The following is a 204,636-nucleotide window of genomic DNA, read 5'->3' on the forward strand; positions in this document are numbered from 1 at the left end:
ACCAAAGAGCCCCTCACAATTCAAGACATGTAGTAAAAGCCTTCTTAAAACAGAAATTATTCAGATGCCTCATGGTACACAGACAGCGCTGCCTTAACATGAAAAAGTAGCTTTAAACATGACTTGAAGAATTATGGGCAGAGAAATGTAAATTAAGTGACACTGGTAACCAGATCATTGCTCAGAAAAGCAAATGCAAGCATGTCTGAGAGGTGGTCTGCCTATCAATGATGTTCTAGTAAAGATGGAAAATGGAGAGCAGGGCAGTAGTCCAAATTCTCCTTGTGCAATAGGCCAAATGGTAAAAACAACATCAACCTAACTAGCTTATCTGGATCAGTTTAATTTGACCACACAGATGTGTGCAGCCAAATGGTATAATATCTGGCTGACACAGATATGACATTTTTGTGGATAACTAAACATCTAGTTTCTACTGGATATAGATGACAATTAAAACAGGTGCATCCCTAGTAAATTGTGAGGCTTAGTCTTGTTGAACAGTCAGAAAATATGCCAGAAATTGAAAGAAAAAAAAAAAGGTAAAACACAAATAACATACAGAAATCTTGATATATTTAGAAATATTTTAACAAAATTTATAGAAACATAATTGTTCATTCCTTTGTTTACAATACCATATTTCATGAGTTCATAGCTTAAATCAAAATCAAGAAATAACATTTGTGCTGTACAGTAATAGAAACAAATATAAAAATCCTCAGCGTGACCATCACGTTTGGCATGAAAACAAGAGAACCAATACACATTTAGTCATTTGTAAACAACCTGGACTGGTGATTCAGATTTTTTAACCATTTCATAAACAATCACTGTTGCAGGTTTGGTAGGTGATTGCATTTGAGGGGCCACATGCAGGAGAAAACAATTCTATGTTTACATTGCTATTAAAATCCAAGCAATCATTGCTATCCTGGGCAGGACAAGCTAAAATCCACAGATGCCTGAGAAATCAATAATAGCGGAGGAGGGAAGGCAATATATAATGGACAGCTGAGATTTTTAAATACATTTGTAACCGGTATTGATGTTTTTTTTTTAAATAAAAATTCGGGTTTCCTGCTTCATTTGGAAAGGACTTAATATAGCATACTATTATTATATATTGTATAGTTTATGTCTGGGTGACAGGTCACCTAATGGCTAGAATGGTAAATATGCTTGGAATTTGATAGGTTAGCTAAGTAAATTGCAGGGGTCTGGGTGGGCCCAGAGCAGCAAAGTGCTTGCATGAATACATGTTCAAGTTCTGTTGATTTGTAGACAGACAAATATTATTCCAAGTCTTAAGGGTAGCCGGTCTTAACCTTTACCAAAAAAATACACTGTTGGCATCTTTCTTCAGTTTGAGATTGGATTAATGCACTTGGTACTGGCATGGGATATTCTGTTCTTTTTTTCAGGAAGCCTTCCCTTTCATGGTGATGAATTGTATGTGGTCTCCAAGGAAATCACTGTGTCGCCCCTTCAAGGAAGCTGCTGAAGAGAGTGGCAGAGAAAATTAGAGGTGAAGAGCTTATTGACTGAGATGGAAACTCTGCCTCTGTAAAAAGACACGTGTGTTGCCTTTAAAAATTGCAGGAGAATGCTGATTTGCAAATGGAGTGCAATGTGCAAATTGCAAAATTCAGCATCGTAGTGTCTGCCCTTGTGCCCACTGCAGCAATACACATGAACATTGGCTTCTGTTTGGGGAGATCCAGGGCCGGATTTACATAGTGGGCGCCCCTAGGCCCACCACCGTTCATCTCCCCTGTCCCCTCCCCTTTATTCATGCAAATTTTCATCATCTGGACTGAAGCAATGGTGATTGGAGCATGGGAAATGCAATAAATGATTGTATCTCCAGCGTATACCCAGTGTTTCTGAACCAATGTGGGTGTGGTTGGGCAGCATGCCGCCCCCCTAAAATCCTGCCGCCCTGTGGATGCACACCGGATGCATCCACAAAAGCAAGCCACTAATGGAACCTTGTCCATGTATGCAGTTGCACGCAATTCATTAGAGAAGGCTGAAATCAGCATTTGTTTTTGCTTTTTTATGTGATAAACAATAGGTTAAGTTTACTTTATTAACTTGGATATGGCTTAGTTTGATTTTTTTTTTAAAAAAAACATTCAAGTGGAATATTTTTAATGATATTTTATCATAATATATAATGTGTACTGTGAAAGGCATAAGTTCGGTATTTCATTAGGAGCTTCTTTCTTTTTTTAAATGTGAAACTGCAGAAGAGGTTAAATTTGCAACTGCAAGGGTTAAAATCCATGGATTTGGACTTACAGTTATTCATATAAATAGTAAGAAACATTAAGGACAATGTTTAAAGCCAAATAAATTGTGTTAAAATATCCATCTACTAGCAAAATTTAAATTGGATTATGTAATAAAAAGGCAAAATGTACCCACCAGGCCTATAACCTATAACAACCAGATGTTTGGATTCAAACAGGGAACCAATAATTGCTACAATCTGATTGGCTGTTATGAGTTACTAGACTTTGACTACATTACACCATACATGTAAAACTGTGTGCAGCACATAGTGTAGTGCCTGGTCTGTTCATTTACACATGCCTGCTTTCCTTTACTGGAGATCAATGCAGTATGATGAAAACCTGCCTTATCTGTCTGGACCAAGACAATGTCACCCCACTGCATCAAAAGTCCAGGAGCAGGAAGAATGGGCAGAGACATTTGTATATAATGGCCAGTAACAAAGTATTTAAGGTTGAAAAATGACAAGTCCTGAAGTTCAATCTTTCTATCTTAATGGAACTTGCCTAAATGCGAGTGCATCCAGAGGAAGATGAAAACCCCTATTTGGGGAGGATAAAAATGTGCTAATTCTGAGTTTTTGCAATGAAAATTGCAGTGTGCTTTTATATTTTGGGGTCCCTAGAAGCCGCAATTTTTTGTGACATGTCATTCATTTGCTGCCAGAATCTGACCAAGCGAGTATACACAAAGCCTTAATATACCCATTGGAATCATGTTTGAAAGTAAAAATTACATTTAGATAAAAGAATACATGTTCATCCAGTTAATTCTCATCTTGGTTTTTCTTCCCTCTATGTTCTCTCTGACTTCTTTTCTTTGGTCTACTGTATTTAGGTAAGATATGGCCCAGTCCGTCCCACTTTGGTCTCATGTCCAACTAAGTGTATAATACTTGTTTACAGGAATTCTCGGCTCGTTTTTTCCCACATGATCATGGCACTCTGGCCAGTCCATACCAGTCTGGTCTCTAACAGTAATCCAGTACATCCTGTCCTGCTCTCTAACTAATGCAGTCATGCTGGCCGTTTCATAAACCTCACAGCAGTTACTGGACTCATCTCTCTCTCTACGTTGCCTCTATTTTTATATTCCTTATAACTATGATTAAAGATGAAATCTGATAATTGTGACATGATCATGCAGAACATGGCAGAATGTAATATAAGATATATCATATCTACAGATATCGTAACAGTATAATCTCAGAATGAGGGTCTGGGGAGAGCCAAGAAACACAGCCCGCCTAAAGTTCTTGAATAAATTCCCCCTACCCCTCCCCACCAAACACACACAATACTACCACTGGGAAAAGATCCAAGAATGCGGCCTGAACTGATTATCTGTACTCAGATGAATGTACTTCTCCAGCTCAAATGTACAAAACTACTTTGCTAAGTACCATGGGTCACACTACATAGGTCACACAGGCTATTTCTCTTGGTTTCCTTGAAGAGAATGAGGCAAAACAGAAAGAAGAGCACTATTTGTACGGAAAGGGAGAAAAACAATATACAGGGAAAAACGTACCCATTTTCTGCCAGTGTCCAAAACATGTTGCCTCATCAGAAGAGTTACATTTGTTACCTAAACAGAAACTACAGGTCTGTCTGTATCTACATCGATAACCTGGTTAGGTATAAACCCCTGATGCACAAGTATAAGCACCACTAATCATCAACTACTTGATTCATACTAAATGTATGTAGTTCATAGATGATACATACATGTGGTCAAGGACCGATACATGAATAAATATATATAAAAATATGTCCACTGTATATGAAAAAAGCATAGCACTCCACAGGTCTTAAAGAGAAAAAAAGACAAATGTTTTTACATTTATTTTATTTAATGGGATTCAAATACATTGGTTTGATTTTTTTTTCTTTAAGCACTGTGGAGTTCTATTTTACAGTTTCTATAGATGACATTAAATTGAGAGATAATTAAATCAGCAAAAACACATTTGGAAGGGTCAACATTATAAATAGCATTGTATAAGTAAATGTTAACATTAAATGAATGGGCAGTTTATTTTATTTTATTTTGTTTACCCTCTAAGGTAGTTTTATTGCTAACTACTGTACATAGTGACTTCTAAGCTTCTGGCGGAAGGCACTTTGCTGTAACTATTTCTAAAATGGCAAATCTAGTGAAATTCTTAATGTTAGTTGCTAACCGTAGTACCATGTGCAATGCAAGTGCTACCAAGTTTACCAAATACTAACCGCTGTGATCCGAAAGTAGAGAGTTGGACAGGGAGCTGTTATGGGCCCGTAATGATGATGACAGGGAGGCGAGACGTACACTGTGTGCCTCTGCTTTAACCTTCTCCTCCTTCAAAAGAAAAAAAAAAAAAAAGACATTTAAAAGGTAAATGATAGCTATTGAAACTTCCCATGGCAAAGTAAAATTAAATGAAGAACAGTGGAGTAGTAATTGTATGCTTTACATTACTTTAGTTATTAATGTATTTTAGTAAAATGAAACAGCAAGTTAAAAAATCCTAATATACCTAATGAAAAGATTGAGCAGATGCGCTGTTATGGATAGTGTAAAGCTCTAAAATACAGGCTAGCCACTTGCATGAGTCTAACTGCATAGATTAGAACCCGACCTGCAATGTACACCCACATTTTTTCCTGCTTGGAACCAAATACACAGACCAACCTGCAAAAACTTTTTCCTCAACTATTCCCCACTGGCAACAAAAAAAAAGTGATGTCATCATAAAAAGGGAATGGCATCATTAAAATCCTACACGTTACAATACTTGAATTTTTTACATGTACGCTAGTGTACTCTATTACAGGCACTTATAGTGATGGGTGAATCTGTGGCGTAAAACTCGCGGAAAAACAGAAAAAAATCTTGAAACGCTTTTGACACGCACATCAATTTCGTTGCCCACGGCCGGCACCACAGCCTCTCCCTATCACACCCGTCCTCCCAACACTACTCAGACCTCCCATCCCGCCCCTCTTCCACGGCACAACTAAACTAAATAAATAAATAAGAGGGGTTTTGGATATTTGTGGGGACAGAAAGAATAAAAAAATAAAACCCCTGAGTAGGCAAGCAGAAGAGGGAAAACAGTAAACTGAAATCCACAACTTCCACTTGCACTGACTAACTACACAAACTCCTCTAGCTAAATAGAAAACAAATCTCTCTATCTCCTGCACTCTCTAACCTTTACCAAAACACAGTAAAAGCCGCCTCTGCACCTCCTTTTATAGACATTGGGAGGGCTCACATCTAATTGGCTGCTGTGGCTGACGTACCCATTTGTCGCGCATCCTTTTTTTGAAGCATGGGCCTTCGGTGTCAAAATTTTGCCCATGAAGGAACTCGGAGCATCGCTGCAAATTTCAAATGGCATCAGAGAAATGCCAACAGCTAATGTATCAGTGGTAACAGTTGTTCTGTTACAAAAAGAAGCAAAGCTCAGGGAGCATGCTCCACAAGAACTGGATCTTCTGCAGCTGCTGAGCAATGTAACAGGTAATGTATGAAACAAATAAAGTTCACAGACACTAGCAGCCAAGTGTAAAAAGTGTGTAATTCTTAGTTAGTTGATACTAACACAACCTCTAGTGGAAATCTGACTTACTGATGTGTTAAGGGTGGCAGTAATTCCAGGGCTCACTAGTAATGGTCAGCACAGGTGGAGGAGGCAGGACAGATACATTGGCATTTAGCACAACTATGCAAACGTGCATATTTGGATGCAAGTAACTTTAATTGTGTCCATTTTAGTACATTTTAAGTTCACAAATGAGAATTTAGGCCTACAAATTGTACTATAATATGGTCATAGAACTCCTTAATGACATTAAATATCCTCCCAGTTAACTATAACCCATACATTATCAATGCTATCATTGGTTTTTGTAAAATATAAACCTTTAAAAAAGTAATAGAGCCAGTTATAAATGGGGGTTAGTCACTCTTGTCACATGACTACTTATCTCTTATTGTATAATTAGAAATAATAATATGCAGATTCTAAAAAGTCTGTGGTCTTTATATAGTCATGGAACTCCTCTGTAAATTCTAATTGCCTTAAATTACTGAAGACAAATAGTGATCCACTAGATACAATCATTTCTGTATTTGGATGAATACCAAGTGCTTAAAAGTGGTGGGATTTGGCTTGCATCCTAAACCGATGTCTGGATTTGGTCCATCCCTAATAATATAAATGTACAGGAGAACTAAAAGAATGAATGGAAGTTTCTTCGTATTTATACTTTATATATTCTGTCTACAGTGTATGAATAACAATATGAAATGTAGGATAGCAGGTGGCATATAAGAAAATAGTAGAGATTGAGTTACCCTGTATTCCTGAATTCTGCGCTTGGAATCTTCTAGCTGTTGCTGAAGAGATCCAACAATCTCTCTGTACTGAGCATATCGTTCCTCCATTACTTCTCTTTGCTGATGTGAGTCCTGTAGAAAAAAAAAATCACATCTGTACTTTATAAGGAGCAAGGTGTGATTTTATTTTACCTAGAATTGTCTCTCAGTAAAGGGTTGCAAGAATCCTTATATATGTAGTTATGCCATAGTCTTATTACAACTGTCAAAGTGCTGAGGGGGCAGACCCAGGGATGGGTCCAGTGAGGCCTGCGAGGGGGGGAGTTGCATGTGAGCTGCGATACTGCATGCTCCATGGGTCACTCATGATTTAGTACAGGGAGGGCCAAATTAAGTGTAGACGTGCATATTGTATTTTTACAGGTTGCCGAGACAAGGAAACCACAGTCATTGCATTTGTTGTGTAATAGTCACAATTCAAACAGTGTAAAGACACTTACTAACCTCACAGCTATGCACCTTTATTCCAGGATTGAAACATTAAAATACTTTTTTTCCCAACAAGCGTTGCATTAAAAAATATAGAAAAATACATGATACCCAACGCGTTTCAAACCCCTAATGGGGGTCTTTGTCAGGGGCACAAACAAAAATGAGACTAATGTTTGTGTCACCTTGATATTCAGAAGCTTTGTGTTGATATGCATGCGCAAATTTTCTGACTACCTCTGTGCGCATGCACTAAATCTGACTCAAGTTTTTTGGGAAAAAAAGTATTTTAATGTTTCAATTCTGGAATAAAGGTGCAAACCTGTGCGTGGTAGTGCACGCCTGAGTCAGATTTAGTGCATGAGGTAGTCAGAAAATTTGCGCATGCATGTCAACACAAAGCTTCTGAATATCAAGGTGACACAAAAATTAGTCTCATTTTTGTTTGTGCCCCTGACAAAGACCCCCATTAGGGATTTGAAACGCGTTGGGTATCATGTATTTTTCTATATTTTTTAATGCAACGCTTGTATGTCTATAGTGTTGGGATCTTACAAGTGACCCCTGCACAGAGCACCTAATATGTAGTTGTAAGAGCAAAAATTTGTTGTGCATACCTCTTTTTTTTTTTTTTATGTTTGTCTCATTACAACCCAGGACATTACATACATAGTGAACAAAATGGCCCGGAGCATGATTTTAACAGAAACAATATGTGGCATTGAACATCAACAAACACTTGTTATTCTAAATAAGCATTGCAGTGAAAGGGCTTCTACTTTTTTCTTCCCCAATGTTGAACAATGTTTTCACTGACTTTACCCCCCCATTTGTTATAAGCAGGGCAATTTGTTCAGAGCTGCCTATATACCTTTCAACAAAAAGACTATAATTTATCAAAACAGCAGTCTTTGATCGGTGCTTTTTAGTGGACTGGTAATTTACTTTACCAGCTCCTCTGATGTTCTGCGGGATCAGAAAATGACAGGAAGTACTAAATGAAAGTGGCTTTATATTCTTGTTTAGTGCCAGAAATAGCAGAAATCACAGACATATTTAAAACAATATGCAAAAAGAACAGGCCCATTCATTCAGCTCATGTATACTGTCCCTTTCAGAAAAACATCTTTAATCAGAATACATAATCTATGCCATGACAACTGGGAGAGAACAGCCCTACAATGGCACTCAGAAAGGTACAGAACATTTTGTCAATTTTCAGCTCAGTGGGCAGGTGGAGACAATTCTCAAAATCTCCCCTCATCAGCGTGCCACTGCCATATGAGAGTAATTTTGTTTTCTGTTTTTCACCAATGCAGACTTGCTATATTACACATAATAAATGCATGTCCCTTTGGTTAAATTCTGTTTCGGAGGGAAAGTTAATCCCTCAAGCAAAGCCTGTGATCTTGCTGAAATGAGAAGGGGCAGGAAACTAGCAGAACAATGCGTTTCTCATAGCTGTGTGGGGCTGTTGCTGTTTTCCCAGTACTTTCTCCCACCCCGGGACATGGATGTGACTGTAGGGCTGAGTAGCACTATAGCTGAGCTTTGATACTAAAGGCTTAATAATAGAGCTCATTCATGCCAACTCCTTTCAGATCATTTTCTCAAGGTTGCTCCATACAGTATTTCCTCTTTTGTTCCTTTAGAGCGGAATATTTCCATGGATCAGCGAGCACAAATATCCTGGGGGCCTTTTCATTGCAAATGAACATTTAAAAAAAATTAAATCCGTGCAATTGTTTCTCAGTTGTTGGGGACCCCTCAATTGAACTAACACCCCCTCAAGATCACAATTCCCTCACTTCTGTAACAAATATAGTTCTGTTGGTCCACTCTCTATAAAACTTGATCTGCTCTGACTCTTTCTATCTATCTATCTATATATCTATATATATCTATATATCTATATATCTATCTATCTCTATATCTATCTATCTATCTATCTATATACACACATACAGTATATACACATTATACACACACACACACACACACACACACACACACACACACACACACACACTCTAAAGGGCTTATTTATAACCACAACTGCAGTGTGACCTGTGTGAAAATGGATGCACAGTACTAACATAATTCATTAGGTAGGTATGTTTATCTAAACACTCTGCCCCCATGCTTGCATGTATCTGCATCAATCACTGTCGCACATTCCATCCAAATTGCACTTGCATTTGTAAATGAGCCCTTAAATTTCTCTATAGCAAATGTTGAGTTTTCAAAGTTCGATTCTGCTTATACTTTTTACTAGTGGCTGAGAAGATAAGGAAGCAAATTATTTGACATAATATTCTTACCATTGTCAGATATTTATTTAATCAGATTGATGTTTGGTACAAACATCGTGATATGTAACCGGAATATTAGACACTTTGTAAAAATTATGAGAATTGACCATAGTATTTGTGTGACTAGAGAGGCGTCTAAAGGTGGCTATACATGGGCAGATCCACTCATTTGGAGAGGTTGTCAAACAACAATATGTTGTGAAAATGCCCCAATATGGCAGATATCGGACCATGAATGCAGGAGGTGGGATTGAGGACTGCATCAACGAACCAACGCGGTCCTCGATCTGATGGGAATTTTAAGCTTGCCCTATCAATATCTGGCCAGTCATAGGGCCCCATACACTGGCCAATAAGCTGCTGACTTTGTCTGCGGCAGCTTTAATCAGCCCGTGTATGGCCACCTTTAGACTGTAAACTCCACTGGGGCCAGAAATTGCGAATGATGTACGGTCTCTGTACATTGACAGATATAAATAAAGCATAAGGTACTGAGATTCATCAATATTAAAATACTGATTAATGGAAGCCACAATCAATAGAACATGCGCAAAAACCCTGACAGCAAACTCTGTGGTATTACATAAAATACTCTCCTTATATAGAAATCTTCAATTACATAGCAAAGGTTCACTACAGACAACAAATATCAGTACAGACAGTATAAAGCAGGGATCCCCAACCTTTTGAACCCGTGAGCACTATTCTGAAGTAAAATGAGTTGGGGAGCAACACAAGCATGAAAAATATTCCTGGGGTGCCAGATAAGTGCTATGTTTGGCCATTTGGTAGCCCCTATGTGGATTGTCAACCTACATTGAGGCTCTGTTTGGCAGTGCACCTGGTTTTTGTTCAACCAAAACTTGCCTCCAAGCCTGGAATTCAAAAATATGCTCCTGCTTTGAGGTCACTGGGAGCAACATACAAGGGGTTGGAGAGCAACATGATGCTCACGAGCTACTGGTTGGGGATCACTGGTATAAAGGTTCACACATACCCTACAATGTGAGCAAAGTAAGTGTACATGAGAATTACGCCAAAATGTCTTGGTCATTTTCATTTCTCGGCCAGTATATCGGCTTCGTTGTACACTTATTTACTTTGCTCACATTGTGGCGGCATGTATTTGAACCTTTATACTGCCTGTGCTGATATGTGTTGTCTGTATTCAGCAATATAAAACCTTTTTTTTTTTTAGAAGCTCAGGGGTTGCATCAAATTTCACTCTTGGAGCACAACAGCAATCACCTAATAGCAATTTTGCAAGCACATGCTTTGTGGATTACAAAGTTTAAAAGTAAAAATCACCTGATAGGTGCTTCCACTAGTACTTTGAGGTAGATCCCACTGTGGGCCTAAGATATGGTTATCAGAGCACTAATTTCATTGGATATCAGCAAAAATCACCAAGGGCTAGTCACCATTTTATACTATTACCATAGTTTTCTGGACACTTGCATGCTTGAAGTTCTGCAACACCAAAAGTGCTATTTTTTTCCCTATATTAAAGCTCTCTCTGTGTGCAGTACACAGGACAGCACTTATACTCACACAGAGGTCTTTCATGCTGTCCAGCAAACTCAGTTTCTCAGGAACAGATTCCAGGTGATCCAAGGCCATTCTTGTACTCTAACATAGGGATTTAATACATTATAAAGTGAATACACATTCTACATAAATGTATACATTGACTGGCATTTTTAGTGCAACCTGACTGTTGCAGTTTTTTGTTATCTGTTATGTAACGTCATACTATTAACATATTAAAAAAAAAAAATTACTCAATTTCAATGGTTTTAAACTTCTTGAAAGTAATTTCTGTATGTCCTTGCTATTCTCTGTACTGCTGGTTCTGGAATTTGAAAATGTAGCAGAAACGAACTGAAAGATCTGTAAAGAAGCATTCTACGCTGTGTTGGAAATTAAGTCCTGATTGGAAGAGAACCCCCATGCAAGGTCGCATCTGGCCAGCCCAGCTCTAGAAAAGATTTTAGGTAAGAAAGTATTTATACAAAAGGTTCAGCATCATAGACATGGCTTTTTTATCTCTCCCAGCTACTATGTACATTTTAACTTAACAGACTCCCCTTCATGGGTGTAGACATTAAACCGAAAGAGTTTATTACTGGGCAATCGAGTTAGAGAGTGAAGAATTTATTTTATAATGTTGAATAAATTAAAAATAATAGCATGCTTCTTTCTACTTGATGATTTCATAGCATATCCTCATAGATTTTGTAACTAGAGTTCTGCATGTCTGTGCACAGGTTGCAACACAGCTAAGTATTTAGGTGTTGCACCCAAAATCCTCTGTTATTTGATGACATCCCGGGTGTGATAAAACACGCCTATGACCCTGCAGGGACACTTATAATGCAAGGGACACAGAGTTGTGTAACTCTGTAAGGTAAAGTGGTTGCACCCTTCTGTGTACTAATGTTAATGTCATAGTTCTCTTTTTTCCACTGTTAAATGAGCAAAATGTAGTGTAGTTGGACATCCCCATTACTTTGAGACAGTATAGCCTTAATTGCTTCCACTTGACAGTGATAAACAAATGCCATTTATTTTACTGCTAAAAGGCATGGGGGGCATTGTTCAGTGTTAATGTTGTTTTGTTGGTACAAAAGTTCTTCGTCTGGAGTTAGCCTAAGCAAGTCTGGAAAGTAAGGTTATTCTGTCCAGAATACCCTTTTCTCAAAGAAAAGTGACCTTAGTCATCCCTCACTGGGATGCATTTCATTCCTGTGCCACATCGATGATCACCTTGCAGGAAACTCAGCATTATTCCATTTACTGCAGTATTACAGGCACAGGATCCATTATCTGGAAAGGGATTATCCACAATGCTCAGAATTATGGAAAGGCTGTCACCCGTAGACTCCATTTTAAAATTACTTTCTTTTTCTCTGTAATAATAAAGCAGTACCTTGTACTTGAGCCAAACTAAGACATAATTAATCTTTACTGGAAGCAAAACCAGCCTATTGGGGTTATTTAATGTTTACAAGATTTTCTAGTAGACTTAAGATATGAAGATCCAAATTACAGAAAGATTTGTTATCTGGCAAACACAAGGTCCTGAACATTCTGGATAACTTGTCCTATACTTGTACTACAAAGCAAAAAGCAAATAATGAAACAAATTAAAAAACAGATGTCTTGTTACTGTAACCTACCTATGGACTAGATTACAAGATATACTGGGGAGGACAATGGAAACTGGCAGAATGCTGGAAAGTAGAGCAGTAGCTGGAGGGGGGCACATAGTTAACAGCCTAGATGCAACCCCACTGAATACTCCTGCGTTTGCTGCTTGGCCTGTATGCATGGTAACCAAGTAAATTCTCTAGTGTGAATTCAATAAAAATTAACCAGACAATTTGGTGTCAGCATGTATCATGAGTTGAATACCATAAAGTCATTTACTGTGGGTTGTGATTATCACACCACCTGCCCCAATCTTATCACTGCTGTCAAAAACTACTAAAGGGCCAGACTAAGAAAAGCTGGATATACCTACAAAATACTGGCATAAGGTGTGTAAGAAAATCTGATCCCTTCTAGCTTTCTACTTGCTATATTGCTCTAGAGCAGGGATCCCCAACCTTTTGAACCCGTGAGCAACATTCAGAAGTAAAAGGAGTTGGGGAGCAACACTAGCATGAAAAATGTTCTTGGGGTGCCAAATAAGTGGTGTGATTGGCCATTTAGTAGGATTGTCACCCTACATTGAGCTTCTGTTTGGCAGTACATCTGGTTTTTATACAACCAAAACTTGCCTCCAAGCTAGGAACTCAAAAATTAGTACCTGCTTTGAGGCCACTGGGAGCAACATCCAAGGGGCTGGAGAGCAACATGTTGCTCACGAGCTACTGGTTGGGGACCACTGCTCTAGAGCTTAGAGTTAAGAAAAAATGCACTGTATTTTTGAAGGGAAATGCTTGTGTTGATAGCACACAGCAAAGTTGCAAACAAGATGATGCTGTAGAGCCCAGTGACTGAAGCAGCTCCTTTCGTGCCCAAAAGGAAGTCTAATGCCTAAGAATTGAGAGCAATGATGGCAAGATAAAGCATTCAATAAGAGAGCTGTCACAAGAGGATGGAGAGACCTCTGCTGCCTCAGTGCTTTCCTCAGACAGGTTTTTGTCATGTTGTTTGTTAGCCCTGATAAAAAATGTCAAAACATCTTATCATTTAATCAGTCAGCTGTTTCTATTATGCCACTGATTCCAGAAGCTAATAAACAGAAAGAAAAATGTCCATCCTGTAGCCACTGCAAGATTACAGAGTGGGCACGGACATACAACTTCCTCTGACCAATCACTTGGTCCCAAGCTCATCTCCCCAAGGAGGCCTCTGAAAAACAAACCGCAAATTCAGTGACATGATGTATAGGGGCTCTACTAGCCACATATAAATCATACTGTACAGAATTGTGATGGTTTTCATAGGAGTCAGTAGGTCAGGTGAAGATTAGTATTTTGAATCAATAAGCCTGAAGTTATTTGCTCTAGAGCAAAAATCTCCTGGCAAAGAAAATCGGATTCTATCTGGGCATCTCAGACCCCAGTGCTGTAATGAGTGAATAGCTCACGGCAAGAGATGAGAATCTTCCCACCCAACAGTTTTTGGAAACTGTAAGGTAAAAGGAGTCTTAGGGGCAGATTTATCAAGGGTCGAAGTGAAATCGAGGGAATTTTCGAAGTTAAAAAATTCGAAATTCAAAGTAATTTTTGGATACTTCTACCATCGAATAGGCTACTACGACTTCGACTCGAAGTAAAATCGTTCAAATATTCAACCATTCGATAATCAAAGTACTGTCTCTTTAAAAAAAACTTCGACTTCAATACTTCGCCAACTTAAACCAGCCAGAGCATATTTCTAAGTTTTTTGTATTCGAAGGAAAATCATACGATCATACGATAAAAACGTTCGAATCGTACTACCGTGCTACGATCGGAATACGATCGTACAATGCAAAAAATCCTACGAATTCGACTTCGAATTTCATAGTATTCAATTCAATGGTATTTTCCACTTCGAAATACGACCCAAACTGATCTGTTTTGTCATGTGATTTTTATCTGGGAGTTTAGCTAACATGGTTTTATAACAACATTACGTTTTTGCTTTTGTTCTAAGGCATGGTGACATGTATTGCCCATGTGCAATGTATTATATTTGGAAATCTGCTGAGCCCACCAGCATTGCCTTTGTTTGCATGCTACGCTTCAAGATCTGAAGCCATTGTGTACATTGTTAGATTGCCTATATATGGTAAACCCCCACCCCTTTCTTCCTTTGATCCGACTGCATTCTTTCTTCATGTGGCACAATGCTGCCAAGTTATTGAAATCGCATGTGGTCCTCATTCCCCATTCATTTGCTGGCCCACCCTAGTGAATGAGTTGGGAAGCACTGATGTAGACTCTCTTTTCATTCTCTTTATGCCCTTAGGTTTGGTCCATTATAATCAATAGTGTTCTCCAGTATGCTGAGATGGCAGAGTGCAAAGCAATTACAACTTTTAAATCTAGAAATCAGTTTCAAAATGCCAAAGCCTCCTAGTTTATTACAAATCTATGTACATTGCTAATTAGAATGGGACTGTTTAACGGAAATTAGCTGATTGAGCAGACCAACATCTTAACATGTGAAAACATTAGCTTTCTATGGAAATGAAAACAATATGCACTGTAACTGCCACTATGTGAATATAATTGTGCCATTATATCAGAGGGCACATTCAATCTTTAGAAACAATGGGGAAAAGGTTATTCTACACATGGCCACATGGTTCTTCTCCACAGAGGTCCTGTTCTGTTTAGAATACCCAGAAGGGTGTGTGTTGCACAGTAGTCAAAGGGGCGTGACATGATGTTGTTGTGGTCAATTAAACTTTTCTATAAGTGGCACTTTGCACATGCTCCATGCCCAGGGCACAGGGTGGGAGTTTTACAAGGAATGAGGTTATACAGGAGATACTGATGATCATTAATAAATTAATTTGATCTGTAGTTAATTTATTGAGCTTAACTGTAATTTGCCTTTCCTTGTCTTTTAAGAGAGATAGGGCAAAGTCCACATTGGCTAAAACTACACATTTCGGGGGTTATTTACTAAACCATGATTTTTTTCTGGTTGGGATTTTTTGGGCAAAAACTTTTTTCTTGGGGAAAAAAAACGTGAATTTTTAGAGATTTATTATACCCCGAAGCTGCAAAAAGTCCAAATCTGAAAATCTGCCATCTCAAACCTGTCGAAGTCATGTATAAGACAATGGGAGATGTCCCTTTAACAATTTGAAGATATCGTGATCTGCACTGGGTTTTGTCCGATAACCCCAAAAATTCAGGGTTTATCTTTTTTTTCCCCCAACCTGACTTTTTTTTTGGAGTTATTTCATTAATAAAAAATAATAAATATCGTGGATGGAATTTTGGTCGAGCTTGGTTTAATTAAAATACGTGATAAACTTGAGTTTTAGTAAAAACCCCCTTAATGTTATAAAGACATCTGTGGTTTATGCCTAAATTGTTACACGTCAAAGTTAGTCAATAGCAAGTTCCAAATAACAGAAACTTACCCTTTCCAGATCCATGACTCGATCCTATAAAAAATAAAATGTTTTATTTTTAGAACACAGCAGTGGCATGGTTATTCTGAACTGTTTCAAAGACAGATGTGAAAAGCCTGCACTCCATTTCTATTTGAAGTTTTAAACATTTTAATATATAATTTTAGCTCTTCCATTCGTTGCTGGCTCTTCTGAAAAAAATCATATGCAGCATTTTCCAGAAACATTTACCTGCAAAATACATTTGTAATAACAGAAATGCATATACAAGACAGGATTGGTTATAACTCATTAAGAGCTGAGAATTAACAATTTCATGTTGAAAGGATACTGCCAGAACAACAGCAGAATTCTGGGAAGGAAACAAAGTTTTTCCCCTAAAATGACAATTTTCATGGAATACTCTAAAGGCTAAATAGCTTTTACAGCTCCTAATCAACTAATGTTAGGGTTACCGCTTTTCTTAGAGCACACATGAAGGGGGTGGGCCTGTGACAAATGCTGCAGACAGGTGAGGCTTCTACTTTTCAATCCAAGCACAGAGTATCCCCTTCTATAGCAATTTACCCAAAAGTGAGCTAGGTATCCAGCCACACATTTAGCTCCCTATGCTTCTGCTGCTTTCCCAATCTTAAAAATAACATCACACAAATGATGTGATTATAATCTCTTAACTAATACCCATGCCAGTGCTCCTTCTAAAAAGTGTACCTGTCTGGTGTGCTTCTGCAGTGGCAATGCCATCATCATCATCATCTACTCCAGTCTGGGTGTGCATGTACAGAAGAGTGAAAAACCAAACTTAGAAGCAAAACTGTGTTTTTCACTCTACTGCACATACAAAACTGGTCTTTGTAAGAAAAGTAAATACATGCTTATACATACATGCATACACATATATATGTATGTATGTATGTATGTATGTATGTATAAGCATGTATGCGCATACTTTACATATACACAACATGCGGCTGGTAAATTAATTAGAGTCATATTAAAAAGTTACTGTATATGCAATAAACCCAGAAGTCCCATTGCAAGTATGTCAGCTACTGTGTTACTGGCATTGCATTATGAAACCCCGATACTATTCTTTATATAGATATTATCCAGATATGCCACCTGTAAGTAAACTTCAGACTAATAAAACAAATTGAACAAGTTCCAGCAGTTTTGGCAACAATTAAAACACAGCAAAAATATTTGCTTTATGATGCACTACAATAAAATATAACCAAAAACAATGTAACTAAGGGCAAGGACAAGGAGCGTTGGCTTCAATGCTATTAACACTCATTTTTTGCAGACTGAGAGAAGCAGATCCACTCTTTTCCACATCTCTGTGTATCTGCACTGAAAAGTACAGCTTCCATCTGAGTGCAGGTACATGGAATAGAGGATCAGCCCTAAAATAACTGCTGATTCCCCTATTGTAAGCCTAAATGAATCCGTTATATGTCACGCAGACTAGAATCCATAGCCCTGACATGGAAAGTATCATTGTGCAGGAGCATATTATGTGCTATATTCTACGTTTTGGGCCAGAAGAGTGATTTTGAAGAAAGCAATATTCAGTGGGAATTATTAAACTGACGTCTAAGTATTAAACTACAAACAAGTATTATAATTTTATACTTATATTATTTTGGTGTTAAACTGTGTGGTTCCTAAATCCTTTCTGCAAACAACTAACTCATGTTGTTTGCTATTCAGATATTCAAAAGAATTACCCAGTAACACATGCTTCTGCAACCTATTACAGCCAATTTCTCTCTTAGTCTGGGACTCACAGCATGAGCGCAAGTTATTTACAGCTAAAAACTTAGTTGGAAGTAAGGAAAGCTCATTAATTTAAAATGAAAAAAAGGTAGCCATAGAATAAATCTGCTTTTTGGGTTGCTGGTTGATGGTAACACTTGCAACCATATAACAATATACTGTTTTGGGACAGAGGCAGAATATAAAGTCAAATAATCTAAAAAATATACATTACTACAGGTATGGGACATGTTATCCAGAATGCTTGTGACCTGTGGTTTTCCAGATAAGAAGTCTAAACATTATTTAAACAAATAACCCCAATAAGACTGTTTTGCTTCCAATAAGGTTTAAATGTGTCTTAGTTACAAGTTACTGTTTTTTTATTACAAAAAAAAGAATACATTTTAAAAAGTGAATTATTTGAGAGATGGCCTTGTAACAAAGTAAGTTCTTGTGGCGTAAGTATCCCAATGGAATTTATTTCATCTTGGCCATCTAAAAACCAAGAAAAAAAACATACTTTTTGTAATATTTAGTTTACCTAAATTCTCAAAGTTTTGATATAAAGGGGTTCATTTATTGAAATAAATGATTAAATGACTTCCACGCAGTTGTCCATAGTATATATTTCTATGTAAGCATTGAAGCTTAAAGTTATTTTGATTTAATTGATTGGATTACAGGGTTAGACATCTCCAAGTGGTGCAAACACATTAGCGACAGTGAGTATTGTTTTATGATGCTTGTTTTAATACACATATTTCATATACTAGGGGTCATTTATCAACACTGGGCAAATTTGCTTATGGACAGTAACCCATGGCAACTAATCAAATTGCTGCATTCATTGTTCTACTTGCAGCTGGCTAATCACCGATTGGTTGCTATAGTTAACTGTCCATGGACAAATTTGCCCAGTGTTGATAAATGAGCCCCACTGAGAGTAAAATACTGAGTAATAACGGATTAATGGGTGTTGGGAATTTATAGGGACTGTATAGTTTGACCCACTCCCACTTTGGACTTGGTGAATAATAATGGTCAAGCCGCATGTTGGAAATGTTTCAGACTTGTTGCCCTATGAGAATAAGGGCTGGTCTCTTAAGTAAGGTGCCTGCAAGGATTTTCTTTTGTATCCTGACTAAGGGAGGATTGGGTCCCGAAACAGCTCTGATGGGCAAAAAAGTTCAAGTTCTGTGTTGTGTTTTGTGAATGCTATTAACTTAGAAGAATGAGGTAACAGAGACTGCTTACCTGAAGAAGCCACATCTCTTCATCTCTTCTTTGGCTTTTCTCCAACAGCTCTGCAGGCACACAAATAAGCGTAAAATGTAACTGATGTATCTGTATCAAAAGTAAAGAACAGACAACACGACAATGTGCTGACTGGACAGTCATGAATCATGGGACATTTCTTTTAATCCCTTATTCATGCTCACTGATAAAGACATGATACTGAAGTAAATATTTTTTTTATTTTTTCTGTCAATGGGCCACAGGATACAGCTGGTATATTGATGTTTAGGCTGGAGCTGTCTGTTTTTGTATGTAAACCAGTTGATATGGTAAATTGAAAAACCAGCTGTGTTTTGGGGCAAATGGACACAAATGTATGGTACATTTTAAGAACAGTATGTCCTAATTAGACACTTAAAACTCCCAGTGTAACAAAGCCAAAAAAAGAAAGGGGAAAATATCTAACAAATACAGCAGAAATGTACTGGCAGCACATGAAGTACACGGAAAGAAAAGACAGCATGCTTACTCACAAAATACTATCATTCTTTAGGTAAAACCAGTCATTGATAGTTCCTTGGGGACAGCAGGGGTAAATTTAAAATTGTTTCCTTGCAAATTTCAAACAGGACAATAAAGCTCCCCATGTGTCAGTGCACCACCCCTGCTGTGATTTCCCCATCCAGACCTAATCGACGTCCTGTTTGGGACGCTTTCTTTCCTATTTCTGCTGTTCAGTGAGATTTATCTGCATTAAGTTGGCTCTAGTAAAATGAGTTTGCTTTGCTTTAGCTTGAAGCACAGGAAGTATCTGAGATAGGAAATTGCTGTCATGAAGATAATAAGTACACAAACTGCAAAGCTTGGCACACGTGTCACTGCAAGATACTGAATGAGGAAATTTTATCTTCCAAATGAGGAATGTTTGGCACATACATTAGTATTGGCTTTTTATTGGCTGCATTGCATGGAGTGATCAGGGGTGGTTTCCTCTATACAACAAAACATTCTCTGAAATCAAGATAGTGGCAGGTTTTAACCAAGGCGCTGATATTTTACATATACTGGATGTGCAGTTGTGTGCAGTATGTCTCGATTGCTTCGACAACCCATCTGTTGTAGTTCAGTAACACGTAAAAAGAAAAAAACAATAGAAAGTCTGGATTCTCTGAGCCAATACCGAGGTGCAGCTTATTTATTTATTGTAATGAATTATGTGGGAGACTTAAAGGGATTCTGTCATGATTTTTATGGTATAAATTTGATTACTGAATTATAATGTGTACATTGCACATAGTTCATTTTACCATATAAAATTTCATTACTGAACCAATATATGTATTTTTTTTAATTGTAATATTGGTGTATAAGCAGCCATCTCAGGTCATTGTACCTGGTCATGTGCTGTCAGAAAAAGTCAGCATTTCAGTACTGAACTACTTTCAGACAGGCTATGGTTTCTCTTACTCAATGTATCTGAAGGACTTAGATTTTTACTATTGAGTGCTGTTCTCATATCTACCACTAGTTATCCTGGGGCAGAATATTGCATCTAGCTCTATAAATTGGTCTTGTAGACCTCTCGTATTTGTTCCTGCAATGCTTTCTCTGGATCAATGTTATAAGCTACACCTCAGCCAACTACCTATTGCGCCTAAAAGTCGATTGATGGGGGACCAATAGAGCACATAAGGAGTGGCTCATTTTGCATCCACAAATGCTGACAATTTCTCAGTTGTTGTGGGAGTGTCAGTTTCTTTAGCAGGCTGTTCTTTCAGAAGAATATTTTGCAGGTACTTTCAATGTGTCCTTGTCATTGGTACACCCTCTTTAGCCTAACTTTTTGTAAAGCTTGAAAGTTTTTGTGCATATAGCTTGCCCAGAGTTTAATCTATGTGCACTGTTCATTACTGAAGACTTTGTATTGGAACAGTAGTGAACACCCACCATTTGAAATTAATAGTAGGGTGATTTTTCTTAATTAAATCAGTAATCTGTGTCATAATGTAATTAAAAAGGTAATTTCAGTTGTCTAGCAAGATCTATTACACAAAAAATCATGCTGGCACAAATTTACAGTACAGTTTTGCAATCTATTCAAGTATCTTGTCCATAATTACCCCATTCTAAAGATTTCCTATCACTAATATCAAACTAACAGGTCTATAGTTTTTAGGCTGAGAATGAGATCCCTTTTTAATAATAGCACCACATTAGCAATTCTCCAGTCTCAAGGAATCATACCAGATCTCAAAGAATCCTGGAAAAGTATGTATAGAGAACTGGCAGTCACAGAGCTTAGTTCTTTTAGCACCCTGTAATGAATCCCATACGTTGCTGGATCGTTGCTTACTTTCACATGTTCTGGACTGGTCTCTTTTGAAATTTACCCTGCAATCTATGGTTATATTACAGGTATGGGATCCATTATCTGGAAATCTGTTTGCTAGAAAGCTCTGAATTAATGAACGGCCATCTCCTATATTATACAATAATCCAAATTTTTAAAAATGATTTCCTTTTTTCCGTGATATTAAAACAGTACCTTGTACTTAATCCAAATTAAGATATAATTAATCCATATTGGAAGAAAAAACATCCTATTGGGTTTATTTAGGGGCCCATTCACTAAGCTCGTGTGAAGGAATAGAGGAAAATAGAGGAAAAAAAAAATTGATTTTCGAATGTTTTTTTTGCTACTTCGACCATCGAATTGGCTACTTCGACCTTCGACTACGACCTTCGGCTTCGAATCGAACAATTCGAACTAAAAACCGTTCGAATATTCGACCATTCGATAATCGAAGTACTGTCTCTTTAAAAATTTCTTCGAACCCCTAGTTCGCCACCTCAAACCTAACGAGGCCAATGTTAGCCTATGGGGAAGGTCCCCATAGGCTTGCTAACAATTTTCTGATCGAAGGATAATCCTTCGATCGATGGATTAAAATCCTTCGAATCGTTCGAATCGAAGGATTTAATCGTTCGATCGAAGGATTATTCCTTCGATCGTTCGAATTGCGCAAAATCCTTCGACTTCGATATTCGAAGTCGAAGGATTTTAATTCGGCAGTCGAATATCGAGGGTTAATTAACCCTCGATATTCGACCCTTGATACATCTGCCCCTAAATGTTTACACGATTTTCTAGTAAAAGATCCAAATTACGGAAAGATTCATTATGAGCATTCTGGATAACAGGTTCCATACCTGTATTACAATTAGGTCTTTTAAAAAGGAAGCCTTAATTAGATGGTTTCTCAGTTGTGTAAACCGATGAAAAATAGTTCTCTGCTTTTTCCCTGCTCTCATCAACCAATTGACCTCCCTCTGACACTAAGGAGCAAATTTACTAACTAGAGCCCTGCACTGGGTGAGGTACCCACGGGTCTATCTGACTAGATCTGTGCAGGTCCACCAACCTTAACACCAACACTTTTGTCAAACCATTTCCAAAGCTTTTCCAAAAGATTAAAACTTGTGGATACATTTCAACAAGGGTAGAATTCCTCAAGAGTTTTTAAAAGCTTCATTGGGAGCAAAACAACCATTGGGGTTTTGGTAGTCCAATAAGCCTTTCATGTACAGGTATGAGATCTCTTTACAGAAACCAGTTATCTAAAAAGTTCTGAATTACAGGCAGGCCATCTCCTATAGAGAGAATTTCTAGCTAATTCATCTAATATTTAAAATTATTTCCTTTTCCTATTTAATAATAAAAAGCACCTTGTACTTCATCCTAACTAAATCCAAACTGGTGGTAAAAAAAGTCCTAAACTTATTTATTTAACAGAACAAACATGGACCAATACAATAATAAATGTACACAAATACAAAGTAACATTAGGGGGAAGATTTATGAATTGAAAATTCGATTTTGAATTTTTTTTTTTTTTATGGTCAAAACTAGGGAGTCAAATTCCATTCGAGTTTTAAAAAGAAATTTGAATTCAGTTTTCGAGATTTATCATACTCTGGTTCTTAAAGAATTTGAATTCAACTATTCGCCACCTAAAACCTGCCAAATGCGGTTCGAGTCAATGGGAGAGGTCCAGGGATCAATTTGGAGCTGTTTGCAGCCTTCCTGACATTTGAGGTTTTTTCCGGAGTTCGAATTCAATTAAAATTTCGATTCAAATATTTGGGTTGTTTCAATTCATCCGAGTTTTAAAAATTCAATTTAATAAATTTCTATTGGTCGAATTTCGACATTTGATAAATGTGCCTCTATGTATGTATTAGATGCTTAGGGGCAAATTTACTTAAGGTCGAATATCGAGGGTTAATTAACCCTCGATATTCGACTGTCGAAGTTAAATCCCTCGGCATCGGAGTCGAAGGATTTAGCGCTATTTGTTTGATTCGAAGGATTTTAATTCATTGATCGAACGATTTTTGTTCGACCAAAAAAATATTGCTAAGCCTATGGGGACCTTCCCCATAGGCTAACATTGACTTCGGTAGCTTTTAGGTGGCGAACTAGGGGGTTGAAGTTTTTTCTTAAAGAGACAGTACTTCGACTATCGAATGGTCGAATAGTCGAACAATTTTTAGTTCGAATCGTTTGATTCGAAGTCGAAGTAGCCCATTTGATGGTCAAAGTAGCCAAAAAAAACATTCAAATTTTTTTTTCCTCTATTCCTTCACTCGAGCTAAGTAAATGGGCCCCCTAGTGTTACAGAGACAAGTGGAAGGAGACCCCTTTCATTACATTGTAATCTTTTAACGTTTACATTTTTATAGTACACTTAAGGTATGGCGATCCAAACTGATCGATTAGATCAGTAACCTGCCTTGAAATCTAACTATTTCAGAGTTTCCTGGAATGGTGATGTATATTTGGTGGCCTTACATGTGATTTATTTCAATGAGGTAAAGAAACATAACAGTTTATGAATGAGAATGAGTGGACGAATACACAAAATGTTATAGTTGTAAGATTTCTTCTCCTACCATCAACTGGCTATATAAGAAAGATTGTAAATCTGCAAGATGTGGTTGGAGTAGTAAATAAAATACAGTAGGTAAGAAGTTCCTGAAGTTTTTGACTACTAAAATCCATCATGATTCAAGAATCAAGCAAGACCAGATCTGTTCTGCTGAGAAATGAATGTCAATAATGCATGAATCAACTACATCCTAAAAGAGTGAGACAAAGAGCAGCAACAACCCAAAAACAGATGCAAAAATAAAACTTAGGTCTCTGTAAAAAAATACAAGGGTCCTTATGGCCATGGATGATCTAGACTTAAAACATGCTAACTTTTAAAATGTTCAATTCAGTCTTTTTTTCTCAAGCTTTAAAACCATACGGTCAGAAATAATGGTTTAGTCAAAGAAAAAGAAGTTCTAACAGAAGCAGACTCTACAGTGTCTTCACCAATCCAAATCTTTTTACCAGGTCAGCCACTGGAAACCTGCTGGAGCACTGCGATTTGGAGACGCTCCACTCTGTCTGGGAAGCTTGCTGTTTTTTCCACGTGTAACCCGCTTTAAAATTATTCTCTCACAGCTCAGCAGCCAAGGGAATGTAAATCCTGTCTCTGATCTTGAGGCCCCTTCAGATGGAGAAAGCTATAACTTCAAGGGTAACACTGAATATCTTTTGGATTAACCGCGGGAAAGTTTATACAGGTGGTGAGAGAGTAGCAGGAAATTAAACCAAAGCTCGGCTTCTGTGTGGTTTCGCTTCCTTGCCAAGACACATCTCCCCACACAGCCCCCCACCCCATTTTCACACTGTAAGAATCCAAATGGTGTATTGTCAGCACAATATCTGCCCATTGAGGCCACTGGGATGGAATTAATGTGTTTAGGTTGGAAAGGTCAGTTTTTGTGGAACAATTTATTTATTGCCCTTACAGCCATTAAATTGCCCTTTGTACTCCATGATTTATTCCATGGGACACTATGGCTGTGTGGCTTTGTGGGCACGCTACGTGCATTCCAAGTGGAATTAATGGAATGAGCAGGGAAGAGGGTCTTACCTACTTAAGATGAATAGCATTATACTATGTGACCCAACAAAGACCCTGATTGGCTTCTACCCTTTTAAACTTGCCAGGTGTTCAGTTTTGTTTGTTGTTGCTATATTTTTTTTAAACACTTTAATTTGCCATTGCTATTCATTATAGCTATAGTACATTTCACCGGTGTTTTATATTTCAACATCAAATTGATATACACACTAACAGAAATAAAGTGCTAAGATGAGATGAAGAAACGTAATGTTTTCTGGTACCTATTACAAAATCAGACAGCACAAAGAAATAATAATCACAGCTATTATTTCAAGAGGCAACATAATGCTAGTGTAGAAAAAGGCCATTCACAGGTCATACCAACACCGGATGTGTAAAGGTCCAACTGAAAATGGTGCATGGAAAGGGGTGGACAGATGCATAAAACAGCCCTGGAGATTAGCGAAGAACAGAGGATGAGTCTACTCAGTATTTATTCCTTCTTTTAAAGCGTCTGACATAGAGCAGAGCAAGCTGTGACAATTTGACTGTTTGACCAGAAGAGATCTGTGCATTGTTACTAACACCTAGCATTCATATGGGGGATTCTTGCTGTTAGACTGCACAAAATCTTACTGGTTCTGCTGCAGAAGTGAAAGATTTTATCTAGTCAACTTTCAAAGACAATGTCACAAGACTGCAGTAAAAAACCTACCAGTATGCACATACACAACCCTGAAAAATATGTTAATTTTTATCAATCACAAAGACGTAAAATATTTGTACTAAATCAGAGATTTTACCAAAACATGATGTATTTTATAACCACCTAATCCAGTTCAATGCTCAACAAGGTGCAGAATATTTGAACTCAATTAATCCTGTTCCTATCTCAACTTCTGCCAGTTAGGTGAACCATTGGTTTTAAAATTGGGTTTAAAACTGTTAATGAAATCTGCTTACAGAGCAGATTGGGTTCAGCTAGGAAGAAACATGCAAGACAGAAACATTAGGCTATTAAGATCCAAGCCTTTGCCAGCTGTCACATTATTTTTCCATTTATGTTTCAAATAATATCAGGTATGGGATCCATTGTCCGGAAACCCATTATCCTGAAAGCTCCGAATTACGGAAAGGTCTCCCATAGACTCCACATTATCCAAATAATCCAAGATTTTAAAAATGATTTCCTTTTTCTTTGTAATAATAAAACAATTTGTACTGGATCCAAACTAAGATATAATTAAACCTTATTGGAAGCAAAAACAGCCTATTGGGTTTATTTAATGTTTACATGATTTTCTAGCAGACAAGTTATGAAGATCCCAAATACAGAACGATCCATTATGCGGAACGAATTTATCCCCCATGCTGCGGATAGTAAAAGAGCACCAAACACAGCAGACTCTAAGTAACTTACTGGACCCAAAGCAAGAAATGCAGTTAGCAGACAGCAGGTAATTCATCTGACATATATAAAACCTCTAATCTGTTGGTGCTATACATCACACCATAAAGCTGGCCATAGATGTTGAGATTTTTAAAAGATCAGATCCTGATCGTGAGACCACGATCTTCTCAGAACGACCGTACGATCGTACGAATTTACCATCAACTAAAAAGACCAATTTGCCAGGAAAACGAAGGGGAGCTGCCTGCTTGGCCCTGCAAACATAGATAGATTGCACTGGGACCGACAAAGATTTTTTGACCTGGCCGATCAATTTCCTGACAGAAAAATCGTAAGATGTACGATCGTTCGAATCCCACTAACCGCACGATAATTTCGAAGGATTGGTCGGGCTTCCCTAAAATCGGTCGTTTGGCAAGAAGAATCGTCGAGGCTATGGGGAGCTTAAGTCAACATCCTCAACCTCTGGGGTCCCCAACCTTTTATAGGTGAGCTACATTCAAATGGAAAAAGTGTTGGGGAGCAACACAAGCATGGAAAAAAGTTCCACGGTGCCAAATAATAGATTTGATTGGCTGTTTGTTAGCCCTATGGGAAATGACAACCTACAGAAGGTTCTCATTACTGTGGGTTTTTATGCAACCAAAACTTGACTCCAAGCCAGTAATTCAAAAATAAGCACTTTCTTTGAGGCCACTGGGAGCAACATCCAAGGGGTTGGAGAGCAACATGTTAAGGTAGCCATACACGGGCCGATAAAAGTTGCTGACAGACCGTGTCGGCAGCTTATTGGCCCGTGTATGGGGCCCCCCGACGGGCTTCACCGATCGAGATCTGGCCGAAAGTGGGACGAAAAATCCCGTCGGATCGCGGCCGCATCTATTCGTTAATGTGGTCCCGCTATCCGACCGCCCATTACTATTCGTTAGGATCCGATCGTTGGGCCCTAGGGCCCACGATCATATCAGCCCGATATTGCCCACCTCAAGGTGGGCATATCGGGGAGAGATACGCTCATTTGGAGACATCACCAAACGAGCGGATCTCTCAGTGTATGGCCACCTTTACTCACGAGCCGCTGGTTGGGGATCACTGCGCTACCTCATAACCTAAATTTGTGAACACCGCTTCTTATACTTTAACAAAGTTTTGTCAGGCATTATCCTAAAGCTGTACCTTTTTTTAATTGTGTGAAATCTGTAAATGTTGTGCTAGTAACAAAGTTTAGCAACATTAGGGCTCATTTATGAATGCAGGTGAAACTGCAAAAATTCTGTTTTTATCCACAAATTGAATTTTGTTTACATTTTAAAATTTCAGTGCACTTTGTCACTTCCAGTTTAGGCTATGGCACACTGGGCATTTTGCTGCCTCTACCATCCGGCAGAACACAGGGAACAAAGGATAAATTACAGGTGGACTGTGGTACCAAGGTCTGTCTTTCACTGTTCTGAGGCCATTCAATAGAGCACTTTATTTAGTGCTATCAGGAGTGGTGACTGGCAGAACATAAGCAATTAAAACGGCCTTCCATTGGCAAGAGTATCGAGTCCAAAACAGAATCTCACATTCACAAGTAATACTTAACTCCACCAAAATAACTTGGTGCCATGTCAGCCATATTATTGCCCTTTATAAATGTTTTCTATACACATATTGAAAATAAAGCTATAGACATAATCTACTTCCTGGTCCCAATGAGCAAAGTCCAATAGAGGCTTTCTTGGTCGACTATTGATTTATTTGACTTTGCTCATTGGGACCAGGAAGCAGTATTTGACTTTAGTTTTATTTTCACATTTTGCCTGTGTAGAGCAAGACCTAGTTAGATAGTGTTTTTAATGTTTGTATTTTCTTATTGTGTGCTATATATCTCACTATTGTGGCATCACTATGACATCACCAGTCTATCCTGCCATTTGGTGGTCTATATGGGAGTGTGTATCATACTTTAATCCCTCTGAACAAAAGTTGGACCCAACTGCTTTCAATTTGTATAAGCCCTGTTACAACGAGCTTTATTGAACAAGATTTTGTTAGTACTGTATAATAATAATAATATCCTACTTTATTCTGTGTTGACTTTAAAACTACTCTAGGTAGCAAAATGAAATATAGTCGTTTTTTCTTTTTAAAGGGCAAACCTTTTCTGGCACCTTTCAGAGCAAGAATCATGCCAGATAGGCATTCTGTAGTAATAGTTTCCCTTTCCTCTGTTTTTCCATAGCTAGAAAAATCTGTAACACCTGCTCAAAGGGAAAGCACAATAAAAAGCTGCCTTGACTTTTCAAAACCAGTGATAACATTGCTTGTGTTGTGCAGGGAGCTTCTTGGGATAATTTTGTTGCTTCTCTTCTTAATTAGATGCTTTTCATGAAATATTAAGGGAAATGGCTCTACCATGTATACTTTTAAATTCTCATTACTACTGCTTAGTCATTTAATATATCGCCTCACGGTCAGCTCTTGGGGAGAGGTTCTGTACCTTCTCAGGATTTGTGAGGCAATAATTTATGTGGATATCATTAACTTGTCTTCGCTTTCCCTCAGACACAGATATTGCAGCGAAACACAAATGTTTAAGGAGCAAATGAACTTGCCAAAATCCCCAAAAATGTTAACCACGCTACAGTGTAATTGGACCCTATAAATAAACATAATTATCTTTAGAACAAACATTCTGTACTTTGTGAACTGTTGGAAATGTTATTTCTACAGGAAGTTTGAAATGCGGCAAGAGGGTCAAGGTTTGACGCTTCCCTCAGAGCCATACACCTTGTAATACTCACTGGCATAACAGACATAAAAACATACTCTACATAGTTTTTAACTCATTTTACATACCCTTTCATTTAAGTAATAAAAAAGGGTAAATCAACAGTCAGAATTACATCAAGTGCAGCTTTTTTAAATTTGGATAATAAGCTACTTTAAAAGGAACACATACTTGACAGAAATTACATGCTTGGAACCACAGGTGTTTTTCCATTTACCCAAGAACTAAAGACATTAAAAATGCATTCCTAATAGTTTGCAAAGCCCACATAAAGGCTTAGGCTAGATATGATTTACCATATGCATAGTAGTGCTGCACCAAGTGAAAGTACAGTCCTCTGAATAACTTGTTTTTTTATTCTAAAAAATAAAAAGGCAAAGTGATGATTTCTTATAAAATGGAAAGACTGGGGACCTAACTTGTAGTATAACTTTTATACAGCTTTGTATGGAAGTTTTAGGTGGAACAAACAATGGTAGAGTTACTAAGTGCCTAATAAATCTTTGTAGCTACAAAAACCGTTTGCACAATATCTAGCACCTTTGTGTAAAAAAAAAATATCACGGATCTGTGCCGATGCCATAATTCTCCCTGTACCCAAATAGCACATTCCAAAGCTCCCACTCACTAAGCAGGAGGAGGGGACTTTGTCTTTTAATAACAGGCTGAACAGAGGCCAAAAGATTATAGCAGGTCAGAACAAGGAGGGGTGCACATATTCACTCCCATTAGACAGGTACACCTGGAGCTTGTCCAGGCCAAGAATTTGCACAATAGCATTAGATGTGTTTGGCACACAGTGTTCAGAAGATGAGGATATTCACATTAACAATCAAAAATTAGTAAAACCAACATTTTTATCATTCCAAGAGTTCTGGAAGTAGAGAATGGTGAAATCAGGTTGTTCTTTGTATTTAAACAGCTGTAATTTCAAGGTGTCAATTTGATTTAAAGCTATACCTTCATTTATTTTATACGGACAATCACAAGATAAGGTTGTAAAGTCTTTGTCACAGTTATTAGATACAATATGGGCTGGAAGGGGGATGCCTACATACATATACACACACTGGGCAAAATGACTGCAACCTTTTTGTTTTAGGCACTTCCTTGTAAATTATTCTTCTGGCCATTCAGTTAAGCCTAAATAAAATAAAACTGCATAAGCACACATAACTGATTTCACAGATGTAAACCATGACAGTGTGTCTGTGCTGCAGGGGAAGTTCCCCACCTTCCTTCACCTTGTTTCATTGTGAAGTGAAGGACTGTGGGACTTGCTTTCCATAGAATCTGTTTAATACCCACTACAGAAAGCAGAGATACTTCCAGTACCACTCACAATGGAACATGGTGAGGGAGGGGTTACATTAGACTGAGGCTAAGGGGGATTGGGATATTGTTCTCAGAAGGAACGTAGCCTCCTTTCAATCTATGAATCAGTTATTGTATGTCTGAGATAGTGAGAATGTATATTTTCTGCATGTCCAACTGAATGACCCAGAAAAGTGAAGCTACTCCATGTTTGGTCCTTGCAAGATAGATAATTTGATTACCAGTACACAGATTGCATAATGGTGTTCTGTTTATCTCTGCTTTGGCAATCTGAAAAAAACAATTCAGGCAACAGCATTACTTAAAACCAGCATGGAAATGTAGAGCACATTGTCAGTATGGACTGCAAAGAAACTGCTTTGGTTCTAATTGTTGACCTAGTGATAAAAATTCTTTCACACAGATGATCAGGAGGTCAATCCATGCTGATGCTGGTCCACAACAATGAAGGATAAACATGCATAAACAGTGAAAACAAAATTCTTCACACAATGTGTAAATACTTTGTAGTAAAGCCCTATCCTAGAGGGAGTTACGACACATACTGCATGGCTATTCTTTTTATGAGTGTGCTGGAAAACAATCTGACTTTCCTCTGGTCACTTAATTGATTCCTTTATCATCTAATGTGCCCTCCAGTAAACACTAAATCATTTCTGCACAGCGATTTCATTGCAAAAGTAACTACTTCTATACTACTGAGCCCGAGGTCTTTATTGTATGTTAGCATTGGGGCAAAATGCTATAGTCAGCTTTTTGGAAAGGAAAGTCAATGTGATAATGTGAGATAAATAACACACCTACATATTCTTAAAGTGGACCTGTCACTCAGCCATATTTATAATAAAAGTCCTTTTCAAATTAAACCGGAAAACCAATTTCTATTTTTTATTAAAGCGTTTATAGCTGTTGTTATCTCCATTAAAAATCTCAGGTGTCAATCAAATATTGTCTGCCCCTCCTCTATACCTAAGCATAGAGGTGGGGCAGACAATTGTTTTCACTTTCCATTCAGCACTTCCTACATGTCACTGCTCTCCCCACATTCCCCCGTTCTCTTCACCGTTTAATTGTGTAACCAGGGCATGGGGATGGACATCAGGTCCCCCATTCTGGTGCACAAACAAGATTCTGAGATGATGCAAGGCTTGCTTTAAAGGGGTGGTTCACCTTTACGGGAACTTTTAGTATGTTATAGAATGGCCAATTCCAAGCAACTTGTCAATTGGTCTTCATTATTTTTTATAGTTTTATAGTTATTTGCCTTTTTCTTTTGACTCTTTGCAGCTTTCAAATGGGCGTTGCTGACCCCTACTAAAAAGCAAATCCTCTGTAAGGCTACACATGTACTGTTATTGCTACTTTTTATTACTCCTCTTTCTATTCAGGTTCTCTACTAATTATATTCCAGTTTCTTGTTCAAACTAATGCATGGTTGCTAGGGTAATTCAGACCCTAGCAACCAGATTGCTGAAATTCAAACTGGAGAGCTGCTGAACAAAAAGCTAAATAACTCAAAAACCACAAATAATAATAAAATGAAACCCCATTGCAAATTGTCTCAGAATATCACTCTCTACATCATACTAAATGTTGTCTCAAAGGTGAACAACCCCTTTAATAACAGTGTCCACAAAATGGCTCCTGCCTGCTTGCTATAATTATGAATTCCCAGACTGAAGGAAACAAGATTCAAATAATTTATATAGTGTAATTAAAGTTCATTTTGCTTGACTAATGTGAAAAATAGGATTTTGAATAATTTATTATGAATGCTTTATAAAAAAAATAGAAATTGGTTTTATTGTTTAATTTGAAAAGGACTTTTATTATACAGCTTTTTGTGTCTGGGTGACAGATCCACTGTCACCCAGACACAAAAACCACCCCTTTAAAGGGGGTTGTATAGTATATAAAGGGCAGTATACCCCCCCTTGCTCAACATGAGTTGTCACCAAGGCCATGTACTCTAGTTTGCATGGTGTCCTTAAAAGGACAGTATACTCCTGTGCTCAAAATGAGTGAAATATATATATATACTTTTTTTTTTTTAAATCACAAAACAAGTGTTTTAAAGTAGTAAAACTATAATACAGTGTTGCCCTGCACTGGTAAAACTGCTGTGTTAGCTTCAGAAACATTACTATTGTTTATATAAATAAACTGCTGTGTAGAAATGGGGGCAGCCATTCAAAGGAGAAAAGGCTCAGGTTAAACAGCAGATAGCAGATAAACTCAGTAGATAGATTACCAATACACAAATAATCCAGGTGGGTTTATCTGTGCACTGGTAATCTTATTATCTATCTTGCAAGGGCCAAACAAAGTAGCTTCAATCTCTCTGTTTAGCTCAACAATTAATGAAAAAACATTGATTTCTAAAACAATAGGCAAAAAGTATGTTCAGCACAAGCCCTGTTCACTGTTGAACAAGGGGGTATAGAACCACTTTAGGGTAAGGTCACACTGAGTGTTTCAGGCAGATTTAGTCGCCTGTCGACTAATCGCCTCGTCTTTGCGGAGACCAATCTCCTCGAACGCCTTCCCTCACTCTGCACTGGCTAAAATAAAAAAATCGCCAGTGCTAATCATACGTGGCGATTCTTTTCCGAAGTTGCTTCGTGAGGAAACTTCGAGTGACTTCGGAAAATGAATCACCGCGTGTCATTAGCGCTGGCGATTTTTCATTTTGGCCAGTGCAGAGTGAGGGAAGGCATTCGGGGAGATTGGTCGCCGCAAAGACAAGGCGATTAGTCGCCAGGCGACTAAATCTCCCCGAAACGCTCAGTGTGACCTTACCCTTAAGAGCACCATGCAATTTACATGGCTTGGGTTATCACTTTGAACAGATTACAATTCTGATTTCCTGCATAAACATTATACTGACCTGGTGGCCCATGTGTCTGTAATAATTGAATGTTGACTGGATATTGGGGCCTGTAGTCGAGCTCTCAATCTCAGTAAAATAATCAAATGTGTTATTTATAAAAATATCAATTTATTGATGCGGTCAATAAATATCTCACTCAATATGAAATGTGCAATTAATTCAGCACTAAGGCTTAATACATACTAGCAATGCAAGATTATTTGATTTTAGTCTGCCCTGTCGGTCTGTAAAACTCATGTTGCTACGCAGAGGAAATGTCAAATGCATTTAAAAAAATGCACATGTATGAAGCCTAAATTTTTTTTCTTATGCTTGACTGTTACAGAACTGTATCATGGCAACTGGGAATAGCACATATAAGCTGGGGAGGAGAACCTACAGTACCTTACAATTGTATTGTTCTTTGGATTTGGCTCTTTCTGCTTTAGTACCACCTCTCTAAAATATAAAATAAATAATCACTAACTTATACTGGAATTATGCCAGGAAGCATGACTTGGTTCTGACTGTAATTGAATAGTTGCCCATGAGTATAGTTGGCTGTGGCTGGCATTACCTGGGAGTTCCCATAATCTTGGGGGAACAGAACAAGATAAGAAATTAATATCTTGCTCATGACTGTACTTGTGGTATTAGTCATGTTTTTATACCTGCATATTTAACCCTTGTGTGCAAATCCTTCCAGCGCTGAAACTAGTAACCACTGACATGAGATCCGGTGCCTTATGTGATTCTGTTTTTTGTGATCATCGCATTGTAGCACGTCAAAAACTCATGAGAAACATTTCAAGTTGGGCCACACTTGAACAGGATGTATCTTATTATATCAAAGCTTTTTACAGCTTTCCTAACAGTACAGGAGTGTACGGCAAACCATTCCTGCAAAAATTTAATAATTCAGGAAGGTCACCTGATTTGAATTGAAACAGTAAAATGTCTTGTTGCTTATGATTGTTGTCAGCTCCCCAGAGACCTTTTAAGGAACCTATATAATAAAAGAATAAAAATAGAGTGGTGACTTGGCATTCTGGATTCTTTTAATCATGGTTTTAAGCTCTCTGACACACTAGAGACGGAGATACAACAACTGTGTACTACTTCAGGCTGAACAAATGGTTACCATACGAGGAATCATACATATGGTTGTTTGGCCCCCTGTTCCATTCACGTGAGTCATTTGCACCAACAATCGGAACAACAGGAAGTGACAAGGACATTGAGCTTTTCTTCACTTGTGTCTCTGACATACCATGCACAGCATCTGGAAACAAGGTTGCGTCTACAAATTACATTTTTAAACCTGCCTGGTGGACGAATTGACCAGAATCCTATCTGTGTTGGATCGTTGGATGATCAGAATGCCAAAAATCATATGAGCACAGTTTTATACATGCATTACCAGCTTAAGTGCTTAGCACTTGACAGATTTGGTTTATCGAATTATGCAATCAAAGTATACATAGAGAAAGTGGCAATTATGACCAAAAATTAGAGCTACCAAAATGGAGCAAAGTTAATGATTCCAGAAAATATTTATGGGAAACAAGCCGGACTATCCAAAAAGTATTTGGAGCAGGCACTCAATGAAGGCACTATGGCTCTATGATTAAGTGTTTATGACCTGAAATGCGTAAGGCTGTGGACACAATAAACACTTTGAACTAATTGCCTGGTGGAAGTTTGCTTTCATTGAATGCCTGCTCCAAAGCCTTTTTGGATTGTCCGCTCCCCATGCTGAGGGCTCAGGGCAGGGCACCTGGGCCTCTTCCCTCTTGTGGTGAGTAATCACTTTCTACCTGGAGACCCTAACTTCAGACTTATGATTAAATGAGCCGGACAACCATTAGGTGCATGGATTTGATCAATATGGCCATCCGCCTGTGTGGTACTCCATATAAGCTGATTATACATAGAATGATTAGCTTAGGATCTATAAAGGAGCAGTTTGGTGTAAACATAAAATTGGGTAAATGCTTGAAGGTGGTGTAAAGTTTTGGAGCAAATAACTTTTTCATTAAAGGACCAGTCAACTTTTTTAAGAAAAAAAAAAAAACACCAAGACATATGTAACTTTAAAATCGCAAAGTCTTATTAAAAAATAACTTACTGAAACTCCACTTACGCTCCTCTTCAGAAAAGCCGACAAGACGACGATTCATCGTGCGGCGCTCGAATTCTCCTCCCTGGCTCTCTCCTATAGAAGGCAGGGAGGAGAAATCGAGTGCTGCACGATGGATCCTCGCCCTGCTGCCTTTTCTAATAAAGACTTTGTGATTTTAAAGTTACATATGTCTTGGTGTTTTTTTTTTTCCAGTCTATACAAATGAATTTTTTTAAAAGAAAATTTGACGCTACTGTTCCTTTAAGAAGTTTTATTACATACACTGCACACTATCACAAACTATAAAATTTCCAACTGCTATTCTACTGTCACGCAAGGGCAAAGGGTTCACAAAAGGTTCGCAATGGCAAAATTGTTCGCAATGAGACCATGTATTCGTATTGAAACAATTTTTCTGTTAGCGATCTATATTACATTACCCCATTAAAGTTTGTATATGTTTTTCCAGCAACTAAAAGTATTTTCTTGGCAACTAATGTCTTATTTATATGCGAGATGTTTTCATTCCACAGTTCTGCACAAAAGTCATGAATGACCCATTTATCTTTCTGTGTAAGAAATAAAACTATTAACACAACTAATTTGAAACGGAGATCAACGAGAAAAGGTTTGGACTGGAATCGGTCTTACTATATAATATAATACAAATATTACTGTGACTCATAAAGCAAATACTGTAGTTTGTTATATTTGCCTGGACATTGAACACCTTGGCTAACACAGCTACTTTCCTGACACAAGCCATCAACACTGCGTTGTAAACACTACAAGCAACAGTAAATGTTAAGTGCTTCCTTTTTATTCAGGGCAGAATCAGTTAATGTATTTTCATGTGTGTTGGAGGAATAGTTTCAAAAGTCTTTCCTTGTATGGTTCACAATTAAGGGAGAGAAGCACATAATGTTGTTAGCCTTTGCTTCAACATGCTGCTTTAATTGTTCAATATTGCGTCCAATGGTTTGTTATGTTTGTCCAAATAGCAGAACTCCTCTATTGGATATGTACAGGCAGCACTGAGTCTGCAAAACACTTCAAAATGAAACAGGCTAGAGTTCAAAGCTAGGGCTGGCTGACTTCCTTGGACAGTGCATGGGCCAAAGCATTCCCTCTGGCAGCAACCAAGTTAAATAGAGATTAATATATATGGACACTGGCATCAGTTATATATAACAGGTGTGTAGAGCTATAAAACATAAGGATCCAAAACAAAAACAAGAGTTTTTAAAGGGGGTTGTTCACCTTACAAACACTTTTTTCAGTTCGGTTGTTTTTAGATTATTCCCCAGAAATAGTTTAATGTTCCTGTGCACTCTAAACTGTTACAATTTTGCAAATTTAGTTGATACATTTCTCTGGAGTATTAGCAACTATTGTATCAATTCTAACAGCTGCCTGTAATGAAACCCAGAGATTCTGCTCAGCAGGGACAAAGAACTTGTATCAACTAAATGTATCAATTTAGAACAGTTTACAGGGTCGACGACCCCCCCCCCTCCCAGAGCTGTTTCAGAAGGTGAAAAATTACACTTTACACTTCAATATTAGAAAAACCGTCACACATAGAAAATGGAAAGTCATTGGAAAAAGACGTTATTTCTGGTGATGTATCTGAAAACAACTAGTTGTTGGAAGGTGAACCACCCCTTTAACATATATCGCTGCAAAAATAGCTACCAAAAACACATCAAACGTGACAGGCAGAGTATAAAGAAGCGGATAGTGGTAATCAACTCAAGTCAAAATATTCTGGTTTGTCAATCCACTACATTATTTATCAGATCACTCCATGCTACATGTTGAGAAAAGCCAAGGCTAAATTGTCAGTACAAACTCATGCAAGTCCTTGCTCTTTATTAGTTACAAACTATCCTGGCAACTATCCATTACAGGCTGTGTTATCAAGGTAACTAAAAAATAAAATGGGTGCCTGACCTGCATTTATTCAAGTTACTACACGGAAAGAAGTCAAACGTACATACAAACATATAAACTTATAAATGCATCGAATACATAAAGTAAGGATGTATAAAGTTCTAACTGAAGGTTCCTTATTAATGAATCCACTGTCGCCTCTCTTATCACCTAGGGGGAGGGAGTCAGATTCAAACTAAAGTCTCTTTTTTTGCCCAATGTGCTTTTCCTGTTTTCAAACTTAATCTTTAATTTTTAAGATATGCATTGCTATAGAGTTTTTACATTTCTATTTCATACATCTCCAACATGTTTCTGATTCCTTGCAACCAGTCTCTGAAATGCTTTCATGATGTATCTCAAAATGACTCAATTATATACATGATGTGTTTGCCGTTACAGTTTATGAACAATTTAATTATATGCTAAAATCCCAATTTATTATTAAAGCCCTTAAACGCTACAGTATCATATCACATGACTGATGTGTTCTACGGGGGAAATTATCTTGTTTTTTATGCCTTGTGAGACATGTTTCAGTTCTCTGCAAGTGACTTCTCTTAAGCAAATCCTTAAAGGAGAAGTAAAGCTTATATAGAAGTAGCTAGAAATGTTGTACATTGTTTTGCGCTTCTGTAGCAGCTGAAGGCAACCATAGCCTGATCTGTACCTCCAAAGATGCCCCAGTAGCTCCCTATCTCCTTTTCTGCAGATTCACTGCACATGCTCTGTGCTGCTGTCACTTACTGAGCTTAGGGACCCACCCAATATAATACACATAGAATAGAAATGTCACAATACAAGGCTGACTAATAATCAATAGAAATAATTATTACATGGCAGCACAGAAACCAGTGCAATTAGCATCAGAATTTAATAATCAGCCTTGTAGATGCAGTTTATATTACAGGCCAACTACTTGATAGTTTGCGACGACCCCTAAGTTTAGCTTCTCAACAGCTGCTCAGAGCCCACTGAGCATGTGAGTGTCACAGACACTTTCCAAGATGGTGACCCCCTGTGACAAGTCTGAAGTCCTGGATCATTGCTGCTATCGAGAATCTGAAACTTCAGGCTGATGCAATAAGTGCAGTATATAAAATATGGCATTTTAGCTATATTCATTTTTAGGGTTTAGTTCTCCTTTAAGAGATTTTGACAGCTGGTCAATATTATCTCCAATTTCTTTTCCACCCATCGAATTGGGAAGTAGATTGCTGGGCATATGATATATGATCCGCAGGATCATCAAACAAGCAGATGTTTTCCCACTTTTGCCACCAACACGCTGAATGATCGAACTAGGTCAACATAATGATCTAATCATTGGCCCCTGGAAGGGCCCATACACAGGCAAATAGGCTGCCAACTAGGTAGGGGGATTTTATTAGCCTGCGTATGGTATTTTTTACCTGCACTTTGAATCTGATGTCCAATTTGACTATAGGCTGTAATAATTATAAACTTGATAGATATTTTTATACTTAAATTTGCTTAACTTATCCTGATAGTTTAAAGGAAAACTATACCCCCCAAACAATGTAGGTCTCTATTAAAAGATACTGAGTAAAACAGCTCATGTGTAAAACCCTGCTTCATGTAAACGAACCATTATCATAATGATATACTTTTCTAGTAGTATGTGCCATTGGGTAATCAAAAATAGAAAATTGCCATTTTAAAAAATAAGGGCCACCCCCTAAGATCGTAAGATTCACTGTGCACACATACAAACCACATGTAAGGTCACATGAGTCAATTAACAGACAGAGTTCTGCCTTTTGCTTCCTCACTTCTTCCTGTTACAGTTAGTGTTGTAGTATTTCTGGTCAGGTGATCTCTGAGGCACAGATAGAGTCACGAAATGGTGGTTCAAGGCAAGAGATGTAAAAGGGCAAAATTTATGTAAATATATATTCCAGTTTGGTAAGATTCTTTAATATGTCATTCAATTTGATATAAACTATCTGTTGCTTAAGTATTCATTTTGGGGGTATAGTTTTCCTTTAATCATATATTGGACACGCAGAGACAATACTGTTTCAGTTAACAGCTCTGGATGAAACTGGATAGAGAAACGGTTAGGGCTGGCTGGCTGACTTCTGGCCAAAAGAATTCTGACTTGTACATTATGGTTAAAAATAGGTTGAACTAGAAAGAGACTTAATGAGTCTTTGGAATTTACTCCAGAACAAATAAAGGTGTAAACACCCATGTTCTGAACTGCCTCAGTGTACTTTTTTATATCTTATGGGAGGATGTTCTAGTCATCAGTTAAATTCCTTCTGCAAAAAAACAAACAAATATTATTTCATCCACACAGGTGACTAAAACCCCAATAGGGCTTTACATCTGCAGATGCATTGAGCTGCAACAAAGCCCACTCTCAATAAAGGTACTTAAATCAAAATGCACTCTTTACACCTCCATATAGTTAAACTCAGCGTTGCTCAGTCCTTCCTGCCCTCCATTAGGCACTGGGCACTGCTCCACCTATTGACAGAGGGGAACCCTGGAGCTACCACCACCTCCTGAGCAGGGGGTAGCTCCAGGCTTCCCTTTGCAGTAAAGGGCAAGTGAATGCCCTAAAAAGTACTGCACTCCCTGTTGATGAGCCTCTGCACAGCAACACAGAATAACACTGCCCATCTAGTACATATTTGCCTGATTTGGATGTGTTTGGTAAAATGTGGTTTGGTTGGCCTGGGGCCAGTGATCACACTTGAGGACTGCAGTGACCTATCAGCAAAGACTACTTCAACACAGTGATACAGCTCTTGCCTGACAAGATTCTTAAACCTGCCCAATAAATATCTGGCTCATATTCAGTCAGATATTGGTCTGGCAGCCCTTTGCAATAGCTCCATACACAGGCCAGTAAGCTGTCGACTAAAGGGGCCAAGTCAGCAGATGTTATCAGTCTGTTCAAGTGAAAAAAATATGTAGTATTGGCAAAACAATTTGATTCAAATATTGGAAGTTATTTGCACTTTTGTTCTTGCATAAAGAAGTGTAATTAAGATGAATATCCTCTTTCCTCCCATAAGCTTTAACCTGTCTATTGTTAAGGCCATATTTATATTTTGAACCCAGTCCACAAATGATAAATATGACTATATGCATTTTGCAGAGCAATCTCTGCTAAATCCTAGGAAAATTGCATTGCTGAAAAGGCTCCAGGATCCCAGAAGTAACCACTACTTTCTCCCTTCTTATCATTCCCCTTTACTGTAGATAAGCAACAACTGAGCAGCCAATCTGAAAGTATATGGCAAGAGAATGTAGATAAGAGAAGCCTTTCTGCTATGTTTACATCAAGTAAGGTTATGGATTAGGACTTCTCCCTCTCAAGCAAGAAAATGTTCTGTATTGTATGTATATCTATATATTTTTTTCATTGTTTTTAGCAGAATAAGATTTTTTTAATGTACTATTATATACTTTTTGGACATGCTAAAATAATAATTTACAGCATAGTGTTCCTTAATAATAATAATAATCATATTTTAGATTCACTTTTTTAGCTGTGGAGTAATATTTGCAAAGGCAGCAAATGTATGTGCTACTCTACCATAGATAACTGCAGTTATTCCTCTACACACACAGGCTGTATTTTTAAACCAATTACTCCTGCTACTGGCAGATGAGGGGACAAAAGAATGGCTTACATATCTCTGTTGTTGTATGCTTTATTTTAGATTGTAAGCTCTTGGTTAGGGCTTATTTACCTCTTGTATTGATTATTGGTTTTTTTGTGTGTATTCTTATATGTTTAATCAATACACAAATTTGTTGTACAACACTGTGAAACAGATTGGTGGTTTATAAATATGTGTTCATCAATATCTGTATCATTTTTCAGAACATTTTGTCACTTTCAAGGGATCCTTATCAGATGCAATATAGGGTGTTTTAGTAAGGAAACATTTCCCTATTCCCTCACCCCTTGCATCTTTTACATGCACATAGAAACACATGCCAACACACTACATTTTGGGGGGAATGCCTGGGCTTTTGCACACAAAACAAGTTAACACTCATACAAAGACATTTTCATATATTCTACTGCATGGGGTTTTCCCCCTTGGTGTCACTAACATAAACGGTTATCACATTGTTTAATTACTTTATTTTATATAGGTCATTCTATATGATTTTTAGTGATTTTATTGCATTTTCAGTTCTGTGTTGTTGATTGCTCGTTTTAAATATTGATGATTGAAAAGTTAAAGAACATTCTTCAGGAAGTAGGATATCATTGTCAAAGTCTACAATCAAGAAAAGACTACATGAAAGTAAATACAAGGTGTAAATCACTAAGTCTAAATAACAGAAAGGACAGATTAGACTTTGATAGAAGACATCTAAAAAAACCGAGCCAGTTCTGGAACTATATTTATTGAACTTATGAGACCAAGATCAACACCAGAATGATAGGAAGAAAAGTGAATAGAGAAGTTAAGAAACATGGTGGAGGCAGTGTTATGGCATGGAAGTGTATGGCTGCCAATGGAACTTGGTCAATAGTGTTTATTAATAGGACTGTAACGGAAGCAGCAGGGTTAAGTCTATGGGGCAAATTTACTAAAGGGCGAAGTGGCGTATGCTAGTGAAAATTCGAAATGGCGAAGGTACGTAACTACGTTAATTCACTAACTTGCGCATTTTACTGAACGTTACCTCTTGCGCCAGACTTGCCTTCGCCACCTCAGACCAGACGAAGTGCAATAGAGTAGAGAGGGCTTGCTTCAAAAAAAAACAAAAAACGCTGGCGTCTTTTACTTTTTTAATAGGCTGAAAAAGATCGTAATTTTTTTTGGGCGTACCCTCCATTCCCCCTACATTTCCTAACATATGGCACCTAAACTATACAGTGGGCACATGTATAGGACAAAATAACAACTCTATTTTATTTTATGAAGGTTTCCCAGGCTTGTGTAGTGTAATGTATTTGCTGCTACATATACGTCCATTGTACTTTAACTTGGTGCCGTATGCAAATTAGGCATCGCTAGCGTAACTTCACTTTGTTTGACGAATTAACGCTAGCGCAACTTCGCTACCTTTTGCCTCCCTGAGCAAAACTTCGGATTTTAGTGAATTCGTGGTACCCTGGCGAAACTTTGCCTGGCAAAGTGCGGCGAAGGCATCGCTAGTGTATTTTCGCCGCTTAGTGAATTTGCCCCGATAGGTCTATACTGCCTGCTCTGATTTATCCAAATGTTGCAAAAATGATAGAACATTCTTCAAAAAGAAACAGTATGTTGCACACAAAACCTGTTTTGTGTGCAAAAGCCCAGGCATGATAGAAACATACTACAATAGCAACCCAAGAGCTTTTGAAGGCAAAGATCGGGAATATTTTTGAATGGCAGCCGTCTGACCTCAGCCCAGTTGAACATGCAAGTCACTTTCTGAAGACAAAAATGAAGGCAGAAAGACCATGAATAAGCAGTAAGTAAACACAGCTACAGTGAAGGCCTAGAAAAACACCAATAACGATAAAGCTCAGCATTCGGTGATGCCCATGGGAGGCAGTCAATGAATCCAAAGTATTTTCAACAACGTATTAAAAATGATTATTTTATTTATGATTATAATAGTTTGCCCAATGATTTTTGATGCCCCTTAAAATAAGAAACTATGTTTAAAATTGATGTAATTCCAAATTGGCTCATACAGTATTTTAGTTAAACCCCTTGAATTAATTATGTTTCAATCACATATTCATTGCTTCATTTTAAATCCATTGTAGTGGTGTACCAAGATAAAATTAGGACAACTGTGATGTATATAAATAAATATAATATTATACTGAAACCTGCAATTTTTAGGGAACCAGACCTCACGTGGGATCATAAATCATTTGCCTTTTTTGATGGTGATACTACAATACAATGCTTTTGCTTAAAGAGTAAAAGGAAAAGCTACATTATAGACTGGTTTTACCCCTAAAGCCTGTTTCTCTGTCCTGATTGATGCCATACTTAAGATGCTCAAACAGCCAACAAATTTCCACAATGGACTCCAAATATACTCCAAATAGGATATTCAAGCTAGTCTACATGACCAATTTGCCTGCTCCCTCACTTTCCATGGCTTTCTAGCCAGCATTATAAAAGGGCTCTGGTATGTATCCAAACTATAATTTAGTAAAGTTATTCCACAGTATTTGACATGGAGGTCATGAAGCACTGTGACTAAAGGATTTTCGCCAAAACACCAGCTCCCATGACCGCATAGTTGAAAAAGACTGATGGAGAAAGTACAACATTTATTTGACTTGATCAAAGCCTTTGTATGATTTGGAAGGCATAGACAGAGAAAAAATAATAAAAGCACACAGAGAAGTATTCTGTGTAATGTACAGAAGCTTTGCCAGTTCCTGCAACAAGCCGCGGGACAGATTCCATGAGTTGAATGGCCTCAGAGGTGCCAAGTAACCCAATTGGAAGCTATCTTTGATGTCAGCTAGTATGATATTGTGCCAGAGTAGCTGAATCATCAAAAAAGGTTTTATCAATCCAATATGCAACCACTGGTTCAGCTCTGTGACACTTGTCTTTAGTTCTCTCGTATCTTTTCAGTGGATAATTTTTTCTGTTTACCTTGAGCATTGTAAGAGGTCCAAAACCATTTCATTCTATTCATTCAATACTATTATCCAATAAAAAATATGTATACCTGAAAAGAACTGTCAAAAGTTGAATGAATCAGTGCTTCTGATATATATTGTTCCTTATAAAGGCTACAGACCCTTTTTTAGTTGCATAAGAGAATGTATTTCATCTTAGCACCTTCTATCTAATAGAAAATGAAACACAAAGAATGGTGCTTACCTATACTAAATCCTTCATAAAAGATTGCCTAACTTTAATTTACATATTCAGAATTGCATCATGTGAATGCACATTTTGTAATCAAAGCTAAAAGTATAACACATGTTCAGTCATCTGTGCTTGTGGCCAGAGGTGGCAGGTAACAACAGGTTTACTTATATAAGCCAGTTTCTTCACTGAATATCTTAAATTACACTGAACACCTCTATGTATCCAATGAGTGCATTTGTGCCTAAAGAAATATCTAACTGTTTAGAATTTAAAAAAAAAAATGAAAATGGGATTTAGTTGAATTCTGAATTAGTTTAGTCAACTTTGTGCTTTTAAGGGCAGGGGCACACGAGCAGATTGGGGGAGATTTAGTCGCCTGGCGACTAATCGCCTCTTCTTCGGGGCGACAATCTCCCCGAACTGCCTTCCCCCTGTTATAATGAGAAAACGCCAGCGCAATGGCACTCGCGTCGCTTCGAATTCCGAAGTCGCCTCACGAGGAAACCGGGGGGCCACTTCGGAAATCAACGAGTGCATTGCTGCAGGCTATTTTTCATTTTAGCAGGCGGAAGGTGACTAAATCTCCCTAAATCTGCTCGTGTCCTAATGGTTAGCAAACAACCTGCATATTAGAGCAGACTGTAACAGCAGATTACATCTGAATCCTATTGTGTACAATAGTAAACTTTTTTCTTGAGTAGCCATATCAGCCCGAGCGACCTACAATGTACACAGCCAGTGCAGAGTAGATTGGGGAGGTGCATTGAGTGATTATGGTCATTACTTGTGTGTATGTTATGTGTTGTTATGCAGTGTTGGCACTATGGTCTGTGGAGAATGACAATTTCTGGCTATATGGATACACTTTGAAAATAGACGGACTTGACACAGACTAATACAGTGTTACAGGTATACTCCCAGGACATATACTACACGTGACATTTCCTACGGCTTATAACTACAATAAAGTGGTGAAATTAAAAAATTAATACACACAATACAGAAGCTTAGACTGAAAGTCATCTGCATTTGTAGTCAACGTTATAGAAGAGAAAATATGTTTGAGGTGTAAAGACATGGCAAAAGTAGTCCCACATTGCTGTAGTACAAAACTTCCCACAGATAATACAGGTCCAGATATTTATGTCTACAGCTGGAGTGGAATTGGAAGGGAGTAGGTGTCAGGCTAAAACATTTTATACTCCCATTCTCTGTGGAGTACAGTAGTAGTGCAGTTACCTCAGCTCACCCCGTCACTTTTTTGTTTTATGGAATAATTAGGTTAACTTTTACTACTGGAACAAATGGGTTAAAAGGACCTGGATTTCTCAGTGTCCTTCCTGCCCTGGACTCAGATGAAAATCTCTTGTCATAATTAACGACTGGTGAGGGAAGAAGGAAATGTAAATGACTGCAGGGAAATCAATGCAGGGCTGGTCTGTGCTATGTTGGGAGCCATGGAATGTGCATGTTTGAGCCAGACCTAGAGAAGTTAACAGTGGCCATTATGAAGTCGAGTTGAGGGGAAGCCAGAACACAAAGCAACGTTCTGCCTTGCAGCTGTGTTGCCGGGATAAGAAGTATATAAACTCTACATATATAAAAAATAGAAAAAAATGCTCTTGTACAAGCAGGGACTTAAACATAGGAGATACATATATTTAATATAGAATTATCTGTTTGTACCCATATAACTTCTACAGTATTGCATGAGGCTCTTTGCTTTTAACTATATTTGTGCCAGATTGAATGCAACAAATATGACAAAGCAGTGAGCACCAAGGAAGAGATAAATGTAAAACACTCTTTCAGACTGTACAAAACACCAGGTAAATTTCTCTCACACAAATCACACCTCCCAACGGTCCCGTTTCTCGCAGGACAGTCCCGATTTTTACAGCTAAACCCGCAGTCCTGTTACTGAAATGTCCCAACTTTCTCCTTGATCTCGTGCACCGAACAGCAAGAAAAAGATTCAACGTTTCTAAAACAGAGGCTTTTGGCAGAGAGCCAGGTGCACTTAGATACATTTGTAACAATTTGAGATAAGCAAAGAAACAAGTGTAACCATTTTAGATGAGCAGGTCTCTTGAGAAAACTGTGACTTGCAGTTTAAAGAGCAATTCACTTTCATTAGCAAAACTGTAATAACTCATAAAACCTGAACCCTAAAACCCCCAGAAATGTGTTCAAACTTTCCATAACCTGCCAAATTTTGTAAAAAGGATGTGGAGTTAGAGGTGTGGCCATAAAAAGGGCGTGATCCAAACATTTTTTGGTTCCAAAAGTTTTTGTCCCTCTCTATTTTCCAAATGTTGGGAGGTATGCCCAATATACAAACATACACATGCTAAGCTAATATTCAAAATCCTAAATTAAGGGGGGAAATTGCATTGACAATTCAGCTTCTCTTCCCCTTACATCAGTCATTATTTAGAAAACATTGCTTCCCTTTTGACACTAGAAAACCACAAATCTCACATTACATGTTTTGCTTCCCACAAGGTTTTCCAGTTCAAAGAGAAAAGTGCTTTCAGTTTCCCCTCCATAGACTTTCATGGTAATTGCCATGACACTGTAGGCAACTCTGGTGAAAATGTGTGAGGGAGCACCAAAAAAAAAGCGACATGGAGAAGTCTATGCTCACATCACCACGCAAAACTGCACAGAAAAGACAAGGAATCTCTCACCAATACAAACACTACTCATAAGACATAAGGAAAGCACAAGACAGACATGATAGTCCTTTTTTTCATTTTAACAATTTGGGTCAAATACATTAGTATATTAAAATGTCCCAGAAAGTAAAACTCTTCCACTTAGAAACAAAAAAAAAAGAAAAAAGCAGCATGCATGTTTTTATTATTTATGGAATATTAAAGAGAATCTATATTCCTGAACATTGCAGGAGGAAGTGCCTTACCGAGGCAAATAGGTTGTTAATAAGTGCTGGCACGTAGCATGGTTGAGGCATTGCCTTATAAATACCAAGACTGAGTCAGATGTTATGCCAGTGTTCCAAGATATAGTATTTGAGCTCAGTTTTGAAGATACTGAGGGAGGATTCCCTATGAAGGAATCCTCAGTAATGCTGCAGGCACATTGGCACATAATCCTTAGTAATCCTGCAGAAACATACACACATAATCCCTGATAGCGCTAGAGGCACTCATGCACATTATTTTCTAGTAATCCTGCAGATGCATATGTGCCAGTGTATTTCTATCAACCCATTTATCTCCATTAAGCTAATAATCTTTACCCTGTTGCCTTTAATTCTACTCCACATCATGATCCTTTCTTTTACCATCTTGGGTCCCTGGTCCGCACGCAATTCTCTCTTTCTTTCAATGTTATGTAAAATTGGCATAGAAACGGTGTAAAAAAAAAAGTTGGGACACTGTGCAAAATATAAACAAAAGCAGAATGCAATGACTTGCAAATCATTCAGATGCTATATTTGATTTCAAATAGTACAAAGACAACATATCATATGTTGAAACTGAGAAATGTTATTGTTTTCTAAAAAAAATATATGCCAGCAACACGTTTCAAAAAAGCTGGGACAGAGGCACGTTTCCTACTATGTTGCATCACCTCTTCTATTAACAACTGCTCTGTGGAGTTTTGAAAGTTAAATGTTGTCCCATTCTTGCCGGATATTGGATTTTAGATGCTCCACAGTGCAGGATCTCCATTTTTCATTTCAAGTACCAAATATTGTCAATGGGTGACTGTTATGGACTGCAAGCAGCCCAATTAGTGACTGGACACTTTTACTATGGATCCATGCTGTTTTACATGTAGAATGCAATTTGCATTGCCTTGCTAAATTATGCAAGGCCTTCCCTGAAAAAGATGTTGGATGGATTCCAGGATATGTTGCTCCAAAACCTGCATATCTTGTATATCATTCAGCATTAATGGCTCTAAAGTTTTGACTTGCATTTGTGGATGCACCTGTGTTCACAGACAACAATTTTTAGATGTATTTCTGAACCAAAGTGGGGATTTCCACTACAAAATTGTGTCTGTTTTCAATTCAGTTTGAGGGCCTGAAGATAATGGCCATCCAATATTACCTTTTGGCCTTGTTCCTTGAGGCACAACCACTCTGGGATCTGCTCTTTTTCAGTTTTTTATTGTGCCTTTCCCAACTTTTTTAAAACTTGATGCTAGCATCAACTCCAAAATGAGCATATATGTTTCAGAAAACAATAAACGTTCTTAGCCTTAACATTTGATATGTTGCCTTTGTTCTATTTGCAATTAAATACAAGTTTAAAGCTGTTGTTTGCCTTTGTGAGTGAGGGAGTGATATTCTGTGACAGTTTGCAACTGGGTTTTATTTTTATTATTATTTATAGTATTTGCAATTTCAGAAAACTGGTTGCTAGGGTCCAACGTATGCTAGCAACATGCATTGATTTAAATAAGAGACTGGATTATGATTAGGAGAGGGCCTGAATAGAATGATGAGTAATAAAAAGTAGCAAAAACAATACTTTTGTTTTTGAAAACTGGAAAGAGTCATACGAAAAGGGAAATAAAACTCAACAAAACAAATAATGAACATCAATTGGAAAGTTGCTTAGAATTAACCATTCTATAAAAAAACTAAAGGTTAACTTAAAGCAGAACCAACCCTTTAAATGATTTGCATATCATCCCATTCTATAGATTTACATTTTGCACAGTCCCAACTGTTATTAAAAAAAACTGATTTGTCGTCATTAATGTATATATGTTAATTAACTAAAAAAATTATTTTATTCAGTGCTGAATTTTAGAGGATAGATTGTTAATATCAATTAAAAAAAACACCATCATTTGTAGTTTAGTACTGGACAATTCTAGCTAAACTACGCAACATACAAAGCAGAAGTTATAAGTATTCCCTAAAAACAGGACTAATTGTATTATCCATATATATATATATATATATATATATATATATATATATATATATATATATATATATATATATATATATATATATATATATATATATATATATATATATATATATATATATTAAGGGTAATTTAAACCCCAACAGTTAGGGCCCTTGCTCATGGGCGTTTGAAGCTGCGCTCCCCTGCGTTCCAGTTTTATGCGTTCAGCCGCAGGAGTAGACACGCTGAATTCTTTTTAATGCGGCTGTACTCACACAGACGCATGCAAGCACAGAACGCAAGTTGGGACGCAGCATGTTGCATTTTTCCTTCGTTCGGCACTTACATGCATCTGTGTGAGTACAGATGCATTGAAAAGAATTCAGTGCGTCTACTCCTGTGCTCCCCTGCGGCTGAACGCATAAAACCAGAATGCAGGGGAGCGCAGCTTCAAACGCCTGTGATTAAGGGCCCTTAATCAAAACTCAGTGAGAAACTCTATTACTCTACTAACAGTACTAATTGTACTGTGTATAGGTTCCTAAGAATCAGGTGAATCTATGAAGCACTTTGTGTTTCTCCATTTAAAATGTTAAATTTTCTTCCCTGCCAATCACTGTGCATATCATTTAACTAAACTAACCAATAAAATGTGATCAAATGAGGTCACAAAACAGCCTCCACAAAAAAAATAATAAAACATAATTTCTACATTAATAACAGACAAAAATGTATTTCATTTTATATCTGGATTTAATAATCACATAATCGTGTGAATCATTACCATATAACAATAGCTTCCAATCTTTCAGCTCAACACCTTTTATATCATCCTAACTGTTCATTGTTGGATAAATCTTATCATCAAAGAATTCTTTTGTTGGATTAAATATTTTATTTTGATTCAAATTTTTTGCATTTGGATTTTATTTCATGTTACTATATCAAGCACACTGGCCACTAATATATCATTCTATATCGTACCAAGAAATGGCAAATGTGAAAAGTCAATGCAACAACTGTCAGATATTCCATGAGTGTTTCCTTCAAACATAACCCCAAAATCTGTGATAGTATATTCTGAGGATTTTGAGCAAGAACATGCTTTTGCTATTCTGTACTGAATCAGGAGATCCCAGTTTGTCTCATTCTCATCACTAAGTATGTCAATAAAATGACATGCAGAAATGCTTATTTATCCAAAAGTTGAATACACTGTGCAGGAAAAATGTATTGGCTCTTCTAAACAACACAAGGAAATGGGAGGTTTAGGGTGATTAATGTTATCGCTATTTTGCTATTATACTTTATACTATTATACTTTTAGTTTCCCGAATACAGTCACATATGTTCTGCACATGTCCTTTACCTGCATTAAAAAGAAGCACGTGGTTTCTTTTAGGTCTATGGGCAGATATCAGACATTTTGCCAACTGGTTTTTTGTCTGCTACAGGATGTGTTTTAAGGTGGAAATTAGTGGACGAGTACCAGTAATGCCTTTAACACAATGGAAGGCATCAGGAGGTCATTTTAGTTGTTTTGAAGTGGAACAATAAATGCAGTCAAAGGCCTTAAACCGTACACTGCTAAAGTTCCCTGTATTTTTCTGTTCTGTGGTAGCAAATGATGGGAAGCGTCTGTCTGAGGATTTCAAAATGCACATTGTCAGAACTATTATAGATGCAGGTTGATTCCTTTGTGATACGATCCATATAACGATAACCTGTTTGCAATGATTGATTGGACTGTAGCGGATGTAATGGAGTTTCAGTAAGGTGTGAAGCATTTCATTTGCAAAGTGACATAACCTCTGCCTGTTATAGGTGAGGGTTCTGCCACCATGACCACAATGACAATATGGTCTGCTGTTTTCATCACCACACATTCTGCTTACACAGCTCGTATGCCAAATTGAGATGAAAATAAATCTACATAGATATCCACTTCAGGTTCACTTGCACAAACAAAGCACATTTTCAGCAAAATTTCTGTTTCTGTCCCTTTTTAAAGGGAACATAAATAGAATAATGCAAGAAATGCTGTATTTTGTATACTAAACATAAACCTACTGCACCAGAAGCCCAATTAAACAAATGATTTATGCTTTCAAAGTTGACCGCAGGGGGCTGTCATCTTGTAACTTTGTTAAACATATTTCCAAGACCAAGACTACGCACATGCTCAGTGTCGCCGACTGCTCTACAGGAAAACAAACAAAGCTGCTCAAGTTCTGGGAAGTAGGGTGGGGGACTCCCCCTGCCATTTGAAAGTATAATCGTTTCCCTGCAGAGCAGTTAGGAACCGTCTAAAGTTTCCTATCTGCAGCAGTCAGAGCAAGTAAAACAAAGGGGGAATTTCACTGCATACAGTAAGGTTTATTATAAAAATCGGTACACATTTTTTATTTAAAGTATATTGGAGATAGATTTTTTTTTATTAAAGAAAGTAAAAAATGGGATTTTATTTTTTTGCCTTTAAAGGGAATGTAAAGCCAAAATTAACATTCTGCTAATTAAAGAAAATGCTTAAAAGTTCTCAATGGTTAATGTAACTGCAACTGAAAGTAGTCCTTTTTTGAACTCCTGGTTCTGATTTTTTAAATAATATAGTAATAACTTACATAGAAGTCAGTCCTAATTCAATCAAGACAGATCTTTTAATCAGCAGAGAATGAAAAGTAGCAAAGATTAGCAAGGGACAGACACTGCTATTAATTTCAGTTACAATTGCAGTTGCATTTGCAAAGAACTTGAAAACCATTGAAAACTTTTAATTAAAGTACATTGTAAAGTTGTTTATAATTACATTTCCTTTCATTGGCTAAATTGTATTTTTGGGTTTACATTGCCTTTAAAATGAATCCTTTCATTATTATTGTGCCCAGTCTGTTCATCAGCTTTTGCAGTACTTCCTATGATCCCTCTTCTATCAATAATCTGATGCTGAAATTCTGTATGTAGATGCTGAAATCACTGCCATCCTGTGGTTGTGAAGAACAATCAGTTCTATACCAAAAGAGACGTTTTCCAGATAAGGGTCTTAGATAGTTCTTCAGATCTTATTGTCTTGTCTGCAGCACAAAATCATTTTGACAGTAAGGGGCACATTTACAAAGCTCGAGTGAAGGATTCGAATTAAAAAAAACGTTGAATTTCGAAGTGTTTTTTTGGCTACTTCGACCATCGAATGGGCTACTTCGACCTTCGACTACTACTTCGACTTCGAATCGAACGATTCGAACTAAAAATCGTTCAACTATTCGACCATTCGATAATCGAAGTACTGTCTCTTTAAGAAAAACTTCGACCCCCTACTTCGGCAGCTAAAAGCTACCGAAGTCAATGTTAGCCTATGGGGAAGGTCCCCATAGGCTTGCCTGCGTTTTTTTGATCGAAGGATATTCCTTCGATCGTTGTATTAAAATCCTTCAAATCGTTCGATTCGAAGGATTTAATCGTTCGATCGAACGAATAATCCTTCGATCGTTCGATCGTAGGATTAGCGCTAAATCCTTCGACTTCGATATTCGAAGTCGAACGATTTTAGTTCCTAAGTTAATTAACCCTCGATATTCGACCCTTAGTAAATCTGCCCCTAAATATAGCCTTTTTAAGAGCTAGCTGGGAAGTGAAGAGCTGAGGTTGTGAAACCATATACTATTTAGAATTTAGATTTTTTTATTTTCAATTTTTTCAGTACTGTCCTTTTCTTCCAGCCCTTACTGTAACTGTGTCTCACGTGCCTCTCAAATTATTATTGTACATACATGACGCACGTTAATGATCATACTGGAGCAATCAAAATTTTAAAATCAATGACATTGCTGGTCTGCATGTGTACAGATTAAGGGACACAGAAAAAAACAGTTCTGCAGTGGCAGGATATATATATATATATATATATATATATATATATATATATATATATATATACACAGACATATATAGATATATTATATTCTGTACATGCTGTATAAACTAAATGAGACATTGAGCAGATTCATGTGCATGTACTAAACTCAGAAGATTAAAACACTTCAGCTACTGTTAGGACATTATATTTATCTTTTCATGATTAACGGTTTGTATATAATAGTTAATGTATGAACATGTCATAGTCATATTTCATAACAAACTATTGTATCTATTGTAAGCACATCCCAACACCGCTGCCACATTCTCCTGCATTCCTTAAAGAGAAGGATTGGCACAGCAACCTTCAGCTAATTTCCCTGCAAATGTCATTCAGGCATAAAGTGCAGCTGATGGATTATCCTGGGTGTCCCCATGTGGTCTATCGTTCACAAGTCACTGGTCCCCTTATTGTATTATCTATACAGCTATCGGAATGCCCGGCCGTGCAGAAAGAATTCTGAAAATTATTCTCACATATCAAAACTGACAGATGGTTTAGATTGTATGCCTTCCCGCAGAGCGCACACACCTTACTCTCATAAAGTCACGTCTTGAAAGAGAGAAAAACAGATGAAAAAGAGGGTGACTGCTGTACATTTCTGCTAAACCTTTATTTTATTTGTACTTCTGTAAAGGGTCAGTAACAACAGGAAATGAAAATGCCCTAAATGCATTTACATTTTATACTTAAATAGGGGCAGATTTACTCAAATTCAAACTAGGTAATCCTTAAGGATCTCTAGAACTCAAGATTCAGCACATTAAGAGGCGTATTTATTAACATTGAAGACAAACATCACCAGTGATGTTATCCATGGCAGCTAATCAAATATTGGCTTTTGTTTTCTAACTTGTAGGTGACTGTTTAAATCCAATTGCTGAATCCTCTGAATCCTTTTACACCATAGAAGGATAGAAGCAAGGAATGTAGAGCTTCTTGACATAGAGGACCTAGTGCAGTGGCACAGTGACTGTTACTGGTGTATTTATGTAGACCTTTCAGGTCAAGCTTGGTTAGTTTTTTCCTTTCCTTGTTCTTTAAATGAATTGTTCAGTATAAAAATAAAAACTGGGTAAATAGATAGGCTGTTCAAAATAAAATATGTTTTCAATATAGTTAGTAAGCCAAAACTGTAATCTATAAAGGCTGGAGTGACTGGATGTGTAACAGAAAAGAACACTACTTCCTGCTTTGCAACTCTCTTAGTTTCCACTAAGTTACCAGGCAGTAACCAATCAGAGACTAGAGGGGGGCACATGGGTCATAACTGTTTGCTTTTGAATCTGAGCTGAATGCTGAGGATCAATTGCAAACTCATTTAACAGTTATGTCCCATGTGGCCCAGCTTCAAGTCGCTGACTAACTCAGAGAGCTGAAAAGCAGGAAGTAGTGTTCTGTTCTGTTAGACATCTAATCACTCCAGCCTTTATACATTACATTTTTGGCTAACTAACTATATTAGACACATTTTGTATTTTGCACAGCCTATTTACCCCATTTTTATTTTTACACTGAACTGTTCCTTTGAATTAAAACAGAACTGGCAAACTTTATTAGTACAGAGATGAAAGGGAATCCAAGTTTAATGCAATAACCATAATGCAAAACACAGAAATATAAAATAACTGGTAGATGTCCTAAGGCTGAAATGACACATGCTATTTGCTCTGCTAATGTGTGTGTGGGGGGGGGGGAGTTGATATGGCCAGCTAGTGCACAAATGTACGCTCCTATACCAGAGACTGGAAAGCGCAATGTCAGATGCATATGTAGGTAGGGTAGCCACCTTTTCTGGAAAAAATACCGGCCTATATATTTAGCTTTTTTTCCTATAAATAATATTGGGATCAACCATAATTTTTACCTGCCAGGTTGCAACCCTATATGTAGCGGTGACAGAGGGGACCTCGGCACCAACACACTTGGATATTTTCTACAGTTACTAGTATTAGTAGTAGTGAGAAATTATGAGGGGTGTTTTGTCTGCCCCTTCTCTCTGCCAGGTGCAGCAGACAACAAAAAAACTCTGTGTGGACAGTTTAAACACACATAACAGCTTTACATATTGTAGCAAAAGCCTTGTCTACTATACTTTTTTTCTTATGGTGGCCATAGACACACAGATCCTATCGTACGAATCGATGATTTGTATGATTTTCGGATCGTATGTGGCGTGTGCCGACATTTTTCGTCCGGCGGAGATCGGTCGTTTGGTCGATCGGTCAAGTTTGATTTTGACCCAACGCATCCCGCCGGAGCCCACGGCACATCGTAATCGGATCGTTCAGCCATACAGCCGAACAATCAGATATAGCCATGTTTGTTAATCGCATATTGGGGAAAGATCCGCTCGTTTGGCAATGTGGCTAAACGAGCGGATCTTTGCATCTATGGCCACCTTTAGTCCTTACAGGGCCCTAAAAGATGACCAGGAGAACAGCCTGTACATTTTATCTGACATATCAAAAGTTTTCTTCCATTTGTTAATTCCCAGAATCTTTAGCTAACCAGCAAATGTGGGCGTTTTACTTGAGAAGAAAAACAGAATATCCGGAGTCACAAACATAAAGAAAATGCGTTTGACAATAAAAATATAAGTTGCTAGGAATGGAAAAAAAGAGCTCTTCATGCTTCATAGTCTGGCTAAAAATCAATAATGTGAGTATAATGCAAGAGTTAGCAAACCTACAAAATGATCAATATGGTGGAAACCATAGTTAAAATGTAATTATAAAAAAAGCTTAGGAAGAACCTGTACAGAAACTGTATAAAATCTACAAAAAAAATCCTATTGTAGAATTCTATAACTTGATTAGATTAGAGGTGAATAAATACAGAAAAATAACATGAGAAACAGACCATGCAAAAATGGGTTCCTAGGCAGTAAAATGGGAAATGGGAGCGAAGGACTATGGGGGCAGACTTACTAAAGGGTGAAGTCACTAACGCTGGTGACAATTCGCCGATTTACTAACGGGCGCAGGTTTAACTTTGCTGGTGAAAGAGACAGACGCTAGCGCTCATTTGCACTCTATCGCCAGACAAATTTTCGCTCTGGCGAATGGATGTTTGAATGGATGTTTGAATGGATGTTTGAATGGATGTATTCACTAAGATGCGGATTTTACTGAACGTTAAGTGCATTTGAGTGCATAGATCTTCCTCAATCTTCTGTTACTTAACATCATATTTTTAGTCCCAAAAAACACAGGTGTCTTTTCCTTTTTTCAGAGTGATAGCATGCAAAAGTCCTTAAAATTGAATACAAAAAATACAGTGGGCTCATGTGTAGGGCATTATAACAACTCTATTTTCTTTATTAAGGTAATTGGACTTCTGTAATGTATTTGCTGCAACATATGCGTCTATTCAACGTTATAATTCCCCGCCGTATGCAAATTAGCCTGAGCGAAGACCTCTAACAAAGTTTCGCTAGGCATAATTGAACGCTACTGCATCTTCGCTTTGATTTTCAAAGTAACGATAGTGAAAATTCGCCAGCGTTCGGTGCCCTGGACACAACTTCGCATTTTAGTAAATTAGTGTTGTCTGAGTGAATTTTTGCCTGGCCAAGTGTAGCAATGGATGCGAAGCCGTCGCTGGCGAATTTTCGCAGGTTAGTAAATTTCTCCCTATGTCTCCAACACAGGAGGAACAAAAAGGATTTGATGAAAATATGTACTAAAAAACTATAACTTATGTAAAGGAACTGCAGGGAGCAAAGCAGGACACATAGGCAATACCAGGCCACCCTTATAAGAAGGAAAATTTCCAAGTTTACAGATTCTGCTTTTCGGTCCCCAGCTTTCGAAGATGGGATGCTTCTAGGGGATTTGGTTCACTGAGTCATTGCAGTAACCACAGCTTTACCCAGAACAGAACAAATTAACATGTTCCTTACTGGAGAAGAAACAAATGTAATCAAGTAATGGATAACTGGCCCTAAAGTCATTAAATGGTTCAGCTTTAAAGCCATCTGAAACTGGAGGGATCAGATGTACTTATAATGCTTAATGTAAGGCAGACAAGCCCTGGCATCAATGCCTCTAGGGTATGCCCTTCCCAAAATCTAAACAGCCCAGGAAAAGCAGCTGGGACAAAAATGCTACTCATTACTGCAATGGAAAACAGAACAGGAGGGTGCACAGAGGAGGAATGTGAGAAAAAACTGTTTGCAAGAAAACTAAAAAGGAAACATCACTAATGAGTTTAAGAATTTCCAAATTAACCAACTGGGAGGTGGAAAGAAGTCTAATTGTGGTTTGTTATGAATATATGTTATAATGCCCGAGGGACAGGATTTGGAATCTATATCTCATTCATACCTCATAATTTTATTCATTTTATGTTTGTAAAGCGGACAGTCACTGGAGAACTGAGACATAGAGCATAATAAATGAGGTCCCCCCACCCCCTCTGTCTGCAGGATACTGCAGGGGAAAAAGAGGAGAAAAAGGTAACTACTTTTCATGTGAATTACAGGCTTCTATGTTTAATAAAAGCCTGGAGAACTTTACTGTATGGCATGAGCTAGGTCACAAACGACATTTCTGTCTTTGGGGCATATGAAAAGTTTTAAACATGCGCCTCCCCTGACATTTTGGAGCCTGGGAAATGTTTAAAGAAAGGTAGTGTGATGGACAATAGAAGTGGTGTTCTGCTAAAGGCTGTTTTTTTTATAACCGATTACAGTGAAACTTACTGGGATTAACAGTGTGTTGGAAGAAAATCCTGCTTGGAATTTTAGATATCATGGCTCTTCAGTAATGCAACCTGTTTTTCTGCAATAAATCTGATGGCAATGGCAAACTTCTGCAGAATAAAATATAAAACATTCATAGTTCTAAACAAATTCTAGCCAAGTGTTGTGTAATTTGACAAAATGAGAGAAATGGGCCAGGACACATGGTTAAGGAGGTCTCATTGAAACTATGCTCCTCTTTCTTCATCTTATAAGGATAATTGTGCCAAATCATGCACATGGAAAAATGCAAAAATCTGAGATTTGGTAGTGTACAGACACAACACTGTAGGAAATACAAACTTTAAAAAATATTGACAAGCAAAATATCACTATATTCTTTATGGTGTGAATTAAAGATGCACAGAATCCACTATTTTGGATTCGGCCGAACCCCAGAATCCTTTGCGAAAGATTCGGCTGAATACCGAAACAAGTCTTAATTTGCATATGCAAATTAGGGGTGGGAAGGGAAAACATTTTTACTTCCTTGTTTTGTGACAAAAAGTCACGCAAATTTCCCTGCCCGCCCATAATTAGCATATGCAAATTAGGATTTGGATTCAGTTCGGCAGGGCAGAAGGATACGGCCGAATCCGAATCCTGATGAAAAAGGCCGAATCCCAAACCGAATCCTGGATTCGGTACATCCCTAGTGTGAATACTCCTACACTTGAGTATGTCATCTTTAAGGGCAATACTACTGTTCTTATTACAGTATTTATCTCATTCCATGATAAGCCATATTGTATTTTATCTTTCTATCAGTGATTGCTACCCCTGCTTGCTCTTGTAGCACTGGCCAAGGTTGAATGGGTCCATCACTAACAATATTGATTGGTTTGGATACATTTAAAGCTAAATGATCTTACGGTGTTAACTAAGTGATCCTGTGGCATTCATTGTCTGAGTATCAAGGAGGATTACTTGGTCATCTTTAAATCAAAGGGCAGGAAGGTGGTACTGTAGGACCAGTTACACACTGGTGGGTACTTTCAATATATGTTCATTAAAATAATAACATGTCTTCTTCAACAAAAAATATCTTTTTTACAAATAAAAAGAGAAAAAGAAACCATATATCAGGTTTAAATATTAACTTTTCTTGTTGGTGTTACTGGGGTTTTAAATATGTGTGTTTGTCCTTTATACTGTATACTGCAGTTGACAAAGAACCACAATAGCTGATACAAGGCAGGTGCACTCTTCTTTAGGTACTACATGGTGCTGATAAAGTAGCCGCCCATACTGGGAGAAGGTTACAACACAGTCAAGGCTAAAACGAAAAATTAAATTGCCCTCCATAACATACATATACAGAGCTACAGCGAGATACATATGTGCTTTTATGACTGCAATGAAGTGTACTCAAAGATTGAGAGGAACATTGTAACAAAAGCTTCCAACATTTAAATACATTTTTGTTTGCATGAGTCATATACAGAAACATGACCACATTGTTTAGCTTAGCTTAATAAAGATGGATTTATAACAATCTTGGTTCCATTTATTATTTGTTTTGGTTCTTCTGGGTATAAAGGCAAATGTAACGATATGTGCTTAAATAAAGAAAATTGTAAAGTATCCCATAGAAATATTTAGAAAAGGTTGTTTTATTAGCTATCTCTAGAAAGAACAGATGCAAAAGACCCATGAATCAATGTGAAATTCAAAAGAGTCCTTGGAACTCTTTAAAGATTCCCATTCTGAACCCTTAAATTATCTGGATAAATGGCGGTGGCAAATTCTGTTTACAAATGCCGTTTGTGAATTGTGTATCAATTTCATGCATTAATGATGGTCCAGCTTAAAGGTATACTGTCAAGGGAAATTATTTTTTTTTTCAAATGTATCAGTTAATAGTGTTGCACCAGCACACTTCTGCACTGAAATCCATTTTTCAGATGAAACTTTAATTTTGAAATCTGACATGGGGCTAGACATATTACCAGTTTCCCATGAACCCCCAGTCATGTGACTTGTGCTCTAATAAACTTTAGTCACTCTTTACTACTGTACTGCAAATTTGAGTGATAAAATCCCCTTCCCTTCCCTTCCACCCCCCCCCCCAGCAGCCTAACAACATAACAACAGTAAGGTAACCAGATAGCAGCTCCCTAACACAAGATAACAGCTCCCGGGTAGATCTAAAACAGCACTCAATAGTAAAAATCCAGGTCCAACTACGACTCCTTCAGTTACATTGTGCAGAAGAAGTAATAGCCTGTCAGAAAGCAGTTCCATTGTGCAGCACTGGCTTTTTCTGAAAGTACATGACCAGGCAAAATTACCTGAGATGGCTGCCTACACACCAATATTACATCGAAAAAAATATAATTATTGGTTCAGGAATTGAATTTTATATGGTAGAATGAATTATTTGCAGTGTAAACAGTGTAATTTAGAAATAAAAACTACACCATAAAAATCATGACACAATCCCTTGAAGTCTGATATTTAGTCAAATATTCTTTGAAGGATTAACTATTCGGTGTGATGCAAAACTTGGTGCATTTGAAACAGAAGTTTCCCATGTCTTGTTGACACCCTCCATTGACATGTTCTGCCTCTGACTTCTGAGAATATTACTGGAACATCATGTAATGTTGCAATATTTAAAAATACATAAGCGAACACAAGGATGTTTCTTTGCTGAGCGTATGCACACTTTGCATTAAGTGCACGGACATTGTGTTGGCATTGTGTAAACTCAGAGCAGATTTTGTTGCAAAAACTAGAAGGTATGTATTTTCACTCTATAATCCACTCCTTGTGAACACACAGACCAATGCAGTACCTGTCAGTGCACTTAACACAGAGAGCAGATAGGTAAGAATCCACTGAGATCTACTGTTTCTTCTCCTGTGTTTTTGTGCAGGTGGAGAAAAGGCCTTGTGTGAGATTAGCCTAAGGCAAGAGAGCTACAGAAAGACGGAAAGTAAACTAGAACACTTTTCTGATTTTAGAAAAAAACAGTAAAGTCACAACATTTATGAAAGTCTTTTTTCTCGATGTTTCTCATTGCTATATACTGCACAGAAGAAACCAACAACGAGAAAAAAAACAAACTTTATTTTTCCTTTTTGTTTAACCTAAAAAAGTGAGAAAGGGCATCTGTAGCCCTAAACATGTTGTGAGTAGTCTGAAATAAAGCACTTTGCAGCATCAATCTGCATCTGGTATGCTCTCCTCATTTCTATAAAAAAGGTGAGAAAAGGTTATAAGCTAAATGAAACTGAAGATACCACAACGGAAAATAATCCTATTCTTAGTGAAAGCAAAGGCCAGCACAAAGAACTATGGAATGAGCCATTCCTAATATAAATCATTCTGGCTCATAAAGTTATCCTCCCTTCTTGGCTAATGCTTTTTATGGAAGGTAAAGCTGGTTTTAATAAATTATGAGTCAAAGGAAACAGAACACAAATCAATTAAACATTCTCTGGAAAGGACCTGTGCTTATCAGTATCAGCTAAAGAGCAAATATAAAGATACCTCATAATGTGAGGATCAAAGGTGAACTGCCCATGCAAATAGCAGAAGGGCTAAAGGAGAAGGGTAGATGTAAGACTTGTGATGAATAATACACAGGCCACATATAGTAGCGGAGCATGTTCATTATTCCATACAGTAATAGTTGCAGGAATTTTAATTTTTTTTATTCTATTCAGTCATCTAAAGATACTTCCATGGTAGTTAAAGGAAATGCCAGTTCTTTGTAATTAATTTGAGAAATCCTGAATTAAAGAGATAAATTACAGATGTCCGGGAGTATGCCTTAAACAGACATGGTACCCAAATAAATTCCTAATGAACTGGATTTAGTACAAGGGAATGCCTATGCTACGCACAATTAAACCATATCCCTTAGAGCAGACTATGAATTTGGGGACTGTTCATGTTTATAATATCTTTGGATGACTCCAGTACTAACTGCTTTTGTTTGGTTGTTTTGGTTGGTACAAAAAATGACAACAAAGCCATGCTCATTCTTCTAGTGAAGGATTCATAACTCATTTATACAGTATATGGGGAGTGAAAAATAAAATTGTGGGCAAACTGCCTAAAAAATGGAGGCTTGGGCAAAAATATTATCAGCTCTGTAGCACAGTTACGGATAGTTTATTGGACAAATGCTAAAGAAAAAATGGGAAAAGTCACCCTTTAAATATCCAATGTGTAGCCTAGTTTATGAATAAGAGCACAAAACTTGTCAAAATGTGACTAGTCTTGAAAGTAACTGGAAGTACAGTGGTGCAATGGTAAGCACTGCTGCCTTGCAGCACTGGACTCCTGTATTTGATTTCAGGCAGGGAACTAGCAGATGCAGGGTGTTTGTATGTTCTCCCCATGTTTATGTGGGTTTTCTCCCAGAATAAACAGGAAGTTTTATTGGGCATAGTGTGTATGAATGTGATAGGGACCTTAGATTGTAGGCTCTACTGGGTCAGGGACTGATATCAATGAATGAATTGCAAAATGCAAAAGTGTGCAGAACATGTTGGATATTAAAGAGATATATAAATTAAGAGCAATAATAATGGTGCCAGTGAAAATAAATGTCTCACGAACCCCAAATCTTTAAGCTATAATCAAGCTGCAGCTTTTCATCCAGAAGATATAAAAGAGAAAACCCCATGGGGCACAGATGGGAGAGCTGTGGGACTTGGCTATCTTCATATAAAACTGTAATGTTTTGAACTGTATGTTTATGAAGAACAATGAAAATATCCCAGATGTTCTTCTGGCTGCTCTCCTCTGTACTCTTACCTCACCCTGACAACCCTCCCTTTAATAACTTCTCTCTGCACAGAGATACCATGCAGCTGGTGCATAACCCTTGTAATCTGGAACTCAGTCACACAATTCCTTCTTGCTTATGGAATATCTAATAACATTTTACAGGCATCCAATCTTGCAATTTCCAATAAATTCCTTAGAGGATTTTCTTGTGTTCAATTGTTCAAGATATTCTTTCATCTTCCTTTTTCAAAAATTTTCCCCATTGTATACTTTTCCCACATGTATTCCGTGATTCACTGGATGACGCAGGGCTCACTGTTCCCACATTTAGAAAGATGTGACTACATGAATGGACTGACGTGCTACATGTTCCTCATGGCATCACATCACCAATGAGTATCAGCGTGCAGTCTGCAGAAATTGATAGGTTAAGCAGAAGCTCTTCCAAGTTTCAAGCTAAAACCCAGAGCATCAATATTTCTAGGAATCTGCAGTGTGACATAAAAAGGAAGGCATTAAAACCTTCGATAAAGACAACCGTCAGCTCTGACATCAGGTTTGCAGCTGAGACACAAAAACTCTATCCACCCCGCTGCGTTCGGCATTCAGCTCAAGTGATGTCACCCTACAAAGACGTGTCAGCAGGCAGTGTGTCCATGAAGCCAAGCCATGCAAATTCAAGTGAAATAGAAACGAAAATCTAGACATTTCTTATGTACAGATTAATCATTTTTCTATATTTACTAGAATGATATTTCAAGATGTTCAGGCTGTAAAATGGGACAAATGGTTGCCCTCTAATATACATGTGGCAAAGTAAGAAAGACAAAATAGGCTTTTAAGTTACATAAAAACTAAGTATGAGATCATACAGAGTATGATTCAGTACTACAGGGATAAAAAAGATTATTCTAAGAAAATAACAGCAGGCATGCACAGATCCCAGCCTATGATTAAGTGCCGCCTGCATAAAATGCGTCAGGTTATGCTGCACCCTACATGTGTTTGAAGTGAAATTTAGTTTTCCTTTACTATACCAGGAATCTATGAACATCTGCTGTTATTCTCTTGGGAAGGAAAACCTCTTTGTGCTTTAAGTCTTGGCTGTGTCCACCAAGACCCCATGTAGCTACTGGTGAGCTGTTGCCTGTGGTCTGTGGTCTTATCACTAACACCTTTTGCATGTCCTTAATATAAAAATATTATCCCAGGTACCTTAATACAATATGAGAAGACATCATTCACAAAATCTGATTTTAATGTGATTAAAACAGAGATTATGATTATTACATGAGTTTACTTTGAACAAAATATACAATTACGTTTGCTTAGATTGATGGCATTTTGTTTAAATTTGCTTATCAATATAGTTTACTATATTTTACTATAGTTTGGCTCTGCCAAAGGTCTAGGGGTTAACCTTAAATGCAGTCAGCCTCTTTGTAGATCAATTCACTAGACAGTAGGAACCTGTGTAAGTTTACACTTAATTATCAATCAATTTGCAGCTACTCAGCAATTAGTTATTAATGGCCACATGCAATGTTTGAACTGGGAGGCCATATTTCCTATCTAAGTCAACACATCACGGATCACCTCAGGAACCTTTGCTGACCCATTGTGAGAGGACCAGATCTAAGGCTCAATGCAGTCCGTGCCCACAGGATCTGATAGATATTGAAGTTCCAACCATCATACATCATTATATGCTAATTTCTTACACCATGCAAATGCAAATAACACTGCTACAATCTTTTTAGATCTCAAAATGAAACTGTACCAGCTGGCATAACACTGATTGGCCTTCTGAACGGATTGCATGACGTCAAGACCCCTGGTTCCCTTCGATACATGTAGGCAGTTTATTAACCTAACAATAATCAACACCTACTCAGGGAACAACTAATTTTTGCTCATTAACATTACCGCAGCATAGATTTGTTTGCATTCTTTATAGATCCCAAATAAGGCCTCACCTTGAGTATGCAGTGCAGTTTTGGGCCCCAGTCCTTAAGAAGAATAATAAAAAGCTGGAGAGAATTATTCATTATTATTAACATGTATTTATATAGCGCCAACATATTGCGTAACACTGTAAAGTAAATGTGATTATACAACTAAATCACATGAATTATATACATAGAACATATGGAGTTACATACATCACAATCACTACCGGTACAAAAAGGTGAGGAAGGCCCTATGCATAGACATACACTCTAAAGGAAAATATGTGTAGATAAACCAGCGCTATAAGATTAACTACAGAACCTGGACGCTTTCCTATGTTTTGTTGACTTTGATACACTCTAAAGGGAAGGGAGTAATACACAAGGTGTGGGAGTGGGCAAGATCGAATTAAGTGGGTGAGAAATGTGGTACTGTATATGTTGTTGCATTTGGTAGTTAAGCAGAGTGAGGGTAGGCTTCTCGAAAGAAGTGCGTTTTAAGAGACATCTTGAAAGCAGAAAGGTTGGGAGAAAGTCAGACAGACCGTGGGAGAGAGTTCCAGAGGAGGGGTGCAGCCCTTACAAAGTCTTGAATGCGAGCATGTGAGGAGGTAATGAGAGAAGAGTTGAGTAGCAGGTCAGTAGAGGAGCGTAGAGAATGCAGAGATTTGTAACACTAAACTTAGGAATAGTTAAAGGAATGGAACAACAAAACTATGAGAAAAAACTATCCAGGCTGTGAATTCACTGGAGAAAAGGTGCTTGCAAAAGGGATATGACTAAGTACAAGTCCATTAAAGAACATTATAGACAGAAAGCGGGGGATCTTTAATCACATAAGCCACCCTCACAGGTTTCAGAAACAGAACCCCTATTTGAAGCAATGAAAATGGTTCTACACAAACTCACTTGTGCACACAAACTGGGGGTTGTTTCAAAGGGTTGATGGACCTGTTTTTTTTTTTTTAAACCCCTAACTACAAACTGCTATTACTACTACTACTACTACAAACTGTAGCAATAAAAAATAATTTCAGGCTGGTTATAATTCTCCTGCATTTTCCTCTGGGATAATATCTTAACACAGGAAAGTCAGCTACATTATTTTTATTAAAAAATATTATCTTATCTCTACAAGAACAATGACAATAGGTTAGAGAAAAGAAATATTGTATTATGAAAATGAACAGAGCTAAGTATGAAGCCATATTTCAGAAGAATAAAATGTATGAAGAAGAGAGAGGCTACAGTTCTTAGGAAATGAACATTTATAGCATAAAGTCTATAAATTTATAGACAGGGAAATAGGTGCATTAAGATGTGGTGAAGACTCACACAGTTTAGTGAAGGTGGGGGCAAGGGTAAGCTTGGTCAGCACAGTTGAGTTTTTACACTACAGCATTACTGAATAGGAATTCTTGCCAATTAGGGCATCATCGTAGAACAGGAGCTTCCTCTATTGGCAAGAGAGTATATCTGCAGCAGCAAAGCACCAAAAAAACAGCAGCTGCTAACAAAGACCAGTCTGTGAACTGAAAGATAACGTCAGTGGACACAGGGTGTATGCCAGCCATTTGCCACCCGTCAATTTCAGGTCAGTGTGCAAGCAGTCAGCAAAACATTGGGAAATACCCCTCTGTTGGATTGTACGGTAATTGCCTGGACCCTGCTGCTGCATACGCTGGTCAGGCGATTATCTTTCAAAAACAATCAGCGGTGCATTTCCAAGCTATAATCACCTGGCCTGCAAGTGCACTGGCAAGGCCCAGCCTATTATCTTACAAGTCAATGGAGAGGCTATTCTCAGCCAGCAGCAAAAGGCCGCCAATTATCCAGTGTGCCACATCTCTAAGAATGTACTGTATGCAATTTTGTACCAGTTTTAAGTTTTCTGAAACCAAAAGTAAACTATACAAGCATAACTTTTTATGTAAACGGGTTTCCTTCTCTGCCTATAATCTTTTATACATCAGTGAAAGGAGCCTTGTTTCCTCCTGAAGTTATTTTACTTGTTCTGTAGTAATAACATGGGAATCCTGTAAAGTTTTTACTGATTGGGCTAGGAAAATAATGCTAAATCGAATCCCAGATGATGGTGATGGAGCTCCCTAAGTATCATACTAAGAACTGTTTAGGGCACAGTAAAAGAAAAAACAAAAGCATCCAGTAATAACACTGACACTTTATACATAGCATTCAAAAATGTAATTTGGATCAGTTTAAATCAGTTAGATTAATAAATGCTATAACTTAACTTTATAACTAGGTACAAGAAGAATTATAAATTCTGAATATATATATTCAATAGGAAACGTATGAAAAATAAAAGATCCCAAGGCACAGAAATCTAGTTCAATCTAAACCCATAACTCATACAATCATGTCATACCCTGATCTGCATTTTTGACGTATAGGAATATGTGGTTCTTTTGTGCATTCATATTTCTAACTTACACTTGCAAGATCCATTGATCCAATGTTATATAACAAATGCCTCAATGTGCTTAGAGGAGGGACAGGTAAACATTAAAAAAGGACGCCCAACTGCAAAGATGGTGAACTATAGCTCTATTCATCAAGGCAGATAGCAGTAGTATTTGGTAGCATCTAGAGCAGGGGCTCTCAACCTTTTTTACTTGTGAGCCACATCCAATGATAAAAATAGTTGGGGAGCAACACAAGCATGCAGAAATCTCCTGGAGGTGCCAAATAAGTGCAGTGATTGGCCATTGTGCGTCCCTAAGTGAACAGGCAGCCTACAGGAAGCTCTGTTTGGCAGTATACCTGTTTTTTATGCAATTAAAACTTGCTTCCAAGCCTGGAATTAAAAAATAAGCACCTGCTTTGAGGCCACTGGGAGCAACATGTCGCTCATGAGCTACTGGTTGGGGATCACTCATCTAGAGGATGGACAAAAAAACTATAAAGAGAATGCACAAGATAGCATTCATTAGAAAGTTGTACTCAGTACTCAGAGTAAATAAAAAACAAGATAAACCAGAATAGCAATTCAGTCAGAGTCAATTATTCAAACAAGACCTGAATCATCTTTTAAAAAGTAACTGAGAAGAATATGTAATATTAAAATACATAACAAGGGCTTCCTTTCAGGGCATAGTATGTAGTAAGAGCGCACTTTGCCAGAGGAGAAAAGCAGCAGAGCAATATGAACATACTGTAGCAAGTAACTCAAAGTTTATGAGGCGTAAAATGATTGAAAACGGTATTTACAGAAACCTAGTGTACTGGAAACAAAATGCAATTAGCAGGGCTGTGAGATTTGGGCCTCCTGCTGTAAGATACCACTATGTTATGATCTGAATCTCTGCTACCGGCTGATGAAAAGTCACAGCAATGGCTGATTGGGCACATTCCATGCTTCTCATTTGTGGGAGATATTGTGAGAACACCCACATTTGCTGCATTACATTTCAGCACGCAGGGGGGGAAGGCACCTACTAATTGGCAATTTTAAATGAAAAACGATTATTTGATAGAATGGTTCTGTGCATGTGAAAATCTGGCATTACAGTACAGTAATAGACAAACTAAAACAATATGGACAAGGACCTAAAAGTTCAGTCAGTGTTTATGCACCTTAATTATTATATGAGCCCAGTTTATATGAGAACATGTTTGTATCAAGATGGGGGTAGTTTTTTCCTCAAAAGACTTGCATGTGACTGAATTAGGAGAAAGATAAAAAATAATCTGCATTAACTAAAAAACAAGATGATATTATTCAGAGATATTGAAGGATTTATTTTCCCTAAGAGCTAAAAGTTTATCTTCCATTAACTTTTCTTTCTCAGTCTTCAATAGCGTTATTTAGGCTATTGTTACATGAGACTTTTTCTCCACTGCTATACTTCTTGCAAAAGGAAAAACGTCAGATACAGACTTTGTTGCCTACCATTAAGCTTAATGAAAACTTATTGAAAAACTTAATCCCCTGGTGCAGGCAGTTGTTGGCCTGAAAAGCCTATTAGTAAGTTTTTGGGCAAAAATCCATCTGTAGCAATGGGCAGTGGCACAGGCAGTTTCAGGCATTTCTACATAGACATGCAGGGTACTTTGTGATAAGTCAAGAGACCCTGTCAATCTGTATGCAGAAAATAAATGTTGGTGCCGGGCACATTGGTAACTCACGTATAGATCAGACCAAAGTTTTGTAGATAAACGTAGATACTTTATTTAAACAATCATCTCTTGCCTGACGCGTTTTGTGTCACAAAGGACACTTAATCAATCAGCCAGGCCAATGGAAGATGGTGGGGAAAATACATAATCAGATGATACCATCAGTGAAAACTGCATGTAATAATGAACAGAGGAAGCAAACATATGGACTTTTGAAATGATAGGACTGTTGGATGAAACTAAAATGATCTTTTTAGACCCACAGCCCACACATGGTGGGAATTTGGTCTTCCATGCCTTTTCTATGGTAAGAATGAAACATAAAATGCCTGAAATCTCTTTCAACTGCTGCCTATGGAGGTCATGAAAAATAGCTTAAATGCATGCCATTCACAGAACTACCGGTATTTGCCAATATTTTCATATGACTGCCATAAAAAGCAAAGACTGCTCATATTTCTGAACACAGCAATTTGTTTCTACATCCCAAGCACAGAAAATATACCCTTTCCATTACCCTTCCAATTTTGCACTCTCCTCTGAAGATGCCCCAATGTACAATATTTTATTTAGTGCAAACACACTAATGTCCATATTTTAGATTTAGCAGTTGTGTCTTTACTTTTTAGCAAAACAAGGCCACTCGACATTCAGATATGTAGTTAAAGTGTGTTAAAGTCACAAAAGCATCCCATTATGGTTCATTCCATTATGTTTTTGGCTACTGAATGTTACGGTTTCACCGTCATGGTTGCCCCTATTTATTTATAAATAAATAACTGCAACATTTACACAAGATGTAAATGAAGTTAAAGGGGTGGTTCACCTTTAAGTTGCCTTTTAGTATGTAATACAGTGGCCAATTCTAAGCTTTTCAATTGGTCTTCATAATGTTTTTTAATTATTTGCCTTCTACTGCTGACTCTTTCAAGCTTCCAATTGGGGGTTACTGAACCCATCTAATAAACAAATGTCTGTAAGGCTTTGTATTATTGATCTTTCTATTCAGGCCTCTCCTACACATATTCCAGTCTCTTATTAAAATCAATACATGGTTGTTAGGTTAATGTGGACCCTAGCAACCAGCTTGCTAAAACTGCTGACTGCAGAGGTACTGAATTCAAAGCTAAATAATTAAAAAAACACAAATGATAAAAAATGAAAACCAATTGCAAATTGTCTCAGAATATCACTCTCTACATCATACTTTAAGTTAAGTCAAAGGTGAACAACCACTATTTTCCCATCAAAGAAGCATTAGTGAGTAAGACTGGTATAGCAAATGGATTTGGCCACCTGAAACAATGGGCAATTTTCCATCTCATTAAGGTTATTTTCCTGTTTGCTATGGTAATCGTAATCATTGTTTTTAACATACAAAACTCCTCTGTGGTGTTGTATGTATATACTGGAAACATCCATCTGTTGCGGACAACCATGACTCCAGCATCCGATAGTAAAAGGGCCCAAAGCAAGGGCAATGCAAATATGGGTCAGTCTGACCAAGACTTTTTTTTTTAACCATTCCTTAAGATTAAGCCCCCCTAGAATAAATGAATGAATCCTTTAGAAACATGATATGAGCCTCCAATGGTAATGATTCAAATCAGTCCGATTTTGGTCCAAGGTATTTTATATAAAGGGTATAAGGAGCAAAACGTGTAACATTCTAAACAGTTTAAGTATAAATATATAAATATATATAACAAACACTGTAGAACATATCAGTCGGTACAAATGGAAAGTGTTGTGGGTTGTTCTGTTAAAAAATGGGTTTTATGCATAAATTAAGCACAGTGTTGGCCCTATATATTCATCAGTAGCATGTGGTTGTATGCAGGCAAGTAGAGGACTGTAGCTTGCTGCGCTTTATGTGAAATGCCAGACTGAGAAAGTGCTACAGCAAACATGTGCCAGTGGACAATTAGCATTATCATGCTATTTGCTGAACAGCTGGTGTTGGATTGGAACTGCAGAAACCTACATACCCCAGTTCTCCAAGAAACATCAGAGGTTAACAAATTACTCCCCAAATTCTTAACTGGGCCATATATGTTAATAATGACAGCCTCCCTTTCTGTTGAGTTTGCTTTGTAAAAAAGGACTATTTAAAGCTGACTCCCTGAGATGTGTAGATAAAAAGAAGTTACATCGTTTTTGAAACCCTGAATTAATCTTCTGCATTACCTTCACAGTTCTGTTAAAAATATTAAATAGTGCTCTTTCTAAAACATTTCCATAGGCTCTCTGGGATAGTGCCAAACTGTTTCATAATTAGCTTTTTTCCTCCAAAACTATTTAGGCTTTAGTCTACATGGTTGAAGAACTAGAACTGGTAAGTTACTGGCCTGAAAAAAACAGAAAGAAATCAGCAGAACATGAGTGAATGGTTCAAGTCTGCTAGTATGACATACTAAGAAGGAACAGAAGTTCATAAACAAAAATGACCAAATATTTTTTGGAAGAAGAATAAAGCTCTGTAAATGAACATCAATCCTTGTACACTGTGGAGTCTATTTGCCATTCTGTTTAAATAAAATGACAACCAAAAACACCATACATAGCCAGGTATCACTGTGTAATTAAGCTTTATATTGATTTTTAGCAAATGTGCACCTTTGTGCAAGAATCCAACTTGCGAGAGAAAGCAGCAACTTAAAAATGAAAAAAAGACCCCACTGATCCACCGCAATTTTTTTACATTTCTAAATTTTCTACAGAGTGAATTGAATTTTTCCTATTGACTTTAACGGACTACACAAGGTCTGAAATGGTGTAAAATAGCTGCATCAAATGCAGTGATCGGGCAACGTGAAATAAAACACAAACCATTTAATTTACACAGCTTTTTACACCGTTTTTTCCAGCATTAGGAATTTTATACAGCATGATAAATAGGCCCTTGTATGTAAGCACTGCAGTACTGGTCATTTACTGGCAGAGGCATTTTTAAAAGAAACCTACAATACTCACCCTTCTTTTCTTGGTCAGCCTCCACTAGCTTCTGCTTTTGTTCTGTGATCTGCTGGCACAGAGCCTCGAGCTCGGAGTCTCTGTTCTGCCTTTGTTCCTTTAGTTGTTCCTGGCTGTGCTGGAGCTGACACTGAATTTTTCGGTTTTGTTCCTTTCGTTCCTTCACCTCCTCACACAGCCATTGCAGTTTGGTCTAAAGGAGATCATACATTTCAGTAATGTTTCCTCTGAGCCCTTGAAGGTTTTATCTAACTGACTTCCCAGCATGCGAAATGCATTAGAGCATAGTGACATGTATATTGTAAGAGATGCCCATGCATTAATGGGATTCGGTAATCAGAGTAAATACTCTACAATGTGTGGTTATAGGAAATGTGTAGTTTTAAAGAAAAATAAAACAAGTTTACTTACACGTTATTACTCAAAATGAGAGACAGCAACCAAATTAGTCTTAACTCAGTAGGAAGAATTGGAAGTTAAGCTGCTGCACTCTTTCCCATATAGTAGTGCTAATTACCGAGAGGGGGTTAAAGACTTGTTAAAGGAGAACTAAACCCTAAAATGAATATGGCTAAATTGCAATTTTCTATATATTGAACTTATTGCACCAGCCTAAACTTTTAGCTCCTCAATAGCATTAATGATTCAGGACTTCAAACTTGTCATAGGGGGTCACCATCTTGGAAAGTGTCCGTGACACTAACATGCTCAGTGGGCTCTGAGCAGCTGTTGAGAAGCTAAGCTAAGGGGTTGTTGCAAAATAGCAAGCAAAAAATTAGGTTGGACTGTAATAAAAGCTGATGCTACAAGATTGATTATTAAATTCTGATGTTAACTATGTCGTTTTCTGTGCTGTCATATAGTAATTATCTGTATTAATTACAAATCAGCCTTATATTATGACATTTATATTCTGTGTACTGTATATTGTGAGTGGGTCTTTAAGCTCAATAAGTGACAGCAGCACAGAGCATGTGCAGTAAATCAGCAGAAAATAAGATGGGGAGATACAGGGGCATCTTTGGAGGCACTGATCTTTACTGCTAAAGGGCTGTGGTTGCTTTAGGCTGGTACAGAAGCACAAAACAAAATGTATAACATTTCTGTCCTCCTTCTTTAGTTAAGCTTTACTTCTCCTGCAAGTCAGTATCCCTTTAATCTACCCAGCTACAGGTACATTAAGAACAGGATATTCCTCTTCAAAAAACATCACTTGAAAAGTTTGTTTGGATCTACGATTAGGAAAGGACGTTCGGTCCCCATGAGCTCGAGTGAGCTAGCGGTAAAACCAACATTTTGTGAAGTTTCCTTCAGAGGGAACTTTGAGCAGCCACAAAGTTTTACCGTACGTTTTTCAGTTATTTCCAATGAAGACCATTTTCAGGAGATCTGTCGCCCACAGTTACATAAATAATCGCAGGTGACAAATCTCCCCATCGGCCACTGTCCGTACTGATGCTCATGTGGTAAGATAATGATCTCCCAGTGTGCCACATGCATTTATCTTTTACCCATATACACTGTGAACTTCTCTGTTCAAAAGCCAAAATGTAACGCTTTCCAGGAGCCTGGATCTTCCTCCTTCTCAATTAGTGTGTATATATGGTTAATACACTGCTTATCCCAGCATCCCAAATTACGTGTGACCAACCCCTGTGGAGTAAGGTTCATGTTTTTCTGTTGCTCAGCTGAACATTTATGTGCCTGTCTTTAATTTACATTTTGTCACTGTGCCCAAAGACATTTTAAGTATGGCAAGAATAATTATCACAGATCAGGAAGAGGTTACGTGGTATGCCTAATAATCAGTCCAATTACTGGCAGCACCACAGTGTTCTCAGTACGAGTATAGTCACTACTACTTAATACATTAAGTTCAGCATGTTCATATTTAGGGTGCTTAGCACATGTCTTGACGACTGCCAGGTACGTAGTGCACAGCCCAGCTAACAGACTCTCTCTCTGGTAATGAGCTAACCCACAACTTTAGCACAGACAGAGTGTTCCAGTAAAACATGCACTAACGTTATGCTGAAGCTATAAAAATATTAGTCTGCAGGTGTGCCTGACCAATGACAACCCAAACTCACACATCTGTACAAATGGCCTCTAGCCATAAAAGGAGCAGACGTTAGGAATGTGCTTTTTCTCTAGACATGTACTAGTTTTGCAAAAATAGGAATTTTGCACTTTACTCTTTTCAACAAGAGGTAGAAAAAAGGTCAGGGGTAAGCACTGAGAAGTCAATATTTTTGTTTTTTGAAAAGATTACCCCGATATCTGTTAGGAAAAGATAAAGCATGCGTCTGATGGAGAACATTGTACTGGAAACTTTTGTCAACCAGATACATTGCTCAGTTAATATGCACCAATGGCAAAGAGCTATATTAAGAAAAGCTTTCTTTCAGTGGAGCCACTGGTGACATTATGAGGATCCAACATTCAACCGTCTGAGTAGCTATCTGCTTTCTAAATAAAAGCACAAAGCTGGTGGGAATTCCTACAGTTTTTTTACAGTCAAAGGTGAAGCACATTGTAGGCAAGGATGACCGGTGGATCATACTCGATGCTTCAGCTGCTCATAAAGTTTGCAGGATTTGCCAAACATTCCCTTTTATCTGAACTATCTGCTGGATTGTTTGTAAGTCCAACAGTAACACATATGAAAATTTTTCCCATAAAAGTACATATAGCATTTTAAAAACCATCCTTATCCTGTAGGCAACGATGAATAATATATGGTACCTGATATATGGGTTAAAAAGGACCTTTATCTCTAACATCAACTAGGGATGCACCCAATCCAGGATTCGGTTCAGAATTCAGGCAGGGTTCAGCCTTTTTCAGCAGGATTCGGATATGGTTGAATCCTCCTGCCCGGCCAAACCGAATCCGAAATTAGCATATGCAAATTAGGGGCGGTCAGGGAAATTGTGTGACTTTTTGTCACAAAACAAGGAAGTAAAAATGTTTTCCCCCTTCCCACCCCTATTTTGGATTCGGACGAATCCAAAATAGTGGATTCGGTGCATCCCCTAAAATCAACGCTTCATTGGAGCTTCACGGAGATCCTGTCTGTGCTTCTTTTACCCAAGAAGAACCCGAGGATATGGATAGCAAATCACAGGCAAATAAATTAAAAAAGGTAAAAGAAATGTGCAAATCTTTTAGAATATAAAAGTCTACATTATATGCAAAGTCAAAAAACACAACGCATTTTCTCTTGTGCACTTTTGGGATGAAAAACTCTGCTTGCGTGCTCTGCTTCCACACTTTTCCCACAAGCATTTACTCTCCCAAACAATAAATTAAGGAAAGCATTGGACAAAAAACTACTAATCTTCTCCTCATTCAAAGTGAATAAAAAATGCTACAATCATATCATGTACTGTTCCATGATAAGGGCATAGCGCAGTACATACTTGAGTGATAAGTGTCTGCCACTGGATAGGACAACATGCGACTGTGCCAATTTTCATTCTCATTGAATGGAGAGATTTGTAGCATTTTATCCATCCCCTTTAGGTTGATGGCACATGGGGAGATGCCTGTGATAAATCTGTTCTAACGCAGGTGACTAATCTCCCACCGGGAAATTGCAGGTGGGAAAACATGTGTTTGTTTTTTCAAAGTCACACTAGTGCAGGTTTGATTGCAGATGGCAACTCTCTTTGTGTGCCATTACACTAAGGGAGAAGGGCTTGGTGAAGCCAACACAGTCAATGTTTTCTATTGTGCAGAGTGTTATAACAAACAAAATCCTTGCAATCAAAACTCCTTTAAGGATAATGGCCAATGGGGAGACTTTGCTGCCCGAGATAAATTGGCGGTAGTGCGTGTGAAAAATCTCCAGAAAAATTATTCTACATTTATTATCTATTGGCTGTGGCAAAATCTATGCATGACTTTGTGTTTCCAAAGGAAACTTCAGGCGACTACACAACGTGTAGGTTTTACCACAGGCAATTTCAATTAATGCCAGTGGAGAAGTATTTTCAGATTTGTCTCTCGCAGTAATGCCAAAGTATCACGGGCGACAAATCTCCTCGATGGCTATTACCCTTAGTGCTCACAAATAAACACTCAGCTACAAGGGAACAAATAGCACAGCTGATTATAAACATTTGTGTAAGATAACTAGTCTGCATTTAACATGATAACTAAAGCTGGCCATAGATGTGCAGTTTATCCTTATGTCCCACGAAAGATGATGCATTGCAATCTCTAGACCTACAATTAACCATTCAGATTAAATAAACTAAAGTAACAAATCAGACAATGTTCTGGCCATTAATTGACAGACAGCAGTCATATGAGAGGTATGTCCAACAAATAGTAGTGACAGTCACCCATTGATATCGTCAGATAGACAACACATGCAGAGATATTATCGTTAGCAGGCAGAAATCTAACCTGTCCGATCAATACTACCACCATGGTACGAACAATGTTCTGTAAAATAGGTTGGGGACCCCTGCTATAGGTAAGAGGGTCATATCAGTATGACTAGTAACAAACAAAATATAAAATAGAATATGCTTTTCCTTTTAATTCACATTATATACAGATCCCGCACAGCTTCCATTTCTAGAACATGGAGAGCCATTTTTAGTTCTGACAGTTATGCTATTGCTACTGTGGGTGATAAATCTCCCAGAAATGCCTTCCCACCAGCAAGAATGTGAATCGCCGGTTTTCCAAAGTCGCCAAAAGTTGCCACCCCGCTTCAGATTCCCATTTTGGTCAGTGGGAAGGCATTTCAGGGAAATTAGTCACCCCCAGTAGCGTAGATTTATCTCAGATGACCAAATCTCCCAGTGTGCCACCACCCTTAGCTGTGGTTAGAGGGAAATGTTTACTAAATAACGTTACACCCTTCTTTACTGTGACACAGTCCTTCCAATTATAGCAATATCGTGCATGAACAAGACAAAAAAGGCAAGTGCTATGTGTGCCAATTATGGAGAGTGGATAGACAAGAATCAAGATATCTGAAGATTGGGAGAAGATAAATATGTATGCAATTATCTATAGCAGTGATCCCCAACCAGTAGCTCGTGAGCAACATGTTGCTCACCAACCCCTTGGATGTTGCTCTCAGTAGCCTCAGAGCAGGTGCTTGTTTTTGAATTCTGGGTATGGAAAAGTTTTATTTCCATAAAAACTAAGTATACTGCCAAGTCGAGTCTCCTGTAGGCTGCCAGTCCACATAGGGGCTACCAAATGGCCAATCACAGCCCTTATTTGGTACCGCAAGGGACTTTTTCATGCTTGTGTTGTTCCCTAACTCTTTTTACATTTGAATGTGGCTCACGGGTAAAAAAGGTTGGGGACCCCTGATCTATAGCTTAGGAGGAGATGGGAAGCAATTATCTTGATGTCTCTATATTAGGCAAAGCTTCAGTGCTTATGTTAGTAAATTAGGAGAAGCAGTGTTGTATGTGACCTATAACTTAGGCAAGGAAAAGGACGCTTGTTGTGCGGCCTTTACCACAGGGTAGTGTAGAGGAGGGTGATAGTTAGGCCAATACATGTAAGTATATGAATGTTTGGCCCACAGGCAAAACAGATGGATACTGAACAAGGGTACGGACAGAACAAACTACTGGAACAACAGGAAGTGAAAAAAATCGGACTTCTTTACACTTCCTAATCTACTCTACTCTAGAATGCAGTGCTGATATCTATTCATTAGGGAATCCTAGCAAGTATGCAGATGTCCATACATTAGAAGAAACAAAGCATTTTTCATTTTTAAAGGGGTACTCCACTTTTCAATTAACTTTTAGTATGCTACAAACGGTTCTGTTTGAAAGAACTTGCAATTGGTCTTCGCTTTTTGTTCAGCAGCTCTTCAAGACTGGATTTTATGGTTGCTGGGGTCCAATATACCCTAGCAACCATGCAGTGGTTTCAATGTCAGACTGGAAGATGAACAGGAGAGGGTCTTAAGAGAAAGATACTTATTAAAAGGTAACAATAACAATGAAACTGTAGCCTCACAGAGAAATTGTTTTTGGCTGCATTGATCAGTGGTTCCAACAACCAGGCAGCATATTAAATTGCAAGCTGGAAATAGGCAGAAGAGGAAGAAAAATAATTTGAAACCTTTAAAAAATGAAGACTAATCAAAAAGTTGCTAAGAATAGTAAATTGCATAACATACTAAAGGTAAACGTTCCCTTTGAGGGAGAATAGAGGTGCAAGTAGGCTGGCCTGTACATTAGGGGACCCAAAGAGGGAATTGTGGAAGTGTGCGTTAGGCGTCCATTACACTCCAGCCACCTGTTTTTAATGGTTCAATAAACAGCAGTTTTTACTTTATGAGGCGGTGTGCCATCTCAATTCTTTTGGCCTCCCCAGTCCCTCTGGCACAATTCATGAAGGAAGTTTGGTTGAGTCCAAGTTCAGCTGTTCCTAACAATACTGTTGTATTTACACTAGAGGAAGCACGAGTGTGCAGTTGCCTGTTCATTAGGAGAAGCAGATGGTAAAAGTTTGTTCAGTTAAGTGTTTTAAAGAGTGTGATGGGAAATATCTATTTGATGGAGCAGTGGTGTCCACCAATATTCATACATTCTGAGCAGTGCAAAGGCAAATGTGCTATAGATTTTATTTTAGAAAGAGCAGAGAGAAAACTGTTCTAATATCTGTACAATCGAAAAAGAGTAATGTTCTGTATCTGAGAATTGAAGTAGTATAGTAGCAAGTGCCTCGAGTCCTGTGTAGTAGGAGTATAGGAGGCATGGTAATTATATCTGCATTTTAAAAACAATCAGTGGTGTCAAAAACAAGCAAACTGCATAAGTCACGTGTGAAAAAGGTCACATGTAAAAAAAAAAAAAGATATTTGGAACAATGAAATAAAAGAAAAAAGAATCGAGTCATAGAACAAAAAGGTAAGAGAAAAACAGGGTGGGAAGCAGGGAGGGGTGGTTGGAATAGCCTGTGCAGCTGCTTCTTTCTGTGTGGCCAAATCTGCAAACAGCTGGGAAATTCTGGAACTTAAGGATCCCCCATCTTGCCCTGATCTGCTATAAAGAAACTAACCATTCAAACAAATATCAAACAAACAATCACAGCAAAATGTATGCTTAGAGGGCCCAACCGCAAAGTCCCACAGCCTGTTTCTAAAAACTGGGATATTTTTTAGGAAAACTCGAAGACTGATACACTTGGCTGATAACAGAGTGCTTACCTTAGTCTCTGCCAGCCTGTAGTGAGGATCATTCCTGAGGTGTGATGTGTTGGATATGGCCTTTAATTGCAAAAGAAACATTTATTAACTATACTAGAGATATATTAAATATTACATGTTATATTTGCAGTAGCAGTGTTAACTATAAATGGTTCTGGCTGCACATTTAACTAACAAGATTGACAAAATAAAGAACTTACTTTGAAATTATCCATGGAGTCTTTAGACAGAAGGTGGCAAGCTGTGTTGAGCTCTGCCTCTATGGCACTTAGGATAGTTTCCTGCTCCGTTTCTACAGAATTTAGTCGCTCTGTTAGCTTCTGGTTAACCACTTCCAGTTTTCCAGCATTAAGTTCTATGGACTTTATTTCCCTTTCCTTTCAACAGGAAAAAACATATATGGCATAATAATTTTCAAAAGCGATTGCTCTCTATGCTTTATCGGCATTGCAGAGGCCAGTATCACACCAGTAATAATCAAGGTTAGGCACATTTATAAAACTAGTGGAATTGTACTGCACAAAAATCACACCTTGCGTCTAAATATAAACTTGATATTGTATATCAGTCCAACAAGGCGGAGCACAATTAATACACAAAAATACTTTTTCTGCAGAATCGAATCTTGTGGCTGTATACCTTCTGTTTTAGGCAGGCACAATCTACGGCCCTTATACCTTAACCCCCATACGTGTTTGTGTCTCTATAACACAAAATAAAGTGCATTTCAGAATAAAAATAAAGAAAAACCACCATGGAGGTAGCTTGTGAGTTTCCTGCTCACATACTGAAGCAAAGGAGGTGGCACATAAAAGAAGAATTAGCAGAGCCTGCAGGCTGACCGCCTGCTGTGTACATGTTGTTAAGCCTGTGTCTGGTCTGGGTTAGCACCGCCATTTAAAGCTGGCAAGAGTTTTACAAACGGACATACTGTACAGATACAGCAGAAGTCAACATCTGGTATGAAGATGTAGAACAATGCAATTGTGCACTGTGGTAAGGAATAAAGAATCATGTGACAAATGGGGTATTTTCATTCATCACACATGTAACTTTAATTTGTATTTCTGTGTTGCCACTGCTTGTCCTGGCTCCATGATGTTTCATCTTGAGGGAACAACTGTGTCAGGCTTGGATAGGCAATCTGTACTCACATGCCAGAGGGGCTGTCAGAAACCATTACCTAAATTGAGCCTGAATGGGCCTATTTAAGCCTTTGTTTGAGATTAAGGGGCAGATTTAGCAAAAGTATACAGTTCGCCACAGAAAAACTCACCCTACTTTCTATTCATTCCTATGGAATTTTTTTTTCCTTTTATAATTGGGTGAGAGTTCACCATTTGATAAATACATTTCTAAAGATCCCATTGAAATGAATAGAAAGTGTGTGAGTTTTTAAGCTCTAATCTCACATTTTAATAAATCTGCTCCTAGGCTCTTAAAGAAAAGGGTATATGGAAGGACAGACTAACAGAAAAAGAAATTAACTAGGTGGTTTGGGTAGTGAAATTTGACAAATTCATTTTCAGGGGTCACACAAGTATTCTAAAGGAAAAATATTTTGCTGGTAAATGGTTGCTCTTTTTTAAGGGAGAAACATTCTTGAAGTATGAGAGGCATTAACAAAAAGTACACAAATATTGCATAGTTTACAGACTGGGTGGTCATTTTTTACATTTATTAATTGAAATCTATATAAAAACAGATACAACAAGGTAAAAAAAGTATTGTCCCAAACTGAAGGCATTGTTTATCCATTTTCCTTACAGGTATTGATGGCAGAGGAGAAACTTGGCCCTGGAATGAGTAAATCTTTCTCTAATATTCAAGTGCCTCCTAGTGGCCTTTGTAAGAATTACACAAATAAGAGTTAACTTAAGATCACTGTGGAAATATAACTCTTTAATGCAATTATTTTGTTATGTAGAGGCCTATTTGCAAAGCCTTGAAGCTAAATATATAATTTTTTTTAAAAGAACCATTACATATTTTAAGAACTCTTGTGGAAAAATGCAGTTGGAATAATGTGTGCTTTAAATAAGGCCAAAGCTATTTATATAGCGCTGTCAAGATACGCAGTGCTTTACTGCAGTTATAGCAAACAGGGAATAAATGGTGAATAACAAACAAGGATTATAGAGTACAATAGGGTTAGAAGGACCTAGAGATTAGAGTTTGCAAACTAAAGGTTAGGGTGATGGGACAAATCATACTTTTTATATAAGATAAAACTACTTAATCTAAGTAGGAGCATAGGAAGACAGACATAGACACCTTTAAAAGGAGAGGCCTACAAAATTATAGTTTAAATACAGTGATAAAAAAATAATCTATTTGAAATGCTTCTGGATGCTAGAGAGTACGTTTTTATTCTGTTTTCTATAATGCTCTAAAGGAATCATGTAATTACTCTGGTAAACAGAAGTAAACTTCAGTGTCGGTAAATGATCGAGCAATTAACAGATATATCACTGTCCTGAGGATAGTATCCCATTGACACAAAAACACTGAGAAAATTTGGGTGAATGGGTCTGCTCTTCTATTTACACAGTAAACAGATGTAATTTCTTCTTTTCCATTTCCACATTTAACCTGACTCACCTTTCACTATTTCATTTTCTCTTACAACCAGTCCAAACCATAGCATGTGATTTACCTTGTCATCTACACCCTGCATAGCCAGCTGATAATTTGAGTGAAGTGAAGCATTCTCTTCAGTCATTTGGGAAACCTCTTCTGCTAGCTTGTCACATTCCACTTTCATTCTCTCTATGCGCTGGCGTTCAGACTTTATCAGGGATTTGCTATCCACCAGCTCTGCCTGTTGCAAGAAGGAGACAAGCAGATAATACCCTGGTATCAATATACAGGCACACATAGACACCTGCATATTAACAAACAAGTAAACTGAAGACACAAACATTCTTATAAACAAACTACTGTTCCTCCATTCTCCAAACAACAAAATAGGTCAACCTTTAAAAAAAACATCAGACAAACCACAGCATGCATATGCACAGTATCAGACAACATGCATGCACATATCTGTCTCTATTTGGTACCTTTAAGGTGTGAATGTGATTCTCCAGCTCTTCTCTTTCTTGCCTAAAATGTGTAATCATTTCCTGAACGCTTCGCTCATGCTTGCTTTTTGTACTCTGAGCTGCAGAATGCATATCTGTCAGTTCCTTTTGGTGCACTTCCCTCTCCATCTTTAACTGTTTTCCTGCAAGAGTAAGTTCTTCCCGTGCAAATTCTGCTTGTTTCTGGGCTTCACACAAATTTTTCTGTAGATCTTTAGAAGCCTTAATTTCCTTTGCCAGCTGGTTGCTCAGTTCAGCCCTTTCTAAACTAACATTCTTCACTGCCTCTTGCAGTTCTAACATTCTTTCCTTGTTCTTCTTCTGGGTCTGGTCAGATGACAGAAGAGCTTCCTGTAACTTGTCATGGTCCTCCCGCATTTGATGCAGCAGATCTCTGTGCTTTTCCAATTCCACTGAAAATAGCAAGCATTGATATGGTGGTAAAGAGGTAATACAGCAACTTTCTTAAATAGTTATCCTTGTACACATTAAAACAAAGTATTATTTATTCCTTCCTACCATTTCTTAGTAACAAATTATGTAGTCCAAAATTCAGTTTTTACTGGGTGTGCTGCAGTCACTGCAGCACTAACCTCTTAATTCCAACCACTACAGACTCAATAATTATAATGCCTTACATAAAGGAGAAATAGACAGGTAATCATCACCCAGAGGCTGGATCGCCAACTGGCTAGTAAATATGAAAATGATATTGGATGCCAGTAAATGCAACACTGGAAGAATTTAGTCTAAAAGAATGTTGTCAGCACTATTCCCCCTCTATGCACCCCCCTCAATTAAATAAAATGAAAGTTTAGAACTGGTTCCCTACACCGGAAAACATGGGCTATGCCATGGGATATGCCATATCTTGTAGCTCCTTCAGCCATCTTAGAATTAACATACAGTTTCTCTATTTTATACTCATATAAAACAACACCTTTGTTAAATTTTATATGTATTTATAAATCATTTATAACTAACCATTAACCCTTGGTACCAGTAAAATCTGACATTTCATTTGCACTCGGTGCCAGACTTTTTTTTCTCACTCAAGTTTACCCTAGAAAAACCATATCTTTTTTGAAAGTACACATTGGCCCAATCCAAAATGGGTAACCATGCCTTTCAACTCCAAACCACCAAGCAACAAAGCTTTTCTAAACTTAGTGGTTTAGAAGAAATATCTAAAAATCTCTTCAAAGCTTTTATCTGATCTCCCACAGTTCATTAGGTACTAAGATAAAAAAAAATCACAAATATAATGCCTGAAACATATTTCAACTACAGGCAGTCCCTGGGTTACGTTCAGGATAGGGTCTGTAAGTTTGTTCTTAAGTTGAATTTGTTTGTATGCAGTGTCGGACTGGCCTGGCGGGATACCGGGAAAATACCCGGTGGGCCCGACCCTAGTGGGCCCCCGCCGGGCCAGTCCCCCTCTCCCAAACAGTTTTTAAAAAAATAATTAAAAAATTTCGAGCGCCGTTTCCGTTTGCGCGATGCGCCGCCTGGGCAATTATGCCGAGCGGCGACTCGCCTAACAAGTAGGTAGCGGGGGCCAGAGGGGGGCCCTGGACACCAGTCCTGGTGGGCCCCGGGCCCCCCAGTCCGACCCTGTTTGTATGTTGGAACATGTACATTTACTTATTAAATGCAACTTAGACAGATGTCTGTCTTAACATAGTATTTATTTTTACCTTTCTATGCATATGTATTTTTACCTTCCTGTACACGCCAGAGGGGATTGGGGCAGGTGGTTCATTAAAGCTTAATGCTAATAAAAGTCAAGCAAACCACAGTATGTTACTGTAATTGCCTTGTCTGCAAGTGTGAGTTGTATGTAAGACGGATGTATGTAACTCAAGGACTCCCTGTACTGGTGAAAACTGCAAAAACAACAAATAAAAGTACTAAAACGCTAAGGGGGTTATTTATTAAAGGTCAAGTTTTTTTTACATGAAAAATTTACTTTTACGAGGAAATTTTTCAGTCAAAACTTACATTTTTGTGTAAAAAAAACTTGAATTATTCGAGATTTAATAAACCCTGAAGCTGGAAATAGCTTGAATCCAAAAAAAAACACCATATAAAACCTATCGAGGTTATGTAGAAGTCAATGGCAGAGGTCCCCTGAACCATTTGAAGCTGATAATAGCCTTCATGATGTTCGTGTTTTTTTCTGTGGGTTTGCTCGAAAACTGGAACAATTCGATCGATTCAAGTTATTTTCTCCAAAAAACTCGATCAATTCGAGTATTCAAGTTTTTCACCCCGACTACACTGACTTGCGTTTTTTACATTTGAGTTTTTTCTTAAATTAGGGACCATTCGATTTGTGAGTTCATTCGAGGTCTAAAAAAAGGCCCCTAAAAGTACACATGCCAAACACAAAACGGGTAAAAATGTCTTCCTACTCTAAATGGAAAAAAAAAAAACTATAAAGCTTCTCTAAACTTGAATGCGCTGCTTCTATAGAGCAATGTGGTGCAATCTTCTTGGCTTGTTCCTACTATGCATGGGATGCACATGCACAGTAGAGCAAAAACTTTAAGCAAAAAGCCAAACTTTTCACATTACTGCGCACATGCTGGCCCAAAGCATACACAACTGGGTACTCATACAAAAGTACACTGGGCCGGTGCAGTTTTTTGCTAAAAGCAACAGTGGCCCAGAGTATCAGGTAAGCTATTATAATCACTATATAGTAAAAAATTATAACGTTATATAATGAATTTAAGCAACATTCTAATGTACATTAATTAAAACGTTTTAATGAATTTTAAAGATGTTTAAACTTTAAATACAAATGAAAATAGTATGTGTCTGGCTGATTATATTCTATGCACCACCTTTCTCTAACTATATGTTGCATGCCACCTGATAAGTGACTTTACTACTGTTACATTGTTTTAAGAGTCTTAGCTAAAAGGAAAGAATTGGATAAACAAATACTGCTATCAGCTGCAAAAATATTTACACATAACTTTAAAACCAGGGGAAAGTTTTAATAAATTTATATTGGAAAGTTACTTTAAAAAAAAATTTGTGTGGGGAAAAAAATAGTTTTGGGTAATACTCCCAATATATATTTACCCATTTCAATAAATTTAAGAAGCCTTTTTTTCATATTGTTACCTAGTTAATTTTCTTTAAAAGCAAACACTTTATTATATATATATATATATATATATATATATATATATATATATATATATATATATATATATATATATATATATATATATATGGAGAGTCTCATTTATCAAGGTTATGATATACAGTATCGAGTAAAATTGAGTCAAAGGCAACTGGACAATTAGAATTTTTCCCCTTGAAAATGTTTCACTACTTATGCGAGTGGCTTCTTCAGTTCAACTGAAGTGGTAGGGAATTGCCCGGTATTTAAATCATTGAGGCTAGATTTCCAATCAGTCAGTAAGGGCACTCCTTTGAGGACAACAGTGTGCACATTTTGGATAGAGAGGACAGATGGTTTGAAAGAGGTGTGAAAGAGGCCACTTAAAAACTATCCCTGAACGGGGGGGGGGGGGGCTGCAACATCGCATATATACATTTATATATATATATATTTTTTTTCATTTTATTTGTCTTTAGAATTTTAATAATGAAAGTTGCTTTTAATTAGAATTAGGAAGAACAAGTTGTGAACCTCTTAAAAGGAGAGTCTGGCTGTACTTCTTTTTGGACAAGACAATACGAAATATTCAGACATTACTAACCACAGAACAATTGCTCTACAAACATGACTACTTATTTAGAATGGCTCCCATTTAGTGATCTACTGCATTATTTCGATTTCTCCTTTATTTTATTTAAAATCACAGGCTATATTACAGAAATTATTTTTAAAAAATAGATTTATAGCCTATGCCAAAGAGATACTTTCATGGGAGACACTCACACTTGATGTACGATGTCAGCTTATAATCAATATGCGGCCCTGACTCCTAAAGCCCAGCCAAATCTTGGCTTTTGCTCCCGTCTGAGCAGTTCCTGAAAAGAACTACAGCATCTTGTATAGAGAAATAAGAATCAAATAGTACTATTTACCCTGAAGTCTACCAACTGTTTCTTGTGACTCTTGTAAATCTCTCTCTAGTTCTAGATGTTGCTCCCGTGCCTCACTCAGACGCACATCCCGTAGATGCAACTCTTCCTCTTGCTGAGCACGCCTCGCCAGAATCTCAGCCAGCTCCCTGCGAAGGCTGTCTGCTTGCTGCAAAGTGGCTTGAAACTGAGACCGCATCTCATCTCTTTCTTTTGTTACCTGTAAGCAAGGGTTATTATCTTTATCAATGCCAATCAACATTACATTCATTCATTATGTCCCTGTGATTATTGCAGATACTTCAACATCTCCAATGATGTACAAATGAAATGTATTAGTAAAAACGAAAAAATAAGAAATACAGGGGTTTATCTAAAAATTTGTGCAGTGCAGAATGGTTCCAACAGTGAACATATTTGCCCTGCTCAAGGTTATATATCTGGATGAGAGTGGTGTATTTAATGTGCAAACAAAATTTAAAAAAAAAAATGTATTGGCATTTCGAATGTCCATAAGAGATTTTTAAATATGGCATAATCGCAAATTGCTAATATTTCTGCATTTGAGTTATGCCATAACTCTTGTGGAGGAGAAAAGATTCACACAACAGTTTCAAATATTGCAAATTTAATTTACTGGCACTGCTATTTTTGCTCACAAAAACCTTGTACAGTGGCCGCACTCTCGCAAATTCCAGTCTTATTTGCGAATATTTGTTTGCAATGCAAATTTGCAAAAAAACTGAAAGACGGGCACAGCAGTGCAATGTTTCAACGTTCAGGACAAAACTGGCAGTCAATACATCCATATGAGAATAAATATGCTCTGTGTAAACTTTATAAATGACCCCCACAGTGCCAAAAATCTTGCCAGAAAATGGGTTTACCTGTATGCTACTGTCTGTTATTTGATTAATTGTTTCTTCTTGTTTCTCTATCTCCCTTTCTAACTTTTTGAATTTCAGCTTCCAGTGTTTAACTGCTGCCTGTGCTTTGGTCTTAAGCTCTACTTTTTTCTTCTCAGTCTCAGCTCTCAGCGCTTCAGTTTGCCTTAGTTCTCGCAAGTATCTCTCAGCTTCTTGGCTCATCTCTTCCAGTTGTTGGTTTAGCTCAGAAGCATGGTCAACAGCCTGCTGCCTCTCACTTTCACATATTTCATAACGACTCTGGATGTCCTTAAGCTGCTGTAGCATCTTCATTTGTTGTTTCTCTCGTTTATCCATGTCTGAAGTCAATGCCTGATTTTGAAAAATAGCAATACAATAAACGATTTTGTAAGAATTGAACCTAGGCAAGTAACTGGAAAAAAGCTTAAAATGGAAAATTCTCTGATCATAATACATCAAGCTGTGGTGTTTCATGTGGGGCATTGGGGCTGCCAGAGGGGGTACAAAGGGCACAGAAAAGGTGTGAGTTGTGGACCACATAGTGGATGGGGCTTGCGGGGAGTTGGCCAGGTTTGGGTGGATCAGGGATGGGCTCTGGCACAAGGTAGTAGGGCCTGACCAGGCATGCATGGGCCATGTTTTTCCTTGGGGCTCCATTCTACTTGTTTGCAGGGCCTATCACCAAGAGGGCAAAGATTACTTATTATCCAATGGCTGTATCCCTCTCCAACCCCCCTACCACCTGGGGCTAAGAGCCTTCCTAACTTGGAAGTATGGGGCCCCTTGTTTACTGAAGGCTCATTAGTTATAAAGTGTGAGGCAAAAACGTACTGATCTCTTCATCACGTGCATAATGAATCTGGCAAGACCCCTTGTACCTTTGCCTCAAATTTCTTACATAATTACATTTATTTTTTGCAACTCTGTAGGCCTTCTGCCCCTTATAAAAACTGTTAAACTACCCACCTCGCTTGCATGTGGGTTCTCATTGGGTGAGTAGAAGTGCCAGGACCAAGTTGCTCACTCAGAGACATGGTACTAGGTGTGACAGGCAGTACAATAGTGGACTGCATATAGGATTCTTATGTCTCTTATATTCACTTGTTATTCTCTTCTAATGGTAAATTAAGTGATCATCACTGCATTGCAACCAAATAACAGAATTCAAAATGATGTTGCAGAGCAGCAGATTGTACAAAAGCATCTCTTAGCAAAATAAATAAATCAAGTTGGCAGGCAAATGCCTCAAAAAAGGAAGACTGTTATGTAGACTTTAATTCTTTCCCCAATACTCAATTCTTATAATTGATTAATGTATTTATCTAGTGGGTACTTGGTGTAGTTAGCCCAACTTCTGCTCAAAGGACATTTATGCCAACATGCAACAGGTGCAGTAACACACAGCAACCAATAAGATGCATGCTTTTAAACAGGTGACCAGTAAATACTACCTGCAAATTCTGTACCTTTTATAACACAGCCAAACAAGAGTGGGATTGAGAATCAGAGGGTACATCATAGCAAGCACTAAAGTTCCCTTTCTGAGTTGCTGGAGCTATACCCACCTAGTTGCCCCTAGACTTCCCAAAGGAAATGCATCCTGCTAAACCTATTTTCTTAGGGATCATATAACAAACATATATACATATATAAACATTTAAAAATAAGTAGCACTGGGGTTCTTCTTCATTCCTATAAGCCCTGTGATTGTGAATTCAGCCCTCACTACTGTAGCAAACGCATACAATAAAAATACAGCACAACTCAAGCCTGCGTCAGCAAACCAATTTATATTTAAAATAAAATCTGTTATTTGAGTTCAAGTATAATAATTATAGTACTGGTTTTACTAATTGCAGCAGAGGAAAATATTTAACATGTAGCTGGCAAAACAGGTCATTAACATGATGGTATGTAACAACACCATTGAAACTATGAAAGTCATAGTTTTAATTCATATTTCACAAAAAATAGCACTATGAATCCAGATTTATCCATTCAGTATAAAAAGCAAGAAAAACAAACAAACAATGGAAATGGAATGCCATTATATTAGTTAACAGAGTCTATCAATATCAATATCTAATATCTTAGTTTAACTGGGATACATTCTTATACAGAGGGGAAGGAGGTGGTACCATTTGCCTTGGATGAACCATTTGAGGATGGATGATTTCCCCTAATAGGGAAGTTTCTTCCCACCATTCAGTGTATCTAAAGCTATAGCTACTAGGCTTATGCTTTTAGTAGTTAAGATAGAAGCTTATGTTGTTTTGGTAGTCCAGAATATACTGAATAAGAACAAACTTGAATTCTTTATCTTGAAATGTCAAGATCCATTGGAGATGCATCATATAGCAAACCAATTGACGATTGTGAAAACATAAGCATTGTCCCTTAAGCAGCTTACCAAAGTGCTTCTGCAAGCTAAACATACCTCTATATGCGCAGCAAGCTGAGTCCGCTCATGGTCTTTCTGCTCAAGACTTCGTTTAAGCTCCTCCACCTCAGACAAGATTGCACTTCTGCTCAGCTGAGCACGCAGCTCTAATATCTGTCGCTCCAGCTCCTGCTTTTCAAGCTCTCTCCGTTCAACTACCATGGGGAATACATGTTTTATTAAATTACTGTATGGATATAGACAAAAAGATTGTGGGCCCCTTCCATTCTATGTTGATAAATGTCACACTGACAAACTTTGTTCTGACTACACTGTTGCTACACTGTTAACTACCACTGTTAATCACTTCAAGTGACTAGCCTAAGCCATTCAGCGAAACAGACCAAACTGAACTAAATATTTCACTTTAAGTAAGGCTAGTTTTACTAGTTTACCATCCATTTTGGTTTTTGTAAATAGAAAAACCCAAAGTAAAATATATGGGAATTTAGAATTTGATGAGAGCTACCATTACCAAAAGAAGTACATTTTTATCTTTTTTTTTTCTTTTATCTAGTACAGGTATGGTATCCATTATCTGGAAAACCGTTATCCAGAAAGCTCCAAATTACGGGAAGTTTGCCTCCTATAGACTTAACTTTATCCAATTACTTCCAATTGTCTAAAAATAATTTCCCTTTTCTCTGTAATAATAAAATGGTATCTTGTACTTTAGTCAAAGTAAGATATAATTTATCCCTATTGGTTTTATTTAAGGTTTAAATGGTTTATTAGTAGACATTCTGGATAGTACATGCAAAGCATGCTGTTTCACAATTTACTATTTTCATTCTCTGCAGACATAATACGCTTGTATAGTCTAAGAATACATTTTGTATTGCTGAGGAAGGCAAATAATTCATAAACAAACTAAAATAAATTGAAACACAAAGGTCAACTGAAAAGAATAGAACATTTTAGAACAGATAAATTTAATATAAAGGTGGACTACCATACCTAACCTAGTCTGTTGAGAAATATCAGCAAAGCAAAATACACAAACATTTTTGCCCGGAGAACTATCATGCAACAACCCAGGGATCCACTACAGTGTGACAGAATCTTCCTAGTTTGAATGGTGATGCATCCATTTCCAACAGCATATATTGTGGACAGCTATTCCCCAATAAAAGAAATTCTACGTCATAGTTTTTCTATAGAGCTGTATAATTGTTAGTGCAATCCAGAGAGGGAAAACAAAATGCTAACTATTGTACCTGTACGCGCTCTTCTCTCTTCCTCTTGGGTTTCACGTTGGCTTAGCAAAGACAAATGGGAAACCTGGTGCTGTAGGAGCCCTCGATCATCATCTGCTTTTAAAAGCTGAGCCCTGAGATCATCAACCTGAAAAATAAACAGGAAAAAATAGGAATAAAGTAAAAGAAAATGCCATGGCATTCTATTCCTTTAAACAGTTTCTGTTGTGGTGACAGGGAATACCTGGCAAAGAAGAGCTTCCCGGCTACCTTCTGTCTGGTCCAGTCTCTTCCTATACTTAATTAGCTCAGTCTCCATCTGCAAAGCGCATGATTTTTGATTTATGGTCACATGTATTTAAACACCTAAATATTAACAAATCTTCTGTAAAATTAGAATTGAAATGTTTTGCCTAGCTACCAGAGTACATGCATATCACACCTACAGTTTAAAATAGAAACACAAATATTAGTACAGAGACATTTAAAATAAATGTAAACTCTCTAACCTGCATTTTCTCTCGCTCAGCCTGGCCAAGCTTTTCTTTCAGCGATGATGCTACCTCTTCTGCTAGGGATTCTTTTTTTTTCAAGGCCTATGAAGGAAAAAACCCCAAGGGCATTTCAGACTCCAATATTAAAATCAACCCCAAAAGGCAGTAAACAAATTGTTAATAATTAGCAATTAAACAAAGGTATTATACAGATAGATGCACATATGCATAGCCACACATAAGAGATATTTAAACAGCAAGTCAGGAATATTGACTGCTGCAAATTTAAAAGGTACAACATTTTAAACATTTCATCAATAAAATCTAAACTGGCAGTTAGAATGAAAACAGCACAGAACAGTATTGTAAAAACAAGATATGTGGCAGCAAAGTCTAGTTTCTACAAATGAAGAAAAAAAAATCTGTCAAGATAGAAAGCCCTATGAAATGTTCTAGTTTCCAGAATTTTATACATCATTGCTCATGTTTTACACGATAGGCTAAACTTGCTCATTTCTGAAAACTCCTTGTATGATGCTAGTTCATCTTACTCTGAAATTGGAATCCTGACTGCCCTAATCTGTTTTAAATCATGAGCAACAGCTCTGAACAGTAATGGAGTGTCCTCAGGGCAGCATTAAACCTTTATTAACAATCTCTCTTCTTCAATTCTCTTTTAAGTGTGAATCTTTCCATTAGAAAAGAATGTTTGCAACTGAATATTAACAAATGCAGGTTGGCAAAATGAGCAGAGCATGAGGGAATCTGACAGAAGAAAACTTAAAAGTGTAAGTCAATCTTGCAGCTGCTTTGCCAGGGTCAATGGAACCATTTCTTATAGCAAGTGCCAAATAATCAGCAAGTATTGTGTTAAACTATCACTTACATTATGTAACCCATTGTATTTATCAAGCTGTACAAAAGGGTTTAAATCATTGTTAAAACAGGTGTAATTCAAATGCAGTATTTATAAAGTTGTATTTGATTTTACATATACTATTGTAATATATTCTCCTTCTGTCCTATTACAGAAGGAGAGAATAAAATTAAATTTTTAATGACAAAGTACACATTGTCAATGGTATGAAAACTCCTACTCAAATAAAGATCTTGTCATTTGGTGGCTAAACGCTTTTCCAAGTTCCTGTGACCTGGGTGTCTATCATTTCAGCTTTTTATTTTCTATGGCAGACATTCTTTACAGAATGAAAAGCAATAAAATCAGGTTCAGAAGGAAAAAAATAATTTTGACAAAAGAACAACTATTATTCTGTGTGCCAAACAGCTTTGCAGCTGCAGTTTCTCCCAACACCAACAAAGAAGCTAAAACAGAAAACACAGATGTGTGAAAACAGTCACACAGCAAGATTAATAGAATTAATTGTTTATACTGTAGGTATTGCCACAAAAAAAAAAACGATGCTCCATAAACAGATTTGCCACCATGAATGACTAGCACTTGAAAAGGAAGATTTTTGTACTTACCGTTAAATCCTTTTCTCTCATCCTACATTGGGGGACACAGGCACCATGGGGATGAAGATCCTGCAGCTGGAGAGTGGACACTAAGAGTTAAAGTTGACTCCTCCTCCTCCTCTGGGCTTCATCCCCTGCCTCCTCCTACTTTCTCCAGTTTCTGACCGAAGAAGGAGAACCAAAATATCACCCAAAATACAGAGAAGGAGTCTCCCACCCTTAAAAAATTAACCTATTAACATTTTTGAAAAAACTACTCCCAACGGGGAGAAAAAAACTCCAGGTGACCTAAGGTCCATTTTTATCTAAACCAGGGAGGGAAGGCCTGTGTCCCCCAATGTAGGATGAGAGAAAAGGATTTAACGGTAAGTACAAAAATCTTCCTTTCTCACCTATATTGGGGGACACAGGCACCATGGGGATGTCCCAAAGCAACCCCTGAGGGCGGGACCTTACCCCTACAGTGCTCACATAAGAACTGTTTGTAACACCTTCCTCCCAAAGCTGGCTTCAGCTGAAGCTTGGGTGTGCAGCCTGTAGAAGCGCGTGAAGGTGTGTGGAGAAGACCAAGTGGTGGCCCGGCAGACCTGTTCAGCCGATGCTTGGTGCCGAACAGCCCAGGAAGTGCTGACTGAACGTGTAGAGTGGGCCTTGATCCTGAATGGGGTTGGTTTACCCCTTACTGCATAAGCTCTGATGATTGTGGAGCGAATCCATTTCGCTATAGTCGACTTGGCGACCCTCATTCCTCTTTTTCGACCTTCTGTAAGGATGAAGAGAGAGTCTGTCTTTCTAATTTTCTTTGTGGCCTCGAGATATGCCTTGAGGGCTCGAACAACATCCAACTTGTTTAGGCGTCTCTCATGAGCATTCTTTGGTTCGGGGCAGAGCGAAGGAACAACTATGTCCTGATTCAAATGAAATTCCGAAACGACCTTCGGCAAAAATTCCGGTGTTGGTCTCAGGACCACCTTGTCACAATGGAATATCATGAACGGAGACCTGCACGATAGTGCCGCTAGTTCGGATACTCTTCGAGCCGATGTAATAGCCAAAAGGAAAACTATTTTCTCTGTAAGGGTGGGATTGGGATTGCATCCAGTGGTTCAAAAGGTTCCTCTTGAAGAACTGATAGTACTAAATTTAGGTCCCAAGGAGGAACAGGGTACTTATAGGGGGGGAACTAGTCTAGTGGCCCCTTGTAAAAACGTTCTGATGTTGTCTCCAGATGCTATCTTTCGTTGAAAAAGGATAGAAAGTGCTGAGATTTGAACCTTCAGGGAACTTAAGGCTAACCCCTTAGAGAGACCCTCCTGGAGGAAGGATAGAATGTCCCTGTCCTCCGCCTTCCTTGGATCTGTTCTTCTCAACTCACACCAAGTAATGAAAGTTTTCCACACTCTGTGATATATTCTAGCCGAAACTGGTTTTCGAGCTCGCAACATTGTGGGTATCGCCTCTCTAGGAGCTCCAGAAGCCTCCAGCACTAAGGCTTCAAGAGCCACGCCGTTAAAGCCCATTGATGTGAATTCGGGTGGGCAATTGGCCCTTGTGTAAGTAGATCTTCTCTCAGAGGAAGATGTAGTGGCATGTCTCCTGCCATGACTACTATCTCCGCGAACCACGGCCTTCGGGGCCAATAGGGGGCCACCAGAATCGTATGAACCTTCTCCCTCCTGATTTTCTTCAGTATTCTTGGTATGAGAGCTAAGGGAGGAAATACATAGGCTAGCGAGAAAGTCCACTGGATCACTAGGGCGTCGACCGCCCAAGCCTGTGGGTCTATGCTTCTGGCTACGAATTTTGGTACTTTGTGGTTGTACCGAGACGCCATCAAGTCGACTTCTGGTAGGCCCCACCTGTTCACGATTAGTTGGAAACTTTCTGGGTGCAGGCTCCACTCGCCCTGATCTATCGTTTCTCTGCTTAGGTAATCCGCCTTCCAGTTGTCTATCCCTGGTAGATAGACTGCCGATATTGCCGGAACATGTTCCTCTGCCCATGTCAGAATACTTCTCGCCTCTGCTAAGGCCGCCAGACTTCTTGTGCCTCCCTGATGATTTATGTAGGCCACTGCTGTCACATTGTCTGACTGTATTCTGACTGCTCTTCCTCGCAGAAGGTCTGTCCAGTGTTGTAGGGAATAGCGTTTTGCTCGGAGCTCCAGTAGATTGATGGGAAGAAGCTTCTCCAATTGGTTCCAGAGTCCTTGCACTGTGTCTTGGCCTAGGACTCCTCCCCATCCCCGTAAGCTGGCATCTGTTGTTAGTATCGTCCAACAGTGGGAGGGGAAGGGTTTTCCCTGTGTCAGCCGGTGAGGTTGCAGCCACCAGTCCAGGGAAAGGTTGACCTGTTCCGGAATCGTAACTTGTCTGTCTAAGTGTTGTCGATTCTTCCTCTGGTGCCGTAGTATGAGCTGCTGTAACCGTCTGGTGTGGAACTGAGCATAAGGTACTACGGGGAACGAAGCCACCATTGTGCCCAACACCTGCATTGCTGTGCGAAGTGGGATCTTGTCGGAAGTTTTGAGGTACCCGATCCTTCTCTGAAGGGTGCTGACCTTCTCCATTGGCAGAAAGGCTCTTTCTACTCTGGAGTCGAGAACTACACCTAGGTATTCCATTCTCTGTGTTGGAAGAAGTGTGGATTTCTTGTAGTTGATTATCCAACCCAGCTGAGACAGTACCTGTATGACCTGAGTTGTGTGATTGGTCGCCACCGTCAGGGAGGGGGCCTTCACTAGAAGATCGTCCAAATAGGGGATCACCTTGATTCCCTTGAGTCTGAATCCTGAGAGTGCTGCTGCCATGATCTTCGTGAAGACCCGTGGAGCCGAAGATAGACCAAAGGGGAGCGCCACAAACTGCCAGTGCTTCCCTGCTGCGTAGAATCTCAGAAATCTGTGATGGGCTGGGTGGATGGGGATATGGAGGTATGCGTCCTTTATGTCTATTACAGACATGAATTCGTCTTTTTCCATGGACAAGAGGACGGATTGTATTGATTCCATCTTGAAATGGTATGCCTTGACAAACTTGTTGAGAGTCTTTAGGTCTAGCACCGGTCTGTAAGATCCATCCTTCTTGGGTACGATGAATAGGTTTGAATAAAAACCCTTTCCCCTGTCCGAATGTGGGACCGGTTGGATGACTCCCGAGTCTGCAAGATCGAGTATAACCCTCAGAAAAGCCTCTCTTTTGTGACTTCCTATAGGAACAGGGGATATGAAAAATCTGGTTGGAGGATGTAGATTTAAGTCTATAAGATATCCTTCTGATACTATTTGGAGGACCCATTGGTCCCTGACTAGACTTCTCCACACCTCCCGGAAGGCCCTTAGGCGTCTGCCTAGAAGAGGCCCTCCAGGGGTGGGCACATCTCCAGGCAGCGGTAGACTTGTCCTGGGGAGGCTTGGCAGTTCCCTTGGTAGAGGTCCAGGTGGACTCCCGCTTGTTGTGGTATCTCTGGCGAAAATTCGCGTTTGACTTCTCAGTCTGAGGCTTTGCTCTCTGTCCCTGCCGAAAGGGCCGAAAAAAAGGTCGCCTCCTAAAAGTAGGTCTCTCAGGTTTACTTTGTGGAAGGATAGTGCTTTTACCTCCTGTAGCCTGAGAAATTATCTTGTCAAGCTCAGTACCAAATAGTTGTTTCCCCTGAAAAGGTAGACTCACTAAGGACTTCTTTGAAGTAAAGTCTGCCGACCAAGTCTTGAGCCACAAAAACCGGCGAGCCGCAATGGATTGTGCCGAGGTCTTGGCGACTAGTTTGGCCGCATCTAGTGCTGCGTCACCCAAGTAGGCTGTGGCGTCCGCTATCTGTGAAAGCAGAAGATCAGTAGTTGGATCCTCAGAGCTCCACCCAGACCTCCATCGCCTTTGCCACCCATGCTATGGCGAACATAGGTCTAAGGGCTGTTCCGGCTGTAGTGAAGATTGACTTACAAAAACCTTCTAGTCTCTTGTCAATTGGATCCTTAAAGGATGCTGCATCCGCAACAGGGATGGTGATGGTCTTAGAAAGCCTGGATACTGGAGGGTCGACTGAAGGAGGGGAGGACCACAAATCCATACATTCCTGAGGAAAAGGATAAGACTGGGTAAAGCGTTTTGATATTTGAACCCTATGATCTGGAGCTTTCCACTGAGATTTGACTATCTCATCTAACTGCTCATATGCTGGAAAGACATAGGAGGTCTTGCGTTGTCTCTTGAAAATATTCTTACCAGCCTCTGCTGTGGTAGAGGCCGTGTCATCAATATTAAGGGTCTTTAGAACAGCCTGTATTAACCCCTCCACCTCCACCTGGGTTCTGGGGGTCTCCGGGTCTGGCTCAATATCTTGTTCAGAGTCATAGTCTGTTAGAAGCTGTCCTTCCTCATCGGAGGAGGTAAGTAGGCCACCCCTAGGTCCCGAGGGAGAGTCAGGTGGCCGCTTTGAAGCAGTTGGTCGCCTATCGTGGGCCTGAGGAGGGTTAGATAGGTGTTGCAGGACCTTGTCCAGTGTCTCTGGAATGCGGGCCAAGTTGTGAAGGCCGGCCAAGGACATAGTGAGAGCACGCATCAGGTCTGACTCGGAGCCCTGAGGTGTTGTATTGTCTGAGTGTGTGAGTGGAGGAGGGTCAGAGAGAGAGCTGTGAGAGGCAATGGTGGGTCTACATGCTGCGCACACCGCCTCAGTTGAAGCAGATAAAAAATTTTCTTTGCATGCTGCACAAGCTAAATGGGAAACCCTGGGTGTCCTGCGTGCAGGTGCTGAGGGTTTAGCTATGACTGCCTCCTCTGTGGTGATAGACATGTCTGCCCTGAGTAAGTGGAGGCAGGGGAAAAAACTGTGGGTCCGCTGTAAGCAGAAGACGTCTGCAACAGAATAAAGATATATATTTATTTATTTATTTATCTGCCCACTTGAAACGCAGGGTGTTTCCCCAAAACTAACCTGAGGCGCGAGCAGCACACCGCTGTGGAGAGTCCCTTGCACTGACAAGATGCCGGCGAAGGAAGAGTGGGCGGCGGGAGCGTCGGAATGCGCCAGCGCCTGAGAAATAAGGCGTCCCAAGATGGCGCCGACGTAAAGCAGGACGTATGCGTCCCAAGATGGCGCTGGAATGCAGAAACGCCGCAACTAATAGGCGGATATATATATCACCGGCGCCTAACTGGAAGGAGTCCCAAGATGGCGCCGACGTCAAGCAGGACGCCGGCGTCCCAAGATGGCGCTGGAGTACCAAAATGGCGCCCTGACTGCTGGAGACACCGCAACCTAAGATGGCGCCGGTATCACAGAGAGAGCGCATGTAAGAGCGAGCTAACGGCGCCCCTGCTCCCTCTTCTGACAGAGTAAGCGAAAACTCTATAACTATCTGGGGAACCCCTGAGAGGAATATTTGTACCCTCTAGTACTACCCTGTGGGTGGAAAAGAGATTTTTTTTTTTTTTAAAAATAACAAGGGTGGGAAGCAGGTAGCTCTCCTACCTGTACAGCCAGGAATGTGTGCTCAAAACAACGACCTCCCCTGTCGATAAGACTGGTGCAGACCTCCGTGGAGCGGTAACCACAGCCTCAGGGGGAAATGGAGCTGTGCCTGCAGCCTCCGTAGAGCGGTAAGGCAGTTTGGCACAATTGAAGACGTCTGGCTGAGGGGCACTGGATACAAGTAAGCGCTGTCCCCCTGTGGCATGACCCGCACCGAAGTAAGATCATTTGCTCCAGCCACCGTGATGTCCATGTTCTCTTCTGAGGACACTAAAAGAAACTGGAGAAAGTAGGAGGAGGCAGGGGATGAAGCCCAGAGGAGGAGGAGTCAACTTTAACTCTTAGTGTCCACTCTCCAAGCTGCAGGATCTTCATCCCCATGGTGCCTGTGTCCCCCAATATAGGTGAGAGAAATGTGTACAGCTACCACATTTCCTTTGTTTGTTACAGTGCTGAAACACAGTCATATTCAGACAAGAAAGAGCATCTGATATAATAAAGGCTTAATCAACCTAGAATTTAAGAATCCTGAAGATACAAAAATGTACATTAAGGTCAAGCATGTCCAAGCAGCTATAACATGAATGCATGTTAGTTTGCCAAGCAAGTGAAGTCTATTAAAAAGAAAATCATTCCATAGCATAGAACTCTTTCTCCAGACTGATCTAACATAACCAACGAACCACTTTAAAGGGGTTGTTCACCTTTAAATTAACTTTTAGTATGATGTAGAGAGTGAGAAAATTTGCAATTGGCATTCATTATCTATTATTTGTGGTTTTTGAGTTATTTAGCATTGTATTCAGCAACTCTCCAGTTTGCAATTTCAGGTTGCTAGGATCCAAATTAAAGAAGAAGGAAAGGCATTATTGGGGGTGCCAAAAGTAAGGAACCCCCAAGTGATTGTATCTACTTACCTGACACCCCGGGACGGAAAACTGCACCGGCTCAGGGTTCTTCCAGTAAACACCAAGGAACGATAGTCTTCCTGCTTCTTCTTTCTTCAAATTTCCCGGGGCAGACATATGCACAGTAGAATGAAATAGCTTGCTTTCTCGTTAAAGGAAAACTATACCCCCAAAATGAACACTTAAGCAACAGATGGTTTACATCATATTAAGTGGCATATTAAAGAATCTTACCAAACTGGTCTATATATTTAAGTAAATCTTGCCCTTTTACATCTCTTGCCTTTCGTTGTGGTCTGTGTGCTGCCTCAGAGATCACCTGACCAGAAATACTACAACTCTAACTGTAACAGGAAGAAGTGTTGAAGCAAAAGACAGAGCTCTGTCTGTTAATTGGCTCATGTGACCTAACAAGTATGTTTTGTTTGGTATGTTTGTGTGCATAGTGAATCATACAATGCCAGAGGGTGGCCCTTATTTTTTAAAATGGCAATTTTCTATTTATGATTACCCATGGCACATACTACTAGAAAAGTATATTATTATGAAAATGGTTTATTTACATGAAGCAGGGTTTTACATATGAGCTGTTTTATGCAATATCTTTTTATCGAGACCCACATTGTTTGGGGGGTACAGTTTTCCTTTAAAGCTCAGCTTTTCCCTCTAATGTGCATGCACAGCCACAAGAAGAAAGAAGAAGCTGGAAGAGGGTCACTCTGTGGTGCTCGCTGGAAGAACCCCAGACTGGTGCCCTTTTCTGCTGATAGAAGCACCGGCTTGGGGTTTTATGTAAGTAAATACAATTACTTGGGAGTGCCTAACGTTTGGCACCCCCAGGTATAACATGACTTTCCTACTCCTTTGACCTAGCAACCATGCATTGATTTGAATGAGAGACTGAAATATGAATAGGAGATGGCTTGAATAGAAAGATGAGTAAACAAAAAACATTTGTAGCCTTGTTTTTCAAATGGGGTCAGGAAAAAGGAAAATAATAAAAACCTATAAAAAAAAGAGAAAATTAAGACTATTTGAAAAGTCACTTAAAGAGGACCAGTCACCCAATAAAAATATTCCAAATCCTATTTTAGCACATTAGTCAAGCAAAAATATATAAATTATTTGAATTTTGTTTCCTTCAGTCTGGTATGTCATAATTATAGCAAGCAGGCAGGAGCCATTTTGTGGAATCTTGTTTGTGTACCAGAACGGGGACCTGATGTCCCTCCCCATGCCCTGGCTGCACAATTTGGCTAACTAACTATATTGGAAACATTTTTATTTTGCGCAGCTTATTTATTTTAATTTTAATTTGTTTTAATTTTTACACTGAACAATTCCTTTAAAATCACGGTCTTGAGGAGAGGTGTGAGCGAGTCGGGAGGGGGGACCAGACACTCCCAAGTTATGCCACTGCTACAAAATGTGAAAAATTAGCCTTGCACATATTGCCAATTTGCACCCGCAGTGAGGGTTCCCATTTGGTTTGTCACTTGGCCAGATCCAGTGAGAAGGGCACCTGAATCCAAAATTAAAGGTCACAAGCACCTCAGTCTAACTGTAATTTGATATCACTAGGGCTTTATACACAAGTGACATTTGTAGTGCAATAGTGCATAAGGTTGGGAAAAAGACATTAGGCCTCAATGTCCTTAATATATTGATTATGGGTTGAGTGCAGAGGATCTTTTGTATTTATGAATTTTGTGGTCACAGCCTCATTGCACTACTGCCTAATGGTTTAAAACATATAATTTAGTGTTGAGCACAACTTTCCTTTTTTGCTATAGTTTATATAGGAGCAGTGGCTCCCAACCTTTCCAGCTATAGTGATCCCAGTGGTGGGCAATAAAAGGGCAACCATTTGGGAGTACTAATCTTAAAAGCAAGCCAGTTGCAGGTAAAACTTTGTCCCTGTGTAAAATGCATAATAAAGCAGTAGTATTCTTAATAATTCAGATGAAAGCAAGTGTAGCACTGGCCAGATCAGGGATGACTTTGACATGGTTGTCCAGCTTGAATATATAACAATATATGGATAAACAATCCCTGTTGTGTTTAAAGATGAGGGCATTTTTAGTAGTTTAGTGCACATAATGTCTCAATGTCCTTAATATATTGATTATGGTTTGAGTACAGAAGACCTTGTCTTTGTCTATACAAATTATGTGGTCACAGCCTCATTGCACCCATGCCTATTAGTTGACAATGTACAATTTAGAGGTGAGCATAACTCCCCCTTTTTTTATTAATTAAATAAAAGGCTACCACCATGAGCTGCATTTAATCTGGTGAAATGTCTGCCTGTTATACCTTGTATATGTATCCCTGTAATCTGTAAGCACTGTGGGAGATAATAAGGTTATGTAAATAATAATACTATTACAAATAATACTCCTACACTGTACTAATACTAATACTGGAACAGACCGTTTAACACTTACTACAATATAAACATGATTAATGCCTTACTTAAAAAAAAAAAAGATGAAAATGGTACAGGATAATTTACCTCTTGGAGCTGAACAGAAACATGGCCCAAATGATCCTGATGATGTTCTACTTTCTGTCTCTCTGTTTTCATTTCCCGCTCTAATTCTTGGAGCCTGCGCTCCACACGTTCAGAAGCCTGCACACGAAAAGAGGCATACATTTACTAAAAAAATTACAAAGTAGAGGTAAGTTGACTCGGGTCTGGCATTGCCCACAGGTAAAACAGAAGCCTGTCCACACTATAACGGAGCAAAATAAAAAAAATAAAAAAGAGAGAAAAACCTGAATAGTTCAAATTTTTGGGCAAAACCCTCAAAAAAAAACAAACAAATCAAACAGGCTGTTAACATCCTCAAATGGTTCAAGGGACCTCTGCCATTGACTCCTACAAGTCCTCTACAGGTTTTAGATGGTTTTTTTTTGGATTCAAGCTATTTTCTGGGTCAGGGTATAATAAATCTCAAACATTCTAGGTTTGGGTTCAGTGAAAAAGTTCAATGTAAAAATAAAACTGGTTACATGGATAGGCTGTACAAAATCTAAAAAATGGTTCAAAAATAGGTATTTAGCCAAAAATGTAATACATAAATGCTTGAGTGCACAGATGTCTAACAAATACACAAAACACAATTTTTTCCTTTGCAATTCTCTAACTCCTTTAAGGGAATGGGGGCACATGAGAAATAACAGTTAATTTAGTTTGTTTTTGGCCCTTAGCATGCAGGTTATATTCAAAAGCAAACCGTAATGACCTCATATGGCTACCTTTCAAGCCACTGACTGGTTACTGACTGTTAACCATTAGAGAACTGCACAGCAGGAAGTTGGGTTCTTGCTATTATGCTAAAAATCTGTTCAGTGCAGCTTTATAGATTACATTTTTGGCTAACTATATTGAAATAATTTTGTAGTTTGCGGTGACTATTTACCTGGTTTCATTTTTACCCTAAAACAGTTCCTTTAATGATTTCATTCAAAACGGTAACATTTTTAAACATAAAATGTCTGACAAAATAACGGAGTAGCAGAAAGTTCTTTTGAAATTCAACACTCATTGTCAAACCATTTACTGAATTACTTATGAGGAGTTAAACGGCTATTTTATCCCCTTCCCAGGAAGGGTGAAAGCAGTTGCACACAGATACTTCCCTTTATTATTTCTTTGTTAAATTGAGAGTCACGATAAGGGTGCTTGACATACAAGATGAGGCATTAAAAATATTAAATTCAAATAATAGGAAAAAAGTAAAGAGATGTCATATTTGAACTTTTAATCAAAAGATTACTGAAGAATTTACCATATAGTTTTGCTACCCTGGGTTTTAAATTTTGTTCGTACATGCACAGTGTTGTAAAATGCACTTAGAGTTTGCATTGCAATTAAAGGAATCCCCTGCAGAGTAAGACCATCCAACATATGGCTCTCATGACAGTATAACTCATTGAGTTACACAGTGAATTCTCAAACTATCAAGGAATATTACTAACAAATAACCACCTCTGGTGGGTTAAAAAATTTAGGGTGGGCAGTGTCCTTTAAACATTTGTATATATGTTGCCAATGGAATAAATATGAAGAGGACTCACAGATTCCTGCCTTTGGGTCTCGTTGACATGTGCAGTTAATTCATCAAGTGCTCTCTTGGTTTCTGCATCAGTCCTGAACAGTATAAAGACAAGACGTTTACAAAATAATGGGTTTCCACTTGTTACCATAAATCTTGTTAAGCAGAATGTTAACCATTAAGTTGAAGCACACTATTATTTCTGACTCGTAGGATAACTACTTTAGAGGATCGTAAACTCGCCTTCATAATATCAGCGGTCTGGTTATACTGTCAGGCATGGGATCTATAATTTGAAATGTTTGGGATGTGTGGTGTATCGTTTGGATTGTCATACCTTCTACTAGAAACATTTTAACATTAATTAAACACAACAGAATTTTTTTTACCAATTTTATTTTAAACATTTTAGTTTTTATAGTCTGATTGAAAATTAATATAACAATGTGATTCTTGGTTTGAGTGGTTTCTTAATAAGCTAGGATTCAAAAAAGTTGTGCGCATTTTGTTGGATTTTCTCAACTTTTTCATAACTATGTAAAGATGATAAAATATATTGTGAAAACAATGTAAATAAAAGTCCCATCTTTTTACAATGATAATTTCATTACGAGTAGCAAATGGGATCATATATGTCATTAACACCTTAATAACAAAAAAATCTCAGTCTAGCTATACCTTCTTGCTACTATACCTGTTTCTTCTGGAAAATTCCCTGCTAAAGTCCTCATTCAAACGCAGCTGGTCACTGCTTAAATCTCGAAGTGATTGGTGCATGGTGTGCAACTGAAATAACATATACTATTGTTAATGCATTGCTCTGATCCCTCCTCAGCTGCAACCAAGTTCACAATCTAAAGGAACAGAGAACCCTGTATTTGTGATATGCCTGTGATATCTACAATCTACAATTTTGAACCATCGTCTCTGATTTTCTAAACCCTGCATTGATATAATAAATATGGGAGTATTAGCCAACTAGTGCCACAAAGTCCTTCAACCTACATACATGTAAACTTGGACTAATCAAGGGACACCTGTTCAGAACCCTTCCTTTTCTTTACATGGGAAAAAAAGCCACTGGGAAAAGCCAGTGATCCCAAAATAACCATGCCCCTACCGGAGAGGAATTTAGGCATGCTATCATCATATGTGTGTGAAGGAGAATACACCCACAAGTGGGGAGAGATGTTTTAGATAGACCATCTTCAGTAGGTTGTGTAGATGACTAGATGTAGGATCGTATACAAAGAGTAGCTTAATAATACAGTAATAACAAATGTTTAATTTGGGAGTTTTAAAATATAGGATACCTTTATTGAGACACAAATAGCCAAATTCTTGATGGAGATTCATCGTCTACCGAAACAATTCAATTGCATTCCACGCACTCTTCTGCGCCTTACTACACTACAAAGCTTTTTTAAACAACACACGCACACTCTCTCCCTAACAGATCCCTAAATAACTCTTCCAACAATATCATGGAATGCAAGTGCACCAATATTCCTAGTTATACACTCACCTGATCAGAGTTGTTTGCTTCATCTACAAACCTCACGTTGGCAGAATGAGAACGGCGTCGCCGCCACGTTGCCCCCCTATTGCTGTAATCCTTGAGGGGAGAAGTTGGCTGTAGTTTGTGTCTGACAGGTACTAACAAAGAAAACAAGAAAAACGTGTTCATAATGTGAAAATGTTTAATTTACACAACAAAGTCACATCCTTGGCACTATGACGGTACTATGCGCATTTCAAAGTGAATCCACCAAAGGCTTTGAAATATACAAAGAGTAATTTTTACAGCAGAGTGATATCCTGGGCAGTACAGTGCACATATTAATACAAATCCTTTATGGCTTTGATTTATGCCGCTAATAAAATGTTGGTAATTTGTAAAGGATAATAGTCATATTAAAATGGGAATTTTGGATAATGTTCCCCAATGTATACACTTCTGTACTGTAGCCAACCTAAACTTCTATATTCTAACGATGACTAGACAACAGCACGTAATTTCACCAATTCTAACCCTAAAAAACGAATTCAAATGATGAAAGGAAAGGAGGCAAAATCATTAAACGTTTTGCTACATTTTCAAATTTGTGTCACAGTACATTTATCTTAACTGTACTTACAGTTAATTACTTAACAATAGTGTCACCTTAAATAAAATAGTTTGGTACAAGGGCAAAACTGGGTTAACTGACCTGTTTCTCCTGCATCCAGGTCGCTGGTGCAGAGACTGGATAGAGATGCGCTTCTGGTTCCAGAAAGACGAGACAATCGTTTACTTCTTAGATGATCGATTGACTGCTCAAGAGTTTCTTTTAGCTGTTTGAAATATTACCATTACTATATGTATACACTAGCATATGTAAAAGAAAATCACAGACCAATTTATACCAATATGGTTTACCAACTATTTGTAAAAACAATTATATTTTGCCGTAACTTTAAATAGGGTATACTATAACACACAAAAGAGTACCTAATGTTTAAAGATGTTTAGAAACACACAGCAAGGGTAAGGTACTCCTTAGGGTCTGGCAACACGGGCAGATTCGGGGAGATTTTAGCCAGCGGAAGGCAAATCGGGGAGATTAGCCGCCGCGAAGAAGAGGAGATTTGTTGCCTGGGGACTAATCTACTTGATATGCCTTCTGCTGGCTAAAATGAAAATCGCCTGGGGGCAGGAGCTCTTTGTTTTCCGAAGTTGGCCATAATTGCTTCACGAGGAAACTTCGGCCGACTTCAGAAAATGAAGCACTCCAAGTGCCTGCCCCCAGGTGATTTTCATTTTAGCCAGTGGAAGGCAGATCGGGGAGATTAGTTGCTGCGAAGAAGAGGAGATTTGTTGCCTGGCGACTAATCTACCCGAATCTGCCCGTGTGGCCAGACCCTTAAGCACTATGAATCACTGCAAATTGTGCCCCCATGAATAACAAAGTGGCATTGCAAAGGTCAGCCAAAAACAGTTTTTAGTGTTTTCTGCAGTGCTTCTTCTACATATAATCTGTCAAAAAGTTATGGAATCAAGTACATTTTCTTCTGAACACAGGACAATAGATGCATTTCTTTCAAAGATATGCACTTAAACAACATACTGATGCAATGGCCTCTGTCTGTTCATTGTTGTTCTCTCTGTAATTTCCAAGCATCTTATCAACCTGTCTCAGGTTTTTACTTGTATCCTGAAAAATGACAAAGAAATTAAATATCATGGCGACCATAAGAATGGCCAATTACTAATATACAGGTATTGCTAAAGCAAAAATTTAGATGTATTACAACTCGTTTCCAGCAAACAATATGCCATTTTTGTTCTTTATTTCCATGTTTGTAGCATCTATTTTCTCAACAATATGAGCAACAGTGTCATACTACAAGATGGCCTTAAAGTGAACCTGTCACCCAGACACAAAAATCTGTCATTTTCAAATTAAACATGGAATTCAATTTCTATTTTTATTAAAGCATTCATAGCTGTTGTAAGCTCATTTAAAAATATCATCTGTCAATCAAATATTGCCTGCCCCTCCTCTATTCTTTAGGCATAGAGGCGGGGCAGACAATTACTTTCACTTTCCTTTCAGCACTTCCTAGATGTCACTGCTCTCCACACATTCCCCCTTTCTCTTCACCATTTAATTGTGTAACCAGTGCATGGGAATGGACATTGGGTCCCCAATGCACAAACAAGATTCTGAGATGATGCAAGGCTTGCCTTAATAACAGTATCCACAAAATGGCTCTTGCCTGCTTGCTATAATTATGAATTCCCAGACTAAAGGAAACAAGATTCAAATAATTTATATTGTGTAATTAAAGTTCATTTTGCTTGACCAATGCGTATTTCTCTATATTCTGGGGAACAAAGAAATCAACAAACCAAAAATTATTTAAGCGATGACAATTTTTTTACATGAAAAGTATGACAGCACTAGAAACAACTTCGAGAATGTCATGCTAGATGGCATGAGGCCCCAACTTCTTCTGTAGATTATAAATAGTGAAATATAATCCAGTCCTTAACAATGTCATATCAGCCCAGTATGGTACAAAAATATGATTGAACTGCACTGACAAATGATCAGCGTAATATACAGGTATGGGATCTGTTATCCAAAATGCTCTGGACCTGGGGGTTTCTGGATAACGGATCTTTCCATGATTTGGATCTTCATTCCTTAGAAACCAGAAAATCATGTAAACATTAAATAACCCCAATAAACTGGGTTTGCTTCCTATAAGGATTAATTATATCTTATTCTGGATCAAGTCAAAGGTACTGTTTTATTATTGTTTTAAAAATTTGGATTATTTGGATATAATGGAGTCAATGGGAAAAGGCCTTTTTACGTAATTTAGAGCATTCTGCATAATGGGTTTCCAAATAATGGATCCCATACCTGTATCACATCATAATCTCTTTTACGACTGCTTATTCTAGGTGGTAATGCATGCACAGCTACAAAAATGGCTGAAGTCATTAGGTAGCTGAGAGACCCATCTGTATGAAGAGCAATAAAATATATGTAAGGTTATTTGTGTGAAAGTCCATGCATCCAATTTGTTTTCCAACTCAACAGCAATAACATTAATTGTAAAGAACATGTAAGCAAACGGTGCCGATTATGTAGAAATAGTTCAGATCTAACCACAGCAAAAATTTTGTTTAAATTGAAAAAAACTGCAATTGCAATCCTACTGCAGTTTGAGGCACGGCAAATGGACAAAATATCCGTTGTGGATGTAAAAAGTACCTGAAGTGTATTTGCCAATGTATGGATCTTTTCAGAAACATCCACCACTCCTCTGGATCTTGCTTGCATGTGGCTAGCCCTCATAGGCCCACGTCTGCTTGCTCGTGTTCGCAGATAGGAGTCGGAGTCACTCGACGACTCTGCCATTAAGACGTTACTTCTGAAACACAATAAAATGTATTCTTATGCTGAAAAAAACAAGAAGGATGCGCATTGAGGTAAAATGCAAGTCTAACATATTAGTAGTGGCCAATAAAGTAGAAAATAAAAAAACAACCAAGCAATAACGGTTATTTTCTTCTGCGAACAAGCATTATATGGAAGTGTAATTTCACGGTTAATGGAAGACTGCAAACAAAAATCATCAGGGAGGAATATATGTCTATGGATAAAAAGTTCAATCCATGTGGATGACTAGCTATAAAAGGCAGTTATTAAAAAAGGTTCACTCTCACTTCCAACCTTTAATGCAGGACAGAGAAAATGAAACGAGGAGCCATTAAGGAATGAAATAACTACCAAATGTCCATTTACAATGACTGTCTTACTGCTCTCGGCATGCACTGTGCAGTGTAATTCAATTAAACAGGAGTATAACGTTGTGAACAAGAAAAGCAGCCCAAATGAAACAAAACTTATAGCACCAGCCAAAACATGTTTTAGATTAGAACTAAAATACGCAGCTTAATAAGAATTTTACAAGGACAATAATAATGAGATTGCTGTGATCTTTATTATAAATAGGTGGCACTTAACAAGCTGTAATAATTTTAAATTTCTATTTCTTGGGGTGTATGCAAAATAGTTTGAATATTACCCAAACAGAAACATCTAGCTAAAGGAAAATAGTTAAGTATCCATTGACTTGCCTGGTAAGGGTCTATTAAATCTATTACTTTTCCAAAAGCATCATAGTACCCCATTGCAGAGATGTACAGGTAAGGAATCTGTTGTCTGGAAAACCAGACAAATGAAAACAATACACAGGACTTAATTGTCACATATAAATATGGGATTGTACAAAGTTGGGTGACTTGCTAATAAAGCAAATATTAATTTTGGACAACGGCACAGATTACACCCTTTTTCAATTTATTTTGCTTTAACTGCAGCTCAAGCATCTACGGTAAGTATACATATCTTTCTATTATGTGGATAGATATGGACGGATTATATGGGTAGTTCAGTCCTAGAACTGCCACCCATTGCACTAGTCCTATAACTTGCATGTGTAAGGCGTCCTCGGCGCGTCCAAGATGGCGGCGCCCAGAAGAGGCCATGCGGCCGTCAGACGCCAGCGTAGCGCTGGCGTTTTCACGCAGCGTATTTACGCTGGCGTTTTCACGCAGCGTATTAACGCTGGCGCATCCTTAGACGCTGGCGCATATTCTGACGCACATCCTGTGACGTCATCTACCGCGTTTTGGCGCGAAAATCCACCTATTTAAAGTCGCCAGAAGGTTCTCTCAGTGCCCGAGTATAGGTTCTTCTATCCTGAGTTCCTGGGTGTTTACTATTATTGATTCCTTGATCTTTGACCTTGCCTGAAACCTCGACTTTGATATCTTGCTGCCTGGACCGACCTCTGCCTGGAATATCGACCACGTTATCTTGCTGCCTGGACCGACCTTTTGCCTGAACTGACGATTTTTCTGCCTAAACCCTTTTTGTACCACAAACTGTGTTTGCCTAGTTGCTTCCTCCTTGGTCCGCACTCCAAACTGCGCCTTCGGGCCCTGACAGCATGCAACTGGACTTCAATCATCCTATTAAAGGAAAACTATACCCCAGAACAATGTAGGTCTCTGTAAAAATGTATTGTATAAAACAGCTCATATGTAAAACCCTGCTTTATGTAAATAAACCATTTCCATAATAATGTAATTTTTTTTGGTAATATGTGTCACTGGGTAATCCTAAATAGAAAATTGCCATTTTAAGAACTAAGGGCCACCCCTTGAGATCCTACAATTCACGGTGCTCACAAACAAATCAAACATGTTAGGTCAATTAAGGGACAAAGTTCTGTCTTTTGCCCCCACACTTTCTCCTGTTACAGTTAGAGCTGTAGGGTTTCTGGTGAGGTGATCTCTGAGGCAGGACACAGACCATCAAGAAATGGGGGCTCAAGGTAAAAGGGCAATATTAATTTAAATATACGTTCCAGTTTGGAAAGATTATTTTATATGCCACTTAATATGACAAAGTATCTGTTGCTTAAATATTCATTTTGGGGGTAAAGTTTTCCTTTAAGCTCATAGATAACCCTGTTTTATATATTTTTGCTTTATATACCAGGTAACAGCAGTTATTTCCCTTGAGGGTAAAGGTAGGCCTTTACGATTATAGTGAATATCAGAGACGCATATGTGAGACCAATGACCAGAAATCCCAGTAGGTGACAAACTGTTGTGACGATCTAGGGCATAAGGCTACTTCAAGGTTACAAATACCAGATTTAGTTGGAAACTTTCCAGCTATTTATGAAATCATTTTTGTATAGAAAATAATTCAGGTCCGAGACATGAAGTTTAATTTAAAAAACCAGATACCAACAGACCACTTAACAGTTTTCTTTCCAAGCCACCTAACCAGACTTACAATGCACACTGTTCAGAGTTAAACTGAACATTGTGACTGGACCCTGGCTTCAGGCATATTCATCAATCTGAAACTGCAATTATTTTACCCTGCTTGGAAATTTAAACCTGAATGAGCAGCAGAACACTTTGGTGCGGTCGGGAAAGTGTTTATTAAACTCATTAATGTTCTGCCTATGAATAAAAACAAAGCAAGGAAAGGGGCATCAAATGAGACCATTTTCTTTATTTGCAGCAAATCACAAAAGGAATAAAAAAAAATACTGTTCATATGATCTTAAAGGAAAGTCTGAATCACTGGGAGGAACCAAATGTTAGGCTAATCTAGTGCCCCTTTTTTCCCAAAAATAGGTCTTGTGGATCCTAACTTAGTCCCATAGAGTTTGTGCCTTTGTCTTTGTATCTTGCATGGAGGAGCTGTTCTCTCACTCTGGCTTCATGTCATACACTGGGAAGCTGTATTTGTATTTCATGGTTGGTGGTGCTACATCATTATTATATCCCAACTGGCTACAAATATTAAAAGAGAAGGAAAGTCTTAATCACTGGGGGTGCCAAATGTTAGGCAGAAAATTGCACCACATCCTATTCTTCCACTTCTTCTTTCTTCAATGCCCCAGGCAGACATTTGCGCAGAAAAGTAAAAAGTTGTCTTTTTTTGTTAAAATTTGTTTTTTTACTCTACTGCATGTGCACCTGTGCAAATGAAGTAGAAGCAGGAAGAGCATTTCTCTTTGATGCTTGCTGAACAGTACAACAAGAGCACCAGCCCAGGGTATCAGGTAAGGTACAGGTACAAAAAATTGTCAGGGAAGTTATTGTACAATGTACATGCAGTATACATACACAAGCTTGCAATCTATTATCTAGACTGCTGGTAGTTGGGATTTTCCAGATAATCCTAATGTTGTGCTAATAGGATTGTTTTGTTATTACAGACAAATTGCAAATACTAAAAATAATGTAAAAGGGACTCAATGGCTTGTTTTTCGCCACATCGTTGAAGAACTGTTCTCACTGATAGTATCATAACTATAACTCAGCTTCTGGACGCACAGCAGTTTGAAGCACAAAATATATTAGATATAAAGTTCTAGGGAATAGGTTGTACAATAAAATTGATACAAAAGTTGTTTATATTCCACAGATGCTGCTGAGAAATGTATCAGCTAATGTAGCAAATTGTAACAGTTCAAGAATCACCACCTGGATTATCAAGCTGCCAGACTGGAACACCACAGACAGGAATGTTAAAGAGTTGGTTCACATTTAAAGGGATACTGTCATGGGAAAACATGTTTTTTTTTTCAAAACTCATCAATTAATATTGCTGCTCCAGCAGAATTCTGCACTGAAATCCGTTTCTCAAAAGAGCACAGATTTTTTTTTTAATTTAATTTTGAAATCTGACATGGGGCTAGACATATTGTCAGTTTCCCAGCTGCCCCAAGTCATGTGATTTGTGCTCTGATAAACTTCAGTCACTCTTTACTGCTGTACTGTAAGATGAAGTGATATCACCCCCTCCCTTCCCCCCCCCCCACCCAACAACAGAACTATGGGAATGAGATAGCAGCTCCCTAACACAAGATAATAGCTGCCTGGTAGATCTAAGAACAGCACTCAATAGAAAAGCCAGGTTCCACTGCGTCACATACAGTGTCGGACTGGCCCACAGGGATACAAGGAAAACTCCCGGTGGGCCCAGGTGTCTGTGGGCCCTTGTGCTGCTAAACATTTGACCTATTTCATGGCCATTCCCTATTTCTTTGAGAACAAAGAGGCTAAATAGATGGAATAATAGATTATAGTATTTAAAGAATAGAGACTAGGAGAATAGAGGTTGAGTGAGGAGAGGAGGAATAATAGTACTGAGAGTGGGGCCCTGGTCTAAGGTTTTTGGGTGGGCCCCTGGTGTCCCATTCTGACACTGGTCACATATACATTGAGTAGGCGAAACAACAGCCTGCCAGAAAGCAGTCTTAAAGTGCTGGCTCTTTCTGAAAGCAAATGAACAGGCAAAATGACCCGAGATGGCTGCCTACACACTAATATTACAACTAAAAAAAAAGTATAGTGAATCATTTGCAGTGTAAACAGTGTAATTTAGAAATAAAAAATACATCATAAAAATCACGACAGAATTACTTTTAGTATGCTACAGCTGGCCAATTCTAAGCAACTTTTCAAATGGTCTTCATAAATTATTTTTTATGTTTTTTTTCTGACTCTTTCCAGCCTTTAATTGGGGGTCACTAATCCCATCTAAAAAACAAATGCTCTGTAAGGCCACAAATGTATTGTTATTGCTACTTACTAATTTTTCTACTAAGACCCTCTTCTATTCATATTTCAGTCACTTATTTAAATCAGTGACCAGATTGCTGAAATTGCAAACAGAAAAGCTACTAAATAAAAAGCTATATAACTCTAAAACCACAAACAATAGAAAATGAAAATCAACTGCAATTTGTCTCAGAATATCACACTCTACATCATACTAAACGTTAACTCAAAGGTGAACAACCCCTTTAAACTTCAATTTTGGAAAAACAGTAAAACGTTTAAAAATGGAAAGCAACTGAATAAAAATTCTATTTCTGGTGAACAATCTGAAAACTGAACTGAAAAAACTGCTTGGAAGGTGAACACCCCCTTTAAGACTTTTGTTTGGATCTAGTAAACCTATTATTTATGCTTTATTTCTGTACAATTAGACTATCTCACCTATTTTCTGTACTTCCTGTGAAAACAACCTCTGCATTTTCCTATTTCTGCCCCTTGGCTTTTTTTTTTAGAATATATTTTCTGTATGCTGATTTGCCTTTCACAGTAGGTTCTGCCCATTCTAAGTATTTTTCTTACCCCCTGATACAGTCACTGCTTATTTTTGAGCTTTATGATGGTTACTTCACACTGAGATGGTCACTTCTCCTTTGTAAACCTTGCACACAGGAATAGTCACTTCCTCTTTCTATTTCTTACAAAACAAAACACACTTTCCTTTGCTTTACCCTGGACAACAATCTCTGTCTTCTCTACTTGATATTATTGGTATTTGCTGAACACCTAAAGCCTTCAGTGTTGCATTGTCTTATTGATAAACATATTTATTCTCACAGATACCCAGGTGTCTCAAAATGTATACAGCAGGTGACAGCTTTTTGATAATATCGCAGTTGTGGCCCAGGAGGTTCTGGTTTCCACAGCTTTTCCAGATGGCAATGGAGAAACCCTATAAGCTGTGTAACCACCCTCAGCTGTTAGGGCAAGGGCAGACTAATTTATTGAATGCTTCTCTCCGCCTAAGAAATATTAATGAGGTGGAGAGAAGCGGGTCCGCTGAAATCAAAGTGTAGAAACTTTTGTATCACCTCAGTCCAGGGAGATAGCAATACTGTAAAAAAAATACTGCAAGTCTGGGAGAAATTTATTGAGTGGTATCGAGATTTATTTAACTATACCCCTCGAACTATGTAGGTCTCTATAGAAATATATTGCATAAAACAGCTCATATGTAAAACCCTGCTTCATGTAAATAAACCATTCTCATAATAATATACTTTTGCAGCAGTATGTGGCATTGGGTAATCATAAATAGAAAACTGCAATTTTAAAAAAAAAAAAATAGGGCAGCCCCCTGAGATCGTATGATTGACGATGCACACAAACATACCAAACAAACTATACATGTTAGGTCACATGAGCCAATTAACAGACAGAGTTGTGTCTTTTGCTTCCACACTTCTTCCTGTTACAGTTGGAGCTGTAGTATTTCTGGTCAGGTGATCTCTAAAGCAGCACAGAGACTATCACAAAATGGTGGGTCAAGACAAGAGATGTAAAAGGGCAATCTTTACTTAAATATATATTCCAGTTTAATAAGATTCTTTAATATGTCACTTAATTTGATCTGTTGCTCAAGTATTCATTTGGGGGAATAGTTTTCCTTTAAAGCTCAATTGAAAACTAATTGAAGTGAAACTAAACTGGTGAGCTTTGATTTATAATTTATATTAAAAGGTCCCCTGAACAGGAAAGGCAATAACATGCATAATGCAATAAAAAACAGGAATCAGGAAAAAAAAAATCTGAAAATAATTTTACATATTCTGGAATGTAAAAAGTATCTTGACGATCCATTTCACTATTGTTCATTGCTGGGTAGCTAATATTCTCTGTGCAATTATTCAGAACTTTCTTCAAACCTCTGCCTGAGCCACTCCTATATATATATATATATATATATATATATATATATATATATATATATATATATATATCTATATCTATATCTATATCTATATCTATATCTATATATCTATATCTATATCTATATCTATATCTATATCTATATCTATATCTATATCTATTATACTAATTTTAATATAGTTAGTTAGCCAAAAATGTAATGTATAAAGGCTGGAGAGACTGTATGTCTAACATAATAGCCAGAATACTACTTCCTGCTTTTCAGCTCTCTTGGTTTCCACAGGCAGTAAACAATCAGTGACTTAATAGGGGGGGGGGCACATATGGGTCATAACTGATCTGCATGCTAAGGACCAATTGTAAACTCAGGTATGTCCCATGTGGCCCCCCTTAAAGTCACTGACTAACTCAGGTTATAGAGCAGAAAAGCAGGAAGTTGTGTTCTGTTCAGTTATGTTAGACATCCAGTCACTCCAGCCTTTATACATTACATTTTTGGCTAACTAACTATATTAGAATCATTTTTTATTTTGCACAGCCCATCTATTTACACAGTTTTTATTTTTACACTGAACTGTTTCTTTACGTAAACTCAGTTTATGCTGGATGTTTGTTCTGTGGGCCAGCACACAGCCAATCATGTTATACAGTGATTTATTTACCTTTACTTATTTGTTATGTATTAACTAGTTCATTCAGGTAAGTATGTATGTATTTTCTTATTGTGATGCGAATGTATGCCTATCACTCCCACGGCTAATTCTAGTCAGCCCTACCTCCTGCAATGAGCTCTAAGTGCTATCTCCTGCTCACTAGCAATGCCATCCCTCACTACAGCAGACTGATTTATCGGCTGCTTCCAAAAATACAGGTTGTAAAAACAGTATCTGCCAAAGTGCTAGGTAGACTCTGGAATGCTCAAAAACATTAACAGAAAACACATAACAAACTCTAATAAATACCAGTGGTTAAAAGCAAACAATCATGAATATACAATTTTAAACATTAGACAATTTTAATATTGAGGGTTAGTTCCAGGAGCACTCGCCCAACAAGCAAGATTCAACTTTTTGATCACTACATTGCAGTGATCCAAATAATGTATCTATGTCTATTTGCCTATACTCTGAGCTGTAACTTTTCGCCTAACAAATAGATACAAAACAAAACAAATGGATAGCATCAGAATGCACCGCAATTAGCTTAAAGTGACAGCCATTGAGCATTTCTATAGACATTGCTGTCAGAGCAGCGACCATAGCAATGCTTACAAGCACCAACACTGAAGCACCCAAGCCAACAAAAACACAGGCAGACAAGGCAGTTCCATACACCTCTCAAACTTGGGAACAATAGGGTGAAAGAAGAAGCCTGTCTGGAACATAGGTACTAAATTCGTATAGCAATCAATCAGACCTCTGCTTTCATTTCGAACCTGCAGATCACTTTTCAAAGGCATTTGCTGACTGGCTACTATGAACATCACCATTGTGGAATTTAGTCCCTGTGTTAGTAAATAAAACCCTCATCTGATAGTCACAAGAATCACATGAACCTTTTCCTTAAATTCTGGTGGAACCAATAAGAGCTCCTGTTGGGGCAGAACAAGCACAGTTGTACAGTACAAGTTACATGGAAATACAGAAATCTGGCAACACTAAGACAAACCATTTGTTAAAACAGCATTAGAATGAAAAAACAATGATCTGTGTTTGCAGTATAGCTTTAAGTGCAAGCCCTGCCAGTGTTCTCGATACTTTGTTACTTGGAAAAGATACCCTATGTATTGTGTGCCGTGCTACCAGTCTCTGCTCGCTGTAACTTTCGCAGCCCGAGCTTTTCCCTAACCTCCCCACTGTAATAAGCCCCATTCCCTGGCAATTGCTCGCTGTGCTTTACCTGCTGTATCTTCCCTTCCGTCCGAATAAACTGTCACCGCTGCAGCTATGGCAACCTGAATCCACTTGAACCTACCGCCCAACCTCAAGAAACAGGAAGCGGTGCTAGTAAACCCAATTCGCGCAGAGTACGATGGGTAATGTAGTTCCGTTTGTTGCTACACAGACGCCACGAACATTGCCGAAGTTCGCTTCGGAAACTACACTTCCCGTCACAGCTAAAGACAGGGCGTCGTAACTGCCCGGGTTAGGAGGCGGGGCCTCGAGTTGAGGCGGCGGGATTGGCGGGTTGCTTAAAAACCCTCTTCGAGTATGATTAGCAGTATAGTAGTGACTTATTAAAGTGGGTTACTTTTTGTAAAGTTTTATTCATCTGTCTGGGACTGAAGAAGGGGTATGGGCTGAATAACGTTAGTTAATGTTCTGTACCAATAGAATGTCCTGCGCTTGCACCTTGCGTTGCGCTTATCTTTAACGTGTCAGTGCTATACAATAAATTCATAATTATAAAATCAACCAGTTGCACATGAGCTGACACTGACAACAATGTCCAGGAGTTCTGTACCTAACAGCTGCTTTGGCCAGGAGCTAAATTGAGGGCCCCTTTTTGCACAAACATACATGGAGTGCTCAGGTAGGGTTGCCACCTCACCCCTTTAAAACTGAACACATATGGGGGCAGATTCACTAAAGGGTGAAGTGGCCGACGCTAGCGCAATTCGTCAGAAATCTCATCCGCAGGGACATCGCCAATTTACTAACAGGCGTACAGGACAATTTGCTAGGGAAAGAGACCGTCACTAGCGTACGTTCACACTATCGCCATGTGACTTCGCTCTGGTAAACAACACATTTGCAAATTCACTAAGATACAAATTTTACAGAACGTTAAACCAGAGTTTACTTCGCCATCTCAAACCAGGCGAACTGATAAAACAAAGCTACATCTTCCTCAATCAGTGACATCATATCCTGTATGCTGGAAATTCATAAAAGTTGTAAAAAAAACACTGGCGACTTTTACTTTTTTAAAGCGGCATTGCCTTCAAAAGTCCTAACTATTAAAGATTTTTGTGTTAACATTTTTTCCCAGACATTTAAGGGGCATGCCACATTTGCTTTAGGGTGGGCTCATGTCTGGGGTATTAGGGGATCATGTATGTCTTTATTTCGCTTCCTTGGACATTTGTAATAAAAAGTGGCCACTTCAAGCATTTCCACTAACATCTCTAATAAAGACGTCCATAAGACTTTTATGTACCCACTCTATTCAAATTGGCCTATGCGTAAGAGTACTAACGAAGTTTTGCTTGGCAGAACGAAAATTCGCTATGAAATGCTCGCACTGCCGCAGTAACACTAGTGAAAATTAACCAGTGTTCGGCTGCTGAAATGCAACTTCGCATTTTAGTGAAATAACATAGTGATATCGAATTTGCACCTGGTGAAGTGGCGCAAAGCAGGCGCTGGCGAAAATTTGCCCTTTTGTGAATTTGCCCTATGGAAACCACAGCTTGCATGGCTAATTAGCAATTCATTTAGATTCATGATTCATGGCTGCACATGAATCAGCTCAGTCTGCAGCATGCATCCAGTGCCGTAACTACCAGGGGTGAAGGGGGTGCGGGCCCAGATGCAATCTGGGCCCTTGGTGCCCACCAGAACTGCAGAGGGAGATTAGCATGCCAGCAGCCAGGGTCGGACTGGGCCAGCAGGACACCGGGAAAAAAACCCGGTTGGGCCCGGCCCTCGTGGGCCCCCCGCCATCCCAGACCCAAGCCTTGAGAAAGTCGCAATAGACGAAACGCGTCGGCTGAGCAGTGACGTCATCAGAGGGGGACCAGGATCAGCGTGTCTTACCAACAAACGCCAGGCAAATTGTAACATCTTACAATGGACCGCAGGACTTGAGAACCCCAATGCAAACTGCTTTTTATGCTTATATTAAGCACACACATGTGAGTGCAATCTATGTTTTTATCCTTTTAATCTATTAAAGAAGTTTTTACACGATTTTAGCATATGCTTTTTTAGAAACCTGGAGCTTACCAAGACTGGGATAAAGGATTTTATTACATGCTGATGTTAATTTTAAACGTCTGTAAGTACCCACTGCCCCATATACTCACCAAGAATAGGACAAGGGATTTTATTATATGCTGGTGATATTTATAAACGTCTGTAAGTACCCACTGCCCCACACAGGAGGTGGCCACATTATTTATCAAAAGCACGGAAAATGGTCTTTTAACCCCTTGGTGGAAGACCCCAAAACCACATCGTTTAACTACCGCACAAGGGGTTATATATATTTCATTCGATCTAAAAACTACTACACTATATTGTGTTTGCATTTCCTTCTTGTGTCTACCCTGAGCTTTTAGCGCTGGTATATCTTCAATTGAAGAAAAGGTTGTTTCCATGCCTCTTATCAGCTTGCCCCCCAAAAAATGATAAGTGGTGCGCCACACAATGTCGTTCGTGCATGTGCACTGGGGCCTTTGAAGTGCCAGCAACACTCCGGCATGTGATTTGTAAAGGGGAGGGCCCGACATGGGAGGCCTGGGTGCCTATCCTGTACCAGGGTCCACCGGCAATTCAATATGCCTTCATGTTTTTTAGTAGACTCGAGGTATGACGATTCAAAGTCTCTGTAAAATCCCAGGTCCCAAGCATTCTGCATAATAGATCCCATGTACTATTCTATGAAAGTGTTCATTGTGCCATTTGCTGTACCATTTTATTCTGAGGTTTCTATTCCTGAAATTACTTCAATTTCAATCAATTTCTATTCTTGAAATCACTGCACGATTTAATGAATGGTGCAAAAGGAAAAAAGTGATACACACTGCTAATGTAATTTGCAATTCTCCCACTGGCTGATCTACATTGGTATATATTTCAATTAAATACAAGTTGTCCCATATACCTAAAAAAAATATATATATATAGAATAACACTCACTAAGGCCAGGTATTTGGTTGTTAACCTATCTGGCCTAACTTGTAACCACATGTATGGGCAGTACTGGACCAGACCTAGACTAGGCCCTTGTGTTTTAAGTACACATTTGGGACGCAAAAGCCACCAGCCCATTAAAGAGTGACTGTCTATTGCACCCAACAACAGCTCCTCTGACATTTCCCCCAATCCACAGATTGGCATTCTTGGCCTCTACTGGACTAACCATGATATTAACAAAACTTGTGGGAGATGTGACGCATAGTGATGTTGGTGATAACAGGTTTTAAATAGTACAAAATGAAATGGAAACATACCGGGTACAATGGGTAGTCTTATATACTTAATAGGTACTGTACTTGAAGAATCCCCATACAGCATGCCATTTGCCTCAGAATACAAGCATCATTTGCAGCTATAAGAAAAATAATATTTCTTTGACAGTTTAATGCAGTAGTGGTATTCTTGCCCATTCCAAACTTTAGCAGAGTTCTTGCAGTGACAGAGAAATTGACTGCTTAAACAAGGCACAATATTTGCTGGTCATGTGTTGCTTCAACTGCGGCCAGCAGATGGCACAGCTTCACTACATGTGATTTTACTGTGCACAGACTGTTGTGTCAAGGAAGCAGGCTTGCCTATCAAATGAGACAACCTAAAAAATGTAAGGGGTGGAGATGGTTCACTAAGTGTTTATAGGAAAAAGGCAACTTGAGTTTTAAAGAAGCACTTGAACTGTTGCAATGAAACTAAGAGCAACAGCAGGGAGGCTCAAGCAGCATAGACATCTGAAACACCAAGAGCATCATCTAAAGGAGAACTGCAGGACAGCACTGGTTGTGATAGAAGATCAACTTAGAGGCTACTGTCAGCTTTGGTACCTGAGCCCTCATTACAGCGCTAGCAAGTAGGCAGAACCCAGAGGAGCAGTTGTTTGTACCAAACTGCAGAATAAAGATCAAGAGAGATTGAATTGATCAGTGTCTTGGCAGAAAGTAAGTAAATGAACCTCAATACCAGGGCTATTCTAGAAAAAGATTGTCTTTGAATAGATGTGTTTTGTGCTTCAGTGTTTTGCACCCCAAAAACAAAAAGTCCATACATAGTTCAGTAAATAGTAACTCAGCCTACAAGCTTGGGTGTATGAAGGGTAACAGTTGGAATGAGCCCTTATAAAATGAACCATTTCTAGACTCTTTGGCACTGGATTTATAATCAGAAATTGAAAGCATACCCCCGCCTAGAATGTGATGATCAGGACACACATCAGGGTTTTTTTTAACTGGTTATATAGTGGCTCCTGTGTAATGGATATTAAACCAGATTATGTCCGCCATCTGAAAATATTATGTAGTTTAGATTGTGATGTCCTAATATTTCTAGTTTTGCATACATTCCTTTATAACTGTTGTAAATTCATGCCCTAGCCCGAAGTATGTGTTTTCTTATTATTATAATTATATTCATGATCTAGATCAGCAGTTTTATTACTGGTTTGACTTATTCCCCCTCTTGTTGGTCAACATTTGGGCTTGTTTATTTAAAAAAAAAAAAGCTTAGACAATGTTTCCTCTAAATTACAGAATGCGTAGAACATTCTGCATGAAAACATATTCAGCACTTGCTTGGAAAAAATTTAAAATACCAAATATGCAAAACAAAGTTCTGTCATCTAGTTAGAATTCTACTTCATTTTAGTAGATCTTTAGGCTGCCTACATCCAAAGTTTTGTGCTCCCCTAGGGTAATTTTACTAAATCATTTGGAAAATCAGGAAAATTTTGAACACATTTACGTTGCTGTGCTCCACTGATTCTAGCTGCATTAAAAAAATTGTCACAGATCTTTCATATGAACTGATAACCTGCCCAGTCTCACAATCTGAGAACCTCTTCTCTAGATTCTAATGCCCGCTAAATATTTATAATGGTATTCAGACTGAGTTCCAAGTTTACTCTGGGCAAGTACATGGGCAGTAACCCATGGCAAACCAGTGGACCCTAACAACTAGATAACTGCTGAAATTCAAAACTGGAGAGCTGCTGAACCAAAAGCTAAATAATTTAAAAAAAATAAATTAAAGACCAATTGCAAATCGTCACAGAATAGAACTCTCTACATCATACTAAAAGCTCATTTAAAAGCGAACATGCCTTTTTTAAATGCTTTTTGATTCTTGATTTAGAAAAAGCATAATATGTGTTTGTATAAAAACTCATCAGTTGGAAGTGTTCTATGTCTGAATGAGCTAAGGAGCTAGTGTAATTCTCATTTACAGATCTAAAGAAGAATTGTGCTGGTTTGACAAGAAGAGACCCAAAGAACTGCTGCCTCATAGATACTTTCACCAGATCATGTAAAACTTGGTGAACTGCTTTGAGATGTCTCCTTACCAAACGCTCTACTTGCCCAACTGTCTCCTGCATCTGATACTTCTTCTGCCCTATATTGATGCCACCTGTCCTGTGGGCTGTGAATGCACAGATGGGACAAACCACAAAACCACCTGCAGGAATGTGCATGTACTTCCAGAGGTGCCCCCATATACAGAGACTCTGTAAGTATTTACTGGGAGGAGGAGAACCAACCACATAAATTGGTGGTGTCCCATACATATGTTACGTATGAGGAATACTTGTAATATACTGTAGATTACTGTAGAATGTGTCTTCTTGTTTTCCTATAACTGCTGGAACAAACTGTCTTTTCTATCCCCACAATACATTTTCACTGCTTTTTTTTATTTACTATTTATCTGTTCTCTTCATTGTACATATCCACATTTAGGGGGTTTTACTAAAGGTGAATGTAGCTGGTCGGGCTTTTCAGGGCAAAAACTCGAATTTTTTTGTGGAAAAAAACCCTAAAATTTGTAGTGATTTATCATACCCTGATGCTGTAAAAAGCCTGAATCCAAAAATCCGCCATATCAGACCTGTTGATGTCATGTATAAGTCAATGGGAGATGTCCCTGGTTTGCGCTGTGTTAAGCCCATTAATGCAATAAATTCAGGGTTTTCAGCAAAACCTGAAAAATTCTACTGATTCAGGAAAAAAAGGAAAAGTCAGAAATTATACGATTCGTGTTTTTTGCTTGTTTTTGTCGGGTTTTTTACCCAACTCGATTTATTAGAGTTATTTTATTAATAAATAAGGCAAAATCAGGCATGGGAGTTTGGTCTAGCTTTTTTCATTTTAATTATGAGATAAATTAGAATTTTAGTAAATAACCCTCTTACACTTTCTTGTCATTATACTACTTCACTGTTCTACAATAAAGGCTACTTTATCAATTGTCTCTAATACACTCCTTCACTGTTACTTTGTATCATTTCCCCCCTAATACTGCTTCACTATTACAGCATATTGTAAGTTTTTCCATAATACTGTTTCATGATTACATAGTACCACACATTGTCAGCCTATTGTTACATTGTTCATTGTATTATCTTCTGTAACTGTTTGTTGCCATACAGATACAGATATTGTTATCAGATACAAGATTTCTTGTGAAAATCTGTTTGCATGTGTTGAGCAATGATCAGGAAAATATGTTTGTGTCATAGTTATTGATTGTTTTCAAAATTAGATTCTTTAAACAATGTATGTTGTGTCTTGTCGTCACTGAAAATATTTGAGAATTATGGCAAGATAATCTTGGGATAAAATCCGACTGCTGCCTATGCGTTGGCCTGTTTGATGCTAAGTTGATAGCAAGGTATTCTAATTGTTGTGGCCTGACACATTTACTATTTCTACTCGTTTGCTATACTATGCCATGCCATTTTTATATCTACCTATGCCGATTAGTTCAATATGCATCTACAGTGCTCAGGTGTGATTTTTAGAGACATGGCATTTGGGGAGGGATTAGCAGAGAATGGACAAGCCAAGAGGAACAGGGGTGCGGTAGATTGCCATGATTTTACAGAGACTTATTTGCTCTTTAATTTTAATGGACCAGTAATACCAAACAATTAAAGTATTTTCTACTCAGGGCGGATATTAAAGGGGATCTAAAACCAAAAAACAAATTGGCAGAAATATACTATGCAATTTGGCAATTTACATTATTTATTTTTTTCTTTTTAGCTGTTTCTGAGATGTTTGTGTTACAGAATATTATTGTCTGGACAGGCATAGCTAAATGTCTGTCTTGCAAGTTGTTATTTCATAATACTTCCTCTAGCCATGCTTCGATTTACAGCATCAAATGCATGATTTGCCTCTATTAAAATGTCAACTAGACAGCCATTGCAGTACAGATATCTACATATTTAACTACTTCTTTTAATCAGAGCTGGGCCAAGAGGTATGGGAGATCCCACAACAAAAAATATCTTAAGAGGGCCATACACAATAAGATCTGTTCATTTGGCGAGGTCAACAAATGAGTGGATCTTTCCATGATATGTCCACCAATGGCAGGGCAATATCGGGTTAATCCAAACGTTCAGCTCTAGGGCCGAACGATCGGATTACAATGAAAAGACTGGACACTGATGGGATGAAGACTGCATCAACTAATCCTTCATTGCCAGAAAAATCAAACCTCCCCGATCGTAATCTTGGCCTGATTTTATTGGGGAGACCCCACACACAGGCAGATCAGAATCAGTCTAAAGGACCGAAATCGGCAGCTTTAATCTGCCCGTATATGGCCACCTTTAGAGCACATAATGGATCAACTACGCACCAGGTAGAGAAGGTGATCCAGGTGCTCTAGTCCCAGACCCTCAGCTTAGGAAGTGTATATCTTTAAAAATAGTAAAATAAAAAAATCTTAACGCTACATTAAAATTACCATCTCCAAGACTGCCCTGCACATTTTGTGTCCTATGAGTGCTAAATAATTGGCTATAGATATGTATAGGATACACAACCAATAGGAAATAAGGGAAAATTCCATTAAAAATACTGAAAATGGCAAGAAGAACACCATATAAAAGGGTACAGATGGTTATATAACCAATGTACAGCAGATAGTATATATATCTATACATATATTTTTTTCAAAACTTTAAGTTATACCCAAAATTAGTGTACTGTTCAGTTATAACACGAGAAACCAAAGTCAGAATTCATACTTATAGGTGTTCAGTTTAAAGATCCACAATATGTCACACTTATATATTGCTCTTAATAGATCTCCTCCTTGGCAATCTATACTTTTTCTCTCAATACCCTGTATGTTACAATATCTCAGATGACTAGACGCACTTGTCAGAAAATATCTAGTGACAGATGTTTCTTTTTGTGTGTTGATGTCAGACAAATGTTTGCAAAGCTTCTCTTTGAGTTTCTGTGAAGAGTGCCCCACATATTTTGCATTAATGAGAGCATGCAATTAAATATATATATTTATATTTTTATATTTATATATTTATCAATTTATTTATATACAGTTGGGGTGAATGGAACGCACAAATATAAGTCAGAAGAAGCCTGGGTGTACGCCTGGGTGTATATACACAGGTGGCAGCACTCCAAGGAGTGCAATAATCAAAACAAAAAAGATTTATAAACTACATCAGGTTTATTTTATCCGACGTTTCATTTCTGTATTAGAACCTTTCTCAGGGAACAGAGGAAGGTTCTAATACAGAACCAAAACGTCCGATAAAATAAACCTGATGTAGTTTATAAATCTTTTTTGTTTTGATTATTCCATTCCTTGGAGTGCTGTCACCTGTGTGTGTGTGTGTATATATATTCGCAGTGTGGAATAAAACATTCCTGGGCCAGCACTTCCCTTGGTAAAATAAGTGACTTTTATTTATACACACTAATTTTTGTGCTCCAACAACCTTTTTATCAAGGATGTGTGTGTGTATATATATATATATATATATATATATATATATATATAATAAAGCAAATGGACCCGCACTCCTTGTTTATCGTGCAGAAATATACATATACACAGTATATAAACACATACTGTATATGTCTCCAGATTGCTCCAGAGGGGGAAAATTCCTTTTTTTTTTTACTAAATTTAAAAATCCCATAGCAATGAATGGAGAGTGGCAGTATTTCACTCTAGCGGACTGTGGTTATCTCTAACTTCACTCTTTGATAAATATACCCCTATGGGAGATAGCATTTCCATAATTTGGAGCTTTCTGGATAATGGGCTTCCAGATAAAGTATCCCATATCTGTAGATGAATTTGGGTCCCACTGCTCTCCATGTTTTATTATTCTATACTTTCAAAGCCCGCAAGGTATTGTCTCTCTCCCATCAGTGCTATAAATGTGTGGAAATTATATGTATTATGTAGGATATCACTGTACAGACTGGGTGGAGGCTTTATCTTGTTCAATGCCGCAGATAAGCTCATCAGGAACATTCCTGATGTGTGAGAACCTTCTAAGACAGCCCATTGGCTTACCTCAGGAACGCCTTCTTTGTCTAATGCAAATTCAAGGTCTCTTCACAAGCCTCTTCACTTGGAACTATTTTATTCCTAATTGGACTGCATATTTATCTAATTAGTGCCAGATTAAAGGCATCCAGCTAATTATTGTTGGAAATGAGTAAGGCAGTATACATAATTCTCAATGAATGTATCAGTGCTGAGGAGATTATTACAAAGTGATATTTAGATGCACACTGCTCTATCTTTTTCTATCACAGTCATATTAAAGGAGAAGGAAACCCTTTAGAAAAAAACCCTGTACCCCCACCCCAGGTAGACCCCCTCCCTCCTCCCCCCAGGCTAACTGCCCCCCCCCCCGGGGAAATGCCCCATACTTTATACTTACCCCTCGTCGCAGATTATGGCAGCGAACTTCACGGCATCTATCTTCCGGGTCCTCGGTAAGTTGACTTGCGGGTTTTTTTTCTACAGGGTTTCCTTCTCCTTTTACTGTAGAGATTCATATTGTGGGTCCTAGTAAAGTAGTGATTTAGTTATACAAGTACAAGTATCTAACTTTTTACATGCATTGTTCTGTAGATATTTAGTAAAACTTCTTGGCATGGACAACAGGGGCTTTTTTATCTGCATATTGAATATTGTGTTTGCTTGGTTTATTCAAACAATATATTCGGAACAAATCATTTTATAGGGCTAAACTACACAGGAGATTTTGATCAGATTTTGTGGGTTATTTATTATGGGTCGAGTTGTATTTTCCATGAAAATTCGCATTTTCATGGTTCTTTTTTTGGTCAAAAATCACATTTTCGGGTTAAAAAAAAGCCTCAGGTTTTTGAAGATGCATTATACCCCCACCCTAGAAGTAGCTTGAATCCAAAAACACACCATCTAAAACCTGTTGAGGTCATGTAGGAGTCAATGACAGAGGTACCTTGAACCATTTGAACATGTTAATAGCCTAGTGATGACTTTGATGAGCAAATCTGTCTCATTTCGATTCGGCAAAAAATTTGTGAAACTGAGGGAAAATTCCAGAAACTTTTTCGCAAGCATATTTTGTCGTGTGACAATTTTTCTTTGTTGTATGTCCTTTTTGTAGCAAACTACACTACAGACTATGGGCATTTTTTTTCATGGCACCTTGTTTCTGCTTTGGGAGGGCAAAATCACATGCATTTTCCCTAATTATACTACTACACACATGCCCTAAGTTGTTAGAAGACCTCCTATTCACTATGCTACAACTGCTTTTTCAATAGAAAAAGAGGCTCCCATGTTGCCAATTTCTTAAAAACAAGTCTGTGATTTTTGACATTACCTCTGGTAAAATTAATAAACTGTATAGTTATGGAGGGGTTGAACTTGATGGACTTTGCTGTTTTTAAACCTGATTTAACTATGTAACTATGTAACTATGTGTATGTTCTTATATAAGAAGTGGGATGGCTCAGATCCCTTCGGTTGATGTGGAAAGAGAGGAGAAGGATAAAATGATATATTCATGTGTTGCATGCCTTTTTTTGTTGTGTGTCTTGTTTGTCGTGCTTCATTTTTGTTTTGTCCTGCAAAGCAAAATGTGCCGTAGGGTGAATTTTTTAGGCAGTTTCATGAAAATCTTCACTGCTGGCAAAGCATGGAAGTTCTGACCTTTTTCACTCATCACTATTTATTACGTGAAAAGTTATGGACGAGATTCAAAGTGAGATGCAATTCAATTCAGAAAAATTTATCTCGTGGTTTATCTTGTGAAAACTCAATTGACGTCTATGGGAAAAAACTGAAACTGAAATTGGAGAAAAGTTTTTTCTCCTCAAATTGAATCTAGTCCATGAGTTTTTACTTTAAAGTCTGTGAGACATTATATATTTAGTGGAATGAAGACTCTGCATGCAGCATTCACATCTGACATGTCGTGTCGCATTGGATGGCAAATCTTCCATGTAGTTCACACATTAAATTCTTGTATCAGTCCCATTATAGTTTGACCCTGGCAAGAGCATCCTTTTCACTTAAATTGGAATAGTCTGAAAGCAAAAGTATAGTATTTCTGAATGACAATCGTCCAGAAAGTGTGCCCATGTTTCTGGCAATTCCCTTTCAAGTAACTAGGTCCTTTGTTGCCTCCCGAATCTCAGAATCACCATGTTTAGGATAATCTCTGTTTCTGGTCTATAGGTATAAAAAGGCTCTGTTTAACTAACTGTTTTGTGTAAGCAAGAAAGCAAAAAACCCTCTTTCTTGGGTGTTTATTACTTTGCAATGAATAACAATGGCAGTATGCCCAAGTTTGTGAACTGCTGTAGAATGATGTTTCTGAAAGAAATGTTATGTTAATACGAGCTTATTTGCCGAAATTGTACAGGAGATTCTCATCCCCCAAAAAAATCTAGATATAGATGTTAGTAACAGCTAAGGGGAATGTAATCTTAATATATATATATATATATATATATATATATATATATATATATATATATATATATATATATATATATATATGTGTGTGTGTGTGTGTGTGTGTGTGTCTGTTAATTATCTTGTATTTCTAGTTTCACGTAAGCTCACTACGGCAGCTTTATGTGATAAATTTTGAGTTTAAGCTTACGTTAGTTTATTTTTTATTTTTCATATTTTCGTCTGTGATTAATTTTCTTGTTTTAGCTTTGTCTTTTTATCCTGGTTTTCATCCATTTGTTTGTACTTTCACGTATATGTTAATTTTCACTTATGTTGCCCTTGACACGTCATTTCCTCTGCCCCCGGTGTTTCCTTTTGAATTTGATTTTGTTCCCGCCACACTGTGTATTTATTTCCGTTTGTGTGACACATTTCCCACTTTGAGAAAGGCTGTTGTATCAGCCGAAACGTCAGCATTTGTCCACCATAAATATTCTTTTTCTACATTAAGACCTGTGAGTACAATCTCTACTATTTCCAATATATATATATATATATATATATATATATATATATATATATATATATATATATATATGTGTATATATATATATATATATATATATATATATATATATATATATATATATATATATATAAGACAAAATCCCAGCACTATTGACAATGCTGACAATGGCGTCTGGGTGCAGCCCGCATAATCACCAAATCCAAATATTATTTAAGGATCGCATTCACAGAGTTGCTTTATTACAAATGCCTAACATTTCTGCTGTAGCACCAGCCTTTTTCAAAGTGAAAAAATTAAATACAATACCAGTTTAAAAAGATTGTTTGGCGCAAACCCTCCATGAAGTGTGTCAGACCCATAACCAATGAGACTAGTTCGTCTCACCTAGTGCACACAACTCCAATTCATCCGTGACTAATTAATAAAAACCCCTCGTGAAATCCAAACCACCTACTGAATCAAATCAATCTCAAATCACATCCACACATGTTATTTATGCCACATACTTTAAAGAAGGAGAAATATCTGTGAATAGTGATATTACAACAAGTGTCCAAAATAGTGTTAAATCATAAATTCATAAAATATATTAATTCATAAAGTGCCTAAAAATATTTTAGTGAAAAGGATACACTCGCCAGAGTATGATGTGAACTCTAATACAGTGCAGATGTACACCTATTTCCCAGTGATATTAACTATCTTCAGATCAGCTGTGAGATGTTGATCCAAATATTTGTTTCCATTTAAAGAAATACTGTATGGTATAGACCTGAATGTTGCTTAATAAAAACAGAATTACAAGTCTATATGAGGCTTTCATTTGGGTACGGAAATAGCTCCTCAGCAGATTAACCGTTTATTAGAAATACAAAATTTCTGATGTTGCATGCTCAGATGTTTGTGTGCTTAGGTACTCACTAGACATGCGTATGTAATAGTTTGATTAGATATATTGCGCAGCTGGCTGTCTCACCGTGTCTGGTTTCAATTTTCCAAACTGCACCTGCTCTCCTATAGATTTATCTTCCATGAACTCATATAATCAGCAAAGTTGTTTTGCTCTGGCAATCTTTATCATCTCAGATCCCAGGTTTCTGGGATTTTTTAGTTTAAGGGCGGCAATGTAGTTCTTATTCATTACTTTGGCAACAATAATTGGGAGGGGGAGAAATTTTATGTTTTTATCTTCAATAACAAATTGACTTTTATATTGTTAGGAAGATTTTAGTGTGCTATAGGGTTCATGGCATCCCATAGTTCTGCTTCTAATCACAGGTGCTTTGGGTGACAATACTTTGTCATATCACCAAGTGGTAATTCAAATAAAAACTATGCTCTGTGCTGACGCTGTATTCATGTAATGATTTATAAATATAACCAACTTATTCCAAAGCATTGTACGATTTAAGTGGAACTTTTATAACACAATAAAGCAAGACTGCTTTGAAGCTCTTTAGGGCCAATGGCAAAGATACAAGAAGTAAAGTTAAAAGAGATTTTATTAATGAGATTCATCTATTCTTTGTTTTGTGTGCAGTTTTTTGCACTGATCTCACAAAATAAAAGAAACACATTTGTGGAGCTCATCGCACTTGTGGCATTATGTTTCTTAGCCAGCTGCAGCACACAGTGAAAGTAATGTGCGTCACTCCATATATCTGTCCCGTTAGCTCCACACTCACCATGTCTCCACATGCTGCACACGCCAAAGAACTACTCCAGTGACAGTACTATAAAATCACAACTTTATTCCAGTGTATAATGTGAGTTAGTGATACAGCAAAGTGCAAAAAAGCTTATGCATTTCATGTCTGTTATCTCTGCACTTCCTCAGAGCAATCTTGCGTATAAAAGGTGGCCTAGATGGGGCATTACAACTCTATGAGACATAATGTCGGATGGTCAGCTCATAACCAGAGAGCAGCTATTGAGGATTAAACAAATGGTCTATATGCAATTCATACATCACCCTTCCTAGCCATACTACTATTACACTGAAAACACCAACTATCAAAAAACTGCTGCAAAATTGTACATTGGGCATTCCAAATTTGGCAGAATGACCTGCTGGTGCTATCCATAAAAGAGTAGGATAAATGCACACAGAAAGCATATTAAATCGCAAAGACAGATTTGTTTGGTCTAAAATGCTACATTTTGTGTGTATGTATGTATATGTATATATATATATAGATATATATTGATAAAGGACCCAAAGTGGGCCGAAACGTTGGAGACACTACAATAAATTATTGTGTTTTGGAAACGGAGTGGCGGTCCTCTTCATAATTGTATATATATATATATATATATATATATATATATATATATGTGTAACACTAATCTGGGCTATCCAGACTACAAGTAGTTAATGTCCAGCTAGTGATATGAGCATGGATTACATTACGACTCACACATCAAGATCAGGGCCTTCACTAAGTGGAAGTTTCCCATAAGGGTGTAGTGGAACTTCAACACTCAGGCTACAGTATAGCAAAAAATAGGAAAATGATGCACGCCAGGAGGTTCCCTTGGTGAAATAACAGAATGGTAGTTTATCGTTACAAGAACAATGTCCCCAGGTTTACTCACAGTTGTTAAGAGGTATAGGTAGATGTAACATCACATGCTAGAATAGGTTGGATGACACAGCTGAGGACTGTGACTCCCATAAGGTACTGCAGTCAAGTAGTAATCAGGAATCCCAGGCAGATGTACCTTGAAGTGGTCCGGATTCCACCCAGTGGAGTAGTCAGGGAGAAAAAGTCTAGCCTGACACCCTATCCACTGTGGTCCATTCACTGAAAGCAATCAAGAAGCCTTTGGGAAGCTACTCCCTGCTACAGATCCTCGATGGAGCACAAAGCTGCTCTTGCTATATGACCTCTCTCTCACTCTCCTAGAGACTCTATAGCAGTTATAACCTAATTCTAGCTAACCTCATTCACGGGGTTCCCTGGTCCCCGACTTAGTCGCTAAAGGTACAGGTCCCTTTAGGGCGGTGGCTTTACTGGGCCTTGGTGTACCCAGGCTCAATGAGCACAACCAGTATGTAAGGACACCAGCAGCCAAAGAGGAAGATCCACCCATTTCCAAACACTATATGGAAGTGTGGCAGAAAGTGGTCAATACACCTCTTGGCCAATAAGTGAAAGGTGAATACTTAAACTAGATACATGGGCTTTTGACTAGTAACTAGGGAAAAATGAGGACGGGTAGGGATTTAAAGCTGTAGAAGCATAGCGGATCTTATAGGTCCCTACATATATATATATATATATATATAGATATATCTATATAGATATATATATATATATATATATAACAAACAGGGGAAAGTTGTGCTCACCACTAGTTTTTAAAATCATTAGGCGGGGGTGCAATGAGGGTGTGACCACAAAAAACATAGACAAATACAAGATTCCTCTGCACTCAACCCATTATCAATATATTTAAGACAGCGACATTTTGTGCATACTGCTACTGAAAAATGCCTTACCCTTTAAACAAAACAGGGATTGTTTGTCCATATATTGCAATATATTTAAGCTGGCCAACTACGTCAAAGTCATCCCATATCTGGCCAGTCCTATGCTCAATTTTCATCTGATTCATTAAGAATTCTATGGTTTAATTATACATTTTATAAAAGGGGCGAATACGTTTTACCTGCAACTTACTAGCTGCTTTCAAAGTAAAACTCCCAAACTTGGCTGCCCTTTTATTAGACACCAGTGGGATCACCTGACTATAGTTGGAGGGGGTGGGAGCTACAACATGGAGCTGGTCACTGCTCCTGTATAACTATAACAAACAGGGGAAAGTTGTGCTCACCACTAGTTTTTAAAATCATTAGGCGGGGGTGCAATGAGGGTGTGACCACAAAAAACATATAGACAAATACAAGATTCCTCTGCACTCAACCCATTATCAATATATTTAAGACAGCGACATTTTGTGCATACTGCTACTGAAAAATGCCTTACCCTTTAAACAAAACAGGGATTGTTTGTCCATATATTGCAATATATTTAAGCTGGCCAACTACGTCAAAGTCATCCCATATCTGGCCAGTCCTATGCTCAATTTTCATCTGATTCATTAAGAATTCTATGGTTTAATTATACATTTTATAAAAGTGGCGAATACGTTTTACCTGCAACTCACTAGCTGCTTTCAAAGTAAAACTCCCAAACTTGGCTGCCCTTTTATTAGACACCAGTGGGATCACCTGACTATAGTTGGAGGGGGTGGGAGCTACAACATGGAGTTGGGAGTTTTACGTTTCGGCTTACAAACTCAAGCCGTCATCAGGCTTGAGTTTGTAAGCCCAAACATTGAAATAAATCTACCAGCTTTTTTTCACTTTTCAAGACCTATGTGTGCGGAAGTTTTTTTGTTTTTTTTTTGCTTTATAGATATGAATTTTTGTTCCAGCACCTAGGCATCACCATGGCTATCTGAGTGCACCTATATATATATATATATATATATATATATATATATATATATTTTATGTGCATCTGTACATCCAATGTTTAGGTACACTTTAGGGCCTTTCTCCTTGAGTGTTAGTCCTTCTGAAGATTTTTACATGTTTATTTGACCCTGCACCCGCAAATATTGAAATAATCCATCATTAAAGTGCAGCTGCTAGACAACGAATATATATATATTACACCATTACACTTTAGAAGAATGATGGCTGCTGTCCCAATTGTATAGAGTTCAAATAACCACCCAGCACACACTCCTGTCAATTTTCATCCAGTGCTCAGCAAAGGAGGGGATCGGCACCCCCAACAGCATAGATAAGAAAAGAAATTACCGGCCCTGCGTGTTTGATGCAGGGCTTCGCCCGCTTGCATCAATGTCCTGAGTGCCGGTAATTTCTTTTCTTACCAATTGTATAGAGCACAGAGCAAACTACATTTGCTGTGGCCATGTTCACAGACCTGGGACAAGGTAATGGCAATTATACAAGATAAAATCACATTTCCAAAAATCCTTCCTCCATAAGTTTGTCTATTTGGTTTAATATATAGGATATTGGATTGCAGCCATCTGAGCATCTAGGTATAACAAAATATAATTACTAGCTAATATACTTGAATGTACCCAGTGCCTCCCAAACCCTGTTTATTAATGCTAAATTATAAATAACACCTGCAAAAAAATGCACTGTAGCAGAGCTACATTTCTGGGAGATGCTTAATTCAAACTTTATTGCAGATTGATAGTGGCCCATCCATCTAAGTGGCCCAGCATTTGGCATTCAGAATAAGTACACATTATAAAGAAATACAATTAATTATATACCATGTCTATGCAATGTAAATACAAATGCTGCAGACCCATTATTTACTTTTTGAGATCTAGCTTTCTGTTCTGCATAATCAGTATGGAAAAATAACACATGCAAAGATCAAGAGTACAACAACAGACACAGAAAACTCAGAAGCAACTGTTTTTTTTTATTATTAATGAGGGCATTTATTGTTTCATAATCAAATCATTAGCTGACAAACATCATCCCTGCAAAGTTCTGTTAATATCACTGGAGAAATGGGCTCATGTCCCTAACTTTATGCTTTAAATTATTGCTCCAACCAGTGAGTTTCTGTGGAGTGGGCTGCTTTTACATTCTGCAATGGAAATTGCTACGACAGCTGAGCTTTTAACTATGACTTGACTGTCTTGTGTGGCCCTACATTATATATCTCTAACCTTCACTGATATAAGTAAACTCCTACTCCTATGTCAGGGCAGTGATCCAGAAGGTTAACAGAGATGCACACATACAATTAATAGTGCACTATAATCATTAACTTAAGGGATGAAAACATAATTATTCCTCTTTATAGGTCCCTGGGGAGGCCTCATCTGGAGTATGCAGTGCAGTTTTGGACTCCAGTCTTTAAAGGGATACTGTCATGAGAATTTTTTTTTTTCATAATGAATCAGTTAATAGTGCTGCTCCAGCAGAATTCTGAACTGAAATCCATTTCTCAAAAGAGAAAACTGATTTTTTTTAATTCAATTTTGAAATCTGACATGGGGCTAGACATATTGTCAATTTCCCAGCTGCCCAAAGTCATGTGACTTGTGCTCTGATAAATGACTATGAAGATTTTCATTCATCCAGGTCATAGTATATCTAGTATAGGTCCTTTACAGAACACATTAACTCAGTGGACAATAACATCAAGTTCACAAGGGAAGATGTCCACGAGAACAAACTTGCTTTTTTGGACTGTTTGATCTGTATCCAAGAGGGGGGTAACTTGAAGACGGAAGTATACAGGAAACCCACTCATACAGATCAATATCTGTTGTTTGATTCCCACCATCCACTGGAACACAAACTGGGTGTCATTCGAACCCTGCACCACCGGGCGGAATGTGTGGCAACTGATACAGAGTCCAAAGACAAAGAGCAAAAACATCTCAGAGGAGCTTTGAAAGCGTGTGGCTACCCAGACTGGGCCTTTGTCAAAACAGCAGCAACCAAGCCCAACAGGAACACCAATAGAAATAACCGCCCGGAGACACATAGCAGGCGAAACATAGTCATCCCATATGTAGCTGGAGTGTCAGAGAAACTCAGGAGGATTTTCAACAAACACCATGTCCCTGTGTTTTTCAAACCTAGCAACACACTGAGACAAAAACTGGTACACCCAAAGGATCCAACACCAAAAGAAAAACAAAGCAATGTGGTATACGGAGTCCAGTGTAGCGAGGAGTGCACAGATCTATACATTGGGGAGACAAAACAACTGCTCTCCAAGCGAATGGCTCAGCACAGGAGGGAGAACTCTACAGGGCAAAACTCAGCTGTCTTTCTACACTTAAAAGACAAGGGACACTCCTTTGAAGACAGCAAGGTCCAAATCTTGGATAAAGAAGACCGCTGGTTTGAACGAGGCGTGAAAGAGGCGATTCATGTCAAGGTGGAGAGACCATCTCTGAACAGAGGTGGGGGCCTTCGACACCACCTGTCTGCTACATACAATGCTGTTCTAACATCTGTACCCCGGCGGATTCAGAACACTTCACACATCCATTCATGCAACTCTCACAAGTAATACCTGTATCTAGGAGTTGCATGACACATTGGATAATCCTATCACAACTACACAGAATCAACACCTCTGTGAGTTTCTTCAGATGTCACCTCTTTGAAGAGTTACAATGTGCCATTGTAAATGGATTAGTGGAGTTTATATGCCGAGAATTTCCCACACCAGTCAGTTGAACTGAAGAAGCTGCTCGGATGAGTAGTGAAACGTCTTCATTGATTACTCAGCAAGTCCAGTTGTTTTTAGATTGACCTATACTAGATATGCTCTGATAAACTTCAATCACTCTTTACTGCTGTACTGCAAGTTGGAGTGATGTCACCCCCCTCCCTTTCCTCCCCCAGCAGCCAAACAAAAGAACAATGGGAAGGTAACCAGATAACAGCTCCCTAACACAAGATAACAGCTGCCAGGTAGATCTAAGAACAACACTCAATAGTAAAAACCCATGTCCCACTGAGACACATTCAGTTACATTGAGATGGAAAAACAGCAGCCTGCCAGAAAGCATTTCTCTCCTAAAGTGCAGGCACAAGTCACATGACCAGGGGCAGCTGGGAAATTGACAAAATGTCTAGCCCCATGTCAGATTTCAAATTCATTGAATATAAAAAAAATCTGTTTGCTCTTTTGAGAAATGGATTTCAGTGCAGAATTCTGCTGCAGCAGCAATGTTAACTTATTCATTTTGAAATTTATTTTTTCCCCATGACAGTATCCCTTTAAGAGGGATATAAATGAGCTGGAGAGAGTGCAGAGAAGTGCAACTAAACTGGTTAGAGGGATGGAAGACTTAAATTATGAGGGTAGACTGTCAAGGTTGGGGTTGTTTTCTCTGGATAAAAAGGCGCTTGCGAGGGGACATGATTACACTTTACAAGTACATTAGAGGACATTATAGACAAATTGCAGGAGACCTTTTTACCAATAAAGTGAATCACTGTACCAGAGTCCACCCCTTTAGACTAGAAGAAAATAAATTTTATTTGAAGCAACGTAGGTGGTTCTTCACAGTCAGGACAGTGAAGTTGTGTAATGCTTTGCAGGGTGATGTTGTCTAACTCTATAGTTAGTATAGATATGGGTATATATAACTTATTTGAAAGTATGGAGGGGTGTGTGTATGGATGCTGGGTTTTCATTTGGAGGGGTTGAACTTTGTCTTTTTTCAACACCATTTAGCTATGTTACTATGTAACTATGTTACTATAATACAGGCAATTATGATAGCATACTTAAATATCAACAATTTAGTACTAAATAAAACCTTTATGTTCATTTCTGTCAGTAAGTCACTGCTAGAGACATGCTTGTCTGCACACAATTCTTACATATTTTGTGCTGTAAAAACATATCCCTGGCCTTGTTAAATAATTGGTAATTGATCTACAACCTGGAAATGTATTTAGCTTACTTTTCATTCTGACATTATTAAAAAATCTTTGCAAATGGGGATTCCATAATTCCTCTCCAGTTTCACATTTATACTCATGAATATAATACACATGAATATTTCTTGTAGTTTATTTATTTTTAAACAATTTATGAACTGGCATGTAAAACAAAAACATAAACATAAATATATGTTTTCTTATCAATGAAAATGTCATAATGGTAGGGAGGAATTAGGGATGAAGGAGAGCAAAAAAAAAAAAAAAAAAAAAGACTTTACAGACCGAGGGTGTATGATGTCTCGGAGAAACTTAAAAGGAGAGTGACATGAATCGAGAAGACAGAAAAATAATCAGTGCCTAGTGAAGCAGAGAGAGTATAGAAGTGAAAAATCTTAACATAGTTTATATAAATATCTCATATTACTTAACAGGAAAGCAATATAATAATAGATTCTTTCTGTAATCTGGAACACGTTATATGATTTGATACCATATTACAAAAACATCATGAATGATTGCTGATTATTCATGTGTATGTTGTGTACTGGTTTATCATTTTTACCACTAAAGGGTTCCCAGCTGAACTAATCACTAAGGAGATATGCAGTATTCATATTTTAGAAGTGTTCACCTTTAAACTGATGATCTGCAATTGGAGTCTTAAGATCTATAAAGACTGTACTAATTGGCTATACAAGACTAATTGCAGATAGTTAAGATGATTAGTGTATGGCATACATTGTAGTTCAGTTTGCGTCATATTTTTAAAGTTGTTTTGTTGCTTACTTGCTTTGGCAGATGTAACCTTACTTTCTACTTAAGAGTTAGCAAAGATACAAAACCTTAGTTTATTTATAGAGAGCCCAGAGAACAGTGGGCATGTGCAGTGTCCTTGCTATTGGGAACAAATTTAAAAGTATGAATTTGATTGTCAACTGCCATTAAATTGCAGAATGCTGATTTAAAAATATTTTTTGCTGGAGCCACAGTTCATAGACATGTGCCATATGCCTAGCTGCTGTCATCTCAGATAAACTGATATGCTGATATTTAATTTATCATCATCATCATTTATTTATATAGCGCTGTCAAGATACGCAGTGCTTTACTGCAGTTATAGCAAACAGGGAATAAATGGTGGATAACAAACAAGGATTACAGAGTACAATAGGGTTAGAAGGACCTAGAGATTAGAGTTTACAAACTAAAAGGTTAGAGTACAATTGAGACATTAGGATTATATAAACATTTTGTCATTTAGACATATTTTTGGAATCTATTAGGTAGAATCACCTAATAGAGTACCAGGAACCCAGACCAGCAATCTGTGAATTCTGGCAAATGCCAGATGGGCTGCTGTAATAAGATGCCATAGACTATTTATAGGGACTGCGAGGGCTGTTTGGGCTTCTGTGTACTTTAAATGAAAAGGCCTGTTTTGAATCCCAGTGCAGACCTGCTAGACCTACCGGTTTCAGATTTGTCCTGTGTTAGCAGGTGACCTCCCAGTGTCTTGTAAAAGTGCCAAAAGATAGCAAAAGTTTAACTTTAGTATGAAGGGCAACTTCCATCCAAATAAAGAACTAAAAATAAAATGAAATCTCCTAAAACTATTACTTCCCAGATATTTGTTTAATTCCTGTTTGCTCACTATTTATTTTCTCAGTAAATGATTCTATCGGCCCCTGTCCTGATTGTTTTGAATTAGAGGAAATGGCTGTGGCTGTCCTTCTCCCACTAAGAGAAAGTCGTGTATAATCCAGGGGTGTTTATTTGAATCTGTCAGAGTTCCCCTGATTTTAGTGCATGCCTGACTGAGCAATGCACCTTTACAGGCCCCAGTCCTGAATCAAGTCATTATATACAAGATATAATACCTCTCACCACTTTGTCCATAATGTAATCTCTCTTGATGGAGTGGAGATCGGCCTCTGAATCAAGCCATTGTTAGGGTAGAAAGTGAGCGCAGCACACTCATACTTCCTTCTCTGAGCGGCAGGTCAGTAACCCAACGCCTGTGACACACATATGGTCTTGCTTTGCTCACGTTTTCCACACATTTATTTCTGTAAGCCTTTATGTTAAAAATATAGCGTTTGCCTCTTTTAATTGATGCATAAAATTGATAGAAATCCAGAATATACAGATTATAGGAGCAAAGGTTCATAAACACAATAGGGGCATAAAATAAAGCAGTGTAAAAAAGTAGTGCAGAATTATATCACCTCCTTTTATACCACAGTTATCTGTATACAAATGCATATATTTGTACTGCTGTGCAGTGATTTTTCACTTTATAAAAACATCCCTAAAAACTTAGCGCTACCATATAATCTAGTATTTTGGCATACACACTTTTATAAATAGAAGCATGAGTACACAACAAAATGAAATGCAAGGGAATGTCCATGATTTCATACTGTTCTGATTTTATACCTCTTTCGCAAAGTGTAAAACTGCAAGCTAACCCTGCTAAGAGTACTTTTAACTTATAGAACCAGTGCATAGTGCCTCCCATGCTCCCTCCCCAACTTTATAACCCCCACCGCACTCAATGTAACTGTTGTGGCTCTGTTGTGGCTGAAGAACTGTCACTTCACTTCCTACCCCATGGAATAGGTTAGACTGCTGAGCTGGTCCTAAAAGTTCGCAATTGCTGTGTACAGCATGTTTATAAGTAAGACCCATAGAAAACAGGAGCGATGCAAATCTATGCTGCTGTGTGAGGCTGTTAACTGTTGTAGACTACATTTTCTATTTTAAAAACTTGGCTTCTGAAATACAGCAGTTTTATTTTAAGAAGAGAAAGAATAAGACAAAAATTAAAAGAAAACACATGAAAACAAAAAACAAATTAAATGAGCTTTTCTTTGCTTTTAGAAGTGTGAAACTCAGTAATGTATTGTTTAGAGGGTGAATACTGCATATATGGTAAGATGAGTGGGGATGCCTATGTGGCCCCCCTCCCGTTCCTTATGAATATAGTAGTGCCGAGCACAGGCAGTGTTCTATTTGTGGAAATAGATGCAGGTCTTTGTGCTTTGAGCACAGAAACTTGCCGCTACCCTACATACAAGGAAGGTAGTGTGCAAGTTCAAAAAAGGGTGCATGTATTTATTGTATGTGTTATTGCTCATAGTTAAACTTTCCACATGACTAATACTGTGTTACTACATTTTAGCTCAGTGGTCTGAGGTACTTGGTCTCTTCTGCTGTATGTCATTTTTTCATTCTGATATTTCTCTGCAATGCGCGTGTTGTGCACTGACTGATTTCACTTTGGTGTGTGTATGGTGAAATAAAATGCCTGAGTTACTGTACATAATGGCTGTATCTCTGCATTTTATACCTGGTCCTGATGGTGTGTTTTTCAGTTTGTGTTACCAAAAGTTGATTTTTTTTTAAAATGTAGTTTTCCTTTTATTATAAAACTGCTGTCATGGACTGGACCCCTGTGACAATCACAATTCATAGGGCATGATGTACATGTTAACAGGACACTTGACTTTGTACATAACCATATACAGGGCTCCTTACCCTATGGGGCAAATAACTAAAATGTGGCCAATCATGTTCTCTAATTACATCTGTACTGATCCCTGAATCAAAGAAATATGAATTCCATCTGTATTGTTTCCTTCAACCAGTGGTGCTGTAGCCTTATTTCTGTTCACTTTACCAAGCAGTTCAGTGCACCTCACCCTTCCAGCACTTTTACCTTTGGCATAAAAAATACATTCAGTTTAGGCATATTTACCTGTCATAAAGCACTGCATCAAGCCATCAAACCACCAAAACATATTCCATTTCTATCTGTTGTAAGTGCATAAAAATGTAAGTGTTGGTAATATTCCTATACATATAATCTAAAAATGAGTATGTGTGTGCTTTCATGCAAGAATTGTGCATTTTTTTTAACTGATTCACCATTTGAAAAAATACTCTTCTAAAAATCCCATAGGAATGAATAGAACTTGGGTGAGTTTTAATGTATTAAGCTCTAAACTCACATTTTTATAAATCTGCCCAGTACTTACTGTAATTTACCACATATATTGGTTTTTTTGCCGAAGAGCTATAACACATGGCAGCCAATATAACAGGTGACTAGTAAAATCTGCTTGCTGAAGTTAAGCCTAAAACTGCTACTATATACACATATTTACATAAATATCCATTTTCTTTGGTATTATTTATGTAATTTGTGACAATAGCAGGCAGAAAGATGTTACAGAGATGTTACAATTTATTTTCTAGTGTGATAGAAGCAGAAATCCTTTTAAAACAATGTAACCCCTTAATAAGGTAAACAATTATTATCTAGTGATTAATGTAAGTTTTTTTTTTTTTTTTGCAGGAGGCTGGAAGAGACTCATTTGCAAACAATTCCAGCAGATGCATTCTCAAATCTGCCCAACATATCCAATATGTAAGTTTTCACAGCTCCACTGTGCTCACTCTGCATGTGCGGTCGCTATTTCAGAGGGAACAGAATTCAGGGGTAAGACTGTGCAGGGGGGAGGCAGGAAGGGGGCCAGTGGGGACTTATCACCATATGGGGTTTAGTTCTCCTTTAAAAATACTTACCAGCTCAGCTTGACATGTACAAGTGGGATTCAACAGGCTGTGACAGTCTAAAGTAATGCTAAATATATTGTGCTGCTAAAGCTTTTACATGGCTTAACCCCAAAATAAAAATTTGCCTAATAAAAGAAAATGTTATTTTAAGCAACTTTGCAATATACATTCATTACACATTTTCAATGTTTTTTTATTTTATTTCTATATATATTGCTGTTGAATGCAGTGTTTGTCTGTCCCTTTCTACTCTCTACCCTGATGTCTAAGACTCTTGATACAATGTAAGACAAGGCAGCTGATTAACAGACCTGACTTTGCTGGGGAACCAAGACTTTTGCAACATTTAAAAAGTAACAAGCAGGAGTTAAGCAAATGCTGCTTTTAATAGCAAACGTTTTTACAAATAACAATAACTAAAAGCACTGAAAATTTTTAATAAATGTATATATAAGTCAGCATTCTACCTGTCTCTTAAAGGGGATCTGTCACACATACCCAAAACTGTATAATTAAAGCCTTTTGCAAATGTAGCATGAAACCCCAATTCTTTTTTTAATTAAAACATCCATACCTGTTATAAACTTATTAGAGCTGTCAATCATATATTGCCTGTCTCGGCTCTATGCCTCAGGTATAGAGTCAGGTCAGTCAATTACTTTCACTTTCCATTAGCACTTTGAGATTCTGCTGCACTCTCACATTCCCCCTCACTGCTCACAGTCTATGATTATGTAATGTGTGTATGGCCATGGCAATATTTTCCCCCATTCTGGCACATACACAAGATTTTGGGTTGATACAAAACTTGCCTTAATAACAGTGTGCACAAAATGGTGTCTGCCTGCTTGATGTGATTATAAATTTCAAGACTGAAGGGGAAAATCTTTAAATAAAAGTACCGTTTATTTCGCTCACCTAACATCATAGAAAGGTTTTGATATTTCTTAATGTGACAGGTTCTCTGTATGGAATAGCTACTTGTCTCTCCATAGCAGACACATTTTCTTTCTTGGTGTCATTGTACTAAAATGTACCCCCAGTTGCAAAAAATGAGGATATTAGAAATTACCTCAGAGTTCCATGACCTGTATACAAACACTCAGCCTTCGGCCTCGTGTTTTTATATGGTCATGAAACTCCTCGGTAACTTATAATATCCTTATATTTTACAAGAGGGGGTACTTTATTCACTATATAATACACAAGAGCCATGAATATCTTGTAAATGATATCCTTATAAACTGTGCTTAATGATGTCATCAGTTATAATGGGAGTTCAGTGATGTCATTTCTGTCACATGACTCATTGAAACTTGTGTATTATAATAAATAAAGTACCCCTTGTTGCAAAATATGAGGATATTAAAAGTCACCTCTGAGTTACACTCGGCCTTCAGCCTTGTGCTTTTATATGGTCATGAAACTCCTTGGTAACTTATAATATCATCATGATCGTTTATTTATATAGCGCTGTCAAAATACGCAGTGCTTTATCCTTATATTTTACAAGAGAGGGTACTTCATTCGCTATATAATGTATTACATAGACAGAACTGATCCACAGATTGGAAAGGAACATATTACTTTGACAAACTATTTAGCAACATCCCTAAAGCTGCCATAGATGCAAAGATCCGATCGTACGAATCATCGTACGATCGGACTTCTCCAACTCCACTAACCATTCAGATCAAAGTCTTACCAGTCAGATCAAATAAAGTACTTAAAGAACAGATGAGCCAATGTTCTGCCCCTGACAGCAATCGTACCATAGACAAAGCTCTTGACAGTCTCCCACTGAATCGTACGATCTGCAATACATGCAGATATATTACCAGCAGCCGACAGAAATTTTCTAACCTGTCCGATCGACCAAACGACCGATCTCCGCCGGACGAAAAATGTCGGGACTCTCCACACACGGTCCGAAAATCGTACGAATCCTCGATTCGTACAATCAGATCTTTGCGTCTATGGCCAGCTTAAGTCACACAGTGTAAAGCAACCCCCCACCTTATGCCATAGTGAAGTGATGGGTTCTGGAATGTGAAGTTCCTTTACTTTCCTTTGTGGAAAAGCATGGTTATATAGTAATTTGGGTTTACAAAAATCCCAGAATCCACCAATTCACAATAGAACAAGGTGAGGGAGGGATTGGATCACTCTATGACACTAAATACCCATACTGGATGACTACTTTTGATTATTATTATAATAAACACATATTTATAAAGGGCTAGCATATACCTCCGCACTATACAATAATATTAATGCATTGATCATACAGAGTTATATACAACAATACAAAAGAACCATTAATTAACACTACAGGTAAAGAGGACCTTGCCCATTTGTACAGCTTCAGATTGAACTCAGTATTACTGAGCAGCTCTGCAGCAAGTGTTTTATATTTGCTTGGATTTAAATGGATGTATATATATATATATATATGTATTATATATGTATATTATAGGTGCGATGGAAAAGCTGCTCTGTAGTAAGACCTAGCCCTGACATATTCTAACCATGTTACTCTATTCCTTGCAGTTACATTTCACTAGACACAACGCTGCAGAAGTTGGAAGCTGGCTCCTTCCGCAGACTCCACAAGGTCGCACATATGTAAGCAACATGGTACTGATAAAGCTCTTCTTGCCAGTGGGCAATGACAACATCAATGTTTCATTTCTATGTTTCTCTGTTTTTTATAGGCTAAAATAAGATATTCCATCCATTTTTATGACTGTAAACCATGCAAATCAGGGATCAGTCACCACAAAGATTTTACATCTGTTCCACTTCTATCTGTAACCTTCCCATTACCAGATCTACAACACACAGAATAGCAGTAGGGTTAAAATAATCGGGGAATACTGCTTAAATGGAAGCCCTACCTACCTTGTACAGCAGATATCATCTTCATTTCCATTTTGTAAGAAACATTTAATAGTTTTTCTCTACATGACATAATCTTTTACAGCCTTTTCTTTGGGTTGTTTTTCTTCAGAATTGCTCTCACTGTTTTAAAGTTTCTTTTCGTGTTTTTGCAACACAAAACGTCTTCTGTTGGAAATGCTACCAGCCACAGATGGTGTGACGTTGGGATGAGTTTGTAGCTAAAAGCACAGGGGAGAGAAGCTCACATACCGAGCATAACATATTATAACTACTTAGAGCCAATGTCTGATGGGTTAAAGTAGATTTTCTGTACAAAAGCAGTAAAAGCCGTTTTATAAGCAAAATGTTTAAAGAGATTGTTCCTTAAAATTCACAGGATTTATATTTGGTGACTATGACAGAAATTGATGACTGGTTGGTCCATTGTCACAAGTAGCAGAACTGAAAACATGATTGCACAAAGTAATACTCACAAACCTTTACTAAAATGTAATATCTATCAATGACTATCAAGTTAATATATCAATTATACTTTTTAGTAAAGGCATATTATTTCCACAACTACAGGGTTAACTCTGTGGGTTAAGCTTTTGCAGGTTAGGTTGTGGGTTGAGTTTTTTCTGGCCCACACATCACTACTTGTAAGGAGGTTCCAATGCCTTTGTATGAATGTATAAATGGCCATTCAGTCAGTGTTCATGTTAAATAGTTTTGTTAAAAAGGAAAACAATTCATCGAGCTGAACCCCTCCAATTTGCTTACCAGGATGCTGCTAAAACTTCTACCTCCTCAGAGGCACTTGTCAGTTTCTTATAATATTGGTAGTTTTTGCTCTTCACTGGTATCACCTTTATTTTACTGCATTGTATTATGTGCTGTGAATGTCTTCTATTGGAAAAAACAGCCCTCTAGTTTGCAAATTCAGCAATTTGGTTGCTAGGATACAAAAGACCCTAGCAACCATGCACTTATTTGAATAAGAGATTGGAATATGAATAGGAGAGAGCCTGAACAGAGAAATGAGTAGGGGGTGAACCACCCCTTTAATATAAATAAATAATTTTGGGGGTTGTCTTGTTTTCTTGATTTACACAATCTATGGGTTATAGTGTTTAAATGTCCTCCTCCTTCCTATTTCTTCTTCACACCTGAGTCGTGCCTTCCTGAATGAACATTCATATTTTTAGATTTTTTCCTAAAGCAATAAACTGCAGGAACTATTGTGACTCATCTTTTTTTATCTGAAAGGTATAATCTGTAATTGTCATTTAGAAACACAAGTGCAGTGTGCAAAGTGTTTCAACACAACTCTAAACTCTAAAAACGTAAAACCCGTCAATATACATTTCCCTAGTCATGCATTAATCTTATTCTGCCCCCCTGTCATTGTACTGATAACACATCTACAATTATGGTGGTCTATTTTTAAGACTGCAATCCTCTCCTTAACATTTGCCATTGGGACTAGCCATAACTAATAGTCTATTTCTCCATTCCACGTATCAAACCCCAGCAACAGGGAAAGCAGTGATCAAGAGTGCGGTATGATTCATACCCTTATGTTTACTATAATTATTCCTCTTCTGAGACATAACGAAGACAGCTTTGGATGGATATTTAAAATCCTGTAGAAGTCAAATAAGAATTGTGTGTGTGAAGGGTTGAACTGGATGGACACAACTCTTTTCAACCTCAGGAACTATGTTACTTCGTAAGTCAAGATGACCTTCTAGTCACATAGCCTTGAACAGAAGATAGAAATTAAATCTTAAAAAATGCACTGCAATTGAGCCATGAAGAACCTTTGTTAAGTGAGATGGAGTCAGTGCCAAAGACTGACTACTATGATTTAATATGTTAGTAGACCTGAATTTATTACTTTTTTTGAACAAGCGCTTTCCTTTTATTCCAGGATATATAGTTAGGCTGTGTCTGGAGCCTTAGACTAATACTGCAATACTGTTATCACCATCTATATTTTTTAAATGTGGTGTCATCAAATGTTTAAAGGAATTGCTCAAAATAAAAATAAAAACTGGGTAATATAGTTACTTAGCCAAAAATGTAATGTATAAAGGCTGGAGTGACTGAATGTCTAACATAACAGCCAGAACACGACTTCCTGATTTGCCGTTCTCTTGGTTTTCACTGATTGGTTACCAGGCAGTAACCAATCAGAGACTAGAGGGGGGCACATGAGTCATAACTGTTTGCTTTTGAATCTGAGCTGAATGCTGAGGATCAATTGCAAACTCATTGAAAAGTTATGTCCCATGTGGCCCCCCTTACAGTCGCTGACTAACTCAGAGTTAGAGAGCTGAAAAGCAGGAAGTTGGGTTCTGTTATGTTAGACATCCGTTCACTCTAGTTTTTACACATTACATTTTTGGCTAACTACACTAAAAAAATGTTTTCTTTTGCACAGCCTATCTCCAGTGTTAATACCGTTTTTATTTTAACACTGAACAGTTCCTTTAAGCTAAGCACTTCTATATGGGCACATCCTCCACCACGGTGTCTCCACCAGCTGTTCCCAGCTAATACCAATTTCTAAATGATCAGCTAGTGAACTGTAAGTCATATACCAACTTGTGCGTAGCTAGTTTAGGGATCCATGAAATTCAAATACCTATTGGAAATACTGGCCACACCATACCTTACTAGTACTGAACTGCTTTTAATTGTTAAATTTTTTTTATGACATTGCGAGTAAAAGCATAATCATTTGTTGCAAATGGAGAAGAAACTTTTGGCATAATTTTATGACAACAAGAAAGTCAGTAGAAATCTGTAACTTTAGAGGACTGTGTGGGTTCAAGAGGTTGTTTAAAGCTAAGCGACTTTGAGAAGACTGCAAGGAGCCTGAACAAATAAAACATAATTATATGTAATATCTAAATGAGTGTGCTCATTAAAAAGACAACTGCTTAGGTATATAATAACCACTAAACTCAATCAGGGTTTCAAATAAGCCAAATATGAATATTGAAATCTATTAACCACGAGTGCACCGGTCCAATACCATGTAACATATGTTTAAAATTTAAAGACATGCCCAGTATCTCGCTTCAAACATTTATTTGTGCAAAATCACCAATACAATATAGTATTACATTAAGCCCTTGAAAAATTCACATGAAAACATTCACCCATATCACACCACAAGGCAGTGTCTCCCCAGCTTTCTGCATACCTCATGTCAGCCACTCCCTCCTGACGCGTTTCGCGTTATTGGGCACTTCATCAGAGGAGGTGTGGCTATTACAAGTCATATCCCTTAAATACCAACCATTATGAATATGCTATAAGTTAAATTTTATTGTCAACATGCATCTGACAGTATATATTAGTTAGTTAATTTGTCACAGAAGGAATATTACATTTATGAAATCTTAATATGCATGATGTATGTTTATATGTATAATGAAGTATAATTATATTAATAGTAGCAACCTACACTAAAAATTGATTTCTGGATGGTGATACATTCTGTAAATATGTCTTACAGGCCTTGAAGACATCTCAATCAAGTGGTCCCTAAAACAATGAGATAAGAATTCAGAGGAGTATCTATAGTAATAAGTCAAATCAACTGGACTTTTTTTCTTTTCGCTAGTCATCACACTGGCTTTCTCAATTCAGAATGACCTGTTAAAAAAATTTTGTGGTTATATACCTGGAATCTTACTCCAATCAGCATAATATGTTTAGTATAATCAACATGGGGTCAGAGACCACATGGAGTTAAGGTGTTGATTGTATTAGCATGATTGGAGCTATAAGTTGTTATTAAACCATTCACAGAGAAAGCCAGTCAGATGACCAGTGAAACGTCTTCAAGGAAAAAAAAAAAAGTACTGCAAGTCCAGTTGATTTGACTTATTACTATAGCTATACCATGACCTGGATGAATGAGAACCTTCACAGACAATTCAGAGGTGCTCCAACAGCCAGCAAAGTCATATTTATCTAGTTTTAGGGTTAAATTAGACATATTTGTTTTAATTTCTTTATTTGACATTTTTGACATCTTCTGTAGAGTTGATGGGCCCCCTGTGCTTTAGGGTACAGCAGTTTAGTAGATGTGTTATTACCTTTGAGGTGTATTTTGGGTCTATTTTTTTAATAGAAATTATCATTTTTGGGATACTGTTTTTACAAAGTTTTTTACTGTGGACTTGGAAGAAAGAAGAGTGTCTTCAGGGAACTTGGAAAAACAAGTTTGAGAATCACTGGTCTAACCACACCTGTATTCAGTGTCTTTTAGCTTTCCAGCAGCTGAACACATTTATAAAGAATTTTCCAAGATAAACCAGGAAACCTCTTATTACCAATCTGTACATAAATACCTAATTTTCAGCGAAATCATACATTTCAAACCAGTTATTTTATTGTTTCAGCACACACGCCACCGCTCCTTGACTAAAAAACAACACATGTATTTACTTTTTGTATAGTGTAAATGATTTGTATTAAATTTGTATATATCTACCTAAAACCCAGTCTGACAAAGGGCCAGGTAAAGCCCAGAATGTTGTTGTGCAGACTGCTATAATTTGCACTTTTTTGTTCCAATAGTGTTATTTACCTAAAAGCTGTAGAACGGGTGTAGATGTTTCATATATCCCTTGAGCAGCAAAGTGCTCTAAAATTGTCTGGTTGGAAAGCTGTCCATATCAGCAAAGTAAGAGAAGACAGATGGCTGATTTTTGGAGCCAGACTGGATGACGGTCCGACTTAGCTCCTGTGTTTTGTGTCCAGCCCTAAAGCTTCATTTACTTAAAAGAGAGATCAAGTGAGTGGTCAGCCAAATTCTGTAGCCTGCAATGCCTGCTGACATCACAATTGGGCTTATGGCAGATAAGAAACCCTGTTATCTTAATCTATAAACCCAAACATACTAATTTATATTGGCCATACTCCAACAGTGTATCTGCTAAATTAACCCCTTGTTAATTTATGTGGACTTTATTTATTTGGTAAGTTTTAGATGACATGGCCCTCATTCCAACTGTCTACTAAAACTTATAGCACCTATGTATTCTTACTGTCTATGTATACTGTACTTTTGTTTGTGACAGCTGCACTGCATACTGTATATATATATATATATATATATATATATATATATATATATATATATATATATATATATATATATATATATATATATATATATATATATATATATATATATAGTTATAGTGATACGTGGATAAATACAATACAAAACAAACTGTTTAATTCACTAGGGTAGCAGGCTGTACATTTTCTGGTATCAGCCCCTCTAGAGAAACAAAAAAGTTAACTTGTCTTTTATCCAGCCTTTCTAAACTAAACCTCCCAGAATCCAACAACATCTTGTAATAAAGTCCTACTATGAGAAATGTTAAGAGCTGTGCAGAAATCATTGAAGCTGTGCATTAGGTATTTAGACAACCCCCCCCCCTCCAAGAAAAAAACAAAATAACCCATATACACAAACATCATATAAGACAATTAATATATTGCCATCAAATATGATAAAATCCCTACCAAACCAGATCATATGTGCTTACTCCAGCTACCCATACCAGCAATATCTATGATAACATTTGGATCAGAACTCAAGACAAGTTTAGTTTGAACACTATTGAGCTTACAATTATATTTCATTTTTCTGGAGGAAGAGATATAGCTCTTAAAATTTGAAAGCTCATAATACTGCAGTTCATATTTGGTGAACTCTATATTAAAACCATTCTTGTGTGTGGGGTCTGCTAGTTTTTACCCATATATGCATATTCTTTCTCTATGCTTTATGAGCATCAGTCTGCAGATAATTGTGGTATATTATATGTAGTGTATTTCAGTATTGTTATTGTGCCATACAGAGTATGGGCTCCTCACTTTGTTTTGCTATTTTGTTTTATGTGGGCTAGGGATATGATCTTATATGATGACAATAAATTAATTGGTTTTATATATGTTTGCAGTTGTAGGTTATTGAATCACATTCATACATGAATATGATTCATGTATGCCCTTGGGGTTTTGTCTAAATATGGTCAAGGTGTGAACGCCTTTCCTGGAGTGAGGATGTTTTAATATCTGTATTAATTGCCACATACAGCATTGTTTTAGTTAACATATATGGGTATTTTTTTAAGTCTAGCCTTTATTTAACATATTTGTTAGCAACCCTTAGCTGCACTCTGTTTCTAATGATGTCTAATTGACTTTTAATTAATTTGTAAAATATTCTTTTTAAAATTCTCTCTGGCAGAGAGATCCGAAATGTTAAGAATTTGATGTATATTGATCCAGATGCATTCCAAGACCTTCCCTGCCTCAAATATTTGTAAGTATAACAAATAATGTACTGCATGAAAGCTCTGTCATTTAAAATAATTACAATAATACTTTTTTTATCGTGCTACTAATTTAACACAGTGCTATGTTTTCAATTTAATTTGTTGTGGCTGATGCACAGATAAAGTAATCACCGAAGGCCAAAAAGAGCTAGGGAATGAATTAATCCCATCTGGTCCAAACTCAAATGCCATTCCATCCATTGTTTTCTCAAGAGATGTCCCTGTTCCTCAGCATTTCTTTTTCCGGGCTTTAGGATGTTTAATGGTAGTTACCCTGGTTGCTGAAATACAACTCCCAGCATACAGCAATGAAGCATACTTGGAACTGTAGTCTGGCAACATCAAAGTTATTGAACTCATAATGTAAAAACAAAGCTCTTAAAGGAACAGTTCAGTGTAAGAATAAAAACTGGGTAAATAGATAGGTTGTGCAAAATAAAAAATGTTTCTAATATAGCTAGTTAGGCAAAAATATAATGTATAAAAGCTGGAGTGACTGGATGTCTAATATAACAGAACAGAACACTACTTCCTGCTTTTCAGCTCTATAACTCTGAGTTAGTCAGTGACTTGAAATTTTGCAATTGATCCTTAATATTCAGTTCAGATTCAAAAGCAACAGTTATGACCCATGTGCCCCCCCCCCTCAAGTCACCCATTGGTTACTACCTGGTAATCAATCAGTGGAAACCAAAAGAGCTGAAAAGCAGGAAAGTAGCGTACTGTTATGTTAGACATTCAGTCACTCCAGCCTTTATTCACCAATCTCTCTGCATGTCGCTGTCATATATCGCCCCCCTTGTCCCTACTCTACTTTTTTGGATAACTTTGCTGTTTGGCTTCCATACTTTTTCTCCAGTGAGACACTTGCTACCATTTTAGGTGACTTCAACATTCCCATTGACAACTCTGCTTCTCTGCCACCTCTAAACTCCTCTCTCTAACAGCTTCATTTGGTCTCTCTCAGTGGACTGACTCATCTACCCACATCGAGGGTCCTGCTCTTGATCTTATATTCTGCCACTTGTGCCACCAATCCAACCTTACTAATTCTCCATACCCCCTATCTGACCACCACCTACTCTCCTTTCAGATAACACTTTCACCTGCACTATTACAACCATCTCTCTCTACCCACACATATAGAAACCTAAACGCATTTGATCCACAACAATTATCAACAGTATCAACACAATTAATGTCTTATTTTAACAAGCTTTCCTGTCCATATAGGGCAGCTTCTCTCTACAATGATGCTCTTTCGATAGCTCTTGACTCCCTTGCTCCTTCTACCACCTGTTTCAGCCGACCAGCTAAATCCCAACCCTGGCACACTAGTGTAACTCGGTACCTCAGAAGATGTAGATGTAGTATCAGCTGAACAACAGTGGAGAAAGTCATAAAATGATCCTGACTTCATCCACTTCAAAATCATGTTCTCTTGCTACAATCGAGCTCTATCAATAGCTAAAGAACAGTACTTCTCTTCTTTAATCTCCACTCTGTCCTCTAAACCACATTGACTGTTTGCCACATTTAAATCAGTCCTATGCCCCCCTCTGCACCCTACATCCATCCTACATCCCAAGATCTTGCTAATTTCTTTAATGAAAAAATGAATCTCATTAGACTGAGAATACCGTCTGACAACAATCTCAGACAAACTTGCAGTCCACTCACATCCACTCCTTCACCCTGGCAACACTAGATGAAGTTAGCAAACTTCTAGCCTGCTCAAAACCCACAACCTGCTTCCTTGACCCCATACCCTCTTGCCTCCTTTATCCACTCTCTGATACACTCTCTCCTGCACCTACCCACCTATTTAACCTTTCACTCTCTACTGGTACTTTTCCATCTTTATACAAACAAGCACTAATCACTCCTATCCTCAAAAAATCCTTCCCTTGATCCCAACTCTCCCGCTAACTATCGTCCGATTTCCCTTCTTCCATTCGCATCCAAATTACTGGAAAGGCTTGTTTACAAAAGTCTGATCCAGCATCTTACTCAGAATTCCCTTCTCGACCCCCTGCAATCTGGCTTCCGCCCATCACACTCAACTGAAACTGCACCCAACTGCACAGTAACCAATGATCTACTGGCAAAGTCTAAAGTTCACTATTCCATACTTGTCCTTCTAGATCTCTCTACAGCCTTTGACACAGTTGACCACCCACTCCTCCTAGACATTCTTTACTCAGCTGGCATTTGACTGGGAGATCGGCAATCTCCATCAATTTCGCGCATGCACAGTCAAAAACCGGCAAATTGCTTCAATTGCTCATGCGCCAACATACCGATCTCCCAGTCATCTTACCGAGGTCATTTCCCGCGGGGGCAGTTAGCCTAGGGGGGAGGAGGGAAGGGGTCTAAGTGGGGTTGGGGATACGGGTTTTTTTTCTACAGTGTTTCCTTCTCCTTTAAAGTTGCCTTCTCTAACTCTAATTCTACTATGTTCCCTCTCTCTGTCGGAGTTCCTCAAGGCTCTGCTCTAGGTCCCCTGCTGTTCTCACTCTATACTACTTCACTAGGAAAACGTATTCAGTCATTTGGACTTCAGTATCACCTCTATGCTGATGACACCAAACTCTAGTTGTCTACTCCTTTCCCAAGTTACGGACTGCATTTCTCCTGGATGTCACAGTGCCACCTGAAACTGAACCTTTCAAAAACAGAACTCATTATATTTCCTCCAAGTTCCTCCCCTGTCCATCACATATCGCTCACACTAAACAACACTACCTTTTATATCACCACACAGGCACACTGCCTAGGAGTTATACTAGACTCACATCTGTCTTTTTCACAACACATCCAAACATTTGCAAAATCTTGTCATATTCAACTGCGCAACATTGCCCAAATCTCAGTTCAGAATCAACCAAAACACTTATTCATTCACTTATCATCTCCCGCCTTAATTACTACAACCTACTCCTCGCAGGTATTCCAACAAGTCACCTTTCACAATTCCAATCTGTTCTAAATGCTGCTGCTAGACTCACTCATTTATCTCACCGCTCAAAATCAGCTGCTCCCAAATGCATGTCCCTTCACTGACTCCCAATTTCCTCTAGAATCAAATTCAAACAACTCACATTTACATTTAAGGCCCTTAACAGTGAATCCCCTGCCTATATTTCATCTCTGATCTCTTTTGAAATAAAAAAATAACAAAAGCTGAAAAAGGAACTAAAATGTTCTGAAAGCTTGCTATGATTATATTAGTTAGCCAATACAGGTATCACATTTATACCACTTATTTTTTTATTTCAAAAGGGTTGCCCTGTAACATTGTTACTGGCTAACACGGTACAGCAACTTTACCTGCAATCTCTGATCTCCAAATACTCTCCTTCACGCAACCTTCGATCTGCTTCTGAGCTTCGCCTCACTTCTCCTCTCATCACTTCTGCCCATTCTCGTCTACAAAACTTCTCTAGGGCTTCTGCTTTTCTCTGGAACTCTCTGCCTCAAGCTGTCAGACTTTCTCCTTCTTTCCAAACTTTCAAACACTCCTTAAAGACTCACCTGTTTAAAGAAGCTTATTCACTGTCCCTTAATTAATCAATCATTGCTGTATCATTAATCCCAAAATTGTTTCTAAAATCTTAATGTCTCAATTGTACCCTAACCTTTAGTTTGTAAACTCGAAATTTGTAGGGCCCTCTAATCCTATTGTACTCTGTAAACCCTTGTTTGTTATCCACCATTTATTCCCTGTTTGTTATAACAAAGGTAAAGCACTGCTTATCTTGTCGGCGCTATATAAATAAATGATGATGATGATGATTCAGGTGTAGCATATCTAGCCTACTTCATTGTTGAGCTGTAGCTCGTCTTTAAGGACAGATGACACATTCACAGAAAGCCATTAAGCAGTCAACTAAATTATGATTATTCTTCTTCTGGCAGAGGGATTTTAAACACTGGCCTCTCACTTTTTCCAGACCTAACAAAAATTCACTCTACTTCTATGACTGTCATTGTGTAAGTATAGCGAGCATCACAAACCTCATGTACCTTCTGAGGACAGAGAATGTATTAAGAAAATAAATGATATATGGTGATCTCCAGTAATTTTTGCTTACTTTATAGGGAAATTGCAGATAATCCTCATATCATATCAGTACCGGCCAATGGATTCCAAGGACTGGGAAAGGAGTTCCTTACACTGTATGTATTGTTGGTTATTCTTGATACAAAGGGAAAGTTCCATGCTTTTCTGGCATGGGTTCCTACACTCTTTCCTGCAGATTCATGAAAAATACAGTGAGGGAAAATGACAATGTCAATGTGAACTAGAACTTTAACCTAACTTAAACCTACTAAAAAAATATAATTTATTCACTTACCAAATAATTATCAATGTTTATTTTACACTGGGTGGGCAGCCATTATACTAACTGATACTTCATATACTGTACAATGGAGCACCTGCACCTATGTATGTATTGCCCATATCACTATTATTGTAGATTGACATATGTTGTAACACAGCCAGCAAATTTGATAAAAATGTAAGGAAAATTTTTGGCAAGGCTAATGTGGTATTTGAAGATTATTAGGCTCAATTACAAAAAATAATGGGAAAAAAGTGCTATGTTTTTTTGCAATCTGTACCTTGCTCAATCCAAGTTACTTTGATACACCCTAAGGCACATTTCTTTTCACTACTGATATAGGTGGCAATTGGGTATTGTATGGAGTGCTCCTAGCTGGTCTAGCATTGAGAATCACAAGCTGAATCAAGGTGCTAGGGTGTTTTATATTTAATAACTGTTACAGATGCAAGTGCTAAGGGGAGCTAAGGCATTTTTCATCCAGTCAAAGTACAGAGTACAGTTTGGACTAGTACAGGCACAAGTGCTCTGTGTATGGACCTCAAGGGGGAAACAATTGTGCTCTCAGTCACCTGCGACCTCTTTGTGCTCCAGCACCTGCACCATGGTAAATTAGCCCTAATATGTATGTCAGGATGCAGAATTACTAGGCATTATAACTTATGGGCTTGCCTATAGCCTGTATATACATATTTGTCAAACCATGAAACTTTTACATTCAAACTATCTATGTTCTACAGTTGTTAATTGACTTTGATGAGTATTTCCCCCTTTTTTTAAAAAAAAAATAACTTTGTTTTTTGTGTTACCTACAGAAAACTATACAATAATGGCTTCACCCAGTTACAAGGATATATTTTCAATGGAACCAAACTGGATGAGCTGTAAGTAATGGCATCTTACAGAATGTGGAGATCATATGGTGAAAGTTATTGGAATTGGAAAGTGCCCACTGTTAGGGTAAATAAAAGAGAAGAGGAATATAAGACTACAAACCCTGAATCTCTGGTGTCTCTGTAGTCTTTAGGTTTCCACCACTGCCACAAATGACATTGTGGGGACCACTGTATTCTACAAATTTCAGAAATATCTGCTAATATACTTAGGAGTGTACATTTCAATGTTACCATGTTGGTAATTGTGGTAGCATTTAGAAAATGCATTTTATTTAACTATAATCAGTTTGCAGTCAGTTCAGCCCATCGACTTGCACAATAAGTTTCCTTGAAACTGAAACTATAAAATTTAAATAAGCTGCAAATCCACAGTGGCCACACGTAGTGCTAATTTACATTCTAACAGTATATAAAATGAAAAAAAAAATGGCACCGTAACAAGTTAAAACCAAGAGAGACTGTGCGGCAACTTCTTTCATTTCATAATAGATCACAATTAAATACTTATATAAATATAGGAATAATGGTGTTTATTAATAATAATGAATAATAATTATTAATAATATTAAGTTGAGATGAAGAATCATGCTGTAAGTCAATGGAACGTTGACAGCATGAATAGCTTGAGTAAAAATTTACCACTTTTTTGTGCAAACCTGACTGGAGGGATTTGTAGGAAACACTCTACAGAATATAGAGTGGGTTTTAAGAAATGTCAACATATACTGTAGAAGGTAATTGTGAATCTGTTTTATGGTGTTAGCATTAACGCTGACAGGTATGCATGGTTTGTGCTAGTGGTAATGTCAGTGAGGAATGGTGAGATGGAGTGAGTGTGCAGATGAGCACATACAATAACTACACACACACAGACAGCTACAGAAATGCACACTTACTGCCTGCTTGTAAATGAATGTTTGGTGTAAAGCCATGGGCAAAACTTTGGCTCCTTTTTTAAAAAAACTGTAAAATAAATTGATCAATGGCAAAATAAGTTTGAAGTTGAGAAAACCAGCTTTTTACATTTGTTTTACTATTGAGTTTACACAGCATACTCACCTATCCTTTCAGACATGAAAAAAGACTGACAGAATTATTACCCTAGACTCAATATAAGGTAACACATACTTTGGGAAGAATAACTAAAAGAATACACTTTCTATAACCATAGATGAGCTTTCTCTACTGACAATGTGGACCACTATTTTTTTGCAGTGTGTTCCAGATTTGAAGGATGCCTTCTACAAATACCATTCATGGTATTTAGATCTGAGCACTTCCGAGCAGTACAGTGTTTTGTCTTTAACCATTCCTAGGGACTTTTGGAATCATTGTCCTGTTGCAGGTCCCATTGTCAGAAACCTAGCTTTTTGACCCTCAAAAACATCAGTGAACCTCCTCCATGTTTGATTTTACGGGTGGTGTCCTTTTCATAGAAGGCTTCATTTTTTTCTGTAAAGAAAATGATGTTTTGCTTTACCAAATAGCTCTAATTTAGTTTCATTTGTCCTCAGGATGTTCTCACTGGAGACTTTTTGCTTGTGTAGGTGTGTTTTAGGTGTGTTGGGCTTTCTTATGTCCGTGTCAGCAGTGGGGACTTCCTGGGTCTTCTACCTCAGAAGTTGGTGACAAATGGTGTGAGTTAAAACTGATGTACTTTGCATTTGAAGATAGTTGATAATGATTCTTTCACATTTCACCATAATTCTCATATGCAATCTTTGAGGTATCTTCCTCTTTGATCCAGGGAGAATGGTGACAGTACCATGGGATTCTTAATAACGTTTAGCATGATGTGCACATGAACATTAAGGTCTCTGCAGATGGACTTGTAGCCTTACACTTTTGTGCCTCTGCTCCTCAGACAGTTCACTGTTTTTTTCTTTCTCCCATGTTCATTGAGTGGCTCACACAGACAATTTTAACTGAATGAACGGTGTGCTTCTTATATTGCTCCTCTGCACTCTTTAATAGTCTGGGTACCTGTATATTTTTTGTTATAATTTCTGCCTGTAGATGGCACAATGCTTTCTGCTTTACTTATTTTTTATATATATAAAATCCATCTCACAGATAATCCTTGAGGTCTGAAAATCCTTGGATACCTATTTTGAGCTTGACTGTGCCATTTACATGTTATTAACATTTTAGCTTTCATTCACATTATTATATTGGAGAAAATGTTGGCTGTGTCTTTAAATGTCTTTAAATGTGTTGAGCAAAAAGATGAAGTAGAACTCAGGTCACTTGGTAGTTAATACTTAATGTTAAATTAATTTCTTTGTATGACTCACATGGAATCTTGACAAGTATTATTGTTTTAAACTTTGCTGCTGGAGTATTTAAAATTCAATAAAGAGAAATAGAAAAGAGAGAAAATCCATCTCACATACTCTCTCCTACTTTTTGTCTTCTGTTTTTCCTGCCAGTATTTGGAAGCATTTTGTTTCATACTGGTATTAATATGGCCTCAAACATATTCCTGTACTTGAGCCTTCAATTGCCTTGCTCTGACTCTAGGCCCTAGGTCATAAAGGGATCTCGTTCTCAGCCTCAAAACTATAGGCCAGTTAGTCTGAGGTCAGTGGTAGGAAAGCTTTTTGAATGGTTAATAAAGGATAAGCGTCAGGGCACACGCTCAGATCTTCTCCTCAAATCTGAGAGTGTGCCCTGACCCTTAGATAATGGATTTCATAGCAAATCATAATACTATGAGTTTGTGCCAGCATGGTTTTATGCGTAATAGATCTTCCCGGAATTAATTATATTTCTTTTTATGAGAAGGTGAGCAGGGATCTCGATTCTGGGATGGCAGTGGATGTGATTTACTTAGACTTTGCTAAAGCATTTGATACAGTGCCACACAGACTATTACTGGTTAAATTAAAGAATGTTGGCCTGGAACATAGTATTTGTACCTTGATAGAGAACTGGCTAACTAACTATGTAACACATTTTTGTGCACTGTGCAACACTACGGTTTTCAGAGAGACATAAAACAACCGGAAATGGCCCTCTGCTGCCTCCTACAGTGTTGAATATGAATTGCCTGAAAATCTGCAATAGTTCTTGCCCCAGGTTTGCTTTCACATAGCTCTCACATCAGCATTGTGTTCAAGCCAATAGCTCTCACATCAGAGATTACAGATTGTTTATTGAAAATAATGCTCAGAGATATGTCTGTCCATGGAGTTTTTTTCTGGCTTGGCAGCAAACTGAAGGAAGATTGATCTAGTGATTTCAGCAAAGTATTATACATGAGTGATTTTTTGAGTAGGTGTAATTGCAGGTGTCTACCTAATACTGCATGCCACAATTTACCACTGTGGATGCCAGTTAGAAGCTTTGTAAATCTTACACAAGCAGCAGCAGAAGTTTTTATTGGGAACATTTCATCAAGGCAGGCCATGGTGCTCATTGCAAGGTTTAAGGAGTCCAAGTACTTTTCATAATAGTGGTTAAATACATACAAAAAAATGCCTAATTTGAGGTACATTTGCAAACTAACCTTTAAATGCTTTAAAGTTTGAGGCACTAAGTGATTTAGGCCAAGCTATCTCTGTTATGGGCCATAAAGTGTGGTAGAAGTTTGACGTTGTGCAGTACTGAAGTGTTTGGAAGGGGTTAGAAGAGGGATTATCTGTCTGATTGTTTTGGGAGGTTGGTGGTTTATTTTTGTGGCTCTTACTTCACCCTCTGAGTGTCACATATCACAAACTCGCACATGCTTTTCTCCTCAAGTCTGCAGCTAATACCTGTACCATCCCAGGCTGCACGGCACATAACGTTAAATAAACAGGCATCGATTGCACTGGCTGGAAAATTACCGAGTGAGCTCACAGCCAAAGGAAGGAAGGAGACACGAGCAGACAATCTCGTTCATTGGCTCCAACATCCACAGACAGGACAGAATGTATTTTTAGATGCAAATATTCTCAGTGGATTGTATGAATTTGAGGATCATGTGATATTGCTCACATTCCCATCATCATAAGACCAATTATTATTATTATTATATTAATACTGCATGTTTGACAGGAAACTCTACCACTAACCTCCAAACAGCTAAAAACAAAACAAGCTTTAAGTACAGATGGAGCAGAAGTAACATAACTAGAAAATACTCGGCTTCTCAGCAAAACAATTCAGGGCACCCTAAAACTTTATGAACATGGTAGAAATGCTGGAATAAAACTCCATTGAAACTGGAGAAACACCCACACAGATAGAGCACACAATTAGAGATGAGCAAGTCTTTCCCGTTTCACTTTCTGGAAAAACTGTGGAAAAATGAACAAAACGGTGAAAAATTTGCAAAATGCATTAAATTCAATGGGCGTGTTTTTGAGACAACTTTTTCTGTGTTTTTTCCATGAAAAGTGCATTAAAGCATGTGAGTGTTTTTTCACTGTGATTTTTTTCCACAATATCTTTATCTGTGCAAAATACATTGGAGTCTATGGGCATTTTTTGTGGTGAACATTTTTAACTGTTCTGTGAAAATATTTGCAAATGGCAAAATACTGAAAAAATGCTCATTTTTTGCTCATCGCTACATACAATCTCCAGGCAGACTGTGGCATGGAAAGAGCTGAACCCCATATACCAGTGCTGCATAACAACAAAGCTAACCACTGGCCCATCAAGGACTCTCCATGTCTTGTATGAAGTGTGATAGGATCTGCTTTAACATATTGACAGTGCACATATCTTTAAAACAACAATGACCGACACAGATACATTCCTGCTACATCTTTTCAAGGCATTGTCTTCAAGTGGCCTATTTATCAATCTTCAAGTTTCAGGGGAAAAAATGAGCACCAAACAAAGTGACTTTTTTCTCAAACGCTAACGTATTAAAAAAACAACAACAGAATATTCCTGCAGGTTTTTTTTCTCAAAAAAAAAAAGGTGCATGCCAGCAAAAATCTCATTGTTACTTTCATTTTAATAAGGCTGAAAAACTTTTTTTTAAAAAAATGTTTTCAGGAACTGGGAAAATAAATAAAGTTGAGAGAGACTATTCCCACTGACTTCTATTGAACCGTGACTTCTATTGAACCGTGTCAGCTTTTACTTGCAGAGTTTTTCTGGCGTTTTTCATGAATTTTTTCTTTAATAAATACTGAGGTTCTGAAGAATATTCTGGAGTATATTTGCATGTGCATTTTTTTCATTTCAACCGTGCATGTCTTTTTATTCAATCGTGGAAAAAGATGCATACTTGATTTTTTGATAGATCAGCCCCAAGCTTTCTTTCTTTACAAGTACAGTCTCATTTTGATGATTGTTGAATGTTTTTTTTTGCCATTATTGTAAATCCCTGTTATCCAGAATGCTCAGGACCTGGGGTTTAATGAATGAGGGCTCTTTCCATAATTTGGATATTTATACCTTAAGTCTACTAAACAAACATTTAACCATTAAATCCAATGGGAGTATTTTGCCTGGATTAATTATATCTTATTTGGGACCAAATACAATGTACTGTTTTATTATTCAGAGAAAAAGGAAATAATTTTTAAAAATTTTAATTATTTGATTAAAGTGGAGTCTATGGGAGATGGCTGGGGTTTCTGGGGAATAATAGATCCCATCCCTGTATCTGAAAAAATAATAATATTTTTTTTAAATATCTTGTGGATCCAGTACGCTTCGCTATGCAGTATTTGCAAGTAGTTTCCTCCCAATGAAGTTTGTATAACTGACTCCAGTGGCATTCATTTAAGAGAAGTTAAAGAGGGTATTTTCTCTAAATAAATGCTTAGCAATGGGAATTGTTTTGGTCCAGATTCTACTGCTGTTTAATGTGAGATCTACAGTATGTAGTGCCGATCTGTTGCTGAATGGTCCTTTGTAATTTCCCATACAATTCAGTTCACAGTCATACAGCATAAGGTACTGTATATTACCCCTGCTGTCACGCTGTTGCACAGGTTAAGCAATGTTTGATTGTAAACATCTCTCCAGTCTCCAGTTGCATAACAATGTCCTCAAGGATCGGGTCCTTCCAATTAATGAAGCCTTTACATTTAAAAAGGTGTGCTATTACACAAAGTTGCAAGTAAAGATCCAAATACTGGGAAGACCGTCTCCCATAGAGTCCATTTTTAGCAAATAATTCTAATTTTTAAACATGATATAATAATAATACAGAAGCTTGGAAGTGATGGTAACTATGCTGCTTGAATCCATATTGGTGGCCAAACAATCTCACTGGTTTATTTCCCATTCACGGTAATGACTGATCTCTTATCTGTAAAATTCTGGGTCCTAAGCATTCTGGATAAAAGAGCCTGTACCTTTATTGCATTCTTTGGGTCTTCTGTGTATCTTTGGAAGCATATAAAAACACCAGATGTAAGAAAAAACTTAAAGCCATTACTAGAGACCCGAGTCATCCAGGGCATGATCTGTTCATCTGGCATAAGCACAACTATATTCTTAGGCATAAAATACCTGAAAGTATAAAAACTAGGAGAATCCCTATGTACATTAAGTACAAATGGCAATAAATTCCTACTTGACTTGGCTTGATGTCATCTAAGCCCTGTTTGTATGTAAAAGTGGCATCCCTATTAAGTTTTTATTCTATAGCATTCATTATTTATAAATTATTTAGTGATCTCCTCCCTGTATTTGCCATATTCCATAACTGCTATTGCACAACCCTTGTCAGTTCTTCGGATAAACATATTCTTCTAATCCCTATAATGCCTTCCTTTAATGTTTAGTTACTGTACATGTTTTCTGACAGGTGATGTTCAGCAGTAGAATGATTTGCTAAGCATTATTTAGAGAAAGGATACTCTTTGTCTCCTAATAAAGGAGAATTCAACCCTTAACTTAAAAAAACCCTACACCCTACCCTACATAGACCCCTCCTCCCCCCCAGCCTAGGTGTTACCCACGGTAAATGCCCCTAACTCTTTACTTACCCCTCGTGCAGATGCAGGCATTGGAGTTCACTGGCGCCATCTTCAGCCAATTCACTAGTCTTTCATGAGTTTTGCCGCGTGCACAGTTGTCACGAAACACAAAATTGCTCCAACTGCGCATGCGAGGACATGCAGGTCTCATTCCAAATATTTCTGAAGAGAAGAAGATGGCGCCCGTGAACTCCGATGCCTGCATCTGCTCCGAGGGGTAAGTACAGTGTCGGACTGGCCCACCGGGATACCAGGAAAACTCCCGGTGGGCCCAGGTGTCAGTGGGCCCTCCTGCTTCTAAACATTTGGCCTATTTCATGTTTCACATTTCATTCCCTATTTCTATGAGAACAAAGAGGCTAAATAGATGGAACAATAGATTATAGTATGTAAAGAAAACAGAATAGGAGAATAGAGGTTGAGTGAGAAGAAGAAAAATAATACTAAGGGTGGGCCGCTGGCCTAAGGTTTTTGGTGGGCCCCTGATTTAAGGTTTTTTGGTGGGCACCTGGTGTCCCAGTCCGACACTGGTTAAGTAAAACGTGAGGGGCATTTGCCCAGTGTAACACTTAGGCTGAGGGGGAGGGGTCTATGTAGTGTAGGGTTTTTTTTAAGTTTAGGGTTGAATTCTCCTTTAAATGCATTCCACTGGAGCAGGCTACAAAAACTCCATGGGGAGGAAATTATAACTTGAAAATATTGCACAGATAAGTCGACTGGATCCAGATAAATTACATGGCCCCCTTTCTCGTTTTTTTAAGATATTTGTTTTTTTATATTGCTACCACACAGGGGTGAATAATAATGCCAAAACACATTCATGCATCTAGTACCATCATGATTTGACAGTGTACCTGCAAAAGAAAGAAGGGTTGAAGACAATGGTTGGAAAAGATGCGACTGAATGTGTGTATGTCGCTGGTAGCCTGATGCCTCGAGATGTTGCTTGGTGTATGAATATTGCTGAACTAAAATATATATTCATATTGTTTTTAAAGATACTGTATGTGCACTGTGTTGCTATCTTACAGCTGATTTCATTATGGCTACAAAATGTAGACATGGGTTGTCACTTGTATGTTTAAAAAGGTGTTTTGTACACTAGATTGCTTAGTTAAAGTGGACCTGTCACCCAGACACAAAAATCTGTATAATAAAAGTCCTTTTCAAATTAAACATGAAATCCAATTTCTATTTTTTATTAAAGCATTCATAGCTGTTGTAAGCTCATTTAAAAATCTCAGCTGTCAATCAAATATTGTCTGCCACTCCTCTATGTCAGTGGCATAGAGGTGGGGCAGACAATGACTTTCACTTTCTATTCAGCACTTCCCAGATGTCACTGCTCTCCACACATTCCCCCGTTCTCTTTACCATTTAATTGTGTAATCAGTGCATGGGGATGGACATCGGGTCCCACAAACAAGATTCTGAGATGATACAAGGCTTGTCTTAATAACAGTGTCCACAAAATGTCTGCTGCCTGCTTGCTCTAATTTTGAAATCCCAGACTGAAGGAAGCAAGAATTAAATAATTTATATAGTGTAATTAAAGTTCATTTTGCTTGAGTAATGTGATAAAATAGGAATTTGAATATTTTTTTTGGGTGACGGGTCCCCTTTAAAGGCATTGTTTGATATGTACACAGCACTACTGGAGACTATGCAATTTTTAAGGGAGTGAAGCTTTCAGACTCTTCAGACTTTCATTTTATATATGTATTATTATTATAAGCATATATGCAAGAGTATACTACGTTACCATACAAATGTGTATAGCGTTGGAATGAGTTATATATGAAAGGAATGTGTGTGGGAAGTTGGGTATCTAAGTGGAGACAAGATTGTATATACATCTCTGTTCTGAATAAGACAATGTATTTACTTGGATATGTGATACCTGTATAATTCTTGCCCAAAATAATTCTGTGCTACTGGAATATCTTAAACACAGTACATTTCTTAAACTTCTTAATATAATGTTAAGTGCTGGATTTTCTCTGTGATATGGAGCCAGGTGAAAAACTAACATTCCTGTAGTGAACTGTTAGTGAACACCCTATGTATCCATGCTGATTATCTCCCAGATGGTGTTGCTAGAACAAGAAATTGTTCAGTGCGTACAATTCGAAACATTTTATATTACATTGCGCCAATCCCATCATTCCGTGCTGGACTGAGTAATCCCATAGCAGAGGATCCCAGACTGCAGTGTCGCCCTTAATATGAAACAAAACAGATATTCAAAGCCTGATGGACCATTGGGGTGAGATTTGGGGCTCTCACAGAATAAAAAAGTATTTTTGGACACGCCCCATGGGCCATTGTCCTTAAGGAAAGAAGTAATTAGCAACTATTGCATGGACAAAATGTCCTAGCTTTAAATCAGGAATGCTGGGAAACAAGTTATAATTAAGAATCCTCAACCCTATTCTCTAGCCTTAAGGCTAAGCCTGACTAATTGTAGACAGTCTGTGTTATATTCTGTTGTTGTGCAGTACACTATATAGACAAAAGTGTATGGGCTCCCCTTCTAATGATTGGAATTAGCTACTTAAGCCACGCCCATAATTGCTGCCACAAATACTGCTGTATCATACGATGACATTCTTCATAATAACCTGCTTCCTACTTCTTGGAAACAGTTTAGGGATGACCCTTCCCTCTTTAAGCAGGATAATAATCCTGCCCTCAAAGTAAGGCTTATAGGGAATTGGTTTGCAGGGACAGGAGTTTTCTGCACAGTGCCCTGACCTCAACCTTACTGTGAGCTGTGGGATCAAATAGAATGCTGATTTGAGACAGGTCTGACCACCCAATCGCTTTCATATGAATTAAAGAAAATCTCCTCAACAACCTGAATTTAGTAGAAATAGAGTTTGCCAGCAAATATATATTATCTACATATATATATATTACTATATACATATAAAAAAATTTCCAACAGCAAATAATTACACAACCCTCCCTTCACCTTTTTTTGTTTTGTTAGCAAAAGTCCATTGTACACTGGTTATCTAATTGTCTACCTACCTACTTTGCATGGCCCAAACATGGAGTAGCTCCAATTTCCCTTTTGCCCTTATTGCTTTTTTTTTTTGCATTTAAAAACTGGAAAGATTCAGAAGAAGAAGGCAAAAAAACTTTAAAAAATTTGAAAAGTTGAAAAGTTACTTAGAATTGGCCATTCTATAACATACTAAAAGTTCACTTAAATTTGACCACCCCTTTGTATTTGTGAATTTAGTAGATATTTGTAATAGTGATGCCTCGCCTACATTTTTTGCAGGGCACACTATATCTGGCAGTGTGCCAGGGTGTTAGTACCTAACTGTCTCATAATTCAGATGAGATATGTAAAGCAAATAGTTACAACTGTTTGTTGGAGCATAAAGTTCTCTAAATAAGAGAACAAATTAAAAGGGGCAATGGTAGTTTTGGGAATATATATATATATATATATATATATATATATATATATATATATATATATATATATATATATATACAGTAGATATGAGGATCTTCACTCTCTTCTTAATACATTTGTGGGTTATTTTTTATCTTGCATAGTGCAACAGCATTACATCTGAAATTCTGGTCCCTTGTGGGGGATTCGGAATGTTGGATTTGATGCTGTATCGCTATGTGCAGTAAAAGATCATAAATGTATAACTAAGAGCAGGGATCCCCTTTTGAACCAGTGAGCAACATTCAGAAGTAAAATGAATTGGAAAGCAACACTAGCATGAAAAATTGTCTTGGGGCACCAGATAAGTGCTGTGATTGGCCATCTGGTAGCCCCTATGTGGATTGTCAACCTACATTGATGCTCTGTTTGGCAGTGTACCTGGTTTCTATGCAGCCCAAACTTGCATCAAACCAGGAATTGAAAAATAAGCTCCGGCTTTGAGGCCACTGGGAGCAACATCCAAGGGGTTGGAGAGCAACATGTTGCTCACAAGCTACTGGTTGGGGATCACTGACTAAGAGAGTGCTGGTCCATCATATTCATATAAGGAAATCTTTGTTTGTGCACCTCATGTTGCAAAGGCAACCTCATGTGCAGGCACCTTGGATTTACATAATACAAAAAGAAAATAACATAAAGGCAGGGTTTGATAGCTGTGATTGCTGTTCTGGGAAAAGCTGAATATTTTCATGGCTTGTCTTGTACATCTGCCAACCCAACTTCTCATGGATCCACAAACAAGTATACATAATCACCCCTCATTATATGTAGGTCTGCTGTCAGCAGCCCCTTAGCTGGGAAGGATATGCTCTCTCAAATAGACCCAAGAACATTTATTTGTCTTTTCCAGTTTTTGTGTACTATGAATCTTGGATTGAAAACCCAAGAAGGGGAAAGGGTGTAGAAGGCGTGATAAAATGTCAAAAAGAATTAAGGCTGACAATCACCAGACTGCTGTCTTGGTACAAATTTTCCTCCTTCCCACACAGTTCTTCCTGTACCTAATGCCAGCAATCACTCCCTTGGCTCTTTTAAGACCTTCACCAGTAACTCTTTCAATACCATTCCTAGACTGCTGCTATGTAACAATGACCATACAATACTTACAGACCTCTGCCAGGTAACCACCCCTGCTACTCTCTTTGTCCAAGGTGCTTTCAAGTCCGTACAATGAAAATCAATGGCGTAACTACAGAGGAAGCAGGCCCTGCAGCTGCAGGGTGCCCAGGAGGCATAAGGGCCACGTGAGGCCCTAATTCATATCAAAGTTAAATAAATATTGGTAAAACAGATAAACCTCTAGACATTTTGGGGGCCTGAAAAATAATTTGCTGTAGGGCCCAGTAATATCTAGTTATGCCACTGATATGCATATTAAATAAAATATATACTAAGCTTTAGGTCTAAAATGATAATAATATTAATAATAGTAGGTCCAAACAAAAAGGTCAATGAGCCAATATACCAATAGACCAATATTCTTATCATGTTAAATGTTGTCACTGTGTTCTTCTCTCTCTCTTCTAGGTACCTGCATAAGAACAACCTTCTGGACGAGCTTCACGAAGAGCTATTTTTGGGGACCATTAGTGGACCAAATTTGTTGTAAGTTGGTCATCTTGTGAATTTTATTTTATGTATTGTCCTGATGCTTGCACAAACCCAAGTTGTTAAAAGACTTCAGTGGAAAAATATGCTTACTATCTAGTTAGGTATTTCAGCTATGGGAGATGAAGACCAGAAGTATTCCATTCATCAAATAATATTTTAAAATATACCACTCTAATAGGCAAGATAGGCAAGATAATAAAAATATAATATTTGACAGATTGTTGGCTTTTTTAAAACCTAACAAAAGAAAACACAATTCGAAGCAACTTTCCAATATACATTTATTACAATTTTGAGTGCTTTTAAAGTTATTTGTAAAAACAATTGCTATTGAAAGCAGAGTTTGCTTAACTCCAAAACTGCTGTCTTAGTTCCACAAAAAAGTCTGTTAAAGGGGTGGTTCACCTTTAAGTTATTTTTTAAATGTATGTGATAGAATGACTAATTCTAAGCAACTTTTCAATTGGTTTTCATTATTTATTTTTTACAGTTTTTTAATTTTTTACCCTTTTCTTCTGAATGTTTTCAGCTTTCAAATGGGGGTCACTGACCCCATCTAAAAACAAATGCTCTATAAGGCTACACATTTGTTGTTATTGCTATTTGTATTACTCCTCTTTCTATTCAGGCCTCTCCTATTCATATTCCAGTCTCGTATTCAAATCAGTCCATGGTTGCTAGGGTAATTTGGATCCTAGCAACCAGATTGCTGCAATTCCAAATTGTTTGCGGCCCACAAGAGACGGGAGCCCACCGGGTTTTTTCCTGGTATCCCGCCGGGCCAGTCCGACCCTGTCTTTAATCCTTCCATATACTTAAATTACTCTCCTAGAGTATTCAAAGCTACTATTTAAAAATGACATTTACACCATTAAAAACATAAAACTGGTCTCTCCAGTTTCCAGCATTTCATAGTTGTAATTTCACCATCAGTGGGGCACATTTACACATATTTAGGAAGAGTTCTGCTACCTGCTCTTTTGGTGTATGCACCATTTCTGTTATTGGATAGAGAAGAAAGTGGAATAAAATATGAAATCTCATTACATACTGCACTCTGTCCAGTGATAAAGAGGGGGCAGGATGAAAGCACTGGTACAAGTATTAGAAAAATTAAGCTCCAGAATGCAAAAACATTGCACTTAACATATGACATATGGGGCAGCACCTGACAGCTAACAGAAATCACTGGACCCTATACCACCTGTCCCTTCTGATGGCAGCCCTGGTACCAGGGGAGACATAGATTTGCCCTTCAATTGTGTGAGATTCATACAAGTGAGACTATTGACATTGCATATCCCAGGAGTTACTGCTACCAAGAATGTGGAGGTAATTCAAGGTTCACACAATGGGTTGTATCAGTGGGTGCAGCAGACAAATATCACATGCAAACATGGCTGCATTGCATTATTGGTAAAAAAATAGTGTCCGACATTGTACTTTGCACCTGCAGTCATAATGTGGCCTATGTTTGTGTATCTATTCAGAGACATGTCACAGACAGCAATCACCTCCCTTCCAACAAAAGGTTTGGAGAATTTGAAGCATCTTCTGGCCCAAAGCACTTGGACTCTGAAGAAACTGCCCCCAATTAAGACTTTTGTGCATTTAAGGAAAGCAGAATTGTCCTACCCAAGCCACTGCTGTGCTTTCCAGAACTGGACCAAAAAGAAAAGGTAATCTGAGTACTAAGCAATCTGTATTCTACCTAGCCAGTCCTAGATAACACAGAATTGGGCCTATCAATCAGATGTAAATACCCAGCAGTCTGTAGGGTTCAGAGGTTTGTGTCTAACCTGATGACTACCCATGTGCTGTTTGTATGTACCTTCAAAGTTTATATGGATTTCCTACTGCTGTTCTACTTGTTTTCCTGGTCAGACTAGTTAACTTCTATATAACTATATGTTAGTTTGTGTGTATGTGGTATGACATTTGTGCCCCTGATAACATGCCAAATGTATTTTAGTTCAGCCAACCATGCAGGTTAATAATATCACCAAAGATTACCAAAGGTTCTTTAAAAAATATAAAAACAAAGCTTTGAAAAAGTTTTGTTTTGACTAATGCTTATTTCCATGACGCAAACAGGCCTATTTACTAATTTTCGAGGTTGAGAAAAAAAACAGCTATTTCATTTCAGCACGTTTCGTTTTTTTATTCTTTAATAAATCCTAACTATTCAGGTTCCACAGAATATTCTCAAGTATATTTGTATTTGTGTTTATTCTCGAATCGTGAGAAAACTAAAACTGGACTTTGATAAATCAACCCCCTATGTCAGTTGCCTAGCAAATAATGACTTGTTATCCATCTATATCTAAGCAGTGCTTATCCAAACATGAAACACATTCCTCGGCAGCCTTATGCCTATTTCCCATTTCCCAGCAACGAACAGGACATTTCCCATTCTCCAGCAGTTTACAGCCCATTTTCCATTCCCCAACAACATACAGGCCATTACCCATTCCCCAGTAAAATACAGGCCATTCCCCAGCAATGTAAAGCCCATTCCCCAGCAATGTACAGCCCATTACCCATTTCCCAGCAATGTACAGTCCATTCCCCAGTAACATACAGGCCATTCCCCAGCAACGTATAGTACATTTCCCATTCCCCAGTAATGTACAGCCCATTCCCCATTCTTCAGTAATGTACAGACCATTCCCATTCCCCAGCAACGTACACAGGGTCGGACGCATGGCTGTTCGCACATGCTCGTGGGGGGCATAGTGTAAAAGTCGGGAGGGGGCCCACGGTGACTGCCAGGAGGGCCGTTTGGGTTGCAATCCCAGTGGGCCCCCAATGCTCCAGTCCGACCCTGAATGCACATTGCATTCCCTAGCAACGTACAGCCCATTTCTCATTCCCCAGCAATGTACAGCCCGTTACCCATTTCCCAGCAAAGTACAGCCCGTTACCCAATCCCCAGCAATTGGGCAGGTTCGATTTTCTTGTCAGAGCAGGGATCGCACTGGCTAGTATACCCACTGTTGTAATCTGATTGAATTAAAGACAATGATCGGATTAAAACCAAATATCATCCAATTTAGGTGGACACATCAGGGAAAGATCCACTCGTTTGGCGACCCTAGCAAACTAGCAGCTCTTATAATGTATGGTCACCTTTAGACTCATTTCTGGACAGATCTGATCATACCATGAAATAGTTTTTCGTTAATTACCGATGAATATACACCAATTGTATGATTTATATGTGTCTTTTTATATTTTTTTATTTCAGTTTCTTGGAGTCAGTAATCTGCAATCAGTCCATGTTGCACAGCCCCACCAGGAAAAGATCACTTGGTATGTTTATGGGTCCTTACTACCAAGATTACCTAGAGGGGGATTCTGATCAGACAGAAAATTCAAAGGTGACCGACTTCCATAGCAACAATCACTATTCTGTTTTCTTTGAAGAGCAAGGGGAGGAAGAGGTGGGCTTTGGGCAAGAGATAAAGAATGCTCAGAGTGAAAATGCCCCAGCATTTGAGAATCACTATGAAATCATCATATGTGGGGGCAGTGAGAAGCTGGAGTGCACTCCGGAGCCTGATGAGTTTAACCCATGTGAGGACATCATGGGGTACAACTTTTTGCGCATTGTTGTGTGGTTCGTCAACCTCTTGGCCATACTGGGGAATGTGTTTGTGCTGTTCATACTGGTCACCAGTCATTATAAACTGACTGTGCCTCGTTTCCTCATGTGCAACTTAGCTTTTGCAGACTTCTGTATGGGTATCTACCTTCTCCTTATAGCCTCAGTAGATGTACACACCCGTTCTGAATATTATAATTATGCAATAAACTGGCAGACTGGGCCTGGCTGTAATGCTGCTGGATTCTTTACCGTGTTTGCAAGTGAGCTTTCCGTATATACCCTGACTATGATAACTCTGGAACGTTGGTATGCTATCACGTTTGCCATGCGGCTGGACCGTAAAATCAGGCTGAGGCATGCTTCATTCATCATGTTGGGTGGATGGACATTATGCTTTTTCCTGGCACTTCTGCCATTGGTTGGAATTAGCAGTTATATCAAAGTCAGCATCTGCTTACCCATGGACACAGAGGCAGCTCTGTCTCAGGCTTACATTATCTTTGTGCTGATGCTCAACATCATTGCCTTCATCGTCATCTGTGCTTGTTACATTAAAATCTACTTCACAGTCCGGAACCCTCAGTACAAGTCTGGCGACAAAGACACAAAAATTGCCAAACGGATGGCTATACTAATCTTTACTGACTTCATCTGCATGGCACCCATCTCATTCTATGCTTTGTCTGCCATTATGAACAAACCACTCATCACGGTTTCCAATTCTAAGATTCTGCTGGTACTTTTCTATCCACTTAATTCCTGTGCCAACCCCTTCCTTTATGCCATATTCACCAAGGCTTTTCGCAGAGATGTCTTCATCCTTCTCAGCAAATTTGGTATCTGTGAGCATCAAGCACAGGTTTATCGAGGACAGACTGTGTCGGCAAAAAACAGCAGTGGATCCTGTTGCCAGAGGGAGAGTGGTGGGACTGGGCAGACTCTGGCCAACCTGACCAATTTTCAGAAACAAGAACAGCCTGAGGGAGCAGTGCAGCACCCTCTCCTCCTGGAAGACAGTAGCCTGACAGCATTTTAGCACTGTTCTACAGGCTGGGACAGACTGATGACTGGATCATTTAAAACTACTACTATTATTGTTTTGCATATCATAGCATCGTTGGCGTTCCATTAGATAGACGGCATGAATAAAAAGCATGGTCTAAGTGTCATGTTTATTCATTCTTAGATGGCATACAGATACAGTTGAGGACCACTAACATTTTCAACATGTGAGCTCTAACTTTCTTTAGAATCCCATTGCAAGTACTCATGAGTCTTACAGTTACTTCTGTTTATCGTCTTCATTTATTCATTCATTAACCAACGGTTGAATGTATTTGTCATTACCAGTTTTGACTGAAAGTATCAGTCTGAGCCTTATAGGTACTCATCTGCTAAAATAAAAATAGTCTATATACATATAGCTTCTCCTTAAGATTTTTTGTTATGCGGACAAAGAAATAGACAAAGACCTTGAAGAATTCTGGTACAGAAACAGACAGTTACTTGAAGGCCATTAATTCTGCCGGCCAGAAATACCATGTATTTGCATGTACTGCTGTTAGAAATACAGATTCCTTGTTAATGTATAACAAAGATTTAGCCAGCACACTAAAAATACTTTCAAACTAATAACACAACATTGAAAAGAATTACTATAACAGTGTTAACATGAATAAATTCAGTTTGGTTTTACCTTTTGTAGTGTGGTTATTGAAAAACATACATTTACCCTATTTAGCATAAAGTATTAATTAATTGAACAGTATCTCAAAACTCGCACTCAGTGAATTGTATCTCATTTCATTACATTTTATTATTGATTATTGAACTCCCAAATTCACTTAACCAAGTTTATATATGTCAACCGTTATTTAACATCGTGAATTAAAAATAGTTTTTGGATATATTGCAAATCTTATATCATTTAATTCAACCAAAATTTAATGAACAATTTTCTGGGGTTTTTTTTTAATTCATTTTTGGTTGAATGAAATGAAATAAGATTTGCATATAGAAGCCCAAAACACAATGTATAATACTTCTAGCCTACTTCTTTAGTTGGGCTTTAGATCTCCTTTAAGTTTTTTCATGTAAAATCTTTTAATATTTTTAAATGTCCAGTTAATTCTCTGTTTGTCTTATTCACACAGATCATATTATAGGATTTCTTTTTTTAACACACCTGCCATTTAGAATTGCCCATCTGGCAACTGAAAGAATGTGTAGAAATAATATCAATGTATTCTGCATTTACAAAAACCTTCAATTTGGGGGAAGCTATAACTCCCATCACCTCTAAGCATCCGAATGTCTGAAAGGCAGAAGGATAGACAGCCCTATATTAAAACATTTTAAATCATGCTTGAAAGTGGGAGGTATATATTCTTAGACTTTGGAATGCTGTGCATCTATGCTAAAAGCCGATTTACTTAAATGGGCGCTAAACTACACCAGTTCACTTACTCCTAGCAACCTATCAGTTCATGTCTTGCAAATGACTGATCCAAACCCATTGTAGGTTTGTTGCTATGGGTAACTACAATGATGCAGTGTAGAAGAAACTGTTTTAGTAGACCAACCCCAGTTCAAACCATTAGTGCCAATTTAACGGCACTGTGTAAATACTAGGTGAAAAGGGTTATTATTTATAGGTGCTGGTGTCTGGTCATTAATAGGTTCCTAATTCTATATTTATATTTAATTATATGACATTTTAGGTTAAAACGTCTGTAATAATATTAGCTGTAGAATAGCTGTCAGTACAGGTATGGGGCCTGTTATCCAGAATGCTGGGGACCTAGGGCTTTCCAGATAAGGAAATTCTGTAAATTATCTTTCTGTAATGTGGATCAACATACCTTAAGTCTGCTAAAAATCATTTAAACATTCATTAAGTTCATCCAGTTAGGATCTATTATGTCTTAGTTGGGATCCAGTGCAAGGTAACATCTCATTACTACAGAGAAAAAGGAAATTCATTTAAAAAAATCTGAATTATTTGATTATAATGGAGTCTATGGGATACAGCCTTTCCATAATTTGGAGCTTTTCATATAATGGGTTTCCAGATAACCTGTACTGAGCTTTCCTTTAGCAGTTATCCCTGCACACACTCCCACATATAAGTATATAACTATACATGAAAAACCAGGTAGCAATTCAGCTCCTCGCTAGAAATGATTTCAACATGCATGCATTCAAAATGAAATGAGAAAAAGCACTGGCTGGTAATCATTCAATAATAAAATATTCCAATAAAATGCAGATGTGCCCTTACAAACACAGCATTCAAAAACCCCATTCCTGCGGTCCCTGGGAGAAGCAAACCAGACATTTTAGCATTATCTAAGAGACGTGACTGGATACTTGGGGAATTTGCCGTTCTGAATCAGTTTAATGAATAACGTAGTGGCATTTTTAGAGGAAATATAATATATTATTAGAGGGGTTTACATATCTACTTCCATAGCGGTCCTGATCTCAAGGCGTCCCACTGGAGATAATAAAATACACCAATATAGGTGTCATGATAAACTAGCTGTAAGAACAAAATTATGAAAACTACATTCCGTGGTCAAAAGTATGTGAATTCACCTGTCCAAAATCTCAATCCAAAACCCAAGGGTATATGAAGCTGGTTCTTTCTTTGATGCTGTGACAGCCTTTGCCCTACTCTTCTGGGGAGGCTTTCCCCCCTGATGACATTATACTAGATACATTGTTGATGGGATTTGATCCCATTCAGCCACAAGAGCAAGTATGAAGTTGGGGATCAAGCCTGGCTCACACCAGTGTTCTAATTCATCCCACCAGTGTTCAGTTGCTTTGTGCAGGTCACTTACATTTTTCATCTCCTGTCTCTGCAAAGCAGTTTGTATGGTCCTTACTCTGTGTTACTGTGAAAAACAGGGAAGGGCCTTCCTCAATCTGCTAATAGGAAGCATGGGATTGTTTGGAATGTCATTGTATGGATAGAGTGGCAGTGTAGGCAATAATAAACGTGGCTAATATAGCCAATTCCAATAATTTGAGGAATAGAAAGAGGAGTAATAAAAAGTAGCAATAACAATACGTTTGTAGACAGAGCATTTGTTTTTTTAGGTGGGGTCAGTGACCTCCATTTGAAAGCTGGAATGAGTTCTATAGAAAAGAAAAAATAAAGATTAATTGAAAAGTTGCCTACAATTGGCAATTCTATAACATACTAAAAGTTAAATTAAAGGTGAACCACTCGTTTAAGTATATGTTCATAACGATTCTACTTAAAGGGGCAGTATACCACCTTTTCCAACAAGAGCACAATGAATAGGGCTTCTGCTGAACAAACGTTTTGCCTATTATTTTAGCCAGGAAATATTTATTTAAGTTTGTAATGGCACCTGTCTTGGGTGCAGTAGGCAGGGGAGCTGTTCCAATCAGCAGACAGACCAGCAGGAAGGAAAGTTGGGGGAGTTGCGGGTATAAGTGGGCAGGCTGGTGAGGGTTTGTCTAAGGGACATAACTTGGCAGCTTAGAGCAATAAAACATGTGGCATTTAGACACCTGTGTTTTCTTGCTGTAAAAAATTGTCAGACACTGTCCTGCTATTGAGAGAGCAGAGAATTAAAAAACAGAAAAACGACTCAAATCACTTAATGGCAATGTGCTATACTTTTTTCTCATGCGTGTCTTACCTCGGTGATTCTCAGCACCTGCATCGGAAGGGAATTTCCTACCGTTCTGTTGCAATTAAACCCAAACAACAAAAATCCAAGTGTAGCCCTTATACAGTCTCTGTAAAAATGTTTACATTGTAATAGAGTTCTGATGTGAGACAGATTTACTAACACAAGGCAATCTGTGCTGTTTAAGCCTTAGAAGAAGTTATCAATTCAGTCTTAATCAGGGCTGGGCTGCCTTCCAGCTGTTACAGAACTACAACTGTTTGCATTGTTAACAACATATCTGGCTACGGGTTACTGGGAGTTGTCGTTCTATTACCCTTCTATTCCACCATACTCCTAATGCCTTTCATTAGCAAACACTGGGACTCATATAAAGACAATGGGCAGCAAAAAAGAAAATGAGGCATAGATATCAATCAGGACCTCACTGGGTCCTCTACACTGATGGACCCCCACTAGCTGCTGGGTTTGTTGCCTATATTGTTACTACAGGTATAGGATGCATTGTCCGGAAACCCTTTATCCAGAAAGCTCTGAATAACGGAAAGGCCGTCTCCCATAGACTTCATTATAATCAAATAATAAAATCAAAACACATCAGTCTCCCCTCATAATTTAAGTCTTCCATCCCTCTAACCAGTTTAATTGCACTTCTCTGCACTCTCTCCAGCTCATTTATATCCCTCTTAAAGGGATACTGTCATGGGGAAAAAAAAATTTCAAAATGAATAAGTTAATAGTGCTGCTCCAGCAGAATTCTGCACTGAAATCCATTTCTCAAAAGGGCAAACATATTTTTGTATTTTTCATTTTGAAATCTGAGATGGGGACGTATTGTCAGTTTCCCAGCTGCCCCCAGTCATGTGACTTGCTCTGATAAACTTCAGTCACTCTTTACTGCTGCACTGCAAGTTGGAGTGATATCACCCCCTCCCTTTCCACCCCCCAGCAGCCTAACAACAGAAGGTGACCAGATAGCAGCTAACTAACACAAGATAACAGCTGCCTGGTAGATCTAAGAACAGTACTCAATAGTAAAATCCAGGTCCCAGTGCGACCCATTCAGTTACATTGAGTAGCAGAAACAGTGTAATTTAGAAATAAAAACTACATCATAAAAATCATGACAGAATCTCTTTAAGGTATGGAGATCCAAATTAGGGAAAGATCCCTTATCTGGAAAACCCTAGGTCCCGAACATTCTGGATAACAGGTCCTATACCTGTACTATGTTTTTGGAGAAATGTCCCAATATATTTATAGTAGCCCTGCAATAAGATGCCAGTTGTGCATCTTATTGCAGTCTGAGATTAGAAGTGCAGGGACAGAAAGCCCAAATGGAATTTGTTTTCTTAGAACATTGTGTTCTACAAAATAGGAGAAAATATATCAGATATCTTGGATGTTATGAAATGTGTCTCTTAGCTATAGTTTCACTTTGAAGGGGAGATGTAGGAAAAGGAAGGAGCATTATTCATGGTTCCAGGCTAAGTGTGGCATGGTATAACAGCCGCAGAGACTGTTTGAGATTGTTTAGATGTTTTTAAAGTGGTTATTACCTGGAAGAGTTAAAAGTATTCTCAATCAATTAGGGGGGAAAGGAGCAGAGATGTAAGTCTCATGGGGCAAAAGGTAAGAAAGAAGGGTCAGCCCACAACTTCAGCCAGCTTCACACGCAGGTCCTGATGTGAGCACTCTCCTTGTTTTGCTTATATGTGCCAGTATTATGGGCTGGTGAGGTATGAGAGTCTCAGTAACGTCATACAGGGAGAAGAGAGCCTTGTTCAATGCTCACTGGACTATTCAGCCGTCCTGACTGTACATTAACCCTTTTGCTGCCCACTGGTGCAAGTGTAACGCAACTGATTCCCCATATAAGTGGAAAGAAAATAGATGCAATATGGGGGTTATTCCTACTTTCCAATTGTGCCAAGTATTTCTATATGGTAAGAATTCCACATTCTATTCCCCATATGTCATAAAAGGCACTCAGTTTGCTCAGGAGCAGCAACCCATAGCAACCTATAAAATGTTTGCCTTTAAACTGATGACAAGTAAATGGTACCTGCTGATTGTTTGTTATGGATTACTGCTCCTGGGCAAACGGAGTGCCTTTTTATCACATATCCCCCTATATATTTACAGTATATGGCTCTCTGTTTAATTCCAATATTGCAAATGACAATACAGAGAAAGTGAAAGTAGTCTAACATATTGTATAGCTTTCTCTTACATTAAGGGGCAGATATCTTAATGTTCGAATTGTGCTTTCCTCAAAAAATAAATAAATAAATAAAAGATTTGTTATACCCCGACCCTGGAAAGAGCTTGAATGTGAAAACACACTATCTAAAAGCTGTTGAGGTTGTGCAGAAGTCAATGGCAGAGGTCCCTTAACATTTGAAGATGTTATTAGCTTTTATGATGTTCGAGTTTTTTTTAAGTGGGTTTTGCTCGAAAACTCGGTTTAAAAAAAGCTCACATAGAAAATTTGACCTTTGATAAATAACCTCCTTACTGTTACATAACATTACAGTACAATGCTCTTAATTGTAGTAATTGAAGGGAAAAGCCTGCTAGTGATAACATATTACATATCATCATATTTCTTTCCCCTTCACACTATTAAGTTGGAACTTCTGCCTTGCTTCTCTTATAAAGGGATAAGGCTCCAAAGCACAGGAATACTACACAGGCTCTGATTTGCTCTTCCTCCTTTGTGTAAACTACCAGTCTTAGCCAGTGACTGTATGCCCCTTTACTGAATTGATTGCATGGGGCAAAATACATGGTTGCTACATTTTGAAGAAACAACTGGAATGGAAAAAACTTGATTCAGCAAGTTCAGGGTTAACAATGTGCAAAAAAAAATGTTGTGACGTACTTGAATTGATCACGTTTTCGAGCGAAACCCACTGAAAAAAACAAACATCTTGAAGGAAATAGTTCAAGGGACCTCTGCCATTGACTTCTACATGACCTCAACAGGTTTTAGATGATGTGTTTTCGGATTAGAGCCATTTCCATGGTCGGGGTATGATAAATCTCAAAACATTCGAGTTTTTTTTAACTTCGAAATGTGAATTTTTGTGGAAAACCCAACTCATTCCTAAATAAATCTGCCCTAAATAAACCCAATAGTCTGGTTTTGCTTCCAATAAGGATTAATTATATCTTCATTTAGATCAAGTACAAGCTACTGTTTTATTATTACAGAGAAAAGAGAAACCATTTCTAAAAATTTGGATTATTTGGGTAATATGGAATCAATGCAAAATGGCCTTTCCATAATTCGGAGCTTTCTGGATAACAGGTTTGCAGATTGTATTACAATTTACGGTTTAAAACAGACCATTACCTATATATGTTCTTTTTGCCAAAACTCTGTATTTTAATCCCTATAGACTATTAAAGGACAATTTATCACATTTTTGTAAAGTTCAACATTTTTCTACTTCAAATGAACTGAAATTCTGATCAAAATCTGTTTGCTTATTTTTTACAAAACCGAAATATAAAAATGTTTTTCAACCAAAACATGAAAAAAAAATTGTATACCTCGAATTTATTTTCCACGGGTCGAAAAACCTGCACTGATAAAACATTTTAAAATTTGCCATAGATGGCTCCCGTTGACTTCTGCATGAACTCAGCAGATGCCAAAGTGGACATTCGAGTTTTAGGAATTTTTGGTGCTTAATAAGTTTCTTACATAATTCGAAAAAAAATGTGCTGCAAAAAATTTAATTTGATAAATTATCCCTCTAAATTATGCCCCTTGTAACCAACAAGCTCAGAAAAGCAGTGATGAGATGCACCCCACACAGGAACATACTACTACTGCTATTTTGGTACACTGGAATATTCTACTACTTCTATTTTGGTACACTGGAATATACCAATACTTCTATTTTGGTACACTAATATACTACTACTACTACTTCTACTATTTTGGTACACTGGAATATACTACTATTACTGTTTTGGTACACTGGAATATACTACTATTACTATTTTGGTAAACTGGAATATACTACTACTACGGTACACTGTAATATACTACTACTATTTTGCTTCACTGGAAAATACTACTACTTCTATTTTGGTACACTAATATACTACTACTACTATTTTGGTACATTGGAATATACTACATTGCACATACCTCTTGTAGACTGGGTTGGTGTAGAATTCTGTTAGGCAGTGTATGATTAGAATACACACTAATATTAACAACTTATTTGGGGCTTGCTCACATAAGCAAATGTATGAAGCCAAATTATTTCCCAGACTAAATTCTATAGGGCTACAGCTTCCATGAAACTCAAGTGTTATGTTACTTCAAGCACTTGGATTGCTTGTGAATACTTGCAGTGATCAAAACACCTTATGTATCTCAGCAATCAAACATATATACAATATATCTATATATGAATATCACTCACCAGTCTTAAAAAGAAAGGGAATATTAGCACCTGGACATAGATGTTGTTGCAGAGAATGCATTTTAATTATATATACATATTTAAATTTTTTTAGAACACTAATTTTGTCTATGTTGAGGCTGGGCCACTATACACAGCTTAAGTCCCACAGTCTGGGAAGCTCGGCTCCAGATGAAGTGCCACAAGAATCGTAGTCTGTTTTGCCATTGTGATTCATTCTGCTCGCTCATTAAGCACAGCATTCATTTGGTTACAGATACAACTAGGCTTTGGAATAAAAGATAAAAAATAAACATACAAATAGTTAGTTCAGGCATTTCCCACTTGATTTACTTACACAATTTCAGCCTTCAGATTATTTGAATTTAAACACTGTACGGCTCATTTATAAAGACTGGGCACGTGTCCCAGTGCAGTTACACATAGAACGCAAACAGCAATTACCTTTGACCAGTCTGAAGGCAAATCGGATTATTGGATGCAATTTATTATTGCACATAGGGCAAAATTCCGCATTAATAGTCTCCTCAACCCCAAAAAAGGTTTGTTAAATGACCAGTACCATTAAAATGTTCCTGATGTTATGATGGGTGACTTCAATTAACCAGACATTGACTGGAGTATTAGAGACTAGCCAAGACAGAAAATGTGCTAAATTAAATTTTCTTACAGGTATTTCCAAAACCTACTAGGAAAGATGTGGTTTTGGATCTTGTAATAACTAATAATACCGAATACATATCCAACTTTGCATAGGTGAGCATCCAGGGAACAGTGATCATAACACTGTCTCCTTAAGGATTATATTGCAGAGATAACATTACAAGGGAGCAAAATTTAGACTTGCAAACATTGGCATTATAAGGGCATTTCACAGGGGTAAACAAAGAAGCAGAGTAAGTTCATGGGCGCCATCTTCCGGATCTTTGGTCGTCATCCTAAGGGAGCACCATATATGCGCATGTGCAAGGAAGAGGACCCAAAGAGGACAGAAGATCCAGAAGATGGAGCCCATGAGCAATGTATTCGGGACACTTTCTGGGGTTATGAACTATGCGGGGGGGATCTATGGTAATAGGTAGGGGCTTCTCTTATTGGGGGGTTAGTTCTCCTCAAGATTTGAGAATTTTTGTGAAAAACTAACTCTAGGTGGTAGTCGTGCATAAAAAGGACATTCATTTGTGAGATGAAAAAAAAAATTTGTAGCATTGGGCCCCATGATATGAATGCTGCAGAAAGTGCAGTAACGTGCAGCTAGACTGGTAAAAAGAATGGAATAAATATTAAGATCATCAAGGTTAGAGTCGTTTTCTCTAGAAAACTTGCAAATGGGCACGATTACAAGTGCGCCGGTTAAATGAAAAATCGCCTGCGACATGGCACACTCATCGCTTCGTATTCCGAAGTCGCCTGAAGTTGCCTCACGAGGAAACTTCAGAATACGTAGCGTGTGCCATGCTGCAGGCGAATTTTCATTTTAGCCGGCGCAAGACAGAGGTAAGGCATTTGGGGAGATTGGTCGCCGCAAAGACGAGGCGATTAGTCGCCAGGCGACTAAATCTCCCCAAATCGCCCAGTGTGACCTTACCCTAAGGCTACATATTTATTGTTATTGCTACTTTTTATTAGCCATCTTCCTTTTCAGGCTTCTCCTATTCATAGTCCAGTCTCTTATTCAAATCAATTCATGGTTGGCAAGGTCATTTGGACCCTAGCAACCAGATTGCTGAAATTGCAAACTGGAGAACTGCTGAATAAAAAGCTAAATAACTCAAAAAGCACAAATAATAAAATGAAAACCAGTTGCAAATTGTCTCAGAATATCACACTCCATATCATACTAAATGTTAACTCAATGGTGAACAACCCCTTTAAGTACAGGTATGGGATCTATTATGCAGAATGCTTGGGACCTGGTCTTTTACAGATAAGGGATCTTTCTTTAATCCAGATCTCTATAACAGAAGTCTATTAATTAGACCGAACAGGACTGTTTTTGTCAGCAATATGGATTTATGAGGATTAGGATCAAATACAAGGTACAGTTTCCCTTATAGTATAAGATATGGCTGTATAGATATAGCTTACTATAGGTATCTGTATATGAGCTGGGGGGGTTGTTGGGAAACATAACTTTATAACATAATTGTACTTTTTAATATTAAATGACAAATGTCTACCTGTTGAGCCAGCATCTTCTAACAAGCTATTTCTTGATGTCAAACATGAGAAGGGTATTCAGTCTGTAGTCCTGTTGAGCCATAAATCACATTTGATCCCGGTTTACCTTCCTATGTAATCACTAAACCCATTGTACTGGAACACCGCTTATCTGCTCTGTAAGCACAAGTCTTTCAGCTTGAATGGCTGCACCCATGGCTACGCAGAAGCTTATTTTTATAAACTATAGTAGTGTTTCTCAAGCAAACAATTTTTAGTAGTGCAGGGCGACAGCACATTATAATGATGTTGATGGTGGTGTTACTGTTAATGACTTGCTGGCAAAAGGATTAATTCTACATTCCAATATTAAAAAAAACAACATCAAACATAAAAACCCCTCAGTCTATGGCCCTCAAACTCAGGGGGGCCACATGGGACATAACGGTTCAGTGAGTTTGTAATTGATCCTTAGCATGCAGATCAGATTCAAAAGCAACAGATATGACAAATATGGCTCCGCCTCCAGTCACTAATTGGTTACTGCCTGGTAACCAATCAGTGGAAACCAAGGGAGCTACAAAGCAGGAAGTAGTGTTCCGTTATGTAAGACATCCAGTCACTCCAGTCTTTATACATAAAACATATTTCTAATATAGTTAGTTAGCCAAATATTTATTTTGCACAGCCACTTTTTATTTTTAAACTGAACAATTCCTTTAAAAAAAAAAATGGGGGTTCTACTGTAACTAAAGACGGAAAATGTGAAGTTACGCTTTGCCTTTGCAAAAGAGTTTTTGGGAGGAGGATCTTTTGAATAATTGAGTCAATGTTTGTCTATTTGTGCTTAGCAGATAATAAAAGAAGCTTAATGGCTATTGAATGAATGGCAACTACTTTGCTACCACATAAATCCAACTTGAATGCTCTTTGAGAATTTTGTATACCAAGACCTAGCTAGGGGTTATATGGTTGCTGCAAAGCGCTGTATAGACCTTTTATTTTCTTTTAGTAGTTTACATTTTCTCCCATCTGAAGAGTTTCTAAATCCAGCAAGACTTTGTCAATAAGTGGAGCTGGGAGAAGAAAAGGTGAGTGACTCAAGAGGTTTCTCAGCATAGCATTTGTGCCTTAATTGCACTGAAAGAGGCTGTATGGGGAAGTTAGTGAGTTTGTTGTGCTGATCCCATGCCTTTAAAGACCAAAATATATATTATTAGTTGGCTGGGGAGGGGGGGTGGGATAAACCGCAGATTTCTGCAGCTGAAAGGATTATGTTTTACTCCAATATTTAATGCATACAACACTAGAACCCAAAAAATTGTAATGTTGATGTCAACAAGTCCTATCCTTTTGATCATGTTTTGCCAGATCATTCAGGGCATGGGAAGAATGAATCAAAGAATGCACATCCCAATGGGTAATATAAGAATACAGGGAACATCAATACGGAGAACTGCATAAAAAAGGAAAAGCTAACATTCAAAAAAACAAACAAAAAAACCCCCTAATTTTCAAAATAACTTTAATTAACGTTTTTTGCAAAGGTAAAATATTAAAACTTAAAATAGATCAACAGTTTCTAATCCAATCCTAAGCATGGCATTTAAAAACATATTCGTTAAGACAAAAAGCAAACGTTATCTGCAATTTTACAGAATTTTACAAACATAATAAATAGATTTGTCTGCCGTTCCATACAACTGTATGTACAACAGCAGTTAACAGTAGCGCAAAGAGTTCTCGCAGACCATTATAAAACCCAAACCTAGGAACACCCCGATTCACACAGGAGCAGCCATACAGTCGCAAAACTTTAAAGCTGCTCCGTTCTTTCTCCCAAGACACAGGTATGAGTTAACATGGAAAGTCTTTGGGCGTCATTACGGCAAAGTCTGAGTGGCAAGATAGACCAGTAGGAAATTGCTCACTGTGCATGGGATTCTGGGAGCACCGTTCCTACAGAATTAACAAGGTATCCAGTCTCAGTTTAAGGCACATGAACAGATGCACCTTTGGTCCCATTTTGCAGGCCAGTTTTGTTCTACAAACCCTTGAACTGTCTCCTAATCAAGCAATTTAGACGAGCAACCACCATGACAACTCCCACAGAATGAAGGTGCATTTCCACTGCAGGATTGCTAAAGTAACCCTTAAACTGATCAATGGTAACCAAAGGGTTATTTAGAGTTGGTTTTGAATGCAAAGTTTGCATGGATTTAGGCACTAATTACAAGGCAGTTTTTGAGAAATGATTCACTTGACTTAAACCATTTGAAAACCCGTTCTTGCTAATATTTTTTAATGGCAATATCAATTTTGTAGGGTGGCAATGCACTACAGAACTAAACAGCCCCTTCTGTATTAATCAAAGAGCCTTTGCAGCCAAGTGTCCTAACAAGTACCAGCAGTGCATCAACCACAAATTTAATTTGTGCATTTTTTCCCCCCCCGAATATACATGAAATTCAATTGGGAGGGTAAGAAATAAGTTTGAACAAATATTACCAACCCAAAAGCTCAAACCATTTAAAATTAACTCTAATCAAGTTTTTTTCTCAGAAAAAACTTGAATGTCAGGAAGGCCAATAATTCAAATTGGTCACTGGACCTCTCCCACTGACTTATACATGAACTTGTCAGGTTTAAGGTGGCAAATCATCAAATTCAAGATATTGCCAGGGTATAGGTTTGATAAATCTCGAAATTCGAATCTGAATTAAAATTTTAATGGAGTTTGGATAATTCACAATTCAAATTTGAGATTCATGACCAAAAAAAAATTGAATTTCCAATTCGACCCTTAAAAATCTGCCCTTTAATGTATATTTTGTTGTCTCAATCCAGTTCCAACTTAAACATAAAAAGGAATATTAACATGTGAATGAAGCAAGACTCATTGTGGCAAATTAAGTTGGACAACAAGCCAGACAAGGATTCATTGAAGCACAGGCAGCACCCAATTCAAGTAGTCAAACTAAACAGGCATCAACTTGCGCTGCCACTTTTGACTACACATGGAAAAATAAAAACTGCACATTATATACTTCAGGACTGATGTTCACTTGCAGATGTTCCATCTTGGACTAAATCATCACAGCAATGTGAAAACCCTACCTGTTATGGAATAATACCTGCCCGCTCAATGCATTTCCAGTGAACTAAAGGGTAAGTCTTAGACATAAGTTATTTGAAAGCCTTAATGCCGAACAGTTTAAAACAATAAAACAAAATGGAGGATTTTGGAATCTTCAGTGCTGAACACCAAGACTGTCAATATACTGTCAACTGAAAGGGAAGTGGTTCTAAGAATTGGCAAAATTCTTAGAGACGTGTCAGTTTGTCCAGAACAAGCTCAAAAGCACTATTAAAATATAGCAACTGTGTACTCAGAGCAGATGTTAGTATAGATGTAGCAGTATGGCTGTCAAACACCTGCTGGATTTGCGTAGCAAAGGAGATTGAAGTCTGCAGAGGTTTAAGTGAGCAAGTTACACACTAAAGCCATTGCTGCTCTGCCCACTATAGTCTGTGCCAAGGTACCTCTTCCAAGCCATTATAGGTGATTTAACACATCCTTTAAAGTTGGCAATATGATCCACATTTCCATCTGATGCTCCATTGAGGACACTTTGCTCCAATCAGGCCCTGGCATGGATAAAAGGAGGCAATCTGCATGATTTAGGTCTATCCCCTTGCATTCTTAAAAAATAAAAAAACACTTCCATTTGATTTATCAAAAGCTGGTGCGTCTTCACCATTCTGCATCCCCAATGGCTTTGGAGAAGACAAAATCTCTCCCATTCAGGTTCATGATGCCATCTTTGAGATGGAATTTCCACTTGTTTTTACTTCTGTGGATCTGAAAAGCAAATATGGAAGGAGAGAAAGAAAAAACTGAATAAGAATGACAAATCATTGTTAAGGATTATAAAGCAATGTAGTTTGATAAGTCCTTTTTCTTTTCTGCACAAGTCAAGGAACAGGAAGCCAGAAATGCCATGTTTAATATTTTATGTCTCTACAATAGTAATGATCCAGACCTTCACAGTTGTTACAAGAGATCCCCACATTTTGGATTTTGTTAGAAGTATCAATGACACTCACACATTCAATGTGCTCTGTGCAGTAGTTAAGAAGCTAAGCTTATGGACATCACAAATTATCAAAGCAGAAAATTCGGCTTGCCTGTCAAATAATCTGAACTATCAGACTTACATTGGGACATTTATATAACATTTATGTATACACACACACTTACATATATACACACGCACACACATAGTATATCAGCATTGGTCCCTAAGCTCAGGTTAACGGACTGCAGCTCTGAGCAGTGATTCAGCAGAAAAGAAGGAGCTACTTAAAATTGACTTTAGTATACTGCAAACAGTGAAAACAAGGTTTTTACATACACCCCTTTGCCTACAACAGTGTGCAACCCGCTATGTGTAATGTACTGGCCTACCCTCTCCAGTTTACCTTGTCATACTGGCAAACTACAACATTCTCTGTGTCAAAGAGCTCCTGCCCTTCCTCATCGCTTACATCATCTTCACTGTTGAGCGGTTCCTGAAGAAAAAGAAAAAAAAAAAAGCTGCTGGAAACACCACTTCTCAAATGTTTTTGGAGTATTACTTATAGCAGTACAGCTATTGTATAGAGAGGAAATAGTTTCAAATTACCTCTTCCACTTGACCATCTTCTCCATCTTTCTCCTTGTCCTCTTCCTCCTCATCATCATAGTCTTCATCCTCATCTTCATCCTCCTCAGATGATGTGTCCCCAGCACCATCAACTTGAAGGACAATCGAAGTCTGCTGCTGCCCTTGTTGCTGCTGCTGACTTGTCACTGTAAGTTGTCCCTGTGTTGGTGCTTGAGGAGCAGACATAGTAGTGGGTATGACTTGAGTCTTGTTGCCAGTAAATAAGATCTGTTGTGGCTGTATAATGACACCAGTCTGTTGGGAGAGGCCTCCCGGTATCGGAGCCAACACCTGATAAGAAAGTGTACATCCCATTCAGAGACCACCAGGCACAAAGTACATTTCTCCACTGCACTATTAAAAACAATACAGCCAAGCTGCAGAAAAGTGTTATACATTTCAGATAAATATCTGAAGTTTGTACTAAAGGAACATTTAAATATACTTTATATTTACCTGTTGAATAACAGGAGCTTGCACGCCACCTGGCTGCATTTGAGGAATTACTTGTTGCTGCAACACCATGGACTGCTGAGGCTGGATAAGGTACTGAGCACCATTTGCTGCCCTGACCACCTGCAATAGTTGGCCTGTTAAAAAAAAAAAACCCCATTAAAAAACCATTATATACACAAAGATTATATATATATATATATATATATATATATATATATATATATATATATATATATATATATATATATATATATATATATATATATATATATATATATATATAGCACTACTTATGTATGCAGCACTGTACAGCAAAAAAATAAATAGAACGTCAAAACAATATAAAGTTACATTAAATATAAAGTGATAAGCGTTAGAGACAAGATGAAGGAGATCCCAGGCACTAGAGCTTACAGCCTAAGAGGGTGGGTAACTTACAAACAATTATAGGAGGATATGAAATGCTACAGTTTACAGTAGTCGTCACTGTACTGAGTGAGGTGCTACGCAAGTACCCCAAGAGGTAGTCTGAGTTTATCTCTTAAGTACTCTCCAGTGGAATTCAGTGGCATTCCAAATGTAAGGAGCAGCAAGAGAGAAAAGTTTATAGGAGAATTCAACCTGTGGGGAAAAAAACCCGTACCCCCCACCCCAGGTAGACCCCCCCTCCCTCCAGGCATCCATCTTCAGCGTCCTCTGTAAGCTGACTGGGAGATCGGCAATTTCCGTGTAATTCCGCGCATGCGCAGTTGTCACATACCGGCAAACTGCTCCAACTGCACATGCACAGAAATATCCATCAGCTATCTCCCAGTCAGCTTACAGAGGACGCGAAAGATGGATGCGTGGAACTCCGCTGGAAGAATCTGCTGCGAGGGGTAAGTATGAAGTATGGGGCATTTCCCCGGGGGGGTAGTTAGCCTGGGGGGAGGAGTCTACCTGGGTGGGAGGTACGGGTTTTTCCCCCACATATTGAATTCTCCTTTAAGGCAGAAAACTGCAGTGGCAGTGGGTGTGCAACCAAACAGTTGCTTTTGAAAAGAACAGAGGAGTCAGCCAGGAATGTATGGCGAGCAGAGAATGACTAGCTTTAAACATTATTAGGTGTACAAGAGATTATTTGCATAATGGGAAGCCAAGACAAGGATTTCAGCATGGAAGAGGACTATTCTGTCACGTAGGAGAAGAGGTTTTTGCAGCAAGGACGTTAGGAAGGCCAGTTAGTAGTAGGTTAAAGTAGTCTTGGTGTGATAGGATGAAAATATGCATGTGGCTAAGCTTTTACTTGGTAAGAAAAGAATATATTTTGGCAATATTGCATAAGGGGTTAAAGGAGAATTTAAGATTAACTAAAAAAACAGGCTAGAAATGTTGTACATTAGAGTTTGGGCTTCAATACCAGCCCAAGGCAACCACAGCCCCTTAAGCAGTGCAGATATGTGCCGCCAAAGATACCCCAGTATCTCCCCATCTTTTCTGCTGATTCACTGCACATGCTCTGTGCTGTTACGGAGCTTAGGAACTGACTCAAAATAAACAGTACCCATAGACTATAAATCAGAATATAAAGCCGATTAGTAATTCATACATATAATTAATACATGGCAGCACAGAAAGCAATGCAACTAGCATCCGAATTTAATATTCAGCCTTGAAGCATCAGTTTATATTACAGGCAAAGCTAATTTTCTACTTGATAATTTGATATGACCCCTATGTTTAGCTTCTCAAAAGCTGCTCAGAGCCCACTGAGCATGAGTGTCGCAAACACTTTCCAAGATGGTGACCCCCTGTGACAAGTTTGAAGTCCTGGATCATTGCTGCTATTGAGAAGCTGAAACTTTAGGCCGGTGCAACAACTTCATTTTAGCCATATTTCTTTTTAGGGTTTAGTTCTCCTTTAAGAAGGTTCTGACAGTGTTGTTAACAAGGAGACTTAGGAGTCAAAGACCACCACCAGCCTACATGCAGAGATGATACGGTAAATGAGCAAACCATCAGTAGAAGAGTAGTAAAGAGAGAATGATAAATGATTATTACATCATTTATCATTTTACATATATAAAATGTTGTGTACACCATAGAAGAAGCCTGGCGCAAAGAATGATCATGCCAATTAATGCATATAGTAAGAAGATGTGTGTGTCCATGTACTCACCAGAGTTAGTGATCAGCTGCTGAACCGGTGTAACACCAGCAGGCAGTGCCAGGGTGGCAGCTGTAGCCGCAGCACTCTGAATTGTACAAATACAAATTTAATATTTAAAACTGCAAGATTGCAGCAGAATAGCTAAATTTGTTTCAAACAATCAGTGAAAGGACAGTAAGCAACACAGCAGTATAATGTTCAATCTTAGAAGGCATATAAAATAGCAGGGGGCCCATTAGTCTACTAAATGGGAAGCAGAATTATGGAAAAGGATTACCGTAACAGGTCACATTTTATTTAAGAATAGTAACAAAACTGCATAATAAATATTGCCCTTTTACTTTGAGTCACCATTGTGTCATGGTCTGTGTACTTCCTCACCTCAGATCACCTGACCCAAAATGTGGGAGTAAAAGAGCTCTGTCTATTGGCCGATTTAACCACACAGATATGCATGACTTGCTTTTGGGTGGTATGCATAATCTACATAACATAAATTTTTTTCATACCATTTGGCTTCCTTAATGTATTATGGGCGTGTGGTGGTAAAAAAAGTATATTCATTTAATTTTCCTGATATACCAGGTAGTGTAAAGGAAAACAAGGTTTTTTTCCTCAATTGTTCCCTGCATTTTTTGCCTTTAAACAACTGAATCTTTGAGTCTGCCCTCGATTCTGTATTAATTATGAGCTAATGACAGCCAGTCCTACGGCCAAGCCACTGTATGCTGAACATTAATCTCCACAAGACTGGGTGGAGCTTTGTTTATGGCCAACAACAAAGCTAATAGAAGTGCTGTTAAAGTGTTTGCTATTTAAAGGGCTTGTGCACCTTCCAAATACTTTAAGTTGTTTTCAGAATAAGTTGTTTTCAGAATGAGGTCTATTTTTTAGTATTTTTAAAACTGAAGTTTAAAGTTAAACGTTCCTGTCTCATGTATTTCAGTCTGGTAGCTCAGTAATCCAGGAGCACAGCCTGAACTGTTACAACTGGCTATATTAGTGGATACATTTCTTGCCAGCATATTTGGAATATTAGCATCTATTGTATCAATTAGAATAAGCAACTATTGTATCAATATCAGCTGCCTTTTATAAAATTAGGGACTCAGCAGGTCAAAAGATAAGAAATGTATCAACTTAGAACTGTTGTATTACATCTAGAACAGTTTACAGAGAAAGAGAATGTGAACAACCTCTTTAAACAAACAAAAAAAAATTAACTGTTTTAGAAAAAATATATATTATGCCAATTAAATTGAGATTGTGGTTCTAGTTTGTAAAAATGTGAATAAATAGGAACTGCTATATCGTACCATTCCTTGTGGGGTCATATGCTGTATCAGCTTGGACTCTTGTACAAGTACTTGCTGCTGAGGAGCTGCAGAAGAGAAAATACATTTAGAAGGAATGTAACTAACAAATAAGCATGAAACCTCATGGTGTTTTTGTAATGTTTTAAACCTTGATATGTTCGAACGTCTCATGCCTAGTACAGGCCTGTGTGCAGCTCGTAACACAAATAAAAATAGAAATCTGAATTTTTCCTGCGTATAACATTTGACAGGACAGTGTAGTCCCAATTACTGGCTCATATTGGTGTAAATATAAGGATTATTTCCCCTACAACTGCAAAAATAATTTTGGGGAAGAAATAAAGACTTGCCGTAATTTTCCCTCAGTCCCAAAGGCAGCACTTAACAAGAGAGAGAAGATCTCCCCAACTATAGGTAGAACCAGCCCACACCTATCAAACATAACCCCTTCCTATAAACTACCAGCAGCCTCCAAGCCCTTTATAAAGCATTAAAAAGACACTATTTTTGCGGACACAATTTATTATATAAAAGAAGCTGTGGGGATAACTGCGCTGCCCTTGGTAGTGAGAGAAAAGGAATTTATGGTAAGTATAAAATTCTTTATTTCCCTCATGTCCCTACAGGCAGCACTTAATGAGAGTATAAGTAGCAGTAAATTAAGGGAGGGCTGAATTTATAATCTGTGTCCCGAAAGCCCCTTCCCCAGATGCACCAACATCCAGTCTGTATTGCTTAACAAAGGTCTTACAGCTTGACCACAAAGCTTCTTAGCAGATTTGGTCCAAAGTCATCCCTGCTCTCTCGCCCAGGAGGCCGACATCGCTCTTGTAGAATGTGCTTTCAATGTTTAGCACTAACTTATTTGCCTTCTGGTAGGCCAGCCTGTTTTATCCATCTGGAGATGGATGATTTTGAGGCTGCTTTTTCTTTATTAGGACCAGCAAAGGAAAGTAGAGTAGTTAATAATCTGTTAAACAGTTTGACTCTCTGGAGATACGTGTAACAAACTTCTTGCAGCTGTTGCTCCCTTTGGTCCTTGGGACATCGGACAAAGGGTGGTAGGTGAATCACAAATTTCCTATGAAACTCTCAGAACTATTCTTTGAGGATGAAGGTTCCTTGCATGAGAGGAATTGTAGCTTTCCAACTCGCCTTGCAGAGCAAATGGGCAAAAAAATAAATTAAAAAAAAACGTGTTAGATCAGTGATCCCCAACCAGTAGCTCGTGAGCAACATGTTGCTCCCAGTGGCTTCAAAGCAGGTGCTTATTTTTGAATTCCAGGCTTGGGGGCAAGTTTTGGTTGTATAAAAGCCAAGTGTTTTGCCAAACAGAGACTCAATTTAGGTTGACAATCCATATAGGGCTTCCAAATGGCCAATCACAGCACTTATTTGGCATCCCAAGAACATTTTTCATGCTTGTGTTGCTCCCCAACTCCTTTTACTTCTGAATGTTGCTCACAGGTTCAAAAGGTTGGGGATCCCTGTGTTAGATGGAACAAGGAGTCTGGATAAAGTGTGAGTCTGGATAAAGGGTGATTTTTAAGGCCTTTAACACAATGTCAAGGTCCCAAGTAGGAACATGTTTGAAAATCTTTGATCTCCATGGTTGTACTAGAGCATCCACCACAACCTCTCCCTGGTTTGCCTTTAGAGAGAAACATTTTTTCACTTTGCTGTTTTGCTTTGTGGCCATGAGGTATATCTCTGGAGGAGGATGCAGCTGCCAGGTATGTTTTATTTAGTGCCATCACAGCTTTCCCATGCATTGGATCTCTGCGACCTGAACCATCTTACAAGTGTTATTTTCACTGTCTGGGCTACCGGATGATCTGGTTTTGGCGCAGCATCCCAATTCTTAGAATCATTGGCATCAAAGGGGAATAAAATTCCAAGCCTCTTTAAAAAGGAAAACCTCCGGTCTAGAACAGACCAACGGCTCTTTATTCTTTCAGCAATGGCTTCATCTAATGGAAAGCATGGTTTCATTTTGTTAATACCAGCAAACAGCTTACTAGACTTCTTGGGAGGTTCTCTAGAACCCCAAGGTGTGTCTGACAGCTAATAGGAGTGTTTCAATTTCCGTAAATACCAAAATAGCGTAATTTCCTGATCAACTTCCATGGCAGCATTCACCAATGGGTTAACCTCCCTCTGGGTCAATGGACAGGATCTCCCCAAAGAGTTAAAAATGAGAGCCACATCACCACTCACTCATCTCAGTCTAAAGCCGGAAATCATAGGGTGGGAAATTCCTTGGTGAATGCTGCAATAGAAGGTGACGCAAGGGCATCCATTCTATAATGTTTGATCAGTGTGTTGCCTGACTACCACTTCGCTGCTCTGCAGATTGCTTCTGGAGATGCTTTGGCTTCCATTGCCCAAGAAGTCGCCAATGCCCTGGTGGAATGGGCTTTTAATGCTCAGGGAACTTTCTTGCCTGCTATATTTGTAAGCTTTTGCAATTGCAAAAATAATCCAGGAGCTCAAAGTCGAAGGAGCCTGACCCTTTCTGAACCCACATGGAACCATATAAATTATCTGATTTTCTGCACATACTAGTCCTCTCCAGGTACGTTTTTATGGCTTTGACCAGATCTAATGTTTGCCATGACACCTCTCTTTCGGACTTCAGGGATGGACAGAAGGAAAGAAGAAACACCTCCAAATCCATGTGGAATTTTGATACATCTTTTGACAAAAACTTGATGCACACAAGGCAGCCACCTCTCCCACTCTACAAGTGGAGTAACTGCCAACAAAAATAAAACCTTCGGGATAAGATTCCACAAGGAAGTCTTCTCCAACAGTTCAAAATGAGCTTTTGTGAGAACATCCATTATGAATGACAGATCCCAGGGAGGTGATATTTTCTTTATGCAAGGTTTTAGTCTCATAAATGCATTTAAAAATGTCTGGACTAAAAGATCTAGTAACCAACTTATTCCTGTCAATGCTAAAATGGCCAACACTTGAACCTTGAGTGTACTCAATTGGAGACCTCTTTCATAGCTTGAGAATAGAAAATTCACCAGCAGAGCAGCTGTCTGACAATCCACAATCTTTCAAGCTCAGTTTCTTTAGCCTCTTCCCTTCAACCTCCACGCCATCAAGGATAAGTGATCCTCCTCCTGGTAAAGAAACATTCCTTGAGACAACCATTCTGGGAATCTCAAAGTCTTCTTGGGCCCCTCTAAAGTTAACTTGAGAAACAACAGAAAACATGGTCTTCTTGGTCAAAAGGGAACTTCCCGATCCGCTTTCTTCAGCACTTTCCAGATAAGAGGGTTTGGGGGAAAAATATAGATGAGCCCGCGAGCACTTTGGTCTTAGACGGTCTATTGCCGGTGCTTTTTTGCAAGGGTATATTTTTGGCATTTCCTATTTTAGAATAGAAACCATGACATCTACGTCAGCTACGCCCCATGTGTTTACCAATTCCTGAAAGATGTCTTTGTGAAGGTTCATCTCTCCAGGATCTAGAGTATCTCGACGCAAAAAGTCTGCTCTTACATTCTCTGTACCTGGCAGGTGTATTGCTGCCAGATTTTCTAGCCACAGCTCTGCTTACTGAAAAATTGGTACAAATTATTTTAGCAATGTCATACTTCTGGTCCCTCCTTACTTCTGCACATAAGCAACCTTGCCACCTGCTTCCATCCATCAGCCTCTGGAGAGGACAACAAAAAAACAAAAACACACGAGTGAGTGTGGGTGTGGCTGTCATTTTTAATGCATGCTAGGGGTGACTAGGAAAAAATCCTCTGTATACAGTAATTCTCCCTCCTCCGATTTAGATGAAATCTTTCTCTTAGAGGGACCCTCATCTGCATAGGAATCTGAAGAAATGTCTTCAAGGAGGATACCATAGTATTTGCAGATAGTTTGAACGAGTCAAATGTTTCCTGCATAGCTCCTTTCATCCAAGAGACAAAATAATGCATAGAAGGAACAGGTCCTTTTAGCTTTTCAGCATAGGCTTTACACAACTTCTCCAATAGGAACAAACAATCCATCAAAACCTGCACAATTTACTGGCTGCTGTCTCTTGAATTCTTTCAAGGTTTCTTTTCACTGCGATCTGACAAGCGGATCTTTTGACCTTCACTTGTCTTTACACTTTAATTTGTCAGGCTCCGACTTTCCTCATTAAGTGCTGCCTGTAATTTACAATATTTTCAAATGCTTCTGTCAAATTCTGTAGTGTGTTTCCAAAAGGGTTGGTCTCTCCATAGTTTCTGCTCTGTGTCTACAGACAAAAGGGCAACAAACTGGCCTACATGTCAAATCTGGGGCACAGCAGAAAGAGGTTTGCAGTGCTCAGTCATATTAGCAGCATGTATTTATGGCAACATATTCTACAGCATTGTACAATAAATTGGTGTATACATTAAACATGCCCCAAAGCATACAAAAACTGCCAAAAACAAGAGTTTAAACTCTTGGTAAGTTAAATAAGACATTTTACATAACTTTTCAACAGACCTTGGTGTGTGGCGGGGATGAGAACCTGCTGTGTCTGGTGAGATGCTGCCTGCTGTTGCTGAGGGTGCTGTTGTACATGGTGATGCTGAGCATGCTGCTGCTGTTGTTGAGCCTGCAGCAGAAGTTGCTGTTCCTCAGAGTGAAACCCATCAACTGCTTTAGATTGCATCAGCTTGCTTTCCCACAGCTGAAAAAAAAAATAAGCTCCCATATAAGTTCTCTTGCAGTGACACAGGAAGAATGCTTTTTGCAGAGTTTGTACTCTGAATACTTACTGTTTTCAACTCCATCAAGACTTGCTCATCAACTCCCTCATCCAGAAAAAGCTCCCTCACATCATTGATAACATCTTCAATCACAGATCTATACAATTTAGGCTGTAATATAGTAGAGGTAATTTTAGAAATAAGGGACAATATGGTGTGCATAATTTAGCTTTTAGACATGTCCCCACATATGACATAGAATTTAAAAGCCCCAAAAACCGTAATCAGAGTTCTGCAGCTATTGCTAAGCGCCTTCTTTGAAGACAGGTAGTACCAGAGAAGCAGAATACCACTTTAACGCATGCTGTTGTATAAACCTCTGCAATCATCCACAAAGCACCATACTATTTGTCTAGTTAAGGACAAACTTTAAAGAATATAGAAGCAGAGCAGAGCTGGCTCTCAAACCGATCCACAGGACCAAAGGTGTTCAGTTAATAAATAATTTCATTTGTAGAAAAGTAAAAAAATATAGCTGCATCTCCATCCACCCTACGCGTTTTGCACCCCTATAAGGCACTTAATCAAACAGCCCATGACTAAGTGCCCTTTTTAAAGTGACATTCCTCAGGTTGTACAATATTAGAGTATACAAATCCACACATTAGATGCAAGTACTGAGCAATACAGGAGGTAAAGGGGGTCCCTACTCCTTATAGATGTACAGCAAGCTCTCTGGTCAAATTAAAATAAGCTATTGCCTAACCATGCAACGTTCATATTGGCTGATGTATATGGATTTGAAAGAGACTGCATGTTTCTTGTGCCCTATGGAGGCATTTCAGTTTGTAGGCTGCATGAACAGGAATAGATTTGTCGTTTTGTTCTAACCCAGTTTGGTGTTTGGCTATTTAACAAATTGCACAGGTTAAAACAACCCCCCAAGTTGCCAAGAATGACTTTCTAATGTAGGTTGCTCTATACCAGACAACTAAAGGCCAGAAAAGGGATGTAAGCAGGGGAGCGCCTTCAACATCACACCATTCACCTCTCCCTCACCAAGCCCTGCAAACAGAGGCTTCTTTAATTTCTCCAGGGGAAAAAAAAACAACATGTCAGCAATAATTTGCTCATGTGGCAATGGCATGTGTATGTACAGCCTAGAACCAGCCATAAGATCACCACCCCCCCCCCCATGCCATATGTACATGGGAGGAGGGGGGAGAGAAAAGGAGGCAAAGTGAAAAGTCACATGTTTTGGATTCAGATTCAGTTCGGCCAAGTACTTGATTCGGCCAAATCAGAATTCTGCTGAAACAGGTCAAATCTTGGTCAAATCCCGAACCAAATCCTGGATTTGGTGCATCCCAAATTGGCACACGTGTCCTTAATTTCCTGAGGCACTTAATAGATTTCATGCGGTGTTTACCCCATGTTGTATTCCCCCCCCCTTACACTGACCAACTGCAAAGAAGTAAAACCCTTATGTCTAGAAATCAGTTCTATGGGTATTAAAACGAACACTTCGTAGCACAATAAATAAAAATGTGCTTTAAAGGAATTGTCCAGTGACAGGAGCTATTCCCTTTGTATCTGATATGCATGCTAAGGATCAATTGCAACCTGACTGAACATTTATGTCCCATGTGGCCACCCTTAAAGTCACTGACTGAACTCAAGAGTTAAGAGAGCTGCAAAGCAGGATGTTGTGTTCTGTTCGACATCCAATCACTCCAGCCTTTATACATTACATTTTTGTCTAATTAACTATGTTAGAACGGTTTACTTTGCACAGCCTATTTACCCAATTTTTATACTGAACAGTTCCTTTAAGCCCTTAAAGGATCCAAACCTATGGACTAGGGCACAAAACTGCATCCCCATTCTATCTATGTTGAGTCTCCATAATCAACCACATACAAAGCAGCATGATTTGCTATAATTAAAACCCAATGAGAATGATTTCCTAGCAATTTTTGGGTTGCAAAATTGATCCTACAAAGTGTCAAAACCCCATGGTTAAGGGAGTTGAAAAGCAAAAGAAAATGTTTATATAACGAGGTTGGACGCACATTGTCATTACAGCAGATTAAATGGGTGGTTCACCTTTAAAACTTTTAGTATGTTCTAGAATATCTAAAGGTCCCCATAGACGTAAAGATCTTTCATTGGTGAACCATCGATTTCAGTGCAATCCGACCAATCCGTCAAATTATCGTGAGGTTAGTGGGAAATAAAACGGTTGTGCATCTTACAATTTTTTGTCCATCTGTAAGGCTACAAAACTATTGTTATTACTACTCTTTAATTGTTCATCTTTGTCTTCCAGCCCTCTTCTATTCATATGCAAGTCCCTTACTCAAATCAATGCATGGTTGCTAGGGTAATTTGGACCCTGGCAACCAGATTGCTGAAACCTCAAACTAAGGAGCTGCAGAATAAGAGATTAAACAAGGCCTGAAAACCAACAGCAAATGGTGTCAAATGATCACTTCTGTACGTCATACTAAAAGAGAATTTAAAGGTTAACAAGTGGTTTAAGAGAGAATGTGAAATTGCAGATGAAAGCAATGTACAGTGGCACAGTAGTGGGACACACAGCAAGGGAACACGGGGAGGGCCGCAGCCTATTTCTGTGACTGGATTTAGAGGTTTCACGCGGGCGACCCCGAATGTTTCCATGTAAAAGCGGCAGTGACTCTCCTCACAGAAGAGAGAAGGGAACAGTCCTTCCCGCCAGCGCTCCACCTCCCGGCCGCTATAAGGAAAGGGGGAGATTGTGATGTCAGCTGCCCAAGCCCCGGCCCCTCCTGGCAGAGTCTATATTAGACAGAGCGATCACTGTATATAAACAGGGCCGCCTAGGGGAGGAAGGACACATCGGGAAGCCATGATGGGAGGACGCGGTCGGAAAGAGCGGGCTTCAACTAACCGCGGCCTCCCTCGCTCCGTATTGACTTGTGGGATGCACTTTGGGCACATCCTTAGTGAAAGCCGACTTTATCGCTTGGATTAGGCTAAAGGACTTCCTTACTGGGAGTAATATTAGCGAGAAGTCACGGCGCCGGCTGCAATGAAACGAGTCCACAGTGTTCCCTACACCATTCAACTAGCCGCCACCATCACACCGAGCTGCCTGGCTTCCTCACAGCAGTGCACTTGTAACCATTGCCTAATCATAGGAGCACCCCTACACATCCAGCAATCCCCCCTCCCGACCCACTACCACCCGCCCAGCAAGCCCAAGAGCGTCCGCTACTTGGCCCAGGGTCCTTACCACGGGGTTTGCGTTAGCCGAGGCCGCCATTTCCAACAGGAATTAGGGAGAGGGTGTCCCTAGCCTAAACACCCCACACACAGGAACCTATCCCCAGCTGCCCCACACACCTTGTATCACCTCAGGGGCAAATACGATGGAAATTAAGCTCTGCCCCCCGAAAGCAACGAGGCAAAGGGAGAAGGCACGGGAGCTCTAAACACGTTATAGATTATTCTCTTGCTAAAACTCGAAATGATTATCTGCTGGCTATAGAAGGTAATAATAAAAGCCTGGGTTTAGAGGAGTCAAGGGCACAATATAACCGTATTACATCTTAAATAGAAACGCAGATAATCCCTTCCGCAGGCGGCTAAAATAGTTTCCCGCTTTATTCTGGACTGCTATAAAATAGCTAATAAAATCAACCAGTAAGGCTAGTTGGGGAGAGGCAATTAAAAACTGTACTCCCGGGGTAATACAGGGACAGTTCGGGCTGTTAGACAGGGACAACTAGTGAGATTTCTGATAGAGGATGGGGGTTATCGAGGATATGGCATTAGACGGCAGCTTCCTGGATCACAAGCCGGCTCCGGTTGTGCTGGATGGGACCGCCGCCGCCAGCCGTCTGCTCTCCTTCGCCGCTCTCCTTTATATACCGAGAGATCGAGCTGTGAAGACACGGCTACCAGGTCATGGGGGTGGGAACTCTCGCGAGAAGAACGTATCACTCAGAGGCGGCGCTTGTGGGATCTTGTAGCCCACTGAGGAGCGTAGGCGGGGCTTAAAGCTGAGCAGTTAACTGCTTAAGTGCCAGTAATTGCGCGATAAAGCAAAAAGAATGCGACGGCCATATTACATACAAGCAAGTGTATGGGTCCCGGACTCCCGGAGAAGAACAACCGGTTCATTTAGACATAAACAAACTACATCTGGCTCTGTATCTACATGAATTATATGCAATTTGTCATTTACAACGAAGAGGGGCCAATAAGGGAAATGCAGTTGGGGTCGACGGGCAGACTGTCGCTGCAATACACTAACCATATGAGAAATATGATGAAGTAGAAAAGAGGGAGAGACTGGCTGAGCTATTGAAACATTACACAGGAGTCATTTTGAGTAACAATCCATAGCTCTGTTTTTACTTCATCAACACGGCAATAACCCTTCCCGAGCGTATCTACTCTACTCCGTCTCGTATGGTATTCTGAACAAAGCAGCTCCTGTCACCGGCCAACAACACAGTTTATATAAGGGAAAAGTGAGATGAAGTATTTGTGTCCTTCCGCAGCGAGTTGCCTTCTCACACCGTCACACAGTGAAGTACAACCGCAATGCGCAGACAGGGGGAGGGGCTATTTTACCTGCCGCAGAATGGCTGCTATTGTGTCAAAATGGTGTTGTCCTAAAGTTGAGGGGGCCTGGCAAATGTAGCTCTTTTCACTGCTCCCTCCCCTCCTGTACTCTCATTTGCAGTAGGCAGTGAAATGAAATGAAACAAGTAGAAGGGTCTGGGAGAGGCATAACCATGCAGCAGACCTGCAGATAACACTAGGGTTCCTGACTCCCAGTTCAGTCAAAAGACTGGTATTAGCAGTTTCAAAATATAAATATCTCATAAACCGCTAAAACTAGAAATTCATTATACGTTGCAAAAGTGGCAGTGCTAAGAGAAGATCTTTGAGAACGTTTTAGTTCTTATTTAAGGGTTAAATGACATTTAATATATAGCCTTACATACAAACTCCCACATGCCTCACTTATTACTCATAATGAAGTCCCTTTTTAATCAAATAACATCAAGCTCTTTGCTATATAAATATGGATATATGATAGTATTGTTATCCTGTATGTATTTGGTGCCAAAATATCCTGCAGGACTTCCTGCCTCAGTGGAGCTTACAGTCACAGGCCCCAATCACATTTACTTTGGTCAATTTTATAAGAAGTTAACTTGGTATACACATATACAGAAAATATGTAGTTATATGCAGGAGTTTCAGTTCTTTACTTGATTTAAAGGAGACTTATCTTGTGCAAAACCAGAATGTGCCCGTGCATTATACTCTTTTGCATATAGAAGGAATATGTAAAAGTAGTGTTTAGGGTTGATTTAGTGTAACTTTTCTGCAAAAATCCAACTAGTCCCGTCCATCTGTTCCACTTCCTGCTGCCTTCTTTCCCAGGCTGTGCTGGGGAGCCAGCAGCACTCAGTACACTGCACTGTAGCATAGGAATCAAGCAGCGGCTAGGCTGACCTGATAGGGAACTGAAAGTCTTTGCTTTTGTGACTCTAGGATTGGCTGCCCCTAATTACTGTGCTTCTGGCATGAACCATTAGGACACTCCCACCCATCATTTGAAACATGGACAGGGACAATAGCCATACTATATGGAGCTGCAATAGAGCCATTTTTAAAGATAATATTCAATTTTAGCTCAAGGTGAAACTAGCTCCATATATTATTTAATACAGCCTACAAGATTAGGAGGGCTTTTTAGTTATGCTATACAGTATGTCTCCTTTAAGACATGAAATATTCATGCAATATTATATTTAATATACAGAGACTGCCACTTCAGCAATATATTCCCCTAACTTATCTCTTAAACACTGGCAAAGGCCAAGGCAGCTATTCCCATCTTTGAGGGAAATGGCTGAAAAATGTGCTGGTCCAGGATACTATCCTAGTGACCACTGAACTGCCATCTTCTTTCTTTTCATGCTATTGTTGATGCTGTCCTGGCAGCATGTGCAGTAGAGTAGAACTTCAGCTTTTTGTGTCTGCATTTAGCTTTTACTCTATTTAATCATTGCACAGCAGCCACAAGAGATCCCTCGAGAGTCAAGAAGAAACATGGCACTGACTAGAATAGTTCCCTGGGATAGTGTATATTTCAGTAGAGGTGTGTCGTGGTTTTAGGATAGAAGTTATAATTACTGGGAGGTGGCAGTTTGCACACCCAGTGATTATAATTCCCAACCCCACGCAGGCACTTCTCTTTGCTAAAAACCCACTAGCTCAAGGTACTATCCTATCATATGTTCTCCTTTAAATGTCTACTAAGGATAACATTTCTAGTAAATTTAGGTACCCTCATTGTTACGCCCCTGACCTGCCCAGAAATGAAATGATACCTGCACTCTTTTACTCACATTTAAGTTTCTCCTTATCTGCCTGGCCACACTCTGATCCTCCAAATCCCACTACTAGTAATTATAAATAGTAGAAAAATCAAGATACCAATGGGCTTTTTTCCAAAGTGTCAAATTAGGAAAAAAATAATCAAAGTTTGGAAACTTGACCAGTTTTTTCCATGCCAACTCTACTTTGCTTTTTCTTTCTCTGACCTAATGATTATATCACATGGGAGACCTGTCCACCCATCACGTTGCAAGTGAAAGGGACTTTTTAGCTGATGGTATACACAAATAAGTCAAAAGAGGCTTATGGCAAATAAAAAATGGAGTTGCAATAGAACCCTTTTTATCAGAGGCAAGTAACTTGATTGATGGATAGAGGAAGACAGCAGAAATTTGAGCAGTTTATTTCTTTCCTATTACATTACGGAGAAACCATTACATGCAGGCTTCCTTTTAAAAGACTCAATTCAAAACATTTAATTATGTGACTTGTTGACTCCGGAGGAGGTTCATATAAGACTAGCTCTTTGTTTGCTAAACCTAGGGCACGGACCATAAGGGCAGCACGATAATATTGTGCTATTTTGTTTAAAGAGGTGTATTACAGGGACCCTGTGTTAAGAAAAACTTCTTAGTTTTCATTTTTCAAAGTTTTCTTTTAAACAGGTTCCAATGGAACCTGCCTGAATGCTTAGGATGTGTACAGAAACCGCAAAATTCAAGACGAAAGTCTTCAAAATATACGTACAGTCTTCAGATCCTCCATTTTTAAATTGTCTTTATTAGCAATAATGTTGCACAATCATCTTGGATATATGTTACCTTGCTGATTATCAATAACAACGTATTTTCTTGTCTTATTAGAGATGAACAATGAATTTCAGAAGTATAAAGAACAGTTTACTTAAACTATACACGGTGGGCCATGGTGTTGAAATTTTTTAGAGCTACTCCTGATGATAGAATTCCTGGTAAAACCATCTGTGGGAGATACATGTCCAGTCATGTTGAACGTCTGAATGGTGCATATGCTTAGGGGCAATTTGAACACAGTTTAACAATGAAAAATTGCTCCTGATTTGGTGCTTGCATTCATAAACGAGCCTTTGTATATTGATGACACAGTACTTACTCATCCATGCTGAGAACCGGAAAGAAAATGTGTATTTTCACTGACGTTACCCGGTTGTTAGCGTGTCCAAGCAAGCAATGCAAAACTTGCAGACCTCCAGATGTTGAGAATAAAAACCTCTGGCACCCAGCAATTTACAGCAGAGTGTCAGATAGACTGACACGTTTTGTCTACACATTGGGCAACTAAAACAAATTTTGCTTCCCTTACTAAACTTAAAACACTTAATTTTTCCCTCAGGGAAAAGCTAACTTTTAGTATGATGTAGACTGTAGAGAGTGATATTGAGACAATTTGCAATTGTTTTTAATTTTATTATTTGTGTTGTTTGATTTATTTAGCTTTTTATTCAGCAGCTCCTACGTTTGCAATTTAAGCAATATGGTTGACAGGGACCCGATTACCCTAGTAACCATGCATTGATTTGAAAAAGACTGGAATATGAATAGAAGAGGGCCTGAATAGAAAGAGGGGTAATCAAAAGTAACAATTATAATCTATTTGTAGCCTTAAAGAGCATTTTTTTTAGATGGGGTCATTTGAAAGCTGAAAAAAAAGACAATTCAAAACCTATAAAAAAGAAAAAATGATAGCCAATTAAAAAAGTTGCTTAGAATTAGCCTATTGAAAGTTAACTGAAAGTTGAACCATCCCTTTAATTGTTTCTGCATTGTTTCCCAACTGACACAGGAAAGGTGCTATTGCATCTTA

The 204,636-nt window shown here is 38.2% G+C and overlaps 3 protein-coding genes across 9 annotated transcripts; 1 reads left to right on the forward strand and 2 right to left on the reverse strand.

Annotated features, from left to right (window-relative positions):
* Nucleotides 1-587: 587 nt before the first annotated feature.
* On the reverse strand, nucleotides 588-116,507 carry cep128.L (centrosomal protein 128kDa L homeolog). Of its 5 annotated transcripts, none has more exons than XM_018230381.2 (25): nucleotides 116,355-116,507; nucleotides 107,644-107,803; nucleotides 105,985-106,071; nucleotides 105,088-105,211; nucleotides 104,403-104,533; nucleotides 103,572-103,663; nucleotides 102,900-102,972; nucleotides 101,332-101,448; nucleotides 90,979-91,065; nucleotides 90,714-90,788; nucleotides 90,491-90,617; nucleotides 89,271-89,428; nucleotides 86,834-87,184; nucleotides 85,950-86,166; nucleotides 81,858-82,291; nucleotides 81,452-81,616; nucleotides 78,996-79,172; nucleotides 78,796-78,855; nucleotides 71,598-71,790; nucleotides 19,024-19,073; nucleotides 16,018-16,041; nucleotides 10,977-11,054; nucleotides 6,643-6,756; nucleotides 4,530-4,638; nucleotides 588-1,497 (listed from the first exon to the last, which is right to left on the reverse strand). In XM_018230381.2, exons 2-25 carry the CDS (start codon nucleotides 107,788-107,790, stop codon nucleotides 1,421-1,423), a joined length of 3,267 nt encoding a protein of 1,088 aa, XP_018085870.1. In that variant the 5' UTR covers nucleotides 107,791-107,803; nucleotides 116,355-116,507; the 3' UTR covers nucleotides 588-1,420. The 5 variants fall into 5 exon arrangements, with proteins under 5 accessions (XP_018085870.1, XP_018085868.1, XP_018085869.1 ...); XM_018230379.2 differs by having other exon boundaries at nucleotides 588-1,500; XM_018230380.2 differs by having other exon boundaries at nucleotides 588-1,500; nucleotides 107,644-107,831; nucleotides 116,355-116,461.
* A 3,351-nt stretch (nucleotides 116,508-119,858) lies between these two features.
* On the forward strand, nucleotides 119,859-173,046 carry LOC108698960 (thyrotropin receptor). Its single transcript, XM_041572998.1, has 11 exons — nucleotides 119,859-120,309; nucleotides 121,592-121,870; nucleotides 141,461-141,532; nucleotides 144,232-144,306; nucleotides 150,848-150,922; nucleotides 154,854-154,928; nucleotides 155,037-155,114; nucleotides 156,097-156,165; nucleotides 168,106-168,183; nucleotides 169,680-169,868; nucleotides 171,437-173,046. The coding sequence occupies exons 2-11, from the start codon at nucleotides 121,695-121,697 to the stop codon at nucleotides 172,830-172,832; spliced, it is 2,283 nt and encodes a 760-aa protein (XP_041428932.1). The 5' UTR covers nucleotides 119,859-120,309; nucleotides 121,592-121,694; the 3' UTR covers nucleotides 172,833-173,046.
* An 11,530-nt stretch (nucleotides 173,047-184,576) lies between these two features.
* gtf2a1.L (general transcription factor IIA 1 L homeolog) lies at nucleotides 184,577-200,371 on the reverse strand. Of its 3 annotated transcripts, none has more exons than XM_041571960.1 (10): nucleotides 199,667-200,371; nucleotides 196,459-196,560; nucleotides 196,184-196,370; nucleotides 195,324-195,368; nucleotides 191,696-191,760; nucleotides 190,389-190,464; nucleotides 188,231-188,364; nucleotides 187,754-188,065; nucleotides 187,551-187,640; nucleotides 184,577-186,930 (listed from the first exon to the last, which is right to left on the reverse strand). In XM_041571960.1, exons 1-10 carry the CDS (start codon nucleotides 199,694-199,696, stop codon nucleotides 186,823-186,825), a joined length of 1,149 nt encoding a protein of 382 aa, XP_041427894.1. In that variant the 5' UTR covers nucleotides 199,697-200,371; the 3' UTR covers nucleotides 184,577-186,822.
* Nucleotides 200,372-204,636: the final 4,265 nt, after the last annotated feature.

Source organism: Xenopus laevis, chromosome 8L, assembly GCF_017654675.1.
Source record: "Xenopus laevis strain J_2021 chromosome 8L, Xenopus_laevis_v10.1, whole genome shotgun sequence".
Taxonomy (NCBI): domain Eukaryota; kingdom Metazoa; phylum Chordata; class Amphibia; order Anura; family Pipidae; genus Xenopus; species Xenopus laevis.

Coding starts and splice junctions, on each gene's coding strand:
- cep128.L (XM_018230379.2), bottom strand. CDS start 107,790: ATGGCAGAGTCGTCGAGTGACTCCGACTCCTATCTGCGAACACGAGCA. Junction 102,973..103,571: donor GAATTTTCCAGAAGAAACAG/GTATAGTAGCAA, acceptor TATACTGTTCAG/GACTGATGCAGAAACCAAGA. Junction 90,789..90,978: donor CTGAGCGAGAGAAAATGCAG/GTTAGAGAGTTT, acceptor TGCGCTTTGCAG/ATGGAGACTGAGCTAATTAA.
- LOC108698960 (XM_041572998.1), top strand. CDS start 121,695: ATGTCTCCTTACCAAACGCTCTACTTGCCCAACTGTCTCCTGCATCTG. Junction 154,929..155,036: donor ACTTCTATGACTGTCATTGT/GTAAGTATAGCG, acceptor CTTACTTTATAG/GGAAATTGCAGATAATCCTC. Junction 156,166..168,105: donor GGAACCAAACTGGATGAGCT/GTAAGTAATGGC, acceptor TCTCTCTTCTAG/GTACCTGCATAAGAACAACC.
- gtf2a1.L (XM_041571960.1), bottom strand. CDS start 199,696: ATGGCGGCCTCGGCTAACGCAAACCCCGTG. Junction 195,369..196,183: donor CATCCCCGCCACACACCAAG/GTCTGTTGAAAA, acceptor TGTCCTCTCCAG/AGGCTGATGGATGGAAGCAG. Junction 191,761..195,323: donor AAGGTTGCTTATGTGCAGAA/GTAAGGAGGGAC, acceptor TCTCTTCTGCAG/CTCCTCAGCAGCAAGTACTT.